The sequence below is a fragment of the Piliocolobus tephrosceles genome, chromosome 19 (assembly GCF_002776525.5).
Source record: "Piliocolobus tephrosceles isolate RC106 chromosome 19, ASM277652v3, whole genome shotgun sequence".
NCBI lineage: Eukaryota > Metazoa > Chordata > Mammalia > Primates > Cercopithecidae > Piliocolobus > Piliocolobus tephrosceles.
Window position 1 is genome coordinate 54756153 of NC_045452.1, and position 288358 is coordinate 55044510.

The window sequence follows — 288358 nt, forward strand, 5'->3', positions numbered from 1 at the left end:
AGCTTGGAGGTTACAAGCAAGATGGCGTTGGTTAGGTCAGATCTCTGTCACTGTCTCAGTTCTAATTTTGCAAAGGCAGTTTCACTAAGACCCTTTATGTTTGTGTCAAAAAGTTCTGTAATATTCATATTTTCTTATCTATTCTCAAACCCAGGAAACTTCATTGCATTTATTCATACTTGTCATATATTGTAGTATTCCTTAATTTGGCAACATTGTCTCAGCAGTATTATTGAAGAATAATAGACGGTAGTTGAGTTTGTCTGATTCCTTTCCCATGATTCACTCTAGGCTATATACAACTACCAGGAGTAATACTAGATGATTTTCTGTCACATTCGGTGACACACATTGTCAGTATAATTTATTATTTTATTTTATTTTATTTTACTGAGGCAGAGTCTTTCTCCCTGCTGTGTCACCCAGGATGGAGTTCAATGGCGTGATCTCGGCTCACTGCAACCTCAACCTCCGGGGTTCAAGCAATTCACCTACCTCAGCTTCCTGAGTAGCTGGGACTACAGCTACTGTGGTGTGTCACTATGCCCATATACTTTTTTTTTGTATTTGTATTTTTAGTAGAGATGGTTTCTCACCATATTGACCAGGCTGATCTCAAACTTCTGACCTCAGGTGATCCACCTGCCTCAGCCTCCCAAAGTGCTGGGATTACAGGAGTGAGCCACCACATGCAGCCAGTATAATTTATTACTGTTTTATTATACTCTGGTCACTTGGATGAGATAATTTAAATTTCTCTGATATCATTGCTTTTCTTTTGTATTTAGGAAGTAATTTACATGTAGACACATTGACCTTGTATTCAACAAGTTGTATTCAACATACGGGGTGAATATTCGACAAATATTCACCCAACTCTTTTAGCATCCATCCTCTTCCTATGACAGTGAATTTTATGTAATTAATTGGGATGTGTATTTATATGAGATTATCATTTTAGTGAGTAAACTTTGAATAAAGCAGATTGCACTCCTTAATGTAGTTGGGCCTCATCAGATCAATTAAAGACCTCAATAGAACAACAAAAAAATTGGCATCTCCCTAGTCATTCAATTTCTCAACACACTGCCTTCAGACTTTGTCTGCACCATCTGCTTTTCTGGGTCTCCAAACTGCCAGCCTTTGGAACTGCATATTAGGTCTCCTGGGTTTGCCTGCTCACACTCCCGTGAGCAAGATTTTTTTATATTCTCTTTCTATATATACACACACCCTATTAGTTCTGTTTCTCTGGAGAATCCTTGTTAATACAGATTTTGATATCATGAGGTATGTTTCTAGCACAGAGAGATGATAAATGTTTGAGGTGATAGATATCCCAATTACCTTTATTTGATTATTACACATTGTATACTTGTATTAAAATATCCTATGCGCCTCATAAAACTATTCGGTATCCATAATTTTTTTTAAAGAAATAGAATTTAAAAAATAAATTCAATAGTTTTAGGGGTATGAGTGGTTTTTGGTTACATGAATAAATTGTACAGTGATGAACTCTGGCCTTTTACTATAACCAGGACACAAATAGTGTACATTGTATCTACCTCCTGAGTTCAAGCATGATGGTAGTCCCAGCTGCTTGGGAGGCTGAGACAAGAAAATTGCTTGAACTCAGGAGGCAGAGGTTGCAGTAAGCTGAGATCATGCCACTTCACTCCAGCCTGGGCTACAGAGTGAGACTCTATCTTGACAAAAAAAAAAAAAAAAAAAAAAAAAAGACAGAAAGAAGAAAAGAAATGGGATCCTAAAAGTTGGAATGGGGACATGTGGAAAGACAGTGATAAAGCAGGTGACATTTACCCCCTAAAATTTGTTTGGTCTTCTTTTTCCAATAGAAGCAGTCTCTTAACCTCCATGTCAGGGTATTAACTCTGCAATGCCTGAGAAAATGGTAATGACCTTTGTTGAGGCTATTACCTGGCAAGACATGCTATTCTCCTTGAGACTTAATTCAACATTCCTTTTGCACCTTCACCTACACCTAGACTCAGTTTCCAGCAGTCCCCTAAAGGTGAGGTAAAAAGTATGATGTACGAAGAAGTATGCTACACTTCAAAAGAACTGTCTGAGTTTTCTAATTGATACAGACAGAAATCTGGGATATAGGTGTGAAAGTGGATATTAAGAGTATGGGATAATGGTGGGGGAAACCTACGGTTGGATCAGGCCCACATTATTGCTATGGGCCCACTAACCAGAGATTCTGCATTTAATGTTGCGGCTCAAGGAATTAAAAGAGGCTCCACCAGATTTTATTTTTTGGGGGGATGTCGATTAGATAAAACATAGATCAAAAGGTAGCCCCCAGTAATTAACTGAGAAATGCCCAGATCTGCTTTGGTTTAACAGAGAGGAGAGATTCAAGGACTTAACGAGATTGGAACATTAGAGTGGATTTGTCATTGAAGACCTGCCTTCCCACTTTGGTCATTTAAGACCTATTTGTCCATCATAACATACCTTTCATTACAATTGTAAAAAACAAATATTTGAGGGGTATTCTAGCTCCACTGTAAAGCTCTGTTATTGTCCTTCTCTGTAGATCAGACCTTACAGTGGGACTTGCATTCACTGATTTGGGAATGTAAATGTAACTGGAGTAATTGGATACCAGTGTCACAAGAGCAAAGCTGTAGCTCTCAACTGCAAATGGCAGTTGTTGTTACCATAATGGAAAGCAGAGTCAAAACAACAGTCAGAATAATCCGACTCGAGCAGTCCTAGAGCTTTGGTAAGTTAATCGTGGTGCCTCTAGAAATGAAAGAAATAGGAGGCTTACTACATTCTTACTTGATCTGTATAGGCAGAAAATTTTTAGATCAAGTGAGAAATAGTCTAATCTGAATCATAAAATAGAGTCACAACAACCTGTCAATCAATTCCCAGACTTGAGCCAGCTTTCAGACCCAGATCCCTCTGAATGAACGGAAGGCCAAATTGTTTGTATGAATGACCTCAGTATACTGCCAAAAATTTGCACTATTTCTCCTATCTTTATCCAAAGGGATCTAAGACTTTTGTGGGTTAATTGCACCTTTTGGAAAAGGAATTAATCAGAACTTTCAGGGCCCCCTAGACACTGGCTCTGAACTAACACAAATTTTAAGAGACCCAGAATGTTACTGTGGTCCACTAGTCAGAGATAACGTGTTTAAAGAGCTTGGGTGATCAATGGAGTTTTAGCTAAGGTCTGTCTCACAGTCGGTTTAATTGTCCTTGAGCCCACCTGTGGTTATTTCTCTGGTTCCAGAGCATATAATTGGAACAGATATGCTCAGCAACTGGCAGACTCCGCCACTGATTCCCTGACCTCTAAACTTTGAGTACCCATTTCCCTTCTTAATTTGGGGGGGCTTATTTAGTTTAAGGTCTAAACAAAACACAAAGACTGGGGCTTCCCCAAGAAAGAGGGAATTTTCCAGCAGACTACCTGTGAACTTCATTTATACCATTGGATGTTCTAGGTCTCTAGCCTATTTGTGTAACACTGAAGATTTGGATTTCGCCTCCATAATTATGTAACTCAGTTTCTTAATACACACACACAGACAAACGCACACACGGACACACATCTTATTGTTTCTCCAGTCTCCGCAGAACCCTGACTAATATTTTACAGAAATGAATTCTTATTTTGTTTTCTATATTTTGTTATTACAAATAATGTTGCATTTAATAATAGTGTGTATATTTTATATAAAATCCTATAACTTACATTTTGTGATCAAAGGATGCATGCATGTGTCATTTTGACAGACATTCCTAATTCCCCTGATTAAATAACCAGCCAAATATGAAACAATTTTGTTTTCTTTTAAGAATTTGGATGCTGAGTATGTGCCTGATTGGCTCCAAAACCTTTGGGACTTATTTTTTAAAATTAAATTACATATCATATGAAGATGTAATAGATTAAAAATAACTGAGAAATTCTAATATGAATTAATTTTTTCTTATTCCAAAGGGATATTAATCAAAGAAACTTTCACAGAAGATGTTGGTTTCTTTATCCCTATCATTCTAATCAAAACTTATAAATGGAGAAAAAATTTATTTATATTAGCATCCCCAAAATAAAATAGTTAAACATAAAGTCATATACATATTATATATTAAGTTATATACATATTAAAAGTTATATACATAGTATAAATGTATACACTATATAAGTAACATATATGACACTTATATATGTTATAGCATATACCACACATGTTACTTATATAATGTATAAGTGTTATATATGTTACTTATATAATGTATAAATTACTTTTATAATGTGTTACAAAATATACTTTTATACTGTTATAAAATATACTTTTATAATAAATGTTATATATGTTACTTATGTATAATAAAATACTTGTATAAGTATTTTACATAATTATATAATTAAGTATTATACATAATTACAAGTATTTTATGTATAAGTATTTTATATATATTACAAGGATTTTATGTATAACTATACATAAGTAATATGTATAAGTATACATGTATAAGTATACTTGTATGTATAATTGTACATAAATATTGTATGTACAATTATACATATATACATATATGTATTTAAAATGTACATGTATACTTATGTATGTATATATGTATACATATATGGTTATTAAGGCTGTTGTTTTAGCAGAAACATTGACAGCTTAAGCTAAAAGGAACAGAGAGAAGAAACAATGAAAAAAGGCTGTTGAATTCTCAAAGTTCTGTAGACAAGAAATAGGTAGGTAAAATTATTTAACTGTGAACACATACTATCTTCCATTAAAAAGGAACGATGACTCACAGGATGGAGTATATATATGTATAAGTATACCTAAGTAATTTGTAAAATGGACATCTTTATAATCATCCATTTTCTGCAACATAGGTAAACAAGACAACCCTTGACTCAATTTCTTTTAGAATAATTTTCACTTAATGGAATTAGTCATTTCAACTTCATAGAAATTTCTTAATAAAATTTATCGTAATTACTACTGATCTTATTAACTTTTGCTGTCTCTCATGGGTAGGTTGTAGGTTGATCTTATAAATTAAAATGTACGCTGAGGGGGTAAGACCTGTCTTTACACTTGGGGTATAGGTGAGCAAAGTTGGACTAATGCTTTAGCTAATGTAGTCTTATGATTGACAGGTTGTCAACAATGAGGTATAAGTAATTATACCTCATGTATTAGTGTAAGTTGTATTAGTGTCCTATTGCAGCTATAGCAAATTATAAACTCTTTATATTGAAACTAAACATATTAATATTTATCATCTTACAGTTCTGAAGTCAGAAGTTTAAAATGAGTAAGCAGTTTTATTCCTTCTACAATATGTAGGGAAGAATTAACGTACTTGCTTTTTCTAGATTTTAAAAGTCACTTGCATTCCTAGCCTCCTGTATTCTTTCTCTCATCATTCTGATCTCTGCTTCCGTCTTCACATCTATTGATTGTCATCCTTCTGCCACCCTCTTTTGTTGACACTGGGTTTTCTATCATACTGTGCACACCCAGATAATCCAGGGTAATCTTCCCATCTCAAGATACTTTCTTATTCATATCTGCAAAGTCCATTTTGCCATGTAAGTTAACGTATTAAAAAATGTGAAGGATTACAACAGGGAGATCTTTTGTGGGGAAAGGGGGCACTTTTCTATCACACGTAGCCTTCTGACCTCCAAACAGTCACATTCATCCCACACAGAAAGTATATTCACCTCTCCAAACATATTCAAAAGTCTCAACCTATTACAACATCAACTAAAGGTGTAAAATTTCATCTAGATCTCACCCACTCAAAAGTTTCAAACTTCGTCATGTAAATTATCTAAATATGAAATATGTGAGACATTGGATATGTTCCATCTTGGAACAAAATTTCTCTTTTCTTGTGGATTTATAAAATTAGAAAACAAGTTGTCTTCCAAAATCCAATGCTTGGTCTAGCATAGGATATGGTTATAGACAACCTCTTTTCAAAAGAGAAGAAAATGGGGGGGAGGGGGAGGAATCATAATTCTTAAGCATTTTCAAAATCCAGCAGGGAAAACTTCATTAGGTTTCATGGTCTAGAAATAATCCTCTTTAAGTCTCAGCTTCTTCTCTGAGCCTTTGGGTCTGATGTTCCATCCTGTGAGTCATCCTTCCTTTTAAATGAAAGTTAAGTAATTTTACCTACCTATTTCCTATCTACAGAACTTTGAGAGTTCAACAGCCGTCTTTCATTGTTTCTTCTCTCTTTTCCTTCTAGCTTAAGCTGGCAATGTTTCTGCTAATACAACAGCCTTAAGAACCATTTGTTTTTCCAATATGTGTTTTGGGGATTCACTCCACTGGACAATAGGCTCCATTACATATATTTCTGCATAAGATCATCTCTGTTCTTGGTTTCTGCTTAGGTGGCTGAGGGATCTGTAAGTCACATGTCTAATTTCTTCAGAGGACCCTCTGTGTGATGGAATATTCTAGCCTTTTGATTCTTTCCACACATTAGCAAAAGGTTGTAGAGCCACACCCTGGCTTTCTCTTCACAGCCGACTTTCTTGACAGTGAGTTTTCTAATTACAGTGTCTTTTGCAATGTGAAAATTACCCAAATTATCAAACCTCTGTTTCTTGTTTTTCTTTTCAGTTCTTTCCTCAAACGACCTCTGTCCTTTCACATTCTCACAGAAGCAGCAAGAATAAACCAGTCTACACATTCAGCACTTTGCTTGGAAGTCTATTTAGCTAAATATACAATTTCACTGTGAAAAATTTCTCCTTTCCACAAGCTGTAAGACCCAATTCTCCAAAGTTTCTGCAACTGTATAGCAAAGATTTCCTTTCATCCAATTTCCAACACCATGATCGTCATTTCTTCTAACCCTCACCAGTGGTTACTTCCATGTTTGTATTTCTACAGTCGGTTTATAATCTACACACACACACACACACACACACACACCCTTGTTTATTTATTTTCTTATGTATTTACCTTTACTATGCTTCTCACATTGAGCACTTTAGAAGATTTGTGAACCATTTCTACAAATAATCTGTTTAAGGCAATCTAGGCTTTTACCATCATGTTTCTCAAGATTTTTCTAGCCTCTGCCCACTGCCCAAGTCCACAATTATCTCCACATTTTTATTATATTTATTATAATATGCAAATCGTATGCTAAGAATATATTTATTATATCAGCACACCCCTTTCAGTATCAAAAACCAGTTTCTTATTGCTAATTACCATAAATACAGTGACTTAAAACAATAGAAATTCATTATCTCACTTTTTCAGGGATCAGAAGTTCTAAAATCCAGGCGTTGCTTATGCTGTGTTTCTTTTGGAAATGTTTGCCTTTGCAAAATGTTTGCCTTTTGCAGCTTCTATATATCATCATTTTGCCTTTGCGAAATTTTTTCCTTTTGCAGCGACTATATATCATCTGCATTTCTCGCCATACTGCTCTTTCCTGGCTTTAATCTGACCTCTGCTTTCATCATCAGATCTCCTCTGACTCTGACACTCCTGCCTTCACTTCTTAATGATGCTTGTGGTTGCAAGGCCTGCTGGTATAATTCAGGATAATTTCCCTTACCTTAATTACACCTGCATACAATTTTTTTTTCCACATGAGGCTACATATTCATAACTTTTGTGAATTGGTATACAGACATCTCTGGGGAAAGCTATTCTATCACAGACATATCTATGTTACTATCATAACAGCCATTTCATATCGATATTTGAGATAGAAACTCCAAAGGTAAATTTAAAGCACCTATAGATCATTGATAAAAAATTATCAGTAGATAAGTAGATCATCCAATATGGAGAAAAGAGTTAAACTGGGATATTTATGTAACAGTCTTCCTGAATAATATTTAAAACCATCGGGTCAGATTCTATACGAGAGAAAATGCTTGAAATAGTTAAAGAAACTGAAGAAGATTATAATTTAGAGAAACTAATATCTTGATGCATTTGGACTAAAATATGCATTGACACTGGAGTAAATTAATTTAGAAAATGTAAAATATAAGACAGGACTAATCAAAGTCTTGGACACAGAAAGAAGAAAATTTTAAGAACATGATGTTTAACTTATAATCAGTGGTAAATGTAAATAAAGAAAGATAACAAATCATTACATTTTGATATTAAGTTTCCATTGGTGAACTGAGCAAGACAGTTTCTAGAAAAGATGTATGAAGCAGAATTTATGATAACGTACACTAACAAATGAGAATATAGAGATGGTAGGACTATATTAATATTTTATCATTTTTGCAATAAAGAGATTGGCTATAGTATAGTGACGAGATAAATCAATAGAAAATAAGGAAGGATGCTGACCATATTGTAGACTAAGAAGTTTCAAATGGCAAGAGAGAATGAAGAAATTTTTTAAAAGGAAACAAAAATATAATAGAAAGTAATATTTCTTAGAAAGCAGCAATGGACGAAATCAAGAGCACAAAGGGAAGTCTTAAGAGAGAATAAATATAGCTCCTTTCCTCACTTTCTATAATAAAAAGAAAAGGTAAAGATATATATAGAAATACAAATGGAAGAACAAATAATTTTTAGAACTTTCTGTGCTTGGTTAAGAGAACAAGGAAATTAAGCCACACATGGTTTAAATAACTTGCCCTAGATCTTATATTACAACACCGAAGATAGGAGTTTTAATACAGGCCCATGTGATCCCAAAGTTTTTTAAGAAGTTTGCAACAATACCTGACATAGAAGACAAGATCATCTGCTGATTGGGAAGGCTTGAGGCACTATGGAGAGATTGTAAAGATTTCTTTTAGGATTGTATCACATATTACAAAGAACTGAAAGAAAACACCTAAACAAAAGTAAATCAAATTTGCATACATTTAAACCATAACCAGTTAGATTGAAGCTCTGGTTTGCTTCTTCCCTTTCACCATACTTCATGTTCACAAAATCTGTAACCTCAGATTGAATAGTTAACTAATCTGCAGAATTAGGTACATTCCAAGAAAATGTGTGTTTATTTTCAGATGAAGACACTAGTCTCAATAACCTATTTATCATTTTTCTATTTTGGGTGAACAAACTGATATTTAAAAGATTCCTAGGCACTTTAATCATTGTCCCCCTCCACCCTTTCACCTGGGAGGCAAGATTAGAGCTGGGCAGGGCATTCGTTTCCACGCTTCTGGGACACCTGACAAAGAGTTGATAATTAAAGTTGATTATGCCAGTTCATTCTCATGAGATCTTAAACATACCAACGTATCCCCCAAAAGCCAGGGTTAAGAACAGTGATTTCTTTTTTTTTTTTTTTTTTTTTGAGAGGGTGTCTCGCTCTGTCGCCCAGGCTGGAGTGCAGTAGCCGGATCTCAGCTCACTGCAAGCTCCGCCTCCCCTGTTTACGCCATTCTCCTACCTCAGCCTCCCGAGTAGCTGGGACTACAGGCGCCCGCCACCTCGCCCAGCTAGTTTTTTGTATTTTTTAGTAGAGACGGGGTTTCACCGTGTTAGCCAGGATGGTCTTGATCTCCTGACCTCGTGATCCGCCCGTCTCGGCCTCCCAAAGTGCTGGGATTACAGGCTTGAGCCACCGCGCCCGGCCAAGAACAGTGATTTCTTACCATAATCCTTCAAGCACACAGGTTTTGATTGCCTCATTCAATCTTATAGTTTGGCCACATGAAAGAAAGAACAACTCGAAAGGAGAAAACAACTTTTATATAATGAAAGTTTAAAAAATTCATATATACGTGTGTGTGTAGATAGATAGATAGATAGATAGATAGATAGATAGATAGATAGATAGATATAGATGTATACACATATATGACTTGACCTCACTATATTTGAGGGAAGTATATAGTATTTGATATTCCATTAATTGAAATAATCAAACTAAACATTTTAAGTGAGAAAAATACTCCAAACTAAAGAAATCTATCTTTGAATCTCCAGATCTTAGACCAGGGTCTGGACTGATACATAGTAGAAATTCAATATATATTTGCTAAATAAATAAGGCAATTAACTCACCTGAGATAATACTTGCTAGCAAGTGGTGAAATTAAAGTATGACAATAGTTGTACTGACTTCCTCTTTCTTAAAAAAAAAATCCATGTCTTTTCCTGGGAAATTGAATTATTTTTCCTTTTCTTTTTAAAGAAATAGTCTCACTCTGTCACCAAAGCTGGAGTGCAGTGGTGATCATAACTCACTGTAGCCTCAAACCCAAGCGATTCTCCCACTTCAGTGTCCCCAGTAGCTGGGACTACAAGTGCATGCACATGCCATTACATCCTGCTTATTTGTTTGTTTGTTTGCTTGTTTTTGGTAGAGATTGGGTCTCACTATGTGGTCCAGACTAGTCTCAAACTCCTGATCTCAAGTGATCCTCCCACCTCCACCTCCCAAAGTTCTGGGATATGCCTAGTTTATTTTTCTATTTTACTCCTCTGGGAGGCAACTGTTAGTCTCCACACACACACTCAAAACAATCTCCTCTCTCTAAACTCGCTTTATAATTGGCTTGATCCTCTTTGCAATCAACTCGTTGATTTCAGTGATCTCAATCTTGCCAGGTTGTTAACTGTTATTGTTGTGATGATGATTTTAAGTGTCCTTTTTCTCTTCAGATGATAATTTCGCACTTCAGTATGTGTATGTAAATTTGAAAGCATGGAGGAATACAGAATGGAATTAGGACAAACTTAAGGTTGAAGAATCAATTACAAGCATACCCAGAAGATATTGCAGGTTCTGTTCCACACCACTGCAACAAAGTAAATACCGCAACAGAGTAACCAAATGTTTGGTTTCCCAGTGCATATTAAAGTTGTGTTTACACTATACTATAATCTATTATGTGTGCAATAGCATTATGTCTGCAAAAATAATGGATGTATCTTAAAGAAAAATAATGTATTACTAAAAAATGCTAACAATCATTTGACCCTTCAGTTAGTCTTAACAATTTGGCTGGTGGAGAGTCTTTCCTCAGTGATGATGGCTGCTGACTGACAGGGATAATGGTTGTTGAACATTGGGGTAGTTGTAGAAATTTCTTAAAACAAGACAACAATTAAGTTTGCCGCATTTATTGACACTTCGTTTTATAAAAAATTCTCTGTAGCATGCAGTGCTTTTTGATAGTATTTTACCCAAAGTAAGAAATAACTCCTCATCTGTACAAGTTTTATCATGAGATTGTAGCAATTCAGTTACATCTTCATGCTCCACTTTGAATTCTCGTTGTTTTGCTGTTTTCACCAAATCTGCAGTTACTTCCTCCTTTGAAGTTGTGAACCCCACAAAGTCATGTGTGAACGTTGCAATCAAACTTGTTCCAACTCCTATTAATATTGGTATTTTGACCTCTTTCCATGAATCACAAATGTTCTTAAAGGCATTTAGTATGATGAATTCCTTTCAAAAGCTTCTCAATGTACTGTGCCAACGTATATCAGAGGAATCACTGCCTATGCCAGTTATAGCCTCATAAATGTATTTCTTAAATAATAAGACTTGAAATTTGAAATTAACCTTTGATCAATGGGCAACAAAATGGATGTTGTATTAGCAGATGTGAAAACAACCTTAAACTCCTGGTATCTCCTTAGTGAATAGGTGCATTGTGAATAAGCAGTAATATTTTGAAAGCAATTGTTTATTTCTGAGCAGCAAGTCTCAACGGTGGACTTAAAATACTCAGTAAACCATTGCTGTAAAGAGGAGTACTGTCACCCAGGCTTTGTTGTTCCATTTGTAGAGCACAGGCAGAGCAGATTTAGCATAACTCTTAAAGGCCCTAGGATTTTCAGAATGATAAATGAACACTGGCTTCAACTTAATCAGCGGTATTAGCTCCTAACTAGAAAGTTAGCCTGTCCTTTGAAGTTTAGAAGCCAGGCATTGACTTCGCTCTAGCTATGACAGTACTAGATGGCATCTTCTTCCAATAGAAGAATGTTTCATTCACATTGAAAATCTATTGTTAACTGCAGCCCCCTTCATCAACAGTCTTAGCTAGATCTTTTGGATAATGTGCTGAGCTTCTACATCAGCCCTTGCTACACTAGTTCACCTGGTACTTTTATGTTATGGAGATTGCATAAAGAATTTAGATTATTTTCTTAAATCTATTAACCAATCGCATCTAGCTACAAACTTTTCTGCTGAAGCTCCCTTCCATCTCTCAGCCTTCATAGAATTAAAGAGGGTTTAGGGCCTTGCTCTGGAGGGAATGTTACAGTGGTTTGATCATCTATCCAGACCACTCAAACTTTCTCCATATTAGCAACGAGGCTGATGTTATTCACGTGTTTACTGCAGTAGTACTTTTAATTTCCTTCAATAACTTTTCCTTTACACTGACAACTTTGCTAACTGGCCAAAGAGGTCTAGCATGCATCGATCTTGACTTTCAATGTGCGTCCTCATTACACGTACTCATTTTTAGCTTTTAATTTAAAGTGAGGGACATACCAGTCTTTTCTTTCACTTGATCACTTAGCGGCCATTGTAAGGTTGTTAATTGGTCTAGTTTCTTTCTTTTTTTTTTTTTTGAGACGGAGTCTCACTCTGTTGCCCAGGCTGGAGCGCAGTGGCGTGATCTCGGCTCACTGCAACCTCCACCTCCAGGGATCAAGTAATTCTACTGCCTCAGCTTCCTGAGTAGCTGAGACTATAGGTGCCTGCCACCATGCCTGGCTAATTTTTTTTTTTTTTTTTTTTTTTGTATTTTTAGTAGAGACAGGGTTTCACCATGTTGGTCAGGCTGGTCTCGAACCCCTGACCTCGTGATCCACCCGCCTTGGCCTCCTAAAGTTCTAGGATCACAGGCGTGAGCCACCGCGCCCAGCCTAATTGGTCTAGTTTCAATATTGTTGTGTCTCAGGGAACAGAGAGGCCCAATGAAAGAGAGAGATTGGGGAACGGCTGGTCAGTGGAGCAGTCAGAACACATATATAACATTTATAAATTATGTTTGCTGTTTTTTATAGGCACAGTTCATGGAGCCCCAAAGCAATTACAATTGTAGCATCAAAGATCACTGATCACCTGATCACAGATTACCAGAATAGATGCAATAATAATTAAAAAGATTAAATTATTGTGAGAATTACCAAAAGTTCACGAGAGCCATGATGTGAACACATGCTATTGAAATAATTGGTACCCATAGACTTATTTGACACAAAGTTGCCACAAACCTTCATTTTGTAAAAAAAACAGGTGTCTGTGAAGCACATCAAGCAAAGCACAATAAGGTATGACTCTATCAGATTACTGAATGATCCAGTTTAAACAATGAGAAATTTAACTAAGGCAGTCACAGTTGATATGGAGAGACATGCAGTAATTTGTGACATATAATGAATGTACTAGAATGAATATTGAATATTAAACTGGAATATGACTGAATATTGGGGTTAAACATGAGAAGGATTTAGTATCGTGCTTAGGATTTAGCTTGGCTGACTTGCTCTATGGCTTAAGATAATATTAAACAAATTCACAGGGCACATATTAACTAAAGACCTTAATAACAATCAAGTAATATAATCTCAAGAAAGAAATGTTTAAGTCCAGTACGTACATTAATGACTGGAGAACCTTTATGTAACAAAACAGATATTATGTAAAATACTAAACATTTGAACTACAGAAACATTTTATCACTAAATGAGCCCATTATCTAAGCTGTTATAACAGTCCTCACTCGCATATAGATTCAGTTTTATAAAACAGCAGTAATTTCAAAAGCAAGATTGTTCATAGCCCATGTGACACGACACCTTAAATTATTTTATCTAAACTGGAATTTACTTTAAAAACAAATAGGCTTTTATTGTTGCTGTTGGTAGGTGATTGTTTTATTTTTATTACTCCTCAAGCTACCCAGGATGACTGTTTATCTAACTTAGAGATTTTTTTACATATGTAAAAAATGATGTATTTTTGGATCTTCTGCAGTATGTGTATAGGACAATAAATAATTAAGGTAGATTGCACCGTTTAAATATTCTCATGTAACACATGTAGTAATAGACTTGAAATCATGAGCAAATTGTAATTGCAATATAAGGTAAATACATAGCAGTGTTTCACAATATATCGTGAGAGAAAACAAATTTTAATAATAGATTAGTTAAAATGTAATCTACATTTTTCCTAACAATTTCCAGTCAGTTCATTATGTTTTTTCTCTAACATACTACCATACACTTATAATATAATACTTTTTAATGTTATGATTTGAATGTAATTAAATGCATTTACAGTGATTATGCAGAAGGCAATATTGTACAAATGTGTAAATGCTAAAATTTTGAATCACAATAAATTCTAAAATGAAGTAACTGTAGAATTGAAAACACGTTTCTGAGTTTTATACCTTAATAAGAAATATAACTAAGACTTTATTAGATTTTGTTTTCCTGCTTGGTTTCTGACCTTAAAATAGAATGATTTCCATACCTGAAGAATTCTGTGAAAAATCAACTTAATTTGTTTGCAGTAATGAGAACACTCAGCCATTCATCCAACAATATTTATTGCTTATCCCTATTTGCCTGGCATTGCGTTAGTCATCTGAGTACAATGATGAGAGAAATCGACAGAGCGCTTTTTCATGGAGCCTGGGGTTTCTTCTAGAGAGAGACGGATAATGTCAGTGTGACATTTAGAAAAATTATTGCTATAAACTTAGAATAAAAACAAGAAAACTAGAATAAAAAAGAAGAAACTTTCCATGAATTTAGAGCTATAACGCAGGTTTCTGTTATTTTAGTAAATTCTAAAAGGCTTCTTAGGTAAATGAATCCTTGATCACATTCATGAACCACGTCAGAGGATAACAATAACGGTAATTTCAGAAAAGTACACCTCTCAAAGTGCCACATTTATGAACTATTCATAAAATAACATGATCAGATTAGGCTCTTGTAGGCCTGTATATTTTTTTTAATTTTAGTAAAATATTTAGTTATTACTATTGAATTCTCTATAAAGATATGAGTATTTTGTATGTTAGATTATCATGGTACATTAAAAGCAGAACAAAAATATAAGCACAAAATAAATGAAAATACAAAATAAATCAAACGGCTTCTAATACCTTCTGATAACACATAAAATATTTTCTTTTAACTTTACATGGGAGAGCTTTTAAAAACTGTACATTAGTATTTTTAAGACTGTGCACTTAAAATTCTAATTTTAAGTTTTTATTTCAAAATAACTTGACTCACAGGAAATCTCAATTTATAAGATAAATTGTTACTTCTTTTAAAAGTTGACTATTCGTTTTATTGGGATAGAAGTTTCCAGAAAGCAATTAAGGAGAGGGTATTCGTTGCCCTGAAAATTGAGTATAAATGCCCTAAATGCATCTAGGACAAATAGTCCATGTCATGTGCTCTTAAGCAACAAGATACGCTTTAAAATTTTGAGAATTTTAGAGCTATTGTGTTCAAAATAATAATAATAAAATTATAGTCATGCTGTACTAATCACTTTTTGTATCTAACAACCACCCTCTGAAGTCCATAAAGCTAAAACTGCTTATGCTAAAAATTTGGGGTCGGGTGCGGTGACTTAAGCCTGTAATCCTAGCACGTTGGAAGGCGGAGGTGGGCAGATCACGAGGTCAAGGGATCGAGACCATCCTGGTCAACATGGAGAAACCCAGTCTCTACTAAAAATACAAAAATTAGCTGGGCATGGTAGCGTGTGCCTGTAGTCTCAGCTACTCGGGAGGTTGAGGCAGGAGAATCACTTGAACCTGGGAGGCAGAAGTTGCAGAGAGCCGAGATTGTACCACTACACTCCAGTCTGGCTACAGAGAGAGACTCTGTTTAAAAAGAAAAGAAAAGAAAAGAAAGAAAGAAAGAAAGAAAGAAAGAAGGAGAAAAAAAGAAAGAAAGAAAGAAAGAAAGAAAGAAAGAAAGAAAGAAAGAAAGACAAAGAAAGAAAGAAAGAGAAAGAAAGAAAGAAGGGAGGGAGGGAGGGAGGGAAGGAAGGAAGGAAGGAAGGAAGGAAGGAAGGAAGGAAGGAAGGAAGATACGGATGCCAACGAGGTCCTTTTATTACTTTTGACTAAAACGCTTAAGATATTAAGACCTATTAAAAGACAGGATAGGCTGGGTCCAGTGGCTCACGCCTGTAATCCCAGCACTTTGGGAGGCTGAGGCGGGCAGATCGCGAGGTCAGAAGATAGAGAACATCCTGACTAACACGGTGAAACCCCGTCTCTACTAAAAATACAAAAAATTAGCCGGGCGTGGTGGCAGCGCCTGTAGTCCCAGCTACTTGGGAGGCTGAGGCAGGAGAATGGCGGGAACCGGGGAGGCGGAGCTTGCAGTGAGCTGAGATCCGGCCACTGCACCCCAGCCTGGGCAACAGAGGGAGACCCCGCCAAAAAAAAAAAAAAAAAAAAAAAAAAAAAGACAAGACATTATCAAGTTACTTTACTAATAAAATACACATGAAATTATCTAGGAATATGTTAAGCCTACTCTTTGCAAATTAGAGTAATGATCTATTTACATTTTTTTCTAGTCGCCACTGTGGTCAAAGCAGTGAAAGAAACTGATCTTGTATTTAAAATTATACACATGAAATTATTAACAATGCAAAGAAAATTTTGAAAACTATTCCACTTAAGTAGTTAGAATCATAAAAAGGAGTGAACACACCCCTTTTCAAGAAAATTGTCACATTATAAGAAATGTAATGGAAGTTTTCAAGAAAGTATGTTTTGGAAACATATGGACGTCTTCAGATTTAGATTATTTTATTAAATAAGACAGTCTTTCCACAGTTTAAGTAGAAAAACATTATCTTTAAGCACTGTCATAAAAACCTTAATAGTTCATTTTTACAAATTATTAACAAGCACCAGCCACCTCTATAAGTGAGATTATAAAATTTTGTAAAATAAATTCATGTGACTTACATCACAGTTATATTACTTACCTCTATTAAATTTTTAAAAAGTGAATTATACTATTATTTGTGTTAATATTAGGCATGTTGTTTGAGATGACTAATTTTTTTATTGTTATCTATGGATGTGCTAGAAAATAATCTAAAAATATATAGAAAAAATTATTATAAAAGCAACTCCTGTGTAAAGAAACTTTTTTTAACATATTGTTTCTAATGTGTTTACTTCTTCTGGTGCCTTGGGTTCTTCCTTAGAGAATAAATATGCTATAAATGCTGTAAACACTGAAGAGATGGCACTAATTTAATGTATATCATCATTATAATAAAAAATAAATTTAATAATAAGAAGTTGCACAACATAGAAATTCTTGGGAAGCTTCTAATTAAGGCCTATGTTTTATGGAATTTTACAACATAAATAATTTTTGTATTTCATAAAACACATGGTTGCCATGGTAATCTTATTTCAATATTGCACACAGTGCATTTTCTCATATTAAATATTAAGGCCAGCAAAATAATTGAATTATATTTTATGTATTTTATACATTATCATAGGAAAAAGAGTGTTTTTTTTTTTTTTTTTTTTTTTTGCGTTGGAGAAGGTAATGCAAAATCTTAGGATTGCCATGCTTTTTGTCCCATAAGATTAAATAAAAATACTTAAAATTGTTTGAAGACTGTATTTTTTCTCTGCATATTTAAATTGCTGAATGTGCTTCCTGACAAGAATGCCAAAAACATTGTTTGTGGATCCAACTGAATTGATTAAACTGAATTGAAATTACCACTATCTAGCCAGTTATATGTTTTATTTGTTTATTATGTTTATTCTCTATTTCACTTAGTAGAGTACATCAACTGTAACTTAAGAAATTTTCAGGAAAATGAATATTTATGTTCATGACATATTAAGGGCCTATGACAGTACCTGACACTCAGAAGGTGTATCATAAATTTTGTCAAATAAAAAATATAAATAATGAAGTCATATTACTTTTTCAATTAGAAAATTACAAATGACTTTAAAATATTGAAATCAGAAAGCAGCATTTAACTCTTAAAAAGATGTACATAAAAAGTTGATATTTTGCTATTTCCTCTAATTCCTAAGGTGTAATTAGTTTCTTTTTCAGTTCTACATTACTAATAGCTACATTAGGCAGAAGAGAATAAGCTTTTTATAAACTGCCCTGTCAAGATTCAGTTTTTAAACATTAACACTCCATTTTCTGGTCATCTGATTTTTTAACATGTATTGGGGTTAATAAGTGGCCATTGACATGATTTGGAATCACTTTTCCAACTCAATCTAGAGAGAAGCCGGATTTAAAATTCTTCCCTTTTTGTTCATGGCTATAATGGAATAGACTAAGTACCACTTGTCAAAATACATTGTTTGTGGTCTCTCATTAAATATATTTAGATCGAAGCCATGACAATGTTTCACTTAGAAAATAACAATGTTTAACATTACGTTATGTTCACATTATGAGACAGAAACTCAACATTATACAGTCTAAGATTTGTGATTTGTATATTCTAACATAGATTTATAATGATAGTTATAATGAAATGATTACATTTTTCTTTTAAATGTACTTTTGTAGGTCAAAATAGAGAAAGGTTATAAGTGTTTCAATAAAAAAAAGAACAGAGCTATTGCACTACAATGAAGAAACAAACTCCATTAAACTTTTCATCTTTGGAAATTATACTGACTGCAGTAAACTTTCTGATTCAAATGCACCGTTACCTCAGGTTCTTTTTTTATTATTTCTATAAAGTCAAGGGGTACAACTGTAATTTTGTGACATAGATATGTTTGTCTTTCAGTGTATCTATAATTAACATTGTATCCATTAAGTAATTTATCATTATCCACTTCCCTCCCTCTCACACTTCCACTCTTCTGAGTCTCCAGTGTCTATTATTCCAGACTCTATATCCATGTAAACGTATTATTTAGCTCTCACTTATAAGTGAGAACATGTAGTATTTGTTTTTCTGTTTCTGAGTTGTTTCACTTAATATGATAAACTCCAGCTATATTCATGTTGCTGCAAAAAACATGATTCATTTTTTATGGTTGAATAATATTCACACACATATATACATATATGTATATATGCACACATGTATACATGCATATATATGCATATATGTGTATATACACACACAATTTTATTTATCTATTCATTTGTTGACAGGCACTTAGGTTGATTCCATATACTGGTTACTGTGAATATTGCTGTAATTAATGTGGCAGTGCAGATATCTCCTCAACATACTGATTTCCGTTCATTTGGATATATACCCAGTAGTTGGATTGTTACATCATATAGTAGTTCTATTTTTAGCTTTTGAGGCATCTCCATACTGGTTTTCATACTATTGATAGTTGTACTAACTTACATTTCCATCAACAAGTAGGTAAGAGTTCCCTTTTCTCTACATCTTTCCAGTTGTATTAGTCCGTTTTCATGCTGCTGATGAAGATATACCTGAGACTGGGCAATTTAAAAAGCAAAGAGGTTTAGTTGGACTTACAGTTCCATGTGGCTGGGGAAGCCTCACAATAGTGGTGGAAGGCAAGGAGGAGCAAGTCACATCTTACATGAATGGCAGCAGGCAAAGAGAGAGCATGAGAAAGACCCGCCCCCATGATTCAATTACCTCCCACCAGGTCCCTCTCACAGCCTGTGGGATTTCAAGATGAGATTTGAGTGGGAACACAGCCAAACCATATCACCAGCATGTGTTATTTTTTGTCTTTTTTGTAATAGCTATTCTATTTGGTGTGAGATGATCTCTCATTGTGGCTTTGATTTGCATTTCCCTAATGGTTAATGATGTTGAATATTTTTTCATATACTTGTTGGTCATTTACATGTCTTCTTTTGAGAAATGTCTATTCAGATCAAATGCCCATTTTGAAAAGTGGATTATTTGTTATTTTGCTGTTATTTGAGTTCCTTTCCAAAATTTGCTATGTTTTGTATTTTTAAGAAGTATATCTTTGTTTGAAAAATGTGTACTCAGGTCCTTTGCCCACTTTTTAATGGTGTTATTTGTTTTCATTGTTATTGTTTTTATTTTTGAAGTGGTTGAGTTCCTTGTAAATTCTGGATATTAGTCCCCTGTCAAATGTGTTCTTTCAAATTATTTTTAGTACTTTTTTTTCTTAAGCTCAAAATGTGAAAACAGAATGTTCCGTAATGAATAAACATGATACTTTTTTCCTCTAAGAGTAGTCTCAGGCAATTCATATTAGAATAGTATTTAAAAGGGGGAAGATTCCTAGCCAAACTTAAGATAAAGAATAAAATTATGGCATCTGATTTGTTTACATGCACACACAGACACTACATGCAAGACCGAAACTGGCTAGCATTTGTGAATCAATCAGTGATATTTTAAGTGCTCTGAACTACAGTGCTTGACACTGTACCCATTACAAATGCAAGCTAAGCAGTTTATTAATATTAAAATGTATATTAACAACCTTGTCTATGTGGCACAACAGCAAAGATATAGAAACTCGAAATAGCAATGATGTTCACTTTGGAACACTGTGTTAAAGAAGTCCCATAATTCTCCAACATAGCATCATAATATAGTCCTTGAAATTGCATCTTAGTAGGCATAAGCATTGCCATCTAAACATTCCAATTTACATAAAAAAATGAAAAACATGAATGGTTCTCATGTTAGCCTTTTAAACAAAATTGATATTTATTTCAGTATTGTCCACTTTTTGTTATACATGTGAGAAAGGAAAAATATTCACTTTCTTTGTGAATCAAAGTTTTTTGGAAAAATAGTCCCTTTTTACAATATATGTTCTAGAATTGATTCTTATCCATTATTATTGAAACAATGACCTCCCAAAAGATATTCACATACTAATTTCTAGGACCTTTGAATGTTACTTTATATGGAAAAAATGATTTTACAGATGTTACTAAATTAAGGATTTTGAGATGGGGGAGATTATCCTTGATTATGAAGGTAGGTCCTAAGTACAATCACATTTACACTAATAAAATGAATGCAGAGGAAGATTTGATATAGACAGAGGAGGAGAAGACAACATGACCACAGGGATAGATACCAGAGTAGTATAATTCCTGTACTCACTACAAGCCAAAAAGAGCAAGAAATTGCAAGATCCGATGGTTTTAAAAATGGGAATTTCCCTGCACAACTCTCTCTTTACCTGCTGCCATCCATGTAAGATGTGAGTTACTCCTCCTTGCCTTCCTCCATGATTGTGAGGCCTCCCCAGCCATGTGTAACTGTAAGTCCATTAAACCTTCTTCTTTTGTTTAAAAAAAAAAAAGCAATAAGTGGGTCTACCCCTAGATCCTCTAGAGGCAGTATGGCCCCGCTGACATTTTGGTTTTGGTCCGGTGATACTGATTTCAGACTTCTAGTCTCCACGGCTAGAGAGAATAAATTTCTGTTCTATCAAGTCCCCAGTTTGTGGTAATTAGTTACAGCAGCCATAGAAAACTAACGCATTGCCTCTCATCAAAAACTCAATTATAATGATAAATTATTATCTATAATTGACTTTAGTTAAAAATGTATCTCTCCTTTCAATCACAGAAGGGGGTCTTTTTTCTGAAGATCAAAGGGAGAGTTACATTCTTTTTTGTTTGTTTTAATTTATTAAGAGTTACTTGGGTTTCTTCTCTGTATGTTTTCTATCAGCACTGCCTTATTTCTGTGATATAAGGAAATTCTTCTTTACTGATCTCTGTTTTAATTGAATTGATATTTAATGATTTTCTTCTGGCACACTCTAATTTCTGCATTTAAAAATAACAAATGGAACTTCTAATTTTAAGCTATAATTATACAGTAAGAAAATATATTTGAATTGGCATTGTTAATCAGTTAATTCCAGGTTTTCAGAACTGAAAGTGAGACACAGTCATACATAAAAATTAATCTAGCAATAAAGACAACACCATAATATATTCTAAGTATACATGTTTAATGAATACATATGTGTTTTCCCTCCACTTCTTTTCTTCAGTGGCATAATTAAAATACATATACATTTTAATGCATGTGTATATACTATATATATACATGCACGTATACACACTATACATACACACATTTTTTGTGATTATATGTGTGTATGCATGTATGTGTGTCCATGCGTATATCTTTTGTAATATAGATATATTAACAAAAAATGTATGTCTTTCTTAGAGACATTCAAAACATTGAGTTTAAAATAATGTAAAAACAGCCTGGGCAAAAAAGCAAGGCCATGTCTCTGTCAAAACAATTTAAAAAAAAGTTAACCGGGCATGGTAGTGGATGCCGGTAGTTTCATCTACTCAAGAGGCTGAAGTGAGAGGATTGCTTGAACCCAGGAAGTCGAGGCTGCAGTGAGCCCTGATCATGCCACTGTACTTAGCCTGGGCAACACAGTGAGATCCTATCTCATTGAAATAAAATAAAATAAAATGACATGACATAAATAAAATCTATACAGCCAAATTTTGTTTTGATTCTTTCACATTAAAAATGAGTCATTTAAAGTATTTTAAATTATATTTTACAAATATTGATTTATCTCAAACAACATAGGGCATATGGAAGTGTGGTTTTCCCAGGAAGCAAACTCTCAGAGCTGTTAAATAACAGTGGATTTAGGGGAGCCTCCCCAACAAAAATTCTAGATTAAAATCAAGCTTTGTAGAATTGAGAAGAGAGCTGTGGTAGGTTCATGCTTCCAGATTTGCACTTGGTTTGCTGTCTCTTCCAATTTTGCTTAAAAAGGGGCATTGGATGAGGGGCTATAAGGCAGAAAAAAATACAGTGTTGCCCACCTTGGGGGCATTTAGTTGAATCAACTGTAAACTGAAAAACCCAAAGCTTCAACTCACTTACAATTCAAATATTTCAAACAAAAAGGTTCTGGTGCCACTGGAGGTGAAGAGTTGGAATAAGAACCAAAGCACAAAACCTACTAACACTCAAATTGACTTACAGAAGGAATGTGAATCACCAATCACTCTTACCCTATCAGACAGAGAAACGTGTATGCACACTTTAGGAAATAAGCAAACCACATTACATAAATAGAAAGAAAAAACAACAACTTGAGCCATACACTAAAAGAATGATGTCATTCTTTTAAAATTTTGAAACCAAACAAATTAGTGGAAAAAATACACAAAAATAACATATCCTGTAAACTAAGATTTTTATATCTCGAGAAGATGTCCTTCAAAAAGGAAGGGGAGAATGTGGGATTTCTGGAATGGCTGTGTGAAGAGGATGACAGGCCCTCTCCTTAGCAAAACAATCATTTACTTGTAAGAATTATATTTTTAAAAAAATCTAACCAGGCTGATTGCAGTGGCTCAAGCTTGTAATCCCAGTGCTTAAGGAGGCTGAGGTTGAGGTGGGTGGATGCCTGAGGTCAGGTATTCAAGACCCACCTGGCCAACATAATGAAATCCGTCTTGACTAAAAATATAAAAAGTAGCTAAATGTGATGGTGTGCACCTGTAATCCCAGCTACTTGGGAGGCTGAGGCAAGAGAATCTTTTGAACCCGGAGGCAGAGGTTGCAGTGAGCCAAGATCGCACCATCTCACTGCCTTCCACCTCCATGTTTTGGAGGCTCTGCTCTGCATAGGTGTAACCGAGGACACCCTAGAGCCCCCTCCCTCTAGTTACTACTCTAGAACTAAACCAAGACAAAATACTTCACATCACTAATTATCAGGAATACTCTAATTAAATCCAAAAAGTTATATCACTACACACCCACTGGAATGACTAAAATTACAATCTCTATCTCAAATCTGTTGCAGATAAATGGGGTTTGGAGCTGTTACACACAGCTAATGGGAGTATATGATGTTTAAACAATTTTGGAAAAATTGTCCAGTTACCTAGTTGCTGACTCAACCATTCTATTTCTAATAATTTCCTTCAGATAAATAAAAAAGAATACCCAAATAATCACTGGTAGAGAAATGTTTACAGCAGCTTTATTCATAAGAGACGCCTCAAAATTAATTTTATTTAATTTTATTTTTTATTTTTATTTTTGAGACAAGGTCTCCCTCTGTCATACAGGCTGAGGTGCAATGGCACAGTCACTGCTCACTGCAGCCTTCACATCCTAGGTTCAAGTGATCCTCCCACCTCAGCCTCCAAAGCAGCTGGGACCACAGGCATGTGTCACCAAACCTGGCTAATTTTTGTATTTTTTGCAGAAACGAGGTTTTGCCATGTTTCTCAGGCTGGTCTCAAACTGCTGAGTTCAAGCAATCCATCCACCTTGGCCTCCCAAAGTGCTGGGATTATACATGTGAGCCACTACGCCCAACTCCAAAATTATTTTTTAAAAAACAAGGAAACTACACAAAAGTTTAAGAAAAAATAGATAAAAATTATATTATATTCGTACAATGGATACTACTCAGTAGTATAAAAAATTACAATACATACTGATAATTGAAATAACACAAATCTCAAAAACATTTTATTGAGGAACCAAGCCAAGCCCAATAACATACACATTGTATGACTTATTTTTTATAAAGTTCAAAAATAGACAAAACCATTTCATGGTGATACGAATTGGGACAGATTTTTCTTTTGGAATGCAGGATTGACTGGAAGGAAGTGGTAGTCTATTGGAAGTATTTTATATCTTGATTTGAATATGGATTACAAAGGTATACACATTTATTTAGATTTATTACATTGTACAATTAAACTACATGCATTTCATTTTATGTAAATTTTACTACATAAACCAATATGCAAAAGTATGAAATACGATGTTCTGAGATAAATACCATGCATGAAAATGACATCAATAATATGATGTCATTGTTATTATTATTTATTATTATTATTTGAGACAGTCTTGCTCAGTCACCCAGGCTGGAGTACATCATGGCTTCCTGCAGCCTGGACCTCCTGGGCTCAAGCAGTCCTCCCACCTCAAACCTCAAGTAGCTGGGACTAGGCCTCATCATGCCTGGCTAATATTTTAGTTTTTGTAGAGATGGGGTTTCGCCATGTTGCCCAGGCTGGTGTCAAACTCCTGGGCTCAAGCTATCGGCCTGCTTTGGCCTCCCAAAGTGCTGGGATTACAGGCATAAGCCATCATGCCTGGCCTCAAAATTATAATTTTTTTAATAGATATTTTGGAGTTAAAATTCAGAAAGCCTTCAAAATGGGACAAAAATCGTTCAATAAGAGTAGGTAAAAATGAAGATATAAAATCCTTAGATGATCACTCAAGAAAATCAAACTTCCAGCTAATAGAATTACTAAAAGAGAGGATGAACGAAACTGAGGAGAAAATGTCAAGATAATAATGAAAGAAAATTTCCCAGAAATGACAGTCATATGCTACTGGATTTCCAGAACAATTTCAAGCTAGTCTTCTAGGTACAATGCTCAAAAGCATGAAGAACAATTGGCCATCTGGACTCTGTTGGGGTCGCCACTGCCTCACCGAACATTAGATGTGATGCAGCCATGGCCACAGTCTCTGCTGTTGAAGCTTTTGTGCCAGGAGGTCATCTTTGCAACAGGGCTGTTCTTGAAGTCAGGACCCGAAGGTTACTTTTATTGTGTTGGAATTTCACTTCTTGAGTAGCTTATGTCCCAATCAAAAACTCATGTAAATTATACTGAGTGGCAGAAATTTGGCTCATTACATATTTGTTGTGTATAGGTTGTTAATCCTATAGACTGTATGTTTTGAAGCATGTGAATTAAGGAAGACATTAAGTTGATGATTTAGGTTTCTAAATGCCATTAGCTGATTTTTATTTAATCAGTTATCTTTAAAATAAAAAAAAAAAAAAAACCTTCCGAGCAGAAAGATTATATAACATATAGAGTATTGGACTAAAATACATGTAAGTTGTGTTAGTTTAGGCAAGATCAATTACATATCTAAAAACCTATCATGAATTGATTGAGATGAATATTTAAGACATAATACAAAAGATGAAAGTACATCTTTTTGCTTGTTTCTAATAGAAAGAACATCTTTTAACTTTCTTGATTAATTTGTTCATGCTGCCAGTTTAATTTCTCTGTATATATTTAGAATTATTATGTAAATTGATGTTACATTATGGATGAAGTATGAAGTTGATATGAATTTGTTTATTGAAATTTTATTAAAAATATATGTAGATGAGAACTCCACAGCAAAAATTAAATCAATCCATGTACTTTTCTTGTAGTGTCTAACAAGGACAGATTTTAGACAAAAAATAAGAACATGACTGATTCTATTTTTTAAAAGACATTTATAAAAGAGAAACAAAATTAAATATCAAGACTGAACTATTTTCAGTGCAGAGACATAAACCTTTAAAAGCAATTAAACTGGGGAGTACACTCACAACAGGTGTTTATGTAAGTGTAACTTTAACATGTATCACATACTAGGAAATTGCACTGATATACACTAATTTTCCTTTGCATATTTAAAACAGTTTAATTTCCAGAGTTATTTTGTAAGAGATCATTTTATGATCTCTACCTATACTCAACACAACATTATACACAAAACTAAACTTTTTCCATGTTGCAAACAGCTGATATTAAAAGATAAATAAATTTACTTAAAATTTTAAGTATTTTTCTCAATATAATAAAAACATTCATTTCCTCGTGGTATTTATAACTATTCCAAAGCATTCATGATCATTAGTCCCCCCGATAGTAAAGTAATATAGAAGTTTTGGTCATAAACAATGATGAAGATATTTCTGTCCCTGGCTCCAAATCTGGTTCTATCTCTCTCTCTGGGGCTTCTCAGATCTTATTACTGACATGTGTGGCAGGTTGGTTAATTCCTCTGCGTGTGAACTAGAGCACAATGGGGAAGAAATGAACACTCCTCTGGGAACAACTGAGCAGAGGTTTTTCTGGTAAACATCTAATTCATGATCACTGCTATATTTTAGCTGTTGAAATGGAATCTCCCTAGATAAAGGCAAGGCTATAAAATAATGGATCAATAAACTTTAAGATGCTTAAGTTACGGTGTTTAATCATATATTTGAATTCTACGGTGTAAATTAAGTAGATTGTGTCATAGGTCAATTGCTTTTGAACATATTATTTAATTACATAAAAGACTATTAACATTTATTGCATTAATCATAGAGATTAAGAGATTCTATACATATTTATCATCTTTGAATTTAACAATAAAGTTTTTTTAACAAATCAAAAAATAGCTTTCCTGTTTGACAATTTAAGGTTGGCTGTCAATATTGAATTATTGTAAATACATTTTTAAAAGCATATACATGCAATGTGGAGGAATTCTAACTTGAATTTCAATATGTTTTAACACCAGCCTAATTTTTTTTGTTCAGTTGGTGTGTAAAAGATTGCATTTCTATAACATGTAAAGACACTGTATTTGTGTAACATGTTGTACCTATATCACTAATTTATCTTTATTTTAAAATGGAAAATAGTGGGTAACTGTTACAATAACTCATTTATTATAAAACTATTATTTTGATCTAGGTATTAAAAATGGATTACTTGGTATACTGTGTGTGGGTCAATTAAGTAACCTGTGTTTCTTTTGATTTTCAAACTCTTATTTTTGCTTAGCAGATTGAAAACCAGAAACTTCATTTTACATATCCATTTCTTTCATTCTTTCATTCAATGAGTTATAATTTAAAGCCTACTATGTGTAAAGTACCGGTATGGAAGTGGTATCTGTATTAGTGAACAAGGAAAACATTGCCCTTGTGTTTTAGAGTTATAGACTAGTGGGAATAAAATGTGCAAAATCAATAATTCCTTAAATGTGTATCAGACGCTTATCTTGTGTTTTCCAAATTATTTGATCTCCAAAATAATTTACTGTCATTTTATCTTGCCCTATTCATACATATTACATAATAATACATACATATTACTTGAAATAGAGTACAATGCCAAATATATTAGGGAGAGTTAACTAGCCCATGGCTTCAGACAAGTCTTTTCTAAGGGTATGACATTAAAATAATTATTTGTAATGTAACTGGATGAATGGGAGTCATTCAAATGGAGAAAATGACAGGTGTTTCTACTTTAAGGTAGCAGTATTCAGAATCCTGTGGCAGCAATGAGCACAACACATTCAAGAGTTGTAAGGATCTATAAGGCTATGGCCTAGCAAACATGAGGGGATGGCGGACATATACACAATTATTTAGAACCCTGTAAATTATATTAAGGATTTTTTAAGTTTGGAATAAGTGAAAAATATTAAAAATATTCAGAAAAGGAAATGCTATTCCTATTGTTTACAGGTTTGAAAGTCTCTTATTTATTTATTTTTTATATTTTATCATAAACTTCCACACACAAAAGGTTTGATTCAGTTGGCATTTTCTGTTACCAATAAACTGATAACCAAGTAAATAAGAAATTATTTATAAAATAATTCTGTTATTAGAGTAGCTATGTATAAATGGATTATTTCTCTTTCGTGGAATTTTTTTAGCTCCAGATATTAGTCCGTTTTCATAAATAATCAATTTACTCTAAAGTCACTTTCTAAAGCACAATCACTTATTAGTAGGCAGATTGCTTATGAATCTTAGGCACAAATTAGGCTAGAAGTCTCTTTTTTGACATTTATAGATAATGAAAAATTACTTAATATGACTTTGGTGATTGGATACAGGCCACAAAACTGGTGATAGAAAATAAAAATAAAAAATAAAACGTTAGAATTCAAAAATCCAGTCTTAATAACCATACCAAAATTGATAATAAAAAGAACTGATGTGAGTAAATCTAAAGTGTCACTTAACATAAACTGTGTTTGGAAGAATTAGATTTACTAATTCTACCTGTTTGTAGTAGAAATGCTGCCTTGATCACACATGCTTACACAGGGTTGGAGTGGGAGGCTTAATCTAACTTAAAAATCGCCATAAATTTTTGTGGTAACACAGTACTCAGAATCTGACCGATAGTATTTACATAAACTATAAAATATTTTTAAAATACCTGTCAGGATAGCAAAGAAATATATACAATATATTTTAAAATTTTAAGAAAAAAATTTATTTCAAGTAAATGGTAGAACATTGTTCCTTTCTAATATGGTTTCATTACTTACATAGAATTATGAAAAGTGATACTTATTGGAGAAAACCTAACAATATTAAATTAAAACGTTTTCACATCTAAAAAAAAAAAGTTTTTTTTTTAGACAGAGTCTCGATCTGTCACCCAGGCTGGAGTGCAATGGCCCCATCATGGCTTACTGCAGCCTCAGCTTCCTGGGCTAAAGTGATCCTCCTGCCTTAGCCTCCCCAGTAACTGGGACTACAGTTGTGCTCTATCCCACTGGGCTATTATTTTTCCTAATTGTCAGTAGAGACGGTGTTTCACTATCTTGCCCAGGCTGGTCACATACTCCTGGGCCCAAGTGATCCTTCTGCCTCGGACTCCCAAAGTAATAGGATTACATGTGTGAGCCACTGCATTTGGCCCTAAAATATTTTTAAATGAAAAAATTCGGAAAAAAACTAAATGACTTTAGTTAACCTGAACAAAAAAAGATAATTTTCCATGATGGCAGCAACTTAACTAATTCTGAGCACTGTATTCTATAAAAAGAAGGATGTTACACTGTCTTACTAAATATCCAAGTGTAAGCAGTCTGCTGCAGGATCAAGCTCCTTTCCCGCGTAAGGTGTAGGATTCAGAACTGTCCACATGGGCTACTTGAGGAATTTTCATGAGGTGACCCCAGGCCTATATACCAAGTCGTTCCATGAAATCATCTCAATATTGAAATCCAGAGTTATAGTGAGAGGGTAAAGGGGCCAAGGTACCAAAGTTCCCCAGTGAACAATCACCAAGATGTGTACTGCTTGGATATCTAATGATGAGTGTGTGTGACAGCTCCCTGATGTATTTCAGCCTTCTGGTCTTCCCCCAGAAACCTAGGCCCACACAATGCGCTCTGCTTCTCAAAGTTAGAGTTGAAGGACACTGTAAAAGTCACCATACTTTATCCAACTTTCTTCCAAATACTCGTTTACCTAATTTAACACATGGAAGGTGTTTTATTTGTTTTGTATCACTGTGTTTTAGTCACTTACACATGTGGCAAATCAAACAAACAGGCAGCTGAAATATTCTTCCAAATATACAATGTATGTCAAGACTTACACCTTAAGAGCTTAAACAATAAAAAGAGAAATATATTTCAGAAAACATTTATTTTATATTTTACTATGTTGAAGTCAAAACAAAATATTGCGATACATCTCTAAATTTAATATTTTACTTCAAAGAAAGAATTGCAATTTGGGATATACACAAACCAGGTGGTCTTTGGTATGTCTGAAGAGCAAAAGGAAGGTTGGAGGCTTTATTAAAAGGAGAAATGTCTATAATCCCAGCACTTTGGGAGGCCGAGGTGAGTGGATCACCTGAGGTCAAGAGTTGGAGACCAGCCTGACCAACATGGTGAAACCCAGTCTCTACCAAAAATACAAAATTAGATGGGCGTGGTGGCAGATGCCTGTAATCCCAGCTACTGAGGAGGCTGAGGTAGGAGAAGTGCTTCAACCTAGGAGGTGGAGGTTGCAGTGAGCTGAGATTGCACCATTGCACTCCAGCTTGGGCAACAGAGCAACATTCTGTCTCAAAAACAAACAAACAAACAAACAAAAAAACAAGAAACAAACAAACAAACAAAAAAGAAAAAGAAAGAAATGTTATGTATTGTTTCGAAAGAAAATTGATCATAACCAGTAATGTACTGGGGAAATGGCAAGCTCTGATTTGTGAGTGACAACAGTGGGTAAAACTAGCCTTAGAGTCACAACATGTTGGTTCAGTTGCTATTAGATAAAATTCAAGTTCTGACAGGTAGTTTCAGCAGCTGGACTTGGAGAAAATTTAATTCTTGAAACAGGTGCTGTGCGTCCGGAGTGCTTTTTCCACTGGCCAATTGATTGATTTAGTTTAGTATGACAAAAATGACTCAATTTATATAATTGAGTCAATAAATTTTTGACTGGATTCCTTGAGTTTTGAACATAGATTTTAGTTTTTGTTATTATTTTTGTTATTTCTTTTCATTTTAGCAATAAAATTAAATGACTGGCTTATTATTTTATATGATAAAATACATGTAATTATAAACTACAAATATAATACTAAACAATTTTGAAAAATAAAAAAAGACAGTCAACCATACTTATCAATGCAGTAAAAATACAAACTTCATTTTACTGATTATTTAGTACAAACTGACTGTCACAAATGAAAAATGTTTTCCTGGCTCACAAAATTTCCTTTACGTATGATAACTCTAGCTTACTTTAATCCCAATTTAAAAAAATAAAATAAATATGGCACACATTCAAGAAATGTGCCCATTGTTCTGACAGCAGCCAACCCAAATGAGAATATTGCTTAATCCCTCTTTAAAATAACCCATCAAAATACAAAGCTTTTTATTTTATTTTATTTTCTTGTATAACATGAGATATACACTCTTAAATTTCTAATTGTATATTACAATATTGTAGACTATAGATAGAATGTTGTACAACAGATCTCTAGAATTTCTCATCTTCATTAATTGAACATTATATCCATTGATTAATAACTCCTCTTTTTCCCCATCCCCTAGTCCCTGGCAACCATCATTTCAGTCTTTGATTCTATAAATTTGACTATTTCAGATTTATAGAATCATGAATTGAAATCATGCAGTATTTGTCTTTTTACGACTGACTTATTTCACTTAGTATAATGTCCTCAAAGTTTATCCATGTTGGTGCATATGTGAGAATTTTAAGTTGTTTCTACATCTTGGCTCTTGTGAGTAGTGCTGCAAAGAACTTTGAGACACTGCTTTCAATTGTTTCAGATAAATAGACAGAAATGGGACTGCTGTATCATATTGTAGTTATATTTTTCATTTTTTGAGGAACCTCCATATTGTTTTCCATAAAAGCTGCACCATTTTGCATTTCTACCAACAGTGTGTAAGGTCTCCAATATCTCCACATTCTTGCCAACACTTTTTTTATAATAGCAATCTTGACATAAATGAGGAGATACCTCATTGTGGTTTTGCTTTCATTTCCTGATGATTAGTGACATTGGGCATCATTTCATATACTTGTTGGACATTTGTATGTTTTTGGAGAAATGTAGATTCAACTGCTTTGCTCAATTTTGAGTCAAGTTGTTTGATTTTTGCAATTGATTTGTAGTAGTCCTTTTATTCCTGGTGTGTGGAAATCATTACTAAGATCAGTACTGAGAAGTTTTTTCCATAGGAGTTATTTTAGGAGTTTTACTGTGTCCGATCTTATGTTTAAGTATTTTATCCATTTTGAGTTGATTTTTATGCATGGTATAAGATAAGGGTCCAATTTCTTTTTTAAATTATTTTCTTTTTTGCATGTGGATATCTAGTTTGATTTGACTATTTATAGTCTGTTGTGGTTTCATAAGAGTTCTAGAATTATTGTCTATATTTCTGAAAAAAATGTTATTGGTACACTGGTAGCCTAACAGAGATTACAATGAATCTGTAGATTGCTATTAAGTTCAGAAGAAGTAGAACACATGAATATAGCTACAATTAGTATAAAAATTGAATCAGTTATCAAAAAGTTCTAAAAAAAAAAAAGTCCAGGACTGCATGAATTCACTGATAAATTCTACCAACTCTTTAAAGAATTGATGGCAATCCTTCTCAAACTCTTAAAAATTAAAGAGGAAAAAATACTTCCAAACTTATTTTATGAGGTCAGCATTTCCTTGATTCTAAAGCCCAAGGTACCGCAAGAAAAGGAAACCATTGGCCAATAACCCTGATATATATAGATGTAAACATCCTCAACAAAATCTTAGGAAACAAAATCCAACAGCACATTAAAAGGATCACATACCACAGCCATTTATTTACCCATGGGATTCATTCCTGTAATGCAAGGATGGTTCAACATGCAAACATCAATTAATGTGATATAACATATTAGCAGAATTAAGAACAAAACTACATGGTTGTCTCAATAGATGCTGAAAAAGTGTGTGATAAAATTCAACATAGCCAGAGTGATATACTGATTAGAGGACTCAGGTAAGACCTATGCAAGCTTTTCACCCATGGATGCTATGATATAAAAATAAAACAAATTAACATATACACAAAATAACAAATAAACAAAATACATGTGTGTTGTTATAAGCCATGAAGTTTGTGGAAATTTGTTACATGGCAATAGAAACGAAATCTCTTATACTCAGGCTGATAAATATTCCATTCTTTTGTAGTAGCATCACCTGGAATACATGCATTTTTTAATTGTGAAGGTGAGAAAAAAACTGTTTAAGAAATGGGTGCTGATTACTCTAGGCTTCCCAAATTAACATATATCACTTGAACCCATAACTATTCACTTGGCCTTCTAAGTGGAAAAGGGCTGAGTAATGTGAAAAAACAGATGATATATTTGCAGGATACTGGTTTCTAAGCTGTAATCTACCTTTCCTGTTGTATTAGTCAGGGTTCTCTAGAGGGATAGAACTAATAGGGTAGATGGGAGAGATAGATAGAAAGAAAGGCAATATATTAAGGAGTACTGACTCACATGATAACAAGGTGAAGTCCCAAAACAGGCCATCTGCAAGCTGAGGAGCAACGAAGTCAGTCCAAGACCCCAAACCTCAAAAGTAGGGAAGCACACAGCGCAGCCTTAAGTCTATGGCCAAAGGTCTGAGAGCCCCTGGCAAAACACTGGTGTAGGTCCAAGAGTTCAAAAGCTGAAGAACTTGGAGTCCAATGTTGAGGTCAGGAAGCATCCAGCACAGGAGAAAAATGAAGACCAGAAGACTCAGGCCAGTTTAGTCTTTCCACATTTTGTGCATGCTTTTATCCTACCCACACTGGCAGCTGGTTAGATGGTGTCCACCCAGATTGAGGTTGGGTCTGCCTCTCCTAGTCCACTGACTCCAATGTTAATTGCCTTTGGCAACTCCCTCACACACACACCCAGAACAATACTTCGCATAGTTCAATCCAATCAAATTAACATTCAATATTAATTGTCACACCTGTTGGTGGGGGGGCAGAAATTTCCTTCTTTCTTTCTCCATGTAGGCTACATTAACCTTGTCCCATGAGAGACAACACAAAGTTTAAATTATGCTTGGTCTTGAAATTAAAATCCAGAGAGTCTGGATAGTATGTAGTAGTATCCACAAAAGGCTGATAAGTAAGGTTAGATCATACTAAACCAATGTTTTTGGCCTACTCATATCCAATGTGCAATGATGGGACAGGGAAAGGCCAACGTAATTAATGTTCTCACTTGAATGTTCTTTGTTTATACTGATTATCTCTTCAAGGAGTTATCTTTTTCACTATTCTCTATGATACATACCCCTAAATGTTTACTTTCATTGTTTTATTATCTTGCTTAGTTATATATGAAGTGTTTGAAAATATTATCCATTAAGGATAAGTAGCTTAATACATATCTTGTCCAAAGCTCTTTGAAGGTTCAAGGTAACCTGAAATATAAACCTGTAACAGAAAGAGGCAGTGAAATTGTGGTTATATAGGAGAATGTCCTGATTTGTTCCAGGGAGTGATCAGACATCATGTTGGACAGGTACACTCAAATGGTTCAAAAAGACAAGTTATTTATACCACCCTTGAAACTATTGTGTAATTTGGGAAATATATTGAAATTAACAAAGATGAGGAAGAGGAGCAAGAGGAAGAAAAGGAGAGCTACATGAAAAACAATCAAGAAAGGCTGAACATGAATAGCCATATCTTTGAAGTGAACTTTCTGGAATTTTCAATTTGCAGAAAAGGGCACAGACATGAAAAAGAAAATGATATGAGTGTCTTTCTGTACTGAAGAGAAAGTTGACTAGAGTAATGCAATTTCAGAAGGTAGGGAAATCACAAGTGCTGTGAGACCCAAATTGTGAATGAAATTTACCTTTAATGCATTTGCTGACCTTTGAAATTGTCCATTATATGATGGAACTTTGGTAAATAAAACAAAAAGTAACAGCATTCTGTTCCCAGATGCTTTTCAATGATATGACAACTGGTAAAAGTTATTGAAAATTAAAAACATTCAAAGTCTATGAAAACTGTCCTAAAGACACATAGAAAATGAAGAAAAAATTATTCAAGGGAATCTGCTGTATTTAAGACACATTTAACAGAATTGCAAAACTTGCACACTGAAAACTAAAAACAAATTTTACGTAAATTAAAGGTGACCTAAATAAATGGAAAAAAATTCCACATTCATGGAAAGGAGATTTAGTATAGTTAAATTGATAATATTCCTCTGCTTGATTACTAATTCAATTTAATCTCTATCAAAACCTCAGATGCCTTCATAGAAACTTATCTTTAATTTCATATGGAGACCAGGTGTGGTGGCTCACCCCTGTAATCCCAGCACTTTGAGAGGCCGAGGCGGGCAGATTACTTGAGGCCAGGAGTTCCAGACCAGCCTGGCCAACATGGCAAAAACCCATCCCTACTAAAGATTCAAAAATTAGCCAGGCATGGTGGTGCTTGCCTGTAATCCCAGCTGCTTTGGAAGCTGAGGCACAAGAATCGCTTGAACCTGGGCGGTGGAGGTTGCAGTGAGTGGACATTGTCCCACTGCACTCCAGCCTGGGCGACAGAGAGAGTCTGTCTCAAAGAAAAGAGAAAAACAATCCTGCAATACTAGAAAAAAGCTGCAAGACTCACATTTCACAATTTGAAAGCTTATAAACAAATCTACAATAACCAAGACAGTGTGGTATTAGCATATGAGTGACATATAGATTCGTGCAATAAAATGGAGACCCCAGAAATGTAGCCTGATGTTTATGCTCTACTTCACTTTTTATCCATAGTGGAAACAGAATATCTTTTTTTAAACTTTCATACCTTTTTATGTGTATTAGTTTACGCTCTATATTAGTAAAATGCAAAAATAGACAGTATCCATAATTAAGAAATACAGAAATATCTCAGATAGAGATCATTTACAAGAAAAAATACGTCTCATTGGTAGAATATTCACAATAGCAGGATGTAGAATTAATATAATCTCTTATATTCTTTAGATTTTGTTATCAGAGAAACCTTACGTGAATAGATTTCTTTAATATCACATTATCTGGTATGTTAAAAAAAAACAGAACAAGATGAGCAAACAAATTTATATTATTCCCACACTATTGCCAGCAATAGGGAAGAGAGCAAAGAGCGGGTCTGGATACTCAGTTCTGAAACACAAAAGGCGGGAGCATTTGTAAATGCTGAGCTGAGCTAGTGGAAAAGTATTGGAGGACCTTTGGCGGGAGGTTGATCAATGAGATGTATCCAGCACATTAAATTATTCCTGAGTTTGCAAATGTGTTTTCTCTATGTTTGTTAATTGGTTTTACCCAAAGGAAAAGTACACAAGGGAATAATACTATTCAACCTTAAAAAAGAAGCAGATCTAATCATTTGTGACAACATGGATGAACTTGGAGGACATTATGCTAAGTATATATAAAAAAAAAAAAAACAGACACATATAGACAAATGCCACACCATCTCTCTCATAAGTAGAATCTAGAAAGTTGATCTCATAAAAGTAGAGAATATAATGGTGGTTACCAGGGACTTGGGGGTTGGTGCTGGGGTAAGGAGATATTGGTTATAGGATACAAAATTTCAGTTAGACAAGAAGAATAATTTCAAGAACTCCACTCTACAACACAGTGACTATACTTATATATATTTACATAGAGTTATTATTTAATTACAGTGTATCATATTTTAGAAAATTGATAGAAGAGTAGATTACAAGTGCAATTGTGATGCATTTTCTCACCACAAAAATGTTTGTGAGATAATGCATATGTTAATCTGTATACTAACATAACATAGCTCAATTTAGTCATTCACAATATAAAATATGTGTATACATATTTTAAAAACTTCAAGTTGTACATGATACATATATATAATTTTTATTTTTTAATTTAAAATTAATTAATTAATTAAAAACCAGAAAAGTAAACTTTCTCCTAACTTCTTGAATGGAGGTGATTAAACTCCAAGTTAGGCTGACTGTCGGCTCCTACCCTCCCACAGAGCCAGGGAGATAGGATGCTATTTTCCCTGATGATGACTTTCAAAGGAATAGCTCCCAGGTCCTTGAGAAAGACAGTCTTGAGTTGTAAAACTGGCAAGAAGTTTTCAAAAGATTTACATTTCAAAGGGGTGCAGAAAGAATTTAACATTACACATTTCCTAAACTAAGTGCTCTAAGAAAGAGGAAATGAGATAGATAAGAAGTAATGCAACAGTTAATGTTATGTAAACACCAACAACTTTATATGTTAGGAAACATTAGTATTATCTGCTTGAAGCAGAGAAAGTTTTATTTTGGCGAAAGTTATTTAAAATTTGTGTTTAATATGCAAAGTCCAGCATGTCCATCATTCTGAGTCCTCCCAAATGTGTGACTGTTCACCAAATTATACAATATCAACTTTTGATGATGAATTAACTATTATATGTTACATTTTGTTATTTTGATGAGGAGTTATTTTATGCACAAGAGTAGTATCATTGATTCAATGGTTTATTTCCTGTTAATTGTTAAATTATTGTAGAAATCTAGCTTGTCGATCCCTAATAATACATATTACCCCTTCACCTGGTTGATGTTTCCAAGATTGTAGATCTAGTATTTAGGAAGAAATAGCAGGACTAGTTGTGCAGATTCAAAAGTTGAGTAAGTGTGGACAGGAATCTCACAGAAACTAACAAAATTGCCTGTGAGTCTAAATAGAGAGCAAACACATCATTCCAAGTGGAAGGCTGAAAAACTGACTGTGCCGAGCCTCCCTCGAAAAACAGGGCCTGGTTGACACACACAAAAAATTCATGTTTCATGTCCAAGGAATCTAAAGATCATTGGCATACTCACATTTTTTTTTTTTTTAAATAATATACCTTATGTCTTAGTCTGTTCTCACACTGCTACAAAGAACTATCGGAGACTGGGTAATTTTTAAAGAAAAGAGGTTTAAATGGCTCAGTTTCACAGGCTGTATAAGATATAAGAAGCAGGGCTGGGGAGTCTTAAGAAACATACAATCATGGCAGAAGGTCAAAGGGAAAGCAAGCACATTTCACATGGTGGTAGGAGAGACAGTGAGAACAAAGGGGGAAGTGCTACACACTTTTAAAGCAACCAGATCTCGTGAGAACTCACTCATGATCATGAGAACAGCAAGGGGGAAATCCACCCCCACGATCCAATCACCTCCCACCAGGCTCCTCCTCCAACACTGAAGATCATAATTGAACATGAGATTTGGGAGGAGACACAGAGCCAAGCCACATCACCTTAGGATATTTCGAATTCAGTGCAACCATGAGTAAAACCCATCTCCTATGTACACTTTCAGTTGTACTCAGTGGATGACATTCTCAATAACAGCAAATACACATATGTGTTTTAAAATCTAGAGTTATAATTTTGCTGCATGGGTTCTTGTAAACAAACATTTCTGACACCATAGGTTAACTTTATTTTATTTTTTTTTAAACATCATCATTCCTCTTCCTTTCAGCCTTACCCACAACTCTCCACTCTAATCCTATCACCCTGTTCAAGTCCTTCGCATCTCAGTGTTGATGGCTGTAGTAGACTCCCAGCAGTTTGCTGCCCAGAGTGTGGTTCAACAGCAGCAACATGAAGGTCACCTAGGAGCTCCTTAAAAATACAGAATCTTAGACTCCACCCAAGTTTTTCTGAATCAGAGTATAGACTTCAGCAAGGTTCCCACATGATCTCTACGCACCTTAAATTTTGAAAAACCTTCTCCTAGCCTGCCTCTCTCTATTCTATTCTCTTATTAGTTTCTCCAATTCTTAATATAATGCTGACTTTATGTAGAGCAGCCAAAACTGCAATGACATTACATAAGCATTGGTAATGGCCACATTATTTTTATTTTTATTTATTTATTTATTTTTATTTTATTTCTGAGACGCAGTCTCGCTCTGTCGCCCAGGCTGGAGTGCAGTGGCCAGATCTCAGCTCACTGCAAGCTCCGCCTCCCGGGTTTACGCCATTCTCCTGCCTCAGCCTCCCGAGTAGCTGGGACTACAGGTGCCCGCCACCTCGCCCGGCTAGCTTTTTGTATTTTTTTTTAGTAGAGACGGGGTTTCACAGTGTTAGCCAGGATGGCCTCGATCTCCTGACCTCGTGATCCCCCCGTCTCAGCCTCCCAAAGTGCTGGGATTACAGGCTTGAGCCACCGCGCCCGGCCCACATTATTTTCAATAACAATAATTTGATTAAGAATTCTAGTTCTGGGTAACCAGGTACAAATGTCTTTTTTATTTTATTTTTCCTCTTCTGTAAAAATACAATGTCCCTGTTCCTGTTCCTGGCCAGGCGTGGTGGCTCACGTCTGCAATCCCAGCACTTTGGGAGGCCTCGAGGGATCACGAGGTCAGGAGTTCGAGATTAGCCTGGTCAACATGGTGAAACCTTGTCTCTACTAAAGATGCAAAAAAATTAGCCAGGCGTGGTGGCATGCACCTGTAATCTCAGCTACTCAGGAGGCTGAGGCATGAGAATCACTTGAACCTGGGAGGTTGAGGTTGCAGTGAGCTGAGATCGCACCACTGCACTTCAGCCTGGGCGACAGAGCGAGACTTCATCTCAAAAGAAAAAAAAAAATGCGATGTCCCTCTGAGCCCCCTTACATTTCAGAAAAGAGCTATCCCTTCTTCTTGTTTGTTCTGCAACTTCGAGCTCCTGTCTTCTATGCTCACATCAGCACACATATATATGTGAGCTTCTTCACATTCTACAAACTAGTTTTTAAAATCTAGTGGTTAAAGAAATCATCATGTAATATCACATAGTGGGTAACCTCTAATTCAATCTATAACATAAACTAAAACGCTGATACATAAATTCCCAATATACCAGTCTCAGAAAGTCAACCTCAGATGTCCTTCAAGAATTGTAGAATTTTACAGGGAAGAAACAGACCCCGAAATAAACAATCCTTATTTTAGAAATGTCAAAATCAATGCTAGGAAAAGATTCAAAGTTAGAAAGTGGCAGATCTATGATTAAAATTCAGATATTTCAATCCTTTAGTTTCTATCCTTCCATGATTGTTAGTTTAAAACTGTTTTACTTGTTTTGAATTTTGTCCTTATTTCTCCAGCCTCATGTAGTAGTTAAGAACATGAACATTGAAATTAAGCAATCTTGAGGTTGAATCCACAGTCCATTCTTTCATTTAAGTAAGACTCTGTACCAGTAGTTTAACTTCTTTAAGCTGTGCCATGCTGTTATTAAACTGTGAACAAAACACTGAGTATCTTGTAGGTTTACTATGGGTATTAAGTGCAATGATGCATATGAAGCAATTAGCATACTGATTGTTCCAAATAAATGTCAACTATTATGCAATTACCACTATCATAATGTATTCAAACTTATTTAACTAATATTATTAACATATTTTATCTGATGAGTAGTCTAGTATCTTCTTTCCCATGTATATCCTTATATAGCCCCTTCCATGCATATGTAGATATTGTTTCTAAGATTTATTAGGCAATATATCAAATGCCAGTCTTTTAGAAAGCTGATTAGATTTCAGTCATTCAGAAAATGAAATATTGTAAGAGTGTAGGTTCATTTGAGGTAAAGTTTTTCCTGTTTTCTTTTTGTCTTAAACTCATATTACATTTAGCTCATTGGACCTTTATGCTGTTTTCCTTCCCTAGAAAATACTCCCTTTCCCTTCATCTGATTAAAAAGTTCTTACATTTTCATTTGCAAATTCTACCTTTTCTAGAGAGTCCACATACTCCCCTTGTTTTCTGAGCTTTTATTAAGTTTATCACTAAAACAATGTAGGGGTGAAAAGGTGTAATACCTTTTCCTGATCCATTTTAAGGTACAGAGCCAACACCCTTGTAACAGAAGACATTAACAAGAGAACAGCATAACACATTTATTTATTTTTTAATTTTTAAAAACTTTTCAATTTTTTTTTTTTTTTTTTTTTTGAGATAGGATCTTGTTTGTTGCCCAGCTTGGAGTACAGTGGTGCAATCTCAGCTCACTGCAACTTCCACCTCCTGGGTTCAAGCAATCCTCCAACCTCACTCTCTCAAGTAGCTGGAACTACAAGTGTGTGCCCCCACAATGGCTAATTTTTGTATATTTTTGTAGACATGGGGTTTCTCCATGTTGCCCAGGCTGGTCTCCCTGAGCTCAAGTGATCCATTCGTGTTGGTTTTCCAAAGTATTGGGATTACAGGTGTGAGAAACTGCATCCGGCCTACATTTATTTAATAAAAGTTTTATGTGACATGGGAGCCTTCAGACATTGTATTTTTATGTATAGGTTTGATGAAGAATAGAGAGCCATGTAGAAATGTGATTGAACAAAAAGGCTATGCTCTAAGGGAAATAGACTAGGGAAGACTTACCAAGGCCTGTTTGTTGGAATTCTTCTTGGCCTCTTTGTGTAGCATTTTTTCCCCCCGGGCATGGAGCAGGCCACGACTGGAAGACAGTCTTATGGCCCATTTTCAGGGGAGGCAGATCAGAAAGTGTCCTCTCTAGCCTTTATGGCTTGCTTTGGGGAAGAGGAGTTCTAGTTTCTATGACCAGCTTAAGGAAGCAATGGGGGAAGAAGACAGCAGGATGAGAAGAGATCAGAGATAACCTCTTGCATCTGAGGCCCTTCCAGTCAGTCTCCTTTACTTGAAAGCACTAAGTGTGCCAAAGCACCATACTTTGCGGTTTCATTTTATGAGCTCAACACCACATTGTTGTACATTCATTTCTTTTTTCTTCACTAAAAACGTTTTAGTTTCTTTGGTTGCAAGCTACTAAAAACCAGGAGAAAAATAAGTATTTTATTTTGTTTTGTTTTTTTCCCTGATTCATAGCAAATTTTTTGAAGCAAAATAAATACACAATTATATACTAGTGTCATATTTAAATTTGATAGATTGAAAGAGGTCAGGTTAAGCCAGTGTAATTTGAAGTTAGCTTATGTGAATGGAAAAAATAACTGGTAAAAATCACACATTGCCTACTTTGAATTAGATTCTTAACCATGTAGTGACATTGCAAAATTAATAAGCAATTTTTATTTATATAAGAGGTGGCTAGACAGCCTTGTTTAAAATTTGAAAGAGAGTTTGGAGAGAAATGTTTCACATCAAGTTCCTTTTTATAAAAAATAAAATAAAACTAAATATATGACCAAAATATCCATTCACTTTATATATGCACTTCTAATTTTTCTGCTATTGAAATTATTTCTGTACTGGATTCAGGGCATCTGCTATGCCATTGGATTGTAATCTGTTCATTACAATATAAAGATCTCATCGGTGTATCTCTATAATTATTCAAGAAGTAAATAAGGAAATAGCTAATAAGATATGATGAGTAGACAGCTATCCCTGTTAATATTAATTGTGGAAGCTCTGGACAAACTAACATTTGACCTTCTTAACTGAGCAGCTTGCCTTCAACACTCATAACCAATGTACATACATGATCACTTGGCTATCAATACGCATAACCATCTGTTATGATGGCAACGTGCCTGCTCTTAAAATACTGTGACAGTGTAGTCTGCAGGTGCCAGCTAAATCGATTGGCAGCCTGAAATTTTGAAAGCATTTTCTCTTTCTCTGCAGAAAGCAAAGACACATTAACACCCACATGGTTTCTTACCATCACAACACCTGTTCATTTTTTTTAGGCCAAAATGTTTATGGCAGGGGAAATAGAGAATACTTGAGAAAAATTAGTGAGGATCTATTATGAAAGAACTATATTATGTTACATCTTGATGTGATTTAAGAATTGATCTTATATATTTAAGAGCATATCACAACTGTGCTTATGAAAAGTCATAACAAGATTTTAAGAAAATAAAATTAATACGATTGATATCATTTTTGGAGGGGTCAGGGTGAGTCTGTATATATAAAACCACCAACTCATACAGCACATAGTTCAGAGGAAGTTCCTATGCTAAATACACTCTTGCTTTAGAATCCTGAAGCAGGGGACAGGAGAGGGCTGGAGGAGAAGAAGAAAGCTACTAAATTGTAATTCTAAGATTCCACCATTAGCAGGCTTTATGATGAATGACATATGATTACATTTCCCCAATATTCTCTTCTATTTCATTCTCTCTGTTCATACACAATATGCCAGATAAAAATTATTAATATCCTGAAGTTTTTGCCCTCCCACTATGCTCAAAGTTGGAATCTGAAATGTTAATGTTCCCAGTTTCGTCATAGCGGGAGGGCAAAAAATTACTCTTCACAAATGTTTCATACATTCTCCACTCTGTTCAAACTGCATTCTTCCAGGAAACAAACAGTTCATCTTTTGGATTTACAAAGCTGGCAAGCAGTAGTAGATTCTGCATCAGAAACAGTCCTGTGCTTTGCGTCTGGTCTGTGATTGGATTTACAAAGCTGGTAAGCAGTAGTAGACTCTGCATCAGAAACAGAGTCCTGTGCTTTGCGTCTGGTCTGTGAGCGTAGACACGCTGACATGTTTGGAACAGTGATGGATCCCAGAAGCGGGGGGGCGGGGGGGGGAATTGAGCAGCACACCTTCACCAGGTGCTCGTCCGTGGTTTTCCAAATGGGAGCCGCAACACCATCACTAAAAACAACACAAGATTCATCAAGAGGATTATTGACAGGGTTTTGACAGTGACATTGAATTCTAACCACTGGGTAAAGTAGGAATTCCCTGCTTAGCTTCCAACCTGATGCTGCTGAAGACAACACAGAGGAGTACAGAGTCTCTCCAAAATCTGAAAACAAAAGAGGCCGGGCGCGGTGGCTCACGCCTGTAATCCCAGCACTTTGGGAGGCGGAGGTGGGCGGATCACGAGGTCAGGAGATCGAGACCATTCTGGCGAACACGGTGAAACCCCGTCTCCACTAAAAATACAAAAAATTAACCGGGCATGGTGGCAGGCGCCTGAGTCCCAGCTACTCGGGAGGCTGAGGCAGGAGAATGGCGTGAACCCGGGAGGTGGAGCTTGCAGTGAGTGGAGATCACACCACTGCACTCCAGCCTGGGCGACAGAGTGAAACTCCGTCTCCAAAAAACAACAACAACAACAAAACAAAAAACTGAAAAAAACTTTTAGTTTTTCATGGAAAGCTCAAATGTCGCTGGACCTAAGCTTTCCATGTTCTTAAATATACCATTCTCATTTGACAAGTGCGAGATGTTAAACGTGTCCCACTCTTTTATTCATCAAATTGGAATTCACCTGCTCGGAGATGGGACTAGCAGGCCAGAGTCACAGGATCTTGTTGGTCTGAGAGAATTTGTTGCTAGCAGATATACCCTAAAATACATAGTAAAAGAAGTTCTTTAAGTGACCATAGATGGTAATTTCAATTCATACCAGACAAGCAATAGTCATAGCAACTATATAACTACAAAACACTATACAGATAGTATTTATCACACTTTCTTCTCTCAACTGATTTAAAAATCAGTGGTATAAAACAATATGCATATAACTGTCTTGCTGGGCCCATAACATATAAAAAGGTAATATATTTGGCAATAACAGCACAACTAAGACAGGCGGGAGCAAAGTTACATTTGAGGTAAGAAAATGACTTCCCATGACTGCTTAAACCCACAGAAACAAATGAGGAGAAAGAAAATAAACAAGAAGATTAAGATAACAAACACCATGCATATGTTCTTGATCTCTATTTCTTAACTTCTTTAGCAGATATAAAATTATAAAATAATAATTATAATAATATATTTTGGGTTTATAACATATATAGATGCAATATGTGTAAAAGGAATAGCACAAAAAGACAGTACAAAAGATAGGGCTATAGAGGAACATCTTTTCTATGTCTCACAAGAATAAAGTTAGTGTAAAGCCGAAGTAGTTTATCTTAAATTAAGAAGTATATTATAGGCCAGGCGCGGTGGTTCACACCTGTAATCCCAGCACTTTGGAAGGCAGAGGCGGGTGGATCACGAGGTCAAGAGATCGAGACCATCTTGGCTAACATGGTGAAACCCCGTCTCTACTGAAAAATATATAAAAAATTAGCCAGGCATGGTGGCGGGCACCTGTAGTCCCAGCTACTTGGGAGGCTGAGGAAGGAGAATAGGGTGAACCCAGGAGGCGGAGCTTGCAGTGAGCCGAGATTGCACCACTGCACTCCAGCCTGGGTGACAGAGTGAGACTCCATCTCAAAAAAAGTATATTGTAAGTTATAGTGTACCCACTAAGAAGTTAACTCAAGAATATAGTGAAAAAATTGTTGAAATAATTAACATGTAACATTAGCAGCTGTTCTCTTAATGGAAAAAAGAAAGCTTTAAAGAGGAATAGATAGGCAAAAAAAGATATGGAAAATATAGAAAGGCTATAAAATGCAAAGGCAAATCCAACTATATCTATAATATTAGATGAAAACGAATTAAACAATCTCATCAAAATGTAGAAATTGTCAGACTAGAGGATTAAAAAGCTCCAACTATAATCTGTCTATATGATGCAAAATTTATATTCAAATAAAGAAATAAATTGAAAGTAGCAGGATGGAAAATGATTTGTCATGCAAACAGCAACCTTAAAACATTTGGAGTCACTTTACAAATTTCATATAAAATAGACTTTAGAGAAAAGCATGATACTAGAGATAAAGAAGAACATTTTATAAAGATTTAAAAATCATCACAATTGAAGGTATAGCAATTAGAAACACATATGCACCTCAGAGATCCCTTGAATGCATAAAACACCTAACAAACTGAAGGGAAGAATAGACAACTCAACAATAATATAGCTGGACACTTTAACAGCACACTGTCAATTACAAACAGAGCAATTTTGCAGAAGCTTTTAATGTCAGAACCAAAGATATCACAAGAAAAAAACCTACAGACCAATATTACTTATAAATATAAACAAACAAAATATACTCAAAACAATACTAGCAATCTAGCAATAAATAAAAAGGATTTTATACCACAACCAAGTTGAATGTCTTCCAAGAATGCAAGGGTGGTTTAGTATCTGAAAATCATTTAATATAATTCATTATATCAATAAAATAAAGAGTACACTATAAAGGATCATATAAGACAAATAAAAAATATTTGACAACTTTTGACATCCTTTCGTGATTTAAAAAACTATTTAAGTAAACTAGAAATAGAAGTAAACTTTTTGAGGCTGGTAAGAGACTATCTAAAAAGGCATTCAGATTGGAAAAGATGTAAAACTATTTCTATTGTAGATGGCATAATCTTGCATATAGAAAATTCTAAGTAGTTAATTTAAGAATGTACTAGATAGAACCAATAAATAAATTTAACAAGGTTGCAGAATACCAAATCAATGTACAAAAACCGACTGTGCTTTTTTATACAATACCAATAAAAATGCAATTAAAACAATTTAATTGTAATAGTGAAAAAAGCATTAAACACTTAGGAATAAATTTAGCAAAAGAAGTATTAAACTTATATTATGAAAACTAAGATATGTGGTAGAAAAAATATTAAAGATGACTTAAGTGATTTCAAAAATATTCCATGTTCATAGATCAGAAGACTCAGTATTGTTAAAATAGAAATAATCTCTAAATTGGAAAATATATATGAAAATTCCAGTCATCTTAGTTGCAAAAATTAAAACTAATCCTAAAATTTATATGGAAATTCAATCTACTCAGAATAGCCAAAGCTATTTCGAAAAAGAACAGTATTAGATAACTCACAATTCCTGATTTTGAAACTTGAGACAAAGCTACTTTAAGCGAGACAGTATTTCACTGACAGACAGTAAACCTAGAGATGAATGGAACAGAACTGAGATTTCTGAAATAAATTGTCACATTTTCAGTCATCTGATTTTAAACAAGGGTTCTAAGACAAATCAATAAGGGAAAGAATAATATTCTGGACATCCATACATAAAAGAACAAAGTTGGGCATGTTTCATATAGCATATATAAAATTTTGTTCAAAAGGAATAAAAATTATTAACATATGTGCTTAATCTATAAAATTATTAGCAGAAAATATAGGGTGAAATATTTATGAATTTTTAGATTATAGATTTGAAGATATGACATCTAAAGTAACAGTAACAAAAAATAAAATAGGTTGGATATCATCAGAGGTCATTATCAAGAAAGTGAAAAGATACCCCACAAAATGGGAGAAAATGTTTGCAAGTCATGTATCTACCTGATAAGAAGCTTCTTTCCACATTGTATAAAAATACTTCTTTAACTCAATAATAAAAAGACAACCTCAAGAGATTGAGACCATCCTGGCCAACATGGTGAAACCCCGTCTCCACTAAAAAAAAAAAAAAATTTGCAGGGCGTGGTGGTGTGCTCCTATAGTCCTAGCTACTCAGGAGGCTGAGGCAGGAGAATTGCTTGAACCCGGGAGGCAGAGGTTGCAGTGAGCCGAGATTGCGCCACCGTACTCCAGCCTGGCAACAGAGTAAGACTCCGTCTCAAAAAAAAAAAAAAAGAAAAAACCATCCGATATTTTTAAATGGGCAAAGGGTCTAAATACACGTTTTTCCAAGAAAAATATATAAGCATTTACGGCCAAAACATTAAAAGAGGCTCAATCCCAGACACATGAGGAAATGTAAATTAAAATTACAATGAGAGTCCATCTCATACCCACGAGGGAGCCTATGATTTTTTTTTTTTTTTGAAGAGCAACAAGGTAATTAAAAGTATTGGTGAATGTGTTGATACAGTTTGAATGTATGTCCCTGCCTAAATCTCATGTTGAAATGTAACCCCCAATCTTAGAGGCGGGGCCTGGTGGGAGATGTTTGGATCATGGGGACAGATTCTTCATGAATGGCTTGGGCCATCTCCTTGGTGATAAGTGAACTCTTGCACTGAGTTCATACAAGATCTGTGCCTTTGGTCTGGCACTGTGGCTCACACCTGTAATCCCAGCACTCTGGGAGGCCAAGGTGGGCAGATCATTTGAGGTCAGGAGTTCGAAACCAGCCCAGCCAACATGGTGAAACCCCATCTCCACTGAAAACACAAAAATTGGTCAGGCGTGGTGGTGGGTGCCTGTAATCCCAGTTACTCAGGAGACTGAGGCAAGAAAATCGCTTGAATGCAGGGGTGGGGAGGGTGGGGGAGGTTACCACTACACTCCAGCCTGAGCGATAGAGTGAGACTCCATATCAAAAACAAACAAACAAAAAACAAAAAACAAACAAAAAAACAGATCTGTTGGTTTAAAAGTGTGTGGTAGTGCTGGACGCGGTGGCTCACACCTGCAATCCCAGCACTTTGGGAGGCCGAGGCAGGTGGATCACCTGAGGTCAGAGTTCGATACCAGCCTGCCCAACAGGGAGACACCCCGTCTCTACTAAAAATACAAAATTAGCTGGGTGTGGTGGCATACACCTGTAAAACCAGCTAATCAGGAGGCTGAGGCAGGAGAATCGCTTGAACCCAGGAGGCAGAGGTTGCAGTGAGCAGAGATGGCGCCATTGCACTCTAGCCTGGAAAAGAGGGAAACTGTCTCAAAAAAAAAAAAAAAAAAAGTGTGTGGTAGTTTCCACTCCCCATGTTGCTCTCTCTTGATCCTGCTTTTGTCACATGACATGCCTGCTCCCGATTCACCTTCTGCCGTGAGTAGAAGCTCCCTGAGGCCTCCTCAGAAGTCAAGGAGATGCCAACACGGCACTTCCTGTAAAGCCTGCAGAATTGTGAGCCAATTAAATCTCTTTTCTTTATAAATTACCCAGCCTCAGGAATTTATAGCAATGCAAGAATGGCCTAACACAGATACGGAGATACTGGAAATCTCCACTTCTGGTATGAACATTGAATGGTGCAGAACTGTAAGAAGTACATTTCTGTTGTTTATAAGTCACTTTGCTTATGGCATTTTGTTATAGCAGCCTCATAGGACTAAGACAGTGCTAAAATAGATCTTGACAATGATTACAAAACTCTGTGAATATATTTTTAAAAAGAATAACTTTTGTACTTTAGATGGGCTTATTGTATACTGTGTGAATTATGTCTTAATAAAGCTATTTTAAAAATTATCCAGCTTTGATCTATAAATTCCTCTCTTCCTGAGCACATATTCACCCACAGTTTAATGCCCCAGTAAAATGTCAAGAGCTTTTCTGCAAGAGAAATCACAAAAAGGTGAAATGAGAAGAGGGGCTAGATGCCAACTCAAAGTTTGTGAGGGATACGAACACAACATGAGAAGAGACAAACACAGACCTATTTCAGGATAAACAATAACAAACAAGTTTTTAGCTAGAAATTGTGTCAGTGATGACTAGTTTATTTTGTAGGTAAGGATGCTATAGAACTACCCATTTAAGCGGCTTGGTCACGATTACATGACCGGTGAGGTTCAAAGTCAATTTTAAGAGCTGATTCTACGGACTTTCTGACAAGTGCTTCCTTAGCTTCTTTAGAATGAATCCACTATTAATCATGAGAAGATAAGAATAAAATTAAAAACTTTTCTATTAATTCACCTCCCAATGCTATCTAGTGTATATAGCAAAAGGAATCATTATCTCTTGTCTACTGTATATACTTAAGCAATTTTTGTCATCTACTCTCCATGTATTACTTGTATTTGTCAACTATCATTTCTTCAAATAGAAGCTGACGTTTCAAATATCATTCTAAGTTTCCATTCTAGAAACTGGTATTTTAACTGCAGTCAGTCATGATTAGTTGGGAACTCTGTTCAGTGAAGCAATGAATATTGCTAATTATAATTGAGAGGAAATGGCTACTGTTATAGATGTCAGGTTGGTGAGTGTACCCTGCAGTCAAAGGCATGCTGCTAGTTTATTTCTGCCTTCATCTTAAGAATAAGAATGTTTCACCCTGATGTAGTTTCATAATCACTTACAGAAGTGAGAGTGCTGAGTTTATACGCATAGCAAATTTCCAAAAATATACACAGAAATTTATCAATAATGATTGTATCTGCGAAGGACTGAAGTGATTGCCATGACTTTTTACTGTAGCCTCTTTTTTTTTTTTTTTCTGAGACGGAGTCTCACTCTGTCACCCAGGCTGGAGTGCAGTGGTGCAATCTCAACTCACTACAGACTCCACCTCCCGGGTTCACGCCATTCTCCTGCCTCAGCCCCCGAGTAGCAGCTGTGACTGCAGGCGCCTGCCACCATGCCTGGCCAAGTTTTTGTATTTTTAGTAGAGACAGGGTTTCACCGTGTTAGCCAGGATGGTCTCGATCTCTTGACCTCGTTGATCTGCCCGTCCTTGGCCTCCCAGAGTGCTGGGATCACAGGCGTGAACCACTGCACCTGTCTTGTATCCTTCTTTTTACATGTACATATATTTATATTTGCAAATAAATGAAATTAAATTAAATTGTAAGTTGATGGAATGAACCCTGACATACAGATCTGCTAAAATAATCAGCATGTTATCTATTTGCTTTTCTAGATCCATGTCTCTCAGATTATGGTCCCCCAGAAAAATTGCATTTAAAATATCTAAGCTGCTTTTACAAATTTTGTGACAGGACTATAGGCACTCTTATTTAAAATTTCTAAGGATGTGAGATCACGAATTTAAATTTTTACCAGAAGCGCCTATTAGATTCTTTTGGCATACTGAATCTTAGCAGCTACTTTACTGGATTATCTATTAAACCTCTAGGAAATTAGTTAATCAAAAAGTATCTGGTCTAAAGATATCATCTCAGCGTCTTGATGCAAAGCCTTCGGTCAGCTAACAACAAGGAGGAACATCTACTCTAAATTAATTTTTGTGTACTCCTTTTCAGACAGTTAATGAAATGTGATGTCTTTTTAAATCTTCAAAACAAAAAGTAAGCATGTAATCTCACATTTAGGTCTCTGATAATTTTACACTAATTCTACATTGTTTTTACTTTGAAATGTTTATGATAACTGCGCTTCTCTACCTGACTTTGATAACACAAGCCAGTCCAAATAATTTTAGAAGTTTTGCATGTGGAAAGACTTGAATTTCAGATGTATTTTCTAAATGTAGCAAATATGCACAGTTTGCTTTTATGTATGTAATTTCTTATTAAATAAATATATACCTATAGTTAGACTTTATATAGAACACACTTTGAATTTTCAAGATCTATATTATTTGCTATACTGTCACGTATAAAGTAGCATAAAATATCTTTTAATTTGCAAGTAATATTAAGCAAATTAAACCAAAAAAGATTATCTTGACTCTCATAATGTTACAAATAGAGGTCAGCTTCAAGTAAGTCTCTGCCCCATGATTCAGTACTATTGCACTAGATCTAATTTCTGATGGTTAGTCTCTACAATTGGCTTCACCTTAAGAGTGGCTTTCCTTTTGATGGAAAAATCATGACAAGCAGATCTCAGGTTATATGCATTCACCTTTATACCATGCAAGAAAGACTGTCATTTATAGCATTGCTAACAAAAACCCTGAGAAGCACTACGTTTGGATTAATTTTATGTATCAGGATATAGTTCATATAGCCAGAAGGATGAAATATGGTGATTAGGCTTAGTAAACTACATACTCAAAGCTGGTGTGTGATGGATGGTTATCAATATTCCAGACTTACATGGACCTCAAAAAGAATCTGGAGATCTGGGAGAAGGTAAAAGGGTGCTCCGACAATTGGAAAGGCATCCTCAAATATCCACTGAGTATTTTAATTCCATAACAAAGTTATTAAATAAAACGAGTTTGTTTGTTTGTTTGTTTATTTATTTATTTATTTATTTTGTCGTGGTTGTTGTTGTTTGCGACATCATTTCATTCTGTCACACAGACTGGGGTGCAGTGGCAAGATCTGGGCTTACTGCAACCTCAAGCCATCCTCCCAACTCAGCCTCTCTCCTGAGTGTCTGGTACACAGGCACGCACCACCTCACTAGGCTAAATTTTGCATTTTTTGTAGAGATGGGTTTTGCCATGTTGCCCAGGCTGATGTCAAAGTCCTGAATGCAAGCAATCTGTTTGCCTCGGCTTCCCAAAGTGCTGGGATTGCAGGTGTGAGCCACCATGCCCAGCATAAAATATTGTCTCGAATTTCATTTGTTATAAGAAATACCAAGGTTTTGTTTTATTTTGTTTTAAAATAATCCAACTATTCAGGTTCTCAAGAAAAATATTTTTATACAAAATATCGCAACAAAATAGTTATAGTATTTTCAACTTATTACTTAACTACTCCCTCAAAAAATCTCATATTATGATTGGAAACATATGCATATTTATTTGGCATTTAAGTAAAATATGCTTTTAGCATGACACATATAGTAATGGAATATATTGGCTTAAAAACATCTATGATCCCAAATGTTTGTCACAATATTAGTGGAAAAGTTATTTTCTTTGAAGATATTTCATAATAGTCTTACTTATGTTTATTTACTTATGATTACAAAATGTATTAGGCCATTCTTGCGTTGAAATAAACAAACATTTGAGACTGGGTAATTTATAAGAAGTTATATTGGCTCATGGTTTTGAAGGTTGTACAGGAAGCATAGCGGTATCTGCTTCTGAGGAGGCCTCAGGAAGCTTCCAATCTTGGTGGAAGGCAAAGAGAGAACAGGTAAGATGCATGGCAAAAACAGGAGCAAGAGAGAGAGAACAAAATGTTACACACGTTTAAATAGCCAGATCTCATGAAAGTCACTCACTAGCATGAGGACAGCACCAAGAGAATGGTGCTAAACCATTCATAAGAAACCCACCTCCATGATTCAATCATCTCCCCACGCACCACCTTCAATTCTGTGGATTACGATTCAACATGAAATTTGGGGGTGGACACTATCCAAACTATATCACAAAATTAATAAAGGGGCATAGAATAATAATAATCATAATGTAATTGAAGTTATGAGAGAAAGGTCATCAAATCAGAACTCCCAAAACAGTGAGTTGTATTGATAAATTTAGGAGTCATATTCTCCTGACCAATTGATCTCCTTCAACTATCATGCCCTTTTTACAGTCAGTCTAATTTAAGAAAGAGGAATAATGGTCACATTTGTTTTGCATGTGTGAAATGTTATATAATAACAAATATATACTGGAAATAAAAGCAATAGAATAAGAATGATGATGAGCGTGGGCCAGAGACGATTACCTTCTAAAACATTTTGGAGGCCTGCTATGTGGGCATATGCCTTCCCTGATTTCCTTGAATAGAATATAAATTTAGACTTGACCTAATAAACAGAAAAGACAGTTCAGAGCCATGGTACAATCATCAGAATAATTCATAAAACTGTGATGCCTGTACCAGCAGCATCAGAATCACTTAATGACTTGTTAGAAATTTCAGTCCCACCTACAGAAAAGAAGCTCTGGAATGTTTTAACCATCTCTTCAGATGATTCGGGTACACATTCAGTTCAAGAACTAATGACTTACAATTTTCAAATTGTCAAGTTTTTTTTTTTTTTCTGGAAAAATATTTGGAGTTTATTTTAAAAATGTATTTGGGTATTGACAGAGTCCATGGGGAGTTTGCAGCCATTAGAGCTCTGTATAAATAAAGCAGTACAAGGCTACAGTTCAGCAAGAGATCATATGCAAGAATTGTGAACTTGTGATTTGGCTTCTACTTTTGATTCTGGAAATAGCTGCATGCTTTGAAACTATTTCTTCTTATCACTATACAGCTGTATGTCAAGAGCTGTGTCAAGCATTATGCAGATAGCATCTTTAAAACCCACAATTTTGTACTATCCAATGAGATATTAATTTATCATTTTATAGCTGAGGAGCATTACTGATCACATACCTGAGAAAGCAAGATTCCTACTTTGGGCCGCAAGTCTCACAGAGTTTCATATTTATAACTGTCTTCTTGTAAACAATTGAAGGTCCTTTTTGGTACCTGACAGAGTTGGAGATCAGGGTATTTTGTGGGTAAAGAGTCCTGAGCCCAGGCTGACTCGTATTTGGGCCCAGTCTCCAGTCTCCATGTCTCTCCTTCGAAGGCACCCTGACTCCCGCACATCCTCTCTCAACTCATTTCAGATGCTCTCATAAGCTTTGAGATTCATGCCTCTAGGGGTATCCCAGGGCCTGATGACTGGTCCCTGATTTCAGGAGGGCAGCCTGGCAAACTGATCACTATCAATGACCACTATGCCATTTTATGCATAGAACAGTGCAAGACCCTGCGGCCACAATGTGGTAGCCATGCTGGGTTTGAAGCACTCAGACTACTTATCTAAACAGGGTTTCTGAAAACAAACAAACAAAAAAGGAATGCCTGTCATCTCTGCACTCAGGTGTAGGTAGAGTATAGAGTGCCCCAGGCTCAAAGAATTCAGGTGATTGCTTAAGCTCACATAGCTAGGAGGTGGTAAAGTCAGGATTCCAAACACATTTTAAGTCTTTTTCCTTATACATTATTTCACATATATTTACAAATGTTTCTGGTTTTGAACATGTAAGTTTGAAAAGGGCATTAAACCTTAACTAACAGAATAATATTAGTAAACAATCCATAAACTGCACGTGGCTTCAGAAATCATATATTTAATAAACGTACCTTTACCGAAATTGAAAATCAATGGTATATTACTGGAATGTATGTAGGTTTGTGTAGTAACGGGTATATGTTTATAACAGTAACTGTAATAATGACCATGTTAGAAACTGGAACAGCACATATGTAAGGGTACATATTAGGCAAAGGCAAAAGCAAAGGCAAAAATTAAAACTGGCTTTATATGATCTATCTCATTTATTCTTCCTAATTATATTACCATTATTCCGACAAAGCTGCAGAAGTAAAGCAGCTTGCCCATGTTCATACAGCTGTTTCATGATGGAGTCAAGATTAAAATCCTTGCTTGTTTTTAGAGGCTCATTCTCATTCTTGTATTAAGGCCTTGATAGTTTGGAGTGGCTGGGAGAGAGACAGCAACCACTACTTGTGTAAATGGATTTGCTAAATGTACAAACCTGTAATTTTTTTTTTTTTTTAGACTGAGTCTCGCTGTCTCCCAGGCTGGAGTGCTGTGGCGCGATCTCAGCTCACTGCAAGCTCCGCCTCCCGGGTTCCCGCCATTCTCCTGCCTCAGCCTCCTGAGTAGCTGGGACTACAGGCACCCCCCATCACGCCCGGCTAATTTTTTGTATTTTTAGTAGAGACGCGGTTTCACCGTGTTAGCCAGGATGGTCTCGATCTCCTGACCTCGTGATCCGCCCACCTTGGCCTCCCAAAGTGCTGAGATTACAGGCGTGAGCCACCGAACCCAGCCACAAACCTGTAATTTTATGCAAGTTTGCTAACTTTTTATTGTATATTTTAGATAGTTATTCTCATTTTCTATGGATAATTCAGTATTCATTGTTGTTTCAAACTTTTTTAAAACTTCAGGTGTGATCCAGTTAAACTGTATATTACTTATATACTTCAGAATTGTTTTAAAATTTAATTTAATTCTATTTTAAGTTCCAGGATACATGTGCAGGACTTTCAGGTTTGTTACATAATTATACGTGTGCCGTGGTGGTTTACCACACCTATCAACCCATCACTTAGTTATTAAGCATGCATTAGCTATTTATTCTGTTGTTCTCCCTCCCTCTGTCTATCTGACAAGTCCCAGCGTGTGTAGTTCACCTCCTTGTATTCTCATTCTTCAGCTCCCACTTATAAGTGAGAACATGCAGTGTTTGGTTTCCTGTTACTATGTTAACTTGCTGAGGATATTGGCTTCCAGCTCTATCCATGTCCCTGCAAAGGATATGATCATGTTCCTTTTCTATGGCTGCACAGAATATTTAATATTAAATTAAAATGTATACTCAATTACAATAAACTCATGCCTTAAATAATGCAATTCTTAATTTTTAAAAAGTGTACTTCAAAGCTGCCATGTGTTTTGTGCATAATTAACATTAATTCAACCTCCAATAAAGCTGTGTGACAAATTTTACTTTAAGTATTATCTAGACAATAGCCTCTTATTGGAAATTACTAGCAAACTCATAACAAAATGACCTTTGGTATAAAGAAGAGAGTTTGGAAATACGATGTCAATTTATTACAGTCTTCAACATTTACTGAAAGTGATATACTGAAGAAGGAAGTAAAAGGAAATAAGGCAATTCATCACTTCATTACGAAAAGGACCTATGATCTTGATGTTCACTCATACTGTTATATTCTGCCAGAATTCAATGAGAGATGTTACTGAGATAAAATTTAGGAAGTATTAAGCCACAAATATGTCAATACTGAAGTCAGTTCTTGGATTCTAAAAGTACACACTGTAATACTATTTTTGTTTTCCACCGAAGAACTTTTATTTAAACTTTTGTGTTTCTGATATCTGGTTATACAGTCATTGAATTGTATTTATCTTGTGAGTTGGAAAAAATACTTAATAATGCTATTCTTTTATATGTATAAGAATAGAGTTGCTTTCTTTCTTAAATTTTAAGGGCACTGAAACAATAATCACATTTTATCCTTCCTGTTGTATTAAGAGTTGGAACGATTGAAAAAGGAAGTAGGAATAACATAGTGAGAAACAGAATTCTCACTATTAATGTTCAGAAATGTACCTCTATGACACATATTAAAATGAATTTCAACTGTTTACCTGACTATTTTTCATAGTTGGACTATGGGATTCTTTCTTTTTCATAGTACTAAACACTACAAGAAGTAGCCAGCCCACATCAACATTCACAGTTCTCTACTATAGTTCCTTAAGTCTTGTTTACCTAATTATGACTCCCAAAGCCCAGAAAGTAGCAGTTTAATTAGCGGCTTATCTTTAGCACAAAAAGGATTTTCAACAATTCTTGATAAAGAAAGGCTGTCCATCTTAGTTCTTATGTTGAATCAACTATGTTCATGTTTATAGCATCTGTCACTTGAAAAAGCCTATGTCAAGTATCACCATCCATGAACAATTTCACTGTTTGAATTGAAAATTATAAATTTTTGTAGTTTTGTTTATATCTGTTCTAATTTGTTTTCTGCTGCCATAACAGAATACCATAGACTAGGTGATTTATAAAGAAAATAAATTTATTTCTCATAGTTTTGGAGGATAGAAAGTCTAATATCAAAGTGTTGGAGTTTTGAAAGGGCCTTCTTGCTGTGGCTTCTCATAGCAGAAGGCAAGCAAATGCAGTCTATCCTTTCAAAAGTAACTCAGTCCTGACATATCTAATCCACTTTGGTGATATCACATTAATCCATTTATAGGGCAGAGCCTTCATGACTTAATCATCTCTTAAAAGTACCACCTGTCAACACTGTTATGATGTCAATTAAGTTTTAATATAAATTTTGACGGGGACTTGAGAACCATGGCCTTTTCCCCTAGCTCTCTGCCTCATGCCTCTCCTTTGCAATAGAGGAGAGGTTTTAAGGGAATTTTGACCATAAGATAAATTTAACACAAATAATAAGTATGAGATTTGAGATCATAAGGTTTATTTTACATTTGTTTATCAATGAGTTATTTCAATATTACATAAATTGAGAAGATAATGGCATGATTATTTTATATTGAGAATAATGAGAGGTCATGCCACAAATATAGCTCGAAAATTGTCATATTCTCTCCACTCCACAGATATTTTGTTCTGACCTCAAGCCAAAAAGAATCAGAATTAAAATCTTAATGTTTTCATTAAGTAACTATAATTTAAATATGAATAAGAGCATTTTTTCATAATTACAGAAAAGATTAATTATTAATTAAGGTCTGCTTTAACTTTTACTACAAGAGACCCTTTGATAAAGATGATGAACTTTTAAACCTAAACAATTAAATAGAGTAATTTCATCATGAAAAGAAGACTATTCTAGTAATTTACTGCCACTTTATCTTGAGGAAACATAATGGTTAATTTTACTAAAATTAAAATGCTAATGACTAGCAGTTATTTTTGCTCAAATTAAAATGATAAAAAGAAATGCAGCTGAATTTTATATGTTATATTCTCTAAAAGGGTGTGTGGGAGGCTAAAAAGCCAATCTGAAAGCCAATATGAAGGCCATGTAATTTATTCACTATCCTTCTTTTAGAAAAGGGATTTATTTCCCTCTGTGTTAGCATTTTCTTAAAATGCCTTGGCTTACTCTTTTCAATTCATTTCAGCATTTCAATTTCCTGTGAGTACTTTCGATTTGTCACTACTTACTAAAAAAGATAGTGATAATAAAAATGGCTTAAACATAATTGTAATTTTCATGATGACACTAGAGTATTTTAAAGAATGAAAGGGAGACAATGCAGTTAAATTACTATTTTCGATCCCAATTGGAATTTTTAGATATAAATGGTTTTATATAAACGGCAGAACTACCTTGGAGGTAAGTTCATTTAAGCAGTTGATTTCAGTAGAAATAATTTTATAACAGACCAACTTGTCATGCAGTAAGGCACATAATTGATGCTATGATCAGTAGCCTTTGTCAAGATATTTGTCCTCGCTCAGATTTCATAAAAAATGTAAAGGAGAATATTTAATTATAAGACACTATGTTTAATGTCTAGGCAGTGGTTCATTAGTGTATACATATTTTGTTCAAAGTTATTTGTTTTAAAGGGTGAGGAGGATGCTTGGTGGGTGCCTGTAATAAATAAATTATACTGTTTTTCCTGTAGATCTTGACTGGTTGGCTTAACAGGAATGTGTTTGTGGCAGAACAAAGTAGATAAGAAATGAGACACAAATGTAAAGCAGTGACATTATTGTTTGTGCTCTACTCCCAGTTGGTTTCAATAAGAAGCATTTAACCATAGTATGGGTTGGGAGTTTGATTTGCATCAGTCTTCACAAGGGGTAAAAGTAGGAAAATTGCCCATGCTACATGCGTTGTGTGTAGGAAGCAATATAACATATATAATGTTTAGTAGAGAATTAAAAAAAGACATGAATAATTATTCCAAACTTGATTTACACATATGTTGAGCATAACTAAAGCTTCTTACAGACTGAGAGAAGTGAAATAGAGTGACGCAAAAATGCTTTAATTATAGGCACAGCAACCTTAAATATCATTTTTACATATTTGGAGTATGGAACTGGTATATGGTATCATGACAGCACAATGTTGTAGTAAGAATAGCAAGTAATTGTTTTTATTTTAAAAGGCTTAGATAATTTTTTCTACTTTAAATGATGTGATAATGATCCTTGTCAAGGTGACTAAATTACCTGAAAAATTTGCTTCCTTTAACAATAATAACTTCCGCAAATGTAATTTCAAATTTCCATGTTTTTAAAGGTAAGCATTTTATAATTATATTAATAGAATGTGTTTTAAAAGGTCTTTTAGTTCTTCTAGAATTATGAATATATTCCAGTTTATTACAAACTTTCTCAAGCAAGATTACATTTTATGCATTAGGATTTGTAGTAAAAAAAAAAATCCCACAAGTATTAGAAGATAATTAAATTATTTGACTGCAGATACAAACAGAACATACACCACGTCACATTTAAATGGTACTAATTAACAATCAGACATTTAATGGCAGAACAAAGTTGATTTTGGAATCATTATTTCTGCTTATTTTTAAGAAAAAAATTTGAAATTATATAAAAGTACTTCCATTCATGACTATAATACTGAGCTTAAGGCATTGTTTAGAAAATAGTAGATGTTTTAAGAGTATTCTTCACTAACTATTCTTTATGGAGATAATTAATGTTTTTATGCAGTAAGTTTCCACATAAGAATTGAAATTAAAATCAATTTGGGACACGAAAACAGCCACAAACTCGTGTCTCACAGGATGCAGTAGTTGAGTGTCTCTAAACAATTTTAAATGTCTTCCACCTATTCAATACAATGATGAATTTCAAAGATCCCTGTTTAACTCATGACTAATTACTTGTCTGTGTATTTGGGTCCTATGTATGCATCAAAATACTGAACAGTTAAAGATAAAATATTTTCCAAATGCCTGTTTCTCCTAGGATATTTTAACACTATTCATCTTCAGTGATAAACAGTCCTGTCTGTCTCAGGAAATCTTAGCTTTCATTCTTCAGTTTGTCTCCAAACTTCTGCCATATTGAATAACTTTTTTTGACCCTGGCTTCAGGTTTTTCTTACATATTCATCTACAGTAGTCAAATATGAAAAAAAAAATGGTTCCATTGGCCGTGAACTTAAAGTCTGAATAAAAATGGATGATATTTTATATTTTTAAAAATAGTTTTGCTTAAAAATGTAGGATTCACTCTTAGAAGTGTTATCTTGCAGTGTTTGATTAAAATGAAGAGCTGAGGGAAAATTATACTATTAAAAGTTTTAAAGTAGATATCCTTTTTAAAATAAATGTAAAAAGAAAGAAAAGAAGAAAGCTTACATCACAGTTTGTGGAAAACCAGTAATGTTTAGATAATTCAAAATGCTGATACAAGAAAACAAAAAAACAGAAAAGTATTGATATGGTAGAATTGCTTATAAGGATGATTATTGAAATGGAAGGGAGAAAAGTATCAAGGTAGGTTCATAGTGATAGAATATTTAAAGGTAATAAATTCAGGAGAAATATTGGAAATCATCAAGATCCTGTGGAAAAAAATAAAGAGAATGTGGAATTGGGTAAAAAAAGGAAGTTGGTATTTTAATAAATATTTGAAAAATATAAATGAAATATAAACAAAACACATATATATAGGTATTATGTATTACTATTGTATATAAAATTATGTATTTGCATACATGTGCACTTGTGTGTGTGTATAATGTAGGTATATATAAATGATATATAATATTTATTTCATTAGTGAACACATTTCAATTATGTAGAGCCGGATTCAAATCATCCTACCTGGTAGTTTCTGAGGATGGAGTATCCTGGTATTACCCCTCTGACTTTGGCTGGATTCCTTATAGATAATACTGTAGTCAATTGTCTATATTATCTTGTTTTTTATGCATTATTGTATTAGTTTTCTCGGACTTTCTTAACAAAGCATCACCGATTAAGTAGCTTAAACAACAGAAGTTTATTTTTTCACAGTTCTGTAGGCTAGAAGCGTAAGATTAAGGTGTCAGCAAGGTTGATTTCCACTGAGACCTCCCTCCTTGGCTGTAAGATGACTGTCTCCTTCTTCTCTTTGTATGATCTTCTCTCTATATCAGTCTGTGTCCTATTTTTCTCTTCTTATAAGGACACCAGTCCTCTTGAATTAAGGCTTATACTAATAACCTCATTTTAACTTAGTTACCTAATTAAAGACCCTATCTCCAAATATAGTCACATTCCGAGGTCCTAAGGGTTAGGATTAACACATGAATTTGAAAGGTGGGAATAATTCAGCACATAGCAGTTGGCATTACAGCCTGGGAAGCACTTTGTGTTGGGAATATCTGGAAGTTTTTATCCTGGAGACTCACTTTAGTTGTTTGCACCCGACCTTTATGTTTTTCTCTGGGTCCCTTACTATGCTTGGGTTCGGCTTATTTAGAAGGAATATTAGGAGTAAAAACAATAACTCAATGCAGGTTATTATTTTGTTATGTAGAATTTTTTTTGTAGGATAAAATAATTTTATAATTTATGAATTTTTAATTTAACATGAATTAATATTTGTGAATTAACATGAATTACAACATTTGTAATTTTTATTTAGGAAATCTGTTGAGTGTCCTTACTTTATAATCTTTGTTATAAGATTTAGAGAGTTAAATTGAATGATACAATGTGTTCAGCAAGTGCTAAGATAAAATTTATATCTATTCAAATAATTTAAAAGTATTTATTTTCAGATTGTTGAAACAAATGTGAGAACATATCACTCATTTTCAAAAATGAGGAAAAAATAAAACAAATAAATTGAAATGGATAATTACAAATATCACCTTCATTTTGAATGCTTATAGGCCTATTTAAAATTTAAAAACATAATTTAGTTGGAAAATATTCATCTAACTTATTACTTTTATAGTGAATATTACCATTTAAATGTCACCATGAACAGAATAATTGTGTTTATTGAGTGTCATTTCCATTTAATTAAGTTTAAATTACTTTAAACTACTTACAAATGCTGTCTTAATATTTACTATTTAGTGTTTGGCATTTTGTATCAATGTAATGTAATTAATTAGGGAAATGAAGCATAATTTCTCTCCTAATAGTATACTCAAGATTATAATATAGTCTATTGTATATTTGAGATATTTTGGGGTTATTAAAATTTGTTGTAAGCATCTTGCTTTAACATCTTGCTTGTTTTTACTCAGCATTTACATATTTAAAATGCTCTCATCAAGGCAAATGCCTAACCCTAGTGTGTTCATTGCTAAAAAAGAAAATAAGAAATTCTAATAAAAAGAAACCAAATTGGATTCCTGGGATGGTTAAAGTTAAATGCATTTCTACTTACAAGTAAGAAAAAAAACTATATTGTATAAAATTGAGTATATGGAAATCTTGATTATAGTAATTATCCTTAACTTAAAAAAAATTTAATTCAACTTTTTAGTTTTAGGTGCAACAATTTCTCAAGAAACAGGAAATTCTTGCAGAATTATATCATAAAATAGTTAATAGTTACTTCTGCATTTAATTATTACACTTTTATATAGCTCTTTCAATTAAAAATATTTTAAGATGTCTAATTCATTACAAAACACAAAATTTAGTTAGTCCAGACTTTTAAAAAATAAATTAAGATTTGATGCCTATGTAGAATGAAATTTATGTAACTTATAAATATTACTTACAAAATTATTGAATATTTTGTTAATAACAATTATCTGTAAATCAACTTTCATTGCCTTAGTCATTCATAGGTCATCCTTCTTATTTAACTAGTTTGTGCATACTATGATTGAGTGTTGGATTCAACCAAATTATTTAACTGGAATAGCACCCTTATTTTATACTTAAATTAACTTAAACAATGAAAATAATGGATCAAATGAGAAACAATACCTTTATCAAAATTAGGAAAGTATTTTAAACTCACATTCTTAATACTGAAAATATCTAGCAGTTATAATTTGAATTAAGTCAAAGAGAAAACACAGAATCATAGGGTTAAATGCTTTTGAAAGAAAGAAAGAAGAGCAAAATTGTAAAGGGTTCTGCTCGTATCTTCTTACTTTAAAAAGTATCTGGAAGATAATAGGGTAAGTAGGGCACCATGTACTTGGAGACATTTCCAATACAACTTTTCTGCAGCAGCCACGAAGCTGTAATCAATAACTCACTGCTAAGCATTGGCATTTGTCCTTCTTATCATAATCTTCCCATGTCCCTCAAGCTTTCTTCTCCTTCTCTTTGATGGTTAATTTTATGTGTCAACTTGATTGGGTTGAGGGATGCCCAGACAGCTAATAAAATACTATTTCTGCATGTGTCTATGAGAGTGGGTAATTTATAAAGAAAAAGAGGTTTAGTGGACTCACCATTCCACATGACCGGGGAGGTCTCACAATCATGGTGGAAGGCAAAGGAGGTGCAAAGGCTCATCTTACATGGTGGCAGGCAAGAGAGTGTGTGCAGGGGAACTGCCCTTTATAAAACCAAGATCTTATGAGACTTATTCTCTATCATGAAAACAGCATGGGAATAACCCTCCACCATGATTCAATTACCTCACACCAAGTCCCTCCCATGACACTCGGGGATTATGGGAGCTACAATTCAAGATGAGATTTGGGTGGGGACACAGCCAAGCCATATCAACACACAAGGCAGGCAGTCAAAAAGGCCATAAGCTCCTGCTGGATTGAGACATCGATGTTCTACATCCATGGGTCATGCATACCCCAATCAGATCAGTTATCCTTGCCTTAGCAAATAGGTAGGAAGAGGTAGAGAGGGAGAAATTCACTCTTAGAAGTTCTCTGAGGATGTAAAGGTAGATTTTTTTTTGCTATAAATTAATGTTCCATTTCACTTTTCAAAATTGTATTATCTTAGTCTATTGAATTTCCAAACCAAGTCTATCATCAGTCAAGGAAAAAGAAAAACCAGTAGCATGTGAAGGCATTCCGTATCTACCTTCATAAAGCCTTTCAGCCAGCACCTGCCTCAACTTCTCGAGTGTTCTGAGACCAGTTAGGTGAAATTCAATTTTGCGTGAGGTCACTTCTGAATTTGTCAACCATTTCCCAACTGAAGAAGCTGAGGATGATAAAGTTTTATTTTACAAGCCAGCAAGTTCTGCATTACAAAATTGTCTTCTACATTCTGCTTGAAAATGTAAAAAGTTCAGTTTATCTTTATCTCTACCAATTAATACAAGAAACCAATTGGCATTTTTCATATCCTACTTGAAGTTCTCTTCATATATAAGTTCATTTAATACATTTCCCATCTTCTGTGCTACTGTAGGTGGCGATGTCATGAGACATGTGTGTCCTTTACTCCCAGTTATCCCAGTGTCAAATAGCAATTTCTTTTCTACTGCTCCACCCTCCACCAACAATTAGTTTACTATTACTCTAGTTTTCAATCACAGCTTCCTGATCGTCTTTAATGTTCTTACTTATTAACACTTCCAAAAGGTAGTGCCAAATATTACAGGTTTTGCTACAACAGCCCACTGCTTGTGGCACTAATTTCTGATTATTTGTTTACAGTGATTAATGATTTATTGTGACCTGACAAATCATCACGAACATAGTTTCTTGAAACAAGGTTTATTATTTTTCATGCTTCTGAGGACTGGCTGGGCAGATACAGTGTTGACTGTGATGACTGTGGGACTGCCTTCATCTGGGAGTTCAGCTGGGCTGAAATGTCCCAGGAGCTCTTTCTCACATTTATGGGGCTTTAGTACCGGCTGTTGACCGGACAGCTTCAGCTCTCTTCCATGTAGACTTTCTCATTGCGCATGGTCTCTCATCATCCAACAATTCAGCCCATCTTTCTGCAAAAAGTTGATGGTTTGAAGATAGAGTTGTTTTAAAATGTACCTGAGGATTTACTTTATTTAGGTATGGTGAGGCCAACAGATCAGAAGATGACTGTAATTTAAAAAGGAAATTTGTAGCCAGGCATGGTGGCTCACGCCTATAATCCCAGCACTTTGGGAGGCCGAAGCGGGTGGACACCTGAGGTCTGTAGTTGAGACCAGCCTGGCCAACATGGTGCAAACCAATCTCTACTAAAATATATATATGTATATACACACACACAAATTAGCCGGGTCTGGTCGTGGGCACCTGTAATTCCAGCTACTTGGGAGGCTGAGGCAGGAGAATTGCTCGAACCTGGGGGACAACGGAGGTTGCAGTGAGCCGAGATCATGCCATTGCATTCCAGCCTGGACAATGAGAGCGAAACTCTGCACCCCCCAAAATAAAAATAAAATAAAATAAAATAAAAAATAAAAAAAGGCAATTTGTAACTCACAGTTTCCAAAAGAATGGGGGATACCACACCATGCAGGCCACACGGAGAGGCACGAGGGTCAGTTAGGAGTCTGAAAAAGCAAATGAAGAACATGGCTGAAAACTTGTATTGTGGTTATTATGGGAAGGAAAGGGTGATGAATGGTAAGTAGGTTTAGAATTGGATAATTTGAAGAATTTTGTGGGCTCTGGGTTATAAGGGTGGTCCCTCATTGCCTAGTATTGGTGCTGGACTGATTTAGGGCAGGGAGATAGTGTCCCTGGACAGCAAGAGCCTGATAAAGCAGATGATGGAGTTTATGAACTCAGATTTCATTGGTTTGCATATCAAAGGCATAATCACAGGTAAGTTGTTTGCTATGTCCAGGAACAAGCTAATTCAGGGGGAGGCAGCCTTTTCCCAGGTCTACAAGGCCCCATCATGCTAAAGAATCATAAAATACAGAAACTTTAAAAACAATAATAAATAAAAGAGTGTTCTGAAAGATTTAAACGGAGGCAAACGGATTTTAAAGCCTAGTCTGAGAAGTCATACAGTATGGTAGGCATAGGAATACATCATCCATATTCTTCTTCAAAAAACATGTTGCCTTGTGGTTGAAATCCTGTTAACAAAAAGTTTTTCCATGTGAGCGCTTTCAAAAGTTGTGTCAGTTACAGATATGTACTGCACCTGTGGTAACCTACCATCAAGGACACCCACAGTCAGTAAATGATGGTGGCCAGGCATAAAGAAAGACTTGGTCATATTAGCTAAATGAAGGATGACCCTGAAGGACATTTTAGTTCCAGTGCTCCATAGCAGGTCGGCTAAAGATATAGTAAGTTGTTTGCAGGTCAACTTCTTCCTCTGTTAAACATTGCTTTCTTCCCCTTGTCTATATAGATGTTAATACAAAGCGCATCCCCTAATAAACATCATGCACTCAAACCTCCATTTCAGACTCTGTTTCTTGGAGAATTCAAACTATGAGAAACAGCACTATTTCTAACACATTTATTGGTTTATGCAATCCACAAAGCCATCCCAATTTTGCATGGGTGGAAAAATGAACTCCCCTTTTTTTAAAGGAAGAGCATCAACAGAAATTTTTAGCCAAAGTGTACAACCTTCCCCAGATACCAAGATTCTAGAGCAAGGTTATGTCTTCTGACATAGAAAACTAATTGCCAATTAATAATAGTTTCTGAAATGTAACTGGAACCTAGTAGAATCAGAGAAACTAACAGTAGATTAAGTAACTGAGCTTGGTTACCATGACATATGGTATTGTCAGATCCACAAAATAATTAGGTAAGCAGGGATACTAGTAATTAGAACATGAAGGAAATGATATATTTTGTGTAATTCAAACAGCACTAGAGAATTCAGTAAACTATTCAAAGAGCTGACTCAAACTCCCATCTCATCTACCTCTTTTTTTTTTTTTTTTTTTTTTTTTTGAGGCAGAGTTTCACTCTTGTTGCCCAGGCTGTAATGCAATGGCATGATCTCGGCTCACCACAACCTCCACCTCTTGGGTTCAAGCAATTCTCCTGCCTTAGCCTCCCAAGTAGCTGGGAATATAGGGATGCACCACCATGCTTGGCTAATTTTTTTTTTTTTTTTTTGTATTTTTAGTAGAGATGGATTTTCTCCATATTGGTCAGACTGGTCTTGAACTCCGACCTTAGGTGATCCACCTGCCTTGGCCTCCCAAAGTGCTGGGATTACAGGTGTGAGCCACCATGCCAGGCCCCCTCATTTACCTCTTTTGACCTATTTTCTCTCCTCAGTCTACATCTTTCTTACATGTATGATTTCCGTTCATTTAATAGAGTGAATTAAAAGTTCTGAGTAGGTCATAAAAATTATGACTCAATATATTAATTACAACAACAGTAACAACAACAACAACACACTGACATATTATTGCCTTACTTAACAGTGACCCTAACAAACACCAATGGTAGAAAAACTTCATAATAAGCTGTATTATTGATATTCAATTCTGTATATATGTGTATATGACCTGATGAGAATAGATGTATGGACTCCCAGACAGTGGTGAATGGTTTAGCTCATAAGTTAGGGGATTAGAAAGGACAAGACTAAATGTTGGAGTCAAAACAGTCTGGAAAGGATTAGCATTGGACCAATTAGAGTAGAAAAAAAAGGTATGTAGGTCTTTGAATCGTGTATCAATGCCCATGGAAAAGGATAATCTGAAATGAGTTATTTCACAAATAACAGGTGGACATCGGCTACTCTCTCTTCTTTGTCACATGAAATTTGTATGCTGGATCCATGAACAGAGTTTCTGAGATTCCAAGGATGAGTGTGATGTATGGACACTGCAGTGTGGCCTTCCTCTCACCCAGAGGAAATGCTACATGCTAGTGTTGAGTTCTTAATTTATCAACCGCAGAAACCTATACTGCTCTCTATTTCCCAGCATCTCTTAAGGAGGCCAGCTAACCACTTGGTGTCAAGTCCATTTCAGTAAAATCATTTACTTTTGAGAAATTATAAATGTATTATTATGGATACTCCCACCTATATCTGATATGGGTTTTCCTTTCTTGTAAATGATATCTCTGCCATCACCAGTATAAGAGCTCCTGATTTAATTACAGGAGATTTTGTGTTACATACCTCAGACCAAGAGAGGCATTTAATAGGAAAGGAGTTGCAATATGGATGAATGATCATGGGCTCCCCTAGTCCCACCAAATAGCACACCCCTCATCAGCATCTGACGGTGAGAATATCAGGATAGACTGTCAAAGTGTAAGATAAGAATTCAGCTTGAGGACAATACTTAGCAAATCTCGTTTACTGTTTTCCAGGGACTGTTATGTCATCGAACTAGTGGCAGAATATGGCATTGGATCTTAAATAGCTAGAATACATGAGTTCACAAAGCAAAAGATGAAAGTAAGATCGACCCTTCTCACTATTTCCAGTGACTCACTTGGAGAATTGCGCTTCCTGTCATGGTAAAGTTAAGGTCTGTTGCACTAGAGCTCTTATTCCTAGGCAGGGATGGTTTTACCATGTGAAAGTAGGGTTTCCATGAAATGAGAAGCTAAGACTGCCTCATGGTCAACTTTGGAATTCTCATGACTGCAGAATAACAGGCAAAAGCAAAAAAAAAAAAAAAAAAAAAAAAAGTTAATCAGAGGAGTTATACTTCCTGCTACAAAATGAAATATGTCTAGAGCACAGGGATTTTATTGTTGATTCTCTGCCAAGTTATAGCAATACATTAGCAATTGCAATAATGAAAACCTCAATAGGGCAAGAAAATTAGTGCCTCATCTCCCTCAGGGTTAAGCTCTTCTTGATTACCCCATCAACCAAGCAACCTCATCGCCTGAGGTGCTGTAATGGGTGGTGGAGGAAAGATATAATGATCAGTTATGGGCTCTGGTGAAAATATATTTCAATTATTCTTCTGTATTTCATATTTTTTTTTATTTTTTAAATTGTACCTTGACAAATAAACAACAGAGAGGACTTTAAGGATCACAGAAAGCTTTTGAAGTTAAGGTATACTTATTGTTTTGATTATAACCATAGTGCCATTAGTATATACAGATATCAGAATTATTACATTGAACAATTTAAATGTGTTCATTTTACTGTCATCAATAATAACTCAGTACTTCTGTTTATGCTTGAATATATCATGTACATATGTAGTGAATTTTATATATACTTAGGTGTGTTCAATATATTGAATTTTGTTCATCATTACATGTTGTAGATAAGATATTGTGGCATAAGAATAACTCACTTGACTTTATTATTTCATGCCACATATCTAGAGACCTGGCATTGTTGTTTGGGCTCCTTTACTGAAGCTCATAAATAAAAATCAGTGACAATGCCACTGAAAGAATTGGTTAATGAGACTTTATTTTGGCTTTATGGTATTCAAACACATAAATATATTGTGCTTCAGATTTGTTCCTTGATAAGAGATGAAGATAAATTGAATCAAATAAACTTCAAAATCAGTAACGTTCCAAAAGTAATCAATCACTCTCTCATGATTCAAAGAGCAAATTATGCCACAGAAGATTTAAACGGGTTTCAGTAATTAAACAACAGGACTTAAGATGTTCTATCAACTGATCTTTCACTATTTCATATAGATAACATTATTTGTATGACTTACAACAGTGCAACTATATAAAACTAAACAGTTTTTCATTCTATTGAATGGAGAGAGAAGAGAAAGGTTGATGTATATTTTGAAGACGGAGAGGCTAACCAAAGTATTCAGAGATGAGTGCTTTTGCCTGTCATCGAGAAAGGTAAGACTCATTTGTTTTCTTCTGTATTACTCTCCAATGTAAGTTAATATCCTTGGGTATTAAAAATTGTAGAAAAGAATTTAGCTAGGATTTTGCTGAAATAAATGGAATTACACGCATAACTACAAGAAATTAAGAAATATGTTTTTAAATGTGATTCCAGACCTGGAACATTTCTACATGCTTTTAATAGAAGAAGCTCAGTTAAATGGCAGATTTTAATTAGAATACTACTGAGCAAAAGATAATTGCATGCACAGCACCTTAATATATCACTCAAGATGTAGCAGGTAGACGAGAAACACTGCAGCATGACAGTGAGAAGCAACATTCTACTGAACACAAAGGCATAGACCGTGCAAGTGAATGAAGACACGTGTAAGGACAGCATGAGTGTAGAAGCTTCAGTTTTGTTAATTAGGCTACATTCATGCTTCAGTGGTGCTACGATTTACCACTTTATCCTCCTGTAGCCAGTTATACAAAGGCTGTCATGCTCCTTGTCACGGTAAATGCTGTGTAATATGTGCCACCTACTAGGATATCATTATAGCATATCATTATAGCATTACAATAGTGTCTGTTTAACAATATGTTTAAAAAATGTGTAAAATCTTTCCCTTATTAGTGAATTCATCAGTGTTTCTTTAAAAGTGAATATAATTTTTAAGTAATTTATAATACCTGCCACTAAGACTTACACTACTGAAACTGTCTTGTTTTATTGTCTAGGTATACTGCTTAGTTATCTTAAAATTATACACAATTTCCACTTAGAGCACCTTTTTGCAACTTAAAGGCTGCAGGCTATCTCAACATTTGTATATGGATATTTGTTTAAAAGAAGCACAATACTCCGAAAATTTAGAAACATCAGATATGATTTAAGAGCACAGTATGACTAAAATTTGGTGACTGCACTGTTTATGACAGAGTATATATCCAAAGTTATTTTTTCTGTCTATATTTTCTGTTAACATTCTGATAATAAGAACTTGACATATTTTTTAATATACTTTACATTCTGGGATACATGAGCAGAATGCACAGGTTTGTAACATAGGTATACATGTGCCATGGTGGTTTGCTGCACTCATCAACCTGTTATCTATGTTAGGTATGTGTCCTAATGCTCTCCCTCCCGTTAGCCCCCACCCCCCAACAGGCCCCAGTGTGTGATGTTCCCCTCCCTGTGTCCATGTGTTCTCATTGTTCAACTCCCACTTATGAGTGAGAATTTGCAGTATTTGGTTTTCTGTTCCTGAGTTAGTTTGCTGAGAATGATGGTTTCCAGCTTCATCCATGTCCCTGCAAAGGACATGAACTCATCATTTTTTATGGCTGTATAGTATTCCATGCTGTATATGTGCCACATTTTCTTTATCCAGTCGATTATTGATGGGCATTTGGGTTGGTTCCAAGTCTTTGCTATTGTAAATAATGCTACAATAAACATATGTGTTCATGTGTCTTTATAGTAGAATGATTTATAATCTTTGGGTATATACCCAGTAATGGGATTACTGGGTTAAATGGTATTTCTGGTTCCAGATCCTTGAGGGATTGCCACACTGTCTTTCACAATGGTTGAACTAATTTACACTCCAAAGAAAAAGTATAAAAGCGTTCCTGTTTCTCTGCATCCTCTCCATCATCTGTTGTTTTCTGACTTTTTATTGATCGCCATTCTAACTGGCATGAGATGGCATCTCATCATGGTTTTGATTTGCATTTCTCTAATGACCAGTGATGATGAGTGTTTTTTCTCATGTCTGTTGGCTGTATGAATGTCTTCTTTTGAGAAGTGTCTGTTTATATCCTTTGCCCACTTTTTGATGGGGTTGTTTTATTCTTGTAAATTTGTTTAAGTTCCTTGTAGATTCTGGATATTAGCCCTTTGTCAGTTGAGTAGATTGCAAAAATTTTTTCCTGTTCTCTAAGTTGCCTGTTCACTCTGATGATAGTTTCTTTTGCTGGGCAGAAACTCTTTAGTTTAATTAGATCTCATTTGTCAATTTTGGCTTTAGTTGTCATTGCTTTTTGTGTTTTAGACATGAAGTCTTTGCCCATGCCTATGTCCTGAATGGTATTGCCTAGGTTTTCTTCTAGGATATTTATGATTTTAGGTCTTACATTTAAGTCTTTAATCCATCTTGAGTTAATTTTTGTATAAGGTGTAAAGAAGGGGTCCAGCTTTAGTTTTTTGCATATGGCTAGCCAGTTTTCACAACACCATTTATTAAATAGGGAATCCTTTCCCAATTGTTCATTTGTGTCAGGTTTGTCAAATATCAGATGGTTATATATGTGTGGTGTTATTTCTGAGGCGTCTGTTCTGTTCCATTGGTCTATATATCTGTTTTGGTACCAGGACCATGCAATTTTCATTAACGTAGACTTGTAGTATAGTTTAAAGTCAGGTAGCGTAATGCCTCCAACTTTGTTATTTTGCTTAGGATTGTCTTGGCTATACAGGCTCTTTTTTGGTTCCGTATAAAACTTAAAGTAGTTTTTTCTACTTCTGTGAAGAAAGTCAATAGTAGCTTCAGGTGAATAGCATTGAATCTATAAATTACTTTGGACAGTACGGCCATTTTCACGATATTGATTCTTCCTATCCACGAGCATGGAATGTTTTTCCATTTGTTTGTGTCCTCTCTTATTTCCTTGAGCAGTGATTTGTAGCTCTCCTTGAAGAGGTCCTTCACATTCCTTGTAAGTTGTATTCCTAGGTATTTTATTCTTTTTGTAGCAATTGTGAATGAGAGTTCACTCATGACTTGGCTCTCTGTTTATCTATTATTGGTGTATAAGAATGCTTGTGATTTTTGCACATTGATTTTGTATCCGGAAACTTTGCTTAAGATGCTTATCAGCTTAAGGAGTTTTCAGATGATGTTGTTTTCTAAATATACAATCATGTCATCTGCAAACAGAGACAATTTGACTTCCTCTTTTCCTATTTGAATATCCTTTATTTCTTTCTCTTTCCTGATTGCCCTGGCCAGAACTTCCAATACAGTGTTGAATAGGAGTAGTGAGAGAAGCCATACTTGTCTGGTGCCAGTTTTCTAAAGAAATGCTTCTAGCTTTTGTGCATTCAGTATGATATTGGCTGTGTGTCTGTCATAAATAGCTCTTATTGTTTTGAGATACATCCCTTCAATACCTAGTTTATTGAATTTGTTTAGCATGAAGGAGTGTTGAATTTTATCGAAGGCCTTTTCTGCATCTATTGTGATAATCATGTTGTTTTTGTCATTGATTCTGTTTATGTGATGGATTATGTTTATTGATTTTCATACATCGAACCAGCCTTGCATCACAGGTATGAAACCAATTTGATCATGGTAGATAAGCTTTGTGCTACTGGATTTGTTTTGCCAATATTTTATTGAGGATTTTCACATCAATGTTCATCATGGATATTGGCCTGAAATTTTCTTTTTTGTGTGTGTCTCTGTCAGGTTTTGGTCTCAGGATTGTGCTGGCCTCATAAAATGAGTTAGGAAGGAGTCCTTCTTTTTCTATTGTTTGAAAAATTTCAAAAGGAATGATACAGGCTCCTCTTTGTACCTCTGGGAGAATTCAGCTGTGAATCTGTCTGGTCCTGGTCTTTTTTTCATTGGTAGGCTACTAATTTCTGCCTCAATTTCAGAACTTGTTACTGGTCTATTCAGGGATTTGACTTCTTCCTGGTTTAGTCTTGGGTGGGTGTATGTGTCCAGGAATTTGTCCATTTCTTCTAGGTTTTCCAGGGGGTGAATGGTTCTGTATCATTGGCATTCCAGGTGCCACTGAGATACAAAAAAAAAAAAAACTCCTGCAGCTAGCATAGTGTCTGTCCAAATGGCTGCCCAGTTTTGCACCTGAAGCCCAGGGCCCTGGTGGTGTAGGCACCCAAGGGAATCTCCTGGTCTGTGGGTTGCAGAAACCATTGGAAAAGTGTAGTATCTGGGCCAGATAGCACTGTCTCTCAAGGCACATTCCCTCATGGCTTCCCCTGGCTTGGGGAGGGAGTTTCCCAATTCCTTACACATCCTGGGTGAGGTGACACCACACCCTGCTTATGCTTGCCTTCCAAGGGCTGCACCCACTCTCTAGTCAGTCCCAGTGAGATGAACTGGGCACCTCAGTGCCAAATGCAGAGATCACCGGCCTTCTGCGTTGGCCTGGCTGGGAGCTGTGGACTGGAGCTCTTCCTATTCGGCCATCTTGCCAGATCTCTCAGCACATATTGATACAGACCAATACAATGACACTATACAAATGCCATGTTGGCTAAAATTTCAAGCAAATGTTTGCAAATATGCTAAGTGTAAATTGTCATCATGGCATTATTATCACTTTGGGGAAAAATGACCCTGTGATACTTTGCATTAAGGTAATTTAATGAGAAATTGTATGTTCAGATAGCACAGGACCCAACTCACAGCAAAAGCTCAGTTAAAAAAAAGTGAACTTTTCTTATTACTAAATTTATGGTTAGTTTTTTGCTTGCCCTAAGTTGCTCCTGATTTATATTAATGGAAAGAAATGTGAATTTATTAGATATATTTAGTTATTCAAGTTAAATATACAAATTTTCTATTACTCATCCTCAAACATCTGAAACAGTTTAATTAAAAATTATTCTCAGACTAGACATACAATAAAAGATAATGTCCTCGTTTAGTTGTGTGTCATGTGTGCTCTTTAAGGCTGTGAAAGTTGAGATTCATGGAAAAAAAAGAAACTGACAAGTCATTAACTGTAAGCCCTTTTTTCAGAATATAGCAGCTTGCAAAATACCTCAAAGGTGTGTACTAACTTGGGAGAGGGTGGTTAAAATGTTCTTGGGGCTTTGCCAATGGTTTCAGCAGATGTTAAACTACTTTGGGGGAATGTTTGGTCAAATATGGGTCTCAGGAGAAAGAATTATTTTGGGCTTTAACCGCTGTTTGTTTGGGTAATATAGTTTTAATAAGAAGGTTGGGTTAGAGGTTAAGATTATGCAGATATCAGAGTGGGAGGATGAGCTGTATGGACCAAAGTCAAGAGGAAGCAGGTAGGTGGCCAAGTGGTAATTTTTCAGTCTTCCAGAGTTTCCTACAATAACTCCTTTTGATCAGAGAAGGAATTGAGTCTTATCATTTGACAAATATTGTTAATTCCTTCAAATCTGTACCACTAGGGTCAATCGAACTTTCAGATTTATTGGTGATAGCTGCCATCACACTTCTCATGACTTGTACTCATTGTAGTTGAATTTCCATAAGTTATCAAAAGAGTTGTTATATGGAATACTTTAAGATGCTGGAGAAAGTGAATTTTAAAAAGTCCTATGAATACAACAAGAATGAAAATTAGAATTATTAGAAAGTTTTGAATAATATCTTTAAGCCAAGATTTTTTCCAAACTGAAATCATCAAAGAGAACATATTCGATCCCGATAAAAAGTCTGTCAGAAAAAGAGCTTTGATATTAGTAGGTCTATGTAATACAGCATATCCCCCTGATATACAAAGTAACAAGTTTAAGGGTAAAGCTCTTAAGAGTATCAATGTAACCCTCAAAAACATTAAATGAATAGAAAGATGGAAAAATGAACATAGAAAAGAGGATAAAGAAACAAAGGAGAATCTAATTATCAGTAAATACCTGCATTTCTGCCTCTATCTGAAGATCTTGGGCAGAAAATGTTCATTTCTAATAATCTCCTACTTTCTGAGTTACTTGGAAGAGGTTTTTCCCTAGTTATGACTTGTACTTCTGGGAATACCTGAAGAAATCTGCATTTTAGATCTACCATCAGCAGGGAAATCTTGGAGGTAAATAGGTGAAGTTTTAATTGGGAAACATAAATTTAGTGGAGTTTTCTGAGTGTTTGTGGTTAACAGTAAGGTCCTTCCAATGAGCCTCACGAGCATCCTTACATGGCTGCTGTTTCTAGTAAACTGGATCTCTGGGCTGAAAATCATGCAGAATGTTTTTAGTTTTATATTTGAAAAAGGCCACAGAACCTATTGTTAATAAACGTAGGCATAGAGCAACACACTTCTATATTATTTGGCTTTATCAGACTATTTAAAGAGCAGAGTCAAGGTTAGGGAGCGAGAAGTCCAGATGCAGAGTATACTTAGTAATGCAATCTTATGGGAATGTTTGTTTCTGTTGGAGTGGACATAATGGCCATGAGAACTCAAAGCAAAGCCTTTGACCTTGAAAACCAGTGTTTCTCAAATAGGTTTGCAAGTATCATTTCAAATGTGCTATCCATTTATATTGGAGTATAAACCAAATACTCCAATGACTCCAATGCTTAAAATAACAATCATTTCTTGTGCTTATGATTCTCAGATTGAGTAATGCTTGTTAGAAATAAACTTATTGCTGTCAATATAATGTCAGCAGGAAGATCCCAGCTGGGATTGGAGTGTTTTCCAATATTGCTCCCTCACATCCCTAATGGGTAAGGCTGTTTTTTAATTGTAAGCTCAACGAGGCTTTTGATCAGAATATGTTTTTCCTCTTCATGTGAGCTTCTTCCTGAGGTTTCATATGCTGCTTTAAATTATAGTAAGTGGATCCATAGAGCACATTAAAAGACCAGGTAGGAATCTGTAAGACTTCTTATTATCTCACCTCAAGGGCCATGCAGTGTCACTTCTATTATATTCAGTTAGCAAAATCAACTATCAAACCACAGCTCTAAGGCAGTGGACAATATAGGTGAACTGTTGCTGAGAAGAGTATCTCACTGGGGCCACTTCAGTTTCTGCTAAGGAATAATTGATTAAGTTGATGCTTTAAAAATGAGCGTAAGTTAGACGGGCAAAGTATGCGAAGGAGAGTTTTCTCATTGAATAAATAATGTGTAAATGTCTTCAAAGAGGGATTGTTATTTCATTAAAGGAACTTGAAGTCTAGTGTGATTAAAGTATTTTAGATGAAATAGAAAGTAACATCCTTGCAGCAAGCTGGTAGCAAATGATGTGGTTTAGTTGTGTCCTTACCCAAATCTCATCTTGAATTGTAGCTCTCATAATCCCCACGCGTTTTGGGAGGGACCTGGTGGGAGGTAACCCAATCATGGGGGTGGTTTTGTCTCTGTGCTGTTCTCCTGATAGTGCATAAGTCTCAGGAGAACTGATGGTTCTATAAAGAGCACTTCCCCTGCAGACGTCCTCACTGCCTGCCACTGTGTAAGACGTCCCTTTGCTCCTCCTTTGCCTTCTACCATCATTGTGAGGCCTCCCCAGACATGTGGAACTGTGAGTCCATTAAACTTCTTTCCTTTATAAATTACCCACTGTCAGATATGTCTTAATTAGCAACATGAGAACAGACTAATACAGCAGGTAAAATATTTAGGAAGCTATTCCAGTATTTCAGGTAAGTGATGATACTATGATGATTTTGGCTAGGATAGTGGAAATAAAGATAGGGAGGAGGTAACATTGGAAACAACATTTAGTGATAGTTTGGATGTGAGGATTAAGAAAGAAGGAGGAATGAAACATAACGTTCTGATTTTTGTTTAGAGCACCCAAATAAATAGTGATATCATATAATGAGATTGGAAAGACTGAGTAAGAACATGGAGAAAGATGAAGAGCTTAGTATTTCTATAATCTATGAAATTCTGACAATTAGAAGTGTCAACTTGGCTGTATTGAGGGATACCCAGAGTTGATAAAGCATTTTTTCCAAGTCTGTACATGAAGGTGTTACCATGGGAGACTGGAATTTGAATCAGTGTGCTGAATAAGCAAGATTGGCCCTCAGGCGATGTGAGTGAGCACCATTCAATCAACTGAAGGCCCAGAAATAACAAAAAGGCAGAGAAAAAGCAAATTCTCTCTCTCTTTTCTGGAGCTGGGACACCTTTCTTCTCCTGACTTAGGACGTCCGATCTCCAGGTTCTCTGAACTTTGGACTCTGGGACATGGACCAGCAACCCCTCACCCCGCAGTTTCTCAGGCTTTTGGCTTCAAAATAAGAGCTACTCTATTGTCTTTCATGGTTCTGAGAACTTCAGGCTTGGACTGAGCCACACCAACTTCTCTGGTTCTCCAGCTTGCAGACAACCAATTGTGGGACTTTGTATAACCATCTGATATAATTTCCATAATAAATCTCCTGGCCGGGCGCAACGGCTCACGCCTGTAATCCCAGCACTTTGGGAGACAGAGGTGGGCGGGTCACGAGGTCAGGAGATGGAGACCATCCTGGCTAACACGGTGAAACCCCGTCTCTACTAAAAATACAAAAAATTAGCCGGACGTGGTGCGGGCGCCTGTAGTCCCAGCTACTGGGGAGGCTGAGGCAGGAGAATGGCGGGAACCCGGGAGGCGGAGCTTGCAGTGAGCCGAGATCGCGCCACCGCACTCCAGCCTGGGCGACAGAGCGAGACTCTGTCTCAAAAAAATGAAAATAAAATAAAATAAATAAAAATAAATCTCCTGTGTATTTATAAATATCTCTATATCTAATTTGTTCTGTTCCTGGAAAACCTTGACAAATTATATGAATAGATAGATAGACAGATAGATAGAGAGTTGGTATAGATTGAGTTATGTGTAACACTCAGAAGAAATACATTAGCAGAATATCTATTCTTAGAAGGATCTAGTTACTGGCAAGGAGGAAATCTCCTCAGGAAACTGTTTGGACCTTGAAGTGTCCCGACCCGCGGGACAGTCGAACGGGCCCTGGAAGGGGGAGTGGGAATGGAGGAGACAAGAAAACACGAGAAATGGAGACAAGACAAATAGCCTGATCAAGTCTCGTTTAATAATGGTGGTGCGATGCCTTATATAGGCTGGCAGGGGAAGAGGTTGGGCCAGGGCGGTGACAGGGGGCCGGTCTTCTCAAATTACAATTGCGCATGCGCCGTGGGTTTGTAATTGTCCCAGGCGCGGGATCGCACCTGCCCCGTAGGCTGCATATCTTTCTGGGCGCGAAAAGGTTTGCGCGCGCGCGGGAAAGGTTTGGGCGCGCGCGGGAAAGGTTTGGGCGCGCGCAGGAAAGGTTTAGGCGCGCGCGGGAAAGGTTTTAGGCGCGCGCGGGAACAGGTTATAATGAAGAACCGGGAAATGTGCCATTTTGTCTCCGCTTTGCGGAGATCAAGCAACAGAGGTCGGCTAACTCCAGGCCTCATGGCTCCGGACATTGAAGTAAAGTAGATCCCAAGAACACACAGGAACTTTCAATTTGAGATGCCAGGTATGGAAGAACAAATCAGTAACCTACACTGAAATAGTCCAATTCCATCTGTATGAGTAAAACCAAGAGAGTGCAATTTCTTGTAGGTTAAGTGCAGAGAGTATCGTGGTTTTAGGTTGGATGGTCAAGTGTGTTTAATACTGCATAGGGCTGAAAGACTGATGAGGAACAAAAATAAGTACATACTGAATTTGGGCATACATACAAATTTCTTTTGTGGGTAGCTGGGAGGAAGGTTGTTATTTAAAAGTATGGATGGAGCAGAGCGTGATTGAAACCAGATAGGACTTTAAACATTCTTCTCTGTAAGGTGTGTGTTTGTGTTTTCACATAGAATAAAACATCTAAGAAACTTCCAACAAATGCAGTTGGTGCCAGTTTCATGCTACCTTTTGAAAACTATTCTTCGTGAATAGTATCATATTTCTGCCTGGTCCAGGCTTTCTGAGCACAGAACACTGAAAATCTTGGTTCACAATTATTGAATGACAAAACAAAACAAAATGTGAGTCATCATCACTATGACGTCCACTGATATCAAGGTCATTGGGAAGGGAGATTTCTATAATCTATGAAATTCTGACAATTGCTGGTCACATGAATCTTTTAAGGGCAAATGATTTCAAGGCTCATTCTTTATCAATATGGCGCACCCAACAACACAGGGTTGGTTATTTATCTTTAAGAGATATTATCCCTGTCAAAGTAACCTATAAAATCTGGCCGCCTAGGTGTTGCAATCTTTACTTTGTGATCCTATCAGACTGAATCCAATATACCAATTGATTAAATTATCTTGAAATATTCTTTCATGGCAATGCTGTGTTTGGTGATTTTTTTTCAGAGTTCATTAGTTGTTTTACTAATTTTCTTTACTTTTTTGACAAGACATGGTAATATTTATAAGACACTTGACATTCTGCCAAATAGGTCGTTTGTCATTTTTTGGAAAGCCCAGAAAATATTTCTTTATCATTCTTCTAATCTTCCTTCCATAGTTAATTCAAATTAAAAAGAAAGTGATATTTAAATGTGATATTTTAAAATAGTAAGGGTTTAATGTATTTGGCTTTCCGTTTCAGCAGTCACTATTTCCAAATCATTCTTTACATATATTTTGTCTTTGGCTTCTTTCTCATCATATCTTAGTTTACTATTGTTTAAATACTTCAAATTATTTGCTAACTTCAAATAACCTTACGTTTTCTGTTTATATCTGAGAATACTATAAGAATAGGCTAATAACAAAATACTAATATCTAGATTAAAAGTTTTTGGCAAGTAAATTTTCCGATGTGTATGTGTTTGTATGTCTCTATGTGTATGTTTAATGTGCAATTTCATATCACACAATAAAAATGCCTTTATAAATAGACAGGGTATCTGTCTAAGTAATGTAAACATATACCTAGAGCTTATTGAATGTTACGCTAAAATTAAATTATATCTTATAGATATCGTTGTGATTTCCTGACATGACATTATAAACATATTTTATAAATGGCTGGTTACATAGAATAAATGTTAAACTTTGTATACCTAATAAGCTAAATTTGTCATGCCTTTATTTCTTTTTCAAAACTCAATTAAAAGTAAATATTATGAAAAAATGCTTTTGCTTCTCTGGAACTTCATACACCTTTCCTTTGTGTTCGTTTGGTGGCACTGTGCACATTTGCCTGCAGTTGCTTATAACACATGGGATTTTAATGTTTGCTCCTTCACTAAAAAGTAATTTTTACTCTAACTCCTTATTGACATTAATCGACTGACACAAGAATGGATGCAAGATGAAACATCAACAAATATTTACACCATGGATGGGTGAATAAACAAAGGAAGATGACCTGAAAATCAAGGCTAGGCATAAAAAGTGTGGTCAGTGGTTTTCCTTGTTTGCAGATTTAGCTATAGGCTGCTCACAGCAACAACAAAAATGATGATCTGACAGAGTAGACTCAGAATATATCTTTTTGTGTTGGTGGTCCTTGATCCCTTGCCTTCTCATGTGCATTACTCATGTCATCAATCTACTGTATTTGGACCAGTCCTTTGACACTTTAGGCATATTTCTATAACCAGGAGATATCATTCTTTTTTGTTGTTGTTATTTATTATACTAATGTGGTTAGGCTTTGTGCACCCACCCAAATCTCGTCTTAAACTATAATCCCCATAATCCCCACAGGTCAAGGGTAGGACCAGGTAATTGATCATGGAGCAGTTTCCCCCATGCTGTTTTCATGATGGTGAGTGAGTTTCAGGAGATCTAATGGTTTTATAAGTGTCTGGCATTGCCCCTGCTTGCACTCATTCTCTCTCCTGCTGCCCTGTGAAGGGATGCCTTCCGCCGTAATTGTAAGTTTCCTGAGGCTTCCCCAGCCATGCGGAACTGTGAGTCAATTAAGCATCTTTTCTTTATAAATTACCCAGTCTCAGGCATTTCTTCACAGCAATGTGAGAATGGACTAATACATATACTTTGTTTTGTTTTAACTCATGTTTATTCCCTTTGGATTTCCTCATATATATATTTATGTATCTTTTTCTCTTTCACTGTTCAGATTTCTACCTTTCTGACAATTCAGCCTTTAGATGACTGTCCATGATTCTGAAGTATGTATATGGCATTGCAGTGTACATATCAGAGTTATATTTTTGTTCATCATCATACAGATCGATACACACAAATCTTCATTTATTTTGGATTTTTTCTCAACTCTCTGTTTTCATTATGTATCAAATATGATAAGAGAATTATCTTCTTTGTTAAGTTAATCAGTTTGGGTTGTTGTAAACCATAGATTGAATGATTTGTAAACAACAAGAATTTACTTTCCACAGGTCTAGAGAGTGAAAATCTAAATCACAGTGCCAAATAATGGAGCTCTGATGAGGACTCGCTTTTTGGTTTTCAAATGTCTGCCTTTTTATTAGTTACTCTCAAAGCAGAAAGCAAATAAGAGAGCTCTCTGGGATTCCTTCTATAAGGACACCTATGTTGTATAAGATGGTTCAGCCCTCATGATCTAATTACCTCTGAAAGCCCTCCCTCCTAATACATCATATTGGGAGTTAAGATTTCAACATATGACTTGTGGAGGATACAAATATTCAGCCCATAACAAGTTGCAATAACTAAATAGTGTGGAAAACATTATGCATTACATATGAACATCCCTTTACTCTATAATTTTACTTCCTCTTCCAGTTCACTCTATAATATGCTAACTCAAAATAAATCTATGTCATAATAAAATTCTTTATATTTCATCAGAAACACTTTAGTGTGCCTGGAAACTAATACAGTTTTTAAACATCTATTTGCTTTTTAGAGTATATATATTCTAAGACTAAGAAACCTTCATCCAAAAAATATTTCAATATAATTTTCAAGAAATGTTTTATTCTCAAATATTAACTTACAGACTTTTAACTGGGCTCAACAATTCTATCTTTTTCACTGATTCTTGTAATGTATGAGCTATGTCCTTTTTGTTTTGATAGGCAGTTTCATGAGAGTGTTGATAGATAGATACCATACATATATAGAGTAATATTGAATTTCACATCAAAAATATTTTTTACTATTTATTTATACTGCTGTTGCTTCCTTAAAATATTTCTCAAATGTTTAAATTCACTCTACAACTATTTTCAGGATCATTACTAAAGTTTAGCTTTGTTGTAATGCATAAAATACATTTTTCAGTAGTTTTGGATATAAAAACATTCAGGAAAAGCCACTAAGAAATTAGACAACCACCTTTAAACCAGGATTGTATGAAAACTACTATACATGATTTGAATGACATTAGAAAGAACACAGGTTTGGAAATATCCAGAGGTTATTTCTTAAATGAATCAAAACAACAATTTATTCAACTTGAAAGTATACCCAAGGTGTTCCAAAGTATGACATTAATGTGAATTCAACTTTTTACATTCATTAAAAAGTTCATGTGTTCTTTTATCTTTATCTAAAAGCAAAATATAACTCACTAAGGACCTACATGTTTTCTTTTTCAAATTTTGGCTTGCAGTGAATTTCTGCATCATTTCAGGTTGAAATTCTGCTGTTGATGTCGATACAGCCTTTCCCCATGGAAATTAAATCTACATCTTAAATAACTTCAATGTGAAGCATTTGTTTTGTCAAGAAGATTCCTCTTGTGGTTGTATTCCCTTCTTTGCTGGGAAGTGGCATGTAGTTCAGCATCCACACTCAGGCTTCCTGCTGCCATTATAAATGTGTATGAAGCCAACTCCCGTGCAGAAAAATGGCTCTAGGACTGACATATTACAAGTAATATAAGAAGCTAGTGTTCAAGGAACTACCACAACAATGAAATATTTCTTCCTCAGTCACCACTTCTCCAAATAAGAATGAAAAGAAACAGAAACAGATGCAATGTAGCTTAGCAGGGATCAATTCAACTTTAAAATGTACAGTTTTGTAAATAGTATGTTTAACTGTATCTGCATACCTTACAGAAAATTTAATGCAATTTTTTATCATAAAATATAGTTGACAAGAACTTTAACAGAAACTACATAAATATATCTATTCATTCCAGAGCAGAGTCCAGAATAAAAGGGAGAATCAATATTGGGGCAGGGCCAGGATAAAAATAATGGAGCTTCTGGAGCATTAGAATACAGATTATCTCCTGCCTCAGTAAACCCGGGAGGCGGAGCTTGCAGTGAGCTGAGATCTGGCCACTGCACTCCAGCCTGGGCGACAGAGGGAGACTCCGTCTCAAACAAACAAACAAACAAAATACAGATTATCTAGATATGTCTAAGTTTACATCGGCACTTGTTTACCATGTCACAGATCTTGCCATGGTTGCTTTCTTGTTTTCTGCTCAGAATAAGAAAAGAGATAGGCCACAGTGGCTTAAGCCTACAGTCGCAGCACTTTGGGAGGATGAAGCCAGCAGATGGCTTGAGCTCAGGAGTGAAAGACCAGCCTAGGCAACATGACGAAACTCCATCTCTACAGGCATGGTGGCGCATGTCTGTAGTTTCGGGTACTCGGAAGGCTGGGGCAGGAGAATTGCTTGAGCCTGGGATGTCGAGGCTGCAGTGAGCCATAATCACACCACTGCACTCCAGCCTGGGTGACAAAGTAGGACTCTGTCTCAGAAACAGAAAGAAAGAAACGAAAACAGATACTATTTTAAAAAATGCATTGAAAGCTGTGAGCTGTGTGTGCTAGTTTACAGAATGCTCTTTACATCTTGACCAATGCCATCATTAAATCAATAATGATCTAACAATATGTAATATTTCAGATGTTATTCTTTGGAATAATGTAGTTGTGCATGGAGGCAGGAATTTGAAGCTCAGAATTTAGAAAACTAAAATTCTTTTTTATTTTTTTCCCAAAAATGTGCCATGAGACAGAGTGCTTATTCTTCATAAATACCTAAAAGAGAATAGAATGTTGATCCATGTTTTAACTTTATATATATAGTTTGTGTGACAAGTTAGCTGAAGGTATTTTAATTAATTTATCTATTTATTTGGCTGTTGTTTCAAACAAAATGTATTAAGTAAGCGCATGACCAAACACAGCATAAAGCAACTCTTACCTTTCCTTTCTCTAAAAAGAGACCCAAAATGCACACACACACACAAACACACACAGACACACACACACACACCCCAGTAGGCTTAAAATGTCTATCATTGACTACTATTACTTTTATTTTACTGAAATTACACTAGGTTATTGGAAAAAGAAGAATGAGAGCTGTGTATATTGAAATATTTGACAGATCTAGTACTCTCCTTAGAATCTCCAGATGTCTTCTGGTCTTAGCCTTGGAAAGGTAAACAGTAAGTGAAGGAAAAACTAGGCACTAATAATGTATAATTGAAGAAAAGCCTTTTAATTACTGTTTTCCATTTTATGCCCACATTATTTCATTAAAATGTCATTTTAACCAAGTTCAAAAAAAGTCAAAGAACAATTGCTTGACAAATATGAATGAGCTTGCTTTGATCAGAGAGGTTACATAAATGAAAGAATGCTATACAATTTGCAGTTAATGTTTCCTTTTCATATTTTGAATATTTAATTATGTAAATTCTATATTTTTGTGTATGACAATTACTTTGGTTATTACTTAGGCAAATGATTGAATAAATTTTAATAAAAACATTTTGTAACCTTTAGTAGGGTTAACAATAATTTTGAAGATGGTATTTATAACAGCCTAGTTAATTTCATGTAAACATGTTTCTTTTTGTAATGCATGAAACTTTGCACATTTATTTCCAGTTAATTTCAGCTAATATTTTCAGGATGTGGTATCAATTCCAGAAATTAGTACATTATATTTTATTTATACATTGTTTATAAGATTATCTTGACAAGCAAAGTTAGAAAAAATGTTATGTGTTAATTTATGTAACGGGTTTTGTTAGATTTTGAAACGTTTTATCTGGATGCAAGAAAATACAAATTGTGAGACATAACAAATGGAAATGGAATCCTTTATTAGTTTTTATTTTTATGCAAGCTGCAGAGCTTATTGACAATAAGCCTTTGAAACTTTCTGTCTAAAAATATTAAAATTCAAGACTTTCCTAGAACTCAGTGGATAACCAAATTTGATCACTATAAACTTGAGAAACACTGTCACCTGTAGCAGTAAAAGAAACATACTGTGCTTTATGTTTAAGCAAATATATTGTTTTCAATCAAAAACTTAAATTTATAAAAAAAGTGTCTAATTAAAATTCTGCAACTAAAAATAAAAATTAACAAGTATCACATACCCAAGTCTACCCATTCCAGTAATATCACACTTGTCAGAACAGCTTTGTATTTGACTACCATTTGGGTATGTGTTCACTGCAATCTGTCATCATGTATTTGATTTTTATATGACGAAGCAAGTGACTTAAATGAGAACACAGTAGGAAGTGTGCCTCTGCAAGTTATTACGTTTTTAAAAATGGCACTGATCTCTCCTATTATATCTGGAAGGCAATATTGCTCTTATGAAGTCTCTTGGCTGTGGTTTAAAGAACTTTTTCAGTCTTTTCCTTGACCTTTCGTATGACAATTATTATTCATTCACATTGTAAGGAGCTAGAGTGAGTCTCCTGCCAGTTACTATGTATGTACATCTAAATTATGAATTCAGGAAGTAAAGTTTTATTGTGCATATATGGACTCATTGGATCCACTGTGAAATGAATTTGTGTTTAAACTAAATGTATTAGCTGATTTTCATATGTACCTACTCTTGAAGGGAGGCTATGGTAAAAGTTGACTTTCCTTCAATTCACAACACTATACAAAAAATGTCGATGTTCCCTTTTCCATATGTACCTATGGCTATAGATTCTTTGAGTAGAGGAAGAAAATTATCTTTACAGTATATATTTGCTCTGGCATCAGGTCATTTCTCTGAAAAACACAGCTTCTGCTTTAATCGTTGGACTCTCAGTCTGAAAGTTGGCTCAGGTTTGGAAAGTAGATGAGTGATTGAAATTTCCACTGGAGTGGCTAATATTGACCTTCTGCTTCTCCACATTAGCTGCTTTCTGAATATATATGTACATGTACAAAAATCCTTATTGGCAACCTTTCTATAGTTTCCCTAAAAACTGTGATGATAGCTTATCCATTGTCTTAGATTTCTACATAATAGAGTTCCTTTATTGTTGAGTTGCTGATAACTGGCATGGAAATTATGTTGGTCCTTATCTCTCTGTACTGATTACATGCTACAATCTTTCCTTTGCTCCTCTAGAATTGTATATCATCTTCAACATTTGTTTCATAACAGCATTATTTGCTAATCCTTCTTGGCCTATAGGCAACAGCCACTAGTTAAGCCTGTAAAAAGTGCAATCTTTATAAACTTAGTGAAACTAATGTTATTGGGAATCGTGAAGTGCACAGTCACTCCAGCTTGTCCAGTGCCTCAGCCTTTATATTGGTTCTACAACACTCTATCAGGGCAGGTCTGGAAACTTGACACTATGTAATGTGATCCGTAGTGCTTCTAAGAGCCATGCCTAAGGCATACTGGGACTGATGTCAGATGCTCTTGAAATCCACTGAGTTTGGTGTTCCTTTTAAACCCTAATACTTCATATCATCAAAGTCTCTCTCATCCAGCTTTATACTCTGGTCTAGTAATTGCAAGATGTGGCCACCAGGACTGCTTTTTCTGTTTCCTTTTGGCACATATTAACCAGGTCTGGTGACTCCAACCATGAATGATCTCTTTTCTCATGTATAAGGTCCAGAAGTTCTAAAGCCCACGGAAATGAACTTAACCATATCTTCTGGTTAAGTTGCCAAGAGGGAATGTGGGAGAAGATCTCATGGAGGGAAGTTTTCTTCTGCAAAATATCTGCCTCAGGGGAGTCCAGTGGAAATTCTCCAGGGGTCTGTTACAGTCTAAAAAAGAGAAGTGAACCACTTTTTTAGGCTTAGAGGGCTCGAGGAGATCTGGTTCTTTAATGTTCCTGAATCACTTATCTCAGGAACCAGGACAGTCTCTGGGTCCTGTCCTTTCTCTTTATGACCCTGATTTTGACTTGCTGAGAAAACAGTTCAATTTGAAATTCTGCTCCTCTTATAATCAGACCTTGGGCCAGATCATCAGCATCAATTACATTCCACTTCCAGGAAATTACGGTCTCTTTAAATAATTCCATGGATGTATTGTAACTTTCCTACCACGCATTCAATTAACAATTGGCTGATTTGAGTCTATCATTTTCTCTGTTAAAGGCATTAGTGATTATAGCAACAACCAATAAATTCCATCGCCCTTGTATTAGGTTAGTGCAGAAGCAATCGCGATTTTTGCCATTAAAAGTAATTTACTTTTTTTTGCCAATATGTTTAATGGCAACAAATAAACTATATAGAGGCCTGAAATGTCCAGCATAATTTGACTCTGCATTAGTTTTCTTACTTATATCCTACTGTTCTCTCTCTTGCTTCTCTTTTGAAGCCATAATGGAAAGATATGACCTCAGCCCTGAAACTTTGCACTTTCTTTTTTACATACTTTCAACATTCTTGCCCTAGAACACAACATTACTATTGTTTTTCTTTTTTGTTTTTTGATTAAATATTATCTTCTTAGTAAATATTCTCTTATAACCCTACTTAATATTAAACTCTGCAACTTCTGGAAACCTTTTCTCCTTCCCTGCCTTAGTTCTGAAGTATTTCAAAACTTAAAAGTAGTTAGAATATTTACTTGGTTTAATATTTGTCCATTATCACTAAAAATAGAAATTCTAAGAACAATTGCATATTTGCCTCACTGCTAGAATCAGAGTCCAGAGCAATGCTGACACATAGGAAGCACCAAGTCACTATTTGTTGAATAAATGACAGAATGAGTGAAAGGAATAAGAGATGATAAAGAACTTTGTATTTTAGCACAAATTATGATCCAGTAATTATACAATTATTAGTGGATTCTCTGATAAATATCTGAGTGATTTAAATAGCATAAATCACTAATGAAATCACTCAGATATTTATCAGTGAATCCATTAAGTGAAACTACTTGTGTCTGAATAATGCCACACCATTATCAATAACAAGGAGTGCAATGCATACATGAAAATCAACAAATACAGAGCAAGTAAACTTTGGACTTTATGTTTTAGATACGTTTTATTATGGATTATATTGTTATTTACTTTGAGTCTCTATGCAATCAAAATTTTGAAAAATAGTTATGCTAGGAAAAACTTGCTTATTATAACATGGGCAATGTAAGATCACTTTGGAATGATTTAATTTAATTGGTTTATGGGTTAAAAGTTATCAGGTTAGGTTAAATGTGTATAGAAAGCATATTTATGCATGCTTAAGTACATAATCAGTTGTTCTGATAAATTGTCAAAGAGTGAAGTTTCTCACATATCACTCTTACCTGAATAATTTTTAAGGTGGCATCTTTCTTTAGGAGCTTAAGAAGGAACTATTTTTGTTTCAGCTGAAAATATTCTATTTGATGAATTAAATAAGGTTTTCACATAAAATTGTATGCATTGCAAGCCAGTTATTTTTCAAATTTATTTCTTTCAAAAAAAAAAACCCACAATGCATCAGTAGAAATCTGTGATTTTTCTCCATCATTTAAATATAAAGGGAGCACTGGAATGTGTTAAATGCATAGAGTTGAAGCATGATCTATAGATTTATAGGAAAATCTGCAGATAATACCATCTCAATATGATGTTACCTCATCCTTGTCTTCATTTAAAAACATATTTCATATTTTAAAGAAAAGCAGCATATTCTAACTTGTAATGGAGTGACAACTTTATATTTCGTATAAAATATTGTTCCAATCAATACCACCGGCAAAAATTTACGTATTAATTGATCTTCTTTTCCAGAATACTCTTCCCACAGAAAGTAGTGCATAAGCTTCTAACTGATATAAGAGGAAAAAGAAATATAATATCAAAACTTAATTCCACAAAATATCCTTTTTCATCCATAACAAACAAAGACAAACTCAGAGTGATTTGAAAAGATTAGCAAATATATACTTAGGAAGAATTCTGGTATATTTATTTCAATTATTTTGTTTTCGGTATGGTCTCTGATCCAACAGGATCCCAGGATCTCCTTCATTATCACACTCCTATCTGCCTATTTTTTTTCCCAGACTTTCAGCTAAAGCAACATAAGCATCTCAGAAAGTATAAGGTAAGTTGCCTCAAAAATAGTTATTATGTAATCTAATTTTAAATGAAGAGAAATTCAATCAGATGCTAAATTTATTTTCAATTGTTACAACTGGGACCTACTCCGTTGGTAAGAGTCGAGGATTTTGAGGCATGTTGTCAGGCTGTACCATGTAGTGTGATGTAGGAAGTTAACCTGAATGAAGATAGGATGATATTCAAATGTGAGAGAAAACCTAGAGTTTATACCAAACTGACTTTTCTCTAACACTCTCAACTTCACATTAAAATTCTGACATTTTTAAGCCTCTTTTAGAAGTGACTTTATATATCTGTTTGCATATGCAGTGGAACAACCAAAGTTGATCCATTTCTTAAGAAAGGCATCACAGAGAAAAATATTATAAATTCTGATATTCTAGTATCCACAAAATGAAAAACACAGACCTTATGCTACTTTTACTTGCTTTATTTTTGAAATAGCTTCACATTAGACTTCAATAATGTGCACCTGCACACACATACACACACATTCACACACACGCACACACACACAGACCCAAAACTTTTATAAATTTTGAGTAAAATTATAACACATTGAATTGTGAACATTCAGGATAAAAATAGCATTATAAAATTAGCCGAAATATATAAAAATGTTACTACCACAGGTAATTATTTCTGATACTTAAGGAATTAACTTTTTTATGTGCACCAAAAATTCAGAACTGTACTTCTAGAACACTGGAATTGGTTCTCTTTTTCATGATACTAAAGGAAGACTGTGGAAAAATCTACTCTTCTTGACAATGAAATGCATATTTGGTCCTCAGCCCAGCATGGTGGCTTATGCCTGTAATCTGACCACATTGGGAGGCTGAGATGGGCAGATTGCTTGAGCCCAGGAATTGGAGGCCAGCCTGGGAAACATGGGAAAATCCATCTCTACAGAAAAATAGAAAAGTCAGCTGGTCATAGTGTTGCACACATGTAGTCCCAGCTACTTGAGGTGCCAAGGCAGAAGAATTGCTTCAGTTTGGGAGGTTGAGGCGGCAGTGTGCTGTGTTCACACTGCTGCACTCCAGTCTGGGTGACAAAGTGAAACCCTACCTCAAAAAAAAAGAAAAAAAAATATATGTAATTTCTGATAACAACAACATAAGGGTAAGGAGCCAGAACTGTATAGGGCTAGAGTTTATATATATATATAATCTTATTGAATAGAAAAGAGAATTAGTGAATTAGTGTCCATCTTTATTTTGCTGTTTAATCAATTAAAGCAGATGCCAAATTTATTTTCAACTCTTACTACTAGGACCTACTCTATTGGTAAGAGTTGAGGATCTTGAGGCTTATTGTCAGGCTCTACCAGTCCAAAGTCTGGAAGGCTCGGATTAAGGAAGAGTCAATATGATTAGGCAAGAAGAACTCTCTGTTACCCAGTGGAGGGTCAGCTTTTTACTTTATTCAAGCATTCAACTGATTGGATGAGGCACAGCCACATTAGGGAGTGCAATCTGCTTCACTCAGTCTATCAATTTAAATGTCAGTCTCATCCAAACACCCTCACAGAAACACCTAGAATAATGTTTCACAAAGTGTCTGTGCACTCCATAGTCCAGTCAAGTTGACACAAGAAATTATCCATCACAATATCCTTCTGATTTCCTTTACTGTATATATTTCAGAAGTTGCGTTTGTGATTACCATGGGGATTGCACTAAACATTACATTTATAAGTTTCAATAACATAAAAAATCTCTAACTCTACACAGTTCTGTCTCCTTATCCTTTATGTTGTTATCAGAAATTACATGTTAATACTTTTGCTCAATAATATATATTTATAGTTACTTTTATATATTTAGTTTGAAAATTATGTAGGACATAAAAAAGTGGAGTAACCAAACAAAAATTTTATAATACTGGTTTTTATGTTTGCCGATATAATTACCTTTACTGGAGATTTTTGTTTCTTCAAATGACTTCAAGTTACTGTCAATGGTTCTTTCATCTGAACTTCATATTAACTCCCTTTAATATTTCTTATAGTGCAGGTCTAGTAGTTATAAACCTTTTTGTCTTTTGTTTATCTGATAAAGATCTTTCTCATTTACTTAATTTTTTTTCTTTAAGTACTTTAAATATGCCCTACTACTTCTTCTACTCCCATAGTTTCTGAAGAGAAACTGTTCGTTCTATTGAGATTCCCTTGTAAAGGGTGAGTCACTTCTTTATTGCTCTTTTCAAGGTTTTTCTTTCATCTTTGTCATTCAATGGAGGGATTATAATAAGTCTCAGTATGTGTCTATGTGAGTTCTTTCCTACTTGGAGTTTATTGAATTTCTTAGATTCGTAAGTTTATGTCTTTCAACAAATTTTGGAGGTTTTTGTCATTGTTTCTTTAAATATTCTTTCTTTTTTTCTCTTGATTTACTTTCAGGAACTCTGGTAATGTGTGTTTCATTCTACTAGATAGTGTTTCACAGTTCCTTAGGTTCTGTTCAATTTTATTCTTTTTTTTCTGCTCTCAAAATTCAAATGTTTTTATATTCAATCAACCGAAGATTAATTTGAAGATTTGTGTTTGATCAAATCTGCTTTTGCAGCCCTCTAATAAAATTTTATTTAAGTAATTATATTTTATTACCAGAATTTTTGTTTTGTTCCTTTTTGTGATTTCTATGTCTTTGATATAGTCATTGTGTTTATACCACACTTCCCTTATTTCTTTTAGTCCTTTGACTATGCTTTATATAACTCTTTGAACACATTTTAAAGTTATTGTAATATATTTCCTATAGTTAAAATGCATTTTCACCTCCAAAATTTATGTTGAAACCACCACCAAGGTGACATTATTGGCAGATGTGACCATTTAAAGTTGATTGAGTCTAGAGGTTCTGCCCTTATAAAAGGGAGTAGGGACCTTTACAACAAGTGTGAAGGGAGTTGACGGGGAGGAGTTTATTCTTCTTTATTCTTCTTTTGCCCTTCCATCTTCTGCCATGTGAAGACACAGTGCTCTTCCCATCCATGGATGCAGCATTCAAGGTGCAATCTTGGAAGCTGAGACTGAACACGCACCAAACAAGAATCCTGCCAGAGCCTTCGTATTGGACATCCCAGCTGCCAGATTGTGATAAATAAATTTCTGTTTTTCATAAATTATCCAGTGTCAGGTATTTTGACATAGCAGTATAAAATTGACTAAGAAAAAATTGATACCAGAGAAGTGAGGTGCTTCTATAACAAATACCTAAAAGTATTAAAGCAGCTTTTGAACTGGGTAATAAGTAGAGCTTAGAAAAGTTTTGAAGTGAATTCTTGAGAAGCTTGTTTTGCCATAAATGGAAAATGAAGGGTGATTCTGATGAGGGCACAGAAAAGAGAAAACTTCACATAGAGACTGAATCATTCTTAGATATTGTTTAAGTAGTTGTAAATAGAATCTTGTGGGAAATATGGACAGTAAAGGCCATTCTGATGTGATCTTATATGGAAATGAAGAATATATCATTAGAAGCTGGATGAAAGACCATCCTTGTTACAAAATGGCAAAGTACTTTGCTGAATTATATCCATATCCTAGGACTTTGTGGGAAGCAGAACTTAGGGACAGTGAACTAGGATATTGACCAGAAGAAATCTCTAAACTGCAAAGTATTTAGAACGCTGTTTGGCTTCTCTTAACTGCTTATAGTAAAATTTGAGAAGAGAGAAATGATTTAAAGACAACCTTTGTAATGAAAAGGAATGCTTAACATATATATTTGGAAAATTCTCAGCCAGGCTATGTAAAGAATATAAAAGCATGTTTCGGAGGGAAAAGAAAGGGGGTGCCAAGTGCCTGTTTGGTGAGGAGATTAATGTGGATAGAAGGAAGCTATTTGCTACTTATCAAGACATTAGGAGAATGATCTGAACACATCTTGAAGATCTTTAAGGATACTCTTCTTATCACATCCATGGCCATCTCGAATCTCTGCTCCCCACATTCCTACACAGTGCTCCTTAACTATCCTAGCTATGTCTCAAGTAGGCCCAAGTGAGTCAAGAGCTGCACCTCTAGAAGGTAGAGCCATTAACATTGGCAGAGTTCATATCGTGCTAATTTTGCAGGAATGCAGAGTACAGGAGCTGTGGAGGCAGGCTGCCTCAACGTACATTTCAAAGTATGCCTCAGAGAGCCTTGAGGTTCAGGAATAGACTTGCTACAGGGGCAGAGCCACTGCAGCAAGTGTCCACTAAGCCTATATCTCGTAGAGTCTTGGTGGATGGGATGTCCCCAGTATCCAGTGACTATGGAGCCACTGGCATGCAATGCCACTCATAAAGAGCCACAGGCACCCAACTCCAGCACACAAGAGCTGCACTGTGGGCTATGCCTAACAAAGTCATGAAGGTTGTATGCTTTTGGACCTTGGAGACTCAATTCGTAGCCCAGTGTGTTGAGGAGGTAAGCCATGGAGTCAAACATTACTCACAAACCTAAGATTTAATTTTGATTGCCCTGTTGGGTTTTTGGCTTACTTGAGATCTATTGTCCCTTTCTTCTTTTCTGGTTTTCTATTTTATAATGGGAAAATCTATCCTATGCCTGTTCCACCATTGAATTTTACAGGCACATAATTTATTTTCACAGGCTTCTCAGTTGTAGAGGGAATTTGCCTCAAGATAAATCTTATAAAATCTTATAAAATAAGTCTTATCAATATCTGATTTACATGAGATTCTATATTTTAGACTTTTATGTTGGTACAAAAATGAGTTAACATTTGGGATGAAAAGAATGTATTTTTTATTTGAGAAGGACCTGAATTTGGGGGGCCTAGGGACAGAGCGCTATGGTTTGAATGTTTTTGTCACTTCCAAAATTAGTGTTGAAAGATAATCCTCCATCCAACAGTATTGGGAGGTATGGCCTTGAGAGGTGACTGAGTCGAGAGAGCTCCACCTTCATGAACGGGATTAGGTGCCCTTATGTTTTATTTTTATTGTTATTTATTTATTTTTTGAAACGGAGTCTCACTCTGTTGTCAGGCAGGAGCGCAGCGATGCCATCTCGGCTCACTGCAACCTCCACCTCCTGGATTCAAGCGATTCTCCTCCCTTAGCCTCCCAAGTAGCTGGGACTACAGGTGCCCACCATCACGCCCAGCTAATTTTTGTGAGATGGGGTTTCACCTTGTTGGTCAGGCTGGTCTCGATCTCTTGACCTCGTGATCCGCCTGCCTCAGCCTCCCCAAGTGCTGGGATTACAGGTGTGAGCCATTGCACCCAGCCCTAGGTGCCCTTATATAATGAGGGAATTCAGTCTTCTGTCTTCTGCCACATGAAGACACAGCATTCCTCTCCTTTAGAAGATGAAGCATTACAGGTGCCATCTTGGAAGCAAGAACGGGACCCTCATCAGATAATTAACCAGCCCATGACTTGATCTTAGACTTCCTAGCCTCCATAACTTTGAAAAATACATTTCTAGAGTTTATAAATTACACAGTCTCAGGTATTCTGTTACAGCAGCACAAAATGGACCAAGACAATCTCTGTCTATTTAATCTAATGTCTGTTTAATCTCTGTCTATTTAATCTAATGCTCGTGTTGATTTACTTTGTTCCATTAAATGACACATAGTTGTGTGTTTCTTTGTATTCCCTGTGGTTATTTGTTGAAAACAGCACATTTGAATATTAAAATGTGGTAACTCTAGAAATCAGGTTCTTTGCTTTTCCCAGGGTGTGTTTTTTGTTTGTTTTTATTTTGAAGGCTTTCATAAACTATTTGTCTAGTAACTTTTCCGATCTGTTTTGCAGAGATTGTATTCATTGCTGTGTGTTGGTTACTGAAGCCTTTGTTCTGTAGCTGTATTCATGTAGTGTTTCAATATACATTTCTTTGAACACTAGGAGCTAGAAAACAAACTAACAAAACTTGTGTCTCTTACTTTTTGCCAGTGGATTTCATGCTGCAGCTCTCCTTCGACACTTTTCGCCAGATTTGCACTGAGTCTAGAGACTGGCCAAATGTGAGAGCCCCTGATCTTTGCAAAACCTTTTGATCATGCACCTTGTCCTCATCATGTGTATAGCTTTCTAAGGTCCCCCATCTACACAGGTGACTTTGAACACCCTCATTTCCCAAAGAATTGTCTAGCAGGTTTTCCTCTCTGGTTTTAGGAATTCTGTTGTATGTGTATCTCAGCCATGATTTTTTGCCCCAGATATCTGTGGTTTGTTATTCACCAGTGTTTTAAAAAAATGCCTATTACTTTTCTGGCCGTTAGTGAGTCCAGTGAAACAGAGAGGAGCACATTTTCTTAGTCCTTCAGCTTGTTTCCAGGTAGGTAAGAACAGATTTACATGATAATTTATGAATAAGGCATGCTTTTTTTTTTTTTTTTTTCTGAATCCAAGGACCACGATGGCACCCTAGCAACATGGACAATTGTTTTCAGGACTAGGACTGCCACCAAACTGGGGAAGAGATGTGACAAGAGCAAGTAACAATGCCACAGATCCTCTCTCTCATTTTAAAGTTGGCTTTTTGTTGATTCAGGGTTCACTTGGTTGCTGTAAATCTTTGGCTGTTTTTCAGAGTTCTGACAAAGTTGGTTCTGACGGTTTTTCATTGTTTTTTAAATGTTTTAGTTGTGAGAAAAGGAGCTTAGAGCTGCCTATTCCACCATCTTTCTTTCTTTCTTTCTTTCTTTCTTTTTTTTTTTTTTTTGAAATCACTTCTGTGCCTGTCATATTTTTTCCTCACTTAGAAATATTTCAAAATGCTACACAGGGGGAAAAAAGCAATCTCTCTTCAAAATCTCTGCTTTTCAGATGTTCAACAGGCCTGGGAATACGTGTGACCTTCACTGTGACAGGAATAAGTCTGTCTTTCTAAGAAAATTGTTCGGTTTCTCTACATTTCCATGTTGGTACATAGTTCCCATATGTAAGGTACAGGCAGAATTCACAAAAAGTCATTGCATTTGTCACAAAAATGTTATTTTGCTATTGAAAACATTGGAATTAGGGAAATATCATAATTGTACTGTTTTAAATATATTATATTAAATACAAACCATCCTCTAAGAAAAAAAAAAGGGACAGAAAAAAACTTTAAATTTAAAGTTACTGATTATTTTTAAAGAATTGGGGGCTCAGATAAAGCCTAATTGACGTTGTTGGTTTAAAACATTTATTTTTAAAGAAAGAGGAAAGCCTAATGTGAGAGAAATGTTTTTTGAGACTATACGGTCTAGTGAACTCTAATGTTTTAATGTACATGCAAGATTATTTACTGAAAACAATTCATCTTTTAAATCTTATATTTAAGACTCTAATGAATATCTTTGTAAATGGTGAACGATTTAGGCATATTATTTTAATCATCTTAATATGTGATTATGTCTGGCTATCTTTAATTTTTCTTTTAGAGTTTTTTTTTTTTTCCTTAGACATGGTCTCACTTTGTTGCCCAGTCTGGAGTGCAGTAGTGTCATCATGGCTAACTGCAGCCTTGACCTGCCAGGTGCAAACAATTCTCCCACCTCAGCCTCCCAAGTAGCTGGGACTAAAGGTACATGCCATCACACCCAGCTAATTTTTGCATTTTTTGTGGAGACGGGATCTTGCTATGTTGAACAGGCTGATCTTAAACCCCTGGGCTCAAGCAATCTTCCTGCTTGGGCCTCTTAAAGTGTTGGGATTACAGGCGTGAGCCACTACACCTAGCCTTATCTTTAATTTTATAGGAGGCAATAAAATGAGTAGGGAAATGGATGACACCATTCTTTCTTTATTTCTTTTTTTTCTTAGACAGAGTCTCACTCTGTCACCCAGGCTGGAGTGCAGTGGCACAATCTCGGCGCACTGCAAGCTCTGCCTCCAGGGTTCACGCCATTCTCCTGCCTCAGCCTCCCGAGTAGCTGGGACTACAGGCTCCTGCCACCATGCCCAGCTAATTTTTTGTATTTTTAGTAGAGATGGGGTTTCACCATGTTAGCCAGGATGGTCTAGATCTCCTGACCTTGTGATCCACCCACCTCGGCCTCACAGAGTGCTGGGATTACAGGTGTGAGCCACCACGCCCGGCCCAACGGATGATACCATTCTTATTGTTAAATGTAATTTTTCTTTTATTTCTTTCTCTAATTAACAACCAGAACTTCATAAATTTATTATCAGCCACTTTGTTAGAAAAATAATATTTGTATTTGCTCTTTCCTAATTAGGTAAATAGATAACAAGGAAGATAGAGAATAATCTTTAAATTAAAATTCTATAAGTTGACTGCATTTGAGGGTTTATGTATTTGGCATAATTGAAATATTATGTGAATACCCTAATGAGGCAGGTTCTTTCTCCACTAACGATAGTCCCAGGGAGCTATTTAGGAATCTTGGGAACTTAGGTTCCAATTATCAGGCTCAGTTGGACCGTTTAGTTTTAGTTTTCTGAAGCATGGTTTAGTTAAATTGTTTCTTGAGGGTCTGATACATTTTAAAAAATGTCTTATAACTTTCTATAGTGTCAAAAATATCTTTAGAGAGAATCTTAAACACAAAAATTACCTAAAATATGGTAAACTGGTTTTGCATTTTCAAATTATGATATCCTCCTCAAAGTCTTTTATTTTCTTTGTTTTCTTTTTGAGAGAACTGGTTACCATTTTGAGCATAATCATATTTTATATTTAAATCAAATTTCAGAATTTGATTATTTTTAAATGAATAATCCTAATAGTCCTAAAAAGCACTCTCAGTCCATTTTTCTCCATACATTAACGATCCTGAGGATTTCCTTGAACCTATTACAAAATGTCACAATTTTTTTTTTTCCTAGAGCTTAGAAGATTTCCATTGCCTTATTAAAATGTGCTCTATGGTATTTATAAAATGATGCATCACAATAAATGAATGTTTGGCAGATGAATCACTAAATGAAGAGAAATATAGAGTAGGAATATAGTATAGAAGAGGAATGTAGAGTAAGACAGTGAGGATTTGAATCTAACCTCTGCCATTTACAAGTCTTATGACTTGTTATTTAGCCAATTTATATCTCAGTTTTGTCAACTACAAATATGAGTATTGATATGGTTTGGCTGTGTCCCCACCCAAATCATATCTTAATTTGTAGCTCCCATAATTCCCACTTGTGGGAGGGACCCAGTGGGAGGTAATTCAGTCATGGGGGGTGGGTTTTTCCTCATGCTGTTCTCATGATAGTGAATAAGTATCACAAGATATTATGATTTTATAAAGGGGAGTGTGCTCTCTTTGCCTTCCACCATCTAAGACGTGACTTAGCTCCTCATTCGCGTTTCACCATGATTATGAGGCCTCCCCAGCCATGTGAAACTGTGAGTCAATTATACCTCTTTCCTTTATAAATTACCCAGTCTTGGGTATGTCTTTATTAGCAGTGTGAGAACGGACTTATATACCAGTAGGCAACACATCCATGTAACCAACTGCAAATATACCCCCTTACATCTATACAAATAAAAAAAATTCTGTGGTTGAAAACCCCAATAGGAAAAAGATCATAAAAGTCTGAAAGGATTACACTGTTGAAAATTCCATTACTGTTACAGAAAAAGCCTTGAAAGTAATCAAGCCTGAAACAATAAATTCCTGCTAGAGAAAACTGTGTTCACATGTTGTGCATGACTTTGCAGAATTTATAAAAAGCCAATCAAGGAAATAATGAAAAATGTGAATATGGCAAAAATAATGGGGTTTGGTGAATAATTTCATGATATGGATCATGTAGAAATAAAAGATCTAATAGTTACTACACCAGAGGAATTAACCGAAGATGACTTGATGGAGATGAGCACTTCTGAACCACTGCCAGATAATGAGAAAGAAGACATAGAAACAGCCAGAAAATCAATGGATCTTAGGGAATTTGGCAGTAGAGTTCCAATTACTCAAGATTGCTTTTGACTCCTTCCATGAAATGGTAGGCACTGAAACTAAAGAAAATGATAGAAGGATTAGTATCATATAGGAATATTTTCAGGAAAAAAAAAAGCAAAAAGTCAAGCAAAAATCACAACATATTTCCATAAAGTTAACACCCAGTGTGCCTGCCTACTCTGCCTCTCCTTCCACCTCCTCCACCTCTTCTCTCTGCCCTAAGAAAGCCAGATTTAGGCCTCCTCTTCCTCTTTTTCCTCAACCTACTTAACATGAAGAGGATGAAGACCTTTATTTTGATCCACTTTGACCTAATGACCAGTAAATATATTTTCTCTTTCTTATGTTTTCTTAATAACATTTTCATTTCTCTAGCTTACTTTATTGTAAAAACACAGTATATGTTAATATAACATACAAAATATGTGTTAATTTATTGTTTGTGCTATCAGTAAGCATTTCAGTTAACAGTAGATTTTAGTAGTTAAATTTTTTGGGAATGAAAAGTTATACACGGATTTTTGACTGTGCAGGGGGGCTGTGCCACAACCTCCTTGCATTGCTCAAGAGTCAAATACACACACACACACACACATAGTTCTCTTTTTCCCATTATGTGAATGATTTTCATATTTATTATCATGTGTGTTTGCCTGTATTAAAATGTTGTATATCATTGAAAACATTACACATATATTTAAACTATGAGAAAATAACAGAGTTTTAAAAGTATTATATAAAACGTTATAGACATTTACATCTAAATCTAAAAATTTTGAGAGTAAATTATGTTGTACCTACTCTGTGAAATATCAGTATTATGAAAGTATTGAGAAAGATTTGAAATAGAAAAGAGGATATTTAAGATAATTTACAGATAATATCAGATAATATGTGGGTTGAAAACTACATTCCACATCTTATGTTCTTTTAAATATATATATGATTTTAAGATAATGAAAAAGGATTAATATCTAAAAGGATTAATATCTCAGTAACTACACATGTGCAAAATGTCAATATATATTTCTTAGACAGTTTGGTCTGCTATTCCTGACGTCAAAGATGGTGGAGGAGGGGCTAGGAGATAGATTAACTTGAATTACAGAAGGTTGTCAGAATGTTTAAGTGATGTTTAAAAGAGAGATTTCCAAAAGTATTACAACTTTTATTAAATATGTCTAGGATTCGACTATATTAATTTGCTAGGGGGATCACAGAGTACCACAGATTGAGTGGCTTAAACAGTAGAAATGTATTTTGTCACAGTTATGTAAGTTGAAAGTTTGAAGTCATGTCAGCAGAGTTGTTTTCTCCTGGGGACCTCTGTCCTTGACTTGTAGATGTTGATCTTTGTTTATATCCTCACCTTGTCATCCCTCCATTTGTGTCTTTGTCCTAATCGCCTCTTCTCACATAGAAAACACAGTCATAATAGATTAGGGCTCACATATACAACCTCATTTTATTTTTTTAATTTGTTCTTTATCTTTAATTTTTTATGGGTAAATAGTGGGCGCATACCTTTATAGGGTATGTGAGAAATTTTGAAACAGGCATGAACTGTATAATAATCACATAAGGATAAATGTGATATCCATTCCCTCAAGCTTTTATTCTTTCTTTATGTTAAACCAATCCAATTATACTTTTACAGTTTGAGGTCTTAGATATAAGTCCTTATCCATTTTAATTTGATTTTTGTATATGGCAAGAGATAGGGGTCCAGTTTCATTCTTCTCCATATAGATATTCTGTTTTCTCAGCACCATTTATTCTTCAATGTCCTTTCCACAATATAGGTTCTTGGCACCATTGTCAAAAATGTGTTAGCTGTAGATTTATGGATTTGTTTCTTGATATTCTGTTCTACTGGTATATATATATCTGTTTTTTATGTGAGTACCATGTTGTTTTGGTTACTACAGGTTTGTAAAATAACTTGAAGTTAGGTAATTTGTTTCCAGTTTTGTTATCTTTGCTGATGATAACTTTGGCTATTCTAGGTCTTCTTTTGTTCAATATGAATCTTAAGACCTTTTTTCTACTTATATGAAGAATGTTATTAGTCTTCAGATAGGAATTGCTTTGAATCTGTAGATTGCTTAGGGTAGTGATATGGTTTGCTGTGTCCCTACCCAAATCTCATCTTGAATTATAACTCCCACAATTCCCACGTGTTGTGGGAGGAACCTGGTGGGGGGTGATTGATTTATGGGGATAGTCCTTCCTGCACTGTTCTAATGATGATGAATGAGTCTCATGAGATCTGATGGTTTTAAAAATGGGAGTTTCCCAGCACAAGAGCTCTCTTTGCCTACAGCCATCCATGTAAGATGTTACTTGCTCTTCCTTTCCTTCTGCCATGATTGTGAGGCCTCCCCAGCCATGTGGAATTACAAGTCCATTAAACCTCTTTTTCTTCCCACCCTCAAGTATGTCTTTATCAGCAGCATGAAAATAGGCTAATACAAGTAGTATGACCTTTTTAAAAATGTTGATTCTTCCAATCCATGTACATGAAATATATTTACATTATTGTGAGTCCTCTTTAATTTCTTTCATAAATGTTTTATTGTTTTCATTGTAGATATCTTTCACTTTGGGTAATTCCTAGGTATTTTATTTGTACTTATTAAAAATTGGATTATTTTCTTGATTTCTTTTTCAGTTTGTTGCTGGCATATATAAATTCTACAGATTTTATATGTTAATTTTGTGTCCTGAAACATTATTGAACTTGTTTATGAGTTTTAATAGTTTTTTATATTTTTGGTGGAGCTGTTATGTTTTTCCAAAGGTAAGACCATGTCTATTGCAATGAAAGATAATTTGATTTCTTTCTTTCCAGTTTGGATGCCCTTTATATCTTTCTCTTGTCTGATTGCTCTAGCTAGTATGTCCAGTACTATGGTGAATAATTGTGGTGATAGTGGGCATCCTTGCCATGTTCCAGATCTTAGAGGAGAGGGTTAATTTTTTTTCATTCAGTGTGATATCAAATGAGAGCCTGTATCATATGGCTTTTATTGTGTGGAAGTATACTGGCGTATGGTTGCTCACATAAACCTCTAATGAGCCTTTAAATTTCTTTGGTATAAATTGTAATGTTTGCTTTTTCATCTCTGATTTTGTTTATTTAGATCTTCTCTTTTTTATTCTCAGTTTGGCTAATATTTTGTCAATTTTGTTTATCTTTCAAAAAGCAACGTTTTGTTTCATTGATCTTTTGTGTTATTTTCTTAATTTCAATTTTATTTATTTTTTCTGATCTTTATTTTTCTTCTATTAATTTTGCATTTGGTTTGATCTTGCTTTTCTAGCTCTTTGAGGTAAATTGTTAGATTGTTTATTTGAAGATTTTCTACTTTTTGATGTAGACACTTATAGCTATAAACCTTCCTCTTAGTACTGCTTTTGCAGCATCCCGTAGGTTTTGGTATGTTGTGTTTCCACTATCATTTGTTTCAAGAATTAAAATAATTATTCTTAATGGGTCATTCAGGAGCATATTGCCTAATTTTCATATGTTTGTATAGTTTCCCAAATCTTTTCTATTATTGATTTATAGTTTTATACCATTGTGGTAAGAGAAGATAATTGATATATTTTCAATTTTTTAAATATTTTAAGACTTGCTGTGGTGCTTAATATATGGTCTATATGAAAATAATCCATGTGGTGAGGGGAAGAATGTGTATTCTGCAGACATTGAATGAAATGTTCTATAAATATTGATTATGTTAATTTAGTATATAGCAGAGATGAAGTTAAATGTTTCTTTGTGGGTATTCTGACTGAATGATCTGTCTGATGCTAAAAGAAGAGTGTTAAAATCTCCAGTTATTATTGTATTTGGGTCTATCTCTTCCTTTAGCTCTAATAATATTTGCTTTATGTATCTGTGTGCTCCAGTGTTGGATGCATAAATGTTTAAAACTGGTATATCCTGTTGTTGAATTGAATAATTTGTATTATGCAATAACCTTTGTTTCTTTTTTAAATATTTTGTCTTGAAATTGCCTTTGTTTGACAAAAGTATGGCTACTCCTGTTCCTTTCTGGTTTCCATTTGCATGGAAAATCTTTTTCCATCCCTTTATTTTCACTCCATATGTGTCTTTATAGGTGAAGTGTACTTCTTGTAGGTAACAGATCGTTGGGTCTTTCTTTATTTATCTATTCAGCCACTCTATGTCTTTTAATTTGAGAGTGTAGTCTGTTTACATTCTATGCTATTATTGATAAATAAGGACTTACACCTGTCATTTTGTTATTTGTTTTCCTGTCTGCTATTTCTTCTTTCCCTTCTTTCTGTTTTCCTTTTAGTGAAGGTCATTTTCTCTGGTTGTGTGTTTTAATTTCTTGCTTTTGAATTTTTTAATCTGTTGTGTTTTTTTATTTGAATTTACCATGAGTCACTGAAATACTATCTTATTGCCAATTATTTTAAGCTGATAACAACTTACCATTCATTGTATATACAACAAACAAACACACATGCAAAAAGACACTAGTAAAATTTCTACACTGTAACTCTTCCCCCGACTTTTTAATTTTTTGTTATTTCTCTTTATTTCTTATTTTACTACATCTTGAAAAGTTGTTGTAGTTATTGTTTTGTATTGGTTCATCATTTAGACTTTCTACTTAAGACAAGAGTAGTTTACATACCACCATTACAGTGTTACGCTATTCTATGTTTTTCTGTATGCTTACTATACCAGTGAGTTTTGTACCTTCGGATGATTTCCCCTTGCTCATTAACATCCTTTTCTTTCAGATTGAATAACTCCCTTTAACATTTCTAGTGGTACAGGTCTCGCGTTGATGAAATCTCTCAGCTGTGGTTTGTCTAGGAAGGTCTTTATTTCTTCTTCATGCTTGAAGGATACTTTCTCCAGATATACTATTCTAGGGTAAAGGTATTGTTCCTTCAGCATTTTAATTATGTCATGCCATTCTCTCCTGGCCTGTAAGGTTTCCATTGAAAAGTCTGCTGTCAGGCATATTGGAATTCTATGCATGCTATTTGTTTCTTTCCTCTTACTGCTTTGAGGATCCTTTTTAAATCCTTGAGCTTTAGGAGTTTGATTATTAAAGGTCTTAAGATAGTCTTTTGGGGATTAAATTTGCTTGATGTTCTATAACTTTCTTATACCTCAATATTGATACGTTTCTCTAGGTTTGGGATGTTCTCTGTTACTCTCTCTTTGAAAATACTTTCTATGCCTACCTCTCTGTTTACCTCCTCTTTAAGGCCAATAACTCATAGGTTTGCCTTTTTGAAGCTATTTTCTAGATCTTGTAATTACTTCATTCATTTTTATTCTTTCTTACTTTGTCTTCTCTGTGTATTTTCAAATAGCTTGTCTTCAAGTTCATTTCTTCTTTCTTCTGCTTAATTGATTCTGCTTTTGGGAGACTCTGATGCACTTTTTAGTATGTCAGTCAAATTTTTTAACTCTAGAACGTCTTCTTGATTTTTAAAAATTATTTCAATCTCTTTGTTAAATTTATCTGATGGATTATGATTTGCTTGTTTGTGTTATCTTGACTTTCCTTAAGTTTCCTCAAAACAGATATGCTGAATTCTCTGTCTGAAAGGTCATACTTCTCTGTCTCTCCAGGAATAGTCTCTGGTGCTTTATTTGGTTTATTAGGTGAGGTTATGTTTTCCTGGATGGTTGTGATGCTTGTAGATGTTCATCAGTATCTGGGCATTGAACAGATCGATATTAATTGTAGTCTTTACTGTCTGGGCCTGATTTCTACCCAAACTTCTTAGGAAGGCTTTCCAGATATTTGAGACAACTTGGGTTTTGTAATCTATGTTTTGGTTCACTGCAGCCATTTTTGCATTAGGGAGAACCCCTACCCCAGTAATGCTGTGGCAATTTAGAGTTGTAGAGGAGCTGCCTTGGTGGTCCTGGATAAGATCCAGACAAATCTGTAGATTATCCTGCACTGACTTTTGTTGCCTTCCCTTAATTTCTCCCAAACAAACAGAACTTCTCTCTCTCTCTCTCTCTCTCTCTCTTTCTGTGCTGAACTGCCTAGAGATTGGGGCAAGGTGATGCAAGCACCCCTATAGCCACCACCACTGGGACTGCACTGAGTCAGACCTAAAACAAGCATGGCACTGGATGTCACCTAAGGCCTGCAGTAACCACTGCCTGGCTGCCAACTACATTCATTCAATGCCCTAGGGCTCTGTAATTGGCAGATAGCAAAGCCAGCAAGGCTTGTGTCCTTCCTTTAAGGGCAGCAAGTTCTCCCATCCCCAGGTGGGTTCAGAGATGCAGTCTGGGAACCAGGGTCTGGAGTCAAAAAACTTACAAATCTACTGGGTGCTGTGTTCCACTGTGGCTGAGCTGGCACTTAAGCGAGAAGACAAAGTCCTTCCAACTCTTCCTTCCCCTTTTCACAAGCAGAGGCATTTCTTCTTGTAGCCACTACCATGCCAGGTCTGTTGTGAGTATTGCCTGGGTACCCCCAATGTTCAATCAAGGACCAAAGACTCCTCGGTTAGCATGTGGTGAATGCTGTGAGGCATGAGACTCTCACTACAGGTCAGCGGGCTCCCTTTTGGCCCAGGGCAAGTCCAGAAATGTTGCTAACAAGCCAAGGCCTGGAGTCAGGAACTCAAGAATCTGCTTTAGTGCTCTACTGCACTGTGGCTGAGCTGCTACCTAAGGTACCTGACAAAGTCCACTTTACTCTTCTCTCTGCTTTTCTCAAGCAGGTTGAGTCTCTCCCTTTACCCACCACAGGTGAGAATGTGCTAGGTCACGCCTGAAACCAGCACATCTCTGAATCTCACCCAAGGCCCATGGCAAGTGCTGCCTGGCTATCACTGTTGACTATTTAGGGTCCAGGGGCCTCTTTAGGCAGCAGGGGCTGAATCCTGTCAGGACTGGGTCCTCTTTAAGAAGGTGGTTTTGCATGTGGCCCAAGCTGTTTCTAGAAATGTCCATGAGCTGGGGTCTAAAATGGAGGCCTGCTGGATGCCCTGTTTTATTGTGGCTGAGCTAGTATCCAAGTTGCAAGACGAAGTCCTCTTTACTTTTCCCTGTCCTGTCTCAAGCCAAAAGTAGTGTCTCCCAGAGCTATGAGCTGCATTGCCTGAGGTTGGGGAGAGTTGCCATAAGCATTCCTTTGGCTGCCCCAGGTCACAGGCCCCACAAATCCACTGGCTCCAAACCCAGCACAGCACCAGGACTTGACCAGGAATTGCAGTCCTTGTGGCCTAGACTGTCTTTCAGGTTTATTTAGGACCCCAGAGCCCTTTAGCTCATAGTGGCAAGACTTGCTAAAACTCAGGTTCTGACCACTGGGATGGGCAATTCCCCTTTGACTAGGGTTACTCTAAATGCCCCTTCTGTAGGCACTGAGTTCTGACTGGTGTTGCTTTCTGCTTTGACAGGGTTGCACTGAGGTTTAATGGAAGGTCCCACAATTACTGTGCTGCCTCTTCCCCAAGCACACAGAATTTGTCTCCATGTCATGGGGCCACTGCTGGGAGATCAGAGAGGGGTGGCATCAGCTCTTCAAGACTGTCATTCCTACCCTTCTCAGTGCTTCCTCCAGTGATAGAAAGTGCAAACAGTTAAAATCGGGTGATCACTCCTGGGGTCATAGAGACTGCATCTCCACAGAAAATTTTAAAAGTAGCTGGGCATGGTGGGGCAGGCCTGTAATTCTAGCTACTTGGGAGGCTGAAGAGAGAGGATCTCCCCAGCCCAGGAGATCGAGGCTGCAGTAAGCCATGATTGTGCCACTGCATCCAGCAAGGGTGACAGAGCAAGACCCTATCTCAATGAGAAAGAACAAACAAAACAAACCAAACACAAAAACTCAAGAATGGGCTAAAAGCTACCTAGTGTATGCTATTCTGTTGTCGCTGCCTAAATGAACTGAGACAGTATGTTTGAAAGCTGACTTGTGTAATTCCCTAGCATTCACTCTTGTTAACCACCAATATTGATTAGTTCCAAGGCATACTTGGGCCCAGCTGTGCATCCTCCTGTTGTGGTTCTGCCACCTCTCCAGCTATACCAGGGAGCAGGCTTGGCTCAATGTATAGAAAATGGCAACTTGACCTCTCAACTTCTTGCCATTCCCTTTTCCCCATATTATAATCTCCTACTCAGGGTTTAGAAATCAAAAGTCAGAAAGACAAGCGTGTGCAGAAAACTCCTATAGTCCTGTAGTACCCACCTATCTTGGCACAACAGAGCATGGGGTTGGCTTTGTCTGCGTTTGCTGCAATGGTGTCCATAGGGAATCTTGACAAAGTTAACTTGGCGAATGCTCGCTGACAAGTTTGACACTCTGAAAATGGATTAAAAAGTGTACTGTTAATCTGTCAGCTGTTTATCTATGAGACAATGAGAGTAATCTGGGGATTAGAGGCCTTTTGATATGGAGCGTCTCATTTTGATGTTTATTTTTTCAACATTTGTGTACTATTATCCTATTTACTAAAGAGCAAATGACCATTCTCTGGCATTGGTGTTAAGTGCTAAAAGCACAACCAGAAAGTGAATGAGTACAGCAATTAAAGGCCAGAAAGAAACAAATACCATAGGTATCCCAGTTACTTTTTGGTTTTTGACTAAATGGTAGGTTTCTGTGCAGATTATGATGTGCATCTGGACAGCCACAGACCTTACTGATCTAAGGCAGACCTGCCAGCATGGAGAAAAATGAGGACTTTCCAAAGTGGAAATAATAAAGCACCCTTCCCATTCATCTTCAACTGTGATAGAAAGGGAGGCTGCTAAAATTGCAAGCAACAACAGTAATGTGAAAAATACTTATCCTCTACATAATCTGTCTGTAATTCACTCAGACTCCATTCTCCCTCCCTCATTCCCAAACATGCATCTTCCTTAATATTCACTCGGAAAATTTCTCTCCTCTTTTCTATTTACCTACATGCTCATGGGAACTATATTTGGAAAATAACCCCCATTTATTTTTTAAATACTTAAAATTTTTATCGCTATTTTATTATTTCCTAATTGCAAAGCACATTGTACTATGTATGAACAGTGGGATACAAATATAAAATTTTATTTCCAATACAAAATGTAAAGAATTTTATGAACACAAAACAAGTGCCAATTTGGGGGTATCCCAATTAAAAGATAAATTTAATTTAATTTCTCATTTCTTCAATTGCTTCCTCTCAAAAAAAAAAAAAAGAAAAACAAACAAGAGTTTGACTTCCATTGTTCATTGTTTTCTACTTTTGAGTAATATACTTGTTTGATGACACACACACACAAACACATGTATGTGTATAATTATACATTTATTCAAAATCATATCAGTCAAATGCAATAAACTGGGTCACATAATAACATCCATAGGAACAAAAGAAATCAATGGGTGGATGGGGATGGAGTGAAAGAGATAGGAAAGTCGCTAAACCTTATGGATTTTGAACCGGAATGCTAGTTAGGAACAAAACCCTGTTATCAAACAGGACATACCCCATCAATGTAGCTTAGCTCCAGGTGCTTTTATTGTTTTGGCATCTAATCAATCCTGTCACCATACTTTGGTTCCTGTCTCAAGGCAAATCATTTGATAAGCTTATTTAATAGCCATCACCTCTATTCAAGCAACGCCTCCTACAATCATATTTAGAAGTTTCCGAGATTACTCTGAAATTCTTCAAAATTTCATCTTAGAATTTCTAGTGATATCCATTTATCCTTTAAATTATAGATTAATCCCATGAAAATCTCTTTTCTTAAAGTTTGCAAATTACTTAATAAATGTTTAGTTCAATCCATATATGACCTCTTAAAAATATGCAAACAAGCTGGCAAAAATAGTGTATTTTTAAAGAATTAGAAAAGCCAAGAGTGACAGGGTAAATAATTCATCAACTGAATATCCAAATTTAGAGGAGCAAAAAAAAAAAAAAAAAAAAAACTTAAATACAAGTGGACACAAGTTTTTATTTCTGAAAATGTTTATGGGGCATGACTGCTCTTCACCCCTTCCTTTTAACACTGACTTTCTAGGTGCCCTAGTTTGTACTCAAGAGCTAGCTGCCGTTCTTTGCCTGGTGATCCAAACTAAAGCTTTTTTCCAGTCATGAGAGTTCTTGAAATTTGTCTATCAGCATGTACCATTTAGCTAATTCATTTAATGACTGAAGTATTTTACATGCATTATCTCATTTTTACCTCAAAATATCCCAATAAGGTAAATACTAGTTACACAAAAATCTTGGAAATATTTACACATACAATTTTCATGTAACAACTATTCTCGATTTTCATAGGTGATATAGTTTGGTTGTGTTCCCACCCAAATCTCATCTTGAATTGTAACTCCCACAATTCCCATGTGTCATGAGAGGCACCCAGTGGGAGGTAATTGAATCATGGGGATGAGTCTTTCTCATGCTGTCCTCATGATAGTGAATAAGTCTCACAAGTCTGATGGTTTTATAAAGAAGAGATCCTCTGCACAAGTTCCCTGTTTTTGCCTGCAGCCATCCATGTAAGCTGTGACTTTGCTCCTCTTTGCCTTCTGCCATGATTTTGAGACCTCCCCAGCCATGTGGAACTGTGGGCCAATTAAACCTCTTTTCTTTCTAAATTATCCATTCTTCAGTATGTCTTTATCAACAGTGTGAAAACAGACTAATACAATAGGTATGTTCCTATTCATATGGTGATGCAACATATATTGATAAACAAGTTTTCTCTTTAAATATTATCATTAAATAATTTTAAAAATGTAATGTTAAATAATTTTAATGTAAGTTCATTTTAATTTCATGTGGAGTACCAATGCATTACTTTCTTGGAAATAAGATGTAATTAATTTTACTTTAAATTCATACCATGATCTAAAATTATGTTAGAAAAATAACCCATCAAATCTGAATACATTAATTAACAACATCATAACGTCTAACATAATCGGCTGAGGATAAGTCATAGAAGTTATGGGGTAAGTTGATTGATTAAATTGATCTGAAATTATCTGTTCATTACCACACTGCATCTTTGACAGTTTAACATGTAAACCTTCATAATGATAATGAAGCATATAACACCACACGATACATAAAGATATGGTTTAACAAAATTTGAGGTGTTTACTCATAAGATACTAAAGCTTGACTATGCTTTTGAATATAGTTTAGAAAACTGTATTCAACTGCATGTTTATCAGTAATTGAAGCTGTGTTTTTTAACTAATCTAAAATGTGAGTATTCCTTTAAGAGCATGTATATTTATGATTTTCTAATATTTTATATATGCATATATTTGAATATTTAAATAATTATTTAAATATAACTTGATAATATTGCACAATGTCTATGAGTAATTAAATACCGAAAAAATCTTTTAAAATAATTTTATGGAAAATATTGCAAGTATAATCACAGTGAGAAAGAGCTATTATTATAACTTCTTGGGTTTTAAAAATGTTTCAAGTATTTGAAACACTTGAATGTATTTTATCCCTGCAGTAAATCAGTGTGATTAAAAATTTAAGAACAAAATTTATTTTGAAAACATTAGTAAATTTTTATTTACTTTTGAAGCCCTAGGATTTCTGAAGAAGCCATGTGAATCTTGCTGTAAGTAAAAAGCATTTAATTTAATAAAGAGTCCAGTAGGCTTTGTTGGAAATGACATGTCTGAGATATATCATGGAACCTTTGTCTCAATTCATTGCTGTACATTGGTGTTTATTTGTAATGTGTTGGTGGATGATTAGGGAGGCATTAGAATGTGAAACAACATAAGTAAGTCTCTTAAATATTTCTCACTGTTCTTCTTTAAGAATGAAAATATGTCTTTCTTAGCCTGGTGTGGTAGCAGGTACCTGTAATCCCAGCTACTAGGGTGGCTGAGGCAGGAGAATCTCTTGAACCCGGGAGGTGGAGGTTGTAGTGGGTGGAGATCGCGCCACTGCACTCCAGCATGGGTGACAGAGTGAGACTCCATCTCAAAAAAAAAAGAAAGAAAGAAAAAGAAAAAAGAAAATAAGACTGGGCGCAGTGGCTCACGCCTGTAATCCCAACACTTTAGGAGACCAAGGTGGGAGGATCACGAGGTCAGAAGATTTAGACCATCCTGGTCAACACTATGAAGCCACGTCTCTACTAAAACTACAAAAAATTAGCCAGGCGTGGTTGCAGTGCCTGTAGTCCCAGCTGCTGGGGAGGCTGAGACAGGAGAATGGCGTGAACCCAGGAGGTGGAACTTGCAGTGAGCCCAGATTGCGCCACTGCACTCCAGCCTGGACCACAGTGCAAGACCCCGTCTCAAAAAAAAAAAAAAAAAAAAAGAGAAAATAGGTCTTTCCATAGATTTAAACCTTCTGAGAAGTCATTTTGTTTCCATGCTCCTACTGCCAAAATAACTTAAATAGTGAATTTTAAAAAATCAAGAAAAACGTAAAATATACAAAAGTCCCGGGATATGTATTTTCTTTATGGAAGTGTGCAAGTTCATAGAATTGATAATGTCTATAATCAGATTATTGTAAGGAGACATGAGGTAAGAAACTCTTTTAGGTTTTTAAAAGTAGATACTCACTAATGCAACAGCATTTCCTTAAATTAGGCATGCAATGTAAATGAATTTTGTGGCCATAACTGAAAGAAACTAGAAGAGATTAAAAGTGAATCACTTCTCAAAATACACTTGGGTATACTGAAATTGCCTAATGAAAACATGAACATTAAAATAAAGAATTAGCCAGCACAGTGGCTCATGCTTGCAATCCCAACACTTTGGGAGGCCGAGGAGGGTGGATGGCTTGAGCTTCTGGGTTGAAGGCCACACTGGACAATATGGTAAAACACTATCTCTACCCAAAAAGATACAAAAACTAGCTAGGCATGGTGGTGTGGGTCTGTGGTCCCAGTTATTCCAGAGGTATAGGTAGGAGGATCTCTTGAGCCCAGAAGGCATAGAATGAAGTGAGCCCAGATCGCCCCACTGCACTCCAGCCTGTGGAACAGGAGAATTTGTCTTTAAAAAAAAAAAAAAAAAAAAGATGAACATAATTTATAAGAAACAAATTTATATAGGCCTACAACATAAGGACCTCTATAGTTGCACCCAAATAGAATAACAATTTCTAATTTCCTGAGTATCTTTTTAATACATCAAATTATTTTTAATTGTCTAAACATGATATTGGCTAATTTTTGCCACAGTGTTTTGTGTGAGGCTGTGTTTCAACAGACTATCACAAGAAGTTGCCTTATTCAAAATGTTTTCAAATAATTGATATGCATTTTCAAAGGATTGTTCTAGCAAAGTATAAACTTTTGATACTGATAGTGAAAACTATGTATTTTTCAATAACAAAATACAAAATACAAAATACCAAGTACAGAAGCAACGTATCTATTTCTAAGTCTTTCGAACGTTTAATGAAAGTGATCAGGTCTCTTCTGTATAAGGTAAAATAGAAAAAAAAAAACAGCTAGTTATAGAGATTTTTTAAGAATATAGGAGAGAAATTTGCCATTTATCTACTTCATGCTTGTATCTACCACCATAACTCAAAATACTATGACAGGAGGGAATAGTAATTGTCATATGGCTCCCAAATGATTCTAATAAGGAAGTACATGTAATTGGTGCTGTTGGCACCAATCCTATAATTAATAAGATATGAGATTTATGACGTAACCGATATTGTGGATGAGAAAGGACCTTGATGCCTGAGGTTATAATGGAGCCTATGGATCAATCAACCTGCAGATACTTGTTAAAATCATACATTTTCATTGAAATGTGAAAGGTCATAATTGATTTAAAAGAACAGGTATGTTCTTTGAACACTTACAATACTTATGTTGATTATGCCACTGAAAATGATGTGACTGATTTTAAACTGTTCTAGATTTAAAGAAAGAATTAGTGATGTTGAATATTTTTCATATTTTTGGTTTGCCATTTGTATGTTTTCTTTTAAGAAATATTTATTTGGGGAAGCCAAGGTGGGCAGATCATGAGGTCAGGAGATCGAGACCATCCTGGCTAACACCGTGAAATCTCATCTCTATTAAAAATGCAAAACATTAGCAGGCGTGGTGGCGGGCGCCTGTAGTCTCAGCTACTTGGGAGGCTGAGGCAGGAGCCCCACTTACAAAGGACCATATATTGTATGATTTATTAGAAATGTCCAGGATAGGCAAATCTATAAAGACAGAAACCAGATTAGTGGTTTCTTTAGGCTGGGTTGTATGGAAAGGTTTTAGAGGGTTTTTTGGAAGGAAGTAATGAACTGCTCTAAATTCGATTGTGGTGATGCATGGCCAGCTCAGAATATACTAAAAGCCATTGAATTGTACACTCTAAATGAGGGAATTATATGGTATAGGGATTATATCTCAAAGCTGGCAAACATTTTTTAAAATAAAGAATAAGTAATGAAGAAAACTTTCTAGAAGGTTTTACTTTCTGAAATTAATTAACAGTCTTGTAATCATTTTGGGGTCACTGCCATGACTAACTTAATCAATGAGTCTAAATCTTCCCTATAGAACTAAGAAACAACAAAAGAGAAAACTGGATCGAAGTCTGTATAAATATAGAAGTCATTTAAATTAGTTTTCTCTATTTTAAGTTAAAATATTAATATTACATTAAACTCTAGAAAATAGAAATTTTGGATACATGTGCAGAAGTAAAAGTAAAAATAAATAATTAAAATGCACTGAAAAAAATACAAATTTGAGAATTTTGTGCTAGATTATGTTAAATGCATAGTAGTTCTGGGTATTGTTGACACAAAACTCCTCATAATCAATTCTCTGTGGTTCCAGTGGATTTAGTATTCAAACAAAATCTGTTTGTGCAGCCTCCCCTGTTTAAAAGCTTTTATTGGTTCTTTTCACATGGCATCAAGACTACCCATACTTGGACCCATTTTAGACTCGTTTTATAGATTACCCACCCATGAAATATATAACTTTGTCCAGAATTTCACAAATCTTTTTGCCCAGATAATATTATTTATTTTAAGTTATATAATGACACAGTATCTGTGTACAAAATATATACACTTATCTTTAATAGTTTATGTACAGTGTATTTCATTTTACTTTTATAAAGTAGTAGCAAAGATGATTGAAACGCACGTTAATGTTGTGTCAAATGTTTTGTGTTATTTTACCCTATTAAAGAACACAAGAAATAAGTATTAATTAATATCTATTACAAACTGCTTAACAAATCCTCTTCTCTTTTTACTTTGCTTTTCCTATCTCTTCTCTTAGGTCAATTTCAATGGTACCCAGGGCTTATGTTTTTTACAGCTAAGTTTGCTTTAATCTCCAGTCTAGTTCCTTGCTGGAGATAGGTTGTGGAGATTCAACATATAATCACAAGATACGTAAAGACTGTCACACCCAAAATTGTTGTTAGGGGAAAACCCACATTTTCTAAACATATTCTTTTATTTGAATGTAATTATTTTAGAAATACTAGGAACCTAGGGCTTTTAGGGAGTGTGGTGGGAGGAAGAGCATCAGGATAAATAATTAATGCACGTGGGGCTGAATACCCAGGTGATGGGTCGACAGGTGCAGCAAACCACCATAGCACACTTTTCCTTATGTAACAAACCTGCACTTCCTGCACATATATCCTGGAAATTAAAATTAAATTAAATTGAATTAATAAAAAAGAAATACTAGGAAATATTCTTTCCCTTTGCCTTCCTTTCACTCTTTCCTCGGGAGAAAAGGCAGGATTTGCATGCTTCCCTTTGGTTTCTTGAAGATAATATTAAATTCTCTTCTTGAGAGTCAGCATCTTCACCCGACTCTGAGGTTTTGGCAAGATCAATTCCCTGCTTTGTGGTCAGGGTCTGCATGCATGGGAGGAGCTTGCTATTATCCAGATTTGCCAGTGAACATTTGCAAATGATTTTTTCAAACTCAGGGGTAAAATATTAATTGTCCTAGTAAACACAGATTTACAGACATATTTTGTAGTCAATATCAACAGCCAATATATCCCTACCATATTTTTTGGTTAGTTACAAATAAGTTCTGTAGTGACGTAATCATGGTGAGGAACTGAAGCCCCTCCCATCAACCAGCATTAACTTGTAATCATTTGATTGAGTTAGCTTCAAAGTGTACCATCCACTCCTGTTCAAGGATTGAGTGAAGTCCCAGACAACATCTTAACTGCAACATCATAAAAATCTTAGAGGCAGAACCACCTAGTTAAGCCACTGAAATTCTTGGCTCTAATAAATTGTGTGAGACAAATATGTTTATTGTTTAAAGACACTATGTTTGTGGTTAATTTTTTACATACCAATAGATACCTAATACAGGTGTGTTATTAATTGAAATGAATATTTATTTTTGAGATACAAATATTCAGGATAATTTGTTATATAGCAATAGGTATCCCCACAGGGGTGTTACTAACTGCCCTTCTCCAAAGCCCAAATTCAACACCCCCAACTTTCATAAAGGAAAAACCAATCTGCCTTTCTCATCTCCATAAGTAGAGTCATTAAAGATGTTCCTCAAATGTATCTGAGACTTCCTTTTGTTCTTCTACTGTATGTATATGATCAGTTATCAATTCATTTGTGTTGTTTCTTATCATTTTTAATCAAAGTTTTTAATATACTGAACCCCTTGAAAAGCAATCTATATTAAGTCACCCTAGATTATAGTTTATGTACTGAGTCTCACTTGGTTTCTTCAAAAACCTTAAATACATTCTGTACAACACAGCAAGTAGGAATATTTATGAATTGAAAAATGCTTCACTTATAAACACTGTTATATTTAACACCTCAGAGTCTTGAAAATGTAGATTTCATCACGTAATTTATATAGTTGTCCATGTTTACAGTTCTGCTTCCTCTTTCATCATTATCTTCTCTACTTTTTGTTTCCTGAGCTTAATCAGGTGGTGCTCTATATGGAGCGTATCTTGTAGGTATTAGCTCCTAACGTGGAACAGTCAATTTAGTGCTTGGTTCTGGATTCTCACCTCTTGACTTAATGGATTCATTTCTTCAATTTTTATTAAAAAAAATCAGAATATATTTTATTTTATATCCCTGAGACAAGAGAATACTTTTGTTATTCAGTCTAAGTAAGTAATTTTTCCTTCTCAAGAGCTGTGCTGTATGTGGAAGTATTCAGGATATAGATCATGATGTCTACAATGTCTTTCAAATGGTTCAGAAATAACTCTTTTCTTTTTCCTTTTTTCTTTTTTTCTTTTTAGACGAAGTTTCGCTCTTGTTGCCCAGGCTGGAGTGCAACGGTGCAATCTCAGCTCACTGCAACCTCTGCCTCCTGGGTTCAAGCAATTTTCCTGCCTCAGCCTCCCTAGTAGTTGGGATTAGAGGCATGTGCCACCATGCCTGGCTAATTTTGTATTTTTAGTAGATATGGGGTTTCACTATGTTGGTCAGGATAGTCTCGAACTCCAGACCTCAGGTGATCTGCCCACCTCGGCCTCCCAAAGTGCTGGGATTACAGGTGTGAGCCACCGCACCCAGCCCTATTTTCTTTATATAGAAATAAAGAAGGCAGAATTTTAAAAATTAATGAATCTAAGCAAAAGGTAATTAGGTATTGATTATAGTCTTGAAAATTTACTATAATTTTATATTGTTCAAAATACTATAATTTTATACTGTTCAAAATATTTTAAAGATAAAAGTAAGTTCTTATGCAATAACAGGGACCAAATTCCCATCTGAAACAACTGAAAACCAATATAAATATATGAAAAAATTGTTCAAAGATAAATTAACATTAACTTGGGTAAATAACAAGTAAATCTAATAATCGCTATAAAATCTAATAATAAATAGCATTAACTTGGATAAATAAGAAGTAAATCTAATAATCGCTAAGAGTCAATGAGCAAACCGATTGAGACCTAAAATTTTGCCAGCTTACTAGCCAGAAAGAATCCAGGCTATGACATACAGAGGAGGAACCCAGGAAGTACTCCCTGAATTGAGGAGACTGAGACAGTAATCCAGGGAAGCCAATGTGTCTAGAGCTTGTAGGTCAGAATACCAGCATCCCAAAAAGCAAAAAGCTGTGCAGAGAAAAGACATTGCAGATGTGCAAATTCCTCATCATACCTTACAGCTCTGAATATAGATTAGGATACATGTAAGAGAAATTCACCTGAGGTCAGGGAAAAATTACCTGAAATGCTTAGAAGTAACTGTGCCAAGACACACACATTACGGGTAAGAAGTGCCTTACTTTGGTACCCACAAAAAATTAGCCAAAGTAAACACTAAATAAGCAAAGCATAAAGACTTAAGAGAATCAAACTGGTTTTAAGTAACTTAGCTGAATCCCCCAATACCCTGAAGAATATTTATTTAGCAAAGGAAATATTTAGCACCCAACAGGGTAAATTCACATTATCTAGTATGCACTCAAAATTGCCAGACATTCAAAGAAGCGGAGAAATACAACTCGTAGTTAAGAAAAATATAAAATTAACCAAAATTAACCAAAAAGAAATGAATTATTAGAAAAATCTTAAAATACTTTAAAAATAAAAATTTTGAAAGAATCTAAACAAAATGAAACATAGCAAAATATTATTTCATCCAATTATATCTGCATCATTGAAAAGCCAAAATAAAATCAGTTTTCCTGTATTTATTTACCCAGTGAACATATATTTCAAAAAGCAAGTGAAAAACTTTGCTTTATATATAAAAACTAGGCCTGGTGCAGTGGCTCACGCCTGTAATCCCAGCACTTTGGCAGGCCGTGGCGGGCAGATCACGAGGTCAGGAGATCGAGACCATCCTGGCTAACACAGTGAAACCCCATCTCTACTAAAAATACAAAAAATTAGCCAGGCGTGTTGGCGGCGCCTGTAGTCCCAGCTACTCGGGAGGCTGAGGCAGGAGAAGGGCGGGAACCCGGGAGGTGGAGCTTGCAGTGAACCGAGATAGTGCCACTGCACTCCAGCCTGCGAGAAGCAGCGAGACTCCACAAATGGAAGACCGAGTCATGATATAAGAAGTAAATGCAGTCTCTAGAAGTTGGAAAAGCCAAATAAACATTTCCTTAGAACGTCCAGAAGGAATGCAGCCCTGTCAACATGTTGTTCCCATGACTTCTGACTTTCTGAATATAAGATAATAAATTTGGGTTTCTTTAAGGTGCCAAATTTGTGGCGATTTGTTATAATAGTAATAGAAAAGTAATACCCATGTCAATAATCACAATAATGTAAACAGTCTGAACAACTTAATTAAAAGGCATAACTTTTCATACTGGATGAAAAAGCAAGACTTAGCATATGCTTGCTCCCACTTTAACATATGAAACAAATCTGTTAAAACAAAATGATAAAAAGTATATCACATGATAACAGTAAGGAAAAGCGAGCTGAGATAACGATATCAATATAAGCAAAAACCATTTTCAGAACGAGGAAGATTGTCAGACAAAAGAGAGTCATTTGATAATGATAACAGGGTCAATTAAAATATGACATAACATTTATTAATATTTATCAATCTAAAACAGTTTTAAAATTAATCAAGGAAAATGATAAAAATGTAAAGAGCAATACAAAACATAAACTTATAATCAGAGATTTTAACCATCCTTCTCAATAGAAAAATTAGAAAAAGTTACTAAATATGTAGAAAATTTGAACAATACTATCAATTTGACCTAATTGATATTTATGCAACATTTCACTTAAGTACAGTACAAAAGCACTGTTTAAAATGTAGACCAGATTTTATTACCTAAAACAAATCTCAGTAAATTTAAAAATATTCAAGTCATACACATTATGTTCTTCAACTACAATGAAATTCCATTTAAATCAATAGCAGAACAATAGCTGGAAAATCATCAAATATTTAAAAGTAAACAATGCTTCTAAACAATTCAAGAGTCCAAGTAAAAAAATCGAATGGCAAATTAAAATGCATTTTGAATTGAAAGAAAATTAAAATTCAACATATCAAAATGTGTGGGAGGTAGATGACACAACACTTAGAGGAAATATTGTAGCACTAAGCACGTGGGAGAAAAAGAAGAAAGCTCTTACATTGTTGAGCTCAGTTTACATATTAAGAATCTAGAAAAATAAAATCAAATAAATCTCAAAATAGAGTGAGTAAATAGAATAATAAAAACAGCAGAGTTTAATAAAATCAAAACAAGGAAAAAACAGAAGAGAAAACCAAGGAAATCAAACAATCAAATTTTGTCTGCTTATCTACCACTTAGGATGTGAAAGAGGAAAAGAGGAAGAAGGAAAAGGAGAAGGAGCTTCAACACAAACAAGATCCTGTCTGCCTCAGGGAGTTATTTGCAGACACTTTTGGAATAATGTTTGGCCCATGGGAGGAACTCAATAAGGAGTTGGTGAATAAATTAATATTTCATTGAATACATTCTTATAAGGGCATTCTTTTTTTTTTTTTTTTTTTTTGTTAAATAGCATCAGACATTAAACAGAAAGCATTCTGTGTTCCCAGGTGTTTTGTTGTGGCAGAATATGGTTTTGTGATTCAAAAAAACGCTCCATAGTTTTTGACATAATAAAAGACCATTTTGTCAAATTTTGCCTGGCACAATGTATGATACAAATGTAGAGAACACACAGAGCAAAATGAAGGCTAGTCTTAAGTATATGCTACATGAGAAGAGTGAACACTGCATATAGAACATCTATCCCAACTTTTCAAGCAAGCAACAAAAGCATTCAGGAGTATTTTTAAATTTAATTTTGCTTTTATTTAATGTTTTGCTTGTACTTGTCTGTTATGGTGATCATATTATGGATGTGTCTAGCAAAAATAAATGTTATTTCTTGTACAATACACCTGTGCAGAATCACAAGAATTCATGCTACTTCTTTGAAAATATACTATTCAAGGAATATACAGTATTTTATAACTAAGAATATTTTCTTATTGATTCTTATTTTAAAATTCTACATTTTAATAATGTATGGACATTTCATTTCCAAGAGACAAGTTTCTTTAAGCTATTTAATGTCTCTAATCTGTGGTTGCTAATTTAAGCTAATAGTTTTCCAAATCTACAAATCTTCACCATAGTTGGTATTATGTGAACAAACCTAGATTTACATTTATTAAAATAAATGTAAGACAAATGCATGTTTAAAATGAAATATTCTCTTTAAAACTGTCTTAAGCAATCTAGAATATTAATGACTGCTTTAGCCAGGAAAATTATCTTCAGTCATTCCATAAAGACACTAGCATATTAGATTTTCCCTAGTCACATCGCAACGTCTATTTCCTTGTGAAAGTACTTAAACTGTAAAAATAAACAGAATAAAGTGCACAGCAGTTAAGAATCTAACAGATGCATAATTTTGATAATTATTGCACACTTCATTTAACCATAACACAAATCACGTATCAGCCTGGTCTTTTCTAAAAATATTTGAATATGAAAATATTTTGCTTTGAGCAGCGTGTTGTACCACTAGGTGGTAGTATCTCCTTTATTCTTCATTGAAATTGCATTCAGCGTCTGAAGATTACAATTTCTGTTTATAGATTTAAATAGTGATGAATCAAAGAAACCGCATTGTTTGCAGTGAAATTTTGCTTCTTAATCCTCAATATTCTGTAAGACATTGGCCTTCTTTTATTTCATATTTCCAGGAGTCTTGTAAAGACGTATGAGCTAAATGTATTTACAATGGTTATTGTTCAGGTTTGTTATTATTAAAAGAATAGGAATGTCATTGAGTTTCTTAATATCTTGAGAGTGGTCTAGACAATATGTATTGCCCCAGACTGAAACAACATCACTCTGTACAGTTGGATTATTTCGATACTTAGGTTGTAATTTACAGACTTTCTATCTCACCACCCCTACAAAAATAATTGCTCTTCTATAAATACTCTACTTGGTGAGAAGGATCAACATTTCAGTATTTTCAAAAGAGCAGAAAACACAATGTGATATAATTTATTTTTTAGTTAAGTATAACAAAAGATTTTACGGGGATATTAGTGAGCTATTTCTTTTCCCTGCTCTTTTCTTTTAAACGGTGTTTATATTGGTTCTAAAGAAGTCCTGAAAATACCAATGACATTGTTATTTTCAATACTTACCACCATACACTTTATGTAATGTTTTTGGGAATATGATCTATTTCTACAGATTGACTTATTATGACAAATTAAACATTCTTAATATGAAATATTGGTAAATTTTTAGACAGTTATGCTTCTCAAATACAAATGATATATATGTAAACCAGGATAAACAATCTGGAGGACAATTGGGCAATATGTTTGTATTTTGAAAAGATAAATGGGCACTGGATATATATTTCCAAAGAAATATCCAGAAAGTGTGAGCAAATTGGCCATAAAGATGTCTAGTATATACTATTTATAGCAGTACAACATTTGATACAATCTCAATATTCAGTAATAAGAACTTGTTAATTTTTCATGATGCATCATACAATGGGAAATAAATGCGAAAATACTATTAGATAAGAATATTTATCAACATGAAAAATTTATGGTTAAAAATCAAATTTTTTAAAACATTAAGAAAATTACTTTTGTGAAAATATATGATGTGTTTAACCTATGTGTGTATCTAAAACCATATCTATAATATCATACCTCCAAGTATATTTTTGGGTTTGGCATATCTGGAAAACAACATTGGCCTTCAGATTAGCTACAATAATAAAATACTTAACTAAATACAGACATTTCGGAAATTTATTTTTAGAAAATCAACATCAATTAGATTTTCAGAATACTCTTAAGATATAGTTTGAACGTGAAATGAGAAAGCACATATTATATCTTCCATATTATATCATATATAATATGATATATGATATATCATCCATAGAATAAATGATTAAAAACTTAAACAGGGGATAGTTAATATAGCAACTGTGAAGTGCAAATCCAATATGCAATAAATCAGGTAATCTCAATCTAAAAGTTGATTTTTACATGCATATTAGTCCATTTGTCTTTCTTTTGGTACTATGACTAGCAAACACTTCCTAAGCTCCTCTTAGGTGGAGAACACTGGACATGATGAAAATCTATTATGCATTTTGCAATACAAGAATCTCAAATAATAAAGTTTACTTAAGCATCCCTAGTAGACATGAAAGGGGCTGCGAGCAGGGATCGAACTTCATTTGACAATTTTCAGGGTAGGAAGGAAATGAAATGAAATATCAAGGCTAAAGGAAAATAATTATTCTTGCAACTTCCAGAAAAATATTGTTTGTTCTTATCAATTCTTATTTCTAATTACATATGAAGTGTGTACACAAACTAATGTTTACCAAAGAAAACCCTTGAGTATAAGGCCACTTTCATGTTTTTTTATTTTGTTAATTATTTTTTGATAACCTAATTAATCTACTCTTGTGAGTGCTCCCTTAAAAAACAGGATATCTCATCCCACCTTTTAATATTCATGTTCTTTTTGTAAAGTGATGCTAGGTGATTTCTATTTCATTTCACAGCAACAGTCTTAGTTTCAGTTTTCAAAGTTTTATTTTATTTTTTTAATTTGGTACCATTAATCCTCATAGCATCTGCTTTTTTTATTTCTTTTTATTTTTTAGACATAATCTCACTCTGTCACCAGGCGGGACTGCAGTGGCTCAATCTTGGCTCACTGCAATCTCTGCCTCCTAGGTTCAAGCGATTCTCTTGCCTCAGCCTCCTGAGTAGCTGGGATCACAGGCATGTACCACCATGCCCAGCTAATTTTTCTATTTTTAGTAGAGACAGTGTTTCACCATGTTGGCTAGGCTGGTCTCAATCTCCTGACCTCGTGATCTGCCCGCCTTGGTCTCCCAAAGTGCTGGGATTACAGGCATGAGCCACTGCACCCGGCCCACAAGCATTCACTTTCATGACACATAATTTGAACATTTAGAAGTCAGTCATGATATTAAAGACTTTATATTATCTCACAATCTATACTTTACATTATCTATTTCTGTTTTGTTAAAATAATTAGAATGTTGTTGCCTATTTTAAAGGCATGGTATGTTTTTTTTCCATAAAATTTTGTAACCTCTTTAAACCACATTTTGGTTGACAAATTACTCTAGGGAGCACAGGCTCTGAGTGAATAGAAAATATCAATTAACAAAAGTTGTAACTCATTTGTTATCCTTGTATTTCAACTAAGCAATTATACTTCATTGAATTACTGTCTATTCACTTAGAATACAGCTAAATGATATAGATGCCACATTTTGAACCAAATTCTTGTTCAAATGGTATTGAAGTTTTATTTTTGAGACAGGAGTTTCTGTTTAAATAAAAATACACTTTGCGTAGTTCAAGCATCTATGTCTTATTCAAATCTCTTATAGTTAACAGGTATCCATTTCTAAACACTATTTTTACAAAATAAATGCTCTTCAGGTGACACCATTTCATTTCAGAATCTTCCCTAATTAATTTGTCAGCTGTTGTTTGTAATTATTTATGAGCCATTAGCTCAATGTTGTTATTACATCCTGACAATAGTGTCATTTTAAAGAGCTTTGGATAATAAAATACACTTCTTATATACAATGCAATGTATTCTCCATTATCTTTATAACAACATGTCTCTGGAAACCAGAATTTCCAGAACCCAATACAATCGTTTGCCATGAAGCAGTGGTTCTTTCTCAAAGTGTTGTGCCCCAACCAGTAGCACCAGCATAAACTGGGAAATTGCTAAAAATAAAACATTATCAGACCCCCCTTTTACTGAATTAATCAGAAGCACTGGCAATGGAGCTCAGCAATCCATATTTTAATACTTCGTCCGGGTGACTATGATGCTTATGGCAATTTAATAGCTATTGTTATATATTTAAAAGAGAGGTGAATAGTGTTTAATTATTATGTTGTAAATGTAAGCTTTATGAGATACTCAAGGTTTTCACTTTAAATTACAAAGGATCTATTAAGTCTATGAATAATTAACCCGTAGGTTCAACTGTCCAGTATTAGCCCAAATGCTCAATTCTAGAGAATAATAGTGCAGGGGGTGTCACTATACTGCTTCCAGAAACACAGCACATAGTTGATGCATGTAATAGAGACATATGTTTGAATTTCAGTTTTTTATTAAACGAGAAACATTCTAAGGTTTTCTAGAAAACCATTCAGAGTAGATTAATTTCTTTTTCCCAAGACAGCTCTGCCTGAAGACATTCATAAGTAAAAGCAATAACCTTCTGATAATGATTTACCAGGTTCTCCTTGGCAGGGCAGTCTGTTGGCCACATTTCAATGAGGACTTGGTGGTACAGTCACAATGTATCTTTAAGGAGATCATTGACTTACAGAAATAAATGTCCCCTGTAGCCTTACCAGTCCTCCCTTCCAAACATCCTCAATTCTTACTATCTAAGTAAGACAGTCTACCTTCCATCAATGGCATTCTAACAACCTTCATTCTTTTCAGGGGTGCCCAATCTTTTGGCTTCCCTGGGCCACCTTGGAAGAATTGTCTTGGGCTACACATAAAATACACTAACACTAATGATAGGTCAGAAGCAAAAGAAAAATACAAACTATTTTCATAATGTTTTAAGAAAGTTTACGAATTTGTGTTGGGCTGCATTCAAAGCCCTCATGAGCCGCATGTGGTCTGTGGGTAACGGGTTGGACAAGCTTGTTTTAAATCTTCCTCAAGCTGTTTACTTGGTGTTTTCAAAGGTACTTGATTGTCCTTCAAAGAATGTATTACTTCTCTATATGTTCATATTTCTAAAGTTGTTAAGGCCCCTTAGTGGTTCATGATCACATATCCAGGGAAAAAAGATGACAACATGTTTTGTTTTAGTATTAAAAACCTGTTGTATCTTGACCCCTCTTAGTGTGAAAGAACAAAGCTTCCACAGCGTGAAAGGGCACCTGAACATGTTGCTGCTGTTGCCTGGGGTGGCCAGTTATTATTCCTTTATTTGTCCCTGCCCACATCTTACTGATTGGGCCATTTTACAGAGTGCTGATTGGTGCATTTACAATCCTTTAGCTAGACACAGAAAAGTTCTCCAAGTCCCCACTCGACCCAGGAAGTCCAGCTGGCTTTACCTCTCATTAGGATTGATAGAACACTGAAATCTAAATAGTTATATATGTTTAAAATGGAAGTTAGAGACTTAGAAATCTAGTTATTGACCATGTGATGATTTTGTAACAGTTTACAGAACAATATTTAACTTTTATCAGTAGAAAGATTTCTACCTGTAAAATTAGAGTACTCACAATAGTTTCTACTGAAGAGCAGGCTATCCCATGGGGAAAATTTCTATATATCTGGAGACAGTTCTGTCAAAACTACCACAAGTGATTCTCTTCTTTCTCTTCTTCTCTCAAAATAACAGTCAACAAATAACTGAGCCATAAATCAGATCGCTCTATTTGTTAAATCAGCTGAAGCAAGCTGGGTGACTGCTTTGTGAACCATTTATTTTAGTTGAATTCTACTCAGTTCTTCACATGCCCTAAATTTAACCTGTGTAATGGGTTAGTGGAGTTTTTGGAGTGTTCTGACAAGAGATCTAAATATATATGTTTGTTAAAATTCAAAGATGCGTGCTAATATGTAAAATATTTTGATGACCTTACTGCTTAGAAAAAAACTTATTTGCTCATAATTTATTTAACAACCAGTCAGTATTATAGTATGGCATAAATAGTTGTTCTTTACAATGCACTGTGGTACAAGAGCCTTAAAGATAAGGTATACAAAATCCTTTCTTTCCATGCATTTAAGTAGAGGCATAAACATGATAATACCACGTGAGAGATGACAAGAACCTCAAGAAATTAGAGTGAGCAAAGAACTGGAAAATATCTATAAACATGCAGAGGTAAAATACATAGAGGTTAAAAAATTGTAGAAGTTTTCTTCTACAAACACAATTTGAAGTGATATCTAAGGTAGAGTTGCTGGATATACATTTCTTACACCATGTTGTATTACTGAGGTAGGGAGGGACACAGATATTCATAAACATAATGAGCAGGGCATTTTTTTTTTTGGTCACAAAAAATAGTCTGATTTTCTTTGAAGTGAAATAGAAGTAGGAAGTAGGATGAGATCTGTGAAAAATATACCTAATAACTATTTGGAAATAAGGGAAGAAATGTTCATAGGAATAGGAATCTAGTCTCCAAGTAGTTGAGGAAATGTTTACAGTTACCTCTTTAGATATCAAACCTTATTTTACTCATAAAATTAAATTGTGGTAATAGGGAGAGGGCATAGGTGAATGGAACAATATTCAGTATAACCACTTTTCTTTTCATCCTAGCTTGAAGGTCTTACTAAAAATACCTCAAGTCGGTGAGTATAGAGAAAAATAATATGTCACAAGCATGCAGAATAAAATTTATGGCCAGGCACGGTGGCTCACACTTGTAATCCCAGCACTTTGGGAGGCCAAGGCGGGAGGATCACGAGCTCAGGAGATCAAGACCATCCTGGCTAACATGGTAAAACCCCGTCTCTACTAAAAAATAAAGAAATTAGCCGAGCGTGGTGGCGGGCATCTGTAATCCCAACTACTGGGGAGGTTGAGGCAGGAGAATGGCCTGAACCCGGGGGACGGAGCTTTCAGTGAGCCGAGATGGCACCACTGCACTTCAGCCTGGGCGGCAGAGTGAGACTCCGTCTCAAAAAAACATAAATAAATAAAATAAAATTTATGTATCAATGAGAAAGCAGCACTGCCAGGATGAAGAAGAAAAGATAATTCAGAATAAAATGACGTATTAAGTAGACAAATTTAATCTCAGCAAGATGTCTATCTTGGGTTTCACAGCTTTTGCTATCCTAATTAGGTGATAGAGTTGAAAGGATTAGGTAGAAACTCAATATAAACTTTAAAAACTCAACTCTACTAGCAGAATAATGACCCTCCAATGATGTTCACATCCAAATCCTCAGAACTGCTGAATATGTTACCCTATATGGCAAAAGGACTATAAATATGTGATTCAGTTAAGGAAATTGGGATACAGAGACTTTTCTGGATTTTCTGTGTAGGCCTGATGTGATCAAAAGAGTGCTTTTAAGAGGACTTAGCCAAGAGCCGGGTCAGGAAACAACTCCCATTCACAATGCCACAAAAAGAATAAAATATCTAGGAATACAGTTAATTAGGGAAGTGAAAGGTCTCTATGAAAAGAAACACAAAACAATACTCAAAGAAATCAGAGATGACACAAACAAATGGAAAACCATTCCATGCTCATGGATAGGAAGAATCAACATCATTAAAATGACCATACTGCCCAATGCAACTTATGGATTCAATGCTATTCCTATTAAAATACTTTTGAGATTCTTCATGGCACTAGAAAAAACTGTTTTAAAATTCATATGGAAGCAAAAGAGCCTGAATAGATGAGGCAATCTTAAGCAAAAAGAACAGAGCTGGATATATCATGTTACCTGACTTTAAACTATACTACAGGGATACAGTAATCAAAACAACATGATACTGGTATAAGAACAGACACATAGACCAATGCAACAGAATAGAGAACCCAGAAATAAGACCACACACCAACAGCTATCTGATCTTTGACAACCTTGACAAAAAACAAGCAATGGGGAAAGGATTCACTATTTAATAAATGGCGTTGGAATAACTGGCTAGCCACATGAGAAAAATTGAAACTGGACCTCTTCCTTACATCACATACAAAAATTAACTCAAGATGGATTAAAGACTTAAATGTAAAACCCAAAGTATAAAAACCCTGGAAGACAACCTAGGCAATACCATTCAAGACATAACCGTGGACAAAAATATTATAACACAAATGCCGAAAGCAATTGCAGCAAAAGCAAAAATTGACAATTGGGATCTAATTAAACTAAAGAGCTTCTGCACAGCAAAATAAACTATCAAAAGAAGAAACAGACAACCTACAGAATGGGACAATTTTTTTGCAAACTATGCATCTAACAAAGATCTAATATTCAGCATCTATAAGAAACTGAAACAAATTTACAAGAAAAAAAATCAACTTGATTTAAAAGTGGGTAAAGAATATGAACAGACACTTTTTTTTTTTTTTTTTTTAATATGGTGTCTGGCTCTGTCCCCCAGGCTGGAGTGCAGTGGCACGATCTCAGCTCACTGCAAGCTCCGCCTCCTGGGTTCACGTCATTCTCCTGCCTCAGTCTCCTGAGTAGCTGGGACTACAGACGCCCGCCACCAAGCCCCGCTAATTTTTGGCATTTTTAGTAGAGACAGGGTTTCACCGTGGTCTTGATTTCCTGACCTTGTGATCCGCCCGCCTCCGCCTCCCAAAGTGCTGGGATTACAGGCGTGAACAACAGCGCCCGATATTCATGTAGCCCAAAAAACATATGAAAAAAAGCTCAACATCACTGATCATTAAAGAAATGCAAATGAAAATCACAATGAGATACCATCTCACACCAGTCAGAATGGCTACTATTAAAATGTCAGAAAATAACAGATGCTGGTAAGGTTGTGGAGAAAAAGGAACATTTCATGGAATATTTTGATTTTAGAATTATAGGACTAATGAGAAAATTGATAAAACTATGCTAGAATTCAAAATGTAATTAGCAGAAGACAGAACAAAGAAAACTGAGTAGGGATGGGGAGGAATAGTATAGTAGAGGCATAGAAAAGAGATGGTCATTATTGAAAAAACACACAAAATTATCTCACTTGGTATTTCAATACTCTTTTTTTAAAAATTGGAAGATAATTACATGAAAATTTAAAAAATAGAGAATTTTTGTATATTCTTCATTGAATTTTCCCTAATATTAATATTTGATATATGAGACACTATTGAAAAATCTTAACTAAATAAGCACTGGAATAGTACTATTAATTAGACAGATTTATTTACAATTTGCCAATTTTTTCATATTGTCCTTTTTCTGTACCAGGTTTAATTCCTGGAGACCATACTGCAGTTAGGCACATGATAATTTTAATCATATACATGAGATATCTTCCCGACATCTTAGTTTTATAGAATTCATAAATTAAATTCAACTAAGTGAAAACTTGCTTTTTTTTTTTGAGACAGAGTCTCTCTTTGTCACCCAGGCTGGAGTGCAGTGGTGTGATATTTTCTCACTACAAGCTCTGCCTCCTGGGTTCACACCATTCTCCTGCCTCAGCCTCCCGAGTAGCTGGGACTACAGGCGCCCGCCACCAGGCCAGGCTAATTTTTTTTTGTACTTTCAGTAGAGACGGGGTTTTGCCGTGTTAGCCAGGATGGTCTTGATCGCCTGACCTCATGATCCACCCACCTCGGCCTCCCAAAGTGCTGGGATTACAGGTGTTAGCCACCACACCTGGCCCACGGCAAACTTTTAATTAAGAAGTGATGGCAATTTCCTATTATGTTAATCTTAGGAACTAACCTAATTCACCAAAACTTCCTCAGAGATTATGTCAATGAGCAAATTTGTACAACTAGATTCAGGTACAACTAACAGAAGATAAAAAATAATAATAATTTACATCTGATTTCCATTTATCACAATGTAATAAGATACATTTTTTTGCAGAAAACCCCACATTTATTATGTTTCTATAATAAATATGACAAAGAGATTATATTTGGTTATACATTTTATTTTCTAAATATTTATTCAGATTATTATAATTAATAATTCTGGAAAACCTGTTTAGAAGTCAGTAGACTAGACAGATAACCATGCGAGAAGCCTTGGTAGGCATTTGAATAACATTACAAATTTTTTAAAAAAGTTATATAGCTCTTAATATTCATACAATTTTCTTTTTAGCACTTACTGGAAAATAGAAAGTGACTGAAGTCATTGGTTACACTCCGCTTTTATGAAAACAGTGACATTCAATTTTTCTGTGGGCTATATGCAATAAAATTGATTTCAATTATATTGACGAGTTTATGGATAGTGATCTGCTCATTGATGCATAATCTAAACCATCATATAGAATTTAATTTGTAATGGGTATCAAAATAAAATGCATATTGAACTACTTTGAAACTTGGATCTCCTAATGTTAAACTATTTTTATTAATCAAAACTTTTAGAAAATAGCTGGAAGTGGTGGTATGCACATGTAGTCCTAGCTGCTCAACAGGCTGAGTTGGGAGTGTTGCTGGAGCACAGGAGTTCAAGGCTAAAAGGAGGTATTTTCACATCACTGCACTCCAGCCTGGGTGACAAAGCAAGACTCTGCCTTTAAGTATAGATAGATAGATCGATAGATAAGATATATATATATATAAGATATGAGATATCTTCCCAACACCTTAGTCTTATATATATATAATAGATACACATATGTATATACATATGTAAATATATTTAATATATATTTAGTATAATTATTAATCATTATGTCATACCAACATTCTCACATCAAAAGTAAGATCTTTAATGTAGTGGTGAAGTTAGAAGCATAAAGTCGCGATTTGACAAGAGTTTCAAGCTAGCAAGCTCACCTACCACCGTTTTGTATACAATGTACACTGACAGAAAACACAGGACCCTTCCTTAAGAGACAGAGACTGTTCATTAGCCATGATAAAAGCCAGTAGCCACAACAGTATGTTGTGCTGATTCTGTGAGTCCCAATTCCCACAGAGCTACGCAGTAAAGGTCGGAGTTATTTTTCAATTTCTTCGAGAAAATATTTCTAAAACAGCAAAGCACAGTTGAGTGAAACATTATTTTAATTTATAAACGAGGTACAGAGGTACTTGAGTTCCTCAGAAAAATAAAGAGCTATTCTTGCAATGCTTTGCATTTGTAACTTGTTTTCTTTTTTTGAAAGACATGCTTGGGTCTCTAAATACTAAGTGTTTTCAGAAGTTAAGGCCTATTAATGCTTAGCTTTTAATAGTATTTTCTTACAGTGCAATGAAGAAATTGATCAAGAAAAGACAGCCTGGAAAGCAGAATTTAAGTTCCCGGATAGGAAAAACAAGATGAATAGAAAATATAAAGAAGTTCGAATGTATACTCATGTCTGATTGTGTGTGTTCTGACCCCTTAGAACACTACTAAGGGGTTCTCTTATTCAGTGTATTTACCACATTCTACTACAAATTAGAGTATTATGAACTAAAGTATTATACATTTAGCAATTCAAAATCATACAATACCAATATTAATGTATGTGATAAACGGTTTCCTCATGCCTGGATTCCTGCTTGATTTTCAAAGAGCATTCTGTTAGTATAATTTAATCCCTTTTCCTTCCAAACATCTCGCTTCCATTTTTCTCCCCCTTACTTTCTATTTATTTGCCATTAATATGCTGCTTACAAATGAGCAGGTAAAACCTTTCAAAATTGGCATCTTTTTATGTTTGAAGCATTTTGACGTACTGCTTATTGGGCCTTTCTTAATCTCGATTAGAAAAGCCTAAATCCATCTCAAGATAACTTGTGCATTCCATTTGTATATTTTCAACTACTTTTCAGTTTGCCTTCTAGATAACACAGAAATGTGCATAATCCAAATTGGCATTGTCTTGTTTTCTCAGTCAAACCTCCTGATTTGATTCTGTAATCCATTGGTTCTGTCTTTCCAGTCACCAGAACTACAACTTTCAAGTACCTCTTTTCTTCTTATTGGCTTTTACAGTAAATCTATAATCAAGGTTTAATATTTTGTCATTTTGTTTTTATGTTACTGTCTATCATATATATCCAACAACATAATCTGGGGCAATTTTTATCTCATAACTGCATTAGAGAAATTAACTGTAATTTATATATTCTAAATATCCTCTCATTGCCACCTGCAAAAACAACTAGGTTAATTTTCCTGAAGGACTGATTTTATAACAAAATCACAAACTCAAAATCTTCTGTAGAAAAGAAAGACTAATTGCTGTAATCTGATTTGAGAGTCCTTTATAGCTAGGGTTCCATATTACTATCAAATTTATTTCATCTAAATATAGTATATAAATTTCAATTGACATAGTAATTTTTCAAAAGTGAAACAATATAATTTTCTCTAGTTTTTCCTAATTCAAGTTTTTATTCTATGTGAGCGTCAGAACACTCGGAGTAGGTTTGAAATTCCATGCTGCCAGCATCTGTCCTGGAGTTGGAATTAGTTTTAGGTGGCTTATTTACTACCAAGGCAGAAATCTGGAGTTGGACAAGCCCACAGGTATCTACCTGATTGCATTTTTCAACAAAGATATTTCAATTTTTCTTCTTGAGTCTCAGTCCATGTACATTGCTGCTAAGATAACCCTGAGTCCCAAGAAGATGTTCCCTTTCTGGTCCAGTGGCAATCTCTGTGCCTCATTTTAGTGTGTGAACTGCAGGTCCAATGTCTCACTAAAGCACGGGAGTCACTGAAGTTTGTTTAAATATGTGTGTGCTTCGATCGAATATACAGCCTTTCTTTATTGGACTTCTTGAACTGTTCAGAGTTCTTCTCCTCTCCAATTTTGCAAATTTCTTTTGAGTGCTACCATTTCACTCAAGCCAAGACTAGAAACACCATATATTTTTCCTCCATACATGGCTCGATATATTTAAACTTCTTTGTCATTCCTTCAGTCCTCTTCTCCTGCCCTAGAAATATCTATACTTCTATATCTGTATCTGCATACTATGTTTCTTTTTTATTATTTGGGGAAGGGAAGGTCAAATCTAATCACACTGTATGTTAGCAAACCATTTGTTTAAATTTCTTTATTTCCTTAAGGATATCTACTCATAGAGTTCCAGGGGAAAAATATTTTTGTGATAATCCTAGAAGCAATGAACATACAATAGCCCTATTTGTCTATGGGAAATGAGAGAAACACAAAGAAAAGAAATACATGAGAAAGCTGAGTAAGTAAAAATATATTCCAACATCAATTAATGTACAAGAATCTAGTGCACATTAAATATTTTTCAACTTGACAAACCAGTATATATGATGGTCCACATAACCTGCATTTAATTTTCCCATTTCTCATTTGTGCTCATGCAAATCCTTTTACCTGTCAGTCTCCTTCAAATTTAAATTATTCTGTAAAAATTTTCATGACTCCGTCAGACGGAAGTGGTTTCTTTTTGTGGTTGATCCGTGCAATAAGAATGGACACCCACACAAACATTTAGTTAAGTTGTCGAGACTGATAATACCATACACAGACATCAAGAGGGTATGAAGCAGTTTATTACTCACATAATGAGGCTTTGTGGGATGAACATAGCTAGTTCTTAAGCAAGAAGAAAACAGTTTGAGGTCGCAGAGTTTGGGATGGGGATTAGCCAGCGGCTTGACTTTTCTTATGGTTAGGGAGAGGAATTAGAGTGAGGGTTCGCACCTGCAGGCCTGAATTTGGATCTGCATTTGCCAACAACCAATAGCAAGAGGATGAGACAGACTTACTTATAAGCTCCCACTTTGCACTAAAATATTCCGTAGCATGCATGGATGATAAGACCCCAGAAATAATATATTAAAATAAAATTAAATGTTAGGCACTTACAATCAGCTTCACAGAACTGGACCTCCTGGGTTTTCCCCTCTAGTCAAAATACTTAATATGGCCACATACAAAGTTAAACAGCGCCTTCAAAGATCAAAACACATCATACAAGAACTATTTAGAGAAGGGGTAATTATCCCACGGTTTCTCTTTATTTAATAACTGCATTTGGTCTATTCTTAAAACTGGAAATAATGAATAACACTTAATGATGGATTATTGCAACCTTAATGTCATAATCTCACCCATTAAGTCTTCCATACCCGATATTGCTTAAATTACTGACTCCATTCAATCCAATCAGCAACCGGTAAGTGCTTTGCAGTCACAGATGCAGCTAATCAATTCTGTTCATTGCCTATTTCAACAGCTTCTTAGCTGCAGTTTTTCTTCACCTTCAAAAGACAATGCATCCTTACACAGCAACCCAGGGGCAACTCAACATATTTACTGTTGCACGCAGCCTTTGAAGGTAAAACCTTAATCACATTAATTTTTTTCTAGGAACATATGTATGACATATTGATGTCGTCCTCTTCCTAGGAGACTCTATTTACACATTCGTTCAGGACAACCAAACATTCACAACAGAGCTCACCAAAATTAGTGGACTATTGGCTCACACAAAGCCAAAGGCCTCACCACTTCAGTAAAATTTCTCGCTATCATTTAATTAGATAGAGGGTGTTCTGTTCCTGGCATTGTAAAGAAACAGTTGTTCACTCTGTCATCACCCACAATGTTAAAACAAATTCAACATCTTTTGGATCTTTTGGATTCTGGAAGAAATATATTCCTTATTTACATTTATTTAAGCTCATTTATGTTGTTGCTCACAAATTGACTTACCATGAATGGGTCACCCTGCAACAAAAGACTCTGGAATCTATCAATATTGCAATACAACAGAGACTTAAGTGTCCCCCAAAGATTGTTCACTGTAGAAGCTTTGGCAACCTCCTCCTATGTCTTTCAGAGGTTCCAGACTACCCATGTGATATGATTAGGCTGTGTCCCCACCCACTTCTTTTCTTGTGGTTCCCATAATCCCCACGTATCTTGGGAGGACTGGTGGGAGGTAACTGAGTCATGGGAGTGGGCTTTTCCCATGGTGTTCTTGTGATAGTGAATAAGTCTCACTAGATCTGATCGTTTTATAAAGGGCAGCTCCTCTGCACACTCTCTCTTGCCTGCCACCACGTAAGACGTGCCTTTGCTCCTCCTGACTTCTGCCATGACTGTGAGACCTCCCCAGCCATGTGGAAATGTGAGTCCATTAATACACCATGATGGGCGGAAGCACTGCCATTACACATAATAGAGCCCACTGCATAACAGCCACTTTCTGTTGCTTAAACAGAATGTCCCTGATCAAGAATGAGACCCAAGGCTCAGCACAACTGGCCAAACACCACACAGTAATCTTTTTTTTTTTTTTTTGAGACGGAGTCTCGCTCTGTCACCCGGGCTGGAGTGCAGTGGCCAGATCTCAGCTCACTGCAAGCTCCGCCTCCCGGGTTTACGCCATTCTCCTGCCTCAGCCTCCGGAGTAGCTGGGACTACAGGCGCCCGCCACCTCGCCCGGCTAGTTTTTTGTATTTTTAGTAGAGACGGGGTTTCACCGTGTTAGCCAGGATGGTCTCGATCTCCTGACCTCGTGATCCGCCCGTCTCGGCCTCCCAAAGTGCTGGGATTACAGGCTTGAGCCACCGCGCCCGGCCACAGTAATCTTAACATAAATGCTGAGGCCAAGAATCAGCCACATCTGCATAACTTTACTGACTATTTATCTGTGGACAGTGGTCTGGCCATTTGGGCAGGCCAATAGTAGCAACAAAATTTTCAAAATTTCCAACATTCTCCAGTTTGCAAAATTAACTCTGCAATTTTGTGAATTACAAGTACCCACTATATCACCAGGGTTGCCTGTCTTTTTACATAATGATGCCACAATACAAATCTTTATCAAATTATTCCTTTTCCCTTCAGAGTTCTAGACAATGATAATGAGCAATTGATTGTGAGCAATGAACACATTTTACTTGACAAAATACACAATGCTGGGCTCATGTACTAGTTGGAGTTTTCCAGAAAAAAAAAACAGAACTGAGAGAGGGAGAGAGAGAGCGAGTGAGAGAGAGAGAGAGAGAGAGAGAGAGAGAGAGAGAGAGAGAGAAAGAAAGAAAGAAAGAAAGAAAGAAAGAAAGAAAGAAAGAAAGAAAGAAAGCCATTTATTAAGGAAATTAGTGATATCATGGAAGTTCATGGAGGCTAGCAAATCCCAAGGTTTACAGGACAAGTCACAAAACTGAAGACCCAGGAGAACCAATGAGGTAGTTCCAGTCCAAAGGCTGGCAGGCTCAAATATCAGAAAAGGCTGATCTTTCAGTTTGAGTCTGAAGTAAGAAAAAGAAGCCAATGTCACAGTTCAAAAAGCGTCAGGTAGGAGGATTCTTTCTTACTCTAGGGCGATTCAGACTTTTTGTTTTATTCAGATTTCCAGCTGATTAGGTAAGGTCCAACCACTATACGGTAGAGAATCTTCTCTACTCAGTCTACTGATATGAATGTTAATTGCATCCCAAATGCCCTCACAGAAACACCCAGAATAATGTTTAAGCAAACACTAGGACATTCCATCATCCAGTTAAATTGACAAATAAAATTAACCATCACATCTGCTAACCAAGGAATAGCATCTGCTATTCAATGGAAGTTTTATTTCCTTACCATTCTCACCCTGTGAGCCTCATAGGTAACCATAATGGCTTACTATAACAACTTCAAATGCAATTAAATAAATCATAGCACATGTCAATCCTCCAACATTGGAGTGAATTCTAATAAAGAGTCTGGATTGATTTTTATTGTCTTATTGTTAATAATTTTTATGTCTTACCACCCGCCCTTCTCTTTTGTTCTACATCTTGGCAAGCCAGTTACATATTTAGATCTCTACCCAGGTGCCAGTGGACAGTTCAAACCATGTAAACTTCATCCCAAATGCACAACTCCCAACCCCAAGCAAAATAACAAACAAGCTACTCATCCCTTCATATTATCTTAAGCCGTTTTCAGACCTGTTTTGGAGCTTGCCATGATCTGTCCAGAAAGTCTCATTATGTGAGACATAAATCTTTTCATACTCTCCTGGTGTATGTGTGATATAATCAGCTTTAATATCCCAATTAAGTTTGGGTCACAGGTGTATTCTTCCTTCACATAGTACTTACAAATTCTCCCTTTCTTCTGTCTTCCTGTAAAATCACATATATCACTTTCTAATCTAGAATTCTTGCCTTGATATCCCTACCTTTGCAACCAGGGATTAGATGCTGTAATGTACCTGAAACCCATGATTCCCAGAGAAAATGAGGTTACCAAAAATGTGATTATTAAGAAAATAAATATGAAGCATATTGAATATGGTATTTGTTTTTTCTGAGAGATATAGTGAAAAGTGTTATATGTTTTATTCAGGTAGGCAGCTTTTTTTTAGTGCTACCTGTTAATCAAATTTTCATGGGGGAAAATGTGTGCCATTGTGCTGTAAACTAATGATGATTAGTATTTTCCTTATTGCCCACTTTTCTTCCATATTACTAAATTGTATAAAGAAAAAAGTAGAACAATATAATGGAGCTTATTAAATAGTATATATAATAGTTATGGTTAACAGTAAAATGGCTTCAGATGAAGCCCTTAAAATATAAAATAACCTAAGATTATAGAGCAGAGCAATATTGTAGCATTTGTTATCAAGTTCAAAACGTGTTCAAAAGTAGACCACTTATTTTCTTTCCTTAAGAAGCACAGACTGTATAGGTCAGGTAGTCGAGTAAAATCTCCACAGCAGGATACATAAATTTGAAATCTTTCAAAAGGCAATGTTTTTATTCCTTATAATTAGGCAATTAATTCTATTGGCATTTATAGGCTGCCTGTGGTGAGAGAAAAAGAGATAAAGAAAAGTAGTAAAATTAAATATTTCAATTTTACTTTAAAGGTCACTGAATTATATGACCCACCTTAGGAGTATTTAACTTGGAATAAAGAAGTCAGAAAACAAATGAGCTGAAAAACTCAAGTTGTGAAGTTTGCTACTTTAATTAGAACATAAAAGATTTTCTTTTTAAATAACTCACTGGTGTGTTTGAATACATGATCTCTTTGTGTCTTGAACTAAATCTTATATACTCCCCATTGTTTTATTCTACATATGCATATTCTGTATTCTATATCTCGTTTCTCTTTTATGATACAAAATACAGAATTAAAATAATAGAATTTTATTTCTCTCATATGGCAGAAAAGCATATTTCCACAGAGTATGAATGAGCTAGTGGAAGTTTTGATGTCATGCTCTTGGAGCAGAATGACTTTATCTGCTAATAAATCATCAATATTTACCAAATTTATTTATTATCATTCTTAAAAGTTCAGATAATAGCGTTAATAAATTTGCCTCTTTATTAATGATTTCTCCTTTACTGGATAAAAAGTAAATATTTCCAAAATATAAACTTTGACTCATAAAATAATTCAAGAGAGATATCACAAAGGTTTTGAATATGATGCCTAATAGTTCTTTGTGAAAAACGTTTTCTAAAAGAGATAATATGTTTTCTTTGAAAGTCCCAATAGGACGCACAGAAAATATACATTTATTACATATTAGGCCATAGTAAAATCTGAATAAATTTTTGAAAGGGAAAAAATGTAGTGACAACAAATAACTAATCTTCCATGAGTAATAGCTTATGTGGTAATTACAAATTTAGTGCATTTAAAAAATACTTTTCTTTTTCTTGTTTTTTTTTTTTTTTTTTTACATATACAGGGTCTATTTATACACAAGAATATAAGGATGCAGCAATCTTTATCCCAGAGATAATACACATAAGTTCTCAATAACTTGATTATCCACATGAGGTGCTCTTTAAATGCTGTCTGTTATTATCATTATTATATTACAAGCTTTAATTTAATATACTGAAGTTTTACTGGATTAATTTAAAGTAATAACAATAAAAATTCTCACTTTAAATTAGTTCATTTGTTTGGAAAATTATTTAACTGCAAAATAAAAATAATTTAAGGAAATAACTGAAGACTTATGAAGACTCTTTCAAAAATACTATTATTATAAAGCAATTAAATAGTGATATACTAGAACAAACTGAAAGACTAGCTATAATAAGGACTGTAGTAACAACTCTTATAAGGAATTTAACACATACAAATTTATTGATGGCATTTAAACACTAGACAACATGTGAACAAACTAAAGTTAAAACTCCTACTTTGTTCAATGTGTGCAACTTATGAGATTCACTCAGGAATAAAATTTTCAATAAAAAAGATTTAGAAAAGAAAAATCTACAAGAAAAAATAAGCAATTGGTAAAATATTTTTCAGAGACACACACCTATGTATCACAAAAGATGAAATCAAATGTTCAATTACACTAATAATCAAGGCAATATAAACAGAAATACTAGATTAATACTTTCCAAGCTACTAGGGGTTTCCTAATACACTATTAGACAGCATCTGGGATTAGGGTGGGATTACCTGAATCAGCATTTTCTAATGCAGTTGGGAGAGCCCTGTTTGACGCAAGCGATTGGGGAAAGTTTGCTTTTCCTACATTTTCAATATAACTCAATTTTTATGTAATAATAATACAGTAGGGCACTCAAGTTTAAACTCCATTTTTAACATCAATTTTATGAAAAAATCGACTTGTCAATTAGTTTCTGCATTTAATTTATTCAAATTCATGGTGTATATGACATCCTTAACATTTATTGCCAATGTCAATGCTATGTTAAAAAAGTGAAGTGGCTTATCTATGTAGTATTGCTTTAAATGGAACTGAGGCTGGCTTGTGTTTATTTTCACTTTCTTGACGAAAACTCTACAATTATTTTTAAATTATCTACTCAACAACAATTGAGTAATCTCAACGTTATTATGCCTTATAACATAGAATTATCATTTTGCCATTTTAAAAGGAAAATAGACAGGACATTACAAACAAAAACCCAAACAGAACACAACAGGATCTGATAAAGTCTTTGACCTTTTGTCCAGATGATAATATGAGCTGCTAAAAATAAATGGAGAGGACTAAAAAAGAAGTGAATAGGAACTGACGTAATGGGGAATGTGAAAAGGATTGGAGAAGATATATGCAAAGTGGTTCAGAAGTAGATTCAGGACTCTTCTGGCTCTAAAGGGTGTTACTTTGTGAAGCATGCCTAGCTTAGCTGAAGATTCTGATGCTACATGAAATTTAATAAATAAATATCTTTATTTTGGGTTTTGGGTTTTGGACTTTGTTTCAGAGACAAGATTTCACTCTGTGGGCGAGGGTGGAGTGCAGTAACATGATCGATTGTAGCTCACTGAAACCATGAACTCCTGGGCTAAAGGGATCTTCCCCCTTCGGTCTCCAGAGTAGCTAGGACTATAGGCATGAGCCACCATGCCCAGCTTTTATATATATATATGTATATATGTATATATACATATATATACACACACACACACACACACACACACATGCACACACATACTAGAAATGGGGGTCTCACTATGTTGCTCAGGCTGGTCTCCCACTCCTGGCTTCAAGTGATCTTCCTGCCTTGGCCTCCAACATTTTGGGATTACAAGGGTAGGCCACACACCTGGCCTTTTTGTTTGTATTGACCAACTATTTCTATTTAATGCTACACAAAAATCTATGTTTATAAGTATGTTCTACATTCTAAGACTATCCTTGTCACATTTTTGTATTTAGGTTACTCTAGCTTCAGAAAATGATTGAAGTAGTATTCTTTTTTTCATACAGTAAAATAATTTGTACTATATTAGAGTTATTTATCAATAGGACTATCCTATGAATTGATCTATTCTATTCTCATTTCCAATATATTCTTAAATTCATTGCATTGTTGTTTTTATGATATAGATTGATATAGATATAGATATAAATATGTAGATATATTTTATGGTATCTAAATGGCATATTATGGTATATATACTTTTGATTCTCATTTTCATGTATTGCTTATTGGCAAAAGCACTTACTTGCTAAAATTTGTTTGCAGCTTGAAAATCACTTTCTGTACTTTCATGGTCATTTATGGATATCTGCATAGAGCCAAAAATACAAGTTGCACAATGCATACATTCCCAAGTGAGATTAAGATTAAACACAGCAACACTTTGCCTTTCTGTTTCAGCTCACTTACTGCAAGCAAATGTCCTTTCTGTGCTTTATTTAGAGCTGTGTTTTTCACATTTTTGTGCTTTGTTGAAAATTTCACTCTTTAAAATGGCCCCCAAATGTAGTGCTTAAAGTACTATCTAATGTCCCTAAGTGCAAAAGGTGGTAATGAGACTTAAAGTAAAATTATGTGTGTTAGATAAGCTGTGTCTAGGTATGAGCTGTAGTGCCGTTGGCTATGAGTTCAATGCTAATGAATCAACAAAATACATTAAATAGGTTGTATTTAAATGGAGGCATATAAAACAAAGGTATGTGTTGATGGATTAACAGAATAATGTGAACAAAGGGTCACAAATCTAACTGTATTTTTGTCTGAGTTCAGTATTAGCTTATTCAGTGTCTGTGGGGACTTATAAAACATAAATACTGCAAATAAGAAGAATAAACTATAGGTATGTGTAGCTGTATTTTACCTATAAATACAGGGACATAGAGATAGAGATGCAAATAGAGATGTGTGTTGTATGATATATAGTGTGTTTATATTTATATAATTAAATGTATACATATTTTTATGTGTCCAACTTTGTTTTTTGTTTTTTGTTTTTTTTTTGAGAAGGAGCCTCGCTCTGTCACCCAAACTGGAGTGCAGTGGCCGGATCTCAGCTCACTGCAAGCTCCGCCTTTCGGGTTCACGCCAGTCTCCTGCCTCAGCCTCCCGAGTAGCTGGGACTACAGGCGCCCCGCCACCTCGCCGGGCTAGTTTTTTGTATTTTTTAGTAGAGACGGGGTTTCACAGTGTTAGCCAGGATGGTCTCTATCTCCTGACCTCGTGATCCGCCCGTCTCGGCCTCCCAAAGTGCTGGGATTACAGGCTTGAGCCACCGCGCCCAGCCGCCACATTTTCTTAATCCAGTCTATCATTGATGGACATTTGGGTTGGTTCCAAGTCTTTGCTATTGTGAATAGTGCCACAATAAACATATATGTGCATGTGTCTTTATAGCAGCATGATTTATAATCCTTTGGGTATATACCCAGTAATGAGATTGCTGGGTCAAATGGTATTTCTAGTTCTAGATCCTTAAGGAATCACCACACTGTCTTCCTCAATGGTTGAACTAGTTTACACTCCCACCAACAGTGTAAAAGCGTTCCTATTTCTCCACATCCTCTCCAGCACCTATTGTTTCCTGACTTTTTAATGATCGCCATTCTAACTGGTGTGAGATGGTCTCTCATTGTGGTTTTGATTTGCATTTCTCTGATGACCAGTGATGATGAGCATGTTTTCATGTGTCTGTTGGCTGCATAAATGTCTTCTTTTGAAAAGAATCTGCTCATATCCTTTGCCCACTTTTTGATGGGGTTGTTTCATTTTTTCTTGTAAATTTGTTTAAGTTATTTGTAGATTCTGGATATTAGCCCTTTATCAGATGGGTAGATTGCAAAAAATTTCTCCCATTCTGTATTCTGTAGGTTGCCTATTCACTCTGATGGTAGTTTCTTTAGCTGTGCAGAAGTTCTTTAATTTAATTAGATCCCATTTGTCAATTTTGGCTTTTGTTGCCATTGCTTTTGGTGTTTTAGTCATGAAGTCCTTGTCCATGCATATGTCCTGAATGGTATTGCCTAAGTTTTCTTCTAGGGTTTTTATGGTTTTAGGCCTAATATTTAAGTCTTTAATCCATCTTGAATTAATTTTTGTATAAGGTGTAAGAAAGGGATCCAGTTTCAGCTTTCTACATATGGCTAGCCAGTTTTCCCAGCACCATTTATTAAATAGGAAATCCTTTCCCCATTTCTTGTTTTTGTCAGGTTTGTCAAAGATCAGATGGTTGTAGATGTGTGTTGTTATTTCTGAGGCCTCTGTTCTGTTCCATTGGTCTATATCTCTGTTTTGGTACCAGTAGCATGCTGTTTTGGTTACTGTAGCCTTGTAGTATAGTTTGAAGTCAGGTAGCATGATGCCTCCAACTTTGTTCTTTTTGCTTAGGATTGTCTTGGCAGTGTGGGGTCTTTCTTGGTTCCATATGAAATTTAAAATAGTTTTTCCAGTTCTGTGAAGAAAGTCATTGGTAGCTTGATGGGGATGGCATTGAATCTATAAATTACCTTGGGCAATATGCACTTTATCACAATAATTGATTCTTCCTATCCATGAGCATGGAATATTCTTCCATTTGTTTGTATCCTCTTTTATTTCATTGAGCAGTGGTTTGTAGTTCTCCTTGAAGAGGCCCTTCACATCCCTTGTAAGTTGGATTCCTAGGTATTTTATTCTCTTTGAAGCAGTTGTGAATGTGAGTTCACTTATGATTTGACACTCTGTTTGCCTGTTATTAGTGTATAAGAATGCTTGTGATTTTTGCAGACTGATTTTGTATCCTGAGACTTTGCTGAAGTTGCTTATCTGCTTAAGGAGATTTTGGGCAGAGACAATGGGGTTTTCTAAATATACAATCATGTCATCTGCAAACAGGGACAATTTGACTTCCTCTTTTCCTAATTGAATACCTTTTATTTATTTTGCCCTAGCCAGAACTTCCAACACTATGTTGAATAGGAGTGATGAGAGAGGGTATCCCTGTCTTGTGCCAGTTTTCAAAGGGAATGCTTCCAGTTTGCATATTTTCTATAGATCACTAACCCTGCTTGGATCCTTCTTTCAGAACACTTTAGCTCAACTTACTCAACACTTCAATGCATTTAAATTAACATATTGATTACATTTGACAGCACTTTTTCTTGGCAATTGTGTTTTTAAATATGTAAAGTTATAGTAGACTGTATGTATAAGTAATATAAACTATAGCTTTGGGAAAGTGGATTACATATTTTAAAGAAGACATTTTGTAGAGTATATTCTAGTCTATTGTTTGTGTAAGTAAAGTAACATGGACAATCTTCTATTATGAGTCACTACGATCACATTTATGACTAACTGTGATTAGTTGAAGGAATCCAACATGTTCTAATGTTTATTCTAAGTAAAATAATGGCTAATATAATTGAGTTTTGCATGTAAAAATTTAATAAAAAATACTTGAGCATAACAGACTTTTCTTATTACAAAATATAATGCTTTACATTTCAAATGCCAAATTTATGACAATTGTAAAGGGACGACTGAAAGAAATAAAACTAGAAAAATTATATCAATAATTTAACATTTTCTACCTCAAAGAAGAAGATTGGTATAAAAATTAAATGGTTTTATGTGTCAAACATAATTCAGTAGAAATAAACTGCCATCTGTTCCATTTAAGATCATTATAAAAAATAAGGCATATAGTGCATCTCGTTTTGTGATCTTACTTAGACTATTGAGAATAATTTGTTCCCAATACTTCATAGATTGAACAGTCTGCATAAATAGCAGCCTTCTTCATTCCTTATTTAAAATAAATGGAGCCATTTAAGTAAGATGAAAAAGATTACAGAGCGAACTAGTTTTATTTAATAATATATATTAGCATCCAAATGTAATGTTTCTTAGTATATTGTTCTAAGCTATGAAATGGTGCATATTTATATCATTTTTCTTGCATACATTTTAAAGAATTTATTCTTCATTAGTTATGAAAGTGCAAAATCAATAATAAATCACACCTCTAACAATTTATATAAGAAACACACCCATCCATATGCACACACATACATACTCATATGTTAAAGGGCGTCTGTATAGTATATTCATATTTTAAATAAACTGTTTAGGCATACATATGATTATATGAGTATATCCAAATACACACATGCATATGCAATGAAAAAAATATTTCTTGAAGTCCTACATTAAGAATGTACAGCCAGGGTTAGCCAGGACGTGAGTACCTATTCTGCTCAAGAGAAAGATAATTTTAAAATAAGTTGAGCAGAGTGATCAGAAATGCAAATAACCTAAGTAAATGCAAAGTCTGGATAACAGGTGGCACATCTTTAAATTCCAAGGGGCACTCAGACTGATGAGGTGGTGAAGTATGTCAGATTAAGTAAAGTACATTTTAAGTGTGGTGGGAGGTTGTGTGGTGTGTTTTTCTAGGCAGCGGTCTATGGCAGGCCGGATTTGCCTGTAAACTTAAGACCTGGTATCTCTGATTATGGAATAATCCAAACCTTTACACCCTGCCAGATATTAGTCCAAGCCTGTGTGGTTTAGCCAAGGCAAGCTTAAAAACAAGCCTGACTGGATAAATAGCTAAGTCATTTAGCAAAAGAATGAAAACATGGTGGAGACTTAGCTCCAGGACCCTGAATCTTTATAGTTGTTTTTATTACAAGTTTAGATTCTAAAATCAGGTAAAAACAAAGCTATGCAACATACCATTTTTCAAAGGCATTGTCAATTATAAGCAGTTAATTTCTATTTAATGATACAAATGCATCATTAGACGTACTATTAATTCATCTGTTGATTATGCAATTAGCACTATTCTTCATACTTTGCAACGATAGTCACTGTTTTCAGCCTTCTATAATGTCGTAAATTATGTTCCCAAGTTAATGAAGAACTGTCATTTATTAGAAATATATAACTAAAAAAGTACATCATTACAAGGTATCACTTCCTATAGTTAGAGGGTGCACATTCAATTTTTGTTCTTTCATTTGAGTGCTGCAAAATTATTTAGTCTTGAAACTTATTCTAAGTTCTGAAACTTAGAAATTTAGTATTCTTCAGCTGCTTACATTAGGTTATAGCAGATTATCTAGAACCAATCCTGGAGCAACACACTTATTTGAAAATATTTATTCTATTCCCGTTAAAAGAAGTATTTTATATAAATATCCAAAGCAAATAAACTTCTTTAAGATGAAATTTAATGTTTGCATTTTATAAGAAAAAATATATTTGAAATAATTACACCTGGCACACGCAATCTTTACATTCATTTTCTTAATCTTTTGTCATTATATAAATAGAATTTGATGCCACCTAAAAGCATAAATACTAATAATGTATAAAACAGTTATTAAATGATGTATTTCAAAGGCAGTGACATAATCCAAAGTGTTAACCTTCAGGATGATTTCTGTGAGTTATCATTTAGTATAGCTATCTTATATAGCTACCTTATAAAGTCATCATTTGCCTGAAACAATGAAATCAAACCTTTCCCAAAATATCATGACAGAAATGTTATTGTGAAGACTGATATAGTTGATGTTTAGATTTTCTGGTTAATCCAGATATTGAATAAAATAACAATTTCACATTTGAATTTAAAAGATAAAATGTTCTTTTAATGTGTTATGCACAATTGCTTAACAAGCTGATTTTTAAATCCATCTCACACCAATCAGAATGGTTATTATTAAAAAGTAAAAAAAAAAAAAAAAAAAAAAAAACACGGTTGTTAGCTCATAGGAATGTATATTAGTTCAGCAACTTTGGAAAGTAGTTTGGAGATTTCTCAAAAAACTTAAAACAGAATTGACCCAGCAATCTCATTACTAAGTATCTACCCAAAGAAGTATAAGTTATTCTACCAAAAAGACACATGCACTTCTATGTTCATAGCAGTACTATTCACAAGAGCAAAGACTGGAATCAACCTAGATGCCCATCAATGGTGAACCGGATTAAGAAAATGTGGTACATATTCACCATGGAATTCTATGCATCCATTTAAAAGAAAAGAAATCATGTCCTTTGTAGTAACATCAATAGAGCTGGAGGCCACTATCTTAAGCAAATGAATGCACAGAAAACCAAATACTGTGTGTTCTCACTTATAAGTGGGAGCTAAACACTGAATGCACATGGATATAAAGGTAGGAACAATAGACATGGGGTCTACTTGAAGGCAGAGGGTTGGAGAAGTGGGAGAGTAGAAAAACTACCTATCAGGTACTATGCCCACTACCTGGGTGATGGGATCATTTGTACATCAACCTCCAGGGACAGACAATTTATCCCAGTAATAAATCTGTGCATGTAACCCTCTAGACTTAAAATAAAAGTTAAAAAAAATCCAATTTTTAGAGATAGATAAATCTTCATTGGATCTAACAAATTACAGATGTTTAAAATCAAAATCTCTGATTTTAATATCATGTAGTTGAATAATTTGGATTTAAACTCATTTTACATTGTCCTAAGCTTCTATAAGTCACCTTGATAGGTGAAGGGGAGAACAAAGGTTGATTTTCTAGTTCTCCAAACCAGCTTCCCCCTCTTTTTCTGGTCAGAGGACTCTAAAGAGAATGTTAAGAGGAATCGATTTAAAATAATAAATGAATCAATAGCAAAACTGGAGGAAAATCAAAGATTGCTAACTTCATCCCTTGTACTACAAACATCTGATGTCTTTCTCAAAAAGCCTCTTAATATTCTCTTAGACTTAATCTGAGATCCCTTGAAACCCAGTTATTTCTGTCTTAGTTGCTACTCTTTGCCCTAAATCCATCCATGACTTCACATGGCACATACAGGTTTTTCAAATTCTTTAACTTACCAATTCTCTTATTTCACTGAAAACAGAAGATAGCTGTTATACCAGCAAATAATGTTGAGATTAATATTTTTTATTTATCGTGACAACAGGTTTACAAAGAACACAGAGCTTAGAGTTTGTTCAAAAGCTTCGTATAACAATAAATAGAATTCAGCAAAAACTTACCACGCAGTCTTAGATTGTGAGGTTATAATTCACCAGCAGGTTCAAATACTAGCCTATTTGACCAGGTAATCATGCCAATACAGTAATATATATTATTAACATTCATTAGTCACACTCAAATTCATCAAATATCAAAAAATTGGTCCTGTGCATTTAATACACAAGATTGGAAGAGTTGATAAACTGAAAATAATTAAAAGTAGAAATTGCATAAAAGATGTGAAAAGAAATAAATAAGAAGAGACATCATATGCCAAATTATAGAACAGTAAAATTTTAAAAATGACATTTTTCAGCTAACAGCTTGGGAAAAATGTTCACCGTCTGCATTACAAGCTTTTTGCAGTGTTGGGGGAGAGGTAGGTGTAAAGTGAAGTTGTTATTTGTGGCCTCAATGGCTTCCTGAGTGCCAGCACCTGCCATTCTTGCTTTGAACTAGTACACACTTATTGCCCATTTCTGGGTACCCGTCTCCAACATGTGCCTTCAAGTGCCAAGCCTCATGATGACTTCCCCATTTTGTCAGTTCCTCCTTTCCATGTTGACCCAGCTACATTCAAATTACTCAGATACAGTGCCCCCCATGGCCATAAACGACCCCTGCTATGAGCCTCAACAAAGGAACTAGCCTAGGGGTCCTTACTCCATTTTCTCTCTGCTTGCCATAACTTTGTGTGTCCCTCTGAACTTGCCGTGCTGCCCTCCCTCGGACCTGTGAGTATAATAAATCCTTCAATTTCATATGCCTCTCGGAGTGTAATTTCTGCAGTTACATTGAAGTGATTCTTAAAGACCCTACAAGACAGGCTAGCTCTCCCATTGACAACACAGTGGGCAAGTATAACTGCTATACTATTTACAGGAATCTGAAATAACTAATAAATGACATAGCTGATAACATAATTGTTAAACATTTTTGGAGGAAAATGTGAGTGTTAATTTAAAAGGTTATGCACATGTTACGTTTCTTTCACAAATTCCAACCTTAGGACTCTACTCTTCAGAAGGACTTGAGAAAAATTTAGGTTATAGGTGTAATGTATTTACTATTGGTTACATTTGAAATAAGATAGTAGGAAATGTCATTTATATTCATTAGTAGGAAATTATTTTAATATGTGGTTATTCATCCACAAGATGAAATAATTTGTAGCCATTAAAAATGAGTGAAATACACTGGCATGTCATACATGGAAAGTTCTCCAACACATATTTTTAAGGTAATTAAAGCAAAATTCGAAGAAAATATATGTGAAGCCTCGGAAGAAGGACTGTCTGAAATTGATATCCTCTTTTTTGAGGGTTATGTTACACTATCTCTATATCTATTACACAACAAAAGTTTCAAGACAGTTAGTTCTCATAGAGTTATTTCTGATTGTTTTCTAATGATACTTTATTTTCCTTCTGTTCATTGCAATTAATGTAAATATTTGGTGAAATTATTGTTTACTAAATTATATATTTTCATTTATATTGGTTTCCAACTTTGGACTTTTTGGGAGAATGGATCTGAATCACAGAAAACATTGTTCTTTGAAGTAGTAAATCTGTTAGTTTTCAGAGTTCTCACAAATTACATTTTGTTCTGAAATTTATCTATTAACATTTGTTAGATCAATAAAATAAACAGTGTTTCAAATATCTACACCATCATTTTTAGCAAAATGTACCATGAATTTACATGTAAATCAAATTTTTTGATAGTCACATTTTTTTCCTACACATTGTCCATAAAATGTAGTTTCAGCCCACACCTACTTGTCATTCAAGAGACTTTTTTCCAAAATTCCCAATTTTCATTTCCATGGGCAATATATTAAAGGTCCTTATTTTTCACATCCTCAACAATATTTGTTATTTCTGATTTCTGTGTTTTTTGTTTTTTTTTTTTAACTAGACATACTATTAACTTGGTGCAAAAGTGATTGCGGTTTTTTACCATTGAAAGTAATGGCAAAAAAAACGCAATTACTTTTGCACCAAACTAAGAGTATTTATGAAATGGTATCTGTGCTTGAAATTTGCATTTCCTTGATGACTAAAGATGGTTTTACTAGTAATATAACTATCTTATTAGTAATTTATATATCATGCTTAATAAAATGTCTACTTTTATATTTGTCCATTCTAAAATTAGGTTGGTTATTTTCTCATGGAGTTGCAAGAGTTTATTGTATATCCTAGATAAAAGTCCTTTGTCAGATATATATATCTCTGTACTTCACAAATGTAGTCTCCTAGCCTTTTGCTTATAGTTTTGTTTTCTTAACACTGTCTTTTGAGATGGAAAGGTTTTCAGTTTTGATAAGGTCCAAATTATGTTTTGTTTAATGGATCACGTTCTCAGTAACAAATTTAAGAAACGATTACCTAACCCAAATCTGAAAGATGTCTTTCCACATTTTCTCCTAACATTTTTAGTTTAAGCTCTCACATTTAAATGTATCACCCATTTTGGGTTAGTTTCTGTGTGTTGCGTAAGATAAGGGTTTAAGTTCATCTTTCTGCATGCAGATAATCAAATGTCCCAACACCATTTATCGAAAATGACATTAAACGTGAACGCTAACATGTCCTGATTTTGTGACTGTGAGCAGGTTACTCAAGTTCCTTTGTTTCTGCATTTTTTTTTTTTTTTTTTTTTTTTTTTGATGGAGTCTTGTTCTGTCACCCAGGTTGGGGTGCAGTAGCAAGATCTCGACTCATTGCAACCTTCATCTCCCCGTTTCAAGTGATTCTCCTGTCACAGCCTCCTGAGTCGCTGGGACTACAGGTGCCCACCACCACGTACGGCTAATTTTTTGTATTTTTAGTAGAGATGGGGTTTCAGTAGGTTGGGCAGGCTGGTCTCTAACTGCTAACCTCGAATGATCCGCTGCCTTGGCCTCCCAAAGTGCTGGGATTACAGGTGTGAGTTACCAAACCCGGCCCTTTTTTCTTAATGAAAGGGTTGAAAAACTCCAAATATACTCTGGAAGCACATGCATGTGAAAGCACATGTGAAGAATCTTACTGGGTACTGACTGAACACTGGTGATATTTTGCTGCTTTAACAGAGCCCTGATAAATATAATCCAGTTTTGCAATCAAAAATTAAATATTCTTCAGACTTGTATATATGTTGGTAGACAGATAAAACATTTTCTCCTAGAATAAAAAGCCCACTAGTAACTATGATTAATCTGGGGAAGAAAAATTTGGAGTTAGGACTGAGAAGAGCTTTTAATTTTATTTTATATTTTCATCTACATTTTGAATTTTTAAATAAGTTTTTTATCCTCAGCACTTTTGTAGTTTGAGTTTTTTTTTACCCATTTCTCTATTTCTTTATATGTTACTGTGTTTTTACAGTGTACCAAATTTTAAAAACTATATTTAAATATGTACCTTGTTAAAAGGTGAATCAGTTATTTCTAGACTGTTATTAACTTAATGTATGATTTCTCATGAATTATGCTAATTTTGATTTTAAATGGCATAATGGTAATATTAATACCAGCCTAAGTGTAAATCAGCTATTTGTTTATACTTTGTGATCTGCATATAAAACACAATACTCACACATTCAACAAGTCTTCTGGATTAGAAGATACATTTTCCAAGTACAAACATACAAATCTTGTAAGTATGTATTGTTAGATGAAAAATATTATTATTATTATTATTATTATTATTATTATTTTGTGACAGAGTCTTGCTCTGTCATCTGGGCTGGAGTGCAGTGGCATGATCTCGGCTCACTGCAAGCTCCGCCTCCTGGGTTCACGCCATTCTCCTGCCTCAGCCTCCTGAGTAGTTGGGACTACAGGCGCCCACCACCATGCCCAGCTAATTTTTGTATTTTATAGTAGAGACGGGGTTTCACCGTGTTAGCCTGGATGGTCTCGATCTCCTGACCTCATGATCTGCTGTGCTTGACCTCCCAAAGTGCTGGGATTACAGGTGTGGGCCACCGTGCCCGGCCAAAAAATATTACTTTTTTCGTGGTCAAATCATCAATTGCTTCATAAGTTGAATATGAAACTGTCAAACTAGTTATTTTTGTTCAAAATCTTGGCATTTCTGCTGTCATCGAGCCAACTGAGAAAAATTTAAACAAAAACCAAATAGTACCATTGAGAAAGCTAATGAAAATAACAGTATACTTCCACTTTTCTAGAATTGAAAACAGTTTAATGCATCAGCAATTGGAACATCATATACTAATCTTAGATAAAGATGAAGTGTTGATGTGGAACTTTAAAAAATATTCAACTTCTAGACATATGGAAAGAGACTTGTTAGCAATAAATAAAACATAAAACAGGCTGTGGGTTGAATATAAGAGATTTTTTTTGACATTCCCTGAAATACACCAGGGGGTTCTTTTTTCCATATTGTGCCTTAGAATTCTTAATAGATCTGTAAGGGCCTCTGAGTGAAGGTAAAATGGGCTCTGTAGGTCCTTGTGCCTCTATCAGTTAGAAAAGACCAAGGTTTTAGGTTGTAAACAGTCATGTGTTTTATAATATTCCACTTGAGATAAAGTTATACTAGATAGAATAAAAACCTATAAAAAGACATCTATATGCAAACAATAAGTCTGAACCTTATATTCAAACTCTCAACAACAACAATAATGAATGAAAAAGGAAGTTTGGGTGGGAGATTTCATTAGGGTAAAGGATGCCCACAAAATTAGAATCTTAATATTTAGAATGCCAAATTGACCCCACTTTTAAATGCTGTCACTCCTCGAGTTTTACTGTTTAGCTCTGCATGCTCTTTATCTTTCATCCAAAGGCCAGTCTCTTTCAGGAGTATTTTTGTAGCTATGCCTGGATCATTAATATCACATCAGATTTATGGTCATGCTCCCATATGCGTTTGATTGTGCCTATGACCATGTTTGTCCCTATAGATATAGTATCTTCTTAAACATAACTCAATTTCTACTTTCTTTGTGTATCCTGGTAACTGATATTGATTCATCAAGTGTTTGTTGTTGTTGTTTTATGTCATGGTTATGTGTCTGTTACTTTACTAATGAAAATATGAGTGAGAGAACCAGTATTTTTATTAGTTATCTGTCTTAAAGGGGAAGACAACTGGGTGAGAAGTATGTATACAAATAATTACATCAAAAGAGTGGTAAAGCTTAATAACAACACATATGGAAAGCTGTAGGGCCGTGAGTTTATTTAAAAAGGTTTTAACATTTAGAGTCACACTGATGTGGGAGCTATTTGATCAGTAAGCACACTCAACTTATATGTGATATATATACAAGTATGTACTTTCTACTTTCAGGGCTAGTGGAAGAGTAGATAATTACTAGAAATCTGAGGGGCATAAGCAGCATTCTTTCACCTTACAAGAATTCTAAGTCAGTTAAAAATGAAGACAAAATAACCTATACATGTAAAACAAAAGTATCTCTTCAGTATTTCAAACACTAGGGTAAAAGGTATAGCTTGATTAAGAGACAAAAACACTTTGTAGATGCTTTAATCCTGGAACACCTTGGGACATCCCACTGCAGGGAAACTTGGAGCTCTTATTCTATCACATCATAAGGCTGCAAATTTTCCAAACTTTTGAGGTTTGCTTCCCTTTTAAACCTAAGTTCTAATTTCAAATCATCTCTCTCAAGTTCAATGTTCCACAGCTTTCTGGGGCAGGGGCAAAATACCAAGAGTCTCTTTGCTAAAGCACAGCAAAAGTGACCTTTACCAACAAGTTCACCTTCTCCATCTGAGATCAACTCAGCCTGGACTTCATTGTCCATATTAATATCAGAATGTTGGTCAAAATCATTCAACACATCTCCAGGAAGTTCCAAATTTTCCCACATTCTCCCTATGTCCTCTGTGCCTTTCAAATGGTTTAATCTCTGCCTGTTACCCAGTTCCAAAGTCACTTCCACATTTTTTGGTATCTTTATAGCAGTACCCTACTCTCTGCAGTACCAATTTACTATATTGTCTATTCTCATACTGCTATAAAGATACTATCTGAGACTGGGTAACTACAAAGAAAAGAGGTTTAATTGACTCAGTTCCACATGGCTGGGAGGCCTCAGGAAACTTACAATCATGGCAGAAAGGGAAACAAGCACATCTTACCTAGCAGGAGGTGCAAGAGTGTGTTTGAAGAGTGAAGGGGAAAAAAGCCCCTTATAAAACCATCAGATCTTGTGAAAACTCATGCACTATCATGAGAACAGCATGGGGGAAATTGCCCCAGGATCCAATCACCTCCCTCCCTCAACACATGGGGATTATCATTCAAGATAAGATTTCCGTGAGAACACAGAGCCAAACCATATCATCCCTAGTCATAAGTCTCTTATTTGGCTGGGCACAATGGCTCATGCCTATAATCCCAGCACGCTGGGAGGGCAAGGCGGGCAGATCACCTGAGTCCAAGAGTTCGAGACCATCCTGGCCGACGTGGTGACATGCCGTCTCTACTAAAAATACAAAAATTTGCTGAGCGTACTGGCGGGCACCTGTAATCCCAGCTACTCAGGAGGCTGAGGCAGGAGAATCGCTTGAACCCAGGAGGCTGAGGTTAAAGTGAGCTAAGATCACACGATTGCACTCCAGCCTGGGTGGCAGAGCGAGATTCCATCTCAATAAAGAATCTTCATTCATTCTCTATCACCAAAATTAGCATTGCTAAAAATTATTAAAGAATATGTTACTTTCCTCTCTCACTGTTACCTTGTCCTCTTACACCCAGCACTATGCTAAGGTCATGAAAGCACCCTGCTTCCGGAATAGATGTATGCATACAAACTCATATACACAGAGTTTGGTTACTTCCTCAGATTTTATATTTGATTAATAAGTTATATACCACCATTGTTGTTTCTTTATTTCCAATATATGACTATCTGTATCTTTGTAGAATTAGGCAATGTTTAATGAATTACAAGCTTGGGATTTTGAATAAAAGGTATTTGTTTCAGTATGGCTTACTACATGCTCATAGATACATGTTTACTTTTGAAATATAATCTTAAATTTCCCCGTTTTTTCAAGCTCGTACAACCTTATCCTTGCTAGGCAATGTTTGCTAGGCTGTTTCCATTGTCAGATAACATTCTAAAATGCTCAGCTTTACTTCAGTAATTATGACTTTATTAAACCATACAGGAAGAGCAGTAAAAAGACCATAAAACATTAACAAAAACCCTGCATCCTTATATCATACAGAATAAGTCATCATGCAGAAACTAGAATAACCTTCAGGATATAACACAATTCTTTTCCTAGGGTCTTAATATTAATATACCTTGCTAGGAAAAGAATTTAGCAATATCTCTCCTATTTGTACATCCATTTATAGGCTCTCTGCAAGAAGAAAAATATGGCTCTTTTTGCCCGACCCTGTAGGCAGTCAGCCCTTATTGTTGTCTTCCCTTGTTCCCTAAAATTGCTGTTATTCTGTTCTTTTTCAGGGTGCACTGATTTCATATTGTTCAAACACACATGTTTTACAATCAATGTGTACAGTTAACACAATCATCACAATGGACCTGAGGTGATGTACATCCTCAGCTTACAAAGATAACAGGATTAAGAGATTAGTAAAACAGGCATAACAAAATTATAAGAGTATTATTAAGGAAGTGATAAATGTCCATGAAATCTTCACAATTTATGTTCCTCTGTCGCAGCTCCAGCTGGTCAATCTGTTCGGGGTCCCTGACTTCCCACAACAGACAGACCCCAGACTCTCATAAAAGTATTAAGATACCTCAAGGATACCGTAGATGCTCAGCCATTGTTGGGTATATGGACTAAAGAGAAAAGTACACTGAGAGCTAAAGTTTGTAAGCTCCAAGGATCAGGGAGTCTTTGCAGGAGTTTTATGTTCGTTCATTTTCACTTCTATCACATTTCCTGTTTTATTTTATTTCACTAAGTTTAATTTTAGGATTTTTCTTTGAGAATGCTAATACATGGAAATGATTTAAAAATGCAAACTATAAAATATTTACAATTGAAGTAATTTGAGGGTTTATACAAAAAAAGCAGCCATCTGTTTGTATCATTCTCATAGCTCATGTTCTCACTTCCTTTAAGTCTATTTCAGTGTTGGAACACCTTAGATAAAACAGCACCCACCACCATTTCTCTGTCCTCCTTATATTGCATTATTCTTTTTCGTAAATGCATCTCTTACTTGCAATACCAGTATTGATTACATATTAGCATCTGTCTCCCTACAGTGGAAATTATGTTTACGGATATCAATATGTCACGATTAGTGAATGGTCTGAAAATTTACTTTATGTGTAAGCTTGTAAGTTAATGTGTCACAGTTTTGTAGATGCTGGCAAAAGACACAGATTCCTGCTTTAGAGACAAAGGCATTTTTTCTCACAGCACAGTGGGTAGCACATATTTGCAACTATTCCCCTTTCCCTGAGGACCACGAGGCTGATGTGAAGTAGCACAAGATTATACTGAAAACACAATGAATTTATGTCACAGCTGAGCAACCTTAGCTTGGGAAGCCCATAGCCTTGTAACTGTGTTGCTGGAAAACTGGCTCAATTTTTTCCCTGAACAGGAGTATCCTCTTTATTGTCCTGGTCAGGAAACAAATCTGCCCTCCTGAAAGACACAAGTAATGAAAATTTTACTTATATCGTTCAAAACTGTTTGATATACAAAATATTCTTAAAAAGACAATCTGGAATAAAGTTGTCAATGTCCCTTGCTCAGAAGACATGCAGTAGTGTGAGAGACCCATGGAAAATTTCCACACCCCTCCAAATTTTTTCCCTTATTTCCCCACTGTTTTGGCTTCTGGAAAGTTTTCTCATGAATACATCATTTCATCAGCTAATCTGACTGATGTGTAATGAGACAACTTTGTTAAATTTGACTCATGCGTCATTTAAGTGAGGCCACTATCGACATACTGCAAATAGCAGAATGATGCAAAACTTCAATGATAACTTAGTCATGCCCAGACCTCACCAGCGCCAGTTGCCCAGCTTAACTAATCCAATAAACTATCATAACCTACCTTAGAAAGTTGGGTATCTTTATTTTTAAGCTTCCATATTCCACTTGGCAAAATGCAAATATTACTTCTTCCCCTTGCAAAATGGTACAGTCATTTTTTGTTTTGTTTTGATTTTAATTTAAATCTTCAATTACCAAATGACTAAGTGTTTCTACTCTATGTGTACACTCAAGAGAAATAAAACTGTATGTCCACACACACTTGTAAATTAATACTCATAGAAACTTTATTCATGAGAGTCCCAAAAGGAATAAGCTAAAATGTCCAAATGATGAATGGGTAAACAAACTGTGGTGTATGCATGCAATGAAATACTACCCGGCAAATAAAAAATAAGCAAGATACTGATACAGCAACCTGGAAACATCTAAAAGTAAACTAATGATAAGAAAAAGAAACAAGTCTCAAAAAATGACATACTGTATAATTCCATTTATAGGAAATTATTTAAGAGGCATACCTGTAGTGTCAGAATCTGGTCATTGCCAGTGGCCAAGGATCAGAGGACAAATTGAAAGCAAAACAATATGAGAGAACATCTGGGGGAAAGAGAAAGTTTTCTAAAGCTACCTAGTGGTAGTGGTTACATTTCTTATAGCTTTACCAAAACTCATCCAACTGGATAAATAACATGAGTGGATTTTCTTGTATGTAAATTATACCACAATAAAGCTAAAGAAAATAACCTTAGATGAAGGCATATACATTGAATTATTTTGAAACGTAACTGTGAAATTGATGATAGTAGTTGCCTTGAGGAGAGAAATGGATTAGACATTAGGGCTGGTTTCTTCTCTATTCAACTGATGAAATAACTAGGGCTTAGTGGTGGCTTGAGTACCATTAGTTACACTCTCAACTCCATGAGTATACATATGATAAGTAGAGAATCTAAGTAAAATAGTGTGCTTACTCAGTCTATAACTACTTCTGTAAAATTCCTTAGACCTTTGTTTATTCATTCATGCTTGCAATACATACATTTATTAAGACCCTATTGTGCATCTAGTGGTCTTATACTTCTCATATCCGTATTCCTTCATCTGCATCTTAAATTTGAATTAGATGTATCTAATAAATATGGCATTATCATATTTTTTAACTTCAAATATTCTTTAATTTTATTTGGTTTCAGTGAGATTTTCTACCAGTTCACTTATTTTAAGCATATATTCATTTAATTCTATTAATTAATACATTTAGGAAATCTATGAAGTATTTGTTTGCTAAGTCTGATAATCTCAGTCAAACTGAAGTCATTTTATGCTGAATGCTTTTTACAGAACAAGAATCACATTTTCTTACTGTTTTGCATAGTTACTAATTCTTTTTTTGAAGACTGGACATTTTAAAAATACATTTTAGTGACTACACATTTTGGTTTGTTCTTTGAAGGTAACTGGATTTTAATTTTTCAATGCAGTTAAAATGCCCAGACTCAAATTTTCAAACTGGCATCCCCTGCTGTGTACAATTGATGGTCAATGTCTCCGTAGAGATATATCCTGCACTTACGTGGTTTAAAGGCCAGAAAATGATTTCCAAAGGCTCTGCTTAGACTCTTCAAGCCAATTAGGCTACTTGCCATTTGAGATGCATGAGGATTAAAGAATGCTCTCACAGGCACAGCAAGTTTTCAAGTCTCCCAGGCTTTAAATTTTCACGTGGATTCTGACTTCTCTATATTTATGTAGTTAAAGTAGTTTGTCAGTCATCCCAGAATATGTAGAATGCTTATTATCTTAGTCCTTCTACAGTTCTCTCATTTAAAATATTTCCTAGTTAGTTTTAAGTTCCTCTTCCATATTCTCAGTCAAAAAGTTCATATACTTACCATTCTTATCTCAAAAAGTAGTTTTTTAATAAATCACTTTGGGAGTTTTCAAATTTGTTGAAATTGTTATTTTTAAATGTTATTTTATTTTTTATAAATATCGTTTTTATTTTATAGGTTTTTTTTTTTTCTGGACTGAAATTAATTAGTTTCCCAAGCTGTCATTACTGAAAGTAGTCTTAAATGTGTTTCTGTAAGTTACCTTTGTTAGAACAATTATTTGTATCTTAAATTATGTTCTTTTGCTTTCAGTTTCCCAAAATCATTTTTTAGAGATTACTAACATCATGCAACCATATTAATTTGAAAATTTATTTAGCACACATAGCAAGGAAATTTTGTAAGAGTTTTATATTTATATCACAGGCTAACATGACAAGTATGGTCTAATTGTGCAATGTTTAGCAGAATCAGCCTTGTAGCTTTTATTTCCTCTGTGTAGATCATTTTTTCTTAAGAAGTAATAAGACTTTCTATATAACATTTGCTCCAGATTAAATCATCTAATTTACTTCAGATAACATGTCCCCTTACATGATACTAATATATCATATAAGATTATTGATTGTTTTCACTGACATCCAAGTTTTCAAAGGTATCCAATATTAAATTATTTCATTTTAGATATGTATTGAACTATTATCTTAATAGGATATAGGAAGCTATTGCAATTTGCACTGTCAACTAAAAATCTTATTTAATTATTCAGGAAAAAATGATATGTGTTCCATTTCATTACTCATAGATTTATTGTTACTGAGAATAATTAATGGCCCATTGTGATGCTGGTACTAAAGCCAGGCTAAAGTTAACTAAAAGAGATAAAGAGTTTTAAAATGACACTGCAACAGCTATTTATTATCACATTTTTTTGCAAATCAAAAATAATTTTACATAGTGTCACAATACCTGAAAACTTGATCAGGCTTTCTGAAAACATACATTACCTCTTAATTCAAAGTTTGATTTAATTTTAAAAGCATAATTTTAATAAATTTAATTAAACATATTTTAGAATACACCTTCAATAACTAAAGTGAAATATATTGAGTAAAATAAATGTTAATTGTATGGATATTAGTAAACTTTTGACACTAATGATATATTTTACACATGTCTAATTATTTGTCCATTAATGATGACATTCTTTTTGTAAATCTGGTTTATGCCAATGCCTTACTAATATAAAGCTATCATACTCAGTTTATGTTATGTGGTACAATTTATAACATGGAGTAGATTTAGTTATCAACCCAGCAGGTATATTTTAAATCAACCTGTATGCCTAAATAAAAATTCCTCTACTAGGTAGCTACAGATATTGATTGATTTAAAGAGAAGACTGATTTACAGAGAATCGACTTTCAGTACTCAATATTAATTCTATTTCATATTTTATTACTTAAAATTTGAACACTTCTTATTTCTGAAATGTCACGATTGTGACAACATTGTAGGTGAAAAACATAAATATTAAAATTTTCATTTATAAAATTTTACATGATCATACATAAGTTGTTCCACCCACATCTTTTAAACAGCCATATGTTAATAATTAATATTGTAATTCAAGAACTGGTTTTTTATATGTTAATATACCTTTATTATTCATTGGAACCTTATCATCAAAAACTTACTGATATTATAAACTGTTTTTAAGATAGTCGTGCAATAACATTTCTTATTACTCAAAACTTTTATAGTGATTAATAAACTCTATCACTTTTTTGATCCTCGTGTCTGGTAATTTTCTGCATCAGGAGACACTGGTAAGCTGTCATGCGGGAGAGGGTCATAACACCAGACTAATATCTCATTTGAAAGGTTGATTCTGCTTCTTGTCTATTCTTTTAATTTTTTCAGGGGAATATTTTCTTTATTTTTTTTTTGCCTACATTTCTATCTGTTTCTCAATGTGTCTTTCTCAGTGAATTTCAAGAATCTTGAGCCTAGACAGTGAGTGGTTATGTCAACTGTTTATCAGGTATCTTGTGTTTATTTGGATCTTTTTTGGGAGATACCTCATTCCACTCAAAAGTCTTTAACAATAGGTTTGGGAGGCAGAATATTTTCTTTTAACTATTGTTTCAAAATATAATAATTACTGTTTATTGCTCAAAGACCTCAGTTTCTACATAACCTTTAGGGTTGAGAAGCGGATTTCCTTTACAATCCTGAAAGTTCTTGAATGCCTCGATTCCCTTTATTTCTTTTCACTGTTGTTCAAAGAATAGTCAGTTCTTTCCTATGTTCATGTACTTATTATTGTACTTTGCCAAATGGAGCTATCTTTTTCTTTTCTATCTCCTTCCAGTAAGGCTATGTAAGTTGGTTACACTCTCTTCCAAGTTACTGCAGGTCAAAATGTCCCCTAATATTTCATTGGCACTTACCATGGTTCTTCCAAACTCTGAAACAGCATCATTGCTGCTATTCAGCAAACTACCAAGCCAATACCAAATATTTTTATCTTATGTTAGTTCACTACTCACTTTTGAGTGTCAAATCAACTGGACTGTGGTACAGAACAAAGAAATGTTTTATTTCATACTATGCTATAGTAACAAAAAAGTTTTATTTCTCACTGATTCAACTGGTTCATTGGGAGGTAGCTGGAACTGTGCGGAGTCCTCTCATTCTGGAATTAAATACGGCGGATCTTGCTCAGTCTGGAACACAGTAATTCATCACGACAGTAAGGGGAGAAGGTGGTAATGTGTGCTGTTTCTTAATTCTCTCTAGAAGTGTAATGTTACTTTTATTAACCTTTGCTTGGCCCAACCAAGATTAATATCAATGTCTACTTTGAGAGTAGATTGAGAAGAGCATTACTAACATTTTAACATTTTTTTTAAAGGAGAGGTAAAGAAAAATATTTATGAATGGCCCAACTTTATAAAATATAAGTTTTTAAAATAATAAACACTGTCTTTGCTGAAATTATATTTTCTTCTGCTAGCATCTCCTCCTTTAAAATCCTCTACAAATAAATTAGTCCTCAAAGAGTAAGTTCTTAGGTTTCAGAGTATGACCTATCTATGGGTAAGTAAATCAACTATATAGCTTGCAATGTTGTTTAACTTTTAATTCATATATATTAGAAAAAAAATGAATGCGATTGAAAACATCTGATATCCCTGTATTTAGTATTGCTTTGTAAAACCTTGCTTTAATACATACGTGGGTGTGTTTGTGTGTATGTGTATATAAATGTATTATTTATATAATATATAAATGCATTATATACAATCTATAAATATATTATGTAACATATATTAATGTATTATATAACTGTATTTAAATGTATTATATATAATATATATATGCCTTGAGACTGTAGCAGGTTGAAGGTTTACAGTTTGAATAATTTTAGCCACCATTTGTGTGCTATGCTGATTTGCAAAGCATATTCACATTATCTTTTAATTCCTCCTCATTGAAACATTATAAAGTTTGCATAATTTCTCTATTTTTATATAAGTAGAAACTAAAGCTCATGAATATTGTGAGTCAAAGGCATAATTGGCACATGACAAGACCATGAAGTAGGCTACTAACTTTCCTTAAAAAATCATTCTTCTTCCAGTACATAATAATGATTTGGCAGTATAGTTATGGACTGTTGCTATTTGAACATGCATTTTCTGAATTCCAAGATTCACTTTTTTCACTTTATAATTTTTATATATCATAATTTTACAGGAATCTTAATTTTTATGTATTCAATAATGTGTGAGTGATATTTTCATGAAATGAGAATTCCTGGCACTGTCTGGAACCTCTGGGTCTTCAGAGTACAGGAATTGAGAAGCCAGCAGTAGAATCAGACACTACTTACTACAGCTAGTGCACATTTCACCAAGATTTTCCTTATATAATGTTTCTAGAGCTGTCATATTCAACTGTATAAATTATTTCGGTTTTAGAGATAAGAAAACTGAGAGTTTGAATAAGTAAGTGATTCTCAGAAGCCTCAGAATGAACAAATGGTGGACACAGCTCTCTAATGGATTTCTACTTAATAACATATTAGGCAGGACACAATAAGTTTTGGACTAAAACTAAAAATATGTAATTATTAACAACATATCATACCATATCTTGAAGTCCAGTGAAAGCTTTGGCCAGGCATACAATATGTATAGGTAACAGCTAATTAATGTGAGATTATTCATGTCACATAAGAAACATGAATTTTAAATTTATGATTAATATTAATATTTAAGTATATAAAAGTTATTATATTTAAAAGTAGTTGTTCATTGACATTGTTATTCAAACATATTTTATTATCAATTAACTTAGAATTCACAAAGTTAAATATTAGAATGCTCTTAAGGGCATTCTCCTCTTTCCTGAGAGCCGAACATTTGTTGGGACAACCTGTCTGCAGAGAGGAGCTACTCATTGTGGGTCTCCTCCGAGCTATTCTGTAGCTTAATAAAACTCTTTGCCTTGCTCACCATCCACTTGTCCACATACCTTCTTCTTCCTGGATGCAGGACAAGAACTCAGGACCCACAAAATGCTGGAAGTAAAAGAGCTATAACAAAAACAGGGCTAAAATACAACTCCTCTTTGCTCACCACAAGGTTGTGGGAGACAAGAAGGAGAGAAGAGACAAGAAGGGAGAAAAGAAGGAGAGAAGAGAGAAGGAGCGAGGAGCTGTAGCCCATTGGGGAGCCTAGACCTGGGAGCTCCCCAAGCCAGGGCTGTACCCTCTTTGAGACATTGTGGTCCCTGGCTTCTCCAAGCTTCACCACATTCAACAGTGCCAGCCATGGAAGCTGCTTGTGGGACACCTGCTCCAGCTGCAACTTCACAGTTAGCCAGTGCCCATGCCAGAGCCTGATGCTACCCACCCTGCCACACCCAGTGTGCCTGGCTATGTGTAGTGACCACCCCCCATGCTTGCTTACACACCCCTTGCCACTTTGCACTTGGCTTGCCTTTGGCAGGCATGGGATCCAGGCCAGTAGCACAAGCTGAGCACAGAGTGCCATGCTGAGTGGGCAGAACAAGCCCGACAGACGAGCAAAACTCAAGCAATGGTGCCGCTGACCACAGAGGTTTCTGACTGGTGAAGCAATACCCCGAGATTCCTATGACACAGATATGAATGTTTTGTTAAGATACATTCCGGCCGGGCACGGTGTCTCACGCCTGTAATCCCAACACTTTGGGAGGCTGAGGCGGGCGGATGATGAGGTCAGGAGATCTAGACCATCCCGGCTAACACAGTGAAACCCCGTCTCTACTAAAAATACAAAAAATTAGCCGAGCGTGGTGGCGGGCGCCTGTAGTCCCAGCTACTTGGGAGGCTGAGGCAGGAGAATGGCGTGAACCCGGGAGGCAGAGCTTGCAGTGAGCCAAGATTGCGCCACTGCACTCCAGCCTGGGCGACAGAGCCAGACTTCGTCGCAAAAAAAAAAAAAAAAAAAAAAAAGCAACAACAACAACAACAAAAAAGATACCGTTCCAGAAAATTCCGGAATGCAGTTACTGATAATTATGGCTATTCTAAAATGAAGTTAACAATAGAAGAAAAAATTAAGGAGAGGCCAGCTTTTGTGTGTAAAGAGAATGTAAGCATTCTAACCTGAGTGATTCAAGCAAGAGGCTCCCAATTATGTTAATCAGAATATCAGGAATATTTAGAATAATAAAGATCCAGATAATACTTCACATAGGTTTACAACATTATATGACTTAGTAGTGAGATATTTGATGTTGAATTTGTCACCTTAATCAGGTATAGTGGTAAACTCACAATTACATATGCATCATATTTATTCTACTTGTTAACTCATGAGCAAATGCTGCTCATGACCAGATGCTGTCTTCCAAAAGGTGATTGCTGCATTGGAGTAACTGACATATTTTGCAACCACCAAACATTATGCAGTAGTATAATTTTTAAGTGAACTTACCATAGGAAGAGTCTACACTTGCTTTTAAAAAAATGTGCACTAAATTGCTCTAGTGCCTTTTGAATTCTTCTTATCAATAAACATTATTAATGACAGTATGTACTAAAATAATATTTTAAGTCACTAACTGTACAAAATATGTCACATAAAATTGGCAAATGAGTCTTTTCTGTAGGTAAAGATTAAGGTTGCTATTCTGATTAAGTGAAAAAGTATAATTATGTCTTTAATTAAATTCACCATGGTGTGACTCTTCTGATTGCATGACAGTTAGCCCAAGTGAGCCTCATTTAAAATAATGATCTAGTGTAAAACTGGAATTCTAGTCATCTGTTTGAAGAATGAGGAAAGAAACATTCCTGATGGTTATAATTCCACGTATTCACAACACAGTGGCATTTAGTAACTAAAAATGAGACAATCCATTTTACAGCCTGAGTATAAATAAAAATTCCGGTATTGATTATCTTTGTATTCATTCAAAATTAAGTTGGATATAAATAAATGTATCCAGATCTTATGTTTTACCCTAATTAATTTGAATGATTTAGAAAGTAAGTCAGGTAAAAGATCTGTCAGTATGCTCTAGTTCTGACTTTATTTATATCAAGTTTTTAAATACCACACTAATGTTAGGTCACTTTTGTAATAAAACAAGCAATACTCTTAAACCCTTTTCCAAATATAGAATAAATCCTCTGCAGGCTTCTCTGGGGTTAATATAAAAAGAATGAGTTTGAGCAATTTAATTAATTATGAGAGGTCATGTGTTCATAGGCAAAGTAATTTAGCATCTGATGTATTCATTAAATTTACCAAGCAGAAATTTAATTTGTTTATAATTATTACGAGAATTTATTTTTAAATACAGAATGGAAGCAATCAATAAAATTGCATTTAGAGGGCATCTATTACAGGGAAACTACCTAGAATTGTGGTGTAATTTTTTGTTGCATGCCGCAGTTTTGTAATTACTTGTTTGCCAGTTTTCGATCAAATGTTTCCTAAAGGTAAAGAGCTATAACAATTTATTACACAACTGCTTTAAGAGTGCTAAAAATGTCTAGCAAATTTAAAAAATGGGGTAACAACAACGGAAAGCTTAAAAATCAGAATTTGCTTGAAATGTGTTCTATGAAAAACAAAAATGAATGTTTGAGGAGAATAAATCACGCATGTTATTTTTACTGAGTGAAAATAGATCTAGAAAGTTTCTTATGGACAACTGCCGAACTATTGTCTTATGTAAGTCTCCTGGATAAAATAGTTCTGTCTGATTCAACATGCTTTTTCTTAATATCTGAATTTAGATATATTAGATATATTTGTCTCAATTTAGCTCATTTAAAATTGGAATCATAATGTAGAAAAAAACGGTTTTAGAAATGTAATAGAATGTAAGAGAATAAGAATAATTCTAATATTTAGGTCAAAACTTATGAACTGTAACAACATTGGGGTAGGCAGGGATTTAGTGGACTCAAATTTACAAGTCAGCAGACACACTGTGATCAGAAGTGTAGTGTTCAGAAACAATAGAGCTCTACTCCTCAGATCACACCTTACCTAGTCTATTTTTAAGATCAGTTTTCAGTGAGGAATATTGACAAATTGAAGGATAACCAAAAGGATTACACATTCAAAAATTAATATGTTGTATAGTGGAATTAATTATCCTTCAGTGTGGGAAATTGCAAACCATAATAAGTTAAATGTATTTTTTTACTTAAAAGATTGTCTCATGAGGAGGAATGCATCCCACATCATACAGTTCAAAGATCAAAACCAGGACTAAAGGAAAGATGTCATAGAAGTTGCTTGATCATATCAGCACTTTTGCAATGATGAAAGCTATTATGATACTGTGATAAAATGAGTTCCCATAATGGTGAATGCTAAATTAAAGGACTGATGACCCTATGACCTTTCAAGCAGCAGCAATTACTTGTAATTATGGTATAGGATTGTGCTGAGTGATCTCTATTATCTATTTATAATTTAAGACTGTAATTAATTTCATCTACTATGCTACATTATTCTGGTTGGTGGAAGCGTATACAGCTTCCTGTTGATGTCTCACTAGGATGTTTGTAGAATATATTATGATATATCCATATAGAATATATCATGCAATAAAATGCATAGATTAGTGTACAGCTCAATTATTTTTAGTGTACAGCTCAGTGACAAATATATTTGTTTCTGTACTCACCATTTCAACAAAGATACAGACCATTATCATTACCTTAGAAAGATCCTGTTTTTCCTTTTAGGAAATCTCTTTCATGTCTTATTCAAAGCGAACATTGATCTGACCTTCACAATCATAATTGTGCCTGTTCTAGAACTTCTTATAAGTGAAATTGTACAATATCTTCTGTTTGACTTCTTTCATTCAACATAAACTGAGATTCTTCCATATTGTTGCATTATTAGCAATGAATATTAACAACATTTATTTTTGTTGTTGTTGAGTAATATTCCATTGTATGGTTATACTATTACTTGGGTTGTTTACAGTATTAGATTTTTTAAAAATCAGAGCTCCATGAACATTAGTATAAATTCTTTCTGTGCTTATATGCTCTCATTTATCTTCGGTAAATAACTATAAGTTACATTTCTTGGTGAAAGAATGAATGTGTGGCCAGGGGCGGTGGCTCACGCCTGTAATCCCAGCACTTTGGGAGGCCGAGGCGGGTGGATCAAGAGGTCAGGAGATCGAGACCATCCTGGCTAACATGGTGAAACCTCATCTCTACTAAACATATAAAAAATTAGCCGGGTGTGGTGGCGGGCGACTGTAGTCCCAGTGACTCAGGAGGCTGATGCAGGAGAATGGTGTGAACCCGGGAGGCGGAGCTTGCAGTGAGCGGGAGATCATGCCACTGCACTCCAGCCTGGGTGAGTGAGCGAGACTCTGTCTCAAAAAAAAAAAAAAAAAAGGAAGAAAGAATGAGTGAAAGTGTGTTTAGCTTGATAAGAAACTGTCATACAGATTGTAAAATGGATATACCATTATATGGTCTTTTCAGTATAATGGATTCCAGTTGCTTGATGTCCTCAGCAACATTTGGTATTGTTGTTCTTTCAAATTTAAGCCATGCTAGTGCACTGAATAATACTGGTATCTTGTTGTCCCTAATTTACATTCCCTTCATGACTAATGATATTGGGTATTGTTTTATCTACTGGTTTTCGATTTACATAACTTGTTGTGAATCGCCTGTTCCAGTCTTTTTGTCTATTATTTAATTTTAATATCTTCTCATTATTGAGTTGTAGGAGTGTTTGGTATTTTTTGTATTCTATTTAAAGTTTTTAAGTTATGAATATGTTTCTATATTTTTGGGTTAATTTATGTATTAGTGCCATTTCTTCGTCTACAAAAAAAATTGTAACGAATGTATATTTTTAACTTTGATATAACCCATTTGTCCTATTACTATTTCATGTGTAATGCTTTCATGTTATGGCCAAGAAACATTACCTCCCCTAGGTTTACAAATATTTTTGTACTTTTAAAATATTTTTTCTATGATTGATTTGCAAGTTAATTTTTGTACAAAGTGAGGTTGTGATCAAGGTCTTCTGGTATTATTGTTATTTTATTTTTTTAAAATACAGATAATAGGTTATCCTACCACTAACCAACAAGTTAAAGGATAATTTTATTCTGTAACTTACTTGATTAATGCTTTTTTTTCAGGAGAAAGTAAAATATTATTTGTATTCCTGTGGGGTTGATTCCAATACATGTTTATTTTCACCCCCCAAAATATTAAAATTGTATTTCTTATCGCCACAACCTGAGAAGGGTTTAGATTTTTATTTAAAATATTGTCTTTCATTATGTTTATGATATAATGTTGATTTCTTCCTGGACTCATCATTTGACAACTGGGGGTTAACTAATACGTTGCTGGTTAAAATACTGGGACAGCAAAATGGTGGAGTCATTAGGAATTACCTTGGGCCATAGATAGGAGAGCTCTTACACACACACACACACACACACACACACACAAACACACAAACACAAACAAACACAAATTATTCTCTGCAAGTTCAAAATCCAAAAAAGTTCACAAGACTAATTGGATTTTTGGCTTCTAGAGAAATTTCATACTATATTGAGGAACATACTAACCTATTATTCAAACTATTTTTTTTTGTTTTTTTTTCACCAATTTATTTTTCTGAATGTTAATTTGCATGGGACTCTGAGCAAAAACCATCTCTTGGAGCTTCAAAAAGTCATAACCCAGTCAATTCCTCTGAGAATGCAAAACAGGCTCAACGGTATTGGAAATGTCAGCCACTGTACTCACGTTACTAGGAATTTTGGAATAAGTTCTTAACTGCCACCCATGACTGTTAAGATTTTACTAGAAAGTGACTTGAGCCTGCTTCTAAATACACTTCTTTGAAAGGCAACTGTTCTTCTAGGCTTTATTTAAAACTGCTTTTATTATTATTATTTTTTAAATTCTTCATTATAAGAATGCATAAATTATTATTTGATATCATATACCCATCATGAAATGGACTGTGTCAGAACAACATTCCAGTAGGGAGGGAAATGTGCAAACATGTTTCCACATCAAATGCTCAAGCACCTATGTGAGAGGACCCCTGGAGGCATATATTGACTACATGAAGACTTTCTTCCATGTCTTTGAGTCCTGTTATGTTGGTTCTTCCTGAGGAGTTGCCCTGACTTCACTGCCAAATGAGTTCCTATATATGATCAGTTAGTGGAGTTTGCTAAACACGCAGCAGGGTGGATGGGCATGGTGGTTCACGCCTGTAATCCCAGCACTGTGGGAGGCCGAGGCGGGCAGATCACCTGAGGTCAGAAGTTTGAGACAAGCCTGGCCAACATGGCGAAACCCCATCTCTACTATAAAATACAAAACATTAGCTGGGCATCATGGCGCCCACCTGTAATCCCAGCTACTGGGAGGCTGAGGCGGGAGAATCGCTTGAACCCGGGAGGCGAAGGTTGCAGTGAGCCAAGATCGTGCCACTGCACTCCAGCCTGGGTGACAAAGTGAGACTCCATCTCAAAAAATAAAAAATAAAAACAAGCAAAGAAACAACAGCAGCGTTTACTGTTCAAGGGTGGAGAGCTGGCCTTCAATCTGGAAGTAGCTGTATTACAACTGGTGAATAATTGCACTTACTTCATAAAGGGTAAAGATAAATCCACTCATTGGGAAGAAAATAGCTTTGCCCATGCTATCAGAGAAACTAGGGAGTGGTATTAATAATAGTGTATGGGTTTATATCAGTTTTGGACAGTAGCCAATAAAGTGGCTATATGGTCGAAAAACAGGCCTTAAATGACTGGAATCACAGTGTCGAGTGCTTATTATGAAAAATTATCATGCAGTTAGAGAAGAAAGAAACGTACTTCTTACTTCAGCAGGATAACAGAATAAACAAACTGATGACCTTATTCTTTCATTGGAAGTGGCCTCTTAGGTAGACATAATGAGAGGTAATGAAGTCATTTGAGCCATGCAACAATTAGCAGAATAAAAGGAGAATAGTCCACCTTCTTTTTCTTTTTTTTTTTTTCTTTTTTTTTCTTTTGAGAGGCAGTCTTGCTCTGTCGCCCAGGCTGGAGTGCAGTGGCCGGATCTCAGCTCACTGCAAGCTCCGCCTCCAAGGTTCACGCCATTCTCCTGCCTCAGCCTCCCGAGTAGCTGGGACTACAGGTGCCCGCCACCTCGCCCGGCTAGTTTTTTGTATTTTTTTTAGTAGAGACGGGGTTTCACCGTATTAGCCAGGATGGTCTCGATCTCCTGACCTCTTGATCCGCCCGTCTCGGCCTCCCAAAGTGCTGGGATTACAGGCTTGAGCCACCGCGCCCGGCCTCCACTTTCTTTTTCAAAAACTGAACTTTGAATAACCCTTGGCCTTTTGTCAACAGAAATATAAGCCTAAAAACAGTTATGTTTCGTATTACCGAGAGGATCAGGCTGACCTATAAATGACAAATCTATTACATTTACCCACCTCCCAGGATTCTAACTGAATAATTAGGGGATACTGACTTAAATTATATTGATTCCGGATTTGGACTTGCATATCTGATATCTGGTACCTGAACAAGATGCCATAAAGATATTGGGGGTCTTTGGCTAAAAACATTATTTCAATTTGGATCCACTGCTTTGTCAAATGATGAAGAGATCATTTTTCTGCAGTTGCGCCATAAACTTGCTTAAGATTAAGAAACATGTACAATGAAGTTATCATTTTCCTTACAAGTCACAAGATAGTGGACTGATTTTTAAAAATAATGGACAATTGAAACGTGTGTTTGAAAAACTAAGGTTTCAGAAAAGACTGAAGAGATGAGTCACATGATTGAACAAATGTATGTAGAAGTGAAGAGGTCACCATCAAAGCAATGGTTGAGATAAGGTAAGGAATAAAGGAAAGAGATAACGGGGCATGACATAGGAATTTACATACATTTTCACTTCTATGTTTTTTCTCTGCCTAAAATTGCAGTGGCAGGAAATGGATTAAATTTATGAGATCCTAAGAAAAGCTTGGTCACTAAAGATGACATCATGATGATACCTTTAAATGTTGCTGGGAAAAAGAGACTTAAATATAATTGACATAAAAATAGGATTCCTAGAAAAAGGATAAGTGAATCTAAAAAAGAGTTATATTGAGGAAATAAACGTTGATTATATTGGCTAATTAGAAGGGATGATATTTAAAAAGTGTCAAGAACTTTGAACAGATAATACAGATTAAAAATTACAACAAACTGAGATTACACAAACTCAGCAAACAGTTGGACAGCATGTCAGAGGAGATCAAATTGGGGAAAGATCATGAACACTGATTCAAGATGAAAAATTAAACATATTCCTGCATATATTCAAACAGACAGTTGAAGTCTCTTATCAGTAAAAGTACAATAATTCGATGTACAGGACAATTGTTATATCAAAGTCTACGAGAATTTAAAGAAGCAGAATATAATTGACATTTGGTTCCTCTGCCAGTGCCCAATGCCCAAATTAAAAATTGGCATGATTAGTTGAGGATCTTTAGATGGAGAGGTTACCCTGCATTATCTGAATGGGCCCAATGTGATCCCAAGGTCCATATAGGATGGAGTCAGAGGATGAGAGTCAGAGAAAGAGATGTCACAAGAAGTAGTAGAGTTTGGAGGGATGTGGAGACACATGCTTAGACATGCTGGTGGCCTCTAGAACCTGGAAAAGTCAAGGAAATGGTTCTTCCCTACCTCTCCCAGAAGGAATGCAACCTTTCCAATCCATTCTGTACAAAATATACCCAGAATGCATGTTTGCATGTGGTGACTGTTTTGACCTATTTCTGCTATTGAATATGGCCATGCATCCAGAGGGGTATAAAATATAAAAAATAAAAAACACCCCCTTGAGTATGAATGAGTTGCGCCAGACCCGGTGGCTCACGCCTGTAGTCCCAGCACTTTGGGAGGTTGAGGCAGGTGGATCCCCTGAGGTTGAGAGTTCAAGACCACCCTGACCAACATGGAGAAACCCCATCTCTACTAAAAAAACAAAAATTAGCTGGGCATGGTGGCGCATGCCTGTAATCCCAGCTACTCAGGAGGCTAAGGCAGGAGAATGGCTTGAACCTGGGAGGCGGTGGTTGCAGTGAGCCCAGATCATGCCATTGCACTCCAGCCTGGGCAACAAGAGCAAAACTCTGCCTCAAAAAAAAAAAAAAAAAGAGTATGAATGAGTCTTCCCCAAGCCAAGATATTACACATTTTTGGCAGTTCATGATCTAGAGACAAATTACATCCTATGTGATTGACAGTGAACCCTGGAAGATATGCCTCAATGTCTCAATCGTCTTGGATGTTTGTCTGTATTTTCTTTCTACTGCTGTATTTTATAATTTGACCATCATAAAAATATACAGTAATATACCTTGTTAACATCTTGACTAATTGCTGTAACTAAAACCCTGTGTTGTCTCGAGATGCAGACACTTTGCAATACCTGAATCTTGAGTGGGGGTCTGCTTATTCATGTGATTCGAGTTTAATTTTCATTGGTGCTTTTTAATCACAAACAAGCTGCTGCTGTCCTGCAGATCCCGAAGAACTCAGATTTGCTAAAATCTATATTTTCAGCTTATTTGTATAGTTTTTTTAATTTGTAGAAAATACTGATTTATTCTAAGTTTTCTATATTGCTTTAAATGTATACATTATGCTTATAAATTTAAAATATTCACATGGAACATATACAAATTGAAAGTACATTTAGTTAATAATATGATTAATTTTTTAAACTTTTTTTGCCTTGCAATTATGTGCCATCTTTTTAACATCTGAGAAACTATAGGGATAAACATGTGTTACTACTTTTTTAAAGAAGTAGAAATAATACTATATATTCTAAAAATTACTTATCCATGGTTTTATATGTAAGATACTTTACTGTATATGAATAACCTGTGAAGTAAGAACCTTTTTGGGAAAAAATGAAAATCTAACAAATAACCAATCAATGTCAATATTTCTTGAGAACTTATGCCATGCTTAATGCTAAGTACTAGATATATAAAGAAGCCCAAACCAAAATTCCACCAAGCGTACACGTTTGAGGTTTAAATGCACAAAACCAAGTTCAATAAAATCTGAAGAATTCTAAGATTATGATAACTATAGATTGCCATGAAAGTACTGGTTTCATGGTTATATTTAACACACTTAATCAAAACGGGTGGAGTGGGGTAGTGGTCAAAAAATATATTCTGGAAAAAAATTGATAACCAACTAAGATGCCAAGAATAGGTGTTAACCAGAAATCTCTGGGTCTAGGGAAGCTGCACTGGGTAAGAGAGAGTGAATGAACATCACATAGCAATAAGGAAAACAGGTGAAAATGTCTTTTTTGGAGAAGAAAAATATTTCTTGTCAGCAAATAGCAGAGTAATTGGGGTGGTAGAGTGATATGGTTTGATTCTGGGTCCCCACCCGAGTTTTATCTGGAATTGTATTTCCCACATGTCGAGGGAGAGACCTGTAATCTCCATGTGTCAGGGGAGGGAGGTGATTGGATCATGGGGATGGTTTTCTCCATGCTGTTCTCATGATAGTGAGTGAGTTATCATGAGATCTAATGAATTTATAACTGTTTGAAGTTTCTCCTTCAGTCTTCTCTTTCCTACCCACTTGTGAAGAAGTTGCCTGCTTCCCCTTCCATCATAATTGTAAGTTTCCTGAGGTCTCCCCAGCCATGCTGAACTGTGAGTCAATTAAACCTCTTTCCTTAATAAAGTACCCACTCTCGTTCCGTGGATGTGAGATATGGAGTCAAAGGGGATCATTTTGGAGCTTGAAGATTTAATGACTGTCCCACTGGATTTTGGACTTACATGGGGGTCTGTAGCCCCTTTGTTTTGGCCAATGTCTCCCAAATGGGAGCATTTGTGCAATGCCTGAATCTCCATGGTATAAAAGTAACTAACTTGGTTTTGATTTTACGGACTCACAGGTGGAAGGCACTTGCCTTGTCTCAGGTGAGACTTCAGACTGCAGACTTTTGGGTTAATGTTGGAATGAGTTAAGACGTTGGGGGACTGTTGGGAAAGGATGATTGGTTTTGAAATGTGAAAAGACATGGGATTGTGAAGGGCAAGGGGCAGGATGATATGGTTTGGCTCTGATTTCCCATCCAAATCTCATCTTGAATTTAATCCCCATGTGTCAAGGGAGGGACCTGCAACCCCCAGGTGTTGTGGGAGGGAGGTAATGGATCATGGGGGCAGCTTCCCCCATGCTGTTCTTATGATAATGAGTTCTCAAGAGATCTGATGGGTTTTTATGTGTTTGAAAGTTCCTCCTTTGCTCTTCTTTTTCCTGCCAACTGGTGAAGAAAGTGTCTGCTTCCTGTTCCACCATAATTGTAAGTTTCCTGAGGCTTCCTCAGCCATGCTGAACTGTGACTTAATTAAACCTCTTTCTTTTATAAATTACCCAGTCCCGGGTATTTAAAGCAGCGTGAACATGAACTAATACATGGAGGATTGTAGAAATGATATCAGATCACATCTCAGAGGTGCAAGAACACAAGTTTATGTAGTTAGCAGTGGGGAAGAGACCCATAAGGTAGAATTCTAATGGCCTCTCATGCCCATGAAGCGCCGAAATGGAGAAATCATTCAATGTAACAATTTTCTGTTTCCTGATAATATGCTCCACCTATTGATCAATATTGGCTTCCCAATGTCATTTTAGGTTTTACACTTGCTTTTCCATTTGAAACCTTTTGTAATCATAATCTCCAGGTGATATCCCATTTATTTCTTTAAAATGAGGTATTATCTGGAAATTAAATGTGTAAACCTCTTCATTTTCCTTTTTCATGGTGGATATTTTAAATAATAAAATAAAACATGCAGCAGATATGTGTACCACTTATTCTGCCTGAATTGGAACCAGTGCTGAAATATTTTTATGAATTGTTTTGCAGTCTTCAGTATTAATGAGGTTCTTAAATAGTACATTTAAAAAAATGAATATATGTACACACACACAAACACAAACACACATATGACCACTTTTGCATTCCTGCAGTTTCCTGTAGAATTTCAGATAATTGCAAAATGATCACTGATATTTTAGAAGTAAAATATTTGCTTCATGTACAGAATTGAATAAAAAATTATTGAAAACAAAACCTGTGCATTGTTTCCTATCTTTCTGAAAATCCATCAGTTTTCTTCATTCTGGGATTCAAGCCAGAAGGATGGTGATATTCAAATAATGTTGTTTCCCTATTGTGATATTTATTATTCAATTAATTTTTGATGCTTCCATCTCTTAGATGCAAGAGTAATAAGAATTCCCCTAATTACTTTGCATTGCACATAAAGCTGTTTTGAGTGTTCTGGGAAAGCAAATTCTAATTAAGAAACTTAGAAAAAAACTGGGAAGTAATTTTACCTTGTGATTTTCAGTGACTGTTGAAATTAAGGGTCAATATAGCAACAGTCAAGATTATAAACAAAACAAAGCTCAAATCTGTATCAAATCCTTTTTATTTGTTATAGTTTACAGAATTTTTAATGTACTTTTTACATTTATTATCTAGATTAAGTCTGTGATAATGAGGTACGAGATTCAGAATTATTTACAATGAACTTAAATTTAATAAATATTCTGAAATGGTTATAACCTTACATTACCTGGATTTTTTTTCTGTTTTTGGTATTTTTATGACTCTGCTGGATGTTTGCACAGTGGTTATTTTATAGCTGATGAGAACTCTCCATTTTAGTCTGACGTTGCTATAAACATGAACAAATATGGTCACAAATACATTACTCAAAGTCTTTATAGCAGAGATACTTCTTCATTTCATCATATAAGCCATTTTAGAGGCTAGCATCACTATGAATTAAGTATACAATCAAGTATTCAGTCCAGTTGTGCACATACATCTGTAGTCTTTCTGTCAGATAAAATGGCTATGTGGGAAAAAAGAAAGATAGCTAGAAATCAGATCTAGATTCTAGTCAAGAAAGTGGAAAAGTCCAGGTAAGCACACAGGCTCTAAAGTCAAACTACTTGGTTCTAATCTCAGCTCTGCAATTTACCAGCCCTGTGACACTTTGCTTCTCTGCTCTTGTTTTTCATCTATATAATAGGCTTAATGATATCTCCTTTTCCATAGAGTTGTTTTAAATGTCAATTATTTAATCCATAAAATCACATAGAATACTCTCCAAAATAGTATGTGCTCAATTAATTATTGTTTTTAGTATTGTCACTGGTAACTGGCACATAACTTTACTTCTTGTAACTTTAACCAAAAAATGAGATAGTGAAATAAGCAAGTACAAATATAAATAGACAAATTTTATTTCCAGACAATAGTTTATTATTATCTCAGAATTTTGTGGTATCAACTTTCTGCCTTAATAATGTTTCCTTTTATTTGCTCTCCTTCACAATGTCCTATTTAATTGCCTTGTCCAAACAATAGTTTCTACTACCTTTTTACTCTCTAACCACCAAACGCTCTCATTTTCCATTTTACTAAACTTAAATTCTGTAGCCTATCATCATAATCTTCACCTTTCACATACCCACAAATCCCATTAATATCCTCATTTTATGCAAGTAGGAAAAGCACAGGTTAAATCCAATTTTTTACTTGTTCACATCTTCTCATCATGTGGGCATGAGATACTGAGGACCGGTGAAAAACAATCATTGTGAATGAATCATTTTGATTTCATTACCAATGACCTCCAGTAGGCCCTATACCTCCGTGGAATCCTATAATCTTTCCCTGGATTAATCACTCTTCAATAATCTTAAATAAATATTTAAATATCCTATTTTCTCAAACTTCCAACGTATAGTACTGCCTCCAGACATATGGAGAAGTAAAGAGTTAAAAAAGGCGTGGCGCAGAGGCTCACGCCTGTAATCACAGCACTTTGGGAGGCCGAGGTGGGCGGATCACGAGGTCAGGAGGTCGAGACCATCGTGGTTAACACGGTGAAACCCCGTCTCTACTAAAAATACAAAAAATCAGCCAGGCGTGGTGGCGGCACCTGGAGTCCCAGCTACTCGGGAGGCTGAGGCAGGAGAATGGAATGAACCCGGGAGGCAGAGCTTGCAGTGAGCCGCCGCCACCTCATTCCAGCCTGGGCGACAGAGCCAGACTCCATCATTAAAAAAAAAAAAAACTAATAATAATAGTATTTTTCATCCAGCAATACATATTTACAAGATTTGTATGTTTGTACTTGGAAAATTTATCTTCTAATCCAGAAGGCTTGTGGAATGTGTGAGTATTATCTTTTATATGCAGCTCACAAAGCATAAACGAATAGCTGATTTACACTTAGGCTGATATTAACATTACCATTATGTCATTTAAAATCAAAATTAGCAAATCCACTGCACTCCAGCCTGGGTGACAGAGTGAGAGTCCGTCTCAAAAAACAAACAAACTAAAAAAGGATTAAAAAGTTCCAATATCATAGATAGAGATTAAGAGACATTTTTTAGACTGGGTTTCCAAATATGGACTCTAGGACAACAGACACATTAGTAGACGCACATAATTCAACCATCTTTGAGACTATGTTGGAATCAACAGTCCTCTTTTGCAACTCTGGCTGCACCAATACCATTATTACTTGAAACCAAAGAATTTGATAAATGGCATCTGTACATCATAGAATATCTGAAGTTGTCATTGTTTTCTGCACCTGCAGAAGCAATCCTTGAGTGTCAGGAAAATGGCTGCTGTTTTACTTCACCTTTCCAAGTTTGTTTCAAGTTTATTTAATGATCAGAATCTCATTTGAAGTCCCCTCACACACACACACACACACACACACACACACACCCCTCGCCTTTCCGTCCCCCTTACTTCTATGTCTGTGAAACTTACCACATCAAATGATGTGCTGTATGCTTTGTTTACCTTTGAATCCTGGTGCCTCAGAAGATGCAGCCTGAGACGCGTCATCATCTGCCTTCACTGTGCAATTTGCCTTGACTTATGGTTTCCTTCTTGACCCTGGTGTGGGAACTTGCTCTTGTGAAGGCATAGGCCTATGTGGACAGGAAGTGTGAGATAGTTAATTCTTCATAGTGTGAACTTTTACCAACTGGAAGCCAACTAGCTTTATTTTCCAGCAATCATACTTTCTGAATTTCACCAACTCTGCATTGTACAGGTCGAGTATTATCAATATTTTTTCATCTTTCTCCACAAACATCTATAAATACATATAATTTTATTTTGCTCTTCAGTTTAATAGCATGTACTCACAGTTAAATGTTGTGCTTAGATCCATCAAAATTCAAAGTTGAAAGAATCTTTGTGGGCAGTAGAATTTATTCCTCCTTCTTTCTAGCTTTGAATAAGTCTCAAGAAATTACACAATAAACATGTTGCTCCTTTGATGGTGTCAGCAGTCTCAGAAATTCATTGTCTTTGTCCATTTTGTGCTTCTATAACAAAATACTTGAAACTGGGTAGCTAATAATAATCAGAAAATTATTTCTCATAGTTTTGAAGGCTGAGAAGTTCAAGATCCAGGCTCTAGCAGGTTCAGTTGTCTAGGAAATGGTTGTTCTCGGCTTCCAAGATGGTTCCTTGTTGCTAAATCCTCCAGAGGGAGAAATGCTGTGACCTTGCGTGGCAGGAGGCAAAAGCACAGCTACAACAAAATGGTGTGTGAAGCCTCTTGTATAAGGACCTTAGTCCAACTAATGAGGGAAGAAGCCCTCATGACCTAATCACCTCTTTAAAGCACCACCTCTTAATATCATGGTATTGGACCAGGCATGGTGGCTTATGTCTATAATCTCAGCACTTTGGGAAGCCAAGGCAGGCAGATTACTTGAGGTCATGAGTTCAAGACCAGCCTGTCCAATATGGTGAAATCCCATCTCTACTAAAAACTACAAGAATTAGCTGGGTTCTGTGGCATGTGCCTGTAGTCTCAGCTACTTGGGAGGCTGAGGCAGGAGAATTGCTTGAACCTGGGAGGTGGAGGTTGCGGTGAGCCGAGATGGTGCCAGTATACTCCAACCTGGGTAACAGAGCAAGGCTCTGTCTCAAAAAAACAAAACAAAACAAATCATCACACTGGCAACACCTGAATTTTGGAAGGAACACATTCAAACCATAGCATTCATCTAACATTCATTGTTGTGAAAGACCCATAGAAAGTTATATTTCTATGAGATGCACAACACAAGTGCTATGAGTTGAATTGTATCCCTCCCCCCAAAATTAATATGTTAAAGTCCTAACCTGTAGTACTTCAGAATGTAACTGTATTTGGAGATAAAATATTTAAAGAGCTAATTAAATTAAATTAGGGTTATTAGGGTACAGTTTTAATTTAATATGACTGGTATCCTTGTAAGAAGAGGAGATTAGATTGTAGAGCACAGACAGAGGGAGACATTGTGAGGATACAATGAGAAAGTACACAACTGCAAGCCAAGTGGAGAAGCCTTAGGAGGAGTCGAACCTGCTGTCACCATGATCTTAAACTTCTGGCCTCCAGAATTGTGTGTAAATAGTTTACGTTGTTCAAGCCATTTAATGTGTGTTATTTTGTTATGGCAGCCTCTGAAAAGTAATGCAATTAGGTATTCACTAAAATACTTAGCAATTGTTTAAAATATTTTCCAATATTATTTCTGCATTTTACTAAGTATGTTTGCCTCATTTCCATTAAAAAAAAAAATAGCGAGTCTCAACAAATAAAACATTACAATTAAGTACTTTAAAAAATATCTCACCACATATATCAAACAATGCACATTTAGGTCATTTTTAGAAATGCAATTAAATAGGATATTTAACTAAGAAAATTCACTTTTGTTTAAAACTTTCCAAGTAAATAATTTTAAGAATCCTTTTCTCTATTTAATGTGTTAGACTTTGGACACGAAAAATACAATCATGCACTTCTAGTATTTTCTAACACAGGTTTACCTATCTCTCTAGAAATCTAAGTATGCAGATGTTGGATAACAGCTACTAGACAGAGGTGATCGTACAATTATATTATTTCTTCATTACATTGCCTTGTCCAAATTATATATAAGCTGTTTAGAGCCTATAACAACAGGGCCTTAATAAAATACAAACATAAAGTGATTGTATGAAGAATAATGTTTGTATCAAGATGTAAGATGTTAACAAATAATTTATTTAAAGGTTAAATTATAATCATCAATAGAATATATCCATTCTCTATAAATTTTGTATTTGGAGAAATTCAAGTTAAAATAAAATATGTTTTATTGGAAAATGTGTTCAGTACACTATCGTTTAAAATTTTTAATTGAGCTGTGTATCCTCTGTAAAAACGTTTGAGATGCAGAACTCTTGACAATACATCCATGAAATGGGAGTTTACAAAGAAGTCTATGCAGCCACCTCATCTGGCTGCTGTGAGTTTCTACCTCTGGTCCCAATGCTTGCCTGAGAATATTGGAATTTATTTTTCTCTCCCTTTCAACATTCACACGATTAAATCCCATTGGTAAACTCTAACCTGGAAAGAGATTCTTGGACATGTAGTTTCTTCATTCTTCTCTTGATTACAGAGGGGACCTTGGATGCAAACGGTAGTCGTGTAACTCACAAAACACAATTTCTCTTTCAAGTATTTCAATATTGTAGATTTGCCTTCAAGAGACCAGATAATCTTTGAGAAATAGTGGTATATGACATTGATCCCTGTTAAATATGCAAGGATTGTGAACATTAGTAAATAAATTGGTCTCAGTAAGTATAAAAGTCTCTGTTCTTGGAAGCATGCTTAACCCCATCTCTGCACTGTTATGACTCTGTTTATATTGGTGTGACCCAGGGTGTCCAAAAAGAAGCACAGTCAGAGGCTGAGGCAGGAGAATTGCTTGAACCCAAGAGGCAGAGGTTGTAGTGAGCCGAGATCGTGCCACTGCACTCCAGTCTGGCTGAGAGCGATACTCCGTCTCAAAACAAACAAACAAACAAACAAACTAAATACAGTCAGCATGTGGACAATATGAACATCAATCTCTGCAGCGCACCTACTGGACCTCATTTATTATATGGTCCCTGTAATTCCAGACTGTAAAAGGGGGTCCACAATGAGACTTTGGGTACCCAAATTGTAGCTGGTCCAGGAATAGAGCAAAGAACCACGATTTTTATTGGGATGACTCTCATTCCCCTCTTACCCTCTTCTGACTGTAGATACTAATCAAAACCTTATTTTTTACTTCTAAAGAAGGCAGCTTCCACTGTCACTACAACTCCCAGTGTCTGACTTTCTGACTTTGCCAATTCTTATGAATTCTGTGGTTATGCGCCACCATCTGGTCTCTGTTGATCCAGGATCTCATGTTCTCGATCACTATTAACAAACTAAACCCTGTGACTACCTCTTCTACCATCAATCCTGATATGCAAAAGATAGCTCATCTTTTGTGATGCTGGTGCCCTAATTAACAGCATATTTCTGATGGTCTTAGTGAATAGTGTGTCTTCTGGGACCTCTCCTATTTGACAATCATCTGGTAGGTTTCATGGCCTCACACAACCTTCACTTTATCACAGCTACTTTTCTGAGCTTTTTAAAAATTCCTTCCTCTACCATCTGGCATAGAAACATATATTTAAACTTCATGCAGCACAGACTATTACATTTTCTAGGCTTCTACTTAACTATGCAGTGAATTTGCCCTACACCCTAAGGTTCTAAACCAAATGTTAAATCTTGTGTTTCATAAAGTGCCTCTAGTTAGTGATTTATTACTTATCCACTTTACATTCTAAGTTCCTTGATGAAGAAGTCTCAAAATATACTTTAGTCATATTTCTCTTTTAGGCCCAGCATATTGCCAGATGGCTTATACTGGAAATTCATGGTAATTATTGGTTAACAGCTAGGGCACGAGGTAGGCCACGTTCCTATAGGAAACATCTATTGCCTTATAAGGAAGTGAATTGTAAAGGGTCTTTTAACATGTGATAGGGTTTGGCTCTGTGTCCCCACCCAAATCTCATTTGGAATTGTAATCCCCATGTGTCTACAGAGGAACCTCATGGGAGGTGATTGGATCATGGGAGTGGTTTCCCATGCTCTTCTCGTGATAGTGAACAAGTTCTCACAAGATCTGATGGTTTAAAAGTGGCAGTTTCCCCTGCGTTCTCTGTCTCTGTCTCTCTTTTGACACTGTATGAAGACAGTGTCTGCCTCCCCTTTGCCTTCTACTGTGATTGTATGTTTCCTGAGGCCTCCCCTTGCAGAACTTTGAGAAAAATAACCTCTTTTGTTTATAAATTACCCAGTCTTAGGTAGTATGTTTATAGCAGTGTGAAAACAGACTAATACAACATGGTAGGAACGTGAACTCTTACTTAAGAAGGGTAGGCCAAAAACATGTTGCACATATTAAATATAAACTTTTTTTTTTTGAGACAGAGTCTTGCTCTGTCACCCAGGCTGAAGTGCATTGGCATGATCTTGGTTCACTGCAACCTCTGCCTTTCAGGTTCAAGCTATTCTTTGGCCTCAGCATCCTGAGTAGCTGGGATTACAGTCACCCACCAACACACTTGGCTAATTTTTGAAATTTTAATAGAGACAAGGTTTCACCATGTTGACCAGACTGGTCTCGAACTCCTGACCTCAAGTGATCCTCCCGCCTGAGCCTCCCAAAGCGCTGGGATTTCAGACATGAGCCACGATGCCCAGCCAACAATTTTTTTTAAAGGGTGAGTTAATGTTGCAAGCTGGCATAGATATAGCATGCCATATTTTAGAGTTTCAGATTTTCTCAATTAGGACCTGATTACAGCATGACAGATCTAATTTGGCTAATCATTTCAACATATTTGGAGCTCTGTGACTCTACTAAGTCCTGTACTTGCTTCTCAGCTGTATACTTTCTTACACTCCATATAAGCTGTATAAGAGGCCAACTTTCACTTTTAAATATTATTTATGCAACGGCATCAGTTTTTTTAATCATTTCTTTGTGGTATCTCAATACACCTTAGCCTTTACAAGTTAGTATCATTATCCTAACATGCATACCCCGTTAATTGCCCTGGTCCTTTCAAATGTCTAAATCATCTCACTGGGAAGAGCTTTCTCTTATATCAGACTGTTTTCCTGGGTCACCACTGGTGAAATATTTGTAAGTTGGGTCACCACCTACTTTCAAAAACTGTCTGCACCCAACCTAACATGCTACTTAGGATGCAATGTTGATTGCCATTCAGAAGGTGGTAACGCAATTATTTTACCTAATCTTACCACCAGCTTTTTCAAGCAACTTCAATTTCCAATTGTGTCAGCTTATGTCCTGTGGGATGCACACTCCAGGATAAAATTAGAAGAGTGGTGATTTGGAGGGAGCAATGCCTATGAAATTTGAAAGAGGAGAGAGTGCAAAAATAGGCATGTCAAGTCTCAGGCTCTGATGTAAGTCTGACACCCGTGAAGGGAGAGAGAAAAGGAAGAAAGATTGGAGTAAGAAGAGAAGAGCAGCTCTGAGAGGTTTTGCCAGCTTTCCAAAGAGGTTAAGAGAAGAAAATACCCATTAGAGGAATTCCACTTTTGACAAAAATATTTTAATTATTTCAGTCTTGCTATGCTGAGGCATTGGTTAATGGCATTTCCACTAAGAACACGTTCTCTTTTTTTGTTGTTTGTTTTTGTTTTTGAGACAGAGTCTTACTCTGTCACCCAGGCTGGAGTGCAGTGGCGCAATCTCAGCCCACTGCAACTTCCAACTCCTGGGTTCAAGAGATTCTGCCTCAACCTCCCCAGTAGCTGGGATTACAGGTGCATGCCACCATTCTCAGGTAATTTTTTTTTTTTTTGTATTCTTTTAGTAGAAACAGGGTTTAACCATGTTGGCCAGACTGGTCTTAAAATCCTGACCTCAAGTGATCTGCCCTCCTCGACCTCCCAAAGTGCTGGGATTCCATGTGTAAGCCACCGTGCCAGTCCTAAGAGCAAGTTCTTGACATCAATGGTGCAGTAGGTCCCCAAAGGTGCAGCAGCTGAAGGACTTCAGAATGTGCAGTTTTTGTTTGTTTGTTTGTTTAGAAACGAGGTTTTCCTGTGTTACCCTGGCTGGAGTGCAGTGGTGCAATCACAGCTCACTGCAGTGTCAAACTCCTGAACTCAAGCAATTGAGCTGCCCACTGCATTCAGCAGAGTGTGCTCTCTTGATGCGAGGTACAAGAAGCATGTTCCATGACTGCCACACCATTAATAGTATATTTTCACTGTTAGGGGCTACCATAGCAACTTCACACTTTTGATACAGCATTTAGTAAAATATCAGTCTTAGTCCAATATCTCTTTCTTATAAACCACCCCTCTCTAGTATTTGTTCTCCACTATTTGTGTTCTCTAAGAGAAATACGCTGTTTTATATGCTGTTTGATTTATATCTGTGCTCCCTTCATTTCACATGCAAACACCTAGCATAGTAAATTGTATATATGTATATATTTAGTATTATTATCCATTTGTGGAAGGATGCAAGAAAAGAAAGAAGAAAACTAGGAAACAAGTAAAGCAGAAAGAACAAACAATGAAAAAAGGCAACAGTGTAGGTTGACCTATTTTCAGGAATAAATAATTTATCTTAAGGGAGGACAAAGCTTTCTATTTTGTTCTTACTCAATAATCAGTACCACACAAATCACAAATATAATCACTATTGAGCAGTACCCATCCAGAAACTTAGGCAGGTCAGGGAGAATGATGAACTGGCAAAAATGAATGTGAAAGAAAGTTTAATAATCACAGTGTAATCATCAAAGGAATTCTCCAAACAGGAAGGCTCCTATGCAAGCTAGAACAAAACAAAGGAGGCTGAAGTGATGATGGCAGCTCTTTTGCATGGCTGTGTGTGGTTCGAGGGTGGGGTTAGAATGATATTTTGCAAAGGCATCGTTTGTATGTGAGTTTACCCGCTTTCAATTTACCTGTGGGTGCCATGCCAGGGAGTTGGGCTTTCTTATTGTCTTCCTTAGATGTGGAGCAGAAAAGCAGAAAGCAGTCATCAATCAAACAGAAAAAATGGAATCACCTACTTTAGTACTCATAGATAGAGCATATTACACAATAATCTGAAATTTAACTGTATATTAAATGAATTATATTCATAAGCATAAAACTAATTACACAAACTCCATTCGTAATTATGTGTACCAATTGCACCAAGAACAGAAAAATGTACTTTTAAAGAGCCTTTAAGTATGTTACTTATATATACAACTCTATGTCATCATGAATTAGATATACTTTATTAAACTCTTTGTAGTAAGTATTAATTACATAAAGAAAACTAATAATTTTTTGTATTTTTTTGTATTTTGGCCCCTCAGAGCCAGAAAGGACGTGCAGAGGTGGCCTAAATGATGAAGGAATTTTGCACAGTTAACATGAGAGCTAGTGGATGCTTTTTTCCCTCATGAAAGAGTTTTCCCTAAAAAAAAAAGAGACAATCTTTATGATTATATTATTTTGAAATATACCCAGAATATTGTAGTATATGATCAGTAGATGATTGAAATATTATAACTATGTTTTAATGGGAATCTTGACAAAATGCTAGGGAAGAATGCTCACTGTTGAACAAGATTTTACTTTCCTTCTTAGTAACAATTTTAAGACAGTACTTTCAATGCTTATAATTATGTAATAATGGTTAATAATTGGAGATGTTTATAATATTGCAAGGCTGTTTCTTTTGTGTCTTCTTTTTTTAAAATCATTTTTAAAGATTGAAGAGAATTCCATGCTTCTTGTCTTCTTATATCAGTGGATCATGCCTAAAAAAAAAAAAAGGTTTTATCTATTCCAGCTTAAAGTTTATTGACATAAACTGATCCCAGATTCACACCTTTGAAAAGAAAATAATTAGGACTCATTTTTAATCGAATCACGCAAGTAGAAAGACTATACTGTTTAAAACAAGATGTGGCCTGGGTGTGGTGTCTCACGCCTGCAATCCCAGCACTTTGGGAGGCTAAGGTGGGCGGATCACAAGGTCAGGAGATAGAGACCATCCAGGCCAACATGATGAAACCACGTCTCTACTAAAAAATACAAAAATTAGCTGGGCGTGGTGGCACGCACCTGTGGTCCCAGCTACTTGGGAGGCTGAGGCAGGAGAATCGCTTCAACCCAGGAGGCAGAGGTTGCAGTGAGCCAAGATCATGCCATTACACTCCAGCCTGGCGACAGAGAGAGACTGCATCTCAAAAAAAAAAAGCAAAAAACAAAAAACAAAAAAACAAAAAACAAAAACAAGATATGAATAGCGTGTTTTAATATCTTATGCATTTATTTGTACTTCTCATTTATAAAAATGGATTAACTTTATTTTTATTGAGCAGTTTTAGGTTTACAGAAAAATCGTGTGTAGAGTACAGAGCTCCCATAATTCCCTCACACTCATCCCAGCTTTTCCTAGTACAAAACCTTGCTTAAGTGTGGTACATTTGTTCCAATTGATGAGCCAAGTTTGATACATTATTAAGGATAGAATTCACTCTTTATCTTGTACATTCTATGAATTTTGACAAATAAATAATGAAATATACTCACTGTTACAATATCATACAGCATCGTTTTACTGCCCTAAAAAAATCTCCTGTGTTCCCCTTATTCCTTCTTTCCTCCTCCCAAAGCCGGGCAACCCCTGATCTTTTTACTGTCTCCATAGTTTTCCACCTCCAGAATGTCATGTAATTGGAATCAGACAGTATGTAGCCTCTTCAGATTGTTTTTGTTCACTTAGCAAGATGCACTTAATTTTCCTTTATGTTTTTTCATGGTTTCATAACATTATTTATTTTTAATTCTGAGTAATTCACTGTTTGTATGTAACAAAGATTATTTATTCATTTACCTATTGAGAGACATCTTGGTTGCTCCCACATTTTTGAAATTATAAGTAAGGGTGTTGTATATATTTGTGTGCAAATAAATTTGCAGTTCAGTTAGCTAAATACCGTGTAGCAGGAGTGCAGGATAACGTGGTAAGAATATGCTTAGTTGTCTAACTGCTAGACTGTCTTCCAAAGTGACTACCAGCTTGCATTTAAACTGGCAAGGAATGAGAATTCCTGTTGCTCCACATCCTCATCAACATTTTCTGCCGTTCATTTTTGTTTATATAAACTATGTCTTAAGTGTGGCTCTGTTCAAGTGTTAGAGTTTCTATGTTTTACACTGTTTTAAGAATAGGAAAGTATTTTCACAGGACAAACATCAAGATTTTCTAGGAATCCCCTGGGCGCCCACTACTGCTGGTGTGGTCTTTTGTGTTAAAGATTATTTTCTAAAACACCCCACAATTCTCACGTTTATCATTCCTTTCTGAGTCCAAATCTAGAAAATGTAACTGCCAATTTATATAAAAATAAGCCGAAAACTGTAATCATCTTTGAGACACTAATTTATTTCCTGGTGTCAGCAATCAAAATATTATTTCTTTATAAATACTTCCAGACTATTGTCATTTCATTACTGTGATGTTTTAAAAGTTTCCTTTGTAAAATTACTAAAATTAACTTTTAATAAATTGACTAGATTTCCAATGTTTTATACACATGTAGAAATTTGATAATAAAGGCTCTGAGAAGTATGGTTATAAATTACATGTATGCAGAGAGGAGACTGCTACCTTAACTGAGCAAGGTAGAATATGCCTGGTACACCAGAATTTAAGACAAAGCTAATCTCAGCTTTCAGGGGATTTACATTCAGTGCAGAAAAAAGAGAAAACATTATTCACAAAACACATAACTAAAAATAGATTAGCAAAATCAGAAATTACAAATTCTTAAGAGTTGCGGAGGAATCCAAAGCTAGTAAAGTAATTTAAAAAATGAATTACTTTTTAAAAGATCTAGGCCCAGTGAAGTTACTTTTTCTAGTTTTTTTTTTTTTTCCCAGAAATTCTTCTTTTATCATCATTATTGCCTTTTGAATGTCACAGGTCTGAGGAATCATTGGCAAAAAACCATATCCCATCTGATGCCCAATTAGCCTAATGTTCTTTTCTGTTTGTTAAATTCCTCTCATATAATTTCAATTCTAGAACAAATATTCTTCTAATGACATTTCTTCTAAAGTTCAATTTTTGGCTGATGGATCAGAGAAAATGCATTTGAGAAAATAATGCTCATTTTGGTTAATAGTGTGTGTAAATATAAAAATATAATCACAAGTGATTCTCCAGGGAATTAAAAAAAAGTGATTCTGCCAAGGCTTTGGGAGGAGGAAAGGAGGAACCAATATGTGGAACACAGGAGTTTTTTTTAGAGCAGTTGACTCAAAATATCTTTATATTATATTTTCAAATAGAAGACTCCAAGGCTCACTGCTTTACTATTGAATATTGGAATATTTTCCTTAAAAGTTTAGATTTTTTAAAAATGACTGAGTATACTCACTAGGCTTTTAAGGCAAATATTTTAATAGCTATATTTGACAGCACAGGAGTAAGCCTGGTTCAGATTATTCTTTTAAAACATAGCCTAACATGGAGTCTATATTTATATGTAATATTTATAGAGTATTTATAAAGAAATAGTGTTGTCCTGTTCTTCTAGATTTCATTTATCTGTTCCCACAGAAGTGGTCTAAACTTTAAAAATAAAGCCTGGAAAAGTTTTTTAATATAAAGACTGGCTTCAAACACACACGGTGGATCAGAAAAGTTACTGAGACGTGATCTTGTCCAGTTGCCTCCTATTTTGTTAAAATACACTGGATAAAGGGTAAACAAGTTATTTCTTCATAAATGCATCTTAATACTAGTGAGAAAAATTGTTTCCCCTAATCAACCCATTACTACCTCTGTCGTCCCATCTGTGGGTCACTAGACAAATTGTATAACCGAACCTCATTCTTCTTTCACAATATCAAGAGACTTTGGCAATTCTATGAATATCAATGATCTTCTTCATATAAAGGAAAGACATCTATGTTGAATAATATTATTTTGCGTCTTGTGTTTAAAAATATCCTATCAACAAAGGTACCATATACCTAGGAAGAACTTCATTTTTATATGTTGTAACAAAAATAAATGTGGTCATTTTGCCTAAAATAGTCTTAAATTAGATATCATATCATTACAGTTAATTTTAATACAAGTAAACATTAAATTTCATTTTAAACGAGTGAGAAAACATTCTTGTGCACATATCTAGATATAAAAAGTCCAATTGTTTCCACTTTTAGCATGACATTTGAAAAAAGAAACTCTTCCATAAAAAAAGAAGTTGAATAGAAATAGAGTCACATAATATACAGAATTAGGATCCTTTTTTCCTTTCCATTAATCTAATTTAGTTTTATTGGGCAAAGTTCTCTAATAAATGTATCTCTGCCCTGTGAAAATGTCAATGAATGTGATAAAGGAACTTCTTTGGAGATTTATCATAGTACGTAACTTCTGAATTTTCCATTTTGTCTTACTGTGCAGTGTCACAGATAAAAATGCTTGTGAAATTGCTGTTTGCTGGATGATTCTGAAAAACTTGAAAGGTCATGAGACTCCCTTCTGTAACTGTTAGATAACAAGCAAGGTAATATCTTACAAAGTATAATTAAACCACTGCATAAGATCATAACTAACATTAATGCATGTTTTCTTTTGTTTTTTTTCCCCAATATGTTTAAACGTGTAAGGCTCCTTTGACATAAATCTTTACTTAATAGCTTATATTTGTTTAGACGCATAGATTAAAGCAAGTTGGATAAATCAATCTGCTTAATCTAAACTTCAAGCAGTTGGTTAAAAATATGAGGTTTATGAATAGCAATTTCCATATCAAGAATAGAGGAACCAGTCTCACTGCTCCAGATACTTTGCTATTTAATTGAACATAGTAAAGAAATGAATATAAATGGTATGTATGATCAAATAGTACAGCAAAATATTTATTTGTGTCTACTTACTGTTCAGTTTAATTGAGTTGTAGAATTATGAAACACAAGTGAAAATAAAAGGACTGGGACATTTTAAATTTTGTTAATATTTTCACCTGACTAAATTTGAAAACACTAGCAATATTCAACTAATATTTTATTTAATTTAATATTGAGTTCAAATAGGTTTGATTCTGGGTATATAAATTTAACAGTCTATAAAGACTTTAAGGTTGAGCTTTCACCTACGTAACCTGGATACATGGTGGAATCTCAGTAAGAATTAACTTCAGTTGTTGCTATAATAAATACCAACCAAAAACGTAATAAACCTGCCTTCCCAAAAGGCGTTTCCCAAAGAACTGATTTTCTCACAGAGATTGGTTACAGGAACTGATAATTAAATATTATAAAATCTTGGTGAAATTTTGGAAAATTTTATGAGATGATTTTTTCTTTAATTTATAAAAGTTGTATCCTATTTGTAAACATTAAGTTATTTTTACTTAATGTTTATTTTAAGACTTATTAACTCAGGTTTTAAGTTGCAGAATATAACAGAATCAAGGCAAGGAGTGCAAGATAAATGGGTAGAATAGATAAAACACAAAAGATCAGGCAAAGGAAAGTGAAGTTGGGTGCTATATGGCAGTGTCTCATTATTCTGTAATTATGTGGCAAGACTACTTATAATCTCCTTGGATCCTACAATCTCATGGCATTGGAATGATTAGGAAAGAACATACATAGAATGTCCAATGTTAGAAGAGAAGATAGAATGCATTAATAGTTAAGGTAGTTTTGTGGTGAGAGATAACATGTATACTCATACTAATTTGTCTCAAGAAAGGTAAAGGTGTGCAATTTTATCCTAGTGGCCAACTAACAGGTTTGTCTGCTACAGTTTTATTGATGCTGTCAGAAAATGAGACTGCTGGATCAGTGATAGAGTAGGCTTACTAGTCATAGTAGTAGCTATAGTCAGATATCAGCATGTTCTTGTGACATTACTCTAAACCCAGAAGGAAAACCAGGTGACACTTGAATCCACAATGGGTTGCATTACAGGAAAGGAATACCGAGTTTAGGAAATCCCATTCTATTAAAATTGGCTTTATGTAAACCTTCCTGACCTTTGGCACTGAAGAAGACACTATCTTTATTAAACTGGCCTGTATACTCTATCTCTGGAGGCAGAGACTAGCTCTGTCCCATCAAGGCTGCACTCTATGAAAACATCCCTAGTGTTGAAAAAAGGGAACTCTAACACACTGTTAGTGGAAATGTAAACAGTAAAGCCACTATGAAAAATAGTATAGAGATTTCTCAAAAATCTAAAAATAGAACTATCATGTGCTCTGGCAATGCCACTACTGGATATTTATCCAAAGGAAATTAAAGCAGTATATCAAAGGGATATCTGCCTCCACAGATTTATTGCATCACTATCCACAATATAAATGATATGTAATCAATCTACATGTTCATCAATGGATGAACGGATAAAGAAAATGTCACATATATGTGTGTGTATACATATACCTAGATATACACACACACCATATATATGTATATACACACACCATATATATATATACACAATATATATACTATACACACACACACACACACACACATACAATGAAATACTATTTGGCCACAAAAAATGGCAAGACTGATGGAAGTGGAGGTTACTATGCTAAGGAAAATAAGCCAGACACATAAAGACAAATTTTGCATGTTCTCACTGTTGTGTCGGAGCTAAAAATGTCGATTCCAGAGAAGTAGAAAGTGGGATGATAAATACCAGGCTGGGCAGGGTATATGAGCGAAAGGAGGCATGAAAAGAGATAAGTCAATGAATACAAACCTACAGCGAGGTAGAAGATACAAGTTCTGGTGGATAGCAGAGAAGGATGATTATAGGAAGCAAAAAGTATAATACATTTCAAAGCAACTAGAAGAGAGCACTTGAAATGTTCCCAATACACAGACAAAAAATAGATACTGAAAGTGATGGATACTCCAAATACCCTGACATAATCATTATACATTCTCTGCATGCAACATAATATAAGATGCCTCATAAATGTGTAAAATATTCTGTATGAATTTTTACAAAATCCTTGGAAAGATAGTCTAGAATCAAGGGGTGATGCCTCCACTTGCAAGATGTGCCCAAACATGAGAAACTCATGGAGATTGGTCCCAGGAGTTTCTACACTGCCCCTCGTTTCTAAACTGTCTTACCTTCTGGCCATGAATACGATACCCCATTGGCTACTCAGATTATTTGACTAGCATAGGCTGTGACCAAATTTGTTATTTGTAAACAACCTTTAATTAATTAAGGACATTCTTATCAAGACTCCCAACAGCAGGATGTGGCAACCTGAAGTAGTGACCTTAAAAATGTTCCACAGGGTCCCAAACTCAACAGCCGAACAAAGTTTCTCGCCATCAGGAACACCTTAGAAATCCAGGTGGATTTCTCTTTGAGATTCAGTACTGACCTTTCCACCTTTCCTGAGGCATTAATCCAGGTATAGGGATGTATACTGTATAGAATCTGCCTTGGCCCATAGGGAAAATGCCTAGGACAAAGCTGTCTTTCATAACACCTTGACCCATTCGTTCAGGCTTTCCTGACCTGAAAGGATGTCATTGATCACTTCAACTAGAGTCAGAGACAAATTTCATACCAGTATTTCCAACTGAATAATTCCCATAGTGTAAGAACTGCCGACCATTTGTGCATAAATTAGAATTCAGTTACCCTTTCCTAACCTCCATGTAACCTAGGGTAGCCTCGTTTGGGAAAAAATAAAATAAAATAAAAAAACAAACCTTCGCCTTCATCTGAGTGTTACATCATGTTCTAGTGGTTTGTACTGAAATGCCTGTGGGTCTTTTAAGACTGCTTCTCAGCGGTAAGTCACTATGCTTTGGAAGGATGTTAGTTCCTGGTTCCACACAAAAATATTACCACTGGGGAAATAAAATATTGTTTATAATTGTGGTGACCACTCTCCCAAGTGGATCCTACATCAATTGGGGACGAAAGTTCACTTTGCCCCCAAAGTGGCACCGTGGCTCAGCGGTAGAACTTTAGGGTCTGTCTTCCTTAAGAATTGAGGCTAGTATTTTGTTTTTAAAGGGAGTCTCTTAAGAGAAGGTAGTCAAACCTGTCCTTTATATCCATTGTACCAACTGGTTGGCATTCTGCCCTAAGGAATAATGAGTGACGGTTTTGGGAATAAGAACATGGCAGAAAACCAGAAATGTTGACAGGAATTTTGCGTGGGAGGTGCAGTGTCTGGGACCATCTTACTCTAATAGACTGCATCTGGTAGACTTCACGGAGAGTTTAAGTGAACTGGTAATCCAATTGTGTTCAGGGATTTTTGTTGGGGGGATGGAAGATCCAGTAATTAGTTAAAATTAACGTGCTTTTAATAGTTTTGAAGACGCACAGAAGAGTGCTTCCCTTGGAGAAGAAGATTAATTAATGTCTCTTCCTCATCTTTTCCACACCACCTGAAATCTTAGATGTTTTTTCCCCAGTTGCCTGGGTCATTACTCTCTGCAAATGTTCTATTTTATCCAGAAACTCAATGATATAATTATCCCATTCCCTTTTTAGATAAGAAAATGAGTTTCTGCTTTAAACTTAGTAATTCCCATATATCATCCAGAGTTCTCTTTATAATTTTATTTTTCTAGATGTGCTCCTTCTCCATTTCTCTTGTCAGTTTATGAGTTACCTAAAATATTACTAAGACCAAAAGGTACCAAAAGCTTGGTCAAAATTCAAATACTACCATTATTTTCCATTTTAGTATTCCTGTCAGTATTACAAGCAGAAGGCCTGTTTGGTAAAGGCAAATTAAAGCAAATAACAGAAAAAATGTATGTCAGTGGTAAATACAGCTGAGCCACGTTCTGTGTGACTAGAAATCTAGAAATGCTGCATGTTATAATGAAACACGGCATCAAAGCCACAATACACACACACACACACACACACACACATATTTCTACTATGGTGTGTTTAACAATTCAATTCTTTCTTTTGTGTCCTGAATATTGTTAGCAACATGTGGTTTCATGAACACAGCCTCAGAATTTGAAATCCTATGGTTTTGCACATCATTCAAGACCATGTTTGATGTGTGAAGAAATTGAAAATGAGGGAAATTATATGATTTTTCTTCTGAGGTTATATAAATGGTAGTAGGACTTGTACTCTACGTCAACTAACCTAGCCTCCTCTCCAAGGGTGCACCCTATATTCCCATTCTTCTAACTACCGTAGAGGTATTAATTGACTCAATCCTTTAACGGTATTATAAAATAGTATAAATTGTTCCCATTTATCCTACAAGAAAATTGTGGAACAGAGATGCTGAATAATTTCCCCAGAGTCACTAGAGTGGTAGTCTGAACCCTGGAAGCAGGTGCTTCAACTATTCAGCTATGCTGCCTCTTATTTGATAACAATGTTTAAACTGAAAGCTGTAATATTTTAGACCATGAGAAGATCTTCAATAGACTGGAAAAATGACCAGTTATGTGTTTTTTCTTTTGTAGAATTTTAATATTTTCATTCAAGTATTATATAATTGAGGGGCCACAGGGTGGCACTAATGGTGTCTTCATCCTGTACCAGTGGTTCTCAACGAGAGGTGGTCATCCCCTCTGCCCCAGGCCCCCAATAAGAAGAATTTGGAAATGTCTGGGTGAATTTTTGATTCTGACAGTGGGGAGACGGTGCTTCTAGCATGTGGTGTGTTGGAGGCCAGGTCTGTTGCTAAACACCCTGGCAGTGTATATTACAATTCTCTATAACAAAGAGGTATACAGTTGAAAATGTGAATAGTGCCAAGGATGAGAAAACCTGTCTGGGATCTGGGAACTGGCTTTTCTTTTTAGCTGTGTGCTTTGGATGTCAAAACACCTAGGAAAACGAATGCCATTTGTTCACTGGTAAATATTTGGAAAATACTGATATCATTTAGGCTTTTTAAGGATTTGTATATATTTACACACAGTTACAAAGCATAAGTTTAAAAATGTGGTCTTGGTAAGATTGCATGGTAACTACATATATAAATTGATCCTTAACTTAAAAATATGATTGATAACACACCTGTGGATAATGTGATAAGGGATGGGGACCCAGAGACAAGGACACTAAAAAAGAACTGGGAAGCTGATAGATGCAAACTTGTTCTGTGGAAGTGCAAGTAAATGGATACATTGAAAGAGGAATTTGCAAAGCTTTTAAATTTGACAGGTATTTAATAATAGTGATGCCTGTAAGAATTATAGCCAAAATATTTCAATAACCCAAAAATACAACGACATAGTCTGGTCTGATCTTTGTTTTGTAAGAGCAGAGACCTTCATCCTGTCATCTTACATATGGATTATGATGCAATGTTAAAATAGAACTTTTTCTAAGCTTGTATTAAGTTCAGGGTACAGGTGCAGGTTTGTACACAGGTAAACTTGTGTCACAGGGGTTTGTTGTACAGATTATTTCATCACCCAGGTATTAAGCCTTGTACCCATTAGTTATTTTTCCTGCTCCTCTCCCTCCTCCCACCCTCCACTTATAATAAACCCCAGTGTGTATTGTTCCCCTAAAGTAAAACATCTTTCATCAAATAGTATATGTTGAACTTGAGAGTGGGGAAGCCGTTGCATTCATTTTCAGATTCTGTAAGGAGAGAATAATCTTTCCAGGTAATTTCCAATTTTGTATATACAAAAACAGTGTTTATGGACACAACCACACTCCACATGGAAATTTGATCTGGCACAGCTTACAGGGTAAGTTGTACTTTCTTCAAGTGGAACAGGACCAATCCTGTTTTCATAATTAGTTTCTCATTAAGCAATAATAAAATGCTATAGTCCGTTGAGAAACACAGGCAGAAAAATTTTGTCACCCCATGGTAATTTCTCAGTGTTATGTAATTTCTGTCTATTATTAGTATTTTCCCTCTTACCTTCTTTTCTCAGCACAAGATAAATAGGTTCTGTTACGGGAGATATTGGAGAGAACAGAACAACAAAACCCTCAACCTCTAATTTGTCATGTCCTGGCAGAAATTAAGTGGTGCTCTCAAGTTGGATAATTTGTGATGTGTTTAATGAAGAGGCTATTTATAATGATGTCAAAAGAATGTAGAGAAAACTGAGTAACTGGTAAGAGCATGACATGGACAGAAAGTAGAGCTCTGGGCAGCAGCTTACAACCTTTAGAATAAATGAGACAAGAGGAGGTGTTGGCTATCAAATCCTGTGTGCAGAAGATGACCTTTTAGTAACCAGCTAAAGTCACTCCCAGAGTGGGGGAAGTACCTAGCTCTCCTCCCACTCTTTGATCTCTTACCGTTGGCTCAAACTGATGAGAAGCCAGATCCCAGTCGATGCAAGGATACTGTCCAGGAGCATAGAGCAGGATAGAGAAGAGGGAGTAGGTCTGGTAGAGCCAATGGAACTGTCTAACATAACCTCAAAGGCAAGAAATGATGGAAAATGAGCTTGGAAACTGTGTTCTCTGGTTTTGTGACTAATTTTTGAGGATCCTATGGCAGCCATAGGGTAGCAGAAGCAGTAAGTTTCTGTTGTATACATAAAATTTAAAAGTAACCAAATTGTGTCCCTCCTACATTTTCCCTTCCCTTTCTTGGCTTCTTTTCTGCGTTCCATTTCTTGTCTTTTCACCTTCAATTATTTTCATCATAACTTCGGCATACTCATCGTAAAACCTCCCTAAAGGTAAAGGTTTGTTGTTGGTTGAAAGGCTCTCGTTTATTTTTCTTCTCTTAGAAGTCCTCTCTCTCAGTTGCTGATTAAGCACTTCCTTCACGTGTAGTTGAGATGAATTATCAGGCTCAGGCTGGATGAGCTGTTAAGACCAAAATGTAGCAAGATCACAAAGATGTCTCTAAGAAGTCTCACAATTTCAGCGGCTCTAAGCGCAACTTGATTAGGCTCCAAAATGAAAACAAGATCTAGCTAAGAAAGACAAAATTAGGACATATAACTTGGATTATATCATTCATATCTTCAAATTGGGAACTGTGGAAGTTTCAGACAACGTTAGCAATTCTGTTTCAGATTTTTTAAAAAGTATGATTATTCCTATATATGATAAGCATTTTATTTAAGAATCTGCTAATCCAAGTAAATAATTTGATATTTGATGAATGGAAATAGGTAATTCTTCTTTATATTATTTGTCATTTTCATTTGGTATTTGAATGCTTAGGTGATTTTAGTCCTGTTACATAAGAAATCTAGGTTACTTTAAAATTCTATTTTATACTAAAATAATTTATTTTACTTAATTTTATGTTATGATTGATAAATGTTGTATCATGTGCTATGTAGCAGATTTGTGTACTTGGGATCTCCTAAGCAAACCATCACTTATATTTGGGTAGTTTTTTGTATTTACCCTGTTAAGGCCTGATCTCTTGCTTTAGGAATACATTCAAGGAGTTTTTTCGTACTTACATATATTTATCAAGATAAATACCAAAAAATATAAAGGGGTCTTATAAATGCTTGCTTGATCATAACTTAAAAGTGAAATTCACTGATGACTTTGTTGACATAATGGTGATCTTATCTGTTCTGTTGATGAATTTTTAGACAATACTAAAGAAAGTTGCACACTTAATTTATAGCAATACTGTGAATAAAATAAATAGGTACCACCATTGCAGCTGAGTAAAAGAAACTCATGAATATTAATGCTCACAAAAAGAGGTGGCCAGTTTGCCATGGGGTCCTAAAGGCTGTGAATCTAGGAATTGTAGTCAACTGAAACAATCCATTATAAATCATCTTCTCACTACCCATATTGTGTTTTGCAATTCCAGCCTAACGCTGCATGTAAAATAGGCAATGTGAACTTGCTCTCAGTGGATAAGAATAAGCCCTGAAGAACTACTTTCAAACAGTGCATTTCTCCTCAGAATCCAGACTTCAAAAATATTCCAAACACACCATAAAGTTTCAAACTTCAGTGCCCTTAAAAGCTGCACGTGGTTCCCATTGACATCAATCAGAATTTTATGTGCATGGATTGGGGGCAAAGGATAACTGTTTATATAATCAACAATATGTCTGATGACTAAAAAAATTGTCTGAAATTTCACTGCTGTGCTGACTTGAGTTTCTGAGACTCTTAGTCTCAAAAGCTCAACAGCTCTCTAAATATGGGAGAAAAGTTGGGAAAAGTGAAATAAGAAGCTGCGAAACTTGAACTTCAACTACCTCACTACCTGGGTTTTTTTTGTTATACTCCAAGTAAGAGTTTATTATATCAGAAAGGATACAATGCTATTTTCATCTTAAAATGTAGAAGTTAAAATAAATACTTTATTTGTAATTGAAAACTTAGAGTTAAATTAATTGAAACATATTGAAGAGACAGACTTAAAGTGGTATAAATATTTTCATAACTGAAATATTTCTTTTCATACAAAGCATCAGCTTATTAATACTATACATTTATAGGTACAAAAGCAAATATGATGTTTTTTCAATTAAATTGAATATCAATAATGAACTGCAGGAAATTACCACCTAGTAAGCAGGAAATTTTTCTTCAATTGCAATTTTAACATTAAATAAAAAATATCTCAAAATATATTAATTTTATTAAATTAAAATATTTTGCATATATTAAAAAATATATTAAAATAATATTTAAATATATTATTTATATATTTATAAATATATATTTATATAAATTTATATATTTATAAAATATATAAAATAATATTTAAAAAATAAATTAAAATATTTTGCATATATTAAAAAATGAATGCTTCAAACCCTATTCACTAATTACAATTGAGATTAAGCTTTATGTAGTTTCAATGTCTTTAGTTTCCTGGGTTATAGTTTTGTGCTTATTCATTAGAAATTATAAACCTCGCAGACTGACTTTTTCCTACTAAGATATTTTTTAGTGTTGTTTGGTTCTCTGAAATAATGTGGAATTTCTTCTTTGCTTTCAGGCTGAATGATTAAAGCTAACTCTAGAGCAGCTATTCTCTTAACTTTGCATTGACATGTTTGGCAACCTACCCCCTGCTGTGGTGGTCTGTCCTGTGCATTGTGGAATGCTGGGTAAAATCTCTAGCCTCCGTCCTCAGCGGCTAGTAGTATTCTCACACCAGTTTTGTCACCCAAAAATTTCTCTAGATAATGCCAAATCCTCCACTGATATAGAATAAATAGAATAATTCATTTCTAGCATTGTGTTCATTGTCCATCTCAGTGGATAGAATTTCATTTTTAGTAATCATTAACTTAGTCCAAAGAACTTTTTAAAACCTTAATAAGTATCTTTAAAATACAGGCATGACTGAGAAAGCATGTAAGTACGTTGTCACCAGCTAACCTCTCAGCGAAGATTAGCAGGTCACAAATTAAAAAAAAAATAATAATAAGACATAATATAAGGACTGGAACATAATATAGAACAGAAAGAGCCAGATATGAAAACTGTGGAGAAAAGTTGGGAAAAGTGAAATAAGAAGCTGTGAAATTTGAACTTCAACTACCTCACTACCTGGGCTTTTTTTTGTTATACTCCAAGTAAGAGTTTATTATATCAGAAAGGATACAGATTAAAATCAGCAAAGGTAAAATGTGCAAGGAACAGAGCACAGGAGAAACCACGTTCAAGTTTTCAATTGTCTTCTCTCAGTGGAGTCTTAGAGACACCACTTAATCGCCAGTGACAACGAGTGACAATACACAAAAGGTATTGCCAACCAGAGAAGTTCACTGGATTCTTGGTGTTCCGCATTTTTATTGGGGATTTGTCAGATAGAAAAGGCACACTCTCATGGCTGACATTAGTTACTCAATCTCCATTCTCTCTTTAGGTCAATGAATACTGCATGATCCAAGGCCCTCACCACAATTCACAATGTTATCCAAGACTATCTGGCCTGTCGCAAGTTCACAGAGAAACAAAGACATTCTTCTCAGGTAGGATATGCCAAGAGTTTGGAGACCATCTCCAAGAACCTGATAAAAGAACCATTTTTCTTTGGAATGTGCTGAATTTGGACAACACAGGCCTGCTCAGTAATTCTTTACATACGCCTTTTCCTCTCAACATCTAATAGGTCTGTGATGTACAACTACAGGAATGTTACGATGTTCTCTTGCCCTTCAAGATTAACTTGATTCATGTCATATTTGTCTATATAGTTATGAATATTATTATTACTTATATTCACCCACATATCTGATACTAATAGGAGAATAAAGCATCCTTTCTTGCACTGAAAAAGAAATTCAGGGAGTGCTAATATGTATTATTTTTGTGTGCTAAACACTGTGCTAAGGGCTTTACACAGTTTAATAATTTAAAGTTCACAACAATCGTATGCAATGATGTATTAGAACTAGCTTCTACTTGTATACAAGGGCCAATTGTTAGATTTCAGAAATGTTGCTAGCCAGTAACATCACATTGATAGATTTTGGTAATATTTCCATGGAAATTGACAGATAATACAAATCAGCTTTCCCCCATCCAAAAACCCAGTAGTTAACTATTTTAACCACCACTTCACCTTCTGTGGAGGGTAATTGTTGTACTCCAGTAAGTGACAGAGTCATGGGGAACTTCTTTTCCCCAGTGCTTTCTAGCCCATGTAACTGAATCCCTTTGAAAAACTCTTGACTTCGTTATTTCACTTTCTACTCAGACCTCAAAGGAAAATCACCAATTTGTGCTCCTCGTGCTCCTCCTCTGGAAATTTGACAACTGATCATAGGCTCTCCCCACTGTCCACCTCTTTTGCCCCTTTTATTGGATAATCACTGGCTCCCTTTTGGAAGCTATGCAACTTCATCTGTGTTCAATAAATCCTTTTGTCTCCTTTCACGTTTGCCTCCATTTGCCTATATGGGATCTTTACACATGAATTTCAGCACTTCCTGCACAAAAACACCCTACAAACCCCTTTCCCATACACAGGAAAGCTTACCTGCTATTAAATGATGTTGAAAAACTTCACTTGTTTTTTCCATTGCTCAAATAATTAAAATAGAGTATTTTAAATTGCAAGATTTCACTTATATTTTTCAGTTTAAAGTTGCATAAAAGACATCTTTCAATTTCTTCAGTAAGACACCAACTGAGGGAAAGAATATTAAAACAGTTAAGTACAACTGGATCCTGGACTTCTCATATCATTTTATTCAATTATGAAGTTAAATAAATATTACTAAGTTCAATGCTTTCATGTAGAACAGTGGGAAAAACCCTGTCGTATATTTTAAAGTCAACATTATATGTCATTCTTATTTTCCATCCAAGCATATTGAAATATGCCCTATGTCATGGTTATGATAATTGTAACCATATGACATCTACCTTCTGGGAAGATGCACATTTCAAATTTAAATATTTTGTACAATTGAATTTAAGAGACTGGCAGGATATTCACCCAATATTTTAATCTGTTTTCAGTGGTTATTATAATATAATGTACCTGTGATGCTCTTATTAAATAGGTTTACCTTAGTATGTCAATTGACACTGTGCATCTGTTCTGATTGGCTGGTGTCTAAACCATATAGCTTAATCACTGTTTTGAATATCCTCTTGCAACATGAAAGTAACTATTAAATGGTGAGAGAAAAAAACCCAAAACAACAAGAAAATGCATTCAATAAATTTGAAATAATGTAATAAAATAAGTTAGCTTGTCAGAATATTTCAGAGATATTTCCTGTCTGGCCTATACGTTCATGAATGTTTTCCATCTCAGATGCACAGGGTTGAATTAACACTGCTACCCAGTTGATGGCATGTTACTATCAACAATCTGTACAATGCAGTCCTTCATTTGTTTATTCTCTTTCATCTTCATACCACATACTTGTTTCTCTCAACATCATAGATACAATTAAATGTCCTTTTTGCATGTTATTTTTATGTAAATGTGTTTTCTAAAATACAGAATATTGTATGTACATATGTTAACATATACATAATTATATATGCATGTACATACATTGTCACATTTATGTGAGGGGTGTATGTGGCATGTCCATGTATATATTTTGGTTCCCTATACACTATGGTACTAAAGTCCATCAAGTAACTCTGTGAATATCTAGTCAATTGCATCTAACTGTTGCATCATACTCCATACATAGTTTTCCTCCAAAATATCTTATTCCCTGCCAGTGATGCCTCCAAATATTATATCTGACCTCAAATATCACCGTCAAATACAGTATTATTATGAACATTTTAGTTCACACAAGTTTATAGACTTATGTGAAGCTTTTTTTTAACTGGCTGTGACATGGCTGAGTTCCTTGCACATTTCTATATGCAATTTGACTTTGAGATGTTGAATGGTTCTTTGGCATGGCTATGCCACTCTACCCTTCTACCAGCAAGGCCTGGACATCCTTTTTGCCTCAAATTTCCACCAATGCTTGACTTTATTTGAATATCTAAGCATCTCATTGCTATTGCTGGAATTTTTCTATTGCTAGTAACTTCTGGACATCTATCCCAGTGTTTCTTGTTTGGGCTCCCCTTCCGTAGTAGGCTAAACAAAGCTTCTTTCTCCCTAAAGACATCCATGCCTTATCTCTGGAAGCAGGTCTATGTTACCTTAGGTGGTACAAGGAACTCTAATGATGTAGTTAAATTAAGGACTTTGAGGTAGGGAGATGATCCAGGCTCATCTGGTTGTGCTTGGTGTAATCACAAGGGTCTTCATAAGAGGGAGACAGGAAGATCAGAATCAGAAGCAGCAGATGTGATTGCAGAAGCAAGAGATTGGAGGGATACGAGAAAGGACCACAAGACAGAAAATGCAGGAGGCCTGTAGAGGCTGAAAAAGACAAGGAAATGGATTTTCCCTTCGGAGCCTCAGAAGGAAGCAGGCCTGCTCACACCTTCACTTTAGCCAGTGGAGAGTAATATTTTTTTTTTTTATTTTTTATTTTTTTTTGAGACGGAGTCTCGCTCTGTCGCCCAGGCTGGAGTGCAGTGGCCGGATCTCAGCTCACTGCAAGCTCCGCCTCCCGGGTTCACGTCATTCTCCTGCCTCAGCCTCCCCAGTAGCTGGGACTACAGGCGCCCACCACCACACCTGGCTAGTTTTTTTGTATTTTTTAGTAGAGACGGGGTTTTACCGTGTTAGCCAGGATGGTCTCGATCTTGGAGAGTAATTTTAAACTTCTGAACTCCACAACTATAAAAGAATACGTTTTTATTGTTTTAAATCACTAAGTTCGTGGTCATTTTCATAGTGGTAAAAAAGAACTAATATTCCTCACCTTTTAAATTTCTTCTTTATATTTTTAGAAAATTGCATGTTGTGTTTTTGCCTTGTTGATTTGTGAAGTTTATGTCCTAGATATGATTCTCAGAAACAATTTTAGACATGACAAATACCCTCTTTTCTGTTGTCGGTTGTCAGTAACTTTTATTTATGGTATTCTTTATTGAATATGACTTCCAATGTAATCATTATTTTTGCTCTTTGAATTATACTTTTGCACACAATTTTCATGAAGCCCTTTTACTTAGTTCACAGAGTCTCCATTTTCCTCTGCTAAATAAATAGTTTTACTTTGTCATCGAGGTTCATGACCATTTAGAGACCACCTTTCTATTTAGCGTTAGAGGGTCATTTTTTTTATGCTCATGTAATGTGTCCATTTTTCCAGCATCATTTTAAAACAACCAATGTCATCTACAATTATCAGTGATATCACCTTTATTCACACTTAAATTTTAATGTATTCATATGAGTCTGTACTTTTTGTTTTCCTCAATATTACCATTTTGCTGTTTTTAACATGATATTGTATTATTTATATTTAATCTTTATTTGAATCATGAAGCTCATGCTTTCTCTTGTTTTTATTTTAATCTTTTTTATTTTACTTTAAGTTCTGGGATACATGTGCTGAACGTGCAGGTTTGTTACATAGGTATACATGTGCCCCTGGTGGTTTGCTGCACCCATCAACCCGTGGTTTAGGTTATAAGCCCCGCATGCATTAGGTATTTGTCTTATTATTTTCCCTCCTCTGCCCCTCACCCCCCGACAGGCCCCAGTGTGTGATGTTCCCCTCCCTGTGACTGTGTGTTCTCACTGTTCAACTCTCACTTATGAGTGAGAACATGCGGTGTTTGGTTTTCTGTTCCTGTGTTAGTTTGCTGAGAATGATGGTTTTCATCTTCATTCATGTCCCTGCAAAGGACGTGAACTCATCCTTTTTCAGGCTCATGCTTTCTCTTAAAGATCATGCTCAGACTTACTTATTATGTAACAATTTTCACCTGCTCCCAAACCACCACATTCATTCTACAATAGAAACAAGGATCAAAAACACACTGACCATTTGGTTTATATTGAAACATGAACCAAATAAAGTGTTGTATATTAGAAACAATAATATATTACTTGGCTCAAACAGGGAAGAAATATCAATAAACAGATGGTGTGTGTGTGTGTGTGTGTGTGTGTGTGTGTGTGTATCCACTTAGGGATTTTATTTACAAATTTTAAGAACTAAACATATATTTTATTTATGAATGGGCATTGATATACTACACATGGGGACAGGATCATTTGAGGAATTAGGATAACAAGACTCAGAAATTTTGAACAATTTGAATCTCATTTTATGTAAATGAGATTGCTAAATGTACCCAAAATAAAAAGTGAGTTTTAAGATGAGAATTAGCCTTTGTATTTTCCAAATAACGCTGAGTCTTATGTATGTGTTAAAGATTTGATGCCCCTTAGTTCAAGATTTAAAGAAAAGGAAAAAGGAAAAAATTTCAACCCTTTAAGATATATCTTTGGATTTCATAATTCCAGAAATATCACCTATTAATTCTGACTTAGTCATTCTAATTGGAAAACTACATACATTGTTTATGAAAACTTTTACTCAGTAAAGAATCACTAACTGTCCTATGCCAGAAACAAATTAGCTATTATTTATTTTAGCTTCTAAAGGTAAAGGAAGTATTTTGCAAAAAATTCAGGCATCTATGTTACTTCTAAGTTAAGCACAGATATGTACTCATTCATAAAAATATTGTCATATCAAGCTTAAAACACTTGAGACAATCCACATGAATGGGAGAAAATATTTGCAAACTACCCATCTGACAATTAGTAATCAAAATATATAAGAAGCTCAAATAACTCAATAACAAAAAAAACAAACAATCTAGTTTAAAAATGGTCCAAAGATATGAACAGACACTTTTCAAAAGAATCCATACAAATGACCAACAAATATATGAAAAAATGCTCAACATAATTGTCATCCAAGAAATGCAAATCAAAACTACAATGAGATTTTATCTCACCCCAGTTAAAATGGGTTTTATCTAAAAGGCTCCAATGAATACTGATGAAAATGTTAATGAAGACACACTCTCATACATTGTGGGAATGCAAATTAATACAGCCATTATAGAGAACGGTATGGTAGTTTCTCAAAATCTAAACATAGAACTACCATATGATCCAGCAATCCCATTGCTGGGTATACGTAGCCAAACTAAAGGATATCAAAATATCAAATAGCTCTCTGCACTCCCATATTTACAGCAGCACTATCCACAATAGCCAAGATATAGCATCAACCTTAAGTGTCCATCAACAAATATCTGTTAGATCTTTTGTTCCCAGGCATTCAGGTTTAGACCAGAAGAAAGTGGTGCTTCAGAGAAAGAAGAAAATACGAGAGTCTCATACATGCTCCTTGCTTTGTATTGGAGATGTGAGCTGTTATAAAAATCAGTTAATTATTTGCATATTTATACATTATCTTTGTTATACCGAGAAATAAATGAACCAATTTGTCATAGATGGAGGAGAAGGGAGTGACCTGCGAGGAGACTGTTGATCCAACAGCAGGCACAGTGGCTGCTGGTTTCTCCAACGGGCATTGAAATATGGCCACCTTGGAGCAGGAAGCTGTCCTCAGTTTCTCTAAGCTCAGGCACCTTGTTTACATGTCAATAATAGTTGATGTGGGTGTGAGGTAGGTGGCAAAATGGGTAAGTTTACTTATTGTTATTTCATTTTCTTTCTTTCTTTCTTTTTTTTTTTTTTTTTTGAGACGGAGTCTCGCTCTGTCGCCCAGGCTGTAGTGCAGTGGCGCGATCTCGGCTCACTGCAAGCTTCGCCTCCCAGGTTCACACCATTCTCCTGCCTCAGCCTCCCGCGTAGCTGGGACTACAGGCACCTGCCACCATGCCCGGCTGATTTTTTTTTTTTTTTTTTTTTTTTTTGTATTTTTAGTAGAGACGGGGTTTCACCGTGTTCGCCAGGATGGTCTCGATCTCCTGACCTCGTGATCCACCCGCCTCAGCCTCCCAAAGTGCTGGGATTACAGGCATGAGCCACTGTGCCCAGCCTATTTTATTTCATTTTCAAACTGCAACGAAAGATACATTTCTTTTTGGCTGTGAATGTTTCAAACTTAGCAAGAAGCATGTATGTGTTTGTGCGTGCATGTGTGTGTGTGCCTAGATTGTACCCATCCATGCAGTATTTTTTTCTCTGTATAGACATGATGTACTAGAATTGATTCTGTAAGCCTCAAGCTTACATTTACTACAGCTATATTCTGAATGTAAACAGCCTGTCCAATTAATGCCTGTATGTTAGAAATAAAGGCAATAGAGTAGAAATTCTTAGTAAAATTTCACAGTATATGTTTTCCCACCCAGGAAGGTGAACATTTTTCAGTACCAATGAATCTGACATGAAAATGGCCCTGGTGATCATGTGTGCCATTTTTAAAAATAGTCCTCCTCTCCAGCTTTCCTATCTTTTAACATTTCCAGTGGGAGGTGGCCATCTTACCCCAGTGAATGGGGAGAAATATCTTTCTAAATTGTTGACATAGCTATTTTATTAATAAAATATTTTAAAAGTATTTTGATGCATAATTTTTGCCTAAAAACTATTTAGTAGGACTTACTTGTTAAACAGAGTTTCTGAGTTATTCCAAAAAACATCTTGAAGCAAGAGATTATCACATAACTGAAAAAAAGTTTCACAGTGACATCCCACAACAGAAGAGTACACTGGGAAAGATTTTATTGAGCAATGCTTTTTAAAATATAGCATTTTAGTGAGCTTGGTTAGACACTGCCCTAAAGCATGCCAATGATTTTCATTTGTCATAAAAACATTCTGGTTACTGAGAAGCAGTTTAGTCATGGAAGATATATTTTGAAAGTATATTAGTAACAGAACATTGTTAATTTCTGCCATAATTTTGCTTGTTTTGCCTCAGACATGAGAAATTGTATTGTTTGGAAATACGATAGTGTTTTGCCCTTAAATTTTGGTAATTTTTCACTAGAAATCACAGTTAGCCATTCAAGTAGACATTATAAACATTATGGTTTTATATAATAATATCATTAAAGACTATTTTATTCAAATAATTTATAGAAAACAAACAAAATACAGGTTTATTAATAACATTAATTGATAGTTCCATTATGAAGCTATCTATCTATCTATGATCTATTTATCTATATCTAGGTATACTTGTATTGTTTTGAGTAGTATCTTCATCTGAATCTGTCAGTTTCCTCCATTTCAACTGATTTTGGTCCCATCCAACACACTATTATTCTTCTATTTACTCTATTATATTATTTAGTTCAATATCTTTTCTCCCTAAATCAGTGTTCATGCTTCCTTCCCTAAATCTCCCTCATGTGTTCTCCATCCAAATAATATTACCTCTAGTAAAACACAAACCTGATAATATCACCAAGGAACTTCAGACTATCTTTGTGCTTCCCATTGCTCTTAGTCTAAAGATCTACATTTTTTATAATCTTACAAAACCCCTGCACATCCTGGTTTCTCATCCTGATTTTCATTTTATTCCACACATCCCCTTTTCTTAGTGATTTTGCTACTTGTCTACCTGTAGTTCCTGGAACAAGAAAAGCATTTACCCAGTGCTGTCCCTCCACTGAATGCACATCAGTAAGGTGCTCACATGTAGAGGTTGCACAGCTGTGACTACAGCGTTCCTGCAGCTGTAGCATACCTAAACATCAGGGAGAACTGATGGGAAGAAAGTACAAACCACGGCCTCAGGTATGGCACTACTGGGTTGCAACAGTATTAGTGAGACTTGAAAAAGTCTCGACACAAAAGTGGGTGCCTTAGCAGGGGCTGATGTAAACAAGCATGGAACAGAACAATTGTATGTGGTACCAGAGGTGTCTCAAGCAATGGGGATAATAACAGTACTTACCTCATAGTATCAGTGTGAGGAATAGCTCAGTTGATACAACAAGATATAATAACAATGGATAATAAGATATAATTTAAAACGCAACATCTACCTTATTGTTAAAGCTAAGTCAGTGTCAGATATTTTAATTATATAACTTGTAATTTCTACTAATTTGTTTATCAACTTCTTTTTGATTTATAATTGACTTTATGTTCTGGACATTAAAGCAGTGATTATTTTAGATGACGGAAGTATTTTTCATAAGTTGTTAATTTCTGCTACAAATTTTTATATGGTTTATTTTACATTATGATAAAAATGCATCCATCCTTTTCTGATTGAACTTTTTAGAATGTTTTCTAATATTTTAGGTATGTACCATGTTTTAAAAATATGCCTCTCATTTTCCTCTCTTTTTTTTATTAGTATTTCATTTATAATTTATTCTTATGGTGTAAGGTGAGTAATAATTTAAATTTTTTATATGGAAATGGAATGTGGGCAATATCGGTTCTTGAAGAACATGTTTTTATCAATTAATATTGAATGTGATTTATATTCTTTAGCAACGTGTCAGAGACTTTGGTTTATACGGAAGTATCTATTTTGCTCCATTGATGCCTATATATTAGTCCTGCTCCAATGTCAGTTTGCAAAATATTGTCTCCTTTTTAAAATAATTACCATGTTACCTCCGCTGTAAGCTTTTGAAGATATTCCAAACCAGTTTATCAGGTACCATTGTTTGAAATGCTTGGATTACAGATTTATTTCTGAATAATTGATATTTTGCCATTACTGACCCTTTTCATTCTTAAACATGGCATATCCTTCCATTTATTTGAATGATTTTTAATGTGCTACAATGAACTTGAGTTTTTGATCCGAAGTAGTGCTTATCTAATTCACATGCATGTTGTCACCGCAATGCTAAAAACTTACCTTGAGGGTTCTGATTTCAAGACAACTGGGAAATCTGGTATGTACAGTACAATTTTGATTGAGACACTTTATTTGTTCTGAATAGGAATCATCCCCTGATGATCTTTATTATTGTCATTAAAAGAATAAAATCCACTGCACATCTTTGATTTCCTTTTTGTATGTTTTACTTTCAAGGTATGTTTTAACTGAACTGTCTCTCTTAAATTTACTAATGTAACCAGCTAAATTTAATGCCTTTTCCTCGTCATATTAAATACATTCCTCCTGTGATCAATACTTTTCTCAGTAGTAATCTTCCATTTTAGAGGGTTACTTTAGCCTACTTTTTATTATACTTTGGGAAAAGAATTTTATCCTGCAGTTCAGAACAGTGTGGTTACGTGTGTAGAGGCTGAAGAGAGAAATGAAGAGAAAGGAAGACAACTCTCTTCTGTGGTTTTCATCCATTTCTTTTCCTACAGTTTCTAAGTTGAGCCAAGTTTCTAAGTTTTTAGGACTGACTTATTAGTGGTGTAAGTTAATAACCTTAGTTAGTTTCTTTAGCTGTATTGAAAGGTGGTTGAAGAGCTTCTTACCTGAAACAGTTTGTTCTACTGGGTTTTTATTTTTGGTTCAGTTAGTGAAACTAGGACACACTAACACAGAGTAAAAGTACATCTTAGCAAAGGAATATTTAGAGGCTTCCTTATATCATATTTCCTCAAACCTAGAGTTTCAAAATCGTGGCTCAATTTCATAGTTTAGCCTTCTACAGGGAACAGTTCTGATAAGATTCAGTGCTACTAAAGTCTAAATTCTTCTTGAGAGTAAAGCATGTCAAAAATAATTGTTTTCTAGCGTGCCTCTTTCATTTTCAATATAAAATCAAAACAATTTTTTTTTCTCCAGGGAAAAAGAAGGACAGAAATGGATAACACTTTATTTGAAAAGCAAAAAGAAAAGATATATATTTTCTATGACCGCTCAAAGTTTGGTTCTTAAGACTTTGTCAATAAGCTCTAGTTAATCTGTTAAATGGAACTATTAGCTTTTTGGATAAAGTTACCATTCATATGTGTATCAGGCCTTATACAATTTTTGTAAAATGTCTACATTACTGAAGAACAATTTCTGCTTTCTTTTACATCTTAATAGATTTATACCCATAAGAATCATCATTTAATTATTATAAAGGGTTTTAAGGTCTATTCAATAATGACATAGAAAAAAAAAGTTATATATTTATTTATGATTGCTTATTTTCTTGGATATGATTAGCTAAGTATGGTGTCTCAGGCAGAGTTTAGTAAGGGATTTATAGGGGGATTTAACCCCGGGCAATTGTGAGAGCCAGTTAAGCAGTCTCTGTAAGGATGTTGTCTTCCTGCCTGATATATGGTAAAGCTCAAATATCATAGGACAAGCATTTGGGACAGGAAGATAAGACATATGGATGGCCAGAGCAAGAACAAACGGGTACTCACAAGTGTGAGCTGCAGCCCACAGATGTAGGTGAACACTCCTTTAATTCTCATCTCATTGCCTCTGACCTGAGTAGGGTGGGGGCCCTGAATAAGCCCAAGGCCATTTATCATGGAGCCAATGCATGCACACAGACACACACAGACACACACACACACGGCCCAGGATTTGAAGAAGCTGAGGAAGAATCCAGTAAAGACTTAGAAACTAATGATAAAATATTGTGACCAGCCTCAGATCATATTTTAGCATTCATTTGCTAAGTGAATGGAATGATTATAAAACAAATGTCTCACTTGCCACTAGAAAAGGAGTTAGTTGCATAATAATAGACTCAATGATATTGCTTGTCTCAGTCTTCCCATTTTCCATTTGAGCAGCATCTCATATATTATGTTTATTTTATTTGTATCCTCTTCTGGTATGCAAAATAGATTGATACGCTAGCATTGTGATCTCTGTGTTGTTTATATTTACAATTCAGCTTTTCATCATCCATCAAAGGCAAAAAAGGAGGCATAAAAGCAGAGGTTAGAAAACGTGTTTTCCTTAGATATTGGTTTCACATTTACTGTTTGTTTTTCAGTTTAATGGAGTCTTTCCTTTTTAATGGTTCAATTCATTGTTGCTTCAAAGAACACCATTTATAAAATCAGTAAGAATATTTTATTTTTCTTATCAACAATTGATGTAAAGGGCTAGGGTTTAGTTTCTATCATATGTATTATGATTTGTCTTTTATACTTCTTGGTTTCATAATCTACTGGCATTAAAATCAAATTTTTAAAATTATTTTAAAATACTTGCTTAGAATATCTGCAGTAGAAATGAAGTTGGAAAAAAATGTATTATATATGAATCAAAGACCAAAGGGAGTATTTCTCCAGCTTTTTGGATAGTTATCTGATTTTTTTCTAACAGTGATAAGAAAGCATATATAGGGTGTGAAAAGAGAAAGTGTGTTGGCAGGGTTGAGAGTTGTTTAATGAAATAGAAAAAGAAAGTGCATTTATATACTCTGAAAGTTATAAAGGAAAGATTTTCTGTAATTGCATTTAGAGATATAAAATATAGTGGTGTTCTTTATATATTATGAAATCTGCTTTAATCCTCACAATTAAATGAATCACATATTATCATCATCATAATTTTAGAGTTGAATAAAATGTACTTTTCAGAATTGAGTTAAATAATACTTTCTTTTTCACATAATACTTTTCAGAATTGAGTTAAATCTGTCAGACTACAAAGCCTGTACTCCTTTCTGTACCATGCAGGCTGCACACTATAGGTTTCAGTGAATTATATAGGTGGATGCAAATAACATTCCATTATATGTCATGGAATCATTTTTAAAAATTGTATTTACAATTGTGACACATATAATATTTTTGTTTATATTGAATAAAGGACATAAAAGATCTTTAACTGAAAACTGCACAGTATTGTTGATAGAAACTGAAGAAGCCCCAAAGAAATGATGAAATAAACCATGTTCATGGATTGAAATATTTAATATAATTAAAATGGCAATTTCCACAAAAGTGATCAATTGAAAACAGATTCAAAGCAATACTGAAAAAAAAAATAGGTTGTTTTAGATGTAAGTGATAATACAGCTACCTAGAGCAAATTTTTAAATGAAGAAAGATATTGGAGGATTTACTACTTGCAATAGTGTTCCAGTAATCAAGACATCATAATATCCAGAACACAATAGAGAATATAGAAATGGACTCACACAAAATGGCCAACTGCTTTTCAACAAAGGTGCCAGTTAAAGGGAAAAGAAAACATTTCTGAACATACCTTTTGGATAACTCTGTATCTTCATAGGATCTATCTATGTGAAATAAAAAGAACATTGACCTTCCTTTCACATCCTATACAACATTAACTCAAAATGTATCATAATCGTCAATGAAAAAGCTAAAACAATAAAACTACTAGACAAATTTAAGAAAATAAAAACGCAAGATACATAATGGGAAAATATTTTCAACACAGATATCTAATAAATAACTCAGAAGCAGAATATACAAAGGACTTTTACAATTCAATCATAAAATGGAAAACAACTGACTAAAATAGGCAATTTCAACAGGCTCTAGATAAAACAAATGCAAAGCTGTCCATTAAGCACCGAAAACAATGCTCAGCAACAATTAAAATAATAAGTATTTAAATTAAAACCAAAAACAAGATTCTACCAAAAAGATCACTCTAGAATGATCATATATTTTGTGAGCAACTGAAATGTTCATACATTAGTAGCCATACGAAATTGAACAACCACTTTGCTAAAGGTTTGTCAGATTCTTAAGTAATTTAAATATACTCCTACCACATGATATAGCCTTTCTACTCCTAGATACTTACCCAAAGTAAATGAAAACATATGTCCACACAAAGACATATACATGAGTATTAATAGCAGCAAAATTTACAATAGCAAAATATGGGAAAAAGCCGAAATGTTCATGAACACATAAACAGATGAATAAAATACATTATGTCCTTTCAATGGAATACTTCTCAGCAATGAAGAGAAACAAACTACTGATACCCATCACAGCGTGGATGAATCCTTAAATTATGTGGAATAAAGGAAACCAGACACAAAATAGTACACGGAGAATGCAATTAACCTATAGCGACAAGAAGCAGGTCAGCCGTTGCCTGAGTCCAAGGATTGTGGAAGAGATGCATTGCAAAATGGTGTGCAAAATTCATGGAAGAGGGAAGAGTGACAGAAATGCACTGGATTTTGATCATTAAGGTGATTGCAGAGGTTTATAAAATTACCACAGGACACTGAGTTGTACAGTTTCAATGGATAAAATTGACTGTACATAAATTATTCCTTAGTGAAATTGTTGAGAAATAAGTAAAAATTATGACTAAGCATAGTATGATAAGTAAGCTAGCCTGAGCTAGTGATGGGATTTCTGTTAAGTAGCCACAATTCTGAATTAGTATATTATAATTCATAAATGCATTTGATTGACTTACTAGGAGGTACAGTAGCACTTAGCAAGAATCAATGGAATAACAAGCTGTATTAATATTTAAATTCTAAAGATTGCTTAAATGCTAAATTGATTTAGAAAGTATAAATATACTGCAGTATTTTTTAATCATTAGAGAATAAGTTGAATATAAGTTGAAAAACATACTCAGAGAATGTGATGGAATCATTTCTTTAAAAAGAAGCAATACTGTTAATACAAATGGGAAAGAAATTCACTTGAATAGTTTTGCAGCATTCAAAAGGCATCAGAAGTTTTGTGACAAAAAGGAGAAAAATTGCTAAAGACTTGTAGATACTGGCATCACTTAGATTTTTTAAAACAAAGTGACTGGTTAGTTCCTACTATTTGCTATTACATTTGATTAAAATTTTATATAATAATTACCTTTTTGTCATTTCTCTATTTTATATTTTTTCCATCCCATGAAGTACCTATGGGAGTTTTAATATGTGGTCAACTATAAATTACTTGCCTTCATAGTAATAGAAATAAGAGATGTGTTTTCTACTTCCCAGAATATTGCTTCCCAGAATATTGCTATAATACTGAATTTAAACTGAGCATTCTCTGAATTTTTAAAATGAACTAAAATTTATAAAATTAATGATAGTATAAAATCTTTTAATTAAATGGAAGATAATATGAAGGTAAAGAACTAACTAAATTCGCTGAACTCTAAAGGAAAATGGCTAGTAACCTCCAAATTTTAATAAGGATTTCTGCATATATTACAATGTTTTAATAAGAAAAAGATAATTTCCAAAATGTCTACTCATTCTGAAATAGCCATGAGCAATAAAAAATTCAATGAAAAATAATAAAATGGGCAAAATAGAGAACAAAATGCTTAGCACGATGTCATTTATGTTGTATAAGTTATTTATATTTTACAAGATGGTGTCATATCTGAAGAAATATACACTGTGATAAACACATTCAATTACATTAAATCTATATAGAGGTGACAAAAATCTGGAATCTCGAAGGAGGATTGTATTAGATTCCTGGGACTGTCATAACTAAGTAGCACATACTGGGTAACTTAAACAATAGAAAAATGCATTGTTTTATTGTTCTGAAGGCTGGAAGTCTGCAATTAAGGTGTAGGTAGGATTAGTACCTTCTGAGAATGGTGAGGGAGAATCTGGTCCAGGCCTTTTCCACATTCTGGTAGCTTCTGGCATTACTTGGCTTGTTATTGTTTTTTTCTGTGTGTCTTCATATTCTTCCCCCTTTTGTGTCTGTCTCTGTGTCCAAGTTTGTCTGTTTCAGAAGGACACCAGTGACATTGGGTTGGTTATCTTGATTAGCTGCAAAGATCCTGTTTCCATAAAAGGTTGTATGCACAGGTACAGGGAATACACAGTTCAAGATCTTTTGGGATGACACAATTTAATCTATAACAAGTTTCACTGCAAAAAAATAAGTCAAAAATCTATTCAGGGAATAATGTAATAGAGATTATTTAACTCTCTTAGTATATTGTTTTCTGTAGCCAAGTTACATTACATCCTCAGGTTTTAAAATATATCTGTGAGCACAGTATCTGGAATGTGGGAAAGCTGGTCAAAAATGGAGAGGGGATCATGCTCCCAGAAAACAAAACAAGGAGATTTTCTTATATTAAAGCTCAATTGGCTGGATAATGACTTGGATATAAAAAAATTAATAATAATGAAAAAAGGTGATTACTAAGATGCAGCAAAGTTTCAACAACTATAAATGGTTTTATTAAATATGGTTATCGGTTAATCAGTTAAAATATACACCACTCTTTACCTCAAATACCAGACACAGTTCACAGTGTTATTGTGTTAAAAATAGATAAAATTGTATTGAGTGTTGAAATTTTCCTTTGTATTTTACCTAGTAGATAATATCTAACTATTAGGTAGGTATCTAATATTATCTAAGTATCCGGTATTGCCTAAGTATTAGCTATGTATCTAGTAGATAATACTTAAATATTATCACTGGAAGAATGTAAACTTCGATAACTGACCTAAACCACTTCTGAACTATGAGTTCCCAAGCATCATATTTTGAATTTACGAAGAAAATGAGAGGAATTTCCTAACAGTTGCTAGACTAGAATTTAAAATAAACAATAAGCACCACAAATGAAAGGCAAAAAAATTCCTTCTGATGTGAGAGGTGTGTTCACTTAATAAGATCTTGGAAATGACATTTTACATCTTTACTAAAGATAAAATGTTAGCTAAAAAGTAATAGAACAATAATGTCATGTGTTATGTAAAATTTAATTAGTCCATTTCATTCTTTACTTTCTTGTTCAATTATTTATATCATATTATCATACATATGTTGCAAATCAGAATAACATATAAATATATATTTGAAAGAACTTGCTAGAGTATAATGTTAACTGAATCAAATGTTTAGACATCTATTTTTGGAATATTTTGAATATTATAAAAACTTGACTTGCATAACTCCAGAGATAATTAAAATCAATTAAATTATAAATATAAACAAATTCTGCTTAATGTAAATAATATATATCTGGTCCTGGTATAATTTTAACTGTTAAGAGGTAAAATTGGCCTGGTGCAGTGGCTCACACCAGTAATCCCAGCACTTTAGGAGGCCGAGGTGGGTGAATCATGAGATTAGGAGTTTCACACCAGCCTGCCCAAGATGGTGAAACCCCATCTCTACTGAAAATACAAAAGTTAGCCAGGTGAAATGATGGGCACCTGTAATTCCACCTACTGGAGAAACTGAGGCAGGAGAATCAGTTGAACCTGGGAAGGGGAGGTTGCAGTGAGCCGAGATTGTGCCGCCTCACTCTAGCCTGGGTGACAAAGCAAGAATCCACCTCAAAAAAAAAAAAAAAAAAAAAGGTAAAATGGACAATTATGTTGTTCTTTGCTCAGGATCTCTATTTTCTTGGATGAGCATTTCGCCTTATTCCAAAATCACGTGAATGGTAGCAACTAAGTTTGTACAGACTTTTGACCATTAACATCTTTTGCTCCAGGTATAGGCACTGAATTTAATTTGCACCAATCAGCATATCGAGCTCTTTACATTGGCTTGGCAATGCTTTTGCAATCCCTGTTCTTTAGCCACAGTTCATTTACTTGTCTTGTAGTAGAGATTCAAGTAATTTAGGCTAATAAAAATCTTCCATAGAATTTTTTTTACTGGAAATAATGATGTCCTTCCATTTCTCTGCAATCGTAATAATCATCATTTATAGATATTGGAAGCTGTCATTTTCTTCACTTTCTAGGACAGTACGTACATAATGAGTAAGAATTAAACAATGTGATAAATAAGACAGAAAGAGGGCCTCTGAATCCAAGAGGTCTTTGAAAGTCAGCTTCACGTGTGTACATCCTGAAACTCGGGTTTTGAACTATTTGTTTTGTTTTGTGTACCATATTCCTACTTTCAAATAGAGTCTTATTTTCTCTAGGTGTGTTCAAATAAGATTTAGTTTACTTATTTCTGAACAGCACAGAAAGCCCAGTGGGGAAGCCAGCAGTCTTTCCTAGTGATATTTTAAAGTGTATTTCTCAACTTCTTGGTTATGTCATGAAGACTTGATTAACTATAAGATTCAAAGAGTGTGATTCTAATGATTTTAGAAATAATTTCTGAGGTTTACAAATACGGTCATTCAATTTCTTTACTAGGGTTTTTATTTAAATGCAAATGTTTTACTTCACCTTAAATTTTTATCTGTGATTGATACATTCACTTCTCCCACAATTTTTGCAGGACTCTAGAGAAATAGGGATGTTGAAAAGATAATCCATTCCTAATGTTTAGGATGTTAGCCTTGATTCATAGTAATGAGCTACACACTGATACCATACTTAGGCTTATGTCATTAATAACAGAATAACAGAACAGAAAGGCGTAACACTTAGAAAGAATTGCCAGGCAAACTTCAAATGTTTTCAATGGAAGTTTCATAGAAGGACACCATTAATCTTGAGACTGGAGAATTGATTTGGTAAGTTAAACATGGTTCAAATTCTGTTCCCCAATCACATAATTTAAAAACACACAGGAGGCCAGGCACAGTGGCTCACACCTATAATCCCAACACTTTAGGGGGCCAAAGCCGGTGGATCATCTCAGGTCAAGACCAGCCTAACCAACATGGAGAAATCCTGTCTCTACTAAAAATACAAAATTAGCCAGGTATGGTGGCGCATGCCTGTAATCTCAGTGACTCGAGAGGCTGAGGCAGGAGAATCGCTTGAACCAGGGAGGCAGAGGTTGTGGTGAGCCGAGATCGTGCCATTGCACTCCAGTTTGGGCAACAAGAGCGAAAATCCATCTCAAAAACAAACAACAACAACATGAATTGAATCAGACACTACTTGGAAATGAACATTTAGCAATCAAGCATTGTAGAAACTGATATAAAATCAGAAGTTATTTTATTCATTTAAAATGAAAACAATACTTGTTAAGCTGGGTCAACTTGGGTGCCCTTTGGCCAGTTGGTTCTCTGTTTTGGATTAGATTATATGTGGACACAAATTACAATTAATAGACTAGAGAGCCTATGAGAGAATAATTCGTGTGATTTAGTTTTCTGATGGTGGTGCACAAACTTACTTAAGTGCTCAGTCCCACAATAAACTAATATTACCAAAAATAGTAGAAATGACCCACTTGCATTTTCAAGAGTGTTCATACTTAGATAAAAATCTTTACAGTCACCCTAAGGTTAAGTGACATGAACAAGATTTCACAGGTGGTTAATTGAGTGAATAGGGATACTAGGATCAGAGACCACCTGTGGTCATTTTTAGCAAAATGAGTTCTCAGTAAGGCCAGAGGTGAAATTTATCCTTGAGGGAGTCTTAAATCTAAGAACATTTTATTACTTTATAATAATACTTTACTTTGTGTGCATTTCATCCATCATTAAGTTCCAAGTAGCCCTGCAAATAAAAGCACTTTCTTAATTTTCAGCTGAGCTGCAATCATTAGAGCATATTTTTGTAATCTTTAACAAAACTAACATGACTTGATCTATATTTAATTATTTTCTCAAAATGATTATCTTCAAAATACACTAAAAGTAAAAAATGCACAAAGTAATAACCATAAAAATAAAATTATTGATTACTAGTATTCATTCTCAATGGAGGACAATATGACCTCAGTAGATTTTTGGAGGTGGTAAAAAAAAATCTGAAAATTTTTATTATAAAAATACAAAGTAGATAAAATGAACACACAGTACATTTGTGGCATTAAATCTCATTAGCAGAGTTAACTCAGGGGAAAAATTCTTAAAAGATATCTTGGTAGGATAAAAATTAAAAACACATGCTAAACACTGATCTATACAATTTATTGAAACATTCTTTATGTATTAAAACAAAAGCCAAGTGGCTTTATGAAAGTCAGATGAAATGATTAGCTCTCTTATAGGAAGATCCTTGAAGATTATCTAAATGCAAAAATCTTTTCATTCTTTTTCTTTCTTTACACCCAATGTCCTTCCTCATTTTAGTTTTTATTTCCTCTCTAGTCAAATCTTCATTTGAAGTCTTCCTGGTCTTGTCAGGATCCCTTTCTTTCACAACGCACCCTTCACAAAATTCACGTGAAATTCAGATACCCTTTGTTAGAAATCTTCTTGTCTGGCATTATAAGTCCTGGTTCAGAAATATAAAACACTATTTTTTACAAACGCTGTTAAAACAGCTCATAACTGTTCTAGAATGTCCATTTTTACTTGTAAGAAACATCATTCCTTTTCAAATATTTATTCTCTAAATAAAAAATATGTATGATAATATTTCTAAAACAAGATTTTTGGTAGAAAATCTCATGTATGCTAAGATTAGAAATTTTTTTTTCTATAAATCTAGTGATTATTTTGAGCTTCATTTCCACCTGGAAAAAGAAAATGTAATCTTAAGCATCTGATATAGTTTGAATGCATTATGTTGGTACAAAAGTAATTGTGTTTTTGTCGTTGAAAGTGATGACAGAAACCACAACTACTTTTGCACCAACTTAATATCTACCAAAAGCTTATGTTTCGGAAACTTGTTCCCCAGTGCAGGAGGTGGCACCTTTGGGAGGTGGTCAGGTTATGAGTGCTCTACCCTCAGGAATGGATTAGTCCATTTATATATTGATGGATTAAAAGAGTATAAGTTATGAGGGGAGTGGGTTAGTTAGTACAACAGTGGATCTGTTATAAAAGCCAGTTTTTCTGTCCTGAACCCTCTCGCCATGTGATATCCTGCCCTGCCTCAAGACTCTGCAGGGAGTCTCCACTGCAAGAAGGCCATCATCAGATGTGGCCCTTCGACGTGGGGTTTTCCAGTCTCCACAACTGTAAGAAATATATTTCTATTCTTTGTAAATTACCCAGCCTCAGGTATTCAGTTACAGCAACATAAAACAAACTAACAGTATCTTTAGGTAAACTCAGATACTCTAGGGAGATTTTTCTTCTCCTCCCCTCTTCAGAGTTGACTTTAAATTGGAGAGTTGATGACATCCTGTGGTGATTATGAAGGGGCTGATTACTTCTGCAAATTGTCTGCTCCTGAGTTATACTATTCACATCTTTTCTTAAAAGATAACATCAGAAATAGGCACATTTGGCATCCAGCGAGAGATTTACATCTTAAATTGATTTATAAATCAGGATCCAAAACTAAAGTCAGTGAATCATCTAGAACACAAAATAGAAGGAGCACTCACTCACACTTGGGTTATCGGAGTACTCCCCTCTGATGTAAATATACGCTTATACTATATTAAGTTGAGGCCTCTCATTTTCATTCTTTTCTCTCTCTCTCTCTCTCTCTCTTTTTTTTTTTTTTTTTTTTTTTTTTGTTTTTTTTTTTTTTTTCTGGCTGGTGTGCACTGGTGCGATCTCAGTTCATCACAACCTTTGCCTCCTGGGTTCTAGTGATTCTCCTGACTCAGCCTCTCGAGTAGCTGGGACTACAGGCACCTGCCACCACACCCAGCTAATTTTGTATTTTTAATAGAGATGGGATTTCTCCACGTAGGTCAGGCTGGTCTTGAACTCCCGACCTCGGATGATCCACCCGCCTCGGCCTCCCAAAGTGTGGGGGTTACAGGTGTGAGCCACCACGCCTGGAGAGGCTTCTCATTTTCAAAATTAGAAAAAAAATTAAATCAGGCCTTAATCTCTCTCGTGCTCAGTGAACTATTGATCACTTTAATGACAAAGGTAAGTTCCATTACTTTCTTATGATTTTACTTAAGCTAAACTTTTGTGAATCTCTTCCACACACACACACACACACACACTTTCTACTGTATTGCAATCTACCCTGGTGGCTTGAAAACATCTGCAAGCTTGCCATCTCTTTAAAAGAAGCTAGAACACATATTTCTAGCCTCACAACAAAAATTCAAACTGTCACCCTACAATTCTATACTAAGCATAGTTTTCAAAACTAAAGGTGAATTACAGACATTTAAAAGCTAGAATAATTCATCAGCAGCAGACCTATATTACAATACAATCTTACATTAAGACAATCAAGGAGAAGCAAATTGTTATCAGGTTCAAATTTAAATCTATGGGAAAAAAATGATGAGAATCCAAAAGTAACTGCAACAAAAGCAAAAATTGACAATGGGATCTCATTAAACTAAGGAGCTTCTGCACAGCAAAATAAACTATTAACAGAGTAAAGAGACAAACTACAGAATGGGAGAAAAATTTTGTATAATATGCATCTGACAAAGGTCTAATATTCAGCATCTATAAGGAGCTTAAACAAATTTATGAAAACAAACAACCCCGTTAAAATTGGGCAAAGGGCATAAACAGATACTTCTCAAAAGAAGACGTACATGTGGCCAACAATCACATATACAAAAGCTCAGCATCACTGATCATTAGAGAAATGCAAATCAAAACCACAATGAGATAACATCTCACACCAGTCAGAATGGCTGTTATTAAAAAGTCAAAAAATAACAGATACTAGCGAGATTGTGGAGAAAAAGAAATGCTTTTACACTGTTGGTGGGAGTGTAAATTAGTTCAGCCATTGTGGATGACAATATGGCAGTTCCTCTAAAACCTAGAGACAGACGTACCATTCAACCCAGTAATCCCATTACTGTGTATATACTCAAAGGATTATGAATTGTTCTATTATAAAGACACATGCACATGTTTACTCACTGCAGCAATATTCACAAGAGCAAAGACATGGAATCAACCTAAATGCCCATCAATGATAGACTGAACAAAGAGAATGTGGTACATAGACACCATTGAATACTGTGGAGCCATTACAAAAGCATTAAATCATCTCCTTTGCAGGGACGTGGATGGAGCTGGAGGACACTATCCTTAGCAAACTAAGACAGGAACAAAAAATCAAATACCACATGTTCTCATTTATAACTGGGAAGTGAATGATGAGAACACATGGGCATATAGAGGGGAACAATGCATACTAGGAACTATGGGAGGGCAAAGGATGGGAGAAGGGAGAGGATGAGGAAAAACAACTAATGGACACTAGGCTTAATACCAGGGTGATGAAATAATCTGTACAACAAACCCCCATGACTCATGTTTACCCATGTAATAAACCTGCACATTCTGCACATGTGCCCCTGAGCTTAAAAGTTAAAGAGAGAATCAAAAGCAGTAAATATGTGGGCAAATATAAAATATGTATTCTGTTTGGACTCTCCCTGGCCAGAGATCAGAGGACCAAAACTAAAGAATCACCATCTTGGCACTATAATTAACCATGACAGGCAGTAAGAAATAGAGTTGCTATTAACATTATGGACCCAGGCAGGAATGTCTTTTGGACTCAAATGATCCTGTTACATTACTCTTTTTACGCTCTCTCTCTCTCTGTGTGTCATAATTGTGAATGTGAATGGATATGTGCAGTAACCTTTCTAAGAAATGCATAGTTAACAGGGCTCTGACGTCTCTGGAATGAGAATTTTTACCACACCACAAGTCAAATACTATGAGTAGCAGGTGTGGTTTTGTAGGAAAATGATCAGTATCAATCTTGAAGTTATCTTCATTGATAAGAGCTGTAGTTAATTCCACTAACCTCTATCTCACGTTTGTTTCCTACCAGCCTCGGAGAAAAAGGACCACAGGAATCTTGGACCTCACCTATATATGAAAAAGAAGTTTTATGATGTGCAAATTATGGATGGTGAGAGTAATTTGTACAGTTCAGATAACTGTTCACAAACGGACATACTAATTCACAAAAGAGCATGTAAGGAGTGTAGCTAGCTGGCAGTCTTCAGTTCTTACAGACTTCTGGATGAGACACATCTTTCTAACTGAGGCCACACTCCTTCAAGGAAGCCTCACCCAATGATTGAGCTGGTATTGGGTCTGCCCATTACTTTACAACATGGGACTCCTCTAATAGGCAGTCTTTGCTCTGGAACTCCGTGTTGTACCTCTGCACTGTGGTCTGAGTCTCTCCTTGCCTTTTCTTCTCTTCTTCCTTTCCTTACATGTATCATATACGCATTGCGGTCGAAAAATTTCTTTCTCCAACTCCAATTTGTCCTCATTTTATCTTTCACAGGTATTAACCCCTAATAAGCCTCTCGGACACCTCGCTCAATCCCAGCATTTACTACTCATAGAATTAATTACATATATCCAAAAAGTCAATAATTCATTCATTATCTGCAAATGTAGACTTTTAAATATATAGGTTGAACAACTATCCCATTAATTTGATGAATGTAAAACATAATTATAGCTGATTGAAACTTTAAACAGTTTGTTGTTGTTGTTGTTGCTTTGTTTTGCTTTTTTTCTAGTGGATGCATACAAATTGTTTTATTTCAATTATTTGGATCATTTTCTTCTGTTACCTTTCAACATTACATATGAAGGAATTCAACCAATTCCAAAAGTGAGTCTTTTAAATAAAGTCCTGTCTATTATGGACTTTAAACTTGGTTCTTAAAATATGATCATAGGGTATGTAAATAAATACCTTAATAATACTACCCTTACCCAAGGGAAAAGGGTAGTAACAATACAACAGTTAATTGAACTTTTTTTTTTTTTTTTCCAATGTGCTATTTACTGTAACATCCTTTCTGCTTGGATTCTAAATGATCCATTCTTGGATATTTTTACTGGTATCTTCCTTTCTGTCTTATCTTTGTCTGTCTATTTATCTTTTAGATGCTGATACTTTAAAGTGTAAGTATTAAAGGGGACTTTCCATTATATCCCCAATTCTGTTATATATTACTACAGAGGATTTATTCTGCCTCCTGCTAATTGCTCATATATTATGATTATTTACTCGTCCACAAGTTTCATAATAATATGTATCTCAACAAGGACTATCACTTTAAAGTTTAAATTTATTTCTTAAATCTACATATTTACATTAATGACTTTAAGTTTCTGTATTTGTTTTAAAACATCTGTATGTATTTTTTAATTTTTTTTAAGGGGTGGAGTCTTGTATTGTTGTCCAGGCTGATCACAAACTTCTAGGCTCAAGCAATCCTCCAGTGTCAGCCTCCCAAAGTGCTGGAGTTACAGGCATGAGCCATTGTGCCTAACCATAGAATATTTGTATGTTTTTGTTATGAAAGATTAGGGTGACTATAAATAAATAAATTGTACGGTTGTAGTTCAAGTTAGTGTTACTGATTGTGGTAAGCAGAGTTCTGAAGATTCCCATTTTCGGGTAATTAATCCAAACACAAATCTCAGTACTGCTGTCAGGGGACTTTGCAGATGTAACTAAAGTGATTAATCAGCTCCCCTTAAAATAATGACATTATTCTGAATTATTCAGACATGTTCAACATAATCACAGAAGCCATAAAAGACAGATAATTTTTCTTTGGTTAGGGGCTGAGAGATGTGTCAGAAGATGAAGTCAGAAGACAAGAGGAAGAAAGGAAGGTGAGACAGTTTTGAAGTATGAGGAGGTGGGAGGTCTCTGTAGGCTAAGACTGACCACTGGCCATTAAGGAAACGGAGACTGCAGTTTTACAACCACTGGGCACTGGATTTGAGCAACAACTTGAATGAGCATAGGAGCCAGTTCTTCCAAGAGTCTCCTGACAAAGAGCTAAGTCAGCCAACAGCTTGGTTTTGCCCTTGTGAAACCGAGACCAAAGAAAGCAGCTGAGCCAACTTGCATGTTTGGCCTACAGAACTGAGAGATAATAAATCTACATTCTTTAAAATTACTACATTTGTGGCAACCTGTTATAAGAGAAAGAGGAAACTTGCAAACTGATAGAGGATTTTTTCTTAGATTTTATATTGTAAATTTGCATAGAATATGAATACCAAGCCTTTATAATATCAGATTGGTGGAAAAGTAATTACAGTTTTTGCAATGGAAAGTAATAGCAAAAATCACAATTACTTTTGCACCAACCTAATAGAATACCCAGGTTCAGTCTGAAGTTTCCACTGGGCTCCAAAGATATTTTATATTCTTTCTTTTCTGTCTGTGGTGACCATGGGGGTCACATGCTGGAAACAGTGGCATCAAAGACGTAAGGAGACTGTAAAATCAGGTTATTACTTCAGGGATTGCCACTCATGTGAAATACACAATCTTCATTGAAGTGTGCCATGAATGAGAAATAAACCACATAGTGTTAAACCACTGAGATATTTTTGTTCTCTTGTGTTTGTGTGTGGGGTGGATGTAGAGAAAATCGTACAAGCAACATGTTTCATTATTCTGCTTCTGAGATGTTGGGAGGCACTTCATCCCTCCTAAGGAGCTCAGTGAATGCATTTGATGAAAAGAGTATGCAAAGAAAGTTTTGACTTACAGTAATTTTGACTTATTTTCAGATGATAGAAATATATATGAGACAGTTAACCAGAAGCAGGAATCACTGTTTTTTTCAGTATTGATATTAAGTATTGTATTAGTCCATTTTCATGCCACTGATACAGGCATTCCTGAGACTGGGTAATTTATAAAGATAAAGAGGTTTAATGGGCTCACACTTCCATGTGGCTGAGGAGGCCTCACAATCATGGCAGAAGGCGAAAGGCGCATCTTACATGGTGGCAGCCAAGACAGAATGAGAACCAAATGAATGGGGAAACTCCTTATAGAACCATGAGATCTCGTGAGACTTACTTACTATCATGAGAACAGTTTCATGGAAACTGCCCCCATCATTCAATTATTTCCCACCAGGTCCCTCCCACAACCTGTGGGAATTATGGAAGCTAAAATACAAGATGAGATTTGGGTGGGGACACAGCCAAACGATATCAAGTATTTTTGTTTGTTGGTTGGTTTTTTGAGATGGAGTGTTGGTCTCTCTCCCAGGCTGGAGTACAATGGTGCAAGCTCAGCTCACTGTAACCCCCACCTCCCGGGTTCATGCGATTCTCCTGCCTCAGCCTCCCTAGTAGCTGGGATTACAGGCGTGCACAACCCTGCTTGGCTAATTTTTGTATTTTTAGTAGAGATGGGGTTTCACCATGTTGGCCAGGCTGGTCTTGAACTCCTGACCTTATGTGATCTGCCCGCCTCGGGCTCTAAAAGTGCTGGAATTACAGGCATGAGCCACTACGCCTGGCCCGTATCAAATATTAATATGAGTTTCCCCTGGATCCTACAATCTCGTCAGGTATAAAATTAAATATACTAGTGCAAGATCTTTGCCTTTCCATGTATTCTCCTTGATACGCAGAACTAGGGTTGATAATGGTCACAACCTGAGCAATATTAACACCTATTATGATTGGAAAACCATACAGCCATAAAAAAAGATGAGATCGTGTCTTTTGAGGGATCATGGATGGAGCTGGAGGCTGTTATCCTTAGCAAACTAATTCAGGAAGAGAAAACCAAATACCACATGTTCTCACTTATAAGTTGGAGCTAAATGATAAGAACTTAAGAACACAAAGAAGGAAACAACAGAAACTGGGGTGTATTTGACGGTGGTGGGTGGGAGGAGGGAGAGGAACAGAAACGATACCTATTGGGTACTGGGCTTACTACCTAGGTGATGCAATAATATGTACAGCAAACCCCTGTGACAAGTGTTTACCTATGTAACAAACATTCACATGTACCCCTAAACTTAAAACAAAAGTTAAAAAAAAGAAAAAGAAACGCAATGCTTGTAAGAAATATATCTGAGGACAGAAATCAAAGGGATCAATGCTTGGAGATGGCACTAAGCATGTGTAGTTAGCCTAAAATCGGAAGGTCACTAGAGGTCCTTTGAACTAGGGTATGACCCGGTGAAGATGATTTTATCAAGAGTGTGAGAGATGAATGTGACGGACCTGACACTGGAGATAGAAACTGACCCATAGTGAGCCAGCAGTGTTGGAGAGAAGGAGACAGATGTGAGAACTGTTTTAGAAACAGGATGTGGCAAATTGTAGAAGTATGGAGTATTGCAGGAAATAAGGAAAGGGGAGTCTACAGAAACTAACAGTTCCTGTCTTTGATGTTTTGATGATTTGTACAACCATAATCTTACTGAAAGTACTCAAGAGGAAAAAATATTTCCTATGCATTTTTTTATTTTTATTTTTGTAGATAGGGTCGCGCTCTGTCATCCAAGCTACAGTGCAGTGACATAATAGCTCACTGTAACCTGGAACTCCTGGGCTTAAGCAAGCCTCTCACCTCAGCTTCTTGGGTAGCTAGGATAACAGGCGTGCCACCATGCCCAGCTAATTTTATTATTTATTTATTTATTTATTTTTGATAAGGACAGTATCTCACTATATTGCTCAGGCTGATCTCGAACTTTTGGCCTCAAGCAATCTTCCCATTCTGGCCTCTTGATGTTCTGGGATTACATGCATGAGCCACCACATATGTTTTATGCATATATTTTTCTCTACATTTCTTCAAAGGTGGTTTCATGTTCATAATCTAAATCTTAGTAGAGATGAATGGAATTGCTATCATGTATTACCTAACACAACAGCTCATTTGGTTATTGTTCTAATTATGTGAATGAACAGGTTAATGTACCGTAAAATCCCAGTCTATAGAGAAAAGCATCACCAGGTCTGAGATCCAAATAGGATTTTTAGAGTGGTTTTACCTATGGCTTTTAAATTAAAAACCTAATGTGCTTTCACCTTCAATTAAGCACAATTGCCAAGTATAATTGACCATAGTAATATAACTAGTAATTTGAGGACACTCAACATGCACATGCTGTACACACTTAAAAATGAATTTAGCTTATTTCATGGAGCTTTAGGCCTAGAAATCACTTCATGAAAAATCTAATTTAAACCTTTCTCTGTAAGGAGGAGAAATAATTATGAACCGCAGTTGCTCAGCAAGCGTAAGGTACATCCAAAGGAAAAACCAGGCCTAACCCTTGCATGAAACAAAGCCAGGCCAAAGCATTCTCTATTTGTCATTGTTTCCAGAATTCATGTTTATTAACTAGAATTAACATTCCCATCTATCTCCTTCCTCCCTACTCACTGTCCACCAATCAATTAATAACTCTTTTTTCATTCTCCTATCTGGCTTCCAGGTATTAGTGGCTCAGATAGGATACATCACCAGTGCATTTTTAAAATGAGAAGGTTTCAGGCACAAAACAGTGCCAGTTCCATTTAGAAAACATAGGTATTGATGAGATAGAAAAAGACACGGTTAGAAAACATAGGTATTGGAGAGATAGAAAGAGACAGAGGGAGGGAGAAAGAGAATCTTGTCACTAATTTAATCCCATGAAAGAAAAACCTTAGATGTGCTCTTTCTGAAGGAAAAAAATGGGAGGTAAAAATGTGGTTATATTTAACCACACCAGATTTTTATACACTTTAAAACCATTCCAAATAACTATTTTTTTTTTGTTTTATTCATTCTCTCCATTGTGTGCTTTGTTTTTTCCTGTTTCTTTACTTCGCTTTCAATCGTTGTCATTTCCTTCTTTCTGCATTCTACAGGTCAATTTTTTTAACCCTAACTTACTGAGATAGATGGGATAGATTAATTTTCTCATTTATGCTACGTACATATTACTGGTCATTACTGCTATGTATTTTTGTCTTTATACTGCTTTTGTGCATTCTTCAAGTCATTACCTGTATTACTTTGGTATAATTCAGTTAAAGATATTTTCTAATTCTATTGTGAATTTATAGGTAATGGACTGTTTAGTCTTTGATTTCCAAGTTTGTAAGGACAATCTAGTTATCTTTTATTACTGATTTATCAATTAACTTATGAACAAAAACCATACATTGACATTTTGAAATTTGTTACTATTTTATTATTTTATTAGCTATTAAGAAACGTTTTGCTGAAATTGTAGATTTGTCTATTTCCCCTTGGTTTTCTGTAAATTGGTGAGTCTGCATTTTAAAATAGTATTATTAACTTCTTATATATTTCTTACAACCATTTAGGAATTGATTTTATTATCAATATTAAACATTTCATTCATCTCTAGCAATGTATTTTATTCTTAAAATTAGTTCATCTGGCATTAATATAGGTTAATGTTTGATTAGAATATTCTTTTACATTGTTTTTATTTGCAAATTTCCTGTGATTACGATTAAGTGTTCCTCTTCTAAATAACTTAGTTTTTTTTTCCATTTTGAAAGTATTTTTCATTGGCCAATTAACGTAATTATATATATGTGTGCGTATATATACATGTATATTTATGCATATATGTATATAACATAATTGTATATAAATATAAGTGCTTTCTATTTGTTTCTCTAATGATATATTTTTTCTCTCTTTGATGTCCTTATTCTGTATCTTTTTTTGTTTTTTCTGCTTCTATTCTATTTGTTTCGATGTTATACACAGTATTTTATTACCGTTTAATAGTAATGGTTCCATGAGGAACTTCAACACATTAAAGTATCTCAGACTTATAAGAGTCTTACATTGCTGACTACTTTTTATTCTTCTGTAAACAATGAACTGCCCTTTTAGTCTCCTTTTCCTCCTCCACAAGAATATCCTATTACTTTGCTGTGCCTTAATTAGGTCTATGTTATAAATTTTAAATAATATTGCTCTTTTGGTTTTATATAGTCAAAATTTATTTAAACATAGAATATTTATCTTTAACTTTTCACCTGCCTTAACAGTACATTCTAGTATTTCCTTCAGCATAATTATGCTGGTTACTAATTTTTTCTCCCTCCTTCTCCTTCTTATCCTCTCTCTCTGTTCTCTTCCCTCTCTCTTTTGGCTTTCAAATGTATACATTTTACCTTAATTACAAAAGGGTATTATTATAGGTAGTATATAGGTAGTATTTTTTTTATTACATGGAAGACTCCATTCAGTATACAGCATTTTCAGCATTAGAATTTTTTATCTTTTTGTTTCTGGCTTTAAAATATCTCCTATTTGCCTTTGCTTTCTGCAGAAATAACAGTGGTAGATTTACATACTTCATGCTGCTTAGAGTTTTGTGGATTTCTTATATTTTTATTGTTTTCATTTATTTCATTAGTATAGAAACATTCTGAACCTTTATCTATTCATTAACTATAAATAATTCTACATTCTGTATTTTTCTTCTGGTAATCCAGACATTAGATTTCTCTTATTATCCCCTGTATCTTTGATTTGTCAAAAATATACACTTATTTTTCACAACATGGTAACTGCAGTCTGTTCCATTTGCCTGAAATTATCCCCACAAGCATTTTGTGCAGATGACTGATTCAAAAGTTCAGAAATCAGTTTAAATATCACTGCTTTAGAAAAATGTCTGCCTATTACGTCTGTTAACTTACCCAATCTTTCCAAAACACTATTTTCTCCATTTCCTTGTTTACTATTTTTGTGTGTTTTTGCTCACTTTTAAACCTGAATAAACTCTACAACTCCAAGGAGCTTATTGGTTTAATTTACAATAGCTATACCATCTACAAAATTGCAGACCAAATTTACTTAATAAATGTCACTTAAATTAATAAATAAAAACATAATAGTTATAACTGCATCATAAGATTGTTAGAATTACATAAAATAATGCTCATATCTTATTAGTACCATGCATGGCATCAAGTAAGGTTTCTATTTTGACCATCACCATTATCATATTACTTATACACACAGTAAGATAAAATACTATTCAATGAACTTGGGATCACAACCAAATTAATCTTCTAACTTTGGTGTTCTGTGATATTTCTAGAAATGAATATCACTAACAAGTGAATTCCAATCTCATATCTATTTAAGAAGATGACACACAGAACTGCAACTGCTTTATCAAGTTCTATCTGTACACTGCCACGAGCTTTTCCTTTCCGCTTGTATGATATTCTATGGTCAGCTCAATCACCTGTTCCCTTGTTTTCCTTCTTTTTATATTAGAACATTATGATTCTTAAGTTTGATTTCTATGGCATAATTTTAATCGTAATTTTTGAAATAACAATAATAAACTTAGAAATCTGAAAATTTTATTTTAACTCAGAGTCCATAAAGAAATTACCTTCTCATATACACTGAAAATGTTATACAGCAAAATTTAAATTGGTATTAAATATTGTTTTACCTTGACTATCTTCCAGGGAATAAAGAGTTTGAGTACAATAAAGATGCAAGGAAAGCCCATACTTCTTAGCTCTGTGAGTTATTAATGGGTCCAAATAGAAGCAATGAACACATCATATTGAAACCAATCAGTTGGTGATGGGATTTATCAGTTCAGTAGGCATTTGAAGCCTGTTTCGTGTTAATGAAATATCTTAAATTCTAAAAATTGTAATTTGTAGCAGTATTTGTAATTACTATATTATGTTCATGCTATATCCATTTCCAAATATCTTATCAACAGCTATTTTGTACCTTAAATGGTTAGTGATATGTCAAATTAGATCTCTGACAATTTTATTATGTTTACCACTATAATCACCACATCATTTTATGCTAAGAAGACAGTGATGGGAAATTCCATTTATGACAATTTGTACATTTTCATGTGATACCCTGGGCATCACATGCAGAGAACAATGATATATTCACTCACCTTAGTGTGAGTGACCATGTGAACTGACTTTTCATGTGTGTAATACATGTACATTACATGTTATTGAAATCTAAGATAATGTTATTTTAATAGAATAGTTGAAAAGTAATGCTGTATTCATAAGCAACTACTTGACTTTCTACATATATATGTAGAAAATGCCCTCAACTCAGGAAATCACATTAAAATAAACTGAAACAATTTTTCTCATTTCAGTGGTCCATTTGGTGAACCAGATTTCAGTGAGAACAAAATAATTGAAACCTATTGTTTCAATAACTCTTCCAACAAACTTAATGAAATTAATCCGTTGTATATCCAGACACAAACTGTCAGGCTAAAAACTATAATCTGATGTAACTGAAACCTATTCTATTTGCCAAGTGTTTAAAAGCTATTTCCATATATCTCTTCCCCAAATTTTTATGAGGTGTCCAAAAGGACACGTTACTATTTTAAATATTTTTCTGGGCTCTGGATATGGCTAATTTTAAAAACAAGGTGTTTGTTTTAGTTTTACTTTAAAGTGTTGTAAGATGCTAACCTCAGAGCTCAACCAACAGACCAGAATAATAGTAAAAAAAAAAAAAAAAAAAAAAAAAAAACCTCTCACCTCTTTATATTCAAAGCTTTTGAAATCCTTGATCCTCAATGTCAGCTTATGCAGCTTCTCAAAAGAGTTTCTCATGTTCTTCCTGCCCTTAACCTCCCAAACTGGGAAGGACATAGCTGTGAACCGGTAAGTTCATTTTCCATTCATCTAAACCCACAGTCACTTCCTATATCTACGGCTTCCTTCGGGCGTCTTTCTCTGGGGCTCTTGCTCTCAGACTCGCCCTTTTGCTTTGAGGACTAGATTTACTTCTTTTAAGGAGTTATTTACTATTGCCCCCAATATACTCATTTCTCCTAAGAACTTAGCTTTTTGAGGATTTTCAGTTTTTTTCTGATTGCCCATTTGTAGATCTATTTCTGTACATTAATAAGATGCATAATTTGTGCATCTCTGAAAGTGAGATTTTTTTTGTAGGTACCCAGGAATGTGGCATTTGCTTACTCATTAAATACTCCAGTTGGTATTTCTAGCGACGGTATTCCCAGGGGTTATTCTAAAACACTTAAAAAAATGCCTCATTACATCTGACCATTAAAGGGAGCTTTTCCATGCCGAATACTTTCTGACTTTTGCCAACTTTAATCCATCAGTTATTGGGAGAGTTCAATAATTCTTTAAATTTTAATTAAAGTATGCTTTACTGAAGTATAGCGTTTCTGACTTTAGTTGAAACCAGAGTTCAATGTTTCCCTACAAATGTTTCACTTGGCCGTCTTTATGAAAATTGCAATATAACATAGTCAAGATCTCTGAGCATTAAAAGTTTTAGGTAAAATAAGAGTCCTTTTCTATTGCTAAATCTTGGTCACAAACATGAAGCGTAATAAGTAATCTTTGCCAATATTGTCCTTTTAAATTCTGATTCTCTTTTTCATGAATGTGCTGTAATAGCTCTATAGTAAACTTTCTTGTTGTCCCCTCAGTTTTAAAAATATAAGATGATTTATAGGCTCTTTATCATTACAAATTAATAGTACCTTTCTCATAGAACCTTTGCTTTATAGTCATTATTTTTGAATTGAGTGAATGTCTCCATGTAATACTTCTTTTTTCCTTCTCAAACTAGGGTTCTTCAAGATGTTCATAAAAAACAGATATTATTTAAAAAGTATCAATTTTAAACATTTTTTGTACCAAAATAAACTTATGCTAACTTGTTGCAACTTTTATTTTTATTTTTCTTTTTTTTTTAAGATGGAGTCTCGCTCTGTCGCCCTGAATGGAGTGCAGTGGCGTGATCTCGGCTCACTGCAAGCTCCACCTCCTGGGTTCAAGCAATTCTCCTGCCTCAGCCTCCCAAGTAGCTGGGATTACACAGGCACCTGCCACCACGCCAGGCTAATTTTTTGTATTTTAGTAGAGACGGAATTTCACCATGTTACCCAGGCTGTTTTCAAGCTCCTGAGCTCAGACAGTCTGTCCACCTCAGCCTCCCAAAGTGCTGGGATTACAGGCGTGAGCCACCGTATCCGGCCAGTTGCAACTTTTCCTAACTTGTCTCAATATGGTCTAGTTTGAGGCACCAAGGAGAGGACACTGGTTTGAAAAAAGCTCTATCAGAGCAACATGAATTCTGTGAAAATTGAGGAAAGAACAAACACAAATTTATGGTAATCCTTAGGTGGAAGAATGATGACGTCATTAATACCTTATAAAAAGTTTCTGGGTAATGTCCATCACAGTTTCCCTCTTATAAGTTGGTACATTTGATGTCTTCATATTTTATGTAGGATTTTACATGCATTCATTAATAAAATTGGCTTGTAATTTTCCTGAATTGTAAAGTCCCCATAAAGTTGATTCCAAAGTTATAAAAGTCTTATAAAGTGAGTGGGAAATTTTTCCGTATTTTCTATCCTTTGGAAGAAAAAAAAAAGAGAGAGAGAAAACTTTATAGAAACAATGCCCCCAATAAATCAGCAGTTTACAACAGATAGCTAACTTTAAGAAGGAATGAGATGATGTTGAAGATGAAGCTTGCAGTGGCAGAACATCTACACCAATTTGCAAGGAAAAAAATTAATCCCTTTTCTGCCCTAATTGAAGCAGACAGATGACCAAAAACAGAAACAATAGCCAACACCATAGATATCTCAACTTGTTCAGCTTACATAATTCTGACTGGAAAATTGAAATTGAGAACATTTTCTACTTGATAGGTGCCAAGATAATTACACCAAGATCAGCTGCAGACCAGAGAAGAGCTTTCAGTGGAAATTTTAAACCAAGTGGGAAGAAGATCTTGAAGCAATTATTTTAACCATGTAACAAGAGATGAAACTGAAACAAAGCTTCACCAGTACAATCCTAAGGACAAGGTACAATCAAAACAATGGCTACCAACAGGTAGAAGTGGTCCAGTCAAAGCAAAAACAGACTGGTCAAGAGCAAAGGTCATCACAACAAGTTTTCAGAATGCTCAAGGCATTTTACGTGTTGAGTTTCCAGAGGGCCAAGGATAATGACATCTCCTTATTATGAGTGTTTTGAGAAAGTCAGCCAAAGCTTTAGCAGAGAAACACTCAACAAAACTTCACTACCATGACAATGTTCCTGCTCATTCTTCTCCTAAAGCAAGGGCAATACTGTGAGAACTTCAACAAGAAATTATTAGGCATCCACTTTACAGTCCTGATTTGGTTCCTTCTGACAATTTTTGTGTTTCCTAATTTTAAAATTATGTAAAGAACAGCCATTTATTTATTTAATAATATTTTTAAAAGACTGCATTGACATGCTTAAATTCCAAGGATTCTCATTTCTTTATGGAGGGACTAAATGTTTGGAATCACTTATAAAAGTGTTTTGAACTTAATGGAGCTTCTGCTGAGAAATATAGTTTATATTTTTTATTTTTATATTTTATGTCAATTTTTCCATGAATTTTTGAAGTCTCCTTATAGTTTCATCTTTAAATTAGGATGTGGAAGTTGACTCTAGGCTTTTGATTATTTATTATTCTTATTAATTTTTTAAAAGTATTATTACTTAGGTGATGGCTCAGCTTTTCACATAGTCATGGTTCTTACCCCTCCTGTGAAGACATTTGAATTTGTTAAAAACAAAGTATGAATTTAAAAGCACGAATTATTTTTAAAAGTCTGTGATCTCTAGACATGTGGCCTTGTATATTTTATTATTTCTTTGTGAATATAACATTACTTTAAACTCCTACTCTCAAATTCTCAGCACATCACTGCATCCTCAGGACATCTTCCATAATGATTCTGCCAAGGTCAAATAATTAGTAATTCAAAATATCCATAGCTCAAATTCAGTAAGCTCTCACTATGCTTCAGAGAATGTTGTTTCAGAGCATTTTACATAAACTTCACATGCATCATCGTTATCATCCTTAGACTGGCTAAAAATTTTTATAAACCCAATTGCCAACTACATTAATCATTCCCTTTATATTCTTTTAAAACAGAAGCTAAAATTTTCCAAGTTTGTGTAACTTACCTAATGTTATATGGCTTTGAAATTTCAGAAAGTGATGGAACTTTTTTAAGCACTATATTACACGGCCATATTTCCCTTATTATTATTTTAATTTATGATACTTCTTCATTACCTGTTATACAAGTTGGAATGTAACACTCATATCTGAAACTTTTTTTAATAATAATCTCTTCATGTATGTGAGTATAAGATCCACTGGGGTAAGAGAGATTCTGGTTCGACTTACAGCTGAATCACAGACACCCTGTAAAGTGCCTGACATGTAGAAGTGGATGAATCATTTGTGGGAGAAAATGAGGAAAGAGTAAAGGAAGAAAGAAAAGAGGAAGAAAGAGGGGTGGCGGGCGCCTGTAGTCCCAGCTACTCGGGAGGCTGAGGCAGGATAATGGCGTGAACCCCGGAGGCGGAGCTTGCAGTGAGCTGAGATCCCGCCACTGCACTCCAGCCTGGGTGACAGAGCGAGACTCTGTATCAAAAAAAAAAAAAAAAAAAAAAAAAAAAAAAAAGAGGAAGGGCAGAAAAGAGAAAGCAGGAGCACCTGCAATTTTGTGTTTTAGATTCAACGTGGTGGACAATATTGAGGAACAGGCCATTCCATTTGCCTCAAGCTTACTTAATACTACATACTTGCTTTTTGTGATAATGTAGCTTTGTCCACACCTAATTATAAAAAAGGGAGAGACATGTATTCTAGTTGGGCAGTCATGTTAATTATCTCTGCTAATTATCTCTGCTGAAGATAAAAAGGATAAAATTTGGTAATATCTTAGGGATTTTAGCCACAGAGACTTGCCTAAATTCCTTTGCAATCTTTACTCTGTGTATATAAAATGTATTTTTTTAATAGAAGGAATCCAATTTCCAATGTCTCCATGATACCTTTCCTAATTTTACCGCGCAACATATGCAATATATTAGCATTCAATTATATATTAAATTAATTTACTTAGTGACCTGACTGTGAATATTCTCTATCATAGCCAGTCTCTCTTCTACTTTCTCTGTCCTCGCTGTGCTATTATCCTTGTTGTTTCTTGAATAGCCAAACATGATTCCAGCTTAAGGCTTTTGCTTTCACTGGTCCTGCTCCCTAATCGTCTTCTCTCTGTCATTGTCGAGGTTCACACTCTCCTTTTTAGATTCTTCATTCAGGTACTATTTTCTCATTAATGTGAACTTCTCTGAACATCCTCTCGAAAATCCCAAAGTCCCCATGATTTCAATGTTTCTTTGATTATTTTTTCCCTTGGCTTTTATTATTAAGTTACCATTTGTTTTGCTTATTTGTTTTCCCCATGTCTAGAGGGCAAAGATATTCCCCCTCCTTGTTTACTGCCTTATCCTGTATATTAGCATTACTACATGTTTAATAATTATGTACTGAGAAAATCATTATTTGCCATAAATATAACACCATCAGTATAGAGATCAATTTATGTTAAAACAAAATGTGACTGTTTCTACATTTTTGCATGATCATGACTTTCTAGGCAAAATGTACTGGCAACCCAAGTTAAAAAAAAAAAAAATGAGGAAGAGACAAACAAGTCGTGGAAATTAAAGATAAAAACCCTAGGGAAATTTACAAATTCATCATCTCTAGAGCCATTCATTTACATAACAACAGGTAATCAATTTCTGACCCATTCATTTACATTTTAAAGAGTTGAAGCAACTTAGGGACCTTTTTGTATACTTTCCAGAGGGGATTTGTTTACATTGAGAACAAAGTTTTCTCTTCTTTCTCAAGAAGGGAAGAAAAAATATGTACATACTGCCCCATATAAGTTTGGAGATTTTGTAAGTGTGGAGCTCCAATCCTGTACTGCAGATGCCTTCTATATATGCAGGTTACTTCTGTAGAAATGAAACATGCAGAACCTGTGTTAAGATATTCTATAAGTAAATCATATTTTTAACCTCTGATTCATAAACTTTGTTTTTACCGTCAGATTTTTAAAAATAAACATAAATATTAAAAAATCAATTTAGGTAAAGAAACTGGAATCTTGTCATAAAAAAAAACAAGGGCCCGTTAGCTAATAGATATTGGTAGCAAGCATACTGACTAAATCATTTAGCCAATTGTTAATATGTGGTTCTCCTCCTTTTTCTTTAAGGAGGAATTGAGAAGATGTTTGTTATGTGGGAAGTAGCATTAATACAAGGAGCTGAATTGTTGCTGCTGGTTTTCACTTTCTCCGCCAAAGAGAAGTGAAAGATTATTTAGTTTCTACAGCTGGAACATGGTTTTGGGAAGCTCAGCTGCTGTTCTTCAACCTGAAAGGAAATGTGTCTCATTCACTAACACAGATACAAGTTTTTCCATGTTCACCTGATCTCTCACTACTCTTCTACAGAGGACTTTACTACTTTAAAAATGAGGGGTGAGTCCAAGGTCTCAATGTGGATATCATAGCCCATATTTGGAAATTTCAAGCAAAGAAGGATGTTAATTCTTGTGGCTCTTTTGGATACTGGCACACGAATGTCCATTCTCTTATGGGTAGTGGGTACAGAGGTGGCTAAAGGTGCCAAGAAATGTAGGCTGGAACCATGGTAGGATCTGACCGGGCACAGTAAATAATCCTTTGGGCCCTGGTTACTCCAGATGCACAGGGATAAAAACTCTGTGTCAAGCAGTCAAAAAGGAAAGAAAGACAGCATGTGTGCCCAAGAAAGTGTACAAGCACGCTCACTCTTCTGCTGCTTAAGTGATCTCTTGGAGAGCTTCTGCTACTTCAGTTCCACCTTTGCATTACAAATTTTCTAGCCAGGAAAATAACAGGATCACAGGATCTTGTGGCAGCTGTGAGTTTATCTCTAAAACAATAAAATAATGGCTTTGAGCAAAACTTGTTGTGGAGAAAAAAATAATTAAATGTTTTATTGTAGTGTTTCATTGCTTCTGTCTTTGAGTGTATGTTAGGAATTGATGTGTTATGTTATTTGCTTGTTATTTTCCATCTCATAAGCTCCAGAGTAGACTATCCCAATAAAGCAATAGGGGAAAGTTGTAATTACACAAGTGAGACACACTCCTCTGCCCTTTACAACCAGCAGGCAGTTTGGATTTAATACAAGTGCCTCTAGTCTCTAAGGTCTGGCAGTCTGGCAGTTCAAATTCTATCTCTTTTGCTCCTAACCAAGAAAAATGGAAGCAGCTATAGATACCCCCTTTTGGAGTTCTGAACTTGAGGTCTGACTAACTGAGAGACATATCCCTTTTCAAAGAACAGCTATTGGGTTGATAATTAACCTTTGTTGAAATCCAATGCCTAACTCATCCAGGCTTAATTATTCTCCAGTCTGAGATACCCCCTTTTGACTATGTAATTGACATGGTGGAATGGTCTCAGCAGAGTCTTCCTATTCAATTGGATATGCTATGATAAATAATGTCGCTGCCTTACCCCATAAGCATCTCAGTTTTACATTAGAATGTAGCAGCTATTACTCTTCTCCATTCCTACATGTGACTGTGATCTTTTGACGTTAAAATTATGTACTAAATGACTGGAAACAAAAGATGATTACCCAGTAAGGTAATATAAAACAAATTTTATAAAAATTCATATGGCAACTGTCCTCAAAGTCAGCAATTTTTTTTAGTTTCTTCTTTTCCATTTAGATTATAAACTTGGAATACAAAATAAATATGGCTGGTTTAACGTTTTCTAAGTTATTCTAAAATAAATGCAATTTGAAATGTTGCTTGTAAAATAAAAAGAAAAATGCAATTGTAATCAGTGTTAAATATTGACCAAAGCTTTAAAGGCTTGTTAGTAGACAAAATGACATGGCAATAACTTTATTGATTGGCAATCATTCATACCTCCATCCACTCAACTATTCAAGGAGCATCTGTAATGTGCAACATAATCATTAAAGTGCCAGCCTTGACAAACATGGAGATGGATAAGTTATAGCCATTATTTCAAGGAATTCACAACCAAATAAGAAATACAGCATTGAAAGAAGTACTGGATAATTAAACATAAATTTGGTGAAATTTGTCTTACCATACACATGAAAATCAATATTAACAAAATTAAAACCATCAAATACAGCAAAAGAAATTATATTTAATTATACCAAAATGAGATGGGAGAAAAATAATGAATAGTTAAGGTCAATGACTCTTTCAAAGACAGTGTTTTCAATTTTCCATGAACTGTGACATTGTGTAAGAATCATCCACTGTTTTCCCTTTATCTCCTCCCTTTTCTTTCTTTCACTCCTAGGATTTGCCAGGAAACAAAACAAAACAAAACAAAAGCCTGACTTCATATTCTAATTACCTTGAAAGCTGTTCTTAACTACAAATGCAAATAAGGTTTTCATCAATTTGCAAGAAGTGCAAGTTCTAATCCTCAAATTCATGAATATATTAGCTTACACGGGGAAGAGAAATTAAGGTTTTAGATAAAATTAAGGTTGTTAACCAGTTGACCTTAACTAGAGAGATCATCCTTTCTTATTTAACTGAGTGCAATGTAAACTCAGAAGTCCTGAAAAGTGGAAGTGGAAGTCAGAGGAGTTGTGACTGCACAAGAATGGTCACAGAAAGGCAGTGCTGCAGACTTTGAAGATAAAATAATGGGGTCATGAGCCAAACAGTGTGTGAGACCTCTAGAAACTGTAAAATACAAGATAATGCATGCCCCACTGAATTCTACAAAAAGTAATAAGTCTTCCCAAGACCTTGATTTAAGCCCATGGAGACACTACAGAACTGTGAGATAATCCACTCGTATTTTTTAGACACTAAATTCATGGTAATTAAAGCAGCCAGAAAAAAACTCATTCAAAAGAAGAGAGTTTCATAAGATTCATTTAAAGAGAATAATCTTAATCTTTGTGGCAAGTAAGTATAAAACAACTCAGAAAACTCTTGAGAATGTTGCTTTTGTATATTAAGAAACTACAGGAAAAAGAAGAGTTCTTTCAGAAAAATCTCTCTAATAAAATAATCCATTCTGTTCTAAATAACACACTGATTTTTATTCAAAGCTGATTTAGGGGGAGTCCATAAAATGAAAGCAAGTTTATTAGGAAAGTAAAGAACTAAAAGAATGGCTACTCCTAGGCAGAGAAGCCCCGAGAACTGCCGGTTGCCCATTTTTATGGTTGTTTTCTTGATGATATGCTAAACAAGGGCTGGATTATTCATGACTCCCCTTTTAAGACCATGGAGAGTAACCTCCTGACATTGCCGTGGGATATGGTTTGGCTGTGTTCCCACAACAATCTCATCTTGAATTCCCACATGTTGTGGGAGGGACCTGGTGGGAGGTAATTGAATCATGGGGCCAGGTCTTTCTCATGCTGTTCTCATGATAGCGAAAAAGTCTCACAAGGTCTGATGGCTTTATAAGGCAGAGTTTCCCTGGAAAAGCTCTCTGCCTGCTGCTATCAATGCAGGACATGACTTGCTCCACCTTACCTTTCACCATGATTGTGAGACTTCCCCAGCCATGTGGAACTGTAAGTCCAATAAACCCTTTTTCCTGTATAAATTACCCAGTCTCAGGTATGCCTTTATAAGCAGCATGAAAACAGACTAATACAGTAAATTGGTACCAGGAGTGGGGTGCTGTTGAAAATATACCCAAAAATGCAGAAGCAACTTTGGAACTAGGTAACAGGCAGAGGTGGGAACAGTTTGGAGGGTAACACAAGAAGACAGGAAACTGTGGGAAAGTTTGGAACTCCCTAGAGACTTGTTGAATGGGTTTGACCAAAATGCTGATAGCAATATGGACAATAACACCCAGGTTGAGAAGGTCTCGGAGATGAGGAACTTGTTGGGAACTGGAGCAAAGATGAATCTTGTTATGTTTTAGCAAAAAGATTGGCAACATATTGCCCCTGCTCTAAAGACTTGTGGAACTTTGGACTTGAGAAACATTGTTTAGGGTATCTGGTGAAGAAATTTCTAACCAGCAAAGCATTAAAGAGGTGTCTTGGGTGCTGTTAAAGACATTCAGTTTCAAAAGGGAAACAGAGCATAAAAGTTTGAACAATTTGCAGACCTACAATGCAATAGAAAAGAAAATCCCATTGTCTGAGGAGAAATCCAAGCCAGCTGCAGAAATTTGCATAAGTAACAAAGAGACAAATGTTAATCTCCAAGAAAATGAATGGAGAAAATGTCTCCAGGGCATGTCAGAGGTCTTCATGGCAGCCCCTCCCATCACAAGTCCAGAGGCCTAGGAGGAAAAGATGGTTTCATGGGCCGGGCCCAGGATCCCATTGCTAAGTTCAGCTTAGGAATGTGGTGCCCTGAATCCCAGCTGTTCCAGTCATCGCTGAAAAAGGCCAAAATAGAGTTCAGACTGGGTGCAAGTCTCAAGCCTTGGCATTGAGCCTGTGAATGCCCAGAAGTCAAGAACTGGGGTTTAGGAACCCCCACCTAGATTTCAAAGAATATATGGAAATGTCTGAATGTCCAGGCAGAAGTTTGCTGCAGGGGTAGCGCCCTCACGAAGAACCTCTGCTAGGACAGTGTGGAAGGGAAATGTGGGGTCAGCGGCCACACAAAGTCCCCACTGGGGCACCACCTAGTGGAGCTGTGAGGAGAGGGCCATCATCCTCCAGACCTCAGAATGGCAGATCCACCAATGGCTTTCACTGTGCACCTGGAAAGGCCACAGACACTCATCACCAGCCCATGAAAGCAGCTGGGAGGAAGCCTGTACCCTGCAAAGCCCCTTGGGCAGAGTTGCCCGAGACCATGGGAACCCACCTCCTGCATCAGCATGACCTGTATTTGAGTTACGAATTCGAAAGAGATCATTTTGGAGCTTTATGATTTGACTGCCCTGCTGGATTTTGGACTTGCGTGGAGCCTGTAGCCTCTTTGTTGTGGCCAGTTTCTCCCATTTGGAATAGCTGTGTTTACCCAATGCCTGTACCGTCATTGTATCTAGGAAGTAACTAACTTACTTTTGGTTTTACAGGCTCATAGGCAGAAGGGACTCGCTTTGTCTTGGATACGACTTTGGACTGTGAACTTTTGAGTTAATGCTGAAATGGGTTATTACTTTGGGGGACTGTTGGGAAGACATGATTGGTTTTGAAATGTGAGGACATGATATTTGGAAGGGGCTATGGGTGGAATGATATGGTTTGGCTCTGCCCTCAAGCAAATCTAATGTTGAATGCCCTTATGTTGCGGTAGGGACCTGGTAGGAGCTAATTGAATCATGGACAGGTCTTTCTCGTGCTGTTCTCATGAAGTGAATAAGTCTCTTGAGATCTGATAGATTTATAAGGCGAAGCTTCCCTGTACAAGTTCTCACCAGGACAAGGATACACCAGGCAGAAGTGCAGAAAAGGGTTGTCTCTAGAATAGCTAGGGGGCCTGGCTAACTCCACATGTCCCTGGACTTATTCAGAACCTCATGCTCCAAAGTAGGTAAATTGAACAATTTTCAAAAGTCAAACAAGTAGTTTATGACCATAAAGCATTTAGTTAACTTAATATCTGACCCAATTTAGACGAATTGTTGACGTTTTTGAAGATATTATTTTACCAATAATCTTTAAAACTCTTTATATCCTGTAGATTACTTAAGTAACATGAACTAAAAGACATTACACTTTTTACTTTCTGACAAAATGTTTGATTTAAACACTTATTTTTAAGCCAATTAATCAAAGCTCTTTTATATCACACACACAACACATATGAATACACAGACAGAATAAGATAAAGGACTTATCTCCTAAGCAAGGAACTGAACTCTGAGCCTTGGTCTCCATTGTGAAAAGATACAACACTGACGCACGGTTACAAGTTCAAGTTCCCAAGTACGTGACTGACCAATTTGCTGGCCTGTCTTGACAAGCAGGCTTAGAGGTGTCCCAAGCCCATGTTCTGTCCTAAGGTACCCCTCATTATGATGGAACAATACAGGAAGACACACAAAGCACACGAATTGGCTACAGTTTGAGATTACGCTCACAAGTCCTTTTTTCTGATTAAAACTTTATGGAGTAGACAAAGAGTGATTTTTACCATTTAACCAGTTTGCACAGGGAGACAGACAGAAAGGAAGCAAGGTCTTCATGACCTGTATTTTGTGCTGACCTCCTATCTCATCCTGTGAGTTGGAACGACTTAACCATTTGGGAAGGCAGTGCAGGAGGTCTCAGCCTCATTTTACCTAGCTCCTGTTTAACATGGAGTTGCTGTGGTTCACGTGCCCCTCACAGACATAGCTGAATCCTAGTCAGAACCTTAGAAATGGAAAAAAAGTGATCTTGAGACCAAAGCCTAGGATACACCCTCAACTCATTTTCTGTTGATTCTATGTGTAGAGCTTGGACGTGTATTGCTAGCAACACTGTAGCTTGTTCAAAGGGAGGCAGTTCTAGGTGTTGAGACTTGAAGGAGGCAACCTCACTAACATTAATTTTTGTCATTTATATAAAAACAATTTTTGCTGTCATGAAATCTTGTCATATCTATTGAAAAATACATTTATGTAATCCAAATGCCTTGCTTTCTAAGTGTGAATCTCAGTAATTTATTAACTTCTCATCCCTAATCCTTTCTGCAATGTGTTTCTGGATGACCTTGTGTACAGAAACATAACTACTACTATTGTAGCAAATGAGACTATGTTATCAAATATAGTACGTATGAGTCTTTGCTGTAATATTATTTTCATGAGTATTATGGCAATGGTAATTACTATAGCTAGTCAAATTTGAAATGTGCCTGGGAATAATGATTCAAACTCAATAAACCTGGTTAATGCAATTGCTGGTTGTGGCTTTTGAAGCTCATGACATGGAATTCTATTGTTGTTAGATTTACAAGGAATAGTTACTATGCCAAATCATTCCAAAATAAACAAATATCTCCTGTCATCTCCTACTCAGCAACAAACTGACTAACAATGTGCAGACAGAGGCAGAAAATTAAGCCTTTGAGAGTGTGAAATTAAGTATCCTGCATCCTATCTTTACTCAGTGACCAGTTACAAGATGACTTTTAAAAGATCAAATCCACAGATTTTGAATCAGTAAATGTTGATATTTCAGTATTTTCGAAGACAACCAGAAGAGTAAAGCAGTTACCATATTTGGTTCACTTTACTCTCAAAACGATCCTTCCTCTGATATTGTAAACCAGTCAAATGTGTGAAGAATAAAGGAGTAGGAAAGAAAGAGGGGATGAGAATGAATTTTTCAGGTGCAGGGAACAAGGAAAATTATCTTCCACAGAGAACAAATTAAATAATTGTATGCTTTTTCCATAATTTTGAGTTATACTTCTGCTTGTTGGTCAGGATATATGTGTTTTGCACACAGGATAAAAGTAGAAAGAAGAAAGTAAAATGGCAAATGAAAGAGGGGCTGAGAAAATGAAGTCATCATAGCTTCTATGTCTTTCTCTTCTAAACAAAATCACATTGCAATTTAATAATTCAAGGTTCCTTCTTAGCACTAAAAACAGCCATAGTTTTGCAACCCAAATTCATGCACTTCAGGGTACTATGAAGGCTCTGAAAATGAAATACAGTTTAAATTACTTCTAAATAAAATAAATTATTATTTGTTTTGTTTTATTAAGGCATTTATGATTAAAATACAATTTTCATATTTATAGTATTGCTATCATTAGGGAAATATGATTTGCCATAATTTGTGTTTGCAGATATAATTATGTGACAGAAAGAATAATTTATGCTTAAATTATCCACAGAGAAACTTTGTTGTACTCTTATTTCTTGATCTGACAACAGTCTTAGACACAGTAGACCAAACCCTGTTTATTTATCTTCTCTTGAATCCCACATCATCTCAGTCTCTTGCCTCTCCTTCTGTGTCACTGTCCAAACATTCCAAATCGTTTTCACTGGCTTCTTCTTCTCTTTGAAATTCTTAAATGCCCATTTCTCAAGGGCTCATTCCTAAGTTGTATGTAATCGCTTGCACACATGATATTCCTACATTCCAATGACTAAAACATGTACACCGCTGACCCTTCTTCACTGAACTACAGATTTTTACATATTACAGAACATCTCCACATGACTGTTATATACACAATGCAAACCTCACAATAAGATGATGGTATTTACCAGTAAAACCTATTCATTCCACGTTCCTCAGAACATGCCATGAACCTTTACTCAGTGTTTAATTTTAAAGCAAGAAATTAGCCTTCTTCTCTGTCTTCCGATTCTCTATTGAATACACTAACACTCCCTTGCACGTCCTTCTACCTGTACATCCTAAATAGGTCTACTTCTTTTTCCCTCTGTTTTAACCATGATTACCCAAGTAGCCTGAAAACTATCCTTACTGATTTCTACTTTTTGACACTTCTGAAATGTATTTATTCACACAGTAGTAATAAACATAAAGAATGTGCTTAAATAACCAAATTAAACCACCTAGTGATTTTTTCATGCATTTAAAATAAAATCCAAAATCCTTATCTTGATGCAAAAGTTCTTATGTGGTTGGCCCAGGCCTCCATTTCTGACATTATTCTCTACCCTTCTCTTTCTAATTTATAGTCTCCAGACTGGTAGATTTTGCTGTTGTTGTTGTTGATTTGTTTTTGTTTTCCTAATCCATGCTAATATCGAGATTGTTTTCAGATCACCATATATAAAGTTACCTCCAGACTACTCATTTTTATTCTTTATTACACTTATAATAGTTAATATTTTCTTGCTTGATCAATTCTAATTAACGTCATTGTAAAAGTAATGATTTTAGTGCTCTATTGGCCTTCAGAAACTGATGGAGAACTGGGGGTGGGTAAAGCTAAAATTGTAATGCATCTGACAGTATTCCTGTGCTATTTAACAAAGAAATATGAATTACATCTCTTTTATTTAGTGGTGTCTGCATGCTTAATTCAACAATATTTATTTTAAAAATGTATCTGCACTGGACTGTGTTTAGGCATTGTTGATACAATGGTAGATAAGACTTGGGGAATTCAATTGTGAAACAGATGTCAACCACATATAGGGAGCATTTTCATCTCAGTTGACAATTAAAGATATAATTTTGTGTCAAAAAGACCAAAGCATTGCTTTTACTATATGCTTATTTTCCACTATCATACTTATCCTATAATTATCAGTAATATTTTCTGTTTTTTTATGCTTGTAACATAGGAATAGAATCAAACTTTATATAATAAAAATAGTTATTTTGATTAAATCTAGTTAATGTTATTGACATGGTGGAGTTCAATAAGTACAGCCAAAGAAACTTACACATTGTACATAACATCATCTTATCTGGTTTTATATGCTGTATTCTGCCCAGTGGATACATAATAGAATAATATCTCACTGTGAAAATAATTGTTTATAACAAAGCATCATAGCAATCTGTAAAATGACTATGAATAAATGTAAACTCTGTCATATAAAATCTCATGTAGTTTAAGAGATTCACATATTATAAGAATATATATATGTATATATGTATATGTATTAGTCCATTCTCGCACTACTAGTAAAGATATACCTGAGACTGGGTAACTTCTAAGGGAAAGAGGTTTAATTGACTAACTGTTCTGCAGGGCTGGGGTAGCCTCAAGAAACTTACAATCAAGGCAGAAGGGAAAGCAAGCATGTCTTTTTTTTTTTTTTTGAGATGGAGTCTCGCTCTGTCTCCCAGGCTGGAGTGCAGTGGCCGGATCTCAGCTCACTGCAAGCTCCGCCTCCCGGGTTCATGCCATTCTCCTGCCTCAGCCTCCCAAGTAGCTGGGACTACAGGCGCCCACCACCTTGCCCGGCTAGTTTTTTGTAGTTTTTAGTAGAGACGAGGTTTCACCGTGTTAGCCAGGATGGTCTCGATCTCCTGACTTCGTGATCCACCCATCTTGGCCTCCCAAAGTGCTGGGATTACAGGCTTGAGCCACCGCACCCAGCCTAGCAAGCACGTCTTACATGGCAGCAGGCAAGAGAGTGTTTTTGAAGAGCAAAGGAAGAAGCCCCTTATAAAACCATCAGATCTTGTGAGAACTCAGTATCACAAAAACAGCATGGGGGAAACCACCTCCACGATTCAATTATCACCACCTGGTCCCACTCTTGACACATGGGGATCATTACAATTCAAGGTGAGATTTGGCTCTGTAGCCAAACCATATCAGTACATATACACTGTACCTATATGTGTACATGTATGATATGTGTACATATACACATGTGTATGATACAGTGTTATAAATAAAAGGTGACATCTGATGAGGGCAGAGATTTAAAAAATACTTTAAATCTAAATGGAGGGGTCATTTAGATTAATGTTGAAATCTTGATAGGTTTTCAACTAAACCATTTTATTTGTTAAGAAGAAGAATTTGAGTAGGAAATTCTAAAAAAAATCATTTTTTATGTTTCCATTTGTACAATTGTTCTAAGTAACATTGTAGTAAGTTGTTCACATGTGGATCATTCAGCGAACCAGCTACATTAAATTATACAAGTTTTCACTCTCTTATCCAAGAGTTTGTTTATCTTTATGACCAATTATAAATTTCAAAGTTTTATGAGCCATTACACATTTCAAGATATTTTTCAGTCTTGGATACATATTTCCAAGGGTAAGTTAATGCTCACATTTCATTTTTATAATTGAGAATATTTAGGAATATGTGCTTGCCAAATATTAAAAATATGTATAAGAAACTTAGAATTCTGCTCTTTTAGTCTTACCACTCTTACCACGGATAATTTTTAAAGAGGCAGGCACTGCCTTGAGGAATCCTGTATTTTGTGAGATAACCAACCATAGAAATTGGTCAGAAAAAAATCTCTTTTTTGTCTATTTCTGTTCACTGTGGAAGATCCTTTACACTTTGAAGGTCTGATGACATTTTAAAATACCAACCTTAACAAATGCAGTTAGCTAGGCATGTTTACCATGTTAAGAAAATGAAACTACAAGTTGAAAGAAGACTTCTCTCTGAAGCCTATGAGCATTATAACTTCTGTGACAGGACAAAGGGGCAGAGAGGATGACACCAGTGCGTGTCTCTCTGACTTCATATTAGGATGAAAAATCTTCATAAGAAACTGAGACTTGGAATGGTGTCTCCTGTGACCCAGGTTCACATCCCAGTCTTACATGAACAGCATTTGTGAGATTGAGGTGATAATCCAGCAAAAAATTGAAGCAACAATAACAGAAGCCTTGAAAGGTATACAGAGACACCTCCTTCACTTTAAATGTGCTTGCATTTTTAAAAATAAACATTGTGTTTGGTTGATTTCTGAATTAAGTATAATGCATAAACATTGTACATAACTTGAAAAATATAAATATATAAGAAATATTCATCCCTAAGTCTGTAATACAGCAAGTAACACTATATTTTATTCATCTATTTCCTTCAGTCACATCTAGTGATGTAAGCATAAGCAAAAACATTTTTTTTCTGCTACAAACAATTGCAAATTACATCAAACTCTCTTGTATTCTCTTTTCTTGGCTAGAAAAGAGAAGAATTGAAACGTGTGACAGGGTGTTAAATTGGGAGTGTCTATTGAATAGCTGAGCTAACATAGAGTAGTCTGTGGTTATTTGTAAGATGGAAAAGATAAAAGGAAAGGATAGGCTGAAGAGAGAGACTCTGAATGAGAGTTGGTGCTGCTTTGTAAATAACTGCAAACCCCTCCATGAAACCCTGGGACCAGACTTGGACTCCAGGGAGCAATGTTAGACTGGGATAATTAAAAACGGCTACTTTAAAAGATTTGCTTGATAAATACTGCACCAAAACAGTGAGAGTTTACATGGATTAGGATGCCTAAAAATAATTAAAAATTGAAACAGGGACAGAAACTGCCACCTGAAGCCAAGTACTGCCCATCAAAGGAGTCACACATGGAAAGGCCAGGCTGGAAGCAGCCATAAAAATACTCCCCAGGGAACAGCTTCACTTCATTACAGCAGGGATTAAAGAGGAATTGACCTTTCTGCTACCTTTCCTATCCTTAAATTTTGTAAGTTCTGTTACAGTAGCTTTGGGAGAAGGAGATGGTGGGAAGAATGTGGGAAGAGGGACAAAACCTGCTTCCTCAGGACTAGACAAGGATCTGCTGCCAAGCCCTTGCTGGTGAGGGGAGAAGGCAGGAATGAGTATCATTTTTAAAAAATTATGATTGAAGTTCTGAATAAATATATTTGGGTAAGCATTCTAATTTCATAAGCCAGACTGTGTTTTTCCAGTTTAAAGTGAACATGAAATTTTACCTTTCCTAGGAACAACCCTTGAACCATCTGAAATTTTTATTTAATGGCAAGGGGAAAAGATAATACTACATTGAATATTGAAGGGACTGTAGGAGACAATATAAAACTATTTTTAATTGCATTATTAGTACCATCCTTATACAGCATGTTATTTATGATTTCCATAACAGTTTGGCAATACAGCTTTATTTAAACTATGTATTTTAGATTACAAAGAAAAGAGAAAAAAATTATTTATAATTACACATTAGGTGTTAGAAGTTAACAATGTTCCTGAAATAAGTATGTTCAATGGTGATTCAAATTATTTAATTTGTTTCTAACTTTCGTGCCTATTTTTTTGAAATTCAACTAAAGACATTATCATTTGGAATTATTTAACTTTAAGCACAATGAAGAACTGGGACCTATATGTCTGTTTTGCAGATTGAAATGAAAAAACAGTAATACAATAAAATAGCAAATTTGTTTAGGGCAGGAAAATATTAACATTAAAAAGAACTTGCTTTCATATTAAAAGTACCTTGGTTATTGGTTATTGGTTAATGATTAGTAGCGAAGCTGCTTTATCAAAAATTGTGAAGTAATAGAATAAATGAAGAGACTTGTTTTGCCTGAAATATACGAAAGACAGCAAATTCTCCAAATGCTGAACCGGAACTCTGATATGCCCTTCAGTCAAACTTCTTGTTATGGGTAGTTAGATAGGCTTGGGTGGGGGGCAGGAGAGGTCTTTTCTCCCCACACGATTAAGAATGTCAGGTTCAACACTTATCACACTGCCTCTCTAAAAATAAGAATTCACAGCCGGTGCCAGGGAGAGACAACCTCCTCATGATCCACAGCTATAAACATTAAAGGGTTAATTAAACGCAGATGCCAGGCAGAAGCAACATCCTGCCCATGCGCATTAAGAGACAAAATGGCGGAGTAGGAGCGCCTAAGTGCACTCTGCCGGAAAGGAAAAGAAAGCCTCAGATGGGCATGCATACAACTGCCTAAACACACTCCGTGTGCTCAACTTCCACGGGTAAGAAGGGCACTGCGCATGCAGACGGACCACTTTAAGAATCACGGGAGACAGTTTGGGAGGCCGAGGTGGGTAGATCACCTGAGGTCCGGAGTTAGAGACCAGCCTGGCCAACATGGTAAAACTCCGTCACTACTAAAAATACAAAATATTAGCCGGGAGTAATGGCGGGTGCCAGTAATCCCAGCTACTCTGGAGGCTGAGGCAGGATAATCACTTGAACCCAGAGGCGGAGGTTGCAGTGAGCTGAGATCTCGCCACTGCACTCCAACCTGGGTGACAGAGTGAAAACTCCTTCTCAAAAAAAAAAAAAAAAAAAAAAAAAAAATCACGGGAAAAAGCTATAAAGCCCTAGGATCAAGGTTGAACATGGCCCTTGGCCTTCACGTGCACACTTGGATCTCTTTCAAGTGAATTTTCCTTTCTTTCCTGTTCTGAAGCCTTTTAAAATAAATATCCACTCCTGCTCTGAAATTTGTTTCAGTCTCTTGTCTCTTTTTCTGCTTTATGTCCCCCAATTGAATTCTTTCTTCTGAGCAGGCAAGAACTGAAGTTGCTGCAGACCTCTATGGATTCATCGCTGGTAACTGAGGATAACTCAGATCTTCCACCAGTAACATTCTGACAGTATTTCCTAAAGTTCTGTAGAATAAATCTAAAAGACACTATACTATAAAGCAATACACTATTCTGGACAAAGCTTCCTGGAAAGAGTGAGAAGAAAGAGAAATTCATGGACATAGGTAAGTCTCATTTATGATGATGCTTTAAAAGTTTTTCCGTGTGCTGGATGCCTGAGTATTTGTTTGCTATCACTTCGTAAGTATTATCAAAAAATTAGATTAAAACACCACATATAAATTCTCTCCATGTATGTGTGGGTCATGATACCAGGTATGGTCTAGCTATAGCTTCTGCTCAGGGTCTCACAGGGCTGCAATTAAAGTGTCAGTGGTAACTGTCCTGCCATCTGAAGCTTATAGTTCTCATTCTACCTCGTGGTTGTTGGCAAAATGTATTTCCTTTTAGTGATAGAATACATTGTGCATTCTATAGGTCTCTTCAAACCTAGCAGAAAGTGAGGGAGTGATATTGTGTCTGGAATTGGTGGGTTCGTGATCTCACTGACTTCAATAATGAAGCTGCACACCCTCGTGGTGAGTGTTATAGTTCTTAAAGATGGTAGTCCAGAGTTTGTTCCTTCAGATGTTGAGATGTGTCCGCAGTTTCTTCCTTCCAGTGGGTTCATGGTCTTGCTGACTTCAAGAGTGAAGCTGCAGACCTTCCCGGGGAGTGTTACAGCTCTTAAAGGCAACGTGTCTGGGTTTGTGGTATCACTGGCTTCAGGAGTGAAGCTGAAGACCTTAGTGGTGAGTGTTACAGCTCATAAAGTGAGCAGCAGCAAGATTTATTATAAAAAATGAAACAACAAATTCTCCACAGCTTGGAAGCAGACCTGAGTGGATTATGGCTGGCTGCCTGGGGCAGCCTGCTTTTATTGCCTTATCTGGCCCCACCCACATCCTGCTGATTGGTCCATTTTACAGAGAGTTGATTGGTCCATTTTGACAGGGTGCTGATTGGTGTATTTACAATCCCTGAGCTAGACACAGAGTGCTGATTGGTGCATTTACAGTCCTCTAGCTGTATCTAAATGTTCTCCAAGGCCCCACTAGATTAGCTAGACACAGAGCACTGATTGGTGTGTGCATTTACAAACCTTGAGCTAGATACAGAGTACTGACTGGTGTATTTACAAACCCTGAGCTAGACAGAGTGGTGATTGGTGCGTTTACAAACCCCGAGTTAGACACAGAGTGCTGATTGGTGCGTTTACAATCCTTTAGCTAGACACAGAGTGCTAGACAGAAAAGTTCTCCAAGTCCCCACTAGGTTAGCTAGATACAGAGTACTGATTGGTGTATTTACAAACCTTGAGCTAGACTCAGGGTGCTGATTGGTGTATCTACAATCCCTTAGCTAGGCATAAAGGTTCTCCAAATCCCTACTAGACTTAGGAGCCCAGCTGGCTTCACCTAGTGGATCCCAAACCAGGAGCTGCCCGCCAGTCCTGTGCTGTGCACCCACACTCCTTAGCCCTTGGGCGGTCAATGGGACCAGGCACAGCAGCGCAGGTGGCGGCCCTACTTGGGGATCCTGGGTAGCCTTGGGTAGTGCAGGAGCCCACAGTGGGAGGAGAGGGGAGGGGGCAGAGGAAGGGGCTGGGATAAAGGGGGCAGGGTGTGGGGGTAGGGAGAATGCTCGGGCATGGTGGGCTACAGGTACCAAGCCCTGCCCTGTGGGCAGGCAGCTGAGGTCCAGTGAGAATTTGAGCGCAGCACCGGTGGGCCAGCACTGCTGGGGGACCCTGCACACACTCTGCAGCTTCTGGCCTGGGTGCTAAGCCCCTCACTGCCTGGGCCATTCAGAGCGTGGGGCCTGCTGAGCCCACGCCCACCTGGAATTCTCGCTGGCCCGTGAGTGCCCCGCACAGCCCTGGTTCCTGCCCGTGCCTCTCCCTCCACACCTCCCCGCAAGCAGAGGGAGTCAGCTCCAGCCTCCGGCAGCCCAGAGAGGGGCTCCCACAGTGCCGTGGCAGGCTGAAGGGCTCCTCAAGCACCAGCAGAGTAGACCCGGAGGCCAAGGAGGCACCAAGAACAAAGGCTGCTAGCACATTGTCACCACTCAATATTAAGAGTAAGAGACAGAAGAATGGGGAAAGAAGTCTGTTGCTTCCAGTCTTTTACATTCAGTCCTTATTGTATTTTATTGCATTTCATTTATTTATTTACTTTTTGAGATAGGGTCTCACTTTGTCACCAGGCTGGAGTGAAGTGTTGTGAATACAGCTCCAGGAAGCTTCAAGCCCACAGGCTCAAGTGACCCTTCCACGTCAGTTCCCCAGGAAGCTGGGACTATGGGCATGCATCACCACTTCTGGCTAACTTTTGTGTTTTTTGTAGAGACTGGGTTTCATCATGTTGCCCAGGCTGACATTGAACTCCTGAGGTCAAGCAATCCTCCTGCCTCAGCCTGCAAAGTGCTGAGATTACAGGCATGAGTCACTGAGCCCAGCCTAGACCCTATTTCAAAGGACTTGTCTGATTTAATCAGACCCAGCTAGGGTAATTTCTCTTTTGATTAGAAACCTTAACTAAATCTGTAAAATATTTTTGCCATACAGTTTACCATAAACATAGGAATGACATCTCATCATACTCAGGGTTTCTGCTCACACTTAAGGGGGAAGAATTACATATGATGTGTATTTCGGGGGCAGAAATTTGAGAACCATCTTATTTCGATTTCTGCTTTCCAATGGAGTTTAATATTTTTCCTTACGGTTATTTGTAGGAAGGTAATAATCTGTATCCTCTAGGTTTTGCGTCTAAAATTGGTCTTTTTATGACATAGGGGTTTATACTTAGAGGTATCAGAAGCCACAAAATAAAATTGGAGTCTCTGATTTAAGTGTCAGTTTTAGAAAAAAGTTGAAGAAGTGCTAACTCTATGCTAAAACAGTGGAAAATGATAGCATGGGACATTTTTCACCTGAATCCTACGATTTGAGGGATTCGAACTTTTCTGTTCTAAAAGAGCTTCAGTGATTTTCCCTCCCCTGCCAGGTACCTCAGGACTGAACATTTACTGATCTTTGCCTTTATGACTATGTTAGCAAAAGAGGGTTAAACTCATTGTACTATGTGGGTAGAATAGCCATATGAGAGATCTGAAACTGTGGTATCTACATAATCATAAAATAAAAAATTTAATGAGGAAACACTATTATTAAGGGAAAACCGCTAAAAATTATCCATAATTTTCAGAAAACATTAAAGAAAATTTGAGTAATTATTTTTGACATTTAGTAGTCAAAAATTTCTAGACAATTATGTCTAGAAAATAATAGCTATCTTGTTGCAACAAAAAATTCAATTGAATCACTTAAAATTAAAGAAATAAAAATTCCAATTTGTATGCTAAGTTCACTGTTATGTCTCATGGGCCTTTTATATATCATTTCAGAGATGAGCCCTTAGGTATCATCAAAAGGCAAAGCAATAATATTTGAGCCTGAATCCTGAGCATTGCAATGTTTAACTTTGTTGATAGTATTAATATACTATCCTTCTAATATGAGTATTTTCATCAATACATATGAATTGCAATAGCTTTATTCTAAATGTTTATGTTTACAGGCAAGAAGATTCATTCAAAAATAACTAAAAAAATTCTGAAATACTTTGGCTGGCTCATGTCTTTTCAATTCACATTTCCTAAATTGCTAGGTGTCTTAATCCAGCTACATTATGACATCTGTAGTCCTCAGAGCTGAATTCGGTGCTTTTTTTTTTCATAATTAGCAGATTTTGTTGTTTGTTTCTCAATGTAGTTGGCACAATATTTCAGCAAATCCTATCAGGCAACTTCTGAATGAAGAGGTCACTGATGAAATCCATGGGTTGATATATACCAATGCTTAATTACATGGGAAGAGCTAAACATAATTGCCTATCAAAACTTAACAACCCAAAGTAAGAAAATAATCTGATATTTGCAGTATAAAATTTATTCACCCTTAGGCTCCGCTATTGCCTTTATTTGTCCAGAATTTAAGAATATAAAATTGAGAAAAATAAAGTTAAATTTTCTCCTATTAAGCTAATAAAAATTATGATATATTTTTCATATATCAAAATCTCATACATGAACAGATTTTATCTGTTATATCAAGCAAAAATTATAATATGAAAAACAGTATTTTTATTAATTTTAATCTATGTATTTTATTCTAAAATAAATTTCAAAATTAGACATAGATCAAATATCAGAAGTTAAATACCAAGGATATATTAAATGTACAACCCAAATTCTAAAAATTATTATTTTAAATATTGCTACTAATTACTTTGCATATAATAGCTTCAATTTGTGGCTTCATTAAAGAAAATTAAAGAAGAGGTTTCCTCAAATGTATTTCATTGCAGTTCATAGTGGATATTGTCAATCATTTCAAGGCTGACTGGCTCTGCCACTTTTAATTTGAAAAAATAAAATAATAAAACTTTTTTTAACCATCTGCGTGAATGACCTCAACCAATTAAAATATCTTGAGGCAAATCCATAACCCAAGCACGTGCACACACACACTCACACACACACACACACACACACACACATATGTTGCAAGCAAATTTCCAGTGCATATCTCATAAATCATTTGATTTCAAAAACTAAACATTGTATCTATTTTTAGGTTAATCTGCAAATGGAGAATATATGTTCAATTGAAATTTTATGTGTTATTAACAATTACTGGGTTTGAATTAATGAAAATGAATTAAGTAAATATACTAGAAGGTAGTTAGACTTTAAACTATTTGCATACAATATTTGTTGAACTAGGCTTATACATGTGGTTGAAATGTATATTAAAAAATGATTATCAAATATATCCATACATTATATTTATTCTTAAATAACAACCTTAAATAAAAAAAGTTTATAATTTTCATGCATTAAAGTTCGTTGTGTGCTGTAAATCTCAATGTGTTTTGACATAGGAATAGTCTCACATATCCACAATTAAAGTGTAATACATAATAGAATCACTACCCTAAAATATTTCATTTCACATATTTAATCCTCTATCTTCCCCATACCCTTGACAGCCACTCATCTTTTTGTGTCTCTGTAGTTTGCTTTTTCTAGAATGAGATATAATTAGAACCGCACAGTACAAAGCCTTTTCAGACTGGCGTTTTTCATTTTGCTCCATGAATTTAAGATGCTTTCACGTTATTTTGTGCTTGACAGTTTATTTCTTTTTATCTCAGAATAATATTCATTGCTTTTGGGGTACCCTGCTTTGCTTATACTTTCCCTTATTGAAGAAAATCTTGGTTGCTTCCAATTATTTTTAGTGCTCATAAATAAATCTGCTATGAATATTCAAGTGCAGGTTTTTGGACATTTTTCAAATTAGCTAGTAAATATGGAGTAGCACAGTACTGGATCATATGGTAAAACCATGTTTACTTTAGTAAGAAACTGCCAGATTGTCTTCCAATGTGGTATTGTTTTGCATCCCCACCAGCGATGAGGAAGGATTCTGGTTTTTCCACATTCTCATTTGCAGCGGGTATTGCCAGCTTTTGTTTTTATTTTTGTTTAGCCATCCTAAAATGTGTATAGTGATATCACATTGTTATTATAATTTGTGACTCCCTAATGACAAATGATGTTGAAAATATCTTCATATGCTTATTTGCCAACTATATTTTCTTCGATGAGGTGTTTGTTTAGATATTTTGCTCATTTTTAATTCTTGGAACAGTTTTAGATTTATAAAAAAAAAAAAAAATTGAGTGGAAAACACAGAGAGCTCTCATACAGCCCCTGTCCCCACACATGTACAGCCTCCCCACTTTTGCCTATTTTTAAACTGGGCTGATAGTTTTTTTCTTTTGGGTCATAAGGATTCCTTGAGTGTTTTGGATACAAAGTTACTTATTAGATATGTTCTTCTGCAAATATTTTATCTGAGCTCTGTCTTGCCATTTCTTTTTTTTCTCTCTCTCTCAGAGGTGAAGTCTCCCCATATTGCCCAGGGTAGTCTCAAACTCTTGGGCTCAAATAATCCTCCTACCTCAGCCTCCAAAGTAGCTGAGTCAATGGGCACGGACCGCCACACCTGACTTGTTATTTCATTCTTGTCTCAGGGTTTTTCACAGAAGTATTAGTTTAGTAAAGTTCAAATTATCTAACTGTGTTTCTTGCGCCATGGTTTTGGTATTGTATCTAAAAATACCTTGACAAATACAAGGTCAGCTAGATTTGTTCTTATGATGCTTCTAGGAGATTTTTAGTTTTGTATGCTTACATTTATGTCTCTGATCTATTTTGAGTTAATTCACCTGAAATGTGTAATGTATATGTCTAGGATGATTTTTCTTTTACATATGGACAGCCAAATGTTCCAGTCAATTGGTGAGAAGACTATCCTTTCTGTATTCAATTGCCTTCGCTCCTATCAAAGATCAGTTTACTATATTTGTGGGGGTCAATTTTTGGCCTCCCTAATCTGGTCAGTTAATTTCTATGTTTATCCATTTTCCAATATTATGCTGTCTTGATTGTTGTAGCTTTAGGATAAATCTTGAATCAAGAGTGTCAATCCCCTTCCTTTGTCTTTCTGCAGTATTGTGTTGGCGCTTCTAGACCTTGCGCCTTTACATATAAACTTTCTAACCACTTTGTGGATATCTACAAAACATCAATGGCATCATTATACTAGCTTAAGTCATTACAGGCATTGTTGCTGTTGTTCCTCATTCTTTGGAATTTTCTACATAGATAATCATATCATCTGCAAACAAAGACTGTTTCCCCCTTGATCATTTACATCTTTTTCTTGTCTTGTTGCATTAGCTAAGACTTCCAACAGGATGTCAAATAAAAGTGGTAAGAGAACATCGCTTCCTTTTTCAAAATCCGACAAGGAAAATGTCAAGTGTCCTGCCATTCAGCATGATGTTAGCAGTAAGCTGTTTGTAGATGTTCTTTATAGAGTTGACAAAGTCCCCCGTTGTCCTAGTTTGAACAATTTTATCATGACAGGGCGTTGCATTTTGATAACTGCCTTCTTATTTTATACATCAAATGATATACTATTTTTCCTCTTTAGCTTGTTGATAGAATGAATTACCTTGATAGAGGTTATAATGTTGAACTATACTGAAATATTTCTGTTGAACATTATTGCATCTACATTCACCAAAGATGATGATATATAGTTTTTCTTTCCTGTAATGTTTTTATCTGATTGTGAAATTAGGATAATTGGGAAGTATTCTTTCTGCTTCTCTTTTATGGAAGAGTTTGTGGATAATTGATAGTATTTATTTTTTAAATGTTTGGTAGAATTTACTGGTAAAATCTTTAGTGCCTTGTGCTTTTTCTTTATAAGATCGTTAATTACTTATTCCAGTCCTTTAAAATTGACCTACTTAGATGATCTGTTTCCACTTTTGTGGGTTTTGGAAATGTGTGTCTTTTAAAGAATTAGTTCATTTCATCTAAGTTATAAATGTCATAGTGTTACTCGTATTTCTTTACTATCCCAGTTAACTAATAACTATCAGACTCCTGTATTCTTTATTCTAAATTCTATAAAGATTTCAAATTTTCATCATTTCTCACTTTTTAAACTGAAAGTAATAAGCTGGGGCCCATCTTCCTTCGTGTGATTATTCTTTTGTTGTTTTTTTTAAAGTAAGAAATAGGAGATAATTAAAAATGTTGGTGGCATCCATAATCTTTATTTCAAATTTCAGTGAAGAGATGAAATGCTCTTGACATAATGTCATACTAAGTTTGAAATGTAGTATATTTCCTATGCAAAACATGATTTGAACACAATATTGCTTCAAACACTGAAGAATAGCACAACTTCTATTATATATGGCCTCTGCCACTCTGTAAAAATAAGGAAAGCTGTAGCTTAATAAAAGTAGGAGTAACATAATAATATTTGATACTGATGAAGTAATGTATACTTTTATAGATTTTCCGATGTGTTCTGCGAAAGGGTCATATTTACAAAACAACCTCCAAATGCAGAAAGATGTGACAATCCAAAGAAGGAGGCAGAGAAATCCAGATTGTTTACTAGGGTAACTTACTGACAGAAGCATGGTCTCAGGTGGCAGCAAAACAGGTAGATCCCCCAAACTGTTAGTCCCCAGACTCAGGGCTTATATACCACTGCGAATGGTACACAATTAAAGACAACCCTCCAGGACAGGTAAGAATGCTGTATGCTGATGATTTGTATTAAGATTGACATGTTCTTATGCTAAGCACAGCAAATCAAGTAGAAATCTGGAGGCATTCATGGAACTGGAGTTAATCTGAAGTGAACAAGATGGATTAGCAACCAAGATTAAGTCACTTTTGTTTCCACAGCACACATTGTCTCATTTGACATAGTTTGTTTAGTGGGCATACTCTACAAGAGATGACAATGTTATATAAAAATGCAACTTGAAAATTTGACATAGTCTAAGCTAGGAATTTTCTTATAAATGTATGTATTTACCCTCATATTTACAAATGGCAAAAAGTATCTTATTTAAGGGTAATTAACTAGGAACAGATCATTTCCCATGTTACTCATATTCTGGGTTGATTTTCATTGAAGGCAGTTACTCAGGTATTAGTTTTCATGGAATTACAGAAGGAATAAGAATATGCATTAACTTAAAGTAATCTTATCAAGCTTTACCATTTCTAATTTATATGAAGGAATTCACTCACTTGAATATTTATTCAAGAAGTTATTGCTATTCAATATAATACAATTTTTCTTACCGTATGCAGAAAATCCTGAGTCATGTGCTGAAGGTTTAAATGTACGAAGTTAATTATATCATAATTTTAAAAACTAAATCACAATCAAATAGCTTTACAAGGATGTCAGAATAAAATATATTTTGCATAGTATAAATAAAAACTCTGCATAGACCTGTGTTTAGGAATATAAATTCAAGGTTTTGAGGTCATGATAAATGAAAATTATAGCATTTAGAATAGTTTTTTGCATATTAAAACATTTATGGAAAAATATTTTAGAAGAAATAGAGCACATTTTAATTAACATCCAATTATAAAAGCTGTAATTTCGTGTGCTCATAGTTTTAGTGTTATCTAGCTCCAACAGATTGATTTCCTGATGTTCTAAAAGGTAACTTTCTAAGTGAATACTTAGCCAAAAGTCAAACCTAATTATGGATAATTGCTTTGTGTTTTATTTTCCTCATCAGTACAATGGAAAAATGAAATTATGTACTCCATCGAGTTAGTGTAAGGTCTAATGGAGTTAATAGATTTTGCCCCTTTGAGGAAGGCTTAACAAATTGTAAAGCCTCAGGAATTGAGAGTTGATACTAATTTTGAGGATCAAATACTTACTCCTTTAAGTCTCTATCCAAGTATACTCTTCCTAATCAATTGACTTACAACATTTTTATTAGAATTACAGTGTTTTAGATTTTTTAATGTTTTATTCCATATTTAAATATAACAGGTTACTACATGATAACCAACAATTCATCATACTATTTAAGGAACAGATTAGCCATTGTAGCTCTTCCAAATCACATTCTCATAGATCCTTGACCAATATTGATGAATACCCTGATAATTTTCTTTATAATCCCCATTCATTTCTGAAGATGTTTTGTAATATCATTTTGTATATTCACCTAATCTTTGCTTCTTATAAGTAGCCTGCCTTTTTTCTTTTAATATTTTCTTTATCTTCTTTGGTGTTCTAAATTTTCAGTATAATTTGTCCAAGTGAAGATTTTCTTTTTTTTAATTTATTTTCTTGGTTTCAGTACGGTTCCTGAAAATACAGAGGCATGCTTTTTATCAATTTGGGAAAATTCACAGCCTTTTATTTTGTTAAATCTTGTTTCTGGCCAGGTGCCATGGCTTGCGCCGGTAATGCCAGCACTGTGGGAGGCCGAGGTGGGCAGATCACGAGGTCAGGAGATCAAGACCATCCTCGTTAACATGGTGAAACCTCGTCTTTACTAAAAAAATACAAAAAATTAGCCGGGCATGGTGGTGGGCACCTGTAGTCCCAGCTACTCGGGAGGCTGAGGCAGGAGAATGACGAGAACCTGGGAGGCGGAGCTTGCAGTGAGCAGAAGCCCAGATCGTGCCACTGCACTCCAGCCTGGGTGACAGAGCGAGACTCCATCTTGTTTCTTCCCTCTTCCATTTTCTGTATTGTCTCTTTTCAGAATGCCAATTGGATGCACACTATACCTTCTCATTCTGTCCATAATCTGTGCCTCTCAACTCTTCCCAGCTTTCAGAATTTTCATTCCTTGCCTGTCATCTCTTAACATGCATGCCCAGCTATATCTTCCAACGCATTGCTTATCTCTCAGCTATGTCTAATCTTCATATTAAACCATCCATTGAACTTTTAAATTCAGTGAATACGTTTTTCATTTCTACAAGTTCTTATTGTTAATTTTAAAACTATCTTTTGATATTTTCTCATTTCTTATTCCTTGCTCATATTTTCAATTATTTCATTAAAAAATTACATGTGTTTTATAGTGTATATATATATATAAATTTACACATCTGAAATACTTAGTTGTCTAATTTTGTTTTACTAAAACTAATGTATGATAATTTCTTTATTCTATGTTGAAATTTAGATTTGTAAACATATTTGAATGGTCTTAATCAGTAGTGTTGAAATTTAGGTTTGCAAACATATATTTGAATGGTCTTAATCAGTAGTAGTTCTTAGGGCTTAGGTTAATAGTCACTTTCTTTAGCGAGAATTTGTGTTTGCTGCTGCCAGGTGCCCCAGTTACTACCAACTTGAAAACACTTTAAAGCTATTTGTTGTCTTATAATGTAGCAGTAAAAATTCAAATCCCAAATATAATTAAGAACATGGCTAAAGTATCCTGTCCTCTTGGGAGGATAGTTTCCACTACCTGGGGCTAAAACTAATAAAGAACTTATCTTTTCCTTGTAGAAAGGTTGGACTTTGTAAAGTTTACCATTTCATTGAGTGTGTCTCTCTTTGTGGTCCACAAATTCTGAGGCGCTATTGTTTCACATTCTTACTTTATGAGGTTACAAGGCCTTGTATCCCTTATACTGGGCTGCTGTTCAGACTCTGTCATTGACAAACATTTTAAGGAGAATCTACATTTTATTTTATGCCTACCATTTTTTTGTGTTTGTTTTTATTTTTTGGGCTTTCCTTTATTGCAATCTTTGAAAAATTGTTTGTTGTATTTTGCCTAGCCTATCTAATAGGTTTAGGGAGGAACTTTTTTTTTTTTAGATTAAGTAAATACCCATGAAATAAAAACCAGAATTTATTAATAAAGATTTATTCCATTCTGTCTAAAAGTACAAGTCAAATACATAATAGTAAGGTTGAAGATTTATGGGTCTTATTTATTAACATAATTTTTCTAATAGAAATGATTTTAAATGGTAAAGCTTATTTTTTAAGAGATCTTACAGTCAAAGAATTAGATTCCATTGTAATAATGTAATTACAAGGGAATAGAAAATATTAATTTATTGCTAAGGCATTGATAGAAAGTGTCAAAATACTGCAATAAAATAAATGAATTTGAAGGGGAAATCTTAATTTCGCTTAACATTTCATTTTTATTGTAAAATATGTCATTCCAGAAGGCAACATATGCACATTAAAAAATTCATCTTTATAGTGGATCAATAACATTTAGAATCCATCCTGATGTAGCATTTTGCTATTAGCTGGTGTTGAAGTAAGACATTGTTTTCCCCATTTCAAATGTTATAGTCATTACATTAAGTGAAATAAGCCAGGCAGATATCACATAGTAATGATGCTTTGCATTTACATAATAATTTGCAATTTATAAAACATTTTACTTTTAGTTTTTATTTACTCTTCATCATATCAAAGGGAAACAAATAAAAAGTTTATCTTCAATTTTTTAAAGGAGCAGATACTCAGAAATTATATGGCTTATATGACATCTCATGAATAGTAAACAAAAGAGCTCAGATTTCAATTGGTTCTTTTTATTCTGGTCAAACATTTTTCTGATGCTAATTTTATTTTTAATGGAATTTAAGAATATGTAAAAGAGTCTTTTTAGCATAAAACGCTCACTTATTTTTGCATTATGTATTTCAGTCAGTGGGCTGCCTGAAGTAAAAGTACTTCCTTTATCCTTAACAATATAGTCATATTTACAGCACTGTGAGTCTGCTCTGATAACGGGTATTTCATCAATACAATAGCACTCTCTATTTCAGTGTGCTTTGATTGTGAACGTTTTAGCTACATTTTATCTTTCTTCCAGACGTGGTTCTTATAAAAATAAATTATTCTGAACATAAATAAAATGTCAGGGTATTTGCTCTTTCTTTTGTCAGGGTATCTGATATTTCTTTAACTGTGGCAAGTGTTTCAGTGACAAAGTGTAAAAGACTTGGACAGTTTTAGTTTTCTTCATCTGAAGCACTGCTTTTTCTTCCAGTACAGGAAATGTATGCACCTGTTCACACAGTAGTAACCTCAGGCGCTGACAAAGCAGCTTCCTGGTGAGGAAAGTTGCAAAGAATATTCACTCTACTTAAGTAAGAGGCCAGAGCAAATGAGCCCCTCAAAAGCCACCGACAAAGTCTTAACCACAGTTAACACATTCACTGTACAGAGACATCCAACTATTTTTTAAAAGAATCTGACAAGAACATTTATTTTTTGAGAAAAGTGGCTCCAAGAAGGAAACAGAAACAGTGACTCAGCAGTTATACAACTTTGCCAATCAATTAAAAGAAAAATCCAGCAACATTGGTATAATTTGTGATCTTTGACCTCGCCACAGATCCAGTAAATCAGAATCTTTATTTCCACCTATGGACATTAAAGTTTTGAGAGCATTGCTATAGGATTTTTTGGGGGTATGGATTTAATAATTAGTAAGTAATTTTCAATCACTCTAATGTATATTAAATAAACTTATCTCCTAAAAAAGTAGTATTAGTAATCATTTCAATTAAATTACTCTTATCTGATAATGGAGAGGTATAGTTAATTCTAAATCGATACTCACTTTCCTCCATGTAATTCTGCTACCTTAAGTTGAACAAGAATTCATCACTTTAGTTATATCTTCTTTGAATGTCAAGCTCGCAGGAGGCAGTGATTCTCATGTTACTATTGTATCCCAGCTGCATAGTATATTGCCTGTTCCAAAATACATAGTAAATATTAGTATAAGTGAGTAAAAGACTGGAGTTAAAATGAATATAGTATCATTTATTATTACAATTGTTTCCTTAGAAACAGTTGAGGAAATGTTATAAACCCTTTAAAATCTTCTTTTCACATAACTTGTATGTTTAAATTTTTGTATTATAAAATCTCGTTGCATACAATTATTAAGGTATGTTTCTTATACAGTTGTAACTATTCCATTTCATGTTTGCCTGTTTGAATACAATATTATCTTAAATATTTATGTTCTTAGTTCACATAGAAAAATATTAGTTTTATTTCAGATGGTGTATCTTTTATGTATTTTAATGGTAAATTAAATTTATAGTTCAACACTAGAGAATCAAGACAATAGTGCAACAATATGGCTGTCTTTCTGTGTTTATGCTAGTTTTTATGTGGTTCCAATTTAATAATAGCTTATTGACATATAGTGCAGTTTGGGATCTTGAAGTCTTTCAGGAATATACTTTAGGTATTACTCAGATGTGTAATAGTTTTAGTCTCAGAGGAACCCGAACTTCTTATTCAACCTCCTGTTAGTTAAAGAAGAATTTTGCTTTATGGTATGTTAAATGCACACTTTGATGACAGCTTTTAATTACATACCTCTTTCTGGGTCTTTCGTTTCCTCTGTTGAGAACAACTGGAGGTTTAAGTTGTAAATAATAAGGTAACTAAAGACTGTTTACTCAATAACAATGATCAAGTTTATTTCACATCAGTTAAATCCAGTAACTACTCTCTACAATTTTTTTAACAAGTTGCCTTACTGTAAAAGTTGTTTGACATTGAATTAGCTTGAATTATGAAATTGACTAAGTGAGCACCAGTAGTGTTCAGACCTTTATACATCAGGATAGTTAAGAGTAATGCAAATTTCACCTGGAGACACTGTTAACCTGTTGATTCCTATTCAGAATGTCTGTGATAAGTCCTGAGATTCTGAGGTGATGCTGATGCTGCTATTCTGCAGTCCACATTTTGAACAGCAAGGTTTTAGGGCAAATTTAAACAAAATATTGAAATAAAATCTGTTCCTTAGTCTTTTTTGCCTTCATCTGTTTTTATGATTTGAATGTCTGTCCTCACCAAAACACACGTTGAAATTTAATTGCCAATGTATAGATATTGAGAGCTGAGGTTTTTTTAAAAGGTGATTAGGCCATGATGACTCCACCCTCATGGGTGGAGTTAATGCATTAATCAAATTAATCAAAGGGATTTTATGAGCAGGCTCCCTCTTCCTGAGGATGCAGCACACAAGGCACCATCTTGAGAATAGAGACTGGTCCCTTCCCCCACACCAAAATTGCACGTGCTTTGATATTGGACTTCTCAGCCTCCAGAATCATGAGCCAATATATTTCTCTTCATTATAAATGACCCAGTTTGTTACATTCTATTATAGCAGCACAAATGATCTAAGACACTGGGACTAAGACACCTGTTGTTAATTTCTTAGGCTTACATACCCCACTGCACACCCCGCAAAATATGTTGTGTTTTCTTCTCTTTCTACCTAATCATTTCACAATATTTAATTGTTTACTCATATGGCCCTACTCACCCAATCTTAAACTAAAGGTAGATCACTCACATTTACTTTTAAACTATGACAAAATGACTTCTAGCTTCAAAAAATTTCCAAAACTGATCTTAAAAATATTTATTCTCAAGTATAAAATTGAATAAATATGTTTATACTTACAGTGCTTGATTTTTTTTTTCTTCTGACATCCATATGTGACATATTGACAGCTTCCTTCTTGAAACTGCCTTGGTCTCCTATACTCCACTAGCTCCTTGTTCTCTGCCTTGGTCTCTTATATTCCATCATTTCCTTTTTCTCCTCTTCATTTTTTGATATTTCCTACTCAGTAGCTTTCAGTGGAATTCTAAAAGTGATCATTTCATATACATTCTTCCACAGAATATGATACTCGTTCTTATGGTTTTGCTGTTCTTCTGCATGCTGATGCTTTTCAAATATCAAACAAAAAATATCCAAGCCTAAATATTTTGCCTTGCTCCTCAATCTTTAGCAAATGAATTCTCCTAAATTCTCTTTTAATGTATTTTCAGCACAATTTGCTTAATTCATATAGTTCCAAATCAGTGACTCATCTTCTTTTTAAATTGTATAACACATTCTATCAATACCTCCTAAAAATCCCAGAAGGCATTTCTCCTACCTTATAATTACTGATATTTTCCAATATATATGTTCATTATATCAATTGATCTATTTTTGTAAACTCCTGATTTTCTTATGTTCTATCATTCAAAGCTAATTATTTTTATATTATCAACTCTATGATGTTTTTAATTAAAAATAATTTTAGATACCTTTTAGAAAGTAGCCTCCCAACTAATTCAGGGTAGAATATCCTTAATGTAACATGCAAAAACCTTTATAATTTAAAAAATTCCCACTCAAAATCTCTTTCTTTTGATTTTACTGCTTTTTTTTCACGTTTAACCTAAGTATCGCATACTTTGATTAAATATATCTTGATATTTTCTTCTGCCATCTGAGATATCACTTATTATGATTTAAGCCTTTTATGTCTGTTTCCTTCTTTTACTTATAATCATATTCAGAGTTTATATTTAGTTCAAAAATAATATTGTACATGTAAAAATTTACTTAAAAGTTTTCATTAATATACAAAGGATATATATTTAGTTATATATATTATATTCATAATATATATTATAAATAATACATTTTATATATATATCCTTTTTTACTTATGGAAAGGTTTACATTTCTAAAATGACTTTTTGAATGAAGAAATATGAAAACACTTAATTTGATAAGAAAATTACTTCTATTCTTAACCTTTTATGGTAATTTAATCCAGTACTTTTTGATTCATTTTCTAAGTATAATAATATATTGCTATCAATGTTCATCTACTTTTAAAAATTATTTTATTGATATGAAACTATGATTCCTAATCAGTGGAAGTGCTAGCAAGAGAAACCAATAGTTACTTAAAAAAATACAGAATAAAAGACCAAGAGTTTGACCATAAAATAAAGAAGCACTATCAGTTTACACATACATGAATGCAACTTAAATGCCATTAGTTCTACGCCCACCCACACCAACATGGACCTCTCTCTCATCTCTCTTTCTCTCTCCCATTCCAAACACACGTTTCTCGCCACTCTTGTTTTTTTTTTTTTTTTTTGAGACAGAGTCTCGCTCTGTCGCCCTGGCTGGAGTGCAGTGGCCGGATCTCAGCTCACTGCAAGCTCCGCCTCCCAGGTTCACGCCATTCTCCTGCCTCAGCCTCCCGAGTAGCTGGTACTACAGGCACCCGCCACCTCGCCCCGCTAGTTTTTTTGTATTTTTTAGTAGAGACGGGGTTTCACCGTGTTAGCCAGGATGGTCTTGATCTCCTGACCTCGTGATCTGCCTGTCTCGGTCTCACCACTCTTACTCTTGCTTTCCAAAATTTCTGTGCCATGAAAACACTCTTTAGTTGCCCCCTTCATGGTCTCTCTCCTAGTATTTACTCCTTTGTGTAATATCCTCTTCTTGTATGGCAGAACCCATGACTTACTTCTAATTAATAGAATAAGGCAACAAGAATAAGATATGGAGATTATGTGTACATGATTACATTATGTAATATTATCATGCCCATTATGCAAGGAGACCCTTCCCTGTTGTCTTGATGAATCAAACAGCTGTGTTTGGGGGAACAAGAGGCAAGAAATAGACTGGGCTCCGGGAGTTGAGGGTGGCCTCCTGTCAATAACCAGCAAGAAAATAAGAGCCTACTGCTACCCTAAAGAATTCATTTCCACCATCAATAACATAAACGTGAAATATAGCCTTCTTTTGTCAAATTTCAAGAATAGAATCCAACCCTGGTGGACATGTTGATGGAAGCCTTGCAAATAATCCAGATAAAATTGCTGGAGTCCTTGGAAACTGCAAGATAATAAATGTGCATTGTTTTAAACTGCTGAATTTATGGTAGTATTTTGATATAGTAGTAGAAAATGAATACATCTTCATTCCCAAGTATTTTACATTTGACATAGGGAAAATTCTAAAATGGCCACCTTAATGTTTCCATGACTAATTCCTAGATAGGACTGTGATTATCATGAGATATGTAGTCCATGACTATATTAATTTAAATGCAATCAGTATTTTGATGATGTAATTAAGTTTACTAATCAGTTGACTTTGCTTGATAAACTTTCAGAACAAAAATGAATTTAATAAGCATAATTTAGTCTTTCAAAGGAGGGTTTTTGTTTGTTTGTTTGTTTGGTTTGTTTTTCCTTGGCTGGTAGAAGTTAAGGAAGTCAAAGCCAACCAAGCATGAGGAGAATTTGATGGTGCAGTGCTCATTTAAAGAGGAAGGAGTTCGCTAGAAGATACAGTGAATCCACTCTGACAATGAACAAGGAAATGAAGTCTGCCTTCCTACAACCACAAGAAACCAAATTCTGTCAACTATCTGAATAAACTTAAAACAATTTCCTCCCTGGGCCTCAGGGAAAAAGCCCACCCTGGCCAACACCTTGATTTTACCTTGGGGAGACCATAGGCAGAAAACCCCATTAAGACTGCCCCAAAATAAGTCATAAAATAAGATTGTGTAAGATCATAAGTAAAGATTGTCAGCATACTGACTATTCGTTGTGAGTGATATGGGTATATATTGGAGTATTCTCAGCCAAGTACTGGCACAATTTAATTCATGCAGAAGAAGCAAATCTCTGAGTGTGATGAAGTATGTGGAGGAGAGACAGTGCTAGAAGTAGTAAGAACAGCTTGACTTCCATTGCAATAATGCAGAAAAGAAAGATAATGTCTTGACCCAAAGAGAAATCTCTTAAAGGTGGTGAGAAGCAGGGATGATATGAAAAACCTTAATGCCTAGCATATCATGGGTAATGACAATTTATGGTAGATAATATAATCATTAGAGTTGCTAGGCTGGTCACCATGCTGGAAAATACAGAACGAATAGACTTATTGTCAGGATATATTTTGAAAATACACCTCATACATTTTGCTTATAGATTTGACAGAAGATGCGTTGTTATGCCAGATCATGTTAAAGAACAATTTTAGCAAATATGGTTTGTCAAGGGCAAGGCAATTCAAACTTTAAAATCAGAGTAATTTCGCTAGGAAAGGTATTTGTACCAGCTACAGTGAGAAATCTGAAATGGAAGATGGAGAAAGGATTAATAAACACCAGATAACAACCATACTATCCTGAGAAAATCAGAGGAAATCTTAATCGTTGTTTATTCATGTACCCCTTTCTTAGAGCGGATTTGTGAATTCATGAAATTAAATGCATTTTATAAGAAATCTATACTTATACAAACATTCAATGGATAATATATTAATACATGTATTTATTGAGATATCTGGATATTGAGATATTGAGATATCCAGATATTCAGATATCTGGAACAACTGTTGGTTTATATGAAAAATATGTGATTTATATTGGTGACAAGTATTACAAGTTCATTATGCCTCATCCGAAAATATGACACCCAAAATGCTCCAAAATTTAAAATTTATTGAGCACCAACATGACACCAAAAGTAGAATATTTCACACCTGACCTCATGTGACAAGTCACAGTCAAAACACAGTCACAGCTTTGTTTTATACTCAAAATCATTTAAAACATTGTATAAAATTACCTTCAGGCTATGTGTATAAGGTGAATATGAAGCATAAATGAATTTTGTATTAGGCTTGGTTCCCATCATTAAGATATCTCATTTTGTGTTTGAGAATATTGCAAAATTGTTTAAAAAATTTAAAATCTGAAGTGTCTGTGGTCCTAAGCGTTTCAGATAAGGGATATTCAACCTGAAGTTAACCCTCATAGTTTTATAATTTGTTGTATATCTTCATGTAGAAATGTTAATTTCAATTAGAAATTAGTGAACATAAATATTTTTTTCCATCAGCCAAGTTTACGCTGTCTCTGAATTCCATTGATGGTCAACTCTAGTGCTTGCTCTGCTGTACACCTTGATACTGTCTGGCTTCTCTTTCTCATTCTATCATGTTTCAAAATATTTTAATATTAAAGATTGTAATAAGGAATCCACAGACCAACAACCTGAGACCTTTCAACGTAAAGTAAGATAGAAGTCACAAAACATAGTGGAGGAACCAACTTTTCCAAAGGACATTAAATGAGATTTCATGTTTGTTAAATTTCATGAGTAACAAGAATAATTTTACTTATAGTAATTAAGTCTCCTCTAAGCTATTATTTTAGAAACTTACCTAAAAATACTTTAGTTGCAAAAGACAAAAGAACGTTGTAATATTCTTTTTGTCATTGAGTTTAATAGATACAAAGATTTAACAGCCTTAACATTGTGCATAATAGATATATCTTTGTATTTTTTCTAGACATACAAACTTACTGGAAATTTTATGAAATTATGTTGTAGTAAGACAGAATCTTCTTAGACCAGATATAAGTCAGCCATATGTCTCATTCCTTGGAAAGTTATTCAGTCAGTATGCCAAGAAAAATATTGAATAAAATTAACGTTTTCATGGTTTGTGAACCAGTGAAATGGAGTGAATTAAGCACAAAATCGTAGGAACTACTTCTCTTGAATAAAGCAATAGGAATACTTGAGATGGTCAGTGGTCTTAATGTTTCTGGTTCATTAATTTAGTTAAGCTACTAAAATGACTTTATCTTGAAAGAAAATGCTTGAAGGGCAAAAGATATCTGTGTAAATGTATCTTTGTATGATTATAAGAACATTAAAAGCAATATTTAAAAAGAGTATTATAAAATGTAATAGAAGGAAAAATACATATTGAGTAAACATGTAAAGGAAAATGTAATTTCTCTTTATTTACTGAAACAATTGAAATGTTTTTAATTTTTCAAAAGCTTGCTTTCAATTTTCTAGATTTTAAATTATTAAAATGTTAATGTTAGTAACAGTTAAACTTTATTATTTTATTTTTAAAAAAATCCAAAGGAAATAGGACCAGCTATAATTACACACACACACACACACGTACACACACACACATATATTTTAGTTTTTAATTTAAAAATGTTTGACTTCTATGTCAAATTCGCAAAAGATAAGATAGGTATACAACAGAGTTATGCACGGGGAAATACTTTTTAATGACAGCAAGCCAAATAACTTTCTGATTTTCAAGTAATCAAAACAAGTAAAAAGAAATGTGAAAACAAGCTGGAAAATTTGTTTTGATATTTTTCCAGTTAGACCCAAATTAATGGGTACTAGGCTCAACACCTGGGTGATGCAATAATTTGTATAACACAACCCCATGAAACAAGTTTAGCTATGTGACAAACCTGCATTTGTACTCATGAACTTAAAACTTTAAAAAAGAATTTTCTCAATAATATGTCTTCTTCCTGAGTGCACACTTAATTCATTTCAAGAAATAGAGCTTATTTTTTCCTCCTGTTCAACATATACCATCCTTGAGACTGGTTTTGACCAATAGATGTATCAGAAATCATGATTTGGGATTTCTGATCTCAGGCATTGTGACAGTGTAGCAAGCTCGACTTCTTACCCTGTGGAACCCAGCTGGTGTGTTGCTAAATGCCCAAAAAGTCATCTAAGAGACCAACTGGCAAAGAAACAAGCAGAAACCAAATTGAATCGTTCCATGCATCTATCCCCCAGGCATTTCAGCTACCCTAAGATACTAGACATATGAGGAAAGAAGTCATCTTGAATGTTGTAGTTCAAAAGACATCGTGTAGAGCAGAGGTTAATTGTTACCACTGGACTCCCAGAATTGTGAGATATGGTAAAATTATTGTTATGTCACTACATTTTGGTACAATTTATTCTAAAACAATTGATACCTGAAATAAGAGTGAAATACCACGACTTGCAGTCTTATTCAAAGATTAAACTTTTGTGTTCCATAGTTGTTTGTAGTCCATGTGCGTTAATTACAAACCTTAGAAAACATTGACACCAATCCCCTTTACCAAACTTAACTTTGCAGTAAATAATTTATTAGTATCCACCAGTAAACATTGGGATCCAGTAAGAGCGATGATAGGGTTTGGTGCTGTGTCCTCACCCAAATCTCATGTTGAGTTGTAATTCCCAATGTTGGAGGTAGAGCCTGGTGGGGGAGGTGATTGGATTATGAGGGTGGTTTCTAATGGTTAAGCCCCATCCAGTTCTCATGAGATCTGGTTGTTTAAAAGTGTGTAGCACTTCCCTTTTCTCTCCTGTTTCCACCATGAAGATGCGCTTGCTTCCCCTTTTCCTTCCACCATGATGTAAGTTTCCTGAGGTAATCTTCCCTATTCTTTTGAACCTAAGGAGACAGCCTTATGATCTCTGAGTATTTTTCTGGATCATCCTTCCCTTGTCTTCAAGAGTATAGCAGCGTTGACAGCCAAATAGCTCTATGGTCCCAGCCTATAAAACCTAAGAAGTCTAAGCTTTCTTCATTCCTTTCCATCTCTTTCCCCTTCAGTTGGAACTGGCAATTTTCCTGTTAGGGTAGCTGATTAAGTCCATGGTTTACACCTGTATTTATCTCTTTATCAAAGGGTAAATTGAACACAGCCTCAGTGTTCTTTCTCAAACATACTTTCTTATTTATTGCAATATTTATAGAATAAGAACTTGCATGGCTGGGTGCGGTGGCTCAAGCCTGTAATCCCAGCACTTTACGAGGCCGAGACGGGTGGATCACGAGGTCAGGAGATCAAGACCATCTTGGCTAACACAGTGAAACCCCGTCTCTACTAAAAAAAAAAAAAAAAAAAAAAAAAAAACTTGCCATGTCTTTAATCTCTAGTTCCTTTTGATTAATCGGTCTTCGAGTTATTTTCTCTTCTTGTGTTTTTCTATAAGCAGGAGGAACCAAGTCTACTATTTTAGCACTTTGATTAGAAATCTCTTCAGCTAGGTATCCAATTATATGTAGCAAGTTCTACCATTCCTAAAACACTAAAATAAGAACAATGTCACTTTATAACAAGGATAACCTTTTCTCTATTATCCAGTAACATGCTTTTGATTTCCATCTGAGTCCTCATCAGAATGGGCTTTATCATCCATATTTCTATGAAAATTCTGTTTATATTACTTTTGTCTTCTCTAAGAATATGGACACTTGCCCTCCCACCCTCCGCCTTTTTTTTCTAAGCCTTTAACAAAATAACCTTAAAAATCCTTTCATGACAATCTCAGCCTCTTCTAGCATGCACTTCAAAACTCTTTAAGCATCTTTTCATTACCTTGTTCCAAAGCTACTTCCACATTTTTAGGTATTTGTTACAGCAACACCCCGCTTTTGGCACCAAAATCTATGTTAGACTTCTCCTGAGAAATAGAGCCCATAGCATATTTATACTTGTGTATATAGAGGAGAGGTATTACAAGATTATTGACTCACATAATTTTGAAAGCTGAGCATTCCATAATGCAATGTCTATAAACTGGAAACCCATGAAGACTGGTACTGTGGTACAAAGGACTGAGGGCCAGAGATGCACTGTATAGATTCCAGTTCAAATCTGAAGGCCTTGAAACCAGGAGTACTAAGGGCAGGGCAGGAGAAGTTCCCCCAGATCCAGTAGTAAGGCAGAAAGAGAATCCAACTTTCTTCCACCGTTTGTTCTATTCAAGCCTTTGAATAATTGGGTAATGACACCCCCTTCCACATCAAGGAGGGTAGTATGCTTTACTCAATCCAGCTATTCAAATGCTAATCTCTTCCAGAAACACCTTCATAGGTAAACCCAAAAATAATGTTTAAGCAGATATCTGGGCATCCTGTGGCTCAGATTTAGGTTGACACATAAAATAAACCATCACAGTAAGATTCAGAAAAGATTAGAAAGGAATAAGAATGGCTGAATAAATCTGGAAAAAAAAATAGACTGAATAAAGCTGTGGAAACAAAGTTTTCAATGGATAGATTGCAGAGAAGATAAATCATAGTTGAAGACAAAGTCAACGAAATAGATCTGTCTGTAAGATTTAACCAGAAAGAAGATTAAAGAGTCAAGTAAGTGAAAACTACTGAAGATAGTTTTGAGAAATAAATCGAATGTGAAGTTCTACCATGATATTCATTAAAGTCATAAGAAAAAGAATTTATGAAAGGAGATAATGACAATATTCACAAAAATCATTAAAACATTAATGAATCAGGGAATTATTTTTCTAGAGAAGAGGTATGAAAAATATCTTCACTCTGGGTACTGAAATTTCAGAACACCAAAGAGAAAAACCGCAAAGCAATGTAAGAATTTGCTTACCCCAAATTCATACATTGAACCTTAATCCCAATGTGATGGTATTTGGAGGTGAAGCCTTTAAAATGTAATGAGGTCATGAGGATAGAGACTTCGTAAAAGGTATTGGTGCCTTTATGAGAAGAATGTAGAGAGCTAGGTGACTGTCATCTGCCATGTGAATATACAAAAAGACTTCAGCTCTCTGCAGCCTGAAAGAGAGCACTCAGCAGAACCCAACTGTGCTGGACCCTGATCTAAAACTTCCAGCCCTCACAGAACTGTGAGAAATAAGTTTCTGCTGTTTATAAGACACCTAGTTTACAGTAATTTGTTACAGTTGCCCCAAATTACTAAGACTGAAACAATTTGACATCAAATATAGATTTGCATATTATCAACAGAAGGCTAAAACCTTCTGTAGAAATACAGTGAGTGTCAGTATATTTCTCAACAACAATGGAAGCCTGAAGATGATGGGATAATATTTTCAAAATATTGAAATACAATAAAGTGTCAGTCTAGAATTTTGCTTCAATGAAAGTATACAAAATGTTAAATAAAATATTTTTAGTAAAGAACACATATCTTATATATAAAAGCCTTTATTAATAGAATAGAATACAAAAAGAAGAAAAAAAAAATCCAGAATCTATCTGATATACAGAAGAGTGTTTGAGAAAATTTATGGTAAATACAGAGCTATATATATACAGGGGTTGAAAAGGTTGAAAAATGACCAAACCAAAATACTGGAGGAAAGTAACTTAGATGAACTGTGGACTTTTGAGTTAATGCTGAAATGAGTTAAAACTTTAAGGGAGTGTTGGGAAGGTATGATTGGTTTTGAAATGTGAGGACATGAGATTTTGGGGGGACCAAGGGTGGAATGAAATGGTTTGACTGCATCCATACCCAAATCTCATCTTGAATTGTAGTTCCCATGATTACCATGTGTCATGTGAGGAACCCAGTGGGAGGTAATTAAATCATGGGGGTTGGTCTTTCCTGTGCTGTTCTCATGATGATGAATAGGTCTCATGAGATCTGATGGTTTTATAAAGGGAGAATTCTCCTGTGCCTGTTCCCTTTGCCTGCTGCCATGTAAGATGTGACTTTGCTCCTCATTTGCCTTCAGCCATGACTGTGAGGCCTCCCCAGTCACGTGGAACTGTGAGTCAATTAAACCTCTTTCTTTTGTAAATTACCCAGTCTTTATTAGCAGTGTGAGAACAGATTAATATAGTAACATATAAATTATAGAGAAATAATCAGAGTTAAAGTGTTCTGAAATATCTGCATTGTTCAAGAAGGCAGATAAATATAGTTTAAATTTTCAAATACTTATAAAACATTTAGGTAAAATAATATTTTAAGTACACAAATACAAGGAGATTTCATATACTAAAACTGTTGAGTCAAAAATAAAATATAAAAGTATCAATCAGAAAGAAAAGACAAGATGAAAATCAGGAAAGAAAATCACATTTAATGTAAGATATGATAAGATTTCAAATGTATTAATAATATTCAAAAGTTATGTTAACTGAATTCATCAGTTTTTATTAAAAGACTTTGAGACATTTTATTTACTTATTTATTTATTTGTTTTTGAGGCAGAGTTTTGCTCTTGCCTCACAGATTGGAGTGCAGTGGCACGATCTCAACTCACTGCTAACTCTGCCTCCTGGGTTCGAGAGATTCTCCTGCCTCAACCTCTGCAGTAGCTAGGATTACAAGCACGTGTCACTATGCCTGGCAAATTTTTATATTTTTAGTAGAGATAGGGTTTCACCATGTTGGCCAGGATGGTTTCAAACTCCCGACCTTAGGTGATACACTGGCCGCGGCCTCCCAATTCCTGGGATTATGGGCGTGAGCCACTACGCCCAGCCAGTGAGATTTTATTTTAAAATATTAACCCAATATTATTTTGAAAATAACCATTCCTATTCATTTGTTTTAAAATTAATCTTTATTAGGTAAGATGGCCATATCATGGTAGGCTAATTGTTCAATTCCAAGAAGAAAAAATCCCAAATAAATTGCAATCATTGTGTTTCATATGGTATTGAACACCTGAAGAAGAAGCAGGGACTGCACAAAATAAAATTCTAGAGAAGAAAGATTCTTCCTTGATAAACTGATAATCCCTGACTATTCCCCCTACCCCTGGAGAATTTTACTAAATACAGACATGTCCTAAGGAATAGAGATCTTCCTAAACAATAGAAAATTGTGAGGAAACAGAGCCAGTGGATGTTTTCCTGTCATGCAAGGCACTTGCAGTGAACTAGAGCCCCAATTAAAGGCTTATGAGGTGGTGTAAGAGACTGGGTTACAAAGCTAGAAAAGTAGAGTAAAATTTCCTGTGATCTCATACATAGTACTTGGAAAACAAATCCTCATTATAGACCATGAGGCTTCCTAATGCCACATGAAGAAAGTGTGACAACTTCAAGCTGTATAGTATAAGCCCTAAATCAACCAATATAACACATTTACAGCTAATAAGGGAATAGAAGAGATTAAAAGGTATCAACTAATTACTCGATGCAAAAGGAGGTGAAAAAAGGCAGAGAGGAACAAATAATAGACGGTTCAAATGGAAAATATATCAAATGGTCAGTTAAACAAAAGCATATCAACACTCACATTAAATATATGGAGTGGAAACATTCCAGTACAAACCAGATTGTCATTTTCGAATAAATACCAAGACTAAACTGTTTGCTAACTACAAGAATTCCATTTTCAATATAAAGAAACAAATTTTTTAAAAGTAAAATGTTAGTGAATGAGCACATATAACATGGCAATATTAATAAAAATTAAATTGGAGTACCTATGGTAATATCATACAAAATAAATTTCAGAACAAAAAATATCACTAGGGCTAGGGGGAGTCATATTCTGAAAAAGATGTTCAATATTCAAGTATTGAAATATTACTAGAGCTGCAAAGTATAAGAATTAAAAACTGATAAAACTGCAAGAAAGAATAGTGAAATTTACAGTCAAGACTTCAAGATTTTTCTCTCAGTAATTAACAGAATATATAGAAAATGCATAAGCCTGAATTAAGAGTACCAACAAACTTGACCTAATTGACATTTATAAACAATCCAAAAACCAGCAAAGTACACTTCTTTTTTTTTTTTTGAGATGGGGTCTCGCTTTGTCGCCCAGGCTGGAGTGCAGTGGCACAATCTCGGCTCACTGCAAGCTTCGCCTCCCGCCTCCCGGGTTCATGTCATTCTCCTGCCTCAGCTTCCCTAGAAGATGGGACTACAGGCGCCCACCACCATCCCCGGCTAATTTTTTTGTATTTTTAGTAGAGACGGGGTTTCACCGTGTTCGCCAAGACGGTCTGGATCTCCTGACCTCGTGATCCACCCGCCTCGGCCTCCCAAAGTGCTGGGATTACAGGCGTGAGCCACCGTGCCTGGCCACAAAGTACACTTTTTTTTAAGCATACATGGTACATTTACAAGCATAAGACTCTATTTTGTGCTAAAATTCAAGTCATAAAAAATATTGTCTCATTATGAATTATAAATCTATGACACAAAAATATCCAGAAAATTCATCAACATTTAGAAGTAAGTGCCAACAAAAAAATTTTAAAAAATAAAATAAAAAAGTTTGAATTATAATAAAAGTAAAACATCAAAATGTGTAAAATGCATTCATCCTGAAATTACAAGAATGTTATGGTACAAAATACCCATATTCAAAAATAAAAGCCTCATCTCAGTGACCTCTGTTGCCACTTTAGAAAGTAGAAATAGAAAAGTAGAGAAACTCGAAGTAAGCAGACATAAGAAAATGATGAAACTCAGGGTAGAGTGGGTTAAAATTGAAAAAAACAAAATAAAACAATTGAAAGAACTAATGAAAATAAAATCTTTCTTTGAGAAGATTGATAAAATTAATAAGTATCCACAAGACTAACCAGGAAAAATAGTGACAAGATACAGACTATCTGTCAGTAGCGAGAGGAAGGACATCACTCCATATTTCACAGATATTAAAAGGATAATAAGAAAGTATTATGAATGACTTTATAATGATAAATTTTAAAATTCTGGTAATATTGACAAGTTTTTAAAATAAAAACTGAAATGAAATTTTCTCTTTTTGTTTTGTCTCTGCCAGGTTTTGGTATTAGAAGGATGCTGGCCTCACAAAATGAGTTAGGGAGGAGTCCCTTTTTTTCTATTGTTTGAAATAGTTTCAGAAGGAATGGTACCAGCTCCTCTTTGTATCTCTGGTAGAATTCGACTGTGAATCCATCTGGTCCTGGGCCTTCTTTCGTTGGTAGGCTATTAATTACTGCCTCAATTTCAGAACTTGTTATTGATCTATTCAGGGATTTGACTTCTTCCTGGTTTAATCTTGGGAGGGTGTATGTGTATAGGAGTTTATCCATTTCTTCTAGATTTTCTAATTTATTTGCATAGAGGTGTTTATAGTATTCTCTGATGGTAGTTTGTATTTCTGTGGGATCAGTGGTGACATCCCCCTAATCATTTTTTATTGTGTCTATTTGATTCTTCTCTCTTTTCTTCTTAGCAGTCTATTTTGTTAATCTAAAAAAAAAAAAAAAAAAAAAGCTACTGGAATCATTACTTTTTTAAGGGTTTTTTGTGTCTCTATCTCTTTCAGTTCTGCTCTGATCTTAGTTATTTCTTGTCTCCTGTAGCTTCTGAATTTCTTTTCTCTTGCTTCTCTAGTTCTTTTAATTGTGATATTAGGGTTATTTTTAGATCTCTCCCACTGTCCAATGTGGGCATTTAGTGCTACAAATTTCCCTCTTAACACTGCTTTAGCTGTGTCCCAGAGATTCTGGAACCTTGTGTCTTTGTTCTCACTGGTTTCAAAGAATTTTGAATCAGCTGCATATTTTGCTGTGAATCTAAAGCTGCTATGTTTTACATAGTTTAAAGTGGAAAAACATCTCAAGCTTATGGGCAGGAAGAATTAATATTAAAATGGCCTTACATCCCAAAGCAATTTACCAATTCAATGCTGTTCCTATGATACTACAAATCACATTCTTCATAGAACTAGAAAAAACTGTTTTAAGATTCATATGGAACCAAAAAAAAAGGGCCAAATAGCCAACACAATCCTAAGCAAAAAGAACAGAGTTGAAGAGACCACATTACCAGACTTAAAACAATACTACAAGGCTACCATAACCAAAACAGTATGATACGGGTACAAAAAAAGGCACATAGGTGAATGGAACAGAATAGAAAGCCCTATTAAGGCTGCACACATAAGATCATCTGATCTCTGACAAAGCTGATGAAAACAAGCAAAAATAAAAATTAAAAAACACTCCCTATTCAATAAATGGTGCTGACTAGCCATATGCAGAAGATTGAAGCTGGACCACTTCTTTACATCATATGCAAAAATCAACTCAAGATGGATTAAAGGCTTAAATGTAAAAGTCAAAACTATAAAAATCCTGGAAGACAACCTAGGCAATACTATCCTGGACATAGGAATGGGCCAACAGTTTATGACAGAGACACCAAACGTAAAATCCTAACAAAAGCAAAAATGAACAAATGTGACCTAATTAAACTAAAGAGCTTCTGCACCACAAAAAAAACTATCAACAAAGTAAACAGACAACCTACTGAACTTGAGAAAATTTTTGCAAACTATGCATCTGACAAAGGTCTAATATTCAGCATCTATAAGAAAGTTAAAGAAATTTACAAGAGAGAAACAACTTCACAAAAAAATGGGCAAAAGACATGCACAGACATTTTCAAAAGAAGACATACATGCAGCTAGCAAGCATATACAAAAGCTCAATATCATGAGCATTGGAGAAATGTAAGTTAAAATCACAACAAGATACCATCTCATACCACTCAGAATGGCAATTATTAAAATGTCAAAAATTAACATGCTGGTGAGGTTGTGGAGAAAAGGGAACAATTACACACTGTCGATGGGGGTGTAAATTAGTTCAACCATTGCAGAAAGCAGTAGGGTGATTCCTCAAAGAGCTAAAAGCAGAACTTCCATTTGACCCAGAAATCCCATTACTGGTTACATACCCAAAGGAATATAAATTATTTTACTCTAAAGACACATGCATGCGTATGTTCATTGCAGCACTATTCACTATAGCAAACACATAGAATCAACCTAAATGCCCATCAGTGACATCGGATGGGCTTTGGATGGGCATCAATTTCAGAATATGCGTTAGTTAGCCAACTAATGCAGAAGCAGAAAACCAAATACCACATGTTCTCACTTGCAAGTGGGAGCTGAATGATGAGAACTCATGAACACAAAAAGGGGAACAGCAGACACTAGGGTCTAGTTGAGAGTGGAGGTTGGTAGGAGGGAGAGGAGCAGAAAAAAATAACTATTGGGTACTAGGGTTAATACCTGGTGATGAAATAATTGGCACAACAAACCCTCATGATAGGAGTTTACCTGTATAACGAAGCTTCACATGTACCTCCAAAGCTAACATGAAAGTTAACATAAAGCATAGTTTTTAAAACATCTATACATAAAAATTTACAGTCTTGGAAAGAACATAATATTAGCAAACACACCAAAGAAATGATGAGATAGTATTGAAATGGGAGAAGAGAGTTTGTCACACCGTCTTTCATTCCCATCAATTTTCTCTCCACCTGATTTTACTTAGTCACTACTATTGGATTATTTCATTTAATTTTATCCCACTCTCCAACTCCACTGTTTTAATATCCCTGAAACCAAGAGAAAAGTTAGGGCTCAGGGATAATGTCTGGGAAATTACGTGGGTAATTCATTGTATATCAAACATATGTGAAAACAATTACTAGGTGATTATAGACTTACAGGTACATTGATTGGAAAAGACAATTTGACATCTTAAAAAGTTCTTTATGTAATAAATGATATAGACTCCTACAGAAGAATTTCTTAAAAAATTATCTTACTCAGGGTCAGTTATCAGGTCTGTTTTTAAAAAGAAAAATTATATAGCAAAAAATTATCAATATTGCAGTAGCCACTGATGACTGTTTATTACCAGAATTATTTGTAACATTTTACTTCCTTTTTCTAGACAATAAAGATAATAAAACACCATTAATATTTAATATTTCTCAGTTGAAAATAATAATGTTTCTGAAGAAAGCTTTAATATTAAGGCATTTTGTTTCTATTTAGGTTTTAAATTGTTTTGTTATTTTGCAAAGACAAATCAACCAGTAAGTAGAATGAAAGTCCTTGGAGTACTTTTTCATGTAAAAATCCAATCCACCTTATTCTCTGTTGTGTTTAGTACTTGATACTATGTCTAGTACCTACTGTATACATGTCAAATTAAGTAATGGAGCATTTTGCTTGAAATTATGTAATGTTTGCTAGATATATTCAATCTCTATTGACATATTCCCAATTAAATAGTCACTACTAATAATTTAGTTTGTGTTAATGATCAGCCTTCCTAAGTAATTCAAAAATTAAATATTAAAGGCAATTTCCACTTCCTACAATCTTTTAAATAGAGGTGCTGTCTAATTTACTAGCTCAGGAAACATTCTCTATTAATGGCAATTTTACAGTTCCTTCTGGAAGGTTAAACAAACACTTCAGTCTATAATTGGTAAAACGATCCCACTAAGTATGCAATTAAGCTTGGGGTCAATATTATTTTTATTTCCACAAGATTAAAGCATAGATTATTTAAAACATATTAAAAATAATTTCGCTTTTGGATACAAATTTCTCATGAAGTAGGGAGAAGAATTTGAAGAAGAAACTCTAAAGCCAGATAGGCAAATTAGTTAAATTAAATTTAAAGAATGTTTTCATGTAGGCCTAGATGATAGATAATACTTCATTATGCCTAGGCAAAATATGAAACCGAGCCGAGTGAAAAAGTGAGTGGAGAAAGTTAAAGGATAAATCTCTTTATAATCAAACCTGATTTTTTTAGACAACCTCTATATTTTCTTACACATCCTTCTATGTGCTGACAGGATAATGTCTTGCTAAATCTGAATCATAAATATTTGTCAATTAATAGATATTTCAAGACATAAATTAATCTTGACACAATTGAATAGAGTGATTGGAAAATCTACTAATAGCATATGATAGTATAGTAGGTATTTTCTTGTTTCTATAAAGCTAATATTTTAGGGAAAGAAACTGAAATTGTTATCCAGTTTTTATCCTGTTATCTTCCCGATTTTCTATCTTGCTCTTGTATTTGTAACCAAAGCGATGTGTTTGTCAAACAGCCAGTTGATAAATTGATATATACTGCAAAGGCATGAGACTGTCTCTGTTAGAAGACAGCTGTTTTGCCTGGGGTTTGAAGCATACCTTAACCTCATTAGCAAAAGGATTTATATAGTCTTGTTAGAATCATTAATAAAAGTTTTACAGCTTGCTTAAAGTTAATTTAGGTCACACAGCAAAATGCTGTGCCAGCAGCACTATGAAATAAATAGATCAAACATAGAAGCTAAAAAATGAGAACCTTCAATTCTAGCTATATGTGTATTTTAACTGCAGTACATTGCAAACAAATTTTTGTTGTTGGTTTTTTCTTTGTTTGTTCGTTTGTTTTTTGAGACAGGGTCACACTTTGCAGCCCAAGCTGGAGTGCAGTGGTGCAATCAGACCTCATCGCAGCCTCAGCCTCCTGGGCTCAAGGGATCCTCCCACCTGAGCCCTCCCAGTAGCTGGGGGTGCAGGCATGCACCACCATGCCAGGCTAATTTTTGTATGTTTTGTAGAGACATGGTTTCACCATGCTGTCCAGGCTGGTCTCGAACTCCTGAGCTCAAGGCATCCACTCGCCTCGGCCTCCCAAAATGCTAGTATTACAGGCATGAGCCACCGGGCCCATCCACAAACTGATTTTTAATGCCTTAAAAATACTGTCCAAGTTAGCTTTCCTTTTGATTTATCTTTATGTATATTTTCACCAAAACTGCAACCTTAAAAACACTTTCAAAACCTCACGGAATTGCCCTGATAAAACAGTTTAGTTTCAGTTCAGTTACTCCATTTTATGTGTCACGTTTCCAATTACTATGCAATATCTACCTGACAATTCAACTACTCTACCTTAGATGAAAGACCTCAAGTATCTTTGATAAGAATCTTAAGCATACAAGAAACTTATTTCATTCAATCTATTCAACAAATATACATCGAGCACCTGCCATGTAATAGGCAATGTTCTGTGAGCCAAATATACATGAATAAAGAGCAGACATTCAATACATGCCTCTGGAGAGTTAAGGCTTACTTTTTAAGTTCAATCATCTGAGTTGCAAGTGATCTGAATGGAATAGATGTGAGAAAGTGTTACATGTAAAAAACAAATCCAAGAGTAATGTCAAATTGGAGGGATTGTTATTTTTCCCACCCTTTTATATAAATTATTGTAACTTCAATAATTTTTAAATTAACTCATTAAGCATCACATAGATCACTTTATTTATATAGGGCATGTCATTGAATAACTTTGTTTCATTCGATGTCATTTTGTTATAATGTTGATGAGAAAAAAAAGAAAAACAATTCCCTACTGTTTGTGTGGAATTCACATTTTCTCCCCACATCTAGATGGATTTTCTCTGGGTACTCCAGTTTCCTCCCACGTCCCAAAGACGTGCACGTGAGGTGACGTGGTGTGTCTACTTGGTCCCATCTCAGTGAGTGTGGGTGTGTGGTTGAGTGCATGCTGAGAGGGACTGGCATCTGTCCAAAGTTGATTCCAGCCTTGGCCCTGAGCTGCTGAGATCGATTCCTGCCATCCATGACTCTGAACTGGAATAATTGGCTAAGTAGTGATCTTGTTTTTATTAATCTTTCTTAAATGTATGTATAGCTTACATTTATCTCAATGTTTAATACTGAAATAAATATTAAATATTAAAATGTTTTGTTTTTATTTAGAAGTTTGCTGATGTTTTTGTGACGAGAAATATGTTGTAGGAACTCAACTCTTATTTATATCAATTAGCCTATGGTAAAATGGGTTTCCTGTTAGGTCATTTTTCTTAGCATCACAGTTTCCAAGAACTTCTCTACAACAATATGTGAGAACTTACTCTATGTTGTTTATTTTATATATGTTAAATATATATTGGCAATATAATACAAATACATATATGTAATAAAATAGTCATGTTGTATGCTATCTACAGTATAAATAGGTATTTATATTTATTTATATGTTTTATACTTAAAATATTATTTATCCCAGTGGTCATACCAAGAAGACAATTAGTGAAATTTTCAAAGACACAAAAACAAACACCTGTATTTTATTAGATTAGCTTTGTCACAAATTCATAAAATATAAGAAGTGAATACTTATCCAAAATAAAACTACTTAAACAAATAGTTTTGCAGTATTAAAAGTGTGATTTTTTTAGATGAAAACAAACAGAAAGATGACCTTTAAGGATGACCATTTAGATTCATCTGAAGTTTGTAGAATTTTTCTCTATGAATATTGATGGTTTCCATCAAGAATTCTCCAGAATTCTTTTTTTTATAATTTTATTATCAGGATTAAAAATTTTTAAACCTACTTAGTGAGGTTGTAATATTAGATCACTTTGCATCTGTTAGTAACTGATATGGATTTGCTTCCCAATCCGTATCATTTTTTCCCACCAAAATCTCTTGAAATATAATCCCGGTAATCTCCGCGTGTCATGGGCTGGACCAGGTGGAGGTAATTGAATCATGGGGGCGGTTTCCTCTATGTTGTTCTCATGATAATGAGTGAGTCTTATGAGTTCTGATGGTTTTATAAGCATCTGGCATTTCCCCTGGTTGCACTCACTCTATCCTGCCGCCCTGTGAAGAAGGTGCCTGCTTATCCTTTGTCTTCCACCATGATTATGTTTCCTGAGGCCTCCTCAGCCATACAAAACTGTGAGTCAACTAACCCTCTTTCCTTTATAAATTAATCAGTTGCTGGCATTTCTTCATAGCAGAGTGAGAACAGACTAATACAGTAATGAACACCTCAATGTGTCCATTTTCATAAAGAGCGTGAATATCCATTTATTCAAAAATTTAAAAATCATTTAATTTTAGATAAAATAGTTCAAATTTATTAATTAATAAATGTCATGCTTATTTTAGCCTTAGACCAGAAACTTGACTGAATATGAGCAGATCTCTCTATGGACTCATGGCTCTTGTCAGTTAGTGCTGTGGTGGTGTCTATCCTTGACCCTGAGCAGCATAATCAATCATTTACTCAAACTGACAAGCTCTTAGAGAAGACAGATGTTCTACCCATTGAGTCAGAGTCACATCAGGGTTCAACCTGATGCTCCTTCTTTTACTGATGCTTGAAACCCAGAAAATCACTGATAAGATTTTTTTAAGTTGAAAAAGTGAATAATGTTTAGTATTATTTATTTTCTGAAACTTATTCAGAATTGAGAAGAACTGCACACTTCTAGCTTTGATAGTGTTTGTTGACTGTGAATATTTCAAAATTTCACTCCTCACTTATTTTCTACTTATACTTTGCAGTCTAAAAGTTCTCTTATTTCTTTAGAAAAAAAAAAGTAGTGTGTTGATGTGGTACTCTAACATGATAAAAGTATCCCAAACAGAAAGACGTATTTAAGCATATTTACTTTTACAAAGGTGATTATTTTGATTTTATATTCATCATAAGCTGCTTTCAGCTAAATCTAAAAGAGTTGTTTTTCTCTAAAGCTTAGTTTTTCTATACTAGCAATCTCTAAATTTCTTCATTGAGTTCTAAAATCATGTGAGTTCCAATGTTGAATGTCTCTTGAAGTGTATTTACCTTTCAAAGGACAAATGTGAGTTTTATCCTTATTAGAGTAGTGCTCCCTTATCCACAGTTACCTCCCTGGTTACCCAGTCAACTACAGTGTGAAAATATTAAATAAAAAATTCTAGAAATAATAATTCATGTTTTAAATTGCCTGCCCTTCTGAGTAGTGTGATGACATCTCTCAACATCCCACTCCATCCATCCTGGAACATAAAATAGCCATTTGTTCAAAGTATCCTTGTTTCATATGCTACCTGCCCGCTTCTTCATAGCCATCTCAATTACTGGATGGCGATTGAAATCTTGCAGTGCTTTTGTTCAGGTAACCATTATTTTACTTAATAGTGGCAGCAAGAATGGTAAGGCTTACATATTGTTATAATAACTCACTTTATTATTGTTTTTAATCTCTTACTGTGACTAATTTATAAATTCAATTGTATTTTAGGTATGTATGTATAAAAAGTAGAGTATATGTTGGGTTCCGTATTATCTGCAGTTTCAGATATCCAGTGGGGGCCTTGGAAGATATCCTCTGTTGTCAAAGGGGAGGCTACTGTATTAGGTTTCAATGTTTGTAATTGTGGTGAAGATCCTGTTTGCCAGCAATCAGGCTCTTAGGGTAAAGAGTCTACAGAACTCTTCAATGCCACATGTAACTTAAGTCACACTAGGTAAGGTACTTAATTTGTCAAAACTTCAGTTATATTACTTAGGAAATGGATTTAAATTATTGGCATTGATAAAGAGTTGACTGAGTGATTATAAGTATAGTCTAAGCAAAATGTTATAATGAACTAATAAACATTGATTATTTTTATGTTATCATGGTTACTACATGGTCCTAATTTGTTCCCTTGCTTGCAGTAAAATTTAAATAAAACTCATGAATATATCAAATTAACATTTCGTTCTCCATTAAGGAAATAGCAAAGTAACTTCCTGTCTTAAAATTACTGCTTATAAGAGGCAGAAGAGGATATTGTAAGTTGTTGGAATAGTTTGTTATTGTT

The 288358-nt window shown here is 35.1% G+C and overlaps 1 long non-coding RNA gene across 1 annotated transcript; it reads right to left on the bottom strand.

The window, feature by feature from the left end:
- Window positions 1-85488: 85488 nt before the first annotated feature.
- On the bottom strand, window positions 85489-232836 carry LOC111524132. Its single transcript, XR_002725701.1, has 3 exons — window positions 232672-232836; window positions 108201-108305; window positions 85489-87429 (listed from the first exon to the last, which is right to left on the bottom strand). It is a non-coding gene; the product is annotated as an uncharacterized LOC111524132 (long non-coding RNA).
- Between the last annotated feature and the right edge of the window lie 55522 nt (window positions 232837-288358).